The sequence below is a fragment of the Canis aureus genome, chromosome 11 (assembly GCF_053574225.1).
Source record: "Canis aureus isolate CA01 chromosome 11, VMU_Caureus_v.1.0, whole genome shotgun sequence".
In the NCBI taxonomy this organism is placed as follows: Eukaryota; Metazoa; Chordata; class Mammalia; order Carnivora; family Canidae; genus Canis; species Canis aureus.
In genome coordinates this window covers 3,938,836-4,215,179 of record NC_135621.1, presented here as the reverse complement: position 1 = coordinate 4,215,179, position 276,344 = coordinate 3,938,836, and the positions used below count along the sequence as shown (strand labels likewise).

The 276,344-nt window shown below is 49.2% G+C and overlaps 13 protein-coding genes and 8 long non-coding RNA genes across 61 annotated transcripts; 9 read left to right on the top strand and 12 right to left on the bottom strand.

The window, feature by feature from the left end:
- Positions 1-32,583: 32,583 nt before the first annotated feature.
- On the bottom strand, positions 32,584-45,786 carry ATP23 (ATP23 metallopeptidase and ATP synthase assembly factor homolog). 5 transcript variants are annotated; one of them, XM_077913605.1, is made up of 6 exons: positions 45,583-45,786; positions 43,344-43,389; positions 42,572-42,653; positions 38,619-38,756; positions 36,133-36,216; positions 32,584-33,031 (listed from the first exon to the last, which is right to left on the bottom strand). In XM_077913605.1, exons 1-6 carry the CDS (start codon positions 45,761-45,763, stop codon positions 32,828-32,830), a joined length of 735 nt encoding a protein of 244 aa, XP_077769731.1. In that variant the 5' UTR covers positions 45,764-45,786; the 3' UTR covers positions 32,584-32,827. The 5 variants fall into 5 exon arrangements, with proteins under 5 accessions (XP_077769731.1, XP_077769733.1, XP_077769732.1 ...); XM_077913607.1 differs by having other exon boundaries at positions 45,692-45,710; XM_077913606.1 differs by lacking the exon at positions 45,583-45,786 and adding an exon at positions 43,693-45,177.
- Positions 45,787-48,736: 2,950 nt separating this feature from the next.
- LOC144323295 (uncharacterized) lies at positions 48,737-56,356 on the top strand. Of its 12 annotated transcripts, XR_013388703.1 has the most exons (5): positions 49,270-49,540; positions 50,668-50,779; positions 51,969-52,064; positions 55,016-55,102; positions 56,144-56,356. XR_013388703.1 is itself a non-coding variant. In XM_077913603.1 (2 exons), exons 1-2 carry the CDS (start codon positions 49,069-49,071, stop codon positions 56,159-56,161), a joined length of 366 nt encoding a protein of 121 aa, XP_077769729.1. In that variant the 5' UTR covers positions 49,054-49,068; the 3' UTR covers positions 56,162-56,356. The 12 variants fall into 12 exon arrangements, 1 of the variants encoding a protein (XP_077769729.1); XR_013388710.1 differs by lacking the exon at positions 51,969-52,064 and having other exon boundaries at positions 49,247-49,416; XR_013388709.1 differs by lacking the exon at positions 55,016-55,102 and having other exon boundaries at positions 49,253-49,416.
- Positions 56,357-84,152: 27,796 nt separating this feature from the next.
- On the bottom strand, positions 84,153-86,480 carry LOC144323294 (uncharacterized). Of its 2 annotated transcripts, none has more exons than XR_013388699.1 (2): positions 86,137-86,480; positions 84,153-84,639 (listed from the first exon to the last, which is right to left on the bottom strand). It is a non-coding gene; the product is annotated as an uncharacterized LOC144323294 (long non-coding RNA). The 2 variants fall into 2 exon arrangements; XR_013388698.1 differs by lacking the exon at positions 86,137-86,480 and adding an exon at positions 85,001-85,367.
- An 894-nt stretch (positions 86,481-87,374) lies between these two features.
- On the bottom strand, positions 87,375-88,446 carry LOC144323292 (uncharacterized). 2 transcript variants are annotated; one of them, XR_013388696.1, is made up of 3 exons: positions 88,104-88,446; positions 87,908-87,995; positions 87,375-87,661 (listed from the first exon to the last, which is right to left on the bottom strand). It is a non-coding gene; the product is annotated as an uncharacterized LOC144323292 (long non-coding RNA). The 2 variants fall into 2 exon arrangements; XR_013388695.1 differs by lacking the exon at positions 88,104-88,446 and having other exon boundaries at positions 87,908-88,092.
- A 6,630-nt stretch (positions 88,447-95,076) lies between these two features.
- LOC144323293 (uncharacterized) lies at positions 95,077-109,749 on the top strand. Its single transcript, XR_013388697.1, has 3 exons — positions 95,077-95,794; positions 106,659-107,667; positions 108,824-109,749. It is a non-coding gene; the product is annotated as an uncharacterized LOC144323293 (long non-coding RNA).
- Positions 109,750-113,951: 4,202 nt separating this feature from the next.
- On the bottom strand, positions 113,952-115,494 carry LOC144322930 (uncharacterized). Its single transcript, XR_013388511.1, has 3 exons — positions 115,427-115,494; positions 114,441-114,598; positions 113,952-114,326 (listed from the first exon to the last, which is right to left on the bottom strand). It is a non-coding gene; the product is annotated as an uncharacterized LOC144322930 (long non-coding RNA).
- An 11,139-nt stretch (positions 115,495-126,633) lies between these two features.
- LOC144323291 (uncharacterized) lies at positions 126,634-131,884 on the bottom strand. The gene is made up of 2 exons (XR_013388694.1): positions 131,708-131,884; positions 126,634-126,954 (listed from the first exon to the last, which is right to left on the bottom strand). It is a non-coding gene; the product is annotated as an uncharacterized LOC144323291 (long non-coding RNA).
- A 684-nt stretch (positions 131,885-132,568) lies between these two features.
- On the top strand, positions 132,569-156,214 carry CTDSP2 (CTD small phosphatase 2). Of its 2 annotated transcripts, none has more exons than XM_077913600.1 (8): positions 132,569-132,728; positions 145,566-145,714; positions 147,409-147,447; positions 147,862-147,963; positions 148,455-148,511; positions 150,739-150,831; positions 150,977-151,162; positions 152,498-156,214. In XM_077913600.1, the coding sequence occupies exons 1-8, from the start codon at positions 132,665-132,667 to the stop codon at positions 152,621-152,623; spliced, it is 816 nt and encodes a 271-aa protein (XP_077769726.1). In that variant the 5' UTR covers positions 132,569-132,664; the 3' UTR covers positions 152,624-156,214. The 2 variants fall into 2 exon arrangements, with proteins under 2 accessions (XP_077769726.1, XP_077769727.1); XM_077913601.1 differs by lacking the exon at positions 132,569-132,728 and adding an exon at positions 136,217-136,292.
- A 59-nt stretch (positions 156,215-156,273) lies between these two features.
- AVIL (advillin) lies at positions 156,274-175,947 on the top strand. 6 transcript variants are annotated; one of them, XM_077913584.1, is made up of 22 exons: positions 156,274-156,445; positions 156,969-158,393; positions 159,220-159,304; positions 160,432-160,506; positions 161,252-161,448; positions 162,813-162,921; positions 163,012-163,122; positions 163,603-163,805; positions 164,280-164,358; positions 164,465-164,563; positions 164,877-164,939; positions 165,257-165,410; positions 165,519-165,619; positions 166,083-166,220; positions 166,325-166,483; positions 167,686-167,865; positions 169,212-169,357; positions 169,700-169,856; positions 171,436-171,624; positions 172,271-172,339; positions 173,574-173,690; positions 175,170-175,947. In XM_077913584.1, the coding sequence occupies exons 3-22, from the start codon at positions 159,239-159,241 to the stop codon at positions 175,281-175,283; spliced, it is 2,526 nt and encodes an 841-aa protein (XP_077769710.1). In that variant the 5' UTR covers positions 156,274-156,445; positions 156,969-158,393; positions 159,220-159,238; the 3' UTR covers positions 175,284-175,947. The 6 variants fall into 6 exon arrangements, with proteins under 6 accessions (XP_077769710.1, XP_077769707.1, XP_077769708.1 ...); XM_077913581.1 differs by having other exon boundaries at positions 156,359-157,200; positions 158,306-158,393; XM_077913582.1 differs by having other exon boundaries at positions 156,359-157,200.
- Positions 175,948-176,601: 654 nt separating this feature from the next.
- TSFM (Ts translation elongation factor, mitochondrial) lies at positions 176,602-188,250 on the bottom strand. Of its 2 annotated transcripts, none has more exons than XM_077913595.1 (6): positions 188,101-188,250; positions 187,680-187,847; positions 186,675-186,803; positions 185,378-185,500; positions 178,915-179,002; positions 176,602-177,174 (listed from the first exon to the last, which is right to left on the bottom strand). In XM_077913595.1, the coding sequence occupies exons 1-6, from the start codon at positions 188,197-188,199 to the stop codon at positions 176,768-176,770; spliced, it is 1,014 nt and encodes a 337-aa protein (XP_077769721.1). In that variant the 5' UTR covers positions 188,200-188,250; the 3' UTR covers positions 176,602-176,767. The 2 variants fall into 2 exon arrangements, with proteins under 2 accessions (XP_077769721.1, XP_077769722.1); XM_077913596.1 differs by having other exon boundaries at positions 188,149-188,214.
- A 237-nt stretch (positions 188,251-188,487) lies between these two features.
- On the bottom strand, positions 188,488-197,182 carry EEF1AKMT3 (EEF1A lysine methyltransferase 3). Of its 3 annotated transcripts, XM_077913597.1 has the most exons (4): positions 196,782-197,177; positions 196,394-196,516; positions 196,119-196,230; positions 188,489-190,568 (listed from the first exon to the last, which is right to left on the bottom strand). In XM_077913597.1, exons 1-4 carry the CDS (start codon positions 197,070-197,072, stop codon positions 190,177-190,179), a joined length of 918 nt encoding a protein of 305 aa, XP_077769723.1. In that variant the 5' UTR covers positions 197,073-197,177; the 3' UTR covers positions 188,489-190,176. The 3 variants fall into 3 exon arrangements, with proteins under 3 accessions (XP_077769724.1, XP_077769723.1, XP_077769725.1); XM_077913598.1 differs by lacking the exon at positions 196,394-196,516 and having other exon boundaries at positions 188,488-190,568; positions 196,782-197,182; XM_077913599.1 differs by lacking the exon at positions 196,782-197,177 and having other exon boundaries at positions 188,493-190,568; positions 196,394-196,640.
- Positions 197,024-200,373, top strand: METTL1 (methyltransferase 1, tRNA methylguanosine). 5 transcript variants are annotated; one of them, XM_077913590.1, is made up of 7 exons: positions 197,024-197,195; positions 197,830-197,993; positions 199,112-199,296; positions 199,399-199,512; positions 199,631-199,732; positions 199,880-199,949; positions 200,197-200,373. In XM_077913590.1, exons 1-7 carry the CDS (start codon positions 197,071-197,073, stop codon positions 200,280-200,282), a joined length of 846 nt encoding a protein of 281 aa, XP_077769716.1. In that variant the 5' UTR covers positions 197,024-197,070; the 3' UTR covers positions 200,283-200,373. The 5 variants fall into 5 exon arrangements, with proteins under 5 accessions (XP_077769716.1, XP_077769718.1, XP_077769717.1 ...); XM_077913592.1 differs by having other exon boundaries at positions 197,025-197,195; positions 199,880-199,993; positions 200,191-200,373; XM_077913591.1 differs by having other exon boundaries at positions 197,025-197,195; positions 199,136-199,296; positions 199,880-200,373.
- A 137-nt stretch (positions 200,374-200,510) lies between these two features.
- CYP27B1 (cytochrome P450 family 27 subfamily B member 1) lies at positions 200,511-206,259 on the top strand. The gene is made up of 9 exons (XM_077913588.1): positions 200,511-201,748; positions 202,343-202,533; positions 202,924-203,126; positions 203,204-203,404; positions 203,487-203,659; positions 203,863-204,035; positions 204,232-204,310; positions 204,803-205,000; positions 205,317-206,259. The coding sequence occupies exons 1-9, from the start codon at positions 201,554-201,556 to the stop codon at positions 205,428-205,430; spliced, it is 1,527 nt and encodes a 508-aa protein (XP_077769714.1). The 5' UTR covers positions 200,511-201,553; the 3' UTR covers positions 205,431-206,259.
- A 1,898-nt stretch (positions 206,260-208,157) lies between these two features.
- On the bottom strand, positions 208,158-212,712 carry MARCHF9 (membrane associated ring-CH-type finger 9). Its single transcript, XM_077913580.1, has 4 exons — positions 212,341-212,712; positions 211,173-211,328; positions 210,263-210,455; positions 208,158-210,003 (listed from the first exon to the last, which is right to left on the bottom strand). The coding sequence occupies exons 1-4, from the start codon at positions 212,695-212,697 to the stop codon at positions 209,669-209,671; spliced, it is 1,041 nt and encodes a 346-aa protein (XP_077769706.1). The 5' UTR covers positions 212,698-212,712; the 3' UTR covers positions 208,158-209,668.
- A 2,933-nt stretch (positions 212,713-215,645) lies between these two features.
- On the top strand, positions 215,646-218,582 carry CDK4 (cyclin dependent kinase 4). 2 transcript variants are annotated; one of them, XM_077913575.1, is made up of 8 exons: positions 215,647-215,851; positions 216,293-216,529; positions 216,663-216,798; positions 216,916-217,083; positions 217,218-217,327; positions 217,588-217,638; positions 217,784-217,919; positions 218,163-218,582. In XM_077913575.1, exons 2-8 carry the CDS (start codon positions 216,312-216,314, stop codon positions 218,253-218,255), a joined length of 912 nt encoding a protein of 303 aa, XP_077769701.1. In that variant the 5' UTR covers positions 215,647-215,851; positions 216,293-216,311; the 3' UTR covers positions 218,256-218,582. The 2 variants fall into 2 exon arrangements, with proteins under 2 accessions (XP_077769703.1, XP_077769701.1); XM_077913577.1 differs by lacking the exon at positions 217,784-217,919 and having other exon boundaries at positions 215,646-215,851.
- A 155-nt stretch (positions 218,583-218,737) lies between these two features.
- Positions 218,738-221,626, bottom strand: TSPAN31 (tetraspanin 31). 2 transcript variants are annotated; one of them, XM_077913578.1, is made up of 6 exons: positions 221,179-221,414; positions 220,530-220,697; positions 220,181-220,261; positions 219,794-219,925; positions 219,372-219,485; positions 218,738-219,271 (listed from the first exon to the last, which is right to left on the bottom strand). In XM_077913578.1, exons 1-6 carry the CDS (start codon positions 221,239-221,241, stop codon positions 219,197-219,199), a joined length of 633 nt encoding a protein of 210 aa, XP_077769704.1. In that variant the 5' UTR covers positions 221,242-221,414; the 3' UTR covers positions 218,738-219,196. The 2 variants fall into 2 exon arrangements, with proteins under 2 accessions (XP_077769704.1, XP_077769705.1); XM_077913579.1 differs by lacking the exon at positions 219,794-219,925 and having other exon boundaries at positions 221,179-221,626.
- A 2,075-nt stretch (positions 221,627-223,701) lies between these two features.
- On the top strand, positions 223,702-240,395 carry AGAP2 (ArfGAP with GTPase domain, ankyrin repeat and PH domain 2). 4 transcript variants are annotated; one of them, XM_077913562.1, is made up of 19 exons: positions 223,702-223,987; positions 230,495-230,553; positions 231,154-231,241; positions 231,420-231,505; positions 231,653-231,800; positions 232,831-232,965; positions 233,290-233,399; positions 233,941-234,099; positions 234,260-234,346; positions 234,430-234,534; positions 235,191-235,353; positions 235,525-235,644; positions 236,330-236,458; positions 237,377-237,436; positions 237,670-237,818; positions 237,924-238,014; positions 238,132-238,354; positions 238,453-238,708; positions 238,917-240,395. In XM_077913562.1, exons 1-19 carry the CDS (start codon positions 223,828-223,830, stop codon positions 239,166-239,168), a joined length of 2,580 nt encoding a protein of 859 aa, XP_077769688.1. In that variant the 5' UTR covers positions 223,702-223,827; the 3' UTR covers positions 239,169-240,395. The 4 variants fall into 4 exon arrangements, with proteins under 4 accessions (XP_077769688.1, XP_077769689.1, XP_077769686.1 ...); XM_077913560.1 differs by lacking the exon at positions 223,702-223,987 and adding an exon at positions 227,519-228,819; XM_077913563.1 differs by lacking the exon at positions 237,377-237,436.
- On the bottom strand, positions 223,970-225,483 carry LOC144323281 (uncharacterized). The gene is made up of 3 exons (XR_013388692.1): positions 224,614-225,483; positions 224,305-224,431; positions 223,970-223,980 (listed from the first exon to the last, which is right to left on the bottom strand). It is a non-coding gene; the product is annotated as an uncharacterized LOC144323281 (long non-coding RNA).
- On the bottom strand, positions 239,957-241,800 carry LOC144323280 (uncharacterized). The gene is made up of 2 exons (XR_013388691.1): positions 241,667-241,800; positions 239,957-240,542 (listed from the first exon to the last, which is right to left on the bottom strand). It is a non-coding gene; the product is annotated as an uncharacterized LOC144323280 (long non-coding RNA).
- A 44-nt stretch (positions 241,801-241,844) lies between these two features.
- Positions 241,845-250,221, top strand: LOC144323283 (uncharacterized). The gene is made up of 2 exons (XR_013388693.1): positions 241,845-245,711; positions 247,141-250,221. It is a non-coding gene; the product is annotated as an uncharacterized LOC144323283 (long non-coding RNA).
- On the bottom strand, positions 243,555-274,148 carry OS9 (OS9 endoplasmic reticulum lectin). Of its 6 annotated transcripts, none has more exons than XM_077913568.1 (15): positions 273,950-274,148; positions 273,396-273,572; positions 272,500-272,563; positions 272,293-272,369; positions 272,007-272,105; positions 248,719-248,929; positions 248,313-248,417; positions 248,007-248,107; positions 247,780-247,831; positions 246,992-247,080; positions 246,497-246,775; positions 246,027-246,216; positions 244,943-245,107; positions 244,657-244,769; positions 243,555-244,371 (listed from the first exon to the last, which is right to left on the bottom strand). In XM_077913568.1, the coding sequence occupies exons 1-15, from the start codon at positions 274,109-274,111 to the stop codon at positions 244,246-244,248; spliced, it is 2,010 nt and encodes a 669-aa protein (XP_077769694.1). In that variant the 5' UTR covers positions 274,112-274,148; the 3' UTR covers positions 243,555-244,245. The 6 variants fall into 6 exon arrangements, with proteins under 6 accessions (XP_077769694.1, XP_077769696.1, XP_077769697.1 ...); XM_077913570.1 differs by having other exon boundaries at positions 248,352-248,417; XM_077913571.1 differs by having other exon boundaries at positions 248,352-248,414.
- Positions 274,149-276,344: the final 2,196 nt, after the last annotated feature.

The following is a 276,344-nucleotide window of genomic DNA, read 5'->3' as shown; positions in this document are numbered from 1 at the left end:
AAGCTGCCTAAGGGGCTACCAGAGGAAAGCTGCTAGGTGCAGGATGCTGCTGGTCGCAAGTGGTAAAGAAAGTCATGCCTTCCGCTGCCAGCCTATGAGGGAGAAGTCACAGAGCAGGAGTTTGCCAAGAGAACACACTTGAACCAGGACCAAAACAAAACTAGACAAAACTCTCTGCACCGGTATCCCTCTAGCACCCTCTACCGACAAAGCTAACATCATGCCAGCTGGCAATGGAGAAATATTTCAAGAGCCCAACTCTATTTTCATAGAGCAGGCTGTAATGGATAGACTTGAAGCTAAGAGGCAATGAATTGATAACCGGCACGCCAGCTTTTTTTATTTGGATGCAATCTTCACAGCATAAACTGCTGATGAACTGCAATATTACACTTTTGGAATTGTTGCTACTTTCTAATGCAAGATATACTCCTACCCAAAAAAAATACAAAGACATACCCAAGGGTGAAGCTCCAGGTTCTGAAAAACAAAATGTAGTCTATTTATTCTTAAAATTCTACACTTAGAAAATGCCTGAATATCTATTTAGGGCATTGGAAAGTCCCTTTGTTAAATAATACCTAGTGTAGGCCTGGGTGCATGTGGTTCTATATAATCAAAAAAGTAATTGATTTTATTCCACTTTAAATACTTGCCTCTTAGTATTTGCCTTTGTTTTTTCTTCCTGAATAAGCACACAATCGTTGTCGTCTTCTTCTACTTGGATGCATTATGAAATAAATGGCCCAGTAGACCATGATGGAGAGAGCACGGGCTCTTTATCGGGCAGGACCTGGTCTTAAATTCTGAATCCACCATTTTCTGGTTATGTGGCTTTCAGCAGATCCCTTAATCTCTATGAGCTTTAGTTTCCTCATCTCTAACTGTGACAATAGTACCCACTTGGCCTTGGCAAGGTTTGAAAAGACTATTTGGAGCAACTGGTAGACTACTTGCCCCAGAGAAGTACCCTTTTTTTTTTAGAAGTATCTATTTTTTTTTAATTTTTATTTATTTATAATAGTCACACACAGAGAGAGAGAGAGAGAGAGAGGCAGAGACACAGGCAGAGGGAGAAGCAGGCTCCATGCACCGGGAGCCCGATGTGGGATTCGATCCCAGGTCTCCAGGATCGTGCCCTGGGCCAAAGGCAGGCGCCAAACCGCTGTGCCACCCAGGGATCCCTAGAAGTATCTATTTTAAAACATAGCCAGGATCTGTGAATTTCACTGCTCTTTTATCTGTTCGGAATTTTATTCAACTGCCCATGGTGAAAATTGTAAGCATGCCAAGTTAATTTAAACTTTCATTCCAAAGACAGCCACAAAAGCACAAAATAAAATTTTGCAAAATGTTCCACTAATTACCATAGAACTTCTAAACAATATCCAGTGTTGTTGGGGGAAAAAACATTAATTGGCACAGACATCAAAGGTTAATAGAGATTCTCAGAAACATTAGCTCCCCCCTTTGCTGCCTTTCCTGACTTTTGTCATTCTTTATGAGGAGAGACCATTTTTTTAAAAGTATAATTTTCTGGGCAGCCCAGGTGGCTCAGCAGTTTAGCCCTGTCTTCAGCCCAGGGTGTGATCCTGGAGACCCAGGATCGAGTCCCACAATGGGCTCCCTGCATGGAGCCTGCTTCTCCCTCCGCCTGTGTCTCTGCCTCTCTCTCTCTCTCTCTCTCTCTCTCTGTGTCTCACATGAATAAATAAATTAAAAATCTTAACAAAAAAAATCTAAAAAAAAAGTATAATTTAAGTATAATTTTCTTTCCTCTTAAAAGTGTCTTGCTATAATAATTCTATTCTCAAAGTTCAAATAACTACTTATAGGAATATGAGGCATAAGCTTAGATAGAATGCAGCTGTTGATGACAGTTCACCAAACAGAATGAGAAAGGATCATTAAAATAAAGGTCCAACATGAGATCCTTACACTTCGGTTAGAAACACCAGAATGATCTCAGACTCAAGGTTCCCATCACAATAAACTAATTTCTAGAACTTTCATGTAGTTTAATCTCAATTTCCAAAAATCACTGTGCACTTTCTAGACCATATGTTCCCTTGGTTCATTGCGTATCACCAATGTTTTTCATATTCAAATTATACCTGTTGCCAATTTTTTTTTCTACTTTTTGAAAGCAGATGTAGCCAGAGAGGAAAGTAGCTCTTCCTTGGCAAGAGGGTTCTGAAGTTTCCTGTAAGCCTACTGAATTCTCAACACAAGACCAGACAAATAAGAATATAATGAACCCAGGTGTTAGACTAATTACTAATTTAACCATAAATGAAGAAAAGGGAAATATTAATCCTTGATGCAAGTTGTTGTGTTAATACAGAATCCATCATAATGAAGTAATGACCTCACTGGGCTCAGAGGTTAACTGTATGAATGGTGCTGTATTGACCAAATGTTAATAAGTTGTATGTGTGGCAGCAGGTAAGCAGGATATAGCAGAAGGAAGCTATTGTGGGAGCTACGTAATTACCATGGAAGTCGTGTCTTGGGTAACAGAACACAATTCACATCACATCTTCTCGGTCACAGCACAATTCTCCAGCCCTGTTTATAGTAATCTGTGGGATTATTTGACAGCAGGATGACATTTTGACTTTGCAACAAATTTTTCTCATAGGAAGCACAATTACCCACTGATATTGTGATATGCAATTAGACACAGCCATGCCGGGCAACTTAGATTTTTTAAACATACAAGTAAGTAGTGGATATGTTGTTCATTAGCACACAAGATTCTTCAGTCCTTGTACATAGCCTTCTTGGCTAAATGTCTCAGTCATATACAATGGATGCATTCTGGAATTTTTTAATTGCCTATTATTTAAATTAGAAGTTTCAAAATTTTAAATATAGAAGAGCCCTGGCAGCTAAAACTAATATCTGTGATGGATCAGAGCTTTATTGTATTGCAGAGACTGTGTTTCAAGGAACATTATTTGGCTCATATTCTATCTAAACCCATTTAACCAAAAAATCCATATTGTAAAGGAATTTTATTATAGTGTAAAATGCAATACACTGGAAATATGTATGAATTCTTATGAGTCCAGTTGTTTTATTTAAACTCACTGAGGCATCAGTAATGCACCACACTGAGTATGTGAAAGAGAGAAAACCTCTTTTTGTAACCTTTCCAGATTTTTGCCAAATTCAGAAAGGGAATTCTTTCTCTAGAGGGTACGTGTGTGTGTTTGTGTTTGTGTGTGTGTGTGTGTGTGCATGCGCGAGTACAAATACATTCATATTTGTCTACATGTAGCCATCTCTCAATTAACTGCATGCAAAATGACCAAGTTTTTATCTTTCACTGATTTCCCCTGCCATTATTTAGAGCCACCTTCCTCTTTCCTCCAATTATATTCAGGAGAAATCAGTATTTTTAACATTAGCCCAAACAAAACATAATTGAGTGGAAGAGTAGTTTAAAGTAATTATTTGTTATATAGCACAATCAAATAAATTAAGCCTCCATAATGTGCTTAAAATCACAAAAAAATAAGATAAATATCATATATACCTTCTGTGGTATATACGATATTTAAAATATACTCAGGAAACATTGGAAACTCTATAATTCTGTTACAGATTATGAACTGTCATTAGTCAAGCAAAATAAAAGAATCACACTAACCTCTTAAGGTGATATTATCTGAAAAAAAAAAAAGGTGATATTATCTGATTGCCAGAGATTAGCAGAAATCCAGTAGTCCCCCACTTAACGGTGGGAGATGTTTCAAGACCCCCAGTGGATGCCTAAAAGCACAGATAGCACTGAACTCTCTGTGTACTGTGTTTTTTCCTCTACATACTTACCTATGGTAAAGTTTAATTTGTAAATTAAGCACAGAGATTACCAATAGCTAATAATAAAATACAACAATAATAGCAATATGCTGTATTAATTTGTGTTTCTCCCTCTGTCAAATATCTTCTCGTACTATACTAACACTTCTTGTGATGCTGTGAGATGGCCAAATGCCTACGTGATGGGTTGCAGTGAGGCGGATGATGTAGGCATGCAGCACAGCGCCAGGCTACTATTCACCTCTGACAATACGTCAGAAGGAGGTTCATCTCCTGTGGTTGACCGCAGGTAACTAAAGGCAAAACCACAGACTAGGGGGGACCACTGTACTAAGCTTCTACAGTATTATTCACCTATATCAGGGGATCATGTAACCACTTCACGAGGTTTATTGTGAAGATATAATGAGATAAATCAGGGATCAGCAAACTACGAAGCATGAGCCAAATCCGGTCAACCACCTGCTTTTTTACATCCCACCACATAAGAAGAGTTTTTACATTTTTAAGTCGTTTTTAGAAAGCAAGAGAATAAAGATACTTCACGACATGTGATAATTATGTAAAATTCAAATTTCGGGGTCCATATATACAGTGATATTGGAACATAGCTACTACTCACTCATTTTTGTTTTGTCGGCTTTTGGACCCGCGTGGCTGCTTTCACACTGCCACGGTCGGGTTGAGTAACTCAAGCAGAGCCTGCGTGTGACCCTCAACGCCTAAACTGTTTATCCTTTGACCCTTAGTAGAAGAAATCTGCTGATCTCTGAAATAAGCATGAAAATCATTTAGCACAATGCCAAGCATGTTGCAGGGGCTCAATAAGTGATATTTCTATATGTAAGCGCAGCCTTAGTATATTCATATATAGGGACTAACAATTTTTGGTCCCCCGAGTGCTGCTCATGGCTACAGTGTTGTAGTATGGAGAGACACACTGAGCCACACTGGGCCACTAAAAAGCTTTCTACATCCCGCCCCACCTCCCCAGGACTTGCTTCCAAACATCTTCTGCTCTGCAGAGAGGTTAGAGGGGCATCTTCTGTGTGTCTCATCTGTGGCTTTCAATGCTGTTTAGAATATTGCTCAGAAACGTTCCCTCCCTCCTCCACCATCTCCACAGATGGAGTATACTTTAGGAATGACCAAAGGACTTGCTTTGGAATAGAATATGAGCAGCCATATCATGATCTACTGGAGTCCTCATTTTCAGAATATTCATTCTAAACCTCAGTTACCAGAGAAGCAAAAACCATTAGAATTAGAAGCAACCCACTAACAAACTGGCCACCTAAAAAATTAGTTTGAAATTTCAAATTTTCATAGCCACCAGGGTGACTCCTGCCCATCAGATCAGAACCTTCCAATGAAACAGTGTTTCTGCCTGTTTGGACCCAAGATCTACCCAGCCAGCCCATATATCCACAGCCCAAACAGTTGTTGAAGTTCCATTTTTGGTCTACATAATACTGAAATGGATGATTCACAAATATTAAGCCTCAGTAAAATTTATTCTTTCTGCCAGCCACATGGAAAAGAAAAGTTCTGGTGCAAACATAAAATGCAGTCAGCTGGGGTTACAGCTCATTTGTGCATGGGATCAGCTTCAGATTTTCATCTAGACTAGATTGTTTTCAAATTCATATGTTTAAAAGTGAGGAAAGAGAGAAGTTGGATTTATAGTCATTTCAGCAGTAAAAGGTCTATGAGCTACATTGATACCCTGTCTGGAGACCCCTAATCTCTCTGCTACTAAGTAATTTGGAAGGAAAAAAATGGATGAATGTGTTATTGTTTATTGGCCCACTGAGGATTTGGGCTGGGTAAAATATCTTCCAGGAAGAGGCCCCAAACATTACTCCATGGGTTTCCTATGGGGCAGGGCATATGCTTCTCACCATCATTCTCTAACAGCATAAAGAAAGGATTTGTGTCATCAAAAAAGAACAGGGAATCATATTTAGAAAGGACCTTGCCTCTGAAGATTCCACACCAGTAGAATTCTTGGCTCAATTATGTAATGAAATTATCCAAATGCTTTTCTACTAACACAATCCACTCTGCCCAGACTTTCTTCATTCCTGGTTCATTACTTTAATAATGTTTTTAACTTTCAAAAAAATTTCTTGGTTTTGAAAAGCTTCTTATGTAAATATTCAAAGCCAATTCAAGTCCTATTTTAAAGTTATCTCTTGGGGAGAGGAGGACCTGCTTCTTTGCCAAGGGCACTTTGATTGCTATTTTCTATTTACAAGAAAGGGTGTATTTCCATGTCTTAGCACTTAGACAGGCATAAATGAATAAATTAGCATTTCCCTACATTTAAATCTTATAATCTAAACTATTGGACAGCTGACTCCAATTGATTTATTATTGTGCAGAGTTCTGTCTGCCAAATGAAGCCAAATGTTAAGGTGAAGGACAAGTTACTAACCAAAAAATGGTATGTCGGCACCCTGGTTTGTTTGTTTTTTGTTTATTTTTGTTTTTGTTTTTGTATGTTTTTTGTATGTTTGTTTGTTTGTTTGTTTGCCAGGTATCTTTTTATTTATTTTTTTTAATAAATCTATTTTTATTATTGGTGTTCAATTTGCCAACATATAGAATAACACTCAGTGCTCATCCCATCAAGTGCCTACCTCAGTGCCCGTCACCCCAGTCACCCCCACCCCCCGCCCACCTCCCCACGAGAGACTCCTAACTCTGGGAAACGAACTAGGGGTGGTGGAAGGGGAGGTCGCCGCCCTAGTTTTTGAGTTCAGAACACTTCCTGTGGCCCATGATTGAGTACTGGGTGATCCTGATTTTCTCCTTTTTTTTTTTCTTCTTTAAAAAAAAAAAAAAAAGATTTATTTATTTATTCATGAGAGACACAGACTTAGAGAGAGAGGCAGAGGGAAAAGCAGACTTCTCACAGGGAGCCCAGTGAAGGACTTGATCCGGGATCCCAGGATCACAACCTGAGCCGAAGGCAGCACCCAACTGCTGAGCCACCCAGGCGTCCCGATCCTAATTTTCTTCTGCTGCATGCTTTAACATGTTTATTTGGTGTGCACAGTCCATTCTTGGCCATCTATTTGAGGTCTTGGGCTTCCATAGATTGTGAAGTTGGTTTTGGCTCTAGTTTATCTCATTATCCAAAAGCCAGCTATACCTAGGTACATTAGGCAGTACCCAGAAGTCTCAGTGATGTTTCTGTGGTTTCTGAGAGTAAAACCCATCATCCCTCACATCACACCCTTCACCTATAAGCACAACCTCTGCAGCCTAAATATTTATGTGCTTTGATAGACATCATCCAACCTCATCCATATATAGACTTATTTTTCTTACTAAACACTCAAAAAATTAGACTTCCCAGCACTCTTGCAGTTAGAAGGGGCCATACAACTGGTTCCGGCCAATAAAATGTGAGAAGTGATTTGTGTCACTTGCAGGCTGAGGAGGTGGCAAGACACTATGCAATTTTTCAGCCTCTCTCCAGTCTGTCTCTTGCCCAGCTGGGGCAGAGACATTCCAGACAGTGGAGCTGCTATCAGGCTGGTCCTTGAGTGATTATATGGGCAGAGCTCTGCTACTACCCTACTCCACACTCTGTACCCTACTCAAATTAGATGTGTAGCTTAAGCAAGAAAAGAAGCTTTATGGTGTAGGCTCCTGAGATTCTGGACCAATATGTTCCTGTAGCAGAGGAGAGCCTAGCCTGACTAACAAGGTAGCAGTTGTCTCAATTAAGTGATGTACATCTCGGAGGAATTCCTTCTTCATGACTTCTATGCTATTGTTGCTTGATTCTCATGGAAAAAGTCATCTTCACTTACTCCCTCCCACTCGAGACCAGAGATTGACTCCAAAGGATAAATAAGACTTGGAAAGATGAAGAAAGGGAAGAGAGCACTCCACACCACAGAAACTGGTTGAGTTATTCTGACCACTGCAGGAAATAGTATGACTTAGTAAACACATTTCTTTGCTGAAAATTGCCGATGAAAATGAAAGATGCCCAGTTCCAACTCAGTCCTCCAAGTGACAGGACCTGGATGAACAATCACAAACCACAGGCCGATCTTCTCCATGGATTTGTTCATTAGAAAGAGTTTCTCCCAAGGCATCTGGGTGGCTCAGTTTGTTAAGTGTCCAACTCTTGATTTCAGCTCATGTCTCAATCTCAGGGTCATGAGTTCAAGCCCCATGTTGGGCCCCACACTGGGTGTAGAATCTACTTAAAATATATATATTTAAAAAAAAAGAATGAGTTCCTCCCTTCCTACACATGACTATGTCAAGACATATGATTATGTCAAACCAGCTTCTTGAGTATTTGTGTGAATGCATAGCACCCAAAGGGAGTTGGGCTAGACCAAGATCAGTTTTCCACCTGAAAAGACCTGTCCCTGTGCCCTCACCACAAAAATTTCTGACAGTTTTGAAAGTGGAACTAGCTTCAATAGTGGTTGTTGGAGAGGGAGGGAGTCTTAAGGGAGGAGTTAGTGTGTCTTCGCAATTTGTCTGTTTATGTATCTGTACATGGTGGGTGGGTGTGAGCATATGTATCATGAAAACATCACTTACACTTGCCATTGTCCCAAGGAGGATGATAGCATGAAAGATAACATAACTTCTGAATTCCCTTAAGGAAAAAAAAAGTATTCAATATAAGATTTTTTTAAGTAGAAAAGTGTTATATTGGATAGAAATATAGAATTATGAATAGAAAAAATACATTTTTTAGTATTCTAGTACAATGCCAACACTACTGAAAGCACCTTATATGAATTCCTTATAACAACCATGTGAGATGTAGGAAGAATTATCTTTATTTTATAAATTTGTAAAACTGAGACACAGAGTGATTAAATAAGATCTCACAGCAAGTGGTGGAGCCAGGATTTCAATACAGCAGTCTGACTCCAACGCTCATGCTGGTGTGGAGATTGATACACACATACTCTGAGTTTGATTAATACATATGAACAATTGAGTTTCCTTTTAGTAACATCAAAACTCTGGAAATCATCTTCCTTGGGCTATGGCCAGCTTCTCTCCATCAGGCAAAGTCCTGAGTCTTCCAACTTACTAAGGGCTTCTGCTATTTCTATCAAGTGCTGAATATTTTGGAGGAACATTAAATGGTTTTTACAATTAATGATCTTTAAGTCTTCTTGAAAAAAATTTTATTATGAAATTTTCAAACATCCTGAAAAGAGAGGAATAGTACAGTGAACTCCCATATCCCCATCACCATCTATCTATTCACAATCCATTTACGACCTTAGGGTAAATTCTGGCTTCTGCCTCCACCATGCCTTTGAAGCTCATCAAGTTTCCAATGACCTCCTTTGAATCACAATCCAAGGGATGTTTTCCAACTTGTTTTCATTCTTTGAGAACTTTCTCTACTCCTGGTACAATCCTGAGCACTTTTTATACATTATTTCATTTAATCTTCAAAACACTATTGAAATAAGTACTATTAGGATCCCCATTTTCAAAATGAGGAAACAGGCTGGCAAACATTCTTCATTTTGAGGAATGAAAATGAGGCATAGAGGGAATAAGTAAATTTAACTTGGATCACACAATTGGTAAAGGGTAGAACCTACACTGGAAAGAGGTCTGTCTGACTCTGAAGCTCATGTTATTTACTACTACCACCATACACTGGATCTCTCTCCTCCCTGGCTTTCACTATATCATTCTCCTGGAGTTACTCAACTCCTTACCCTCCTCTGTGTCCTTTATGGGCTTCTCTTCTTCTGTCTATCTTGTAGTGTCAGTGTGCCCTTTGGTGTTGCCCTCAATGTTCTTCTCTCTTATACTCACTCCATTTGAAGGAACTCACTCGTGCCTGAGTTTCAATCATCACCTATATGCCAGTGACCTCTGATCTGTAATTCCAGCTTGGATCTCTTGCGTGGTTTTCAGTCCCAACATTCTCACCACCTACTGGATATCACCTCTTGACTGTCTCATAGGAATCCCCACATCACCATGTGCACTCATCCTACTACCCTCAAAATCTACTTCTCTTGCTGTTGTTACTGTCACACAGCTGTCCTCCAAATCCTATATATCATGTCTCTAAAATCTTTCATGAATCTGTCCGCTTCTCTCTGCCCTGCAGGTTCAAGTCCACACCATTTTTCCTTTGGAGTATGGCAAATAATTACACATCTTGTGTCCTCCAATTCATTCTCCAAAAATTTTTCAGATTTTTTTAATATAAATTTTATCACATTACCTTCTTGCTTAAAATGCTTCAACTATTTCCCAAAACCTTCCAGATAAAATTCAAATTCCTTATTATGGACTACAAGACTGTTCCTAGTCTAGTCTGGTCCTAGAGCACCTGGATCAGAATTATACCTCACCACTACTCATTTGCACTCAATTCTTTAGCTATGTTGTATTTCCCAGATATTATTCTTTTAATTTTTTTTTTGAGAGAGAGACAGAAAGCACAAGCAGCGGGGAGGGGCAGAGGGAGAAGCATTGTCCTGGCTCCATCCCAGGACCCTGGAATCATGACCTCAGCAGAAGGCAGATGTTTAACCAACTGAGCCACCCAGGCACTTCCCCTAAAATTACTCTTAAGTGCCTATGGTCTACTGTGTTTCCACTTCATCTACATAATATCTAAAAAGTCCTTCTGTTCATCCCCTCTCCTGCCCCCTGCCACCATACACCAACACAAGCATACATATTGTCTACTTAGCTATTCTAAGTCATTTTTCAAGACCTAGCTCAAGAGTCATTTTCGAGGACCTTCTCTGACCACCCTCTCTCCACCCTAGTCCAGGTTTGGGGTCCATCCTTCATGCTCCCGTGGCACTCTGGACTTCAGAGGCAGAAACTGTAAGTTTACTCAATATCGTTTCCTCCCTTCTTTCTAACAGAACTCCAATTCTCTTCAGTGTACAATGTGTCCAGTTAAAAATACTCATTGCCTCAGACTACTTTGAGCCAGAAGAGATCACATGACCTACGTTGGTCAATGATATGTCAGTAGCATTCTGTTGGGTGGGGCTCCTGGAAAGCAATGATTTTCCTAATAAAAATAGACAGACTTAGCTGGCCCTGCCCTTGTCATTTACCCTTTCCCTGTCTTCCTGCCCAGAACATGGTCAGAGCACCCAGAAATAGAACAATCATCTTGTATACATGAAGATGAAAGTTAGACACAGAGGATGGAAGAGCAGGAGTTAGATAGAGCCTGGTGTTGCATGGCTGCCTTGAGCATTTGGACCAGTCCCAGACTGCCTTCCCCTGGACTTCTTGTTACAAGAGAAAAATACACGTCCGTTGGGTTAAGCTACCATTGTTGGGTTTCTGTTATATGTATTCAAACACAGTTCTGGCTAATAAACTCTCCCTTTCTCTTATCACTTATCACATTTAATAGTTTGCAATTACCTATAGTCTGAGTCCACCAGCAACTAAGATTCACAAACACATGGCTCTTTTTATCAGACTCCTCTTTTGACTTATCTCTCATCCTCTTGGCCCAATTTTTAGTCCAGCTTTGGCCATGGCAACTAGCAGATGAAAACTGACAGCACATTCTCTTCACTTTCTATTGGTGGAAGGGGATTTCTTAGCCTCTGCTAGACGACTCCAAGAGTCACTCAACCATTCTTATTCTTACATAAACTTAGAAGTGGAGGGAGTTAACACCCTCAGAGATGATCCTTATTCAAGGGATTGAATATTGCCCACTTCCATAATTCAAAGGGGCAATGTTGAGGGGCCTCCTTATGGTTCTTGGGAGGCCCTAGAGGGACTGGACCCTAATTGTCCATGGTAATAAGCCAGCTTGGGAACACTGAATTTCTTTATTTTATTATTTCCAGTTTCCATTCTCATTTATTTCCCAAACTAAAGCTTCCTACCAAGCCTTTGTCAGTCTCTGCTCTTAGAGGGAACACGAGCTAAGACAGCTGTGACTTTGTATCTTATCAACACTTAGTGTGGTGCCCAGCTCTATTTTTCAGTGAAATATTTGTTCATTGATGCATAACTGAATGGACTTCTTTTGCAATTATACCTCTTTGTGAAAATTGCTTTTGATTTCATTAAAACACTATAATCATTTGAAATGTTAGGGGTAGAGTTTAATGGCTGCTAACTTCTACATAAAATACGAGCCACAGGGGCACCTGGGTGTCTCAGTGGTTGTGTGTCTGCCTTAGGCTCAGGTCATGATCCCGCGGCCCTGGGATCTACTCCTGCATCGGGCTCCCTCGGGGAGCCTTCTTCTCCCCCTGCCTCTCTCTGTGTGTCTCTCAGGAGTAAATAAAATCTTCAAAAAATAAAATAAAACAAAACAAAACAAAATACTAGCCACAGAGGAGAGAGAGAAACATAACAGCAAAATCTACCCAGATTTCAACCAGTGAGGTTTCACAACTTATTATGATCAACCAGGTGGGAATCCCTGAATTACTGATATTATTGTCCTAAACACAATGACTCTTACGCTCTAAGCCTTGGCCTATTGATAATTTGAACATTTAAGCAGATAAAAATCTTAAAATATCACCCAAATAAAGAGATTTATTTAGGAAATCAGCAATAGCCATGACTATACAATCATGTTTTCCCAAACAATGTGACCCCAGTCCCAAAATAAATCTTCAAATCTGAAACAGCTATAATATATGCCAACCAGTCGTTTTACATTATCATACAATCAAAAGAAAAGTAACTAGTTTTTAGGATAATAAAAAATGTTAGGAATAGAGCATTATTAGAAAATACTGAGCAGCATTCTGTTACCATGGGCTTTGTTTTTAGATCAATGATTTAATAAAAATTCATGTGTCCCCTTCTATTTATTTTTTAAAAGAGATAAAAACCTACCACAGTAAAATGCTCCTGGGTCTATGCACAGTCCCTTAGAATAAAAAAAATGTATATATTATCAAAGGATGGCTATAGCCTCAGCTCATCCAAAGAGCTCCTCCTACTGTTTTTTCAGAATATAAAAGGAGTCCGAAGAGAAGAGCTTTCACTGAAGAACCAGAGCATGACCAGGAGTAGGAAGCAAGAGAGTTAACACTTCCAAGTCAGAGCTGAGTCTCCAATGCCCTGAGCGAGATGAGCCAAAGGCCACACTCTGACACCAAAGGGCTCCCCGAGATTCTCAGGGCTCTCCTTCCCCATAAACTGCCTTGGCCAGGAACTGTGCTTACTTGCAACTTTGCAGGGGCTTTCTGGCAATAATAGCTTAAGTCACAAACTTCAACTCTATTCAGATAGTAGCTTGGAATATAGTGGGAGAGAATTTTTGAGTAAGGAATTGCTTCTCCTTGTCTTTAAACACTCCTTCAAGGGCAATCTCTTTACACACAAACCATCTTGAAGAGGAAACCAAATGTTCACCTAGGGCATAAAGAAATTTTTTTTCAATGGGTGGTTAGTAATAGTTTCTAACTTAAATTAGAATTATTTTTTAATTAATTTTTAACTAATTTTTAATTAGTTAAGTAATCTCAGATACTTTTGGTGAATGGGCAATAGATTTTGTTTTTCAATCCATAGACATGAGGTCACACACCTGAGCCATGAAGAGTAAACTATAAATGTGGCAAATAATAACAGCTGGAAGGCTACACACCAAACTTAATATTGCTATATGTGAGGAAGTGATGAACTGGGGAAAGAGTGGGGAATTTTTTTCTTCTTACTTGATATAATTCTTCACTGTTTGGATTTTTTTTTCTTTTTAAGATTTTATTTTTAAATAGTTTCTATACTGCATGGGGCTCAAACTTACAACCCCAAGATCAAGAGTTGCACGCTCTACCAACTGAGCCAGACAGGCATCCCTGTTGTTTGGACCTTTTACAAGAAGAATGCTTTTATGTGTAACTTCTGAATTTTTGTTTTGGTTTGGTTTTTTGTTTGTTTGTTTGTTTGTTTACTTCTGAATTTTTTAAAGGATTTGTTTGTTTTTTTGTTTGTTTGTTTGTTTGAGAGAGAATGAAAGCATGGGGAGCGGGAGTCAGTGGGGCAGAGGGAGAAGCAGACTATGCGGGGCTCAATCCCAGGACTCACCCAGGCTCCCCAGAAGTTTTATTTTTTTTTAAGATCATCTGCAATAATATTATTATCTGTGGTCTACTTAGCCATCTAGGCAATAACCCATGTTCTCTGTTTGGTCACTTTGTTCAGTCATTCCGCACTAGTTCCCTTAGGGCACCAACCCCCAAGTCAGACACTACAGGAGCTTCAAAGACCATTCTTGCAATTACAGATGTGGAGTCCTGGTTACATGCCAGGAACTGTTCCAGAATTTTATCAGAACTATTTAATCTTCACCCAAATTTGTCAGTACTAGGATTACACCCATTCTTCAATGAGGAAACAAGGCACAGAGAGATTAAGATGGGATGAGCACTGGGTGTTATGCTATATGTTGGCAAATTGAACTCCAATAAAAAATAAATTTAAAAATATGTATATAAGAGCTCCCTCCAGTGCCTTGAACATGTCAAGTTTGCTATTGCCTCAGGGCCTTTGCACTTGCTGTTTCCAGTGCTAAGGATGCTCTTCTCCCTTATTTCTTATAACGGACTCCATCTTGTTAAATAACACCCCCTCAGAGAGGCCTTTTCTTTCTTACCCACACCCCTCATTCTCAACCACATTACCTAGTTTATCTTCTTCATAGACTTTATGTAAACTTTGTTGTCTTTATTCCCACTGGATAATAAGCTCTAAAAGAGCTAGGACTTCATCCATCATATTCACCATATCCTAGTGCCCAAAATGATCCCTAGCACAAAATAGGTGCTCAAGAAGTATTTGTCAAAGAAACAAATACAGGTATAGGAAAAAGATTTTTGGTTAACTGAATCTAGTGATGATATTATCCCACCACTAGAGTTACAGGTGTTAAAAACTTCTCTTAGACAAGTGATTACAGAGTCCTGAATCACTCAAGTTGCCCTTAACAAGTTTACATCAGATTTGTGACTTACTAGTGGTGCTGGAAGAGATTGCAGTCATTAACCCTCAGGTTCAATTTTTTTTGTTTTGCATCCTCAATTTCTTAATGTAGGGAATTTTAATGTTTATAGATGAACTGATCTGTATCTTCCTGGCACCGTGTACTTATATGAAACAAAGAGATATCAAGGCAGAAAGCCTGAAAATGGTGCCAATTTGGATCAAGACACAAATTATTCTATTTATATTGTCAGATATGTGCCTCGTTCCCCTAGGAAACTATCCAGAGTAGTAATGTCATGAGCCACTTTTATATAAAAAACACCCATGTGGACATTCTCTGCAATTCCTAGTGAGTTCATAGTTCCATTGCAAGCACGTTTCCAGAAATGTCCACTATTTTTCAATATTAAAGTAAATCTCATAAGGAGAATAAGGATTAGGTGTTGTCAGTATAAAGAGAAAATAATCATTCTTAATCATGACTGCATTATGTGAAAAAATGACTTCCTTTCATTGGATTTTGGTTTAAACTGTTGTACTGAAATTGGCTTCTGAAAAGTTGTCTCAGGTAACTTATTTACAGTCATGATGTGGAAAAACACAATTTGCCACCAGTATCCTATTATTTCTACATTGCTCGGTTATTTGAGACCTGAATAAATAAGGTCTGCTGGTTTAATAGGATGAGAAGGCTGCAAAGATATGTAGAAGCAAAGATAAAACCTCTTGTCTATTCTCTCCAAGTAGATGAATTTGGTTAGAGGGAGGTCATGACAGTCAGAGGTCATAGGTCATGATAGTTCCCAAAGCAGGGCTGTGTGCCCAGAGCCCTGCTTCAAAGGGATACAGAGGGTGAAGTCAGGGGACTGGCTTACATAAGGTGACTCGGGAGGAAAAATCTATTTTTTAGTCTAGGCATCTGAATGCCTCAGAAAAATATATTTCAAGATAGAATTATCTGGATTATATTTCATCATTTTTACATTTCCTTTTGCATATCTAATCACAACTGAATATTTCATTTCCAACTCCTCTATTAGTGGTACAACTCTGAATTAATTTCATTTTCCCTGTTGGTAACCTGCTCCTTTGCTTGATAAGGCTTTAACAGATTCTTAGAAAAGGGTGCCAGACTCAGGTGAAATACCACATCTCTAGAGAAGAAACACTATGGATTACTCTGGCTTAGTTAGAGCTTCCCAGCCACCGAAATTACTGAAAAGCACCTGCAGTTCTTCATTCTTCAAACTCCAAATCCTTTGACGGATCCCCTGATACAGATATCCACATCCTTCATTTGCTTTCGTTCGTCTAACAAATGACATGAAGATATGATTCACTGATTGAGGTGAAATTGAGTGTGTGTGTGTGTGTGCACTTGTGTGTGAAAAGGAAAACATCTGTTTTCCCAGGGTGTGTCAAAGATGTATGACTCTTAATGACTTCTATCTAGGATTTACTTATAATCAAATGTTGAAATTTCTCATCTTCCGAGCATCTGAGCCATACTAAATTAATGGAAGAAAAAGGTAATTGTTCACTAGGGGAACAAAACAGAATGCCACATTAAGAAATCCTTGGGAACTCTGTTATCCGCTAACACCACCCTACCCTAAAAATTGGAAGAATGAGATCACAGGAATTAAAGTTACCTCCCCATCCAAACTAACAGCATTTTTACTCCCTAACTGAATTGTAGAGTCTTCTATGATAAGGTCTGTGGCATACCTCTGGATCCTAACTCAATGCCCTACAGACAGGAGCTGAATACATTTGGAGAAGATGATGAGAATAATGAACCAATTTCCTTAATTCCTACTATGAAATATATTCCTTATATGTAGTCATCAGACCCATGTTTCTCAAAACATGTTCCACAAAAGGTACAGCATATCTTGCAATATTAAGGGTGTTCTATTAAAGATAGAGGGAGAAAAGGCTCATTAGCCAATCAAGATTAAGAAACCTGAGTTGTACAAAGCTAAATGCTTCACTGCCACAGAATTTCTTAAGAAGCATAAGAACATCTTCGTGTATTGTGAAACTCTAAGAGACAATTAAGGTTTGCAACATTTCCAAAAATTATTTCATAAGGAAAACTGAAGAAACTTTGAAAGGCACCAGTGTCTTTCAGAACCAAGTTTGGGAAACGCTGCATTAGACGAATGTTAAATGAATACACTGTTTGCAAGAATAGTGTCCATAGACATGTGTCCTTTCCCACAGCTTCAGTGTTTTTGTTTTGTTTTGTTTTTATCTGTAAACAGATGAAAATAACACCTACCTCACAGAGTTGTCATGAAATCAAACATGTGAGCTGCCAAAAATCACAACGCAGACCCACAATGAATGCTCCTTCTCTGTTTGTATAGCAGTTTTGTGGCGAAAATAAAATTATCCCAAATTTAACTAACCTAACACACTTTTGAAGACAGAACTATGGCACGTGACACTCCATTCTCTGGTTTAGGAGTCAAGGCAGTCCTGCCATGGCCATCTCCCACCCAAATGGGATCTTTGCTTCCTTCACCTGGTAAAGCTCCACCAGCCAGCACCTTGGCTAATTAGACCTCTGATCATTCCCACAGTCACACATACTAGCATACGAAGCATTCAAGCTTAACCCAGAAGCACAATGCTTCCAATTCCCAAAATAGCTAAAAAATACATTTCTTAGCCAAGGATCTTGGACAAAAGAAATAGATCATTTATGGCAATGCAAGTGCGCAACAGCACACTGGCACTCTGTTTAGTTTCTGATCTGCTTTTGCAACACTGCATGGTGAGGTCGACTATAATAAATATTTCAATAAAATCTAAGTTGCACAAAGCATTGCAAAAAGGAGTCTTTTGTGACTCAAAATTTATCAGTGATACATTGGCACCCTCTGCTGGCGAGATTTTCCAACAGCTCAGATTGTTCAATACCATCTTTTCCTTTCCCTTTTTTTTGTTGTTTGTTTTCTGTCTTCTTTTAAGAACATGCAGCACTTTGCTTTGGTTCCAATTTTTTACACATAAATTAGTAAAAATCAACAGTAGAATGGTAATCAGAATGCACAGAATTGTGCTTCAATCATCACCTCAAAGAGGTATTCTAGTCAAAAAAAAATTTCCTATTGAGCTATATCATCAGGGCATATATTACTGCTGTGTAAATTGTAAAATATTTCATAAAAGGCATTTTGCATAGGCATTCTGCTAGCATAGATATAGGTTCCAATTTTTACTAATTATAGATATGATTTACTCCACATTTTACAAGGCCTATTTCTGACAGTTGTCAGATTTAACAAATAAAAGTATGTCCCATGCACTTGCATAGGATATACTCATACTAAATACTCAATACAAAAAAAATTACTAAATTCTTGAGCAAAAAAGCATCCACTGTTAATCTGAAATTCAAATGTAACTGGGTTTTCTATATTTTATCTGGCAAACTTAACCTATTTTTACATGCACTCTGAATTTTATAATTGAAATTCTTTTCTCTTGTAATAATCAGAGTTTGCCCTACCAAAATAATGAATAAAAGCAAGACATCTCTTTCTCTGTTTTCTTTTTTTTTTTAATTTTTTATTTATTTATGATAGTCACACAGAGAGAGAGAGAGGCAGAGACACAGGCAGAGGGAGAAGCAGGCTCCAGGCACCGGGAGCCCGACGTGGGATTCGATCCCGGGTCTCCAGGATCGCGCCCTGGGCCAAAGGCAGGCGCCAAACCACTGCGCCACCCAGGGATCCCTCTTTCTCTGTTTTCTATTTCTTCCCTCACATTTTGTGAGACACCAGATAGGTTTTAATATATCAAAGCTTAAAGTAAGACTGAATTAGCTGGGTGAGCTAGGCATGAGATTAAAAAACTTTTTTTTTCTTTAAAAAAAACGTTATTTAGGGATGCCTGGGTGGCTCAGCAGTTGAGCATCTGCTTTCAGCTCAGAACATGATCCTGGAGTTCTGGGATCAAGTCCCACATCAGTCTCCCTGCATGGAGCCTGTCTCTGCCTCTCTCTCTGTGTCTCTCATAAATAAGTAAATAAAATCTTAAAAATCATTAAAAAGAAGTTATTTAATTAATGAATGGATTGAATGAGAGAAATCCTGAGTTCCCAGGCTTCCTTTCAGCAGCAACAGAGATACTACATAAAATATATTTTAAGGGTTTTTTTTGTTTGTTTCATTCTTAGAATGGTAAATTTGAAAATAAGGGCACCTAGATGCATCATGCTTTTAAGACGGTGAATCTCAATCAAGCCGGCAGAGTGGAGTAGAGTCTCCTGCGGAAGTTTTAAAACTCAAGGATCCCCAGGCTCCACCTGCAGGCCAATTAAATCGGAACCCCTGAGGTTGGAATTCCAAGGAACCTGATGACTTAAAAGCAGCCCAGAAAAAAAAAAAAAAAAAAGCAGCCCAGGCAATTTTAATATGCAGCCAGGGTGGCCAACCACTGTCCTGAGGCCATCAAGTCCCTTTGGGGAATGCTTCTTGCTTTTGATGGGCCTGTGAATCAATACAGGTTGACTCAGTAGAATGTGGGATTTCTAACTAGCTCTCAGTTGACCTGCCAGGCAAGGGACCACACTTTGAGGAGCAAGATTTTGTGAGAGGCCAGAAAAGGAAAGGCAATTTGTTTCGATATGGAGTCATGACGTCTGTTTGAATTGAAAATGCGGATTACTAACAACCAGATTACTATAATGCTAACTGCCACAGAAATGAAGGAGGGGTGGGACAGTGAAAGAAAACTTCTCTTAACAGCTCTGCAGTGGGTGACTGTCGTCTCCTGTTATGTTACAGTTTAATGTCACAGCATCCTTCACAGGCCAAAAGGAGTTAACATTTGCTCCCTGGCCACTTTTTCAGAAACCATATGAGATTTGCATTAGATCATTTTATATGCATCATCTCAAACATGCAGTAATGCAAAGCATACACACTTAGAAAGTCTTGGAATTTAGTTCATAGTTCATTTCCATTGGACCTTTTTTAACCATTTTAGTCTGTCGGAGCTTAAAGCAGCAAGATGCAGATTGTGCAACCATGTGAAGCTGATCAAATCAACCCTTGAAAGTGTAATTGGTAAATCTCCTCATGTGCTTTTGAAAAATTAATCAAGACAGGTTTGGTGAACCTTCGCTGAGAGAGTCTCTTTAGGACAAATGACTTGGCTCTCAATGTATTGTCATAAAGGAAGACTCCAGCTGCGAATCCCAAGGTGACCCATTTATCTCGCTTGGATGGAGCATAATGACTTCTTAAGCACTGCAAATAATTCTGCTGGTTTAAAATCAATTTGGTTAATACAATTAAATGAAACTATTTGATCCTTCAGGTTCAAAAACCATCTATTTGACTCAGACCTTAATATTTTAATATGGAAACAGCCACCATAATCTTTCAATGCCTTCTAATAATGTTCTATAGGGATATGTTGTAGAAAGCAGCGCACAGAGTGTTGTCTTTAAAATCTCTCCCAAATTAGTCATGAGAATCGAATAGGTATTAAAATATTTATTCCTCAAGCACTCTAAAGCAATCAAAGCTAATGCCTATCTAAGGCCTTTTGCATGTGTTCACCAGAGAAAGCAGAGGAGCTACAAATGGTGCCCCAGGTTCCACTAGATGGTCAAGCTCCCCATCCCACCACTGTCAAAGCTACGGAGGCCTACTTGGAGCACACAGGGATGGTCAATGAGATTTTCAGTTCTCATTTTAACGACTCGGTTGATGGTATGTAACACAGGTGACCACTCCGCCTCTTGGAACTCTCTTCTGTTTTTCTTATAGGACACCCTTCCTTCTCGTCTCTCTGACCACAGTTGTTCCATCTCCTTTCTCTGACAAAACCTTAAATGCTGGTATTCCTCAGTTTCTTATCCTCTGCCCTTTCCCTTTCCATTTACTTATCCTCCCCTCTCTTTATGGCTTCAACTATCACTCATAAGTCCATCTGTAACTCCAGACCTCCAAGGCTGAGACCCATCCATGCTGTTCAATAGGGGAGCTACTAGTTACAAGTGGCTAATAAACATAATTAAAATTAAATAAAATTTCAACTTCCATTCCTCAGTCATACTAGCCACATTTCAATACTCAACCACGTATGTCTAGTGTACACCATATCAGGTGGTTCAGATAAAGAACATATCCATCTTCACAGAGAGTTCTACTGGACAGTGATACCTAGATGACAACAGCCAGTAATACAAGTGCCAGGCTCTCTGCAGGTCTGTCATAGGTAAAATAATTTAATCCTCACAGTGAACTTCTGAGGTACATACATTAGTCAACATTACAGAGACAGGAAGTAGAATGTTGGTTGCAGGGGGTGGTCAGGGAGTGGAGATTGAGGAGTTATTGTGAGTTATAATGAGTCTAGTGTTTCAGTTCTGCAGGATGAAAATAGTTCTGGAGATGGAGGGTGGTAGTGTTGGCACAACAGTACAAATGTACTGAATGCCACTGAACCGTATGCTTAAAATGGTTAAGATGGGGAATTTTATGTGTATGGTGGCACAATAAGAACAAACAGTACAGATATAGTATGCACTGCAGGAAACGGGTATTGAGGTTCCTCACTATCACAGATAACTTGCGCCAGCACTAAGACTACTCAAAGAGAATCCAATTAAAATGGGAACTTTTAGGACATAGTTAAAAGCAGGTACACCTGGGTGGCTCAGTCCATTAAGCATCTGCCTTCTCATGTCAGGTCATGATCCCAGGGTCCTGGTATCATGCCAGGGCACCCTGCTGGGTGGGGAGTCTGCTTCTCCCTCTCTCTCTGACCCTCCCACCAGTTGTGCGCTCGCTCTCTCTCGTTCTCACTCTCTCTCGCTCTTGCTCTCATTCTCACTTTCAAGTAAATAAAGAAAATCTTAAAAAAAAAAAAAAAAGATGTGCCTGGAACTACAGCTTGAAAAGTGAAACTAATTTGATGGAAATAAATTTATCATATATTTAGCAAAATCCAGGTTAACACTGCCAACTATTTGTTCAAACTCAGAACAAACACTCTTTGGTTATTTGATATAACAATTTTGAAAAAATTATGAAGAATAACAGTAAGTGAATGGGGTTTTTGGTTCTTAGAGTCCACACATATGTGAGATCATACAGTATTTGTCTTTCTTGGTCTGATTTATTTCACTTAGTGTAATGCCCTCTGGGTGCATATGTGTTGTCACAAATGGCAAGATTTCACTCTTTTTTATGGCTGAGTAATATTCATATATGTATGTATATATATGTATATATACATTCAGTACACACACGCACACACACGCACACACAGACATTTTCCCGATATATACGGATTTACATTCCCACCAACAGTGCCTAATGTTTCCCTACTCTCCACATCCTAACACTTGTTATTTCTGACCTCTTTGATAATAGCCATTCTCCCCGGTAGGAAGTGGACATCTCATTGTAGTTTTGATTTGCTTTGCCCTGATGATGAGCGATATCAAGCATCTTTTCAAGTACCTATTTGCCATGTGTATAGCTTCTTTGGAAAAATATCTACTCAGATCTTCTGCCTATTTTAAAATTTTTAATCTGATTGTGGGGTTTTTTTGCTGTTGAGTTATAGGAGTTCTTTATATATTTTGAATGTTAACCTTATATTTTGTTTTCTCTCAGGTTGCTTTTTTACATTGTTGATGGTTTCTTTTTTTTTTTTTTTTTTTTTAATTTTTATTTATTTATGATAGTCACAGAGAGAGAAAGAGAGAGAGGCAGAGACATAGGCAGAGGGAGAAGCAGGCTCCATGCACTGGAAGCCCGACGTGGGATTCGATCCCGGGTCTCCAGGATCGCGCCCTGGGCCAAAGGCAGGCGCCAAACCGCTGCGCCACCCAGGGATCCCTTGATGGTTTCTTTTTACTTTGATGTGCATCGTATTTTTGAGCCCTTTTTTTTAAGATTTTATTTATTTATTCATGAGAGACACACACAGAGAGAGAGAGAGAGAGAGAGAGAGGAAGAAGCAGGCTCCATGCAGGGACCCCGATGCAGGACTCGATCCCCAGACCCTGGGATGACGCCCTGAGCCAAAGGCAGACCCTCAGCCGCTGAGCCACCCAGGCGTCCCTTTTTGAACCTTATAAATCTCATACGTGAAAATATAGTTTCATAGTTTACACATGTCTTATTATGAACAAGGTCATGTAAGGCTTATGTTTTAAGAGGCACTCATTTGTATTTTCTATTCATGTCATTTGCTCACTTTCCTCTTGAGTTGGTTTTTTATATAAATGTAAAAAATTTATAGACATCATTTTATTGTGACTGATATCAAATCTTTGTGATATATTGTTGAAAATATGATCTTTTATTTAACTTTATTTTTTGAAGATTTTTTAAATGCCATTAAGGATATCAATATTATTTTTTATGGTTTCATGATTTTTGTGTTGCCTTCGGCTCTCCCATGCTAAGATAATAAAAAAATGTTCCCATGTCCTGGTATTTTTATGGCTTTCTTTTCTATTAACATCTTCAATATCTCGAGATTTATTTTGGTATAGGAATGATATAGGGATTTAACTCAATTTTTTTCAGATATCTCCAGTTTTCCCCAGACCATTTACAGAATATTTCATTCTTTCCCGCTGTTTACCTTTTTGATGTGGTACTCAGGTCACATAGCTTCTCCTCTCCCTGGGAACTGGGTGCAAGTTTCCTTGGTGACCAGGCACATTGTTCAACATTATCCCTTTCTGTAGACCTTCTCCCATCACCCCTGCTCTATATTCTAAGGCCTTCACACAAAAGATCTCCTCTTGTCTGGAAGTCTCCTTCCTCAACCCTTGCTACCCCTCCTCACCCTCAGGCCTCAGTTATATGTCACTTTCTCTGAGCTGGGTGCCATCTTACATATTCCCAAATCACCCCATATTTTTTCCTTTTGGATCGCCCCCAGTGATAAGAGTCCAATCCATGTTGGTCACTTCAGCGCTCCTACTACCTGCATCAGTACATAATAAACAGTGAATACTTGATAAATATTTACTGAATGAGTGCAATGTTTATTTTTCCCCAGATTGACTCTCTTCCTCATGCAGTGGTTACAGAATGAGGGGCAGCTGTGGTTCCCTCAGTGAGCCCTGAGTCCAGCACTGTGACTCTTCTGAGGCTTCTCAAGGCCTGGTGCTGGTAAGTGGCCACTCCAGCAGCCTGCCTGGCCCCTCCGGGCATGTCTGGCTTTGACCCTACAGATCAGATAGGAAGGGTGCGTATAGCTTTGGCCTTTGCACTAGGGCTCTGTGACTCACTAATTCTCAGAAAAAGAAGCATATAGCAGGGGACAAGGCTCAGTTTGAACTTTTTCCCTTTTATTTTACTACCTTGGATGTGAAGCAATATGAATGCAGTTAGACTCAGAGAAGCTGCCACTGACCACTTAGAAGGTTGCATGATTTTTTTTTTCCTTTTAACTTAGCGTTAGTACCTGTTGAATGAACACTATTGTCCTTATAAAATCCCAGATATTCTACTGGGTGATTTCTGTAGAACCAAATCCTGCTGTTTGAGATTCTAACACTCACGTTGTAAAAGTTAGAAGTAGAAATTCACAGGGAAGAAAAAGAAGAGAAAAGTACAGGTTATTAGCAGAATGCTTGCCTTTTGCTTCTCAAATATTTTAAATTCAGAAAAAAAGTTTAAAAATTCAAGTGCAACATTATCATCAACATAAATTAACATTTAATTAATTATGCACTCAGGGTATTGCTCTGAAGTAGGTTTAATTAGCAAATAACTAGGATTTGGTAATATGTTGGCTGGATATCTCTATCCCCTTGAGAAGGGGAGGTTGATTCGTTGAAATAGCGTGGTCTGACTGCTGCAGACTAAGATTATCCTGTTCCATTCTTGTCTGCCCTTCCTTCTCTCTCCCAAGGGCAGAAAGGAACAAAACAATGGTTTCCTAATTGTTTAGGATTCAATTTTCTGCTCAGCAAAGTCTGTGTGGTTACACCAGTTCTCATATAATTTCTTTTAAAAGAAAGATTATTGCCTTTAGAATTCAGTGCATACTAATCTTTAACTCATTTCTCCCTTAAAAAAAAAAAAAGACGTTATTGTGGAAAATTTTCAACAATTACTAAGTACACAGAATAGTATAATGAATATCCTTGGACCCATCACTCTGTTTTAATGATTATCAACACTCTGCCATTTTCTTTCATCTATACCTCCGCTGACTCTCCACCTGCCCAAATATTAACTGTACAGCTTTGGCAATGGGTGAATCTATGTAGCCCACATCAAAATGAAAATATAGGACGTTTCCACCACCCCAGAAAATTACTTCCACTTCCCCATTAACTCTTTGTCCTCTCCCCAAACCTCCAGGCAACCACAGTTCCGAGGTTTTTTTTCAAAAACATATTTGGCCATTCTATAATTTCATATGCACAAAACCATCAAATATGTACTGTTTTGTATCTTATGCTTCTTTTAATTAGCAAAATGTCTGTGAGCTCCATTCATCTTACTACATGTATCAGTAATACATTCCTTTCTATCGCTGAGAAGTGCAATGATGTGAATATATCACAATTTTCTTACTCATTCTCTTACTGAGAGACAGTTGTTTCCTTTTTTTAGGTATTATAAATAAGGCTGCTAACATTCTTGTGCAAATCTATTTGTGGATTTGTTTGCATTTCTCTTAAGTAAAATATTTAGCATGAAATAGGAGAGTCAAAGGATAGGTATATATTTAACTTTATTCAAAACTGCTAAGCCTTTTTCCAAAGTGATTGTACTATTTTCCATTCCTACCAGTAGTATATGAAAGTTCCATTTGCTTTGTATCCTAACAAATATTGTTCAATTTTTGCTTCTCTAGAGGGTGTGTAGTGGTTTCTCTCTGTGGTTTTAATTTCCATTTATTTTTTGATGACTAATGATATTAGACATTTTTCACATATTTTTTGGCCAATTATGTATCTTCCTTTGTAAAGTGTCTGTTCAAATTTTTTGTCTTCTTTTTTATTTGGTTATCTTTTTATCATTGAATTATAGAAAGGCTTTATATTTTCATGTGAGAGTCCTTGTCAGACAAATGAATATTTTCTTCCAGTATGATGTCTGCCTATTTATTTTCTTAATATTTTCAGTGGGCAAAAGTCTTTAATGAAGTCTAATTTAGCACGTAGAAACACTTTATGGGGGATCCCTGGGTGGCGCAGCAGTTTGGTGCCTGCCTTTGGCCCAGGGCGCGATCCTGGAGACCCGGGATCGAATCCCACATCGGGCTCTCGGTGCATGGAGCCTGCTTCTCCCTCTGCCTGTGTCTCTGCCTCTCTCTCTCTGTGACTATCATAAATAAATAAAAATTTTAAAATAAAAAAGAAACACTTTATGGTTTTTAGTTCCTGTATCTTTAACCCAGTTTGATTCAATTTGAGTTAATTTTTGCTTATAGTGTTAGATAAAGGTCCAATCATTAGTTTGCATGTGGATATCTAGTTTTCCCAAAAGCACCTACAGGTCATCTTTGCCCCCATTATATGGTCTTGGCACCCTTGTCAAAAATCATTTGAGCATAAACCTAAGAGTTTATTTCTGGGGTCCTTATTCTATCCCATTAGTCTATAAGACCTCAGTTTGGTTTGTTTTTTCCGATATTGTTTTGGCTATTCAGATTCCCTTGAAATTCTATATGCATTTTAAGATAGGGTTTTCTACATCTTGAAAAAAGAATCTTTTTAGACATTGCACTAAAGCTGTATATTGCTTTGGTTAGCATTGACATCTCAACAATATTAAGTTCTTCCAATCCGTGAATCTGGGATGTGCTTCCATTTTTTTTTTTTTACATTTTTTTTTACATTTTTTTTATTTCAATCCAATTTGCCAACATACAGTGTAACACTCAGTGCTCATCCCATCAGGTGCCCTCCTCAGTGCCTGTCACCCAGTTACCCCAACCCACCACCCACCTCCCCATGCTTTCATTTAGTTAGGTCCTCTTTAGTATCTTTCAGCAAAGATTTGTTGTTTTCATTACACAAGTCTTACCTGCTCAGGTAAATCAATTCCTGACTATTTTATTCTTTTTGATACTATTGTAAATGGAATTATTTCTTTAAATTTCCTTTTCAGATTGCTCACTCTTAGTGTATTGAAATGCATCTGAATTTTTTAGAAGGTCTTATTTACTCACAAGAGACACAGAGAGAGAAGCAGAGACACAGGCAGAGGGAGAAGCAGGCCTCATGCAGGGAGCCCAATGTGGGACTCGATCCCAGGACCCCAGGATCACGACCTAAGCCAAAGGCAGATGCTCAACTGCTGAGCCACCCAGATGACCCGAAAAGCACCTGATTTTTGTGTGCCGACCTGATAGCCTACTACTTCAATGAATTTTCATATTACTTCTAATAGTATGTGTGCGTGCATGTGTGTATGTGTAATCTTGAGGGTTTTTATATTCAAAATCATACCATCTGCAAAGATAATTTTATTTCTTCTTTCCAGTTTGGATGTCTTTCCTTTCTTTTTCTTGCCTATTGCTCTGGTGAGGACTGCCAGTAATATGTTAAATAGAAGTGGGAAAAACAAGCAAGCATCCTGCCTTCCTTGTTCCCGACTGTAAGAGAAGAGTGTTCAGTCTTTCACTATTGAGTATGATGGTCACTGTGGGCTTCCCATATATGGCTTTTATAATGATGAGGTAGTTTTGTTCTATTCCTAGTTTGTTGAATGTTTTTATCCTGAAAGGGTGGTGAATTTTGTCAAATGCTCTCTCTGCATCAATTGAGATGACCATGTGGGCTTTTTCCCTTTATTTTGTTGATTTGGTGTATTACATTGATCAATTTTCACCTGTTGGACTATCCTGGCATTCCAGGACCAAATCCCATCTGGTCATGGTATGTGTTCCTTTTAATATGCTGCTGAATTCAGTTTGCTAGTATTTTTCTGAAGATCTTTTCATCGATGCTCATAAGGGATTTTGGTCTATATTTTTCTTTTATTATAATGTCTTTGTCTGGCTTTGGTATCAGGATAATTCTGCCTCAGAATAAGTTGGGGAGTATACTCTCCTCTTAAATTTTTTTGGAAAAGTTTGAGAAGTATTGGTATTAGCTCTTCTTTAGATGTTTAATGGAATTCACTAGTGAAGTCAACAGGTCCAGGGTTTTACTTTGAAGATTTTTTTTAAAGATTGTATTTATTTATTTATTTATTTATTTATTTATTTATTTATTTGAGAGAGAAAGCATACAGGAGAGAAAGCATGAGTGGGGGGTGGGATTCAGGGAGCAGGGGTGGGGGCGGAGGAGAGAAGCAGGCTCCCCGCTGAGCAGGGAGCCCCAGGCAGGGCTCCATCCCAGGATCCCAGGATCATGACCTGAGCCAAAGGCAGACCCTTAACTGACTGAGCCACCCAGGGACCCCTGTCTGAAGATTTTTTGTTACAGATTCAATCTCCCTACTAGTTTAGGTCTAATCAGATGTTTCTATTATTTATGGTTTGGTGTTGCATTTCTAGGAATTTGTTCATTTCACCTAAGTGATCCAATATGTGTGTGTACATTTGTCCACAGTCCTCTCATAATCTTTTTTTATTCCTGTAGTTTGGTAGTAATATTCTCACTTTCTGATTTTAGTAATTTGAAGTCTCTCTTATTTTCTCAGTCCATCTAGCTGAAGGTTTGTCAATCTTGTTGATCTTTTGGTTTTATTAATTTTTTCTATTATTTTTCTATTCTCTATTTCACTGGTCTCTTATCTAATTTTACTATTTCCTTCCTTCTGCTAACTTTGGGTCTAGTTTCTTTATCTAGTTCCTTATGTTGTAAAGCTAGGTTGCCGATTTGAGATTTTGCTTGTTTTTTAACATAAATATTTATAGCTGTAAACATAAGCACTGCTTATTCTGTGCCCTATAATTTTTGTTATTTTGGGATCCCTGGGTGGCGCAGCGGTTTGGCGCCTGCCTTTGGCCCGGGGCGTGATCCTGGAGACCCGGGATCGAATCCCACATCAGGCTCCCGGTGCATGGAGCCTGCTTCTCCCTCTGCCTGTGTCTCTGCCTCTCTGTCTCTCTCTGTGTGACTATCATGAATAAATAAATAAAATAAAATAAAAATAATTTTTGTTATTTTGTGGTTTTGTTTTCATTTGCCTTAAGTATTTTCTAATTTCCCTGCGACTTCTTCTTTGATCCATTGGTTGTGTGCGTGTTCTTTAATTTTCACAAATTTGTAAATTTTCAATTGTCCTTCTGCTATAGATTTCTACTTTCATCCCTTTCATTCTACTTTATATCTTTTAAAATATATTGATATACTAGTCTGTGGCCTAACATAGAGTCTACCTTGGAAAATACCTCACGTCGCTTGAGAAGAAGGTGCGTGCTGTTGGTTAGTGTTCTGTGTATGTCTGTTAGATCCAGTTGGTTTATTTTGTGGTTCAAGTCCTCTGTTTACTTGATGATCTTCTATCTGGCTGTTCTATCCATTATTGAGAGTGTGGCAGTGAAGTTTCCAGCTATTATTGTAGAACTATCTATTTCTCCCCTTAACTATGTCTCTTTTGCTTCACCTATTTTGGTGGTCTGTTATTAGACATGTAAATGTTATATCTTCCTGCTCTACTGAAGCTTTTATTAATATACAATATCCTTCTTTGTCTCTTGTAAACTTTTTTTTAATGATTTTTTATTTATTCATGAGAGACACAAGGAGAGGCAGGGACACAGGCAGAGGGAGAGGCAGGCTAGAGGGAGCCTGATATAGGACTCGATCCCAGGACTACAGAATCATGACCTGAACCAAAGGCAGATGCTTAACCACTGAGCCACCCGAGTGTCTCTCTTGTAAACTTTTTTGATTTACAGTCTATTTTGTCTGTTAGTATATCCAACCCTGCTCTCTTTTGGTTACTATTTGCATAGAATTCCTTTTCCACCATTTCACTTTTAATCTATTTGTGTTTGCATCCTAGCTGAGGCTTTTGTAAACATCTTATAGTTGGGCTATTTTTTTTTAAATCCATTTTGCCAGTATCTTGCCAATCTTTTGATTGGAGAGTTTAATCCACTTACATTTAAAATAATAACTGAGGGGCGCCTGGGTGACTCAGACTATACAACTCTTGATTTCGGTTCAGGTCATAATCTCAGGGTCATGGGATTGGGCCCCGCCTGGAGGTCCATGCTCAGCATGGAGTCTGCTTGCCATTCTCTCTCTGCCCCTCCCCCACTCATGCTATTTCTAAAATAAATAAATACAATCTGCTAAAATAATTACTGATAAGAGGAAATTTACCTGAGGTGTCTTGCTACATATTTTTCTAATTAAAATATGCTTTTTTTCATGTCCTTTTGTGTATATCATATAGCTATTTTGCTGTAGTTACCATGGGGATTATATTTAGCATCATAAAGGTTTAACACTATTTTGAATTTATACCGGTTTAACTTCAACAACATACAAAAGTTCTACTCCTTTAAAACTGTCTTTATCTTTTTCAGTTGTTGGTGCCACAGAATTACACATTTATTCATTGTGTGACCCAAACACAAACTAATAACTTTTTTAATGTATTAGTATCTAATATTATATAGAAAAGAAAATGTGGAGTTACAAACCATTATTTCTTCAAATATTCTCTCTGCCTCTCTCTCTTCTCTTTCTGGGACTTCCACCATGCATATGTTGGCCAACTTGATTGTATCTGTCAGAATGTATCTTATGCTCTGTTCCATTTTCTTCAATCTTTTTTCTTTCGGTTCCTTAGACTCAATAATTTTCCTTTTCTTCAAGTTTACGGATTCTTTCTTCTGCCTGCCCAAATCTGCCTTTGAATCCCTCAAGTGGATTTTTGTCATTTGTTATTGTACTTTCTAGGTCTTTTTGGTTTTTTCTCTTTATTGATATTTCCATTTTGTTTGTACATCATTTCTTGACTTTCTCCACATTTGCCTTTAGTTCTTTGAGCATCTTTAAGACAGTTGTTTTAAACTCTTTGTCTGCTAAATCCACCATCAGGTTTTTCCAGGGCAAGTTTCTGTTAGTTTATTTTCTCCTTGGAATGGGCCATACTTTCTTGTGTATATCTTGTGTATCCTTTGTATGCCTTGTGATTTGGGGGGTTGAAAACTAGACATTCGAATCTAATAATGTGGTAACTCTGGAAATCAGATTCTTCTGCTTCCCCAGAGCTAGCTGTTGTTTTGGGTTTTAGTTTTTGGTTTTGCTTTCAATTGGTACAGGCTGTCTCTGTGTCAAGGGATCAGCCTGAGGTGTAAACTCGGGTCTTGTATTTTTCTGAGCCTGTGCCTTTCCCCAGACATGCCTGATGACTTCCTAACTCCCCCTGTTTTCCTTTTGGGCGGGGTTTGTTTTTGTTTTTAAGATTTTATTTATTTATTTATTTGAGAGAGCGAGCACAACAAGGCTCAAGCAGGGGGAGTGGCAGAGGGACAGAGAAAAGCAGGCTCCCTGCTCAGGGCTCTATCCCAGTTCCCTGGGATCATGACCTGAGCTGAAGGCAGGTGCTTAACTGACTGAGCCCCCCAGGCGCTCCTGCCATTGTTTTTCAATGGTCTAATTTTCAATGTCTGATACCAAAGAGGAAAATGAAGGACCAAAAAACAAAAACAAAAACAAAAAAAGGCACCAGCCCTTTAAAGACCCTGAAAGTCACTTCAGCCGGATGGAAAGTAGTTTACAAAAATGGAAGGGGGGTACAACAATGTCACCACCTCTCTTTGAACCTCTCTGTTTAGAAGCAGTAATCAGAGCAAGTCCCAAAAACATGGAAGACAGGGTGCTTTTTGCCCATGCTGGCTCCAGTCTGTGCACAACCTACTCCAGGAACACACATACAGCCGTCTGCCACAGGGCAGAGTGCTCCGAGATGGGGCTACTGTGCTAGGCTAAGAGCTGCAACTGACCAAAATTGACAATTTCCCACCTAAGCCTTTCCCTCCAAGTTAGGAGCCTTCAGGCTCAAGTTTCAGAATATTTATATAAGACTCTGCCAGTGTAATTTTGTCTAGGTGGGGAGACAGATTTCTGTTGTTTCCTACTCTGCTGTCTTCCCAGAATCCTCAAACTTTGTTTTTAATGTTTAGTAAGTTATCAAGCTTGGGTATCACTTTACAATTTAATCAAATTTTAACTCCCAAGAAATAATCCTGCCAACTTCCTTGTCTTTAAACCCTTAATAAGCCACATGTATACACAGGCATCACTGTCTTTCAGTCTGGACATAGGCCAGGAGACATTTGCCAGGGACAGGTGGAAGATGCAGCTCTCAGTTAAGGGGAATAGATAAGATGACGTGTTTTCTGAATCTAAAACTCAGACACAGGGCCTGACAAAAGATTTGAGAATGATTATACGAAAAATCTTATACATACATAAAAATTAACCTCAATTACATTATAAATCTAATGCACTGCCTTTACAAAAGAAAAATCTAATCAGGACTGTCCTCAGAAAATTAAGTCATGTATATAGTCCCCACATATATGTTGAAAGAAGAGGGAGAAGGGAGGCATTGATCATAGAATGAATCATTCCCAATTTTCATTCTTTGCATTTTTTACCATAACATCTCGATAAACATCCTATAATAAAATCAGTACATTTTTCTTTACGTTTAATGTAAATACCAACAGTAGTCACCTTCATATATCAACAGTAGTCAACTTCATATAAGGACACATTTCACAGTTTTCATAACCAAATTTTAATATGTAACAAAAACAACTCACAATCTTAAAAAAACACACAAATAATAAAAAACACAAGTATAACACAGAAAATACAAAAATGTAATTTATTTGCCTTATTTATCAAATGGTTTACTATAAAGTTACAATTTTTGCCTTGGAGTTTAAGGCAGTTTCCCTTTTACCACAGTTACTTTTTCTGATCGTATGCTAGAATCAGTATCTTCTGTGTTTTACCTCTATTTAATTGATCATTTATATTTTATATGTTTGTCCACTTAAGAACCATATTTTCTTCATGATCACAGAAGCTCCGTAATATAAAATGTCATTGTCTTCATATATTTGAGTAATACCGATCACGATTTTGAAAGTCTCTATGTGCATATCTTGCATAAGTCTTGTTATGTGGGATCCTTCCAAAAGGTTCCTGGTCATTGAAACAAGATTCAAAAACTTCATCAACAGCCTTTTGGGCTACTTCTTTGCTGATATTCCTAACAGCCAGGATAGAAAGAATGGCTCTGTCTCGCACACAAGTCTAAGGAAAAAGAAAAGTATGTGGCTTTAATTTTATGTGGCAATTTCATCACGAAATAATGACATTTTATATAATGTCTGACCATAATCATAATTTTTTTAAAGATTTTATTTATTCATGAGAGAGACAGAGAGAGCGAGAGCGAGAGAGAGAGAGGGAGAGGCAGAGGGAGAAGCAGGCTCGGCTCCATGCAGGGAACCCAACATGGGACTCGATCCTGGGTCCCCAGAATCAGGCCCTGGGCTGAAGGCAGGCGCTAAACCACTGAGCCACCCGGGCCGCCCCATAATCAGAATTAAATCCCTTTCGAACCCCCTTCCACTGTTGGTGGGAATGCAAGCTGGTACAGCCAATCTGGAAAACAGTATGGAGGTTCCTCAAAAAGCTGAAAATAGAGCTACCCTACAACCCAGCAATTGCACTATTAGGTATTTACCCCCAAACATTTGTATTTTGCACCCTGTCTTCAGATCACTGAAGGGGCACCTGCACCCCAATGTTTATAGCAGCAATGTCCACAATAGCTAAACTATGGAAAGTACCCAGATGTCCACAGACAGGTGAATGCATAAAGATGTAGGATTTATATACAATGGAATATGACTCAGCCATCAAAAAAATATATATAATCTTGCCATTTTGCAATGACATGGATGGAACTAGAGGGTGTTATGCTAAGCAAAATAAGTCAATCAGAGAAAGACAGTTACCATATGATCTCATTCATCTGTGGAATTTAAGAGATCACAGGGAAAGAGAAGGAAAAATAAAATAAGATGAAATCAGAGAGGGAGACAAACCACAAGAGACTCTTAATCATAGGAAATAAACTGAGGGTCGCTGGAGGGGAGGGGGTAGGGGGATAGGGTAACTGGGTGATGGGCATGTGATGTGATGAGCACTGGGTATTATATAAGACTGATGAATCACTGAGCTCTACCTGTGAAACTAGTAATACACTATATGTTAATTAATATGTAAATTTAAATTTTAAAAAATAAATGGAAAAAAAGAATTAATTCCCTTCCATATTATTTTATTAATTTCTGTCATTCTAAGTAGAAGTAGAAACATAACTCTTAAATTATAGAATATTTTTAGCTCAATCTAAAATTATTTAGGTATAAGTAAGACCTCCATTTTTTCATCTTCTCCAGATGTCATTCTCTGAAGTTGTAGGCAGTCCAACAAACAGTAACCCCCAATTTGCAAAAATCAAACAAACACACAAAACTCTACAAATAAGGTTCTGGTTGGATTTTTAATAAAATTTAAATAGATTTATTTTTTTTTTCTTAATTTTTTTTTTATTTATTTACTTATGATAGTCACAGAGAGAGAGAGAGGCAGAGACACAGGCAGAGGGAGAAGCAGGCTCCATGCACCGGGAGCCTGATATGGGATTCGATCCCGGGTCTCCAGGATCGCGCCCTGGGCCAAAGGCAGGCGCCAAACCGCTGCGCCACCCAGGGATCCCTTTAAATAGATTTAAAATATACTTTACTTCTATGCCTTTTTCTTCCTTTACTTCCCAGCTGACTAATACTAGATAACCTATCCTGCATGTCCCATGGAGGCATTAGGAAGCTACACATACATATACACAAAATCTGAGGGTGTTTTGATTTTTCAGGAGAAAAAAAATCAAACAACTTTTTTTTTCCTGAGTGTTCTTTGCATAGGTATTAAATTGTCTACCTAAGAAAATAAATTATCTAGTTACATAGTAATTGGTTAGAATCTCTCAGTATTCTAAATATGTTAAGAAACAGAAGGTCTTATCATTTCAATTCTTAGAGAGCTTTAAATCCATTTATTTCTTCACAACCCCAAACTAAAGTTAAAAAGAAGGACTTCTAACCTTTTCATGACAAATAATCGTCATTCATTCATTTTCTACATGTGTTCCCTGCTTCACTTCACCCTGGGCAGCACGCCTGAGCTGGAGATGCTCACTACTATTAGAATATAAATCAGTGCTTCTCGACCTAAATTACACTAAACATTGATTTTAAAAATAAACCCCAGGCATAAAAGAGTAAGAAAGAGAGGATGAGCCATAAGGAATTATGACAGCAATTGCCACTAAGAGGAAGTTTCTCCCTTCCAGGGGGAAAAAAAAAAGATGGTAAAAAGTTGTCTCCTGGAGCTACAAGTTTGGGAGGCACCACAGTTCAGGCTTACTTCTTTCCAAATGTAATATAAGTTTCTGCTAAAACTATGTGAGTCTACCATATTTTACCATCAGTTATGGTAACTGATGTTTGTATCCTTGGGGTACATGCTGTCCAAAGGAGGGACTCCATTCTCTCAGACTGTTCTCCCTCAACTGAGCCCCTACTACCTCCACATAGTTTCCAACCTGTTGCTAGTTCTATTCATTTTCCTTTTTTTAAGATTTTATATATTTATTTGACAGAGACAGAGAGGGAGAGAAAGCACAGCAAGGGGAGCAGCGGCAGAGGCAGAAGTAGGCTCCTCACTGAGCAGGAAGCCTGACACGGGGCTTGATCCCAGGGCCCTGGGACCATGACCTGAACCAAAGGCAGACACTTAACCAACTGAGCCACCCAGGCACCCCTGTTCTATTCACTTTCTGCTGCTGCTACCCAAGGGAAAAAGAGGAGAGACTTATCATAGTCAAGTCTGTGCTAATTCAAAGCTTTGCTATTATGTCGTACAGCCTTTAAAGGCACATTAGTATGCAGCCATAAACTGTGCTGCAGGGTAGTCTCTGTTCTGAAAAGTACTACTTTTTTGTCTCGGGAATACTGTGGGAGTCGCAGAATAGAAGTCCAGGACTGCGGGGATCAAAGTTAGGCTGTGATTTTGTGTCCATTCTTCATCCACCTGCTTCCAAAAGGATCCCAAGAACAAGATCATATAGTTCTTTTCACTATTAAAGTCTCTCACTGAGTCACACAGCTTGCCTGTAATTAAAAAGTAGAACTAAATTCCACCTGTTTGGCATAAACAGTATATATTCTGAATTGTTTCCACAGTAGTTCTTTCACATTTCAAATACCAAATGTACTTCTCTTTATGCATTATTTCCACTCACAGCACTCTGGAGGGTAAGTGATTTCATATGTTAGTTTTACCTGATGATGTCGTTTCAATCCAAAATGCAACCTGAAAATTTCATTTACAAGTGAGCAGTCTCCACTAAGGTTAGCAGCTCGAACCTATCACAAAGACAGAGAGGCAAACAGAAAGAAAGTAAGTGCTTGTGCTCTAAAAACTCTGTAAAAGAATTTAAAATTAACATGCCTTTCTGAGAATAGAGTATCCACAGGACTTTTTTTTTTTTTTAAGATTTATTTATTTATTTATCATAGACAGAGAGAGAGAGAGGCAGAGACACAGGAGGAGGGAGAAGCAGGCTCCATGCCAGGAGCCTGATGTGGGACTCGATCCCGGGACTCCAGGATCACGCCCTGGGCCAAAGGCAGGCGCTAAACCGCTGAGCCACCCAGGGATCCCCTCCACAGGACTTTTTTTTTTTTTTTTTTTTTAATTTTTATTTATTTATGATAGTCACACAGAGAGAGAGAGAGAGGCAGAGACACAGGCAGAGGGAGAAGCAGGCTCCATGCACTGGGAGCCCGACGTGGGATTCGATCCTGGGTCTCCAGGATCACGCCCTAGGCCAAAGGCAGGCGCTAAACCACTGCGCCACCCAGGGATCCCCACAGGACTTTTTTTAAAGGATGTTTTAAACTCTGACATAAGACTACATTAAGAAAAAGAGCTGATATCCATGGGCTAGACAATGCAAAATAAACTGTGGGTCGGGAGAGGGTCAACCATTTATCAAAGGGAATCTTCAAAACTTTACACTGTAACCTTATTGAAAGAACTAATTTCTTTTGAAACCAAAAATCAGAAAGTTGGACCTCAGAGTGGAAAAGTCCATGTTCTCTATGAGATACAAACATTTCTAGAAATTACCAAAAGGACTGCAAGAAAGCATTCTTCCAAAGATCTACAAACTGAATTTCAACGTAAGCTTAAAATTAAACACATTAGTATCCAAGACACTTTAAGAATAGGAACCTCCTGCCCTTAGCCCAAAATACTGAAACTCTCCTGGAACCTTCTTAAACCTCTGTAAATTCATGCTTTCCTCCAGGGCCTCAATTGTCCTATGAAAAATTAAGTTCTTGAAACTTAACCAAGAACATTCCAAGAACAAGAACATTCCAAACTGGTCAGGCAGGACAGCCTGAAGTTAGGATATATTTTCTAATTCACTATATTTTTAAGGTAAATTTTAGCTTCGATAGATGAAAAAAAAGTCTTAGAACTACCTACATAGATGCTACTGCCAAACTGGCCACATTTTTGCTGACATACTGCAAACAGAATGGCCCACTTCCTGTTACTTCTACAATAACATGGTCTCATTCCTCTGAGGAGTGGAAGGCACTTAACACACTGTAACTAGCTAACAGGCATTAATTCTCATAACACCCGAGAGAGATCTATTTAAAAACTCAGGTTTCAGTCTACTCTCCAAATAATATGAGTTATAATTAAATGCAGTGGGGCTGCTTATTAGTTTCAAGGGAAAGAGAAAATAACCCAAGTTATAAAGTATAAGCTTAAATTTATATTAGTTTTTTTTTTTTTACTTCTCAGCACACTGCACTCTTCAACTAATGAAATGCAAGTATTAAATACATATGTCTCTCTAAGAGCATAAATATACTGCACTTCTGAGAGCAATCCAAAGTGCTTAACAATAAAAAACTTTTTATATGTTTTTGAGACTAAATGTTTTACTCTAGAGCAAGCAAGGAGCTTTGCCTACAGAAGGCAGACAGCAGGCTGGTTAAGAACCCTGGTTGTGGGACACCTGGGTGGCTCAGTCAGTTAAATGTCTGCCTTTGACTGAGGTCATGATCCCGGGGTCCTGGGATTGAGTCCCTCATTGGGCTCCCCACTCAATAGGGATCCTGCTTCTTCCTCTCCTCCTCACTTGTGCTTTCTGTCACTATCTGTCTCTCTCTCTCTCTCTCCCTCAAATAAATAAAATCTTAAAAAAAAAAAAAAAAAAAAAAAAGAACCCTGGTTGTAATCCTGCCTCTGCCACTTATTAACCATGGACCTCAATAAATGTCTCCCTTTCAACATGTAGAACATGAGATCATAGCATCTACCTGGATGGACTGTTGAGAAGACTCAGTAAGAATCCACAAAAGGAACAGTGTTTGGCATAACAGTCCCCAGCCAGTGTTAACCAGCATTAGTTTTTACATTTATAGTTTACTCCACAGGAAAATTGCTTATTTGGTTAAATGGTTAAAAATGGTTATCATAGGGACGCCTGCATGGCTCCGCGGTTGAGCATCTGCCTTTCGCTCAGGGCGTGATCTTGGAGTCCCAAGATCGAATCCCACATCGGGGTCCCTGCATGGAGGCTGCCTCTCCCTCTGCCTGTGTCTCTGCCTCTCTCTCTGTCTCTCATGAATATTTGAGGGGGGGATGAGGGGCAAAGGGAGAGTCTTAAGCATTATATTTCAATTAAATGTTCAAACTTAAGAGTGTTCCAGGAGAAAAAAGTATCCTTTACAATAAAACTCACCTCTGAGCAGGCCAAATGTCTGACATCAGTGAACCAGTTGACATGAGCACGACAGTGATCGAACGCATGAACGAGCTCGTGGGTGACCACTCTGTTCATATGGGCCTGATTACGGATGTTGTTCTGGCACAAAACAATCTAGGAGGCACCAAAATAAGAAAAGTTCCATTATTTCTAACATCTACTCTATTTTGTAAATCCCATCTTCTCTATCTCATCCACCCACCTTCTCCTCCAACCCCACACCTATCCATCCATCAAGGCCTGGTCCTAACATACATGCTCCAACAAACCTTCCCAATGACCAACTTCTCCCTCTTCTCTCTAAACTACAATAGCACTTAAATGCCATCCTCAGTGGGCTGCTGGACTCCACAGCATCATATTAGGAGTGGGCTTTGGAATGAAGCAGATGCAAACTCCAGCCCCACTCCTTACTAACTCAGTGACCTTGGGCAAGTTTCTTAACTTCTCTGTGCCTTGGTTTCCTCAACCATAAAAAGGAGATAATTAGAGTACCTACCTCATACAATTGTGAGAATTAAATGAGAATACATGTAAACTGCTTCTTATCAAGTTTCTGAATGAGCAATGAATCAACAATGAATGACCACCACTGTCTCATTCTACTAGAATTGCCAGGGAAAATCCTCAGAAAGACCTTCAGAAAGAAGTGCAAAAAGCCAACAGCACACTGAGCAGGACCCTATAAGAATAATAAAGACATGAGGGATCCTAATAACAATAGTCACCACTTGTGGTGTACTTACTATGTGCCAGACACCAGGGTATGTGCCAGATATTTTACATACATTCATCCAACATTCATCTTTCAACTAATATTTCTTACAACCTACTAGTAGATTCAGAGTCTATTTATAATTTATCATCTGTAATTATAATTTAATAATGTATAATCTTCTAATGGCACTAGAAATTAATCAAATATTTACCAAAATGTTTAAAGACATGCAATGACAGTTGTCACGAAGAAAAACCCAGGATGTCATCAGTGCATACAATGAGAATGCCTGATCTGGTCTAGAGGATTGGAAAAGGCATCTCTGCAGAAGGAATGTTTAAAATGGGATCTCATCGAAGAGAACGAGTTAAATTTGAGAGGTGGGGAAGGTAGCATTTCAGACCAAGCAACCTGTGCAAAGGCAAGGGGCATGAAGGAATAGAATGTCTGAGACGCTGAAAACAGGCCTGCACTGCTGTAGCACAGAACTGTAAGTGACAGGCATGAAATAAGGCTGGTGAGGTTGGCTAGAGCCCAATCACCTTATCCTGAGAATAGTGGGTAGTCACTGAAAGGGAAGAGTGGAACAGGGGAATCCTTTTGTTTGTTTTTACCCTTTTGACTATAGTTGGAAAAATAAGCAGAAGATGACCAAAACTGGATGTAGAGAGAGACTAGCTCAAGACTAAGGAGGTGTTCTAGGCAAGAGATAATGGTATCTGAGCAGGGATAGTAGGATACCTCAAAAAATATTTAGGTAGTAAGTTGGATAAAAGTTGGTGATGGATATGGAATATGGGAAGGGAATCAGAGGTGCAAGGATGATCTCTACATTTCTGCTTTGGGTAATAGGATAGATAGTGGTACCATTCACTGAGATATGCAAAACTACAACACCAGGTTGGGTGGGGACAAGGGATGATATAAACCATCAGTTTGAACTTGGACAAATTTGTGAGGCCTCAGGGGCCTCACAATTAGGTATTAGGTAGGTATTAAGTGAGCATTTGAATATACAGATGTGAAGCTAAAAAAGAGAGCTCCGACCTAGGAAAATAAATGAGATCCCCTTGGCAGAGAATAGAGGAAAAAAGGAAGGGGATTTAACACAAGGATTAAGAGATTTCAACATTTAACAGCTGACACAGGAAGGTGAGCTAGCACAGGAGTAACCAGCAGAGTGTCGTATACTGGAAACGAGAGGAAGAAAGTGTCTGGCATTATCACCACTGAAATCAAGTGTATGCAAACTATATGACCCAGCAATTCTGCTCCTAGACATATACTCAGGAGTAACTTTTGCACATGTGCACCAGGAGAAAAGGTGAAAAATACTCACAGCAGCATTGTTCATAATAACAGTCAGAAACAATATTAAATACAGTAAACTGCAGTACAGGCATACAGTGGAATAGTATACAGCAGTCCAACTACATAAAGGTGTTGTACAACAAAATAGAAGAATCTCACCACACTCAACAAAATAATTGTTACAGAAGACTATATACCATATGATTTCACAAAACCACAAAGTATCACATAGAGCTCAAAGTATTCCATGTATAAAACTTCAAAGCAAGGCAACTAAATAACATGTTGTTTGTATACAGAGATGTTAAACCATTCAGAAAAGCGGGAAATGATTATCACAAGAGTCAGACTAAGAAAGGGAGAGGAAATGTAGTCCAAGAGGGGCACACAATCTTCTGAAGTCCTGGCAGTGTTCTATTTCTCAAATCTGGGTGGCAGTTAGACAGGGATTTGTTTTATTACTATGACCAAAAGCATACATACAGGTTTCTTACTCTTCTGTATGAATGAGACACCTCATAATACAAATATAACTTAAGAAAATAAAAAGAGATGGGCAGCCCTGGGTGGCTCAGCGGTTTAGCACCTGCCTTCAGCCCAGGGCGGGATCCTGGAGACCCAGGATCAAGTCCCGCATCGGGCTCCCTGCGTGGAGCCTGCTTCTCCCTCTGCCTGTGTCTCTGCCTCCCTATCTGTGTGTGTGTGTGTGTGTGTGTGTGTGTGTGTGTCTCATGCATAAATAAATAAAAATCTTAAAAAAAAAAAAGAAAGAAAATAAAAGGAGAGAGTGCCCAACTATGCTCAACACTGCTGAGAAGATAAAAGTTCAAAATGTCCACTCTATTTAACCCCAAGGGGGAAATGAATTCACCTAGACCCATTTTGAAAGCTATACGTATTATTATTATCAGCTTCCAAATGAGAAAACTGAGAATAATGCAAATAACTTGCCCAAGCTCCACAGCTAATAAGCAGGGGAACTAGATTTGAACTCAACTCTACCAGACTCCAAAACCAAGCCCTTTCACTCTTATGCTCTTATGCCATGTTTCTTTTTCTCATGATTACTGTGAAGCAGCTATAAGTAACCAAAATACATGTACAATTCCCCAGGAAGAAACAACTAAGTATCATTAAACAGGGGTATATGTTCAAGATGGAAAGAGTTACTTATGAAAACTTCATCCACCCTCATCACAGGTCCTAATTCTTCTACCAACTCCAAGATGCTGTCAAAACCCTCCAATTACTTAAAACTAATATTTATTGAACATTTAACTAGGCTTACTATGATAACCACCTTACACAAAGTATCTCATTTAATTCTCATAACCATACTATAAGATAGATATAATCATTACCCATATTTTCCAGATGAGAAACTTATTCCCCTAATCAAAAATATGTAAACGTATATCCCTTCTCACCAGGTAAAGGTAAAACTCTTTAGTTCAGTATTCAAAGCCTCCCACCATATGGCTTACCTTTCTTTCCAATTCTATTTCCCCATATTCCCCACACATTCCTGCCCCCCAGCTACACTAAACAATGTGCCACTCCCCAAATACGCCTTGTCCTTTCCCAACACACCACCTTTGCTCATGCTACCCCTTCTTCGGGCAACAGTCTTCATCTTCTTTGCCCCTGAAGAAGCTTTACATGCACTTGCTGAATCTGTGGGTATTTTGCAATCACATCACTGTCCCATTATGGTAACCACATCCCCTACAATAGTTTAACCTGCCTCAAACTTTATGACTGTCTTATCTCCCCTGTGAGAACATAAGCTACTTAAGAGTGAGAACCGTAACTAATTCATTTTAGTGGCCGAAAAGAATGGCCAACATGCCAAGGTGTTAGCAATTATCGGGAAAGAGAACAACTTGGCAAAAATGCCTACCTGAGATGTCGAAGCATCAAAACCTCCACTGACATTGCCATTACAGTCTTCACAAGAAAAGTGTCTTTCTTTGTTAACAGCACTAAAAGGCAAGAATGGATTAAAGAAACAGCATCCAAATCAGTGTGCATGTGGTTCAGGGGGAAAAGCCCTGGGCGAGGAATCAGGAGCTCCACATAATCAACACCCCCTCCACCACTAACACATAAGAAACCTTGGGAAATCTTCACGACTAAGTTTTCTCATCTGTGAAATAAGGAAATCATCCCTGCAAAATCTGTCCTCGATCAACTTCCATGACATGATCCCATAATGCATTTGGTCCACTGATTAAGACCGCATTAGAAATACGCTAGAGTTGCTACCTTCAGGCCAGGAGGTTAAGAAGTGGACCTCAGACGTCACCTCCTCTAATCATCTCAAAGTTAAACAACACCTGGAAGGCTCCTACCTAACAAGCTGAGATTTCTTCTCCATGAAGGACAATGCTGAGGCTGGAAGAACGGGAAAGCCAGGTTCGGTAATTATTTATAAGACTTTACATGTGGTCTTTACTAAACACTGGAGGTAATGGTAGAGCCAGAGACTTAAGAGTTAGGGCAGAAGATGTAGGAAGAGAACACCACCTGCCTGGAAAGAATAGCCCATCACCACCTACCATATGGAAAAGGCTTTGTGGCCTAAAGTGAAAAACTGCAAGTAGCTCCAGTTTGGGGTTTTCATGTTTTTAGCAACCAGAACAGAGACGAGCAGTATAAAAATGATTACTTACCAACCTGAGTGCTTCATGGCATCAAGCAGAAGTTTGACATAAGGATCTAAAAAGATATTGATTCAATTAAATATGCTAGTTAGAAAAATAGCACCAATTAAATTACCCAAAAAGCAGTATATTATCAAAAAGTAACGCACAAATCTTAATGAAGTAATACTATCTTAAAATTGTTAAAAATGGATATGAAAAGACCAGCTTAAGTTAACATAAAAACAAGTCTTTAATGAAATAAAACACTGATACAAATATCAAGATGGGCACTATTAAACATCTTCAATAATATAAAAAATGATTTTAAAGCCCATTTTTAGCTACATGATCGAAAACACTGTATTAAAGCATATACCGAAATAATGCGGGAATTTGGGGTCACATCCGTAGAAACGAACTGCAGCACGGTACCCAGATTAGAAGAAGGTAGTTAAGTAGCCCCACTGGCATCTTTCCTGGTCAGACCACAAGCTAACAGTAGACCTTTCTAAGTACCACGCTCTAAACAGGAACTGCCAACTGAAGCTCTTCCATGGGGAGAAGGCAACTAGAACAGTACAGGCCTTCAATCAGTAAGAAGAAAGGAGCTGTGGATTTGGAAAGGAGAATAAAAAACTTAACTAGGACCACAATGGCTTCAAGTATTTGAAGGAGTGCCATGTGGGAATAAATCCCATCAATATTTTTTTAAAAGGCAGAACGAGGACCAAAGAATAGAAGTTACAGAACAAGAAAGGATTTTTCCAACAATTAAAAGGTGTTAATAAAATAGACAAATAGCCAGGGCACCTGGGCGACTCAGCGGTTGAGCATCTGCCTTCAGCTCAGGTCTCAATCCCAGGGTCCTGGGACTGAGTCCCGCATCGGGCTCCCCGCAGGAACCCTGCTTCTCCCTCTGCCTGTATCTCTGCCTCGCTCTGTGTCTCTCATGACTAAATAAGTAAAATTAAAAACAAACAACTACCTGGTGCACAACTTCTCTAGTCTCAGGGACATTGCACTAGAGTTTTGTTAACTCCTTAAGAGTCTTAAACCTACTTGTCCTAAAGCAAGGTTACTTCATAGCTGCCAATCACAGTTCAAAAGTTAAGCACCCAAAGATTTTCCAATCTTCTTGAGGTTACCTGCATACTGGGGAATCAAGGGAGTGGGGAGGAGGAGCGGGGTTATGGGAATGATGAGATTGTATCCCTGTGGAAATGTGTATGGAACGCCTCCTAGGTTCTGGTGTGGGGAAATTCAAAGATGAGTAAGGACCAGGACTGTGCCTTTTAGAGGTTTGAAGTGGAACTCAGTGGAAAGAGCATGGGCTGCAGTTAGACATGGGTTCAAATTCGTATCCCTTCCCTTATCGGGTGTGGAAGACTGGCTTAACTTCCTGATCCCCTCCATCCCTATCTGCACACACAAAGAGGGAAGGGTTGGGGGATAAAAATTTCTCTCTTAGGGTTGTGAGAAGTAGGTTTTATGAATGTAAAGTGTGAGCATATATCCTGACACCTGATATACATTAAAAAAATACTCAGTACTAATAATTATTTTACTGTTAACACTCTTAGGAGGGGGCAGGATAATAAAGCAGTAACCTATACCTATCCTTCTCATCTCCCACTACTTTTTTTTTTTTTACTCACCTGTTTTTTGCTTTCAACACTTAAAAAAAACACCCAACTTTGATTCCTTTTCTTTTTCTATGTTTTGGTTTATATCATATAGCCAAATGTATTATGGCCCAGGACTCCAAGGACTCGACCTGAAGGCTCAACCACTGAGCCCCCCAGGCGACCCGGGCAGCAGGGAGTCGAGCTCCTGTTTAACCCACAGCAGAGGTTCTGGACCCTTTGGAGACTATGGCGGAGTTAGGAACTTTCTCCCCAGAAAAAGGCATTCTGGTGCGCACACACGATTTTATAGTCCGTTTCCGAGGTTTCTACCCTCGGCAGCCCGGCAGGCGTAGGAAGGTTAAGAACGCCTCACAATCAATCAATCAATCAATCAATCAATAAAATAAAAATAAATTTAAAAAATTAAATAATTAAGTGAAATTTAAATAAAATAACGCCTCCCAGCCAAGAGCAGCTGGCAGAACGCGGCTGCTCGGAAGCCGCCCCCCGGACCCCGGCCGCCCCGACCGCCGCTGCCCCCTCGCTGCCCCCTCGCTGCCCGGGCTGCGCGAGCGCGGAGGCCTCCCGCCCGCCCGCCCTCCGGCCCGACCCGGGGCCCACCGCCGCCGCCCCGCTCCTACTTGTCTCCAGCGTCTTCAGGAGCAGCCGCTGGCACCCCTGGTCGTTGGAGAAGACGCTGGAGAGGAGCCCTTGCCCGGACCCCCCCTGGGCCCGCCGCTCGGGGAACACCTGGCACGCGACGCGCTGCTGCTGCTGCTGCTGCTGCTGCTGCTGCTGCGGGGCCCCCGCCGCGCCCGCCATGCCGCCCGGGCCTGGCCGCTCTGGCCCCGCCGCGGCGGCCCGCACCAGCCCTGGGACCGCCAAGCGCCCTCCCGCCCCAGCCGCTCAGGTCCTCCCCCGCCCGGCGGGCCCCGCCGCAGAGCGCCGCTGAGGACGTTGGGGCCGCGGGGCCTCGGAGCCCAGCAGCACGCGGGGAGGGGCGGGGCGGGGCGGGGCGGGGCGAGCGGCAGGGGGAAGGGGAGGGGCGGGGGGAGGGGCGGGGCGAGCGGCGGGGCGGGGCGAGCGGCGGGGGGAGGCGCCGGCCAGAACAGGGCGCGGGTCTGCGGATCTGCGGGCCGCCGCTGTTGCCGCCGCTGTTGCCGCCGCCCCTCAGCGTGGCGGTCCGGACCTCGCAAGGTGGCTCGGGCTCGTCACGGGCCCTCCGCCCTCAGTACTGTCCAGGAGCCCCTCGCGCCCTGACGATCTCGGGCGCCCCCACCCCTTTTCCACCTGCAGGCCGATGGCCATCTCCCCACCTATCTCCTGACGTCCCAAGCCGTGGAAACAGCAGTACTTTTCAGAAACGTTTGAAAGCTGCAATTATAATTACTGGGTATATCAAAACCCTCCAGGGATCCCTGGGTGGCGCAGCGGTTTGGCACCTGCCTTTGGCCCAGGCCGCGATCCTGGAGACCCGGGATCGAATCCCACGTCGGGCTCCCGGTGCATGGAGCCTGCTTCTCCCTCTGCCTATGTCTCTGCCTCTCTCTCTCTCTCTCTCTCTGTGACTATCATAAATAAATTAAAAAATTAAAAAAAAAAAAAAACTCCAAATGTGAGACCCAACTACTTTTTTCCTGCCTGCCCTGGGCCCGCTGGCCCATCCTACTCTCTTGCCACCCCAAGTAACTTTCTGCTAACAAAGTACAACCAGTTTACTTCTAACTCCAACCCTTAACTCGCTACCATCTTTAAGCCCCTTTCCTCAGTCCTTATGATCCAGGTCCTGATCAAGTCTACCTACCCCAAAGGGCATTGGCAGACACCTTAATCAAAATTATTCTCTCCTGGGACGCCTGGGTCAGCGGTCGACCGTCTGACGCCTTTGGCTCAGGGCATGATCCTGGGTCCCAGGATCGAGTCCCACATCCGGCTCCCTGCATGGAGCCTGCTTCTCCCTCTGCCTGTGTCCCTGCCTCCTCCTCTCTCTTGAATAAATAAATCTTTAAAAAAAATTATCCTCTCCTGATCTCCAAATGTACAAAGCATTTTACATCTGTTATCATTCTCATCACAGCCACCCAGGTTTTAACTAATTTGTGTTTCTCTTTTGCCACTAAAAATTTTTTTATGATTTATTTATTTGAGAGAGACAGCATAAGCAGGGGAAAGGGCAGGGGGAAAGGAGACCCAACATGGGGCTTGATCCCAGGAACCTAAGATCATGACCTGAGCCGAAAGCAGAGTCAACTGACTGAGCCACCCAGACCCTTTTTTCCCACTACTCAGTTTAGCTCACACGTTTATTCAGCACCTACTCTGAGGGACCAAGCATAATGGCAGAGACTGAGGAAGCAATAAGAGAACTGATGAGGTTAAGGAGTAACAAATGATTCATGTGAGAAACATATAAAAATAATATAGGCTCAAGAGACCTTGAAGATTATGAACAGTGCTTTATGTCATGGGTACTTAATAAATATCTAGATTGAATGGAAATCAAAACCACAATGAAATATGACCTCACACTTGTTAGAATGGCTATTATTATCAAAAAGATGAGAGCTAACAAGTGTTGGTGAATACATGGAGAACAGAAACCCCTTGTGCACTTTTGATGGGAAAGTAAATTGGTAAACCCACTATGAAAAACAGAATACAGATTACTCAAAAAATTAAAAATAGAACTACCATATGACCCAGTAATTCCACTTCTGGGAATTTATCCAAAGAAAACAAAAGCACTAACTTGAAATGTGCATCTCATATTCACTGCACTATTGTTTATAACAGCCAAGATATGGAAGCAATCTGGGTGTCCATCAATGAATGAATGAAGAAATTGTGGTATAAATAATCAATGGAGTATTTTTCAGTCATAAAAAAAGACTGAAATCTTGCCATTTGCAGCAACATGAACTTTGTATTGACTGGGAAGTGATAAAAGTACTAATTTGTAGCAGATTTATTTAGTCAAGGATACATGTTGTAATCACAAGGATAGCCGTTAAAAGAACAGCATAAAAGGGCAAAACTAATGCACTAAAAAAAGGGAGAAATGAAAAAAAGGGGAGAAATGAAAAATAAACAAATTGGATGACATGCTAAGATTATACGTCATTTGAAACCTAGACATACAAACACCTCCTATGTACAGATTGATAATGTTATAATAGTTTTAATAAGCCACTTTTTATTGAGCTCACCTTGGAAACATTATTTCTAATCTCCACTACGACCCTGCAAAATTATTATTATCACTATTTTGCTGATTTAAAAAAAAAAAAAGTGGGCTCAGCCAATATTGAATAATTTATCCAGGACCACACATCTAACTTTCAGTCTAGTTAGGGAACTAAAACATAAACAGAAAACGATACTATTACAAGTTACTGAAATGAGTCTGCAATACTCAGGAAAGGCTAGATAGAGAAGATGGGGCCTGTAAGCACATGAAATACTACTGAAATATTATTCAGCTACAGGAATAAGCAAAGAAGCGCAGGGCAGCCCGGGCGGCTCAGCGGCTTAGCGCCACCTTCAGCCCAGGGCGTGACCGCGTGACCCCGGGGTGCCAGGATCGAGCCCCACGTCGGGCTCCCAGCACGGAGCCTGCTTCCCCCTCTGCCTGTGTCTCTGCCTCTCTCTCTCTCTCTCTGGTCTCTCATGAATAAATAAATAAAATCTTAAAAATAAATAAACTAAGTATATTCATAAAAATTAAGCTCCAGAAGAACAGCATGACCAGTATTTCCACTGTGAAATTTCAGATCCACAAGCGCAGGAAGGGGCAGGAAGGGCCCGGAAGGCTACCCCGGCGATCACGCTGCGGACCAGATTTGGGTGTCCCGTTTTCTTTTGGCTTCTCTTCGTTTTCTTTTTTTTGTTTTTCTCTTCGTTTTCTAAAGCAAAACACAATCTATTTTTTATTGGAAGTTGTTTATCTCGCAACACACGAAGCTGCATATCCTCTCGAAGGTCTTTCCATCTTTCGGCTTCTGCTGCGGTGGGCGCTGGATCCGCCAACACGCCCCAGGGTCATCTCGCAGGCGCCCCCGCAGCGCCCGCCACCCCCTCACCGCGTGGCCCCGCCCACCTCCCCTTCCGCGCGTCTTTCCGCTTTAATAATGTCTAATCCATCCACCGAGGCCAACAAGAATTCGGTGAGTTTACAGCCTTTCCGCAGCTTTCCCGCCATTTTGAACGCGGGGAAAAACAAACCAGCCGCCGTCACCCTCCGCGCTCAGAGGCCCCTCCGGCCGCCGTCAGACAGGACTCTACTTCCGGAAGGAGCCTGCCCTCCCCACCGGAAGCGGAAGAGAGACGGCGCGCGGCATTCTGGGAAGACCTACGGAAGCCGGGCGGCTCGGGGCGGGGGTTGCTGGCTGTTACCGGGGCAACTAGAAGCGATTGGCGGTTTTCCGCAGTTTGAAGCGGTTAAGCGGCAGAGGCTGAGATGCTCGGAGGTTTTTGGGGTGAGCGAAAAGGGCCTGAGGGCCTAAGAGAAGACTGTCCTATCAGGAGGTTATCCGGTCGTGCCCGCGGCGGGAACACCTGTCCTGGGTCGCGCCCACCTGGCTCTTGCGCGTTGCCCTGGAAGTAAGTGAGGCCCAGGGGCTCCTGCCGCTTCTCTGATCTTCTTCCGCCTTTTAGAAAACCTAAGTTGGCAATTGCAATATTACATTGCAGTGTGTTCTGACAGCAAAGTACATTTTTTTACAGTTGAGGAAAATTACAAAAGAAAAAAGAAAACTCACCAGTCATCCCAACTACCTAGCAGGGACTTAAATTTTTCATGTATAATCTATCACTTTTTTCCCCAGCACAAATATATTTTTTTACACAGTTGAGTTTATTTGGGAACGATCATTTTATATCCTGCTTTGTATCATATATATCACATATGTGTATGTGTATGTATGTATGTATCATATATAGGATATAATTGCTGTTAAAATCTTAGCAACAAGGAAGGCCTGCAGGATCTTTTTTTTTATTATTATTGGAGTTCGATTTGCCAACATATAGCATAACACCCAGTGCTCACCCCGTCAGGTGCTCCCCTCAGTGCCCGTCACCCAGTCACCCCCACCCCCCGCCCTCCTCCCCTTCCACCACCCCTAGTTCGTTTCCCAGAGTTAGGAGCCTCTCCTGTTCTGTCTCCCTTTCTGATATTTCCCACACATTTCTTCTCCCTTCCCTTCTATTCCCATATTCCCCAAATGAATGAGAACATATAATGTTTGTCCTTCTCCGACTGACTTACTTCACTCAGCATAATACCCTCCAGTTCCATCCACGTCGAAGCAAATGGTGGGTATTTGTCGTTTCTAATGGCTGAGGAATAGACCACATCTTTATCCATTCATCTGTCGATGGACACCGAGGCTCCTTCCACAGTTTGGCTATTGTGGACATTGCTACTAGAAACATCAGGGAGCAGGTGCCCTGGCGTTTCATTGCATCTGTATCTTTGGGGTAAATCCGCAGCAGTGCAATTGCTGGGTCGTAGGGCAGGTCTATTTTTAACTCTTTGAGGAACCTCCATGCACTCCACTCCACGCAGAGTGGCCGCACCAGGTCACATTCCCACCAACAGTGCAGGAGGGTTCCCCTTTCTCCACATCCTCTCCAACATTTGTAGTTTCCTGCCTTGTTAATTTTCCCCATTCTCACTGGTGTGAGGTGGGATCTCATTGTGGTTTGGATTTGTATTTCCGGGATAGGCCTGGAGGATCTTAATGTAAGTCTGTAGTGAATTGAAGAGACAGAGATGAAATGGACGCAGCACATGAAGACAATTCTTTCAAGAAGTTTGACAGAAAGGAACAGAGAAAGGTCAGTAGCCAGAGAAGAATGGCAAGTTTAAAAAGTTGGAGTTTTTCTTGAAGAAGAGAACATTCGGTGACATTTATTAATACAAGCGTAAAGATTAGTAGTCAGAGCTGAAAAATACTGCCAAGAAAGAGAATAACTGATTGGATGATTCCCTGAAGAAATAGGATAGGATAAGATCCACACATCAAGAACATAAAATTAGCTTAGGAGGTGGAACTGGGTAGGAGGATGTCAAGATGGATTATGGGTGTTAGTAATTTTAAGACTATTACAAGTTGGCAAGAGTAATAAAGATGATAGATAGATAGATAGATAGATAGATAGATAGATAGAGCCAATAATAGGTATGCTTAGCCACATTAGTAGTAATATAAATGGAATATAAATGGAATAGTAATATAAATGGAATATAAATGGAATACCTATTAAATTGACCTAGATTAAAAAGCAAATAATATGTGTGTTGGGCAGGGCATCAGTTAAAGAGACACTGCAGGCGGGAATAGAAACTGGACTTCTCTCCCCTCCCCCAGGGATTTTAGAACCATATATATATCCTTAAAATGTGTGCATACTTTGACTAAGCAAGTATACTTCTAGGAAGTAATCAAAACTCACACATGTATTAAGCTGGGTGGAGTTCATTTCAGCTTGTCCACCAATGAAAGATGAGTGAAATATATTATACCCATACTTCTTAGAGACATGGATAACATGGATTCAGATAAGAGAAATTCACTTATATTAGTTTCAGTAAGAGGATCTTCAGATTTTATGGGAAGGGAATGTGGAGTTGCCACCTGATTGACTACCCTGATACACAATCAGGGGGATGCTTTAAACCATTAAAAATTATTTAAAAGACTATTTAATGATAAAGAAAGATATGTAAAATACATTGTTACGAGAGAAAAGTAGGGTATGAAATATGGATTATTACCACATGATGGGTTTTTTTTGCTTTTTAGATATTCTGCTTATCTCTATTATACATAATGTATATTTTATAAGGACATATAAAAGTCATTCTTTTAAAGATGTGAATAGCTTTATAAGAGGGAGGAAGTTGGGGAAGCACTCTCCTGATAATCTTGAAATGGATGATGGCTCTCTGTAAAGTAGGAAATCAAAAGAAATTAGATGCTTTAACAAGCTGTAAGAACTGTTTTTTTTTTAATGTATTTCATAGATGCATATTTATCAGTGTCCCACCAGTCTCACAAAGGATTGTGCTCAAAAAGAGATATACACCATAGTAGGAGAAAGTGATCAGAACAGGCAAAAGGTAACTGGAAAACAAAATAAAATCAAACAAAGGCAAGCGTTTGTTAATACCCCCAAAAATCATGCTGACAGATCCTTCATAATTGCAAGAAGAGTACACACAAATTAGTCTCTGATGTTCCTCACAACTAAAACAGAAGGAAAACATTGTTCAAAATTTCACATGATCTGTAAGAGATTTTTTTTTAGATTTATTTATTTATTTATGATAGAGAGAGGGAGAGGCAGAGACACAGGAGGAGGGAAAATCAGGCTCCATGCCGGGAGCCCAACGTGGGACTCGATCCCGGGACTCCAGGATCGTGCCCTGGGCCAGGCGCCAAACCGCCGAGCCACCAAGGGATACCCTGTAAGAGATTTTTTTAAGTTGCTTAAGAGAAATATAGTTTGATATAGAAACCTGAGAAAAATTGCTCCCAAGGTCTTTATAAGGGAATAATATGAGATTTGTCTATTACTATTGTGTTTATTCTATTTTGATAGAATTTAGAAATATTTGGGATCTCTGGGTGGCTCAGCGGTTTCGCGCCTGCCTTTGGCCCAGGGTGCGATCCTGGAGTCCCGGGATCGAGTCCCACGTCGGGCTCCCAGTGCATGGAGCCTGCTTCTCCCTCTGCCTGTGTCTCTGCCTCTCTGTGTGTGTGTGTCTATCACAAATAAATAAAAATAAATCTTTAAAAAAAAACATCTAAGAAAGGTTATTCTCCTATTTATTAACTACAAGCTCTCATTAAGTACTGTGAGAAATAGAAACACATGTCAGACAAAGTCTCTGCCCTCATCTTTTGTGAAAGAATAATATATAAGAGCATGTTTACAATATATAATGAAAACCTAGTAAGACAAATAATTAGCATGATGAGTACTAGAATAACTAATATGAATAACTATAAATCAAGGCAACGTGAAGTTTGGTACAGATTTTTTTAATTTTTAAGAGTTAGGGCATAGTTCACCCAATAAAAGACTCAGTTCTCAGGGCCAGATAAAGCAAGAAAAGATAAGCACAGAGACCTTGAACCTGAAAATTCTATGTGAGAGCCCTAGATGGAGAATTTGAGGGATACTAGGTCTAGATTAGGGGCTCACCTCAGCCAGGTGAGGAAGGGATCTAATGGCAAATAATAGAATCCTATTACATATTAACTATATAAAATTGGTCAGGTAATGTAAGTTCTTTGGACTTCAATTTTTTTTATCTCTTAGAGGAGGAGAAAGGAGACTGTCAGACAAGATGATCTCTTAATATCTCTTCTAATACTAACATCCTGTGATTACATAGGCCAGAGAATGCGAACTCATTTCCTTCATAATGTTTCATAAATGAGTAAATGAATTTGATGTAAGAAAAATGAGGAGTGGTAGAGATTAGAGTGGTAGCTTAGATGTCCCATCTAGGGGATCCCTGGGTGGCGCAGCGGTTTGGTGCCTGCCTTTGGCCCAGGGCACGATCCTGGAGACCCGGGATCAGTCCCACGTCGGGATCCCGGTGCATGGAGCCTGCTTCTCCCTCTGCCTGTGTCTCTGCCTCTCTCTCTCTCTGTGTGTGACTATCATAAATAAATAAAAATTAAAAAAAAAAGGGGGGGATCCCTGGGTGGCGCAGCGGTTTGGTGCCTGCCTTTGGCCCAGGGCACGATCCTGGAGACCCGGGATCGAGTCCCACGTCGGGCTCCCGGTGCATGGAGCCTGCTTCTCCCTCTGCCTGTGTCTCTGCCTCTCTCTCTCTCTCTGTGTGACTATAATAAATAAATAAAAATTAAAAAAAAAAGATGTCCTATCTAAAACTCCAGCCAATCCTTGCATGAGTGAGGACCCAATGTTGTCATGTTTTCTGAATTTTCATAAGAAACAAGAATACCATATTTTTAGGAATATTATATAAAAGAAACAAAACACCTCTGCTGGCTGGATACAGTTCATGGATCACTAATTTTCAACCTCTGCTATAGATAAAAGGGCCTAAACAAAAATAATAAGTGTTTAAATGAAAAGAACTAAATATTAGATTTCCCCTAGGTAATGAGGGGGAGGCAGTAACATTAAGATAAATACTAAAATCAGTAGAAGGTTTGGAGGGAAGGTACTTGGCTGTGAGTTTTTTGAATACAGGACAAACTTCTCAGTCATAGATGTCCACAGCACATGAATCAAATTAAGCTGTTGAGTTTGAGAAATCTATGAGATTTATCAGGGCAAAAAGGTGCAGGAAATAGAAGACAGGAGTTTGGGGAGAGAGGATAAAACAGGAGTTAAAGATGTAAGATTCATTCTCAGTTTCATTAAACATATATCACAATATGTATTTGTTATTTCTTAAGACTATAAATTCTATGAGGGCAGAAACCAGGTATGTGTTTTTCACCACTTAGCCAGCACCTAGCATAACGCATGGTAGGTGCTTAATGTATGTTGAATAAATACTAAATATACCATGTGCTTCACAGTATACAAGGTACAGGGTTGAATTAGAAAATGTTCTCAAAGAAGCTGATAGGCTAGAAAATGACTTATATATAATTAAGTTTGAGGGATCCCTGGGTGGCGCAGCGGTTTGGCGCCTGCCTTTGGCCCGGGGCACGATCCTGGAGACCCGGGATCGAATCCCACATCGGGCTCCCGGTGCATGGAGCCTGCTTCTCCCTCTGCCTGTGTCTCTGCCTCTCTCTCTCTCTCTGTGACTATCATAAATAAATAAAAATTAAAAAAAAAAGAAAAAAAATTTAGAAAATGTTCTCAAAGAAGCTGATAGGCTAGAAAATGACTTATATATAATTAAGTTTGAAAGTACTTCCATTTTTTTTAAAGGCACCATGCGATTCAGAAGAGAAAAAGTATTTTAAAAAGAAGTTACACTGGGGCTTTGATAATGGATAGTTAAGATGGATCATGCAGATGTTGGGAGGAACTGATCAGAAGCATGTACATTAAAGGTGCATACTTTTCTTCTAGAAGTAGAGAAGTGTTTGCGACTGCCAAATAGGGAATGGAGAAATAGTTTGAAGCCAGAACCTTGAGAATCACTCAAATGTAAAGAAGGTAAGGAAGGAGAACCAGCAAAGTAAACAGAAGAGGTTATCAGAAAGCCAAGCAAAACATCAGGAGAGTGAGTTACATAGAACTTAAAATCCCTGTTTCAAGAGAAAGCCGTCAATCGGTATTGTCAAATACTATAGAGACAGCAGGCCATCAAGAAAGAGCCGTTGGATTTAGTGACAACGAAATCATTGATGACTTTCAACTAAACAACTTCTTTATAGTTGACCAGTTACTAAAAGGAGAGGAGCGTAAAAGACTATTAGAATTAAGATACTTTTGATTTGCTGAGGGAGGAAGGGAATGGAGTTACTTAGGAGCAGGGGGAAAACCTAGAAGAGGAGAGGATTAGGTTGCAAAAAAAAAGGATAAATTCACAAAGCAAGATTTTAGAGGATCTAAACAGTAGTAAGTACAAGAAAAGAGAGAAGAGTCATGGCATTTTAATTCTAACAAAGATTACTCAGTAGGGGCACCTGGGTAACTCAGTGGTTGAGCGTCTGCCTTTGGCTCAGGGCATGACCCGGGGGTCCTGGGATCGTGTCCCACGTTGGGCTTCCTGCATGGAGCCTGCTTCTCCCTCTGCCTATGTCTCTGCCTCTCTCTCTGTGTGTGTTTCTCATGAATAAATAAATAAGATCTTTAAAAAAATAGCAAAGAATATATTAGTTAATCTCTCAAAATATTTTCCCTACTTACCTAGTTTCTTTTTATCTTTATGGCTCCAAAGTAACTTTTGATATACTGAAAAATAGTAATAGAACTTTAGCTTCATAATATTTCTTAATGCTTCCTAAAAATCCCCTTTTTGTAAGTAAATAGGTATTTTATAGTATGAAACTCCTTCATTTTTTTGTTACGCCACATCCATTCAAGAAACCACTCCTCCCCAACTATAACTTGTGTAGTTCGTGTGGGGTTGATTCCCAAATCCCCACCCAGCCCCCACTCCTATGCTTGATCCCAGATCTGGCCAATGACAATCATCACTGATACTTTCACGTGTACTATAAGAAAAAAGACCATCTTTCTCTGACATTGCAGGTGCTAAAGGCCAGGTGAACTTGGAGCTGATAGGCTACCTTTGCCACCACGTGGAGGCTTGTTTAAAATTAAAGCTAAAAAAGCCAACATGGAAGATAGAAACCAAATCCTGATGATATTGTTTGAGCCCAGCGATCCAGACATGCCTCGAGACTAGTTTTACCACTGGACTTTTCAGTTAAATGAGCCAATAAACTTTCTTTTGTGCTTAAACTTGGGTTTTATCTGGACTTTTTTCATTTACTACTGAAAACATCCTAATACAGGTATACTTCATTAAGTCAACATTATTTCTGTTTCTTCTATGCCTCATTTTTTAAAGATTTTATTTATTTGACAGAGAAAGAGCACAAGCAGGGAGAGCAGCAGGGAGAGGGAGAGGGAGAAGCTGGCTCCCCGCTGAGCAGGGAGCCCAAAGCAGGGCTGGATCTCCGCATGACCTGAGCCAAAAGCAGACGCTTAACCAACTGAGCACCCAGACGCCCCTGTATGCTTATTCTAAATTTGTTACTCTAGAATGTATGTGTAATATATTCCACAGTTCTCACTAAATTAATCCACAAATTTACTACAATCCCAATCTTAATCCCAGTGGTATTTTTTTTTTAATTTATTTATGATAGTCACACAGAGAGAGAGAGAGAGAGAGAGAGGCAGAGACACCGGCAGAGGGAGAAGCAGGCTCCATGCACCGGGAGCCCGACGTGGGATTCGATCCTGGGTCTCCAGGATCGTGCCCTGGGCCAAAGTCAGGCGCCAAACCGCTGCTCCACCCAGGGATTCCCCCAATGGTATTTTAATAGCTCTTCATTGTTGTTGTTGTTTGCCTATTCTGGAGCTAGGTAGAGTTACTCCAGAGTTCACTGAAAGAATAAAAACATTAAAATACCGAGAAAAATAGGAGGATATACTCAGATACTGAAACATACTATAAAACAAGAATAATAAATATAGGGTGGTAATAGAGTACACATCAATAGTTATGGAATAGAATCCAAAGCCTGAGTGTACATAGTTAATAAACATAAATATTTGCCATATTTAGTATATGATAAACCAAGAGATGCTTAGCTCAATAAAATATTTAATATTTTAAGGACAATGAGCCAGATTTGAGGGAGAAAAATAATCAGATCTTTACTTTATTCATCATTCCAGAATAAATTCCAAATGGATTCAGGACTTAAATATGAAAATTGAAGCCACATTGATTCTCAATTATATATTGGTTGGTTTATAATTGATACAATCTTTAGCAATATCTGCTAAATTTTTAAATAATAATACCTTTTGACACAGCTTTTCAATTCTAGGAATTTATCCTATAGAAACAAAATATGTGTATAAAGATAAGTATGATAATAGAGCAATGGAATATCAAAAATAGTATATACAATGGAATAGTTAAGTTTTGTAATACCTCTGCCATGCAACCTCAAAGGAACAATATCACAACCAAGGAAGTGAAAATCAGGTCTTGGGGCGGAAGGCAAAAAAACTCCTTATTTTTTATATATAAAACATAAAAATGCATAAAGAATGCATAAATACATAGTTTATATGTGGTATTGAAATTTCATGGAGAGGATGATTATGGAAAAAAAATGTCTAACCCGGCTTCTTGTGACAATGGGAAAAAAGACTGAGAAAATCTGATCTATTTAATTCATTACAATGCAACTGTTTTGTTTTTTGTTGTTGTTGTTTTTACAAGGCAACTGTTAAAAAGAATGAGGTAGATGTGTATTAACAAAAGAGGATACCCAAGATGCGTGATGTTTTAGAAAAACAAAGTGTGTACTTTTTAGTGGTGAAAAAGGAGCTTATTAAACAGGACTCCAAAGCCTAACATCATTAAAGCTTAGGTTAAACTACACAAAATTTAAAATTCCTGCATGAAAAAAAAAAAGCCTACCCACCACCCTCTCCACACAAACACACATGCACACATTGCAATTAAAGTTGAAACAATAACCCAAGAGAAAATATTTGCAAAATATTTTGCAATATTTTGCATGACAAAAGTATATGCCATTAATATATAAAGAGCTCTTACATGTCAATAAAAAAGTTTAACACCCTAACAAACACACCTGGTAAAGACCATGAACAAGCAAATCACACACACACACACACACAAACACAGATACACACAGCAAATAAGCATATGAATATTTTTTTCTTTATTTTTTTTTTATTCATGAGTGACACAGAGAAGCAGGCTCCTCATGGGGAGCCCGACACAGGACTCAATCCCAGGACCCCAGGCTCATGACCTGAGCCAAAGGCAGACGCTCAACCACTGAGCCACCCAGGAACCCAGAAATTATTTGTATTCTTAAGAAATAAAAATAATCCCAATGATGAGAACATGTTTTCATTGGATTGGCCAGGTTTAGAAAGGTTGGTGTTGGCAGAGATAGGAGATAGGGCTCTGTCAGAGTATAAATAGGTTCAGCCCTTCTGAGGTACAGTCTAGCAACATGTATCGAAATGTTAAATATGAATACCTTTGAATCAGCAGTGATACTTCTAGGAATATATCCAAAGTAATCATCAGATAAACCAGAAAAGATGCATGTGTAAGAATGTTCATTACAATATTGGTTAAAAATTGGAACCAACTTAAAGTTATATAAATAAAAGTCTAAATGTACTTTTTGAGTGAAAAGAGCTTTCATGTTCATTGTAATATATTTATATAAATTATGTATAAGTACACATAGAAACTATTTTTTAAATGTTAACGTAAATTTCTGTAGGATTTCAAATAAGTTTCAAGCTCATGCAAAAATCAGAGAATAGTATGAACTCCTATGTACCTCCCTATTCATCATCAACTCCTATTTCATCTATATTCCCACTCACTGCCTCACTCAACCCAATTTTTGAAGCAAATCCAAAACATTTTATCTACAGTTTAATATATATGTCTAACAGATAAAGGTGATTCTAAAACAATCTCAATGCCATTATCATACCTAAAAAACTCCTAACAATTCCTTTATGAAATCAGTTATATCCAATCAATATTCAATTTTTTATGCTTACACATTGTTTTACGGTTAGATTGAGGTCCATACATTATAATTCATTCATATATTTCCTAGTCTATAGATCTCCCTCCCTTTCTTTCTTTCCCTCTCTCTCCTTCCTCCCTCTCTCAATTTACTTGGGTAAGTAATTGGGTTGTTGGAGCTTAGGAGTTTTAAAAGTAGACCTGACCCTAACATTTACAGACCTGGGACAACAGTACAAATAGAGCCCCAAATACCTTGCATCTGAACACTTAAGTGCTATCATTCCAGCTAACAGTTTAATGTGCTCTATGTTCCTGCCTTGACAAATCCTCTTAATGACCTGTAAGGCCAAGTGAAGATTCAGAATCCTCAGATTGTTGTTCCTCACTGGATTGTGTTTGCACAGGAGAGCTGCTGCCACATGGCCCACAGGCTGGCCCATTCTCTTTCCACCCCTGCCTGGCTCCATCTCCTTCTCAAGGACACTCCTGCCCACATGTCCGAGCTCAATCCACATGGTCTGCAGACACCCACCACTGGCTGCACAGTTCAAACTTGGGAAGGTAAACCAAAGAACAGGCCCATGCAGGTCCTGAAATGAGGCATAGGTTGCATAAACTGGGAAGCTCTGAACCTGGTCTGGAAGGAAAGACACTAAGTGGGAAGTCCATGAACTTCTCACCCCATCTGGAACAGTATAGCTAGAGGAGGGTCAGAGCAGGGGCCCCTTGTCTGGGTCTAAGGACAATGCTGCAAGAAAGTTCCCCATAGTCTAGATTTTGCTGATCACATCCCCAAGATGTTAGTAAATATGTTTCTTTGTTCCCTCTATTTCCTGTAAATTGATAATTATATTGAGGAGCACAATCAGATTCAAGTTCAATGTTTTTGGCAAGAATATTTTTATATGTGAGTGTTAGGTTCATCCATCAGGAGACACATAAAATCTGCTCTTTCTTTTTAATTGGAGTATAATTAAGATAAAATATAATGCACAATCTTAACTGTTCAGTTCAATTAGTTTTAACAATTAGGTATACCCATGTTTAGCTTGATCCCAAAACAAGATTGAGAATATTTCCATCACCCCAGAAAGTTTTCTCATGAGTCTACATTTAGCTTCCCTCCACCTGCTGAGCCTGGGGCTACTGAGGAATAAGGCTGCTATGAACATTCCTGTACACTTTATCTTGTTGGCATTTTCATTCTTCTGGGTAAATTCTTAGGGGTGAAAATGATTGTTTAGCTTTAAAAGAAACTATCAAACCATTCTTCAAAGTGGCTAATTAGGGCAGCCCCGGTGGCGCAGCGGTTTAGCGCCGCCTGCCGCCCGGGGTGTGATCCTGGAGACCCGGGATCGAGTCCCACATCAGGCTACCTGCATGGTGCCTGCTTCTCCCTCTGCCTGTGTCTCTGCCTCTCTCTCTCTAGCTGTGTCTCTATGAATAAATAAATAAAATCTTTAAAAAAAAAAAAAAACCAAAGTGGCTTATTACCAGTTTACATGTCCAGCAACAATGTACGAAAGTTCCAGTTGCTTTTTGTGCATTAGCAACTGTTGACTATCATGACCTAGACATATTGATTAGGGTTTATGAAATGGTGTTATTCTAGTATTTATATATTTGCTGAAATGCTTCTATAAATAGAAAATGCCCTTCAAATACATTTGGTCTTCCTGAAATACAGTTCATATAGGAAAGTCAGGAGTAATGCTTAGTTCTTTATTTACCAATTTTCAAAATAATGTTCTCTCACATCCATCAAAGACTGACTGTGAGAAGGGGTTTTTGTCTCAGAACTATTGTAAACTCATGAATTTAAATATATTTGTTGTGCTGAATCTATTTCAGTTATCATTTTTGTTAGTGCTCAAATTGTCTTATCTTTAGCCAATGAAGAGCTCTTCAGATTAGCTTCTGAGTTCTTTGACACAAGGCTCTAAGTCTTTGATAACTTCCTTCCCTTCTAAATGACAAGTTGTTCCAGACTTGCCTTCAATATTTCCTGTAGGAGATATGGAACCAGCCATTTCTCCAAGGAATCCTGGTGCTCTTTAATGGGAAATGGTATTTTGGAGGCCACAATCTGGCAAGGGTGTTTATTGCTAGTGAGTGTTCATTATTTCTAGATCTTTACAGTGGGTGGAGCTAAGAAAAGTGTTGTTCAGGCTCCCCACGGGGAGCCTGCTTCTCCCTCTGCCCGTGTCTCTGCCTCCCTCTCTGTGTCTGTCATGAATAAATAAATAAAATCTTTTTAAAAAATAAAATAGCTATGTTAGTGGGAGTGAAATGATATCTCATTGGGCGTTTGATTTGCATTTCCCTAATACTAATGATGTAGAGCATCTTTTCATGTGGTTATTGGCCATTTGTATATGTTCTTTGGAGAAATGTCTATTCAAATCCTTCACCCATATATCAGTTGGGTTATTTGTCTTTAAGTTATTATATGAGGTTTTTTAAAATATGTTCTGGATACAAGTCCCTTATCAATATGGGATTTGTTTTTTGTTTTGTTTTGTTTTGTTTTTTCAATATGGGATTTGAACATGTTCTCTCCCATTCTGTTTTCATTTTCTTTATGATGTACTTTTTTGGTTGAAGTCTAAATTATCTTCTTATTCTTTTGTTGCTATGTTTTTGGCATCATGTCTGAGAAGGTTTTACCTAACCCAAGGCCACAAAGATTTATTCTGATATTTTATTCTAAAACTTTTACAATTTCAGTTCTTACAGTTAGGTTCATGATTCACGTTTATGAATTTTATGTATGGCAATCTAACTTCATTCTTCTGCACGTGAATATCCAGCTGCCCTAGAGCTATTTGTTGACAAAACTATTCTATTCTTCCCCTGATTTAATTGTGTTGGACCCCTTGTTGAAAGTCAGTTGACCATAAATATAATAGTTTATTTCTGGATTCTCAATTTTGTACCATCCATCTATATATCTCTTCTTAGGCCAGTACCATACTGTCTTGATTACTATAACTTTGCAGTAAGTATGAACTCAGGAAGTGTGAGTCCTTCAATTTTCTTCTTCCTTTTCAAGATAATTTAGTTATTCTTAATCCCTTGTGTTTCCATATGAATTATCAATTTCTGAGAGAAAACCAACAAGGATTTTGATAGGGATTGCATTGAATATGTAGGTCAGTTGGAGAATATTGTCATCCATCTTAACAATATTAAATCTTCAATGCATGAATTTTAGATGTCTTTCTATTTACTTATATCTTATTTAATTTAACGGTATTTTGTAGTTTTCAGAGTATAAGTTTTATACTTTTGTTAATTTTCTTTCCAAATATTATTTTTGGTGTTCTTGTAAAGGGAATTGTTTTTTAATTTTAAATTCCTCCTTGCTCTTTTTAACTTACCTACCACTAGACCTGAGGATCATTCCATTGTAGTAAATACACATATTCTTCATTTGTCCTTACAACTGCAATTATTTTCTTAGCTTATGGTTTAAATTTTTCACAAGTATTATATATTTGTATAATTGAACAAGTTATTATTTATTCTGAAATAAATAAAATATTATACCAATCACATAATTACCTTCATCACTGGCTAAGAGATATGGCAAAATAACATCTGAGAGATGCCAATAATAACCTGACAATTCACATCTTCTAAGGGAACTTGTTTTTTCTACAGATTTTCTTTCCTTAAAAGGCCATTTACTGGACCACAATACTACCTACTGTCACAATCATTGGGCCAGGGAATGTGGCAGTGTGTCAGTCCCCCTTTTCCCTTCTTCTATTCTAATGGAAAAATTTATGTGTTTAGATATCTGTGTCCAGATGCATCATGACACCTCCTCCTTAACCTTAAGGGGATCAGTCTTTATCAGTTTAAGTCAGTTGTGATGACTGCCATTTCCCTTGCCAACTCTGCCAATGAGATGCCAAGGGGAAGTCTGCTGAATGCCTTTTATGAAAGTTGTTCCTTGTTCTTAGAAAGTTAGGAAGAGTTGACTTTCTGTCTCCTAGTCCTGTCAACCCCTGAAGCTGTGACAGACAACTAACTTGGAATCATGAAAGAAGCCAACATGCTTCTTTCATGATTCCAGAGGAAAAGCCAACACACTGAGGATGACAGAACAAAAAGATAGAAGGAAACTGGGTCCTTGATGAGGTCACCGAGGACATGCCCTGTCTCCATTTTATTGTTACATAATTTAGCAAATGTTTAAAGGATTTTAAACTGGATTTTCTATTACTTTCAGCCAAGAGAATCACAACTGATAAAAGTACATTCCTGACTCAAGTGTAACCAAGCCCTAGGCTGACTAGTTGGACACAGAAAAATGTAAAGTATCACTCAATCAATTGATGCCAAGCATAGAGCTAAGGCCTACACATTTCTGCTTAAATCCAGAGGCACTGTTCAGCTCTGGTCTCTCTGAGGCCTAATCCCAGGATGTCTCCCATGTGTAGCATGCCAGGAAATTTTGTCCCCCTTGTTGCAAGCACTTTAGCTTGAGTGTCTATTTCTTGTAACCAAGTGAGTCTAATTAGAGCAATTTGGTGGAAAAGTTAGTACCTTGGAAAATATCCCACTTCCTCAAAAAAAAAGATATAGACTTTATTACCTCTAGCCTTAAAAGGATAATAGATGCATTATACTACATTTTACTTTTCTAGCTACCCCTATAACAAACTAAAGAAGAAGCCCCCAAAAAATCCATTTGACAGGAAAATGTGGGATCAGTCCTAAAACCTTCACAGAAATGTCTACAGTATCTTAAATTTTTCAGGAAGATATTATAGTCATTTGGAATTTTTCAAGTTTTTATTTTGTTTTTGCTGAACTATTTGAGACTTAGTTGCAGAAATTTATGACCCTCTCTCTAAGTACTTCAACATGTATCTCCTAAGAATGATGGCATTCTCAGAGTGCCTGGGTGGCTCAGTTGGTTCCGTGGTCTGACTCGAAGATCTCAGCTCAGGTTCTGATTTCAGGGTCAAGAGTTCAAGCGCCACATTGTACTCTGTTCTGGGTGTGGAGCCTACTTAAGAAAAAAAAAGGAAAAGAAAAGAAAAAAAATAGAACAATAGCATTCTCTTATCTAAACACAAAGCAATTGCAAAAATCAGAAAATTTCACATGTAGACACTGCTATTATCTAATATGCCATCCATACTCAAATCTTGCTAATTTTCACAGTAGTATCCTTTAGAGAAATATTTTTTCCCATTCCAGAACCACATATTTCATGTAGTTTTCATGTCTCTTTATCCTTTTTTTTTTTCTTTTTTTTAAAGATTTATTTATTTATTTATGATAGAGAGAGAAAGAGAGAGAGAGAGGCAGAGACACAGGAGGAGGGAGAAGCAGGCTCCATGCCGGGAGCCCGATGTGGGACTCGATCCCGGGACTCCAGGATCACGCCCTGGGCCAAAGGCAGGTGCTAAACCGCTGAGCCACCCAGGGATCCCTTTTTTTTTTTCATTTTATAATAACATCTTTATGTAGGTTTTTTTCCCCCTTTTTTTACTTTAAGTAGGCTCCATGCCTAGCATGGATCCCGATGCAGGGCTTGAACTCACAACCCTGAGAACTAGACCTAAGCTGAAATCAAGAGTTGGATGCATAACTGACTGAGCCACCCAGGCACCCCTGTTTGTTTTTTAATATATTAACATGTCTCTTTAGTCTCTTTTACTCTGAAACCATTCCTCAGCCTGTCTTTGTCTTTCACGACTGACATTTTTGAAGAATATAGGACCACTGTTTTGTTCCTATTGCTTCCTCATGAGTCCATTCAGATTTTACATTTGGGGCAGAAACAGTACACAAGCAATATATGGCCATCACTTCAAGAGACCTCAGCTTGTATCATTTATGATGATGTTTTTGATCTTGATCTCTCAGGGAAAGTGGTTTCGGTTAAATTTATCTTGTTTTTCTGTTTTTATTTAATAAATAACTATAAACATATACTTTGAGACTATATAAATATCCTGTTCCCCAATAAATTTTCTACAACAAACTTTAGCATCTACTGAAGATTCTTGCCTAAATAAATTATTACTATGCTAAATGCATAAATGGTGATTTTCTAACTCTTATCATTCCTCCTACATTTATTACTTGGCATTCTGCCATAAAGAACCTTCCTTCTCCCTCTGCCATTTGCTTGCTTGTTTTCAGTGTCAGTATAAACTCATGGATTCTTTTTTGTTCAGTGAGATATAATCCATTCACATCACTACTCATTTTGATACTGAAATCATCCCTGGTTTGGCCAGAGGAGACCCATCAACTGGCTTCTTCATTCTTTACTTCCTGGCATAGCAAATGCTCTAGACCTGTGTTGTATTTCCTTGCCCTAGCCATAGAACAGCCAACATTTCAAGAAGCCCTCTGTTTCTTTTAGAAGAGAATAATTCTTAGAAACCAAGATTTAGGGACACCTGGGTGGCTCAGTGGTTGAGTGTCTGCCTTTGGCTCAGGTCGTGATCCGGGGTCCTGGGATCAAGTCCCATATCAGGCTTCCCACAGGGAAACCAAGATTTGGGAACCAGGTCTCTTCGTTCCCTACACACTCTTTCAGCAAACATACCAGGAAGTAATTTTTGTTTTGTTTTGTTTTTTGTTTTGTGGGGGGGGGGGGGGAAGCCTGAATTTTTACCAGTCCAGCACCATAGGTTCTTCCTTTCCCTATTCCATATTTGTACATCCTCTCTCCAAAAGTGAGAACTCTGGCTCCCAGCAACATCAGTATGGTTTCTCATTTGCTCAGTACTATAATACACACAAAAGAATTCCAAAATTGCTACATCTGTACCACTAACAGCAATAAACCTGTTAAGTAGAGTTCTAGATTTCTTTGCAGGTTTTCTTTTTTTGTATTTACACTGAGGGTATACATGTGGTCAAGGTACTACATTCAAACATTACTTGAATAAGTTCTTTTTTATTCTATATGATTATCCATTTGTTATGCAGTTTAGTTTCCTTGTTTTTCCTTGTTTCTGTTTGTATTTGGTTTTAGGATTTCTCCCCCAAACTTGTTGATTTTAGTTTACTTTATAAATATGTAAAATATTAGCATGGTTCCAAAAGTCAAATCTATACACAAATGCTTATCCAGAGAAGTGTCATTCTCTACTGTATCCCTTCCATTATGTCCCCTCTCCCCTGTTGGCAAATTTTATTAGTTTCTGGTCTATTCTTCCAGTATATATTTTTGCAAAAAATGAACAGATACTTGTATATTATTTCCCGTATTTCTTACCCAAATAGTAGCATACTATATACTCTTCCGCTCTTTGCTTTTTCTACTGAGCAGTAAATCCTGAAAATTACTCCATAAAAGCTGCCTAGTATTTTATTATGTGTATATTACTCTATTTTATATATATATATATTCAGTCTCTCTCCTATGTGTACATATTTAGATTATCTCCAACATTTTGCAGTTACAAATCCACACGTGTAGTTTTGTATTCTTGAAGATGTTTCTTCAGGATAAATTCCTGCAGAATTTGGTCAAAGGGTAAATTCATAGGCAGCCTTCTTAGATATTGCCAAATTCCCTTCTACAGGGATATTATATCATTTTGCTTCATCCCAGCAATAGATGAGAATGCCTGGTTTTCCACAACCTAACCAACAGAATTCAGTGTTTTTTAAACCACTAGTGACACTCATTTAAAAAAAAATGCAATCATAACCACCATACGTATCCCAAAATTGGTGCTTTTCCCAAAAGAATTTTAGGTGGAAGTCCATATAACTATAAGCATCCCTTGCTTTTATTGTTTTTATCAAGTGGATTTTCTATTTGGACTTTGCTGCCCCTCTTTTTTTGCTTTTTGTTGTTGTTGAGACTGAGGGAGAAGCAGACTCCTCACAGGGAGCCTGATATAGGACATGAACCTGGATCCTGGGATCAGGCCCTGAGTCAAAGGCAGACGCTCAACCACTGAGCCACCCAGGCGTCCCAAGAACATAATTATCCACTTTGGGAAACTTTAGCACAAAGAAACAAGAGATGTATACGGGGAGGGACCAGCAGATACCAGACATTTCTTGGATCTGACCAAGTGCATGCTGCAAGTCGCAAGAGGCTCAGGGCCATTGCGGGAATACAGGGTGCATGCCTTTAGACTTCACTTTGTTCTTATCATCCTGAGAGTCCCAGGCAGGAAAAAGCACATCTGTCAGTGGGCAAAGATTGTGTAACTAGCCACAAAGTTCCTCTTTAAAGGAGTCAAGCAGCTCACCAAGTCTTCCTCTTCCACCTTCTAAAAGCCCACTTGCCTGGGTGGCTGGCTGTCAAGGTCCAAGCTATGGACCTATGGAGGGGGGGAAGAAACCACCCCACCAGCTCTAACACTTCATCTGACCACATTTCCCCACCTATGCCACACCTCTACTGTCTTTCCTTTGCTCTTTCTCTTACCCTTCACCCCTCCTTCCCTTGGCTGCTTCACTGATCGTCCACAAATACTTCATGGTCCTCTCCTTTCCCAGCCTGACAGAGGATGCATGGCATATTAGAAAGCGTGGGCTTTGGACTAAGAAAGGGTAGTTTTGCCCCTTGGCTCTGTACTAATGAGCTTTATGACCTTGGACACATTATGAGACTCCTAGGTCGCTTTTTCCTCATCTGTAAATGGAGAAAATAAGATCTACTTTGTAGAGTTGTTATAGGATTAATAACGATGGTTTTAGTGTCTGACACATTAGTAGCTTGATAAATAATAACTAGTACATAAAAAGCCCATGTAAGGAAGGCCAGAAAGGTACCTTTACTCCTTGTTTTCTTTCCATCTTCTAACCTGTGCTTCCTCACTTTAAGGAGTAAGTGATTTTAAAGTTTTCCAGGGGCACCTGGGTGGCTCAGTCAGTTAAGTGTCTGCCTTTGACTCAGGTCATGATCCCAGGGTCCTGAGATCCAGCCCCACATGGAGCTCCCTGCTCAGTGGGGAGTCTGCTTCTCCCTCTCCCTCTGCCCATCACCCCTGCTCATGCTCACTCTCAGATAAATAAATAAAATCTAAAAAAAAAAAAAAAAAAAGTCTTTTCCAATACTAAAATTCTATTTTTAATGGGAAAAAATAACCATGTATATTAAAGGCCTATTATGTACAGAGAAGATCATATACAACAAATTCTTTAGGTCAACCAGATAAATGAAAATCTGCTGAGAAAATTATCTTTAGATTTTCTTTTTCTTCCTTCATATATTATTGCCAGTGCTGTCACTACATGGTAAGAGCCTATATATGTGTCTGTATGTGTAATATTTATGCCTTAAAAACTCAGTTTCAATACTTTCTTATTCTCTAAACCTGTACCATCTAATATGGTCACCACTAGTCATGTATGGCCACTAAGAATTTGAAATGTGACTAGTCCCAGTTGAGGATGTGCTATAAGCATAATCTTCACACTAGATTCCTAACACTTAATTTGACCCAAAAAAGGAATGGAAAATATGTCATTGACATTATTATATTGATTACATATTGAAGTAATATTCTAGATAGATTATATAAAACATATTAAAATTAATTTCACCTTTTCTTTTTACCTTTTTGGATGTGGCTATTAGAATTTCCTACATGGCTCACATTATAGTTCCTTTGAACAGGACTGCTCTAAACAAATGAGAAGTCTATATAACATTAATAATTTCCAAAACAGGGATCCCTGGGTGGCGCAGCGGTTTGGCGCCTGCCTTTGGCCCAGGGCGCGATCCTGGAGACCCAGGATCGAGTCCCACGTCGGGCTCCCGGTGCATGGAGCCTGCTTCTCCCTCTGCTTCTGTCTCTGCCTCTCTCTCTCTCTCTCTGTGTGACCATCATAAATAAATAAAAAAATTTTTAAAAATTTTCCAAAACAGTATTGTCATTAATTTTTAGTAAATTTAATTTACTAAGGAACATGAAAGTTTTTTCCTGTGCATATCCTTTGGGGAGCAAAATCAATACCCATTCTTAGTGACTTTTACACTTTAATTTTTTGGAGTGATTCTCAAATCACTAGGTATCAGTAGCTATCTGGTGAAGACTGACTTGTCATACTCGCAGTGTGGCCTCATTTTAAGGAGCCCATCAGTAAAACATCAGGCTGAGGTGATTCATTCAGCTTCATTATCTAGGAAATTCATATCATTAAAACTGAATTAGCTCAGTGCAACCCAGCTAAGTGCTCTCCCAGGTTCTGTGACAGCCTTTGGTGGGAGATGACAAGGCTATCACTAGGAAGCCTCCTTTTACCCTGCTCATCTCCTCCGAACATTATCATCTGCAAAGAATTTTAACCTGGGTCCATAAGATGTGCTTTGGTGCATCCATGAACCACTTGAAATTGTATTCAGTTTTGTGTGTATATGAATTCTATATAGAAAATCTGTAGCTCACCTCAGTTTCTCAAAGGGAAAAAAGTAAAGGACCACGGACATAAGAAATTAAGTACTGCCCTACCTACTGTATTAGTTTCATAATGCTGCAGTAACAAATGACCATAAACTTAGTGAACTTAAGGGCAGCCCGGGTGGCTCAGCAGTTTAGCACCAACTTCGCCCCAGGGTGTGATCCTGGAGACCTGGGATCTAGTCCCATGTCCGGCTCCCTGAGTGGAGCCTGCTTCTCCCTCTGCCTGTCTCTCTCTCTCTCTCTCTCTCTGTGTCTCTCATGAATTAAAAAAAAAAAAAAAAAAAAACTGGGATCCCTGGGTGGCGCAGCGGTCCCTGGGTGGCGCAGCAGTTTAGCGCCTGCCTTTGGCCCAGGGTGTGATCCTGGAGACCCGGGATCGAATCCCACGTCGGGCTCCCGGTGCATGGAGCCTGCTTCTCCCTCTGCCTGTGTCTCTGCCTCTCTCTCATCTCTCTCTGTGTGACTATCATAAATAAATAAAATTAAAAAAAAAAACTTAGTGAACTTAAAATTAATTTATTATGTCACAGTTCTGTAGGTCAGAAGTCTGACATGGTCTCCCCAGGCTCAAGTCAGTGTATGGCAGGGCTGCATCCCTTTCTGGAAGCTCTAGGGGCAGCTTGTTTCCTTACTCATTCAGGCTGTTGGAAGAATTCTGTTTCTTGCAGTTGTACAGCTGAGGCCCCCATGTCCTTGCTGGTTGCCATTTGAGTGCTGTTCCCCATTTCTAGAGTCTGCCCACATCCCTTGGCTCATGATCGCCTTCCTCCATCTTCAAAGCCAAGGTTTCAGCCCTTCTCAAGCTTCAAGTCTCCTTCCTCTCCTTCAGTCACATCTCTCTAACTCCTTTTCCTCCCTTCCTCTCCACTTTTAAAGGCTCATGTGATTATGTTGTGATTACATTAAGCCCATCTGGATAATCCAGGATAATCTCCCTATTTTAAGGTTCATAACTTTAATTCCCTCTGCAAAGGATTTTTTCACTATATGATTTAACATCCTCACAGATGCCAGGGATTAGGGGGCCGCTGTTCTACCCATCACACCTTTCCACCCACATTTGTGCTACTTGCTCCATTCTGAGCATAGAGAATGTGAGGCTGGTTGACTAGCCCCTCTTGTTCCTCAGCAAAAAGTGTGTGAGGCCATATTTGTCCTCAACAGCTTCCTCAGTCTTCCTTCTGTTACTCATTAGTGAAGTGCCACCAGGCCCCCCACTTAAAAACTCAGTGTACTTGGGCCTCAACAGCATCCCCCATCTCCTCTTCCTCAGGCCAGATTGTGATCTCCATCTCTCTACATTTCCTGCTTTAAAATAATAATAATAAGTCCCACAGTACTGTCTGGAAAGGATCTGATAAAATAAGCCTCTCTAAATTGCTAAAGACTGATAGGTCATAACCCTTCTCTAATAATCTTAGATATATTAACAAAATTAAAACTTATAGAAAATATGTTACTACATTTCTATAAATTGCAAGTACACTGTGTCCAAGGCTTATTAAATATGTCCACTCACACATGTCTTCTGTTTTCTTATCATTATCAATCAACTCCACTCACTAGGTTTTATTGTGGGGACTATCATTCATCCCTCTCCTTTCTAAGAGATTCACCTTTTGTGCCAGACCTTCAGCACCAGCCAGCTCACAGGTCTCTAAGAGAATATCAGTCTGCCTATCAGTAAACGTACAGACACTACAGAGGAAAAGGTTAGGCTTTCTAGGCCTCGACCACCTTTAACTGTCCCCTTTGTAAAGGCAATCTGACCTAGATATTTTTTCATAGCATCCTTGTCTTTTAGAGAAATAATCAAATGTAAAAAGGTATTTAGAATTACTATCTTCATCGGTATAGATGATTTTTTTTAATTTATTTATTTTTATTTATTTATTTATTTATTTATTTATTTATTTATTTACGATAGTCACACAGAGATAGAGAGAGAGGCAGAGACACAGGCAGAGGGAGAAGCAGGCTCCATGCACCGGGAGCCCGACGTGGGACTTGATCCCGGGTCTCCAGGATCGCGCCCTGGGCCAAAGGCAGGCGCCAAACTGCTATGCCACCCAGGGATCCCTAGATGATTTTTTTTATATTTAGTTTAAGACAAGATGTAGCAGCCAATCTAAAAAGCCATGAAGAAAAACATTCAGATAGCAAACCGTGGCTTCCTTACAAGCTCCCTCTCTCTCCTCCTCTCTCCCTCTCCCCTTGTCTCTCTCTCTCTCACAGGCACACAAATGACTATTTCTTCTATGTGTGGTTGCAATGAAGAAAATTTAAAAAGTAAAACTGTTTCTGGAGACCCTGGCCCAGTCAGTGAAGTGTCTGCCTTCAGCTCAGGTCATGATCCCAGGGTCCTGGCATTGAGCCCTGCATCATGGGGTTCCCTGCTCAGCAGGGAGCTTACTTCTCCCTCTCCCCCTACTCATGATCTCTCTCTCTCTCTCTCTCTCTCTCTCAGATGGAATCTTTTTAAAATATTTTTTTTAAAAGAGTAAAACTGTTGTTTCTAGGTATCCCTTTCATTAAACCATTTCCGTGACTCTAGAGACAAGATGTCAAGGCCTCTTCAGCACAATACTTCCTCATCTACTAGAGTTCACTGTCGTAGAAGGAGGGACATCACACTTTAACACAGCAGTTTTTATGTGGGGCTTTTTCTTTATAAGATCTGAAAAATAAAACCCCATTTCTCCTTACACACTGCCCCCACTCCCTTCATTTTTTATCATCAGGTAATGTATAGAATCCTTCTTCCAATCCTTATATCTCAACCCTGATATGTACCCCATCCCTCACCCCACACCCTAGGTGTGATCCAAAGGTGATTCACAGGGAACCTAACAAAGCTGCAACCTCTGGACCCCTCACTTGCAGGCCTCTGGGAGTTGCTGGAGGTTGTAGAAGGATCTTGGTAGGGATGCAAAGCCAGGTTGCAATCAGAAAGGATTTCTATGTGAAATTCTGAAAAATTGCCTAAAAATACATCAAAAGAAAGTATTCTGAATCTCTAAAACATCAGGAGTTGGTTGTGATTTATTTTTTCATCCTAAATGGGTATCTAAATGGCAGTTAGATACAATTTTATACATAATTTTACATGCTTTTTTTCTTAAACAGCCCCTCAAATTGTAAATGCTTCAGCCCCACAAAACCTGGTTCTGCCTCTGATTACCTCATACAGTTCCTCATGGCATTCCCAGATCTCAACCCACTCTTCATTCCTAATCCCCACCCCATGATCAAATGGGATTTATTTCAGGGAGGCAAGAATGGTTCAACATCTGTTAATCAACGTGATATACCACATTAACAAAATAATGTGGATAAAGTATAAAAATCTTATGATTGTCTCACCAGAAAAAGCATTTGACAAAATTCAAATAACAGTTTTATTCATGATAAAAGTTCTTAACCAAATGGGTAGAGAGGTCATAAACTTCAACATAGTAAATGCTATCTATGACAAACCCACAGCTAACATTATACTTAGTGGTAAAAAGGTAAAACCTTTTCCCCAAGATCATGAACAAGTAAAGGTGCCCGTCTTAAAACTTTTATTCAACATAGTACTGGAATTCCTAGCTGAGCAATTAGGCAAGAAAAAGAAATAAAAGGCATCCAAATCAGAAAGGAAGAAGTAAAATTATCTCTATTTGAAAGTCACATGATATTCTATATAGAAAACCCTAACGACTCCATCAAAAAAACTTAGAATTAAGTCAGTAAAGTTGCAGAATACAAAATCAATATACAAAAATCAGTTGTGTTTCTATACACTAATAACAAACCATAAGAAAGAGAAATTAAGAAAATAATCCCATTTACAATTGCATCAAGAATACCTATACATAAATTTAACCAAAAAGATGAAAAATCTGAGTGCTAAAAACACCGATGAAAGAAATTGAAGAAGAAATAAATGGAAAGATATTCCATGCTTATGGATTAGAAGAATTAATATCGTTAAAATGTCTATACTACCCAAAGCAATCTACAGATTCAATGCAATGCCTATCAAAATTCCATTGGCCTTTTTCACAGAAATAGAAAAAAGAATACTAAAATCTGCATGAAACAGGGGAGCCCTAGTGGCTCAGCGGTTTAGCGCCGCCTTCAGCCCAGGGCCTGATCCTGGAGACCCAGGATCGAGTCCCATGTCAGGCTCCCTGCATGGAGCCTGCTTCTCCCTCTGCCTGTGTCTCTGCCTCTCTCTCTGTCTCTCTCATGAATAAATAAAATATTTTTTAAATAAATAAATAAATAAATAAACAAATAAATAAAATCTGCATGAAACACAAAAGACCTGAATAGCCAAAGCAATCTTGGAAAGGAAGAACAAAGGTGAAGGTACCATACTTCCTGGTTTCAAGCCATAGTACAAAGTACCTAGTAATCAAAATAGTATGGTATTGGCATAAAAGCAGACATACAGATCAATGCAATAGAATGGAGAATTCCAGAAAGAAACATGGTCAAGTAATTTATGACAAAAGAACCAGGAATAGGGGCACCTGGGTGGCTCAGATGAGCATCTGCCTTTGGCTCAGGTCATAAGATCAGGTCCTAAGATTGAGTCCCACATCAGGCTACCCTGCATGGGGCCTGCTTCTCCCTCTTCCTATGTCTCTGCTTCTCTCTCTCTGTCTGTCTCTCATTAATAAATAAATAAAATCTTAAAAAAAAAAAAAGAACCAAGAATACACAATGGGGAAAGGATAGTCTCTTTAATAAATGGTGTTGGGAAAACTGGACAGTCACATGCCAAAGAATGAAGCTGGACCACTTTCTTACACCATACACAGAAATCAAATCAAAATGGATTTCAAACTTGAGTGTAAAACCTGAAACTACAAAACTAAAAGAAAGCCTAGAGAATAAGCTCCTTGACATCAGTTTCGGCAATGATGTCTTTGGATTTGACAGCAAAAACAAGGACAACAGAAGTGAAAATAATCCAAGTGGGACCTCATCAAACGAAAAGCCTCCTGCAGGGACCCCTGGGTGGCGCAGCGGTTTGGTGCCTGCCTTTGGCCCAGGGCGCGATCCTGGAGACCCGGGATCGAATCCCACGTCGGGCTTCCGGTGCATGGAGCCTGCTTCTCCCTCTGCCTGTGTCTCTGCCTCTCTCTCTCTCTCTCTCTCTGTGACTATTATATATAAATAAAAAATTAAAAAAAAAAAAGAAAAGAGAAAAGCCTCCTGCAAAGGAAGCCATCAACAAAATAAAAAGGCATCCCATGGAATGAGAAAAAATATTTGCAAATCACTTGTCTAACAAGGGGTTGATATCCAAAATATATATTATAAATATATAATATATTATAAGGTAATATATGTTTTATATATTACATAATATATATAATATATCCAAAGTATATAAAGAATTCATACAACTGAGTAGCAAAAAAAAACAAAAACAAAAACATTTTTAATGGGTAGAGAGTGTGCCTGGGTGGCTCAGTCAGTTAAGTGTCTGCCTTCAGCTCAGGTCATGATCCCAGGGTCCTGGGATTGAGTCCTGCATCAGGCTCCCTGCTCAGCGAGGAGTCTGCTTCTCCCTCTGCCCCTCATCCCCACCTACATGTGATTTCTCAAGTAAATAAATCTATAGGAAAATTTTAAATGGGCAGGGAAACTGAATAGACATTTTCCAGGAAAGATATATGAATGGCCAAGAAAGATGCTCAGCATCACTAGTCATCAGAAAAATGCAAATCAAAACCACAATGAGAGTCACCTCACACTTGTTAGAATGGTATCATCAAAAAGACAAGAGCTAACAAGAAGGATGTTAACATGTTGATGAGGATGGAAACACTTGTGCACTGCTGATGAGAATGTAAGTGGTGCAGCCACTGTAAAAACAGTATGGAGGTTCCCCAAAAAATTAAAAATAGAACTATTGTGTGATCCAGCAAGTCCACTTTGGGTATATATCTGAGGGAAACAAAGTCACGATCTCAAAGAAATATCAGCACCCTCATGTTCATTGCAGCATTATTCACAATAGCCAAGACATAGAAACAACCTAAGTGTTGTGGATGGATGAATAAAGAAATTATGATACACACACACACACACACACACACACATAGTGGACTATTATGTAGTCATAGAAGGAAGAAAAATCTGTTATTTGCAACAACATGGGTGGACTCTGAGGGCATTATACTAAGTGAAATAAGTCAGAGAGAGAAAAACATACCATATAATCTCACTTATATTTGGAATCTTAAAAACAAACTTATAAAAAGAAAGATCAGACTGGTGGTTGCCAGAGGTGAGGGGATGGGATGAGAGGTGGGGAAATTAGGTGGTGATCAAAAGGTACAAATTTCCAGTAATAAATAAGTTCTGGGGATGTAATGTACAGCATGATTGTAGTTAACAATACCATAGTGTATATTTGAAAGTTGCTAAGAGAGTAGCTCTTAAAAATTCTTAACACGGGACAAAAAAATGTGTCACTGTGGGAGGTGATGGATTTTAACTAGACTTATGGTCATCATTTCATAGCATCTACATATATCAAATCATTATGTTCCAAACTTCAACATAAGGTGGGCCGCTGGGTGGCTCAGTCGGTTAAACATCTGCCTTGGACTCAGGTTATGATCCCCAGGTCCTGGGATCAAGTTCCACAGGAATCCACTTTTCCCACTACCACTCCCTCATCTGTGATCTCTCTATCTCGTGCTCTCTCAAATACATAAATAAAATTTTTTTAAAAAGTAACATAAGGTCATATGCCAATTATATTGCTATAAAACTGGAAAAATAAAAATATAAATAATAAATACTACTCAAACCCATTCCTTCCTCAGTATTCTCATTTCCACCATCTTAGGCATGCATCACTCTTCAGTGAATTATTATAGTAGCCTGCTAATTAGTTCTCTGCCTCCTTCTTACTGCTACCCAAATTATTTTAAAAATGTAAATCTGATCTTGTAACTCTGCTGCTTAAAACATTCAGTGGTTCTCCAGATCACTCTCCTTCACCTCCTAGAGCATAAAACTCACATTCCTTAGTGTTAGGATCCGCCCACCACACCATATAACCTCTTCACCCTCCTTTCTCGCTACTCCCACCACCACCATCCTAATTCATTCATTCATTCATTCATTCATTCATTCACTCGATTTATGAAGCAACTATTAGGCACCTTACACCATATGCCACAGCCATATTTGCAGTACTTGGACATCCAATGAAATGCCACCTTGGATGAAGCTTTCCAACTGCCTGGGCCTCCCCCTCCCAACTCTACCCTCACCCAATCTACCAATAAAACTCCCCTATTCTGCAAAACACTGACCAGGGGCTACCTCCTGTCTTTCAAGCCCTTACAGACTTCCAAGTAGAGGTGGCCATTCTACATCTCTGTCCTCACAGCATGCATGCTACGCCCTTCCACTGTGATCACACGCTACATTGCCATCTGTCTTTACCATTACACTTCTAACCCTTTAAGGACAAGGCTTATACATGTCCAATTCATCTTCGTACCTAACAGCACTATTATAGAGGCTAATAGTAAAAATTCAATACAATTTTGTTGGACAATTTCTAAAATATTTTCCAACTTTAAAATTCTGTGATTCAGGCACAGGCTAAGATCAAAAATTAATAATTGGGGGATCCCTGGGTGGCTCAGCGGTTTAGCGCCTGCCTTTGGCCCAGGGTGCCATCCTGGAGACCCGGGATCGAGTCCCACGTTGGGCTCCCGGCATGGAGCCTGCTTCTCCCTCCTTCTGTGTCTCTGCCTCTCTCTTTCTCTCTATCATAAAAAAATAAATAAATCTTTTTAAAAAATTAATAATTGAGAGTGTGTCATCTATTCACACCCCATTTCACATAAAATTGTAAATTTGGATTTTCTGAGGCAGCAGGCAGCAACCACAGATACCGTGCCAGTGCCAGGACTCTACTAGCTCACCTTTGAGCCCTATCTGCCTTATGCATGTTAAGTAAACCGGCCGTTAACTCCCTTCCTGATGTGATCTTTATTTCTGTAATCCTAAAGCAGGGCCAAGGATTCCTAGGGTGTCGTGCCACCCGTGGCCACAAGGGGGAAACAGGAAGACCCGATTCGTGTTCACACCCTCCGGCCACCAGATGGACCCCAAACACCAGTTTAATGGAAGCGAAGGCTTAATTTAGATCAGGTGCACTTGAATTTAGGTCCGTTTTCCTTTATTCCTTCTTCCTGAAAAGTAAAAACCTCACCCACACGTGACTAGCCATAAACCTGGAAATTGTCTAGAGATATTTTGCTTAGGAAGAGGAAATAAAGGGAAAAAAGAGAACCACTAAGATTTTTTTTTTAAATAGTTAGAATGAGAGGTCCTCTTCAAGCCCAAATAGAAGAACCAGCAATTTGTGGATTGAGGATTAGATGAGTCCAAAGAATTGTAATGAATTTTTTAGGTGTATTAACGATGTTTTGTTAAGAAAATAACATAATGAGGGCGCTTGGGTGTCTCAGTCGGTTAAGTGACTGCAATCGGCTGGGGTTGTGATCTTGGGGTCCTGGGATCAGGCCCCACATCGTCGGGCTCCCTGCTCAGCTTCTCCCTCTGCCTCTGCTGCTCCCCATGCTTGTACTCTCTCTGTCAAATAAATAAATCTTAAAAAAAAAAAGAAATTAAGAAAGAAAAGGAAAAAATATATAATTAAAAGCAAAGCTAACCAAAAGTCCCCCCCAAAATTCCTAGGAGATAGATGGGTAGTGAATCCTAACCATGATCATCAAATTATATTCTTGAGAGCATTGTGAAGGAAGACAGTCGCTGCAGGAGACAGTTTTGCTGGGCCAAGAAAACATCTAAGCCACGTCCTGCTCCCAGCCCTTGTGGACAGGCATGTGGGCAGGGGAGTGGCAGGTGGGATGCAGAAAGCAAATCCTCCAAATCTGCTTTATCTTGAAGGGCAGCAAACTCAGGAGAGGGATTTTACTTGCTGGTTCTAGACAGACCTCTGGAATTTATATTCTCCATGATTGCTTTCAAGTCCTCCCATTAAAAATGAGAGGTTATTTATTTGCTCCACATAAGACATTTCCATCAAAAATCATGATTCGGGCAGCCCAGGTGGCTCTGCGGTTTAGCGCCACCTTCAGCCCAGGGCCTGATCCTGGAGACCCCGGGATCGAGTCCCATGTCAGGCTCCCTGCATGGAGCCTGCAGATTCTCCCTCTGTCTCTGTCTCTGTCTCTGTCTCTCTCTCTCTCTCTCTCTCTGTGTGTGTGTGTGTGTGTCTAATGAATAAATTTTAAAAAATCTTAAAAAAAAATCATGATTCACACCCAGACAGTAGGAAAAGACTGCATTAGGGGTACATGGTACTTTCATTTAGAAGAACTAAGCAGGAGAAGTTGTCTTTAGGGAACTTCATCCTTATTTTCATTCTGTAGCACCAAGAAGAAATAATTCCATGCCTTGCTTTGCTTCAACTGGTGCTGTTTCTCCTGTGCTAAAAAAAACTGTTTGGGGGTACCTCACCTCCAAACCTCACCTCCTCACCCACCTCATTCTCTGGTCCGTTGAGAATCTGACTCTTGATTTTGGCTCAGATCATGATCTCAGGGTCCTGAAATTGAGCCCCACAAAGGACTCTGCTCAGCACAGAGTCTGCTTGAGATTCTTTTCCCTCTGTCCCTTCCCCCACTCAAAAAACACGCTCTTCCTCTCTCTCTTTCCCTCTCCAAAATAAATAAATAAATCTTTTTTAAGAGAGAGAGATGGGCAGCCCCGGTGGCTCAGCAGTTTATAGCCACCTTCAGCCTAGGGCGTGATCCTGGGGACCCAGGATCAGGTCTGCATCAGGCTCCCTGCATGGAGCCTGCCTCTCCCTCTGCCTGTGTCTCCGTCTGTGTGTGTGTGTGTGTCTCATGAATAAATAAAATCTTAAAAAAGAGAGAGAGAGAGAGAGAAGAGAGAACTGCTTGTAAGGAGTCTGATTATAGGAGGTATTTCCAACCAAAAAATAAGTGTTAGTGCCCAACCACCAACAAAATGTATATGACATCCCCTGACTCCCCTGCCTAAAGTCGTCCCCATATGTCCTCCCTAAGTTGGACAGTTGGTATTTCATTTGGTTTTGTTTGCTTGTTTGTTTTGCTTGTTTATTGATTATCCTCTCCATTAGACCTTAAACTCCATGAGGACAGGGCCTGGGTCTATTCTGTTCACCCCCTCGGCTCTTACCAAAATGGCACAAAGCAGGTGGTTAGCAAATAGTTATTGAATGAAGAAATGAGTGAAGAGAAAGTTAGTGTCATCCAAATTCTACAAACAGAATCCTGGCTGGTTTGTATGTTGAACATTCTTTTAGGAGTGAACAGGACTATTAATACTATTGCTCTTTTTCAATAGAGTCCAATTATAATTACTGTTCATTTACTGTGTTCTCCTGGAAGCACTACTTAAGCCAATTACTAGCATTAAAACACAGAAATGTGACATTTCACTGTTGAGATGGCAATCCATTTAAAATATGTCCTAATTTTACTCTCTTGTTAGAAGGTTCTGACAAATCTCTTTATAAAAACGAAGTCCAGGGATCCCTGGGTGGCGCAGCGGTTTGGCGCCTGCCTTTGGCCCAGGGCGCGATCCTGGAGACCCGGGATCGAATCCCACATCAGGCTCCCGGTGCATGGAGCCTGCTTCTCCCTCTGCCTGTGTCTCTGTGCCTCTCTCTCTCTCTGTGACTATCATAAATAAATAAAAATAAAAATAAAATAAAAAATAAAAAAAATAAAAACGAAGTCCTGGGTGGCCCGGGGGGCTCAGCGGTTTAGCGCCTTCTTCTGCCCAGGGTGTGATCCTGGGGTCCCGGGATCGAGTCCCACGTCGGGCTCCCTGCATGGAGCCTCCTTCTCCCTCTGCCTGTGTCTCTGCCTCTCTCTGTGTCTCTCTCTCTGTGTCTCCCATGAATAAGTAAATAAAATCTTAAAAAAAAAAAAAAGTTCTAATTGAGCCTAATCACAGTAGAGACATTCGTATACTGCCAAGCTGGACTGAGGAGTAAGCTGGTCCCGAGCTGAGTTCCAGCTTGCCCGCTTACAGCCATGTCTCCGGCCTGGGGTAGCTTTCTGGAGCTTGCTCTTCCCCACCTAGTAAGGCCTCCCTCAGGACTGTGCCTGGCTCATGCTGGGCCCTAGGAATTATTCAATTCCCCTACTTTCCCCACCAGCCCAGAGGGGCCGCGCTACTCAAGACACCTCAGACCTCCTCATCCAGGCCTTAGCAACTTCCAGCTTGAGAAGGGAGATTATAGGCCCCTCCCCAACCACCCCAACTCAAACTTCCTCTCCAGTCTCCATATTTATTATGCTTTAACTTCAGATGGACACCCACAGGCACACACACTCTCTCTACCTCCTCCCTACTTAACAGAGAACTGCACTGGCCCCCTGCCACCCCCACGAAGTCTCCAATAACAGCTTTTTACTTTGTTGTCAATATGGCCCAGTGTTCAAGGGTAAATGGGTTATACAGGCCAAGGTTTCCCCAATCCTGTCATCAAGGGGCTGCAGTTAGGAGCATACATACAGCATGCAGCCACACACTTGGCAGAACAGAGGCAAATTTTGACATTCAGAAACTCCTACAAATCAATTAGGAAAATCGATTAGGAAAAAGCAAACTACCCAATAGAATAGTGAAGAACAAAACCAGCAAAAGAAGGTCAGTACCTCTGTGAAAATATGCTCAGGCCTACTCACAACTAAAACTAATCAAAACAACCAGACACCATTTTCACCTATGAGATCAACAAAAATAAAAACCCATAATACCTGGTGTTGGCAGAAGTGGGGAGAAACAGGCAGTCATACACACTATTGACAGAAGTATAACTTGGACAGTTAACAATATTGAAAATTTAAATACAAAATTCAACTACATTAAATTAACTCCTGTGTATCAAAAGTTACCCATTTAAAAACTGAAAAGACAATCGGGGTGCCTCGCTGGCTCAGCCAGTAAAGTGCGGGACTCTTGATCTCAGGGTTGTGAATTCAATCCCCAGGTTGCATGTGGAGCTTACTTACAAATGGGGTCTTTGAAGGGTGCCTGGGTGGCTCAGTCAGTTAAGCATGTGACTCTTGATTTCAGCTCAGGTATCAATCTCACAGTTGTGGGTTCAGACCCCACGTTGGACTCCATGCTTATTAGTGGAGCCTACTAATAAAAGGGAGGAAGTCCTTGAAAAATAAAAGTAAAAGGATAATCAATATATTATTTGACTCATAACGGACCAGTAGAAGCACAATGAATAACGAAAACCTATAAGTCAACAAGGAGAGGACAAACACTCCCACAGGAAAAAAAAAAAAAAGGGACGCCTGGGTGGCTCAGTGGTTGAGCATCTGCCTTCAGCTCAGGTTGTGACCCTGGGGTCCAAGGACCAAGTCCTGCATCACACTCTCCACAGGAAGTCTGCTTCTCCCTCTGCCTGTGTCTCTGCCTCTCTCTGTGTGTATCTCATGAATAAATGAATAAAATCTTTAAAAAAAAAAATAGGCAAAAGCAATTTACATAAGAGAAAACATGCATAGCCACAAAATACACAAAAAGGTGCCCAATCTCACTAGTAACCAGCGAAATGTAAATGAAAACTACAGTTCACATCTATTAAATTCACAACAATTAAAAGGTTGGGCAATAGCAAATGTTGGTGAGCACGTGGGGTAACTAAAGGCAGAAAAGAATGTGAAAGCACCTTGAAGAACAACTTCTAAAATCATCGCAGATTCTCCAAGAATCAGCCATTCCCTCCGAGGCAAATAAATACCCTAGAGAAGTCCCCACATACTGACAACTGAGAGATAGTAGGGGCTCCCAGCTGGCTCAGTGGGTACAGCACAGGACTCTTGATCTTGGGTTGTAAGTTTGAGCCCCACGTTGGGAGTAGAGATTACTTAAAAATACAATCTTAAAAAAAAAAAAAAAGAATCGGGGCACCTGGGGGCTCTGTCGGTCAAGCCTTTGCCTTCAGCTCAGGTCATGATACCAGGGTCCTGGGATCAAGCCCCACATCAGGCTCCCTGCTCAGAAGGGAACCTGCTTCTCCCTCTCCTGCTGCTCCTCCTGCTTGTGCACACACTCTCTCTCTCTCTCTGTGAAATAAATCTTTTTAAAAAAATTCTAATGTTCATAGCAGCATTGTTTGTTAACAGAAAAAACTGATACAACTGTAATGTCCATTAACCATAAAATAGCTACAGAAGTTTTGGTATATTCATATAATTTGAAGCTATTTGGTACTGAAAAGAAATTAACTCAAAAATGGTTATCAACACGGAAGAATGTCACAAATATAATACTGAGAAAAAGATGCAAGTCTCGGAGAAATATGTACAGAAAAGTACCATTAATGCAAAATGTAAGAACATTCAAATCTTTGCATGAAAATGGTAAATACCAGTTCAGGATCCTGGCATTCTTTCAGTGAGATAGGAGGGATGACAGCCAGGGTTGGAGGAAGGAGCATTTACCTGTGTTGACAGTGCTGTTTTTGGGGGCTCTATTTATTCTTTTTTTTTTTTTTTAATTTTTTAATTATTTATTTATTTATTTATTTATTTATTTATTTATTTATGATAGTCACACAGAGAGAGAGAGAGGCAGAGACATAGGCAGAGGGAGAAGCAGGCTCCATGCACCGGGAGCCTGACGTGGGATTCGATCCCGGGTCTCCAGGATCGCGCCCTGGGCCAAAGGCAGGCGCCAAACCGCTGCGCCACCCAGGGATCCCAGGGCTCTATTTATTCTTTATGACTTTTTCTTTGTGTATGTTTTACATAGTACAGAATAAAAAAAAATTTTAAGTGTAATGTATACATACTTTCCCCTAATTCCACTGCTAGGAATTTATCTTACATGTGTATTAGCTTATGTCCAAGTGTGCAACAATATATACAAAGATGCTCTTTGTAGCAGCTTATAAGGGGGGAAATGGAAGCATACATAATGTGGGAATATTGTATACAATACCCAATGAAACACCACAGCTAGAGGCTCATTATAAAGAATGAGCTAGGTCTGTATGTCAAGGTACATATTTAAGGGGAAAAAATCATGAGACTAGACCATTTGTGGAAAAATATTAGATTAGCTGTATACACACATATATATGTATAACAAAACATTTCTGGGTCACAAGAAACCATTAACTTCAGTCATCTCAGGGGAATAAGAATGGAGAATGAGAGGGAACTTCTACATTTTATACCCTTCAGAATGATTTGCATCTCTATTTCTACCACTAGTGTGTATTACCTCTATAAATAGGTAAATTGGTGGAAAAAATTTAAAAAATAGAATTAGGATGCTGGTTTACCGAGATTTTCTTTTCTTTTTTTTTTTTTTTTTTTTTTTTAAGATTTTCTCTATTTATTCATGAGAGATACAGAAAGAGAGAGACAGAGAGAGAAGCAGGCTCCATGCAGGGAGCCCAACTCGGGACCGATCCCAGGACCACGCTGTGGGCCGAAGGCAGGCGCCAAACCGCTGAGCCACCCAGGGATCCCCCCCGAGATTTTATTTTCACAGCAAAAGTCATATGAAATTATTTTAATCCTTTTTAATGCTTATCTTTTGGGGAATTTGACAACACTCAAATGAATCCTAATGGTGGCTTCCTTGTACAGGACAATTAATGCTGCAGTTAGAGAAAATTATTTGTGGTTCTTTCACAGCTTTCTGTAACTATCTGCAGAGCATGTCACCTTCTTTGCTTTATCTCAAATCAACATTCTAAAAATCATAGTTTTTTTTTTTCAACATCAAAAAGCTTGTTTTTCAAGAAACACATTCAAAAAGGAAGCACATTGGCTGAGCAGGCCAGCACACCCCAGCCAAGGTAGTTCCTGAGCCTTGGAGACACTGTCCCGGCCTTGGAGTGGCGCTGGTCCCACTCAGCTGGTCCACAAGCACGGCCGCTGACGCCCGGGCACAGCCGCCCTGCTGGCATCACCACCAGAGATGAGCTCCGCCCGGGGTCCACAGAGCCTTCTTGGGCTCCAGCCTAGCCTCTGAAGTCAGGAAGTCTGTGGCTGAAAAGGAAGAGAAAAAAGCTGAGCGTAGAGAAAGAATTCTCTGAGTGCTTCTGGGTTGTCCCAGAAGCAAAGTGCCACTTCCCAAGCTGCCCTGGGGGCCAGGAGTGGGAGCCAAGCCAGGCAATGGAGCCTCAGAACCTCCCCAGTCCACTGAAACCAGGACTCTGTGTTTTGTGTCTATTTTATTTGACTGCCAGGTAAAATCTATTTCCAAAAATAAGAAGCTAAAAAGAAAAGTTTGGAAATATTTGACCTAGACGGTACTGGTGGCCAGGTGGTTCTCCCACATAACAAAACTTTTTACAACCATTCTTCTATTTTTATCAGCTATAGGGGTGGGGAAGGGCCTCATAAATACCTGCCCTCCGGAACCTTCCAGGCTGCTGGAAAGATCAAGTGAGGTAATAGCCATCTTCAGCTAAGAGGCCCTTAGAAAACAAATTTATTATTTCCTTCCTCTATTAATGGAGGGTATATCCGGTTCAAATAATTAGTCATGCAAGCAAGACCTGCAGGTTTCTTTTAGGAGGAAAAGGAGAAGCAGCAGCAGCGGCAGAACAAGGAGAAGAACGTGGTGGTGGTGGTGGGGGGGGGGCTGAAGGGGGGTAAGAAGAAGAAAAACAACAGCAACGACAGCCCAGTCGTCATTTTTGAAGAGCAAATGACTCTGCTCAGGTGCCTGCCACCTAAGGAAATGAGGGAGGCGGCGAGGAGGGAAGGAGGGGACGCACCTGCCGGGCCAAGCACCGCGGCCCCGCGCTCCCCGCGCTTCCCTCCGGGAGAACCCGGCGCAGGCGGCGGCGTCCGCGGTCACGGACCTGCCCGCAGGCCCACCTGCTCCCGAACCGGCCCCGAAGAGGGGCCTCGCCCACCCCCCCCCGGCACCCCGTCCCCCTCGCCCTGCCCCCGGCCCGAGGGCCAGCCCTTTTGGCCACTTCTCTCCCCCGAATACACAGCCACGGCTTTATCCGCCCCTTCTAAGGGCCTCCTCCCCTCACTTTCCGTTTCTACTTTTTCTCCGAGCCTCGGCCGCGGCCCGCGGAGGCCTCCCGCTGGCTCGGTGGGTGCTGCGGCTCCGCGGGGGCCGCCCCGTGCCCCCCCCCGGGCCCGGCCCAGCCCCGCCCCTCCCGCCCGCCCCCCGCGCGGTCCCCGCCCGCCCGCTCCCCACCCCCCGTGCCCGCGGCTGACCCCTCGGGCCGCTCCCCGCCCTGCCCCGGTGCCCAGGTCGTCGCTTGGCGGCACGACAGCCCGGCGCCCCCGTGCCCGCCGCCCGTCTGCTCCCCGCCGCCCTGTCCCACCCCCAGCCCGCAGGACTCGTCACCCGCGCCGGCCGCCGGGCAGTAAGGGGGTGCCGCCCGGAACCCGCCGGGAGACGGACCAGGCCCCTCGCCCTCCCCGGGTCCCCACCCGTCGCCCCGCCGTGTAAGCCCCTGAAGGCGAGGCCAGCAGGTCGCGGCGTCTCCCGCCGGGCGGGAGGCCGTGGGCGCTGCACACCTGTGCACACCTGCTGTCTCCCACACCTTGACCTCGAGCCGCCGGGCTGACCACGGGGAGGCAGGAGCCTCGGGGCCGCGAGGGGGCCGCTGCCCCGGGAGGAGCGGGGGGGGGGGGGTCGGCCCGCCGGCTCGGGGCTGATCGGACGGCCGGGCCCTTCCCGGTTTCCCGCCACCGCGACACATCCCGGGGTCGCTGCGGGGAGGGGCCCCTAAGCCGCGAGCCCGCCCCCTCGAGGGCGAAGCACCCCGGCGCAGCTCGGCCCGCCCCGGGACAGAGAGAAGACGCTGCACCTTTAAGTCTGCGGCCGGGAGAAAAACAAGCTGTGATTTATATAAGCGGGAAAATCATGTGATTTGCGGGAACGCCGCCTCCTCCCCGGCCCCCTCCCCGCGTCGCTCCAGCCCCTCCCCAGGGGCCCGGCCGCGGGGCTCCCGACCGCCTCGGTCCCGGCGCCCGCGGCCCCTCCCCCGCGCCCCCCTCCACCTCCCCCCCTCCAAAGTGTGCAGGGAGAACCTGAGGCCTCCCCCCAACCGGGAGCGGGAGCCCACGGCGGGCCTTGCGTCCCCGTCCCCGGAACACCCGAGCGGGAGCAGGGGGCCGGGGGCGGAGGGCGATTTGAGACATAATTTGTTGGGGAAGCAGGATGGGAATCAGCCGTGTCTGAGAGCCGCCAGGGTAGCCCCGGGGACCTAGCTTGGGGGACCCCACGTGGCCTCTTCAGGGCCAAGGAAAGGAACCACAAGACTCAGGCACAGATCCTTGAGATACAAGGGGCCCGGGCCCACGCCCACGCGGGGTAACCCCTACAGCTTCTGAAGGAGAGGAAACATCCAGGCCGCCTCGTGGGGGAGGGCACGGCAGCCATCCCGGCTCCCGAAGGCCACACAAGCCCCCAGGAGGTGCTTACGGTGGGCCGGGAGTAAGCTCACCTCCAAAACCAAGCCCGGGAGAAGGGGGGGCCTTCTGGGGGAAAGAGCCGAGGTCCCCCTCAGTGCAGCCCCCGTTTCCATAACCAGGAAGACGGCTCTGAAACCCTGTCCGAGATGTGGTTTAAATTCCATTTTAGGGATCCCTGGGTGGCGCAGAGGTTTGGCGCCTGCCTTTGGCCCGGGGGACCCGGGATGGAATCCCACGTCGGGCTCCCGGTGCATGGAGCCTGCTTCTCCCTCTGCTTATGTCTCTGCCTCTCTCTCTCTCCCTCTCTCTGTATGACTATCATAAATAAATAAAAAAAATAATAAATTCCATTTTATTTTCCTCGTCGGTCATCGGCTGAGCTGGGGCATGAGTGTCGTGGTCGTGCTGTCACGCGGAGGAAAACCACAGCGCAGCTGAGGCTGCCTCCTCTCGCTGCCACCCAGGCCACGGCCACCTGGGCTGGGCATCCCAGAGCCAGGCCCGAGAGAGCACCCTGGCCCTCCTCCCGTCTCCCTTCCTCCCCAGATGGAGGGTCTTTATGCCGAGGCAGCTTCCAGAACAGTGCCTCAGTGCCTCGGTCACAGCAGCAGCAAGAAGGTCCTTCCTGAAGGAGAAAGCACAAGGGAGGCAAACATCCTTGTTAGTCTTCCAATCCCGAAGAAGAAAAATATAAGGTAACTTGAGGATTCAAGAGAAGAGGCTGCAGGAGTTCAGTTATTCAGTGAGCGCCTTGGGCCTGGGGGGGTTGCTGGCCGAGGGAGACCCTGTGGGGACAGGACACACCCCAGCCCCCCCCCCAAGGCCTTCCTCTCCTCCCCCAGCATCAGTGTGGCCCTTCCCCTGCCCTCACCCAGCTCAGGGTGCCCCCACGTCCAGCTGCGTGTGCCTCCCGAGTCGCCAAGAGCCGCTGCTGTCAGGAGGCGCTGACTCTCTGGTGACTGGGTGGTGGGGATGAGAAGGAACCAAAGGCCCGTCCAAGAAAATGAGATCAAAGTTGGCAGCCCCCCGGGCCGCTCCCAAAATTTAGAATTTAGTTCAGGCCCCACCTCACTCAGTGCCACTTGCTTTCTCTGTCTCCCTTCGCCCTTTTTCTGCTCGGGGCCGGCTGCCGCCCTCTCGATAGGCCCTTCCCGAAGCTTCCAGAGCCCGGGGCCTGCGCATTCTCGGAGCCTCCCTGGCCAGCCCAGGTGGCTTCTTCCTGAGGCAGCCTCTCGGCTCCTGCAGGGGCCTGAGCCCTCCGCCCGTGCAGATGCCCACTGGGGACTCTGGGCCAGGAGGCTCCCGGTTCATCCCCAACCACAGGCCTGAGGACCTCGACCTCCCGACGCCCCCAGACCCCAGCAGCCCCTGCCCTAGTACGGTCCCTTCCTGAGTTGTGCTGTTCCTGGCTTCCCCTCGGCCACGCACAAGCACGGCCTGATAACGTGCGAGGGGAAACCTGGCAACAAGCCTGCAGTGCACGAACATGTCAGATGAACAAACAGAAATTATGGCTCCAAACCGAAAACCCCCTGGAAGCCACAAACCCTGTTACTTTCAGAGAAGCCAGATCAGACCTCTGGGTTTTCTTAAAAAGGCCCTGAGGAGTGCCACGGGGAAGGGGGGAATCAGCTCCTCTGGACACTCTTTCAGGAAACAGGGCCTCAGAAGAGAAAAGGCATCCCAGCCCCTGCCAAATTCCATTCTGTTTCAGATTAGCCTTCCAGTAAAATGGGGGGGCTTCTGGGGGGGGGCTATACTAGCTGATGTCTGAGATCCTCCAGCACCGAAGCTCTGGGGCTCTAGTTCCCCCAAACAACCTTTCCGAACACTCCCCGCTCTCCTGGGTAGAAAATGCATTTGTACTCCCAGGCCTCGGTCCGCAGCTGAAGCTCAGAATTAGGCTTTCACTGCAGCTTTTTCAGGCCCGTTTCCTCTTACTCCTTTCCCTGAAAGGGCCCCTAGTCTTTCCCAAGCTGCCAGAGAAGGGAACACACAGCTCCCCCAGAGCAGAGGGGCCCGCCAGAGGGAAAGCTGGCCAGGCCCCAGCACAGACCCGCCTGGGACTCTGTAGGGACATTCCTCCCTCCCAATGGGCAGGGAGCTTCTGGAACTTCTAAAGAGCGTATCCTCTGGCCAGCCCAGGCCCCGTGGCAGCCTGCACCCTAGTTTACAAGCTTTTAGTGGCTTGTAACACATTTGGCAAACGTTCCTCAAATGGGAGGCAAGCCAGGCCCGTTTCCCCGGGACCCACTGATGAAGGGTTACTGGGCAGGGACAGAAATGAGGTCCAGCCAGACCAGCCCTGAGCCTCAGCTCCCTGGGCCAAGACTGGAGAGGACCAGAGGGAAGTGTCCTCGGTCGGCCCCACCGCCACCGCGCGGGCTGGTCCCGGGCTCTCGGGGCGCATCACTAGTTCCAGGCAGGGCTCCACCCCAGCCCACACTCGGCCCAGGACCCAGCAGGCGAACTCCGGGCTTCCCGGCAGCATGAGGCTCCCTTTCCATGCCTGGCTTCTCTGGGGCCTGTGGGTGGGAGCAACCGGCCCTCCCGCTGGGCTTCTCTGGCTGGGAGGCCTGAGAAGCCTCCATCTCCATTGGAGCCGGAGCCGATGCTAGCCCCTGATCTCTGCTGTCAGACGGTTTTGAAAGAAAATGGTGTTTTGAAAGCTCAAGACGTGTTCTGGGCTTGGCTTCGGTTCTAGTTCCATCACCATCTCTCAAAAAGTGGTACCCTTCCCCATGAGTACAGAAACCCCGGAGGCAGTGAGTTGAGCTGAGGGGACCCCAGAGAATTACCTGGGGTAATTCCCAAATTACCCGGCTGGGCCCCGGCTAGATCTTGCCACCAGGTCCCCCAAGAAGATGAGATCCACAACCATGCCTTCCTTCGGGCTGTCTACCTGGACTGCCTGCCACCTAATATTCAAGAAAATGACTTGGGCCCCACCCCACTAATAGTAGGGACCCCATCATTGTGTCCCCTCAACCTCGCAGTCCTACTCCGGCCGCTACCACCGTCTCTGTGCCCGGGATTCACAGAGGGCTTGTGCTTCCTCTGGGGACCTCTGGCTCGGATTCCCTGCTTTCCTTCCTTCATCTGCATCTCACCTCCTGCAGCCACTGTCCCTCCCTCCCTCAGGCACCGCCCCCTTGCTCCCTTCCTGACTCCCCCAGCTGCCCCTGGACCCCCAGAAGGCTTATGGTCGCAGAAGCAGACACTCAAAGTTTGGGGTATTGGAGGGGGACCACAGTAAGCACATTGGAATCCACGAGGAGACCTTCCTGTTCTGCAACTTCATCAACCTTTCCCCTGCCCCGAAATATTCCTCACTCTGTCCTAAGTCCCAACTACGCCGTCTCCTCCAGCCTCTCTCTTCTCCTCCAGACCCTTCTATCCACCTCCAAGTCCCCGTGGGTGTCTCCTGCAGAACCATTTGTCTTGCCTTCAACCTGGCCAGAGGGCCACCCTCCTCTCACTGGAGTGGCTTCCCCATCAGGGCCCATCAGAGCGTCAGCCTCAAAAAAGAGGCAGGCACCTCCTCCAGAAGGGAGCTACCCCTCCCCTGGGACGGTAAAGCGCAGCACTCTGTTTTCCATGTGACACTTTCTTCCCATCCACCCGCCACCACCGCCCCCTTACATCTGGTACCCCTGACAGTCAAGAAATCCACCCCGAAGCACTCTGGTTCTGTCTCTCCCTGTGGTGTTCTCTGGTTTTTGTTCCCCTACTCTTCTGTGGGCATGGAGCGCTGCTAACCTGCACCTCTGTCGTAGCTGAAAGGGACCGTCCCTTGACCAATAAGACAGCGTAAGGTGGAGAGCAAAGGGCAAATACCGCATGATTCCCACTTACATGATGCACCTCGAGTGGTCAAGCTCCCAGAGATAGAAAGGAGAATAACGGTTGCCAGGGGTTGGGGGAGGAGGGTGGAGGATGGGAGTTATGGCTTTAGTGGGTGTGGAGTTGCAGTTTGGGAAGATGAAAAAGTCTTTGAAGACGGGGAGTGATGATGGCTGTGCAACAGTGTGCACGTCCTTTTTTCTTTTCTTTCTTTCTTTCTTTTTTTTTTTTTTTAATTCATGAGAGAAACAGAGAGAGAGAGGCAGAGACACAGGCAGAGGGAGAAGCAGGCTCCATGCAGGGATCCCGACGTGGGACTCGATCCTAGAACCCTGGGATCAGGTCCTGAGCCAAAGGCAGACGCTCAACCGCTCAGCCACCCAGGTGTCCCAAGTGTGCATGTCCTTAATGCCACACGCAGAGCTTACACACGGCGGGAAACTCTCGGTTATGTACATTTTACCACAATAAAGAAGTAGGGTCAGCAACATTCACTCTGACCCCATAAGAGATCTGCAGCTAAATGAACAACTGGGAGGCTTTTCCTCTGCTGCCTTGGGTCACAGCTGCTCTGGGGACACCTGTCGCAGAGCTCCAGAGCTAAGGGGGGGCGCTGACCCGCTCCCAGACTCGGCGCTCACCCCTGCTGCCGCTGCCTGTCTTGCTGTACGCATGCGCTCCCTCCTCAAATTGGGGAAAACAGAAGAACCACAAGGGGGTCACCATTGGAACCGGAGCCCTTGGTTCCAGACCCAGTTCGGTCGTTCACTAGCTGTGCCCTCTTGAGCGAGTTCTTGAATCTATCCCAGGATCTTTATAAAGAAAATGGAGAAGAGCATTGAGTGAGAGGCCTTGAGTGAGATAGGGGATGCGAGCACACTTCCAGAAGGGTGTGCAGGCTGGTCTCATCCTCTCTCATTTCACTTCGTCAGACTAAAAACATCTCCAACATAAGAAGGAAGTTGCTACCTAAAAGTTAGGAGGTACACAAATAAACCTAAAGTAATACTTCGAGCTCCAGTCAACGTCCCCAAATCATCGTCCTCATCCTACGTGCAGTGAAGCAAATCCCTCATAGGCCTCTCCACCACCAAACCCCCCCTTGGTTGAGAAATTTATTTGCTCCGTGATCAGCTTTAATTCAGAGCCAGCCTCCAGCGTTGCCCACGCCTGGGTAAAGCATGAAGGGGGTTCCAAGGAGGAGCCCAGCTGGGTGGGGAGCATGAGAGAAGCCGGGGGGAAAGGCGTGGCCCGTGAGCACCCCTTCAAAAACGGCACCGTCTAAGAATATTCAGAGCACCCTAATACCTTGGCGTGGCTGTCGGAAGACTAACGGAAGGGGGCCGGGCAAGGAGCCGGCTACAGACCACAGACCCCATAAGAGACCTTACTTTTTTGAGTAATCTCTACACCCCACATGGGGCTCGAACCCACGACCCCGAGATCAAGAGTCGCAAGCTCCACCGACTGAGCCCGCCGGGACCCCCCAGCGCTTCTTTCTAATGGAAGTGTCTCTCTCCCCCAGGTCTCCAGGTCCCCAGGCCCAGGCAAGTCCACCCCCGCCGCGCCCCCCTTGCTGCTCCTCTCGGCCTCCCCTTCCCTTTGCGGGGAGACTCAGCACCCTCCCCTCCTCCACAGAACGTTGCGCAGGGGGGCCCGGGACGCCGGCCCACGCCTGGCTGCCTCACCCCCTCTGCAGGGACCGGCTCAGCCCAGATGGAAGTCATCTGGTGACGGCCTCACACTGAGTTCACCAAGGATTACGTCATGCTCGTCCACACCCGCTCCCACGGGCCTCCCCGCGCCCCTCCCTCCCACCCACCGAGCATGGAAGCACGGGGGGGCGGGGGGGCGACCAGAGCCCAGGGCCCCGACCTCGGCCAGCGCAGGGGGTCAGGGGGCCGGGCCAGGGGCGCCCTCCAACGCCCGGTCCTTGCACCGCCCCGCAGAGGCACCTGGCCGTCGCGGCGCCACTAGGAGCTCCAGAAGGTTCTCTCCGGGCCTCCCCTTGTCTTAGCGCCCAGGCCGAGCAGCCAGGGGACGCCCACCCAGGGGCACCCAGCGGGTAAAGGAGGCTGCAGATAGGGCCTCGTCTCCACTGCCCTCCCCTCCCCCAGAGCCCGCTGCTCCCCTCTAAGGCACCTGACCACGCGCGCCCGCGCCCCGGGGCAGCAGGGGGGGCAGCTCTCTGGAAGCGGAGGGAACCCGGGAACCCTCCCCGCTCCTCAGGGGCCACAGACTGGCTCCTCGCAAGAAAGCCTGACACTAACACAACCCGGGGGGTCTGAGGGGCAGGTGGGGGGGCGGCCCGGCGCAGCCCGAGGTGTCTGAGGGGCAGGGGGGGGGGGGCGGGCCCGGCGCAGCCCGAGGTGTCTGAGGGGCAGGTGGGGGGGGGCGGCCCGGCGCAGCCCGAGGTGTCTGAGGGGCAGGTGGGGGGGGGCGGCCCGGCGCAGCCCGAGGTGTCTGAGGAGCAGGTGGGGGGGGGGGCGGCCCGGCGCAGCCCGAGGTGTCTGAGGGGCAGGTGGGGGGGGGCGGCCCGGCGCAGCCCGAGGTGTCTGAGGGGCAGGTGGGGGGGGGGGGGGCGGGCCCGGCGCAGCCCGAGGTGTCTGAGGGGCAGGTGGGGGGGGGGCGGGCCCGGCGCAGCCCGAGGTGTCTGAGGGGCAGGTGGGGGGGGGCGGCCCGGCGCAGCCCGAGGTGTCTGAGGGGCAGGTGGGGGGGGGGGGCGGGCCCGGCGCAGCCCGAGGTGTCTGAGGGGCAGGTGGGGGGGGGGCGGGCCCGGCGCAGCCCGAGGTGTCTGAGGGGCAGGTGGGGGGGGGGCGGCCCGGCGCAGCCCGAGGTGTCTGAGGGGCAGGTGGGGGGGGGGGCGGGCCCGGCGCAGCCCGAGGTGTCTGAGGGGCAGGTGGGGGGGGGGCGGCCCGGCGCAGCCCGAGGTGTCTGAGGGGCAGGTGGGGGGCGGCCCGGCGCAGCCGGAGGTGTCTGAGGGGCAGGGGGGGGGGGGCGGGCCCGGCGCAGCCCCGGGGTCTGAGGAGCAGGTGTGCGTGAGGGGAGCAGGCCCACGCCCCGGCCTCCCCCAGGGCCTCGGGGGCCCCGCCGCCGGGCCTCGCGCCTTTGCCCCCACAGGCTGCCCGCGACCCTGCCGGCCACCCTGGGCGCCCCACGCGCACGGGCGCCCCGCGGAGCCCAGGCCGCGCCAGCGCGGAGACGGCCCAGGACGTGCCGGAACAAAGGCCGCGGACGTGGGGCGCCGGCGGGGCTGAGGCCTAATTACGGCGGAGCCGCTCCCGCCGCACCTGGGGCGCAGTAAACAGCGCGGCCCCCGCGAGCCGGGGGGAGTCGAGAGACAGGGAGGCGACAAACCACAATTTGAATCATTTGGAGAGAAGCTATAAATATAATAATGAGTCATTTGTAAAATAGAACTTCATCCAAAAGCCTGGAAAAAAAAAAAAAAAGCCGGGAAAGAAGTTCTTTGCTATTTCAGGCTAAATTGTCGGGGGGCGCTGCCCTCGCCGCCCGCCCCCCGGGCCTCGGGGCTCCGCGGTAGGAGCGCGGCCGCCCCAGCCCCTCCCGCCCGGGGGGGGGGGGCGAGGGGCCGAGCACCTGTGGGCGCAGGGAGGCCTGGGCTTCCGGACGCTCCCCGCGGCCCGCGCTCCGAGCTCGGCCTGGGGGGGCGCTGTCCTGCTGGGCCGGGGTGGGGGAGCGGGGCGCGGGGCAGGCGTGCGGGGCAGGGGCCTCGGGGCCGGGAGCTAGCCGCTCGGTGCCCTCTCGGGCTGTCACCTGTCTCCTAGTTGGGTTTAACAAGCCTACCTTCCTCAAAGGGAGGCCGAGGAGCTGAAATGAATAGGTAAACCCTCAGTCATGGTAGCTCAGAAGGTTCTTGTTTCGGGGCGCCTGGGGGCCTCAGGCGTTGGGCATCTGCCTGCCCCTCAGGGCGTGACCCCGGGGTCCCGGGATCGAGTCCCGCGTCGGGCTCCCTGCAGGGAGCCTGCTTCTCCCTCCGCCTGTGTCTCTGCCTCTCTCTCTGTGTCTCTCATTCTCTCATGAATAAACAAAATCTTAAAAAAAAAAAAAAAAAAAAAAAAAAAAGGGCACCCGGGTGGCTCAGCGGTTTAGCGCGGCCTTTGGCCCAGGGCCTGGTCCTGGAGACCCGGGATCGAGTCCCACGGCCGGCTCCCTGCATGGAGCCTGCTTCTCCCTCTGCCTGGGTCTCTCTCTTTCTATGTCTCTCATGAAGAAATAAAATCTTAAAAAACAACAACAACAAAAAAAAGTTCTTGTTTCCCACTGAGCACTTGGTGCAACAGTGGAGCGAGCACAGGCCAGAGGCACCAAGACGTTCCTGGTCCAGCCCCGAGTGATGGTGGATAAGCCAAGGTCAGGTCCCCCCGCTTGTCCTGCAGTCGTTTCATCACGACAACTTGCTTGGTGACCTGAGCACTCCTTCATCTCTGCGGCCAGAGCATCCCCTTTATCCCTCCGTTCTCTCTGGAAGCTCTGGAAGCTCTGCCTCGGCCTCAACTGCAGATGGGGTGGAGGGAGGAGGGTAGCGCCCGGCCTGATCAGAGCCGGAAGCCCAGGGGCACTCAAGCCCTGGGCGCACACCAAGCTCTATGCCCACCTCCCCTGCTCTCTTCCCTCTTCTCGCTAGGTCTCCCCCTCTTGGTCTTCCACCCCCAGACACAGCTGGGAGGTGATGATGAGGTTAGGGTGGAGGCTCGAAGCCTCTGTCTCACCCACGCTGCTGGCTCCTGGTCCCTTGCTGGTGACAGTGGCCTTGACAACCCTGGGCTTCTTCCTCCCACGGCAGCCTGATACCCAGGGAGGCCAGAGAGGTCGACAGGAATAGTCTCCGTGTCATTATTCTGCCTTCTGCTGCCTCAGAAGCCAGAGCACCAGAGCCAGCCCTCGCCCGGAGGTAAGGGAGGACATTCCTGGTAGCAGGAAACTTCCAGACAACTCCTCTCTCACTAAGAGGGCATGCCTTTGCGCCTGCTGTCCCCACCCTCTGGAGTGAATTTCCTCCTCTCTTGGCCTGGGTAACTGTATTTTCTCTCCAATAATTGCTTCATATACCTGTCAGTGTTCATATTCTCCTGAATGCCTTGCCAAGTTTTCTGTTTTTAGTTAGAATTAGAGAATCTTAAAGAAGATTCTTCTTTCTCTCTTAACTCTCCTGAAGTCTGTGACTCCCCCTCCACAGAAATGTCAGTCTTTCTCATTCTTTCTCTCTCCTTACAAGTTTGCTTGTTTGTTTGCTTGTTCATTTGGGTTTTTTTTTTTTATTTCTTTTTCTTTTTTTAAAAGATTTTTAAAAAATAAAAAATAAAAGATTTTATTCCTTTATTCATTAGAGACACAGAGAGAGAGGTAGAGACACAGGCAGCAAGAGAATCAGGAAGCCTGATGTGGGACTTGATCCCAGGACTCCAGGATTATGCCCTGAACCAAAGGCAGAGGCTCAACCACTGAGCCACCCAGGCATCCACATTTGTTTGTTTTTAATGAAAAAAATCTGGTGGTTTATCCTACAGAATTTCCCAAATCTGGATTTTTTTTTTTTTTTTTTACTAAGACCAAGCAGTGTCACTTAAATGTTTTTCTGTCCCTTATCTATCCTGTAAATTGCTAGGTAGATCTAGAGGCCAGAATCAAGTTTGACTATTATGACCACTTTTTGTTTCTGCATTTTTGTCAAGGTTATTTCATACAGGTGTTGAAGTGTGTCTCTCTCGATGTGTGTGACATCTGGTTGTCTCCCTTTTTGCCATATTGTCAGCCGTTGTTCATGATTACCAAGATCCACTATACATTAGAGGTTTCAAAATTGTGATATTCTAGTTATCTTACTCCTCCTTCATTTATTATGGAGCACCTCATTTCTTAATTGCCTGGTTCAGACCCAGACTTCAATCTAGTATAATTTTCCTTCTACTTGCAGGATTTTGTCAACATTAAATGTAGTGCACGTCTGCTGGTTATGAATTCTTTCACATTTTGCTTGAAAATGTTTTCATTTCACTTTAATTTCTGAAAGATATTTTGGTTGGGTATAGAATTCTAGGGTGACATTTTTTTCTTTCAGTACTTTAAAGATGTTGCTCCATTGACTCCTGACTTTCATTATTTTTTTTAAATTTTTATTTATTTATTCATGAGAGACACAGAGAGAGAGAGGCAGAGGGAGAAGCAGGCTCCATGCAGGGAGCCCGATGTGGGACTCGATCCCAGGTCTCCAGGATCAGGCCCCGGGTGGAAGGCCACACTAAACCGCTGAGCCACCTGGGCTGCCCTGACTTTCATTATTTTTAAAAGAAGTCTGCTGTCATTTTTATCTTTGTTCCTTTATACATGGTGTCTTTTTCCCCCCCTCTGGCTGCTTGTAAGATATTCTATTCAGCACTGCTTTTAAGCCATCTGATTATGATGCACCTTTGTATAGTTTGGTTTCTTTTGCTAGGGGTTCATTGACTTTCTTGGATCCATGGGTTTACAGTTTTCATCAAATGTAGAATATATTTGGTCATTTAAAAATTTTATTTAAGTAATCTCTACACCCAATGTGGGGCTCAAACTCATGACCTTGAGATCAAGAGTCACACACTCTTCCAACTGAGCCAGCCAGGGTCCCTGGCCATTATTTTTTTAAATATATTTTTTTGCCCTCATTTTCCTGAGACTCCAATTACACATATGTTAGGCCCCACAAGTTTTCTCAGAGATCCCTGATATTCTATTTTTTTCTTTTTCCCCCTTTCTCCTTTATGGATAGTCTCTATAACTATGTCTTCACGTTTACTACTATTTTTTTCCTCAGTGTCTAATTCCATCCAAGGTATTTTTGCCCTTCATATTATATTTTTCATCTCTAAAAGTTTTGTTTTTTTTAATAAATTTATTTTTTCATCTCTAAAAGTTTGATTGGATCTTTTTTATACCTGCCATGCTTATACTTAACATAATTAATCTCTCATTCTTGAACATTATATGATTTTGTCTACTAATGTCCTTATTCTAACATCTATGTCATTTCTGCGTCTACTTCCATTGATTGATTTCTTTTCTTTGTTATAGGTCATGTTTTCCTGATTATTTGCATACCTGGTGATTTTAGACTGAATGGCAAACATTGCAAATTTTCCCTTGTTTGATGCTGGACATTTTTGTATTCCTATAAATACCCTTGAGCTTTGTTTTGGGGCACAGTTAAGTTACTTGAAAACAGTTTGATACTTTCAAGGCTTGCTTTTAAGTTTTGTTAGTTGTGACCAGCATATTCATTAGTCTAGAGCTAATTTTGCCCCACTATCAAGGTAATCCTCTTCTGAGTACTTTTTCTGATGTCTTGTGATGTATGAGGTTTGCCATTCTGATTAGTAGAAACACAAACTATTTTTTGCCTTGTGTGCATTCCAGAGATTATTTCCTCTGCTCCTTTTTCGTGGTTCCTTCCCCAGATTCAGGTGGTTTCCTCACTCACATGCTCTGACCAGTATTCAGCTAAGGACTCAAGGGAACCCTCTGCAGTTTTCTGAATATCTCTGTTTCTGTCTCTTCTTTTTTTTTTTTTTTTAAGATTTTATTTATTTATTCATGAGAGACACACAGAGAGAGGCAGAGACACAGGCAGAGGGAGAAGCAGGCTCCATGCAGGGAGCCCAATGCGAGACTCAATCCCAGGATCCCAGGACCACGCCTTGGGCCAAAGGCAGATGCTCAACCACTGAGCCACCCACGGATCCCTGTGTCTCTTTCTCTGTTTCTCTTTCTCTGTCCTCTCCTTCTTCCCCTTTTCATGTCTCACTCTTCTCTGGTATTCCACCCTGAAAATTCTAGTTGCTGCCTTGGCCTCCCTAGACTCCCTGGTCCATCTCCTCAACTCTGAGAGATTGCTGGGGTCTACCTGGCTTCCCCCTCTTTGTGTCACAGCCTGGGAACTCTCTCAAGAAAGAAGGTTGAAGCAATCATGGGGCTCACCCTGGTTGTTTTCCCTCTCTTGAGGATCATTGTCCTGTGCTGTCTGGCATGTCTGAAACAATTGTTTTACATATTTTGTACAACTTTTTCATTGCTTCAGGTGGTAGGGTAAATTCCATCCATTATTCCATCTTGGCAAGATACTGAAGATGGCCTGGTTAACTTCCACTTAAGTTTATATATTCAGGCCAGGATCCTACTCCCAGAAGATTTCCCTATACCCTACCATCATCTCCACCACTCTAACTTGTATGCCCTTCCTTAGTGAGCTTATAATACCCTACTTGTGGGTGTGATTATTGTCCATGAGTCTCTCTGCAGAACCACTATGTTCCTTTCTAGTCTGTGAGCTCATTTGGGGTAGGTTTGTGCCTACACATCTTTGTAGCCTCCCTGATGTTTGGCATACAGTAGGTGCTGAATTAACTATTTAGGAGACTGAATAAAGAGAAATCCGTGGTCACTTGGCAATCACCAGCCAGAACTAAACAACAATATGGCCATACCTATAACTGCTGTGTGTTGTTAGACTTGCTGTAAACAGTGGGCACTAACCCTGACAGCTGTCCTCCGGGCACTTCTCTTTTCCTGAGCTGAACTGGCAGTGTCCAGAACCCTCCCAAGAATGTGGTTTTAAATATCCTGACCTTGGCAATTCCAAGGCCTTTGATGATGTGTGGAGTTGAGACACATGAGTCACCCAATGTGCCAGAAAAGTATAATTGCTTCACCGAGGCTCTCAGAACACTCCCTGTCCTGAGGTGTGGTGGAAGGAAGAAAATAAACATGAGAAGCCCAGTAAACACTCTCTCCAACCTGTGACACATTCCTCACCCCTACGGATGTGTCCAGAACTCTCTGCTTCCTTAAGAGGCAGTGACAGAGGATCCCAGGCATATTCACTGCCAGCTCAGTGGGGCTATGGCTACCCCAGTAGGTGCAAAGCAGGATCAAGCAGAAACAAGGATCAGGAAGCAGGAATCCAGGCCAGATCCACAGTCTACACACTTCCCAAATCCATGCTGGCTCTGGAAACCCGTGCTTTTCAGATCTAGTAGACAAGGCTCTGTGACGCTCCCATGCTGTGCCTACATGGTGCTAGTGACCGTGAAGACAGAAGAAGTGCTGCTGTGAGTCCTTAAGGAATTTAATATTTCCCTAACTGCACTGTCTCCCAAAGTGGGATTCCCTCATCACCTGTCTGTGAATCATTGAGGACATTTGTTAAAAATGCTTATTCCTGAGCCCAATACCAGATAAAAGGAGTCATATTTGGGGGGGAATGAACCCCAAAATTGGATACTTCTGATAAAATGCTTATGTACATAAGAAGTGTCAGAATTGTGGCTTTCATGTTTTATGAATCACAGAACTATGTTTTATGAAACATAAAACTTCTATGGCCTTCATAGAAGAAGGTTGACTCCCTGTGTTTGGGGACCTGAGAGTCAGAAAGTCTCTAGACTTAAGAGTTTCTTATGGCACTATATGTCCCTTGGTAGGCTTCCAGTCTGTTTTGCCCGCGGTGTCTTCCATGAGCTAGTATATAAAACCAGAGATCTCGCCGAGACTAGTCTGGGTCTAGAGTCTGGTATGCAACAGGCCTTCCAGACGTTCAGCCTGACATTTAGTCTTAGACTATATCTTAGAACAACTGGGGAGAAACCTTAAATATGGTCCTTGCCTTTAGGCTATATCCCGCCTACATCTCTGGGGGGGGTGGCGGGGTTGATAGATCCCTGTGTCCTGGAGGTAGTAAAAAAACAGGAGGTCTTTAAGAAAGGGCTAGAGAGCAGAATTAATCCATATCCCAGTTTTATCTCATGCCATGTATTCCCCCCCTTTTCTGCTTATAGTAACATACCTCGGGGCAAAATTTTTGGGATTTTCCAGTCCTGCCAGTTTCCAGAATCTCAGCCACAGCCACAGTAGGTGTATGATCTGCATCCCAAGATATAATACGATACTGGATAACTAGCTGTAACAGATCACCAATGTCTCAGCCCAAGATACAGGGGTTCTTACTGCTTTTCATCTTGCCTCCTTGGTTAAATTAATTCCATTTTGGTGGGCGGGGGAGGAGGGAGTCCTGCCTCTTGAAATCCCTCCACACTCATGGTACTAATTTCTCTACTAGTTAGGTCTCTTAGGTCACAATAAACAAAAATCTAACTCAACTGGCTCAAGGAGTAAAGAGAATTTATTTGCTCACATTACTCTAAACTCCTGAGGAAGAGCTGCCCCTGAGCAAGGCTTGATCCAAGAGTTCACACAATGCCACCAAGGACTCGGTTCCCCCCTTTGCCACACAGCCTTTCATGATGGTTTTGTCACAGTGCGGTTTCATATAGTGGCCTTCCAGCAGCTCCAGGTTCTCCCACTGCAGTCGTAAAGTGGCGCCCACAATCCCAGACTCACATCTTCATACTAGTAACTGCTTTACAGGTTCTGAGACTCCTGTTCTCCCCTTCATTTGAAATGGGTCAAGTGCCCATCCCTGAGCCAGCCACTCTGACCAGTACACTGATTAGCTAGGGGGTGACTGGGGACAAGAGTCCATCCTCCCTGAATCCCTGGGCTGGGAATAAGTGAAATCCTCTAAGGGGAAGCCATGTACTGTGGCAGGCGTATGGAATGGCCACTGAGTAGACAACAAATAAATTTAGGAGCCACATGTAGAGGGAAACAGACACCTAAATGCTATTATCAAAATGAAGTTAGGACTATAACAGAAGTGAGGACAACATTAACCAGCGGAATAAAAGAAGGTGCACCGACGTCTGCCTGGAGAAATGTAGACAGGCTTTCTCAAAGGAGGAATAGCAGCTTTCCAGATACACAGGGAGGCAAAGGGTGAAAGAGGGCATCCCAGGCCAAGAAACAAAGCATAGATGAGGGTACGGAGGCTGAGAAAGTGAGGCACATTCAGGGCACTCCGAGTCCTGCTGGAGGGGTGGCTGGGATGGAGAGGAATGCCCGCCGATGGAGCCGGCCCGGTAGGCAAGTGCTAAGCCCCCGGCCACACCGTGGGTTCACAGAGTCACCAGGTAGGTGACAGGGAGCTTCTAAAGAGATTTGAACAGAGGAAGGACATGAGACTTTTGTTCTAGAACAAGGATCCTAGCCACAGAGTGCAGGACGTATTAGAGAGGTGCAAGGTCCCAGACCTGGTCCCACCCATCTCCCCCTCTCAGTGACTGGCATCGTCACTCTCCATCCGTGGGAGTCACTGGTGTTGTTCACCTAACAGGTGCAATTCCCCCACTGCCAGTCACACACCAGGACTGCATTCCCCTGCCCCCTTGAAATGAGGGGAGGCCATGGGACTTGTTTTGGCTAAAGAACACAGAGAGGGGACACCTGGGTGGCTCAGCGGTTTGGTGCCTGCCTTTGGCCTGGGCGTGATCCTGGAGACCCGGGATCGAGTCCCACATCGGAGCTTGCTTCTCTCTCTGCCTCTCTCTCTGCCTGTGTCTCTGCCTCTCTCTGTATCCCTCATTAATAAGTAAATAAAATCTTAAAAAACAAAAAGAAGAACACAGTTCATTGTAAGGGATTTGCCGCATCCCCTTTTGCTGCCTCAAGTGACCGTGGAAGCATGCACTGAGACACAGCCTCTGTCACACTCATTCTGGATGACTCATTCTCTCTTGCCAATCTGTGAGGGACACATGGCAAGAATGAGAAGTGAACCTTCGTCCTATTAAGCTACTGAGATTGGGGGCATGTTTGTTGCTTTGACATAACCTAACCCGTGCTAAGTGATGTGCCACCCATTTGCCGAGCCAGAAACCCGGCCACCATCACAGGCTCTTCCCGTGCTCTCACTTCCCACCTCCATGTCCTCTTGGATCTACCTCCGTGTATCTCTCCAACTCATCCAGTTCTCTCTATCTCCACTGCCACTGCCCTGGTCTCGTACATCATCCTCTTGCCTGGTCAACTGTCACTCTCCCCCAACTGCTCTCTTCCTCTAATCTTGTGCGATCCGTTTATTTTTTTTCCATATTTAAATCAAAGTGATTTTACTAAAATTCCAGTTCCGTCCCAACAGTCTCCTGCTTTAAGTCCTTCAGGTTTCCCATTTCCTTTAGGATAAAGTCAGTACTTGCTCAGAAGGCTTGCCAGATTCTGCATGATTTGGCCACTGTCTACCTCCAATCGCTCTCTCTTCTCTTGCTCCTTCACGCTTGAAATAAACCGACCTCCCTTCAGTGTCTTAAATTTGCTCTGATCTTCTTGAGCTTTCACACTGGCTTTTCCCTTGGTCTGAAACCTCTAGGTTTAGCCAATTCCTAGCCCGGCCTCAGGTTCCAGCTTAGTTGTCACTTGTTCCTGAAAGCTTTCCCTGAGCCTCTGGTTTTGAATTAGATCCTCTTCTGCAGACTCCTTTGTGCTTAGAGCGCCTTGAACTTTTCATAGGCCATCATTTGTCTGGTATCACTGATACCTACTAAGGGGTAAAGAGGTCATCATTCTGGTCCTCGAGCAATGACCATCTGTTCTAAGGGGGTGACAGCAGAGGCAAACCAGGAAGAGAGCAACTCGCTGGTTTCAGGACTGGGTGAGAAAGGGAGGCCAGTGTCACAGTGAGGAGTTCACATCATATCTAGGTGGCAGGAGCTGCAGCAGGTGTTAGGAGCTGCACACTACGTGTCCCGGGGCCCGCCTGTGGTTGGGCAGCAGACATGCACCCCCCCCCCCGCCCCCTCGGGCCCGCACATCTCTGCTCTCTGGCCTGCGAGCCAGCAGGGAGCCCACGTGAGGCCCGACCCCAGGACCCCTGGATCATGGCCTGAGCCACCCAGACGCCCTGGAGTTTGTCTTCAATGACAAGCCTCTTCTGCAACCCAGTTGCTCTCAAATGTGTGCAAAAGCCTAAGTCCGCATCACCTGCGGATTTGATTAAAGCATGCTCACCTTGCTGCACTGGCCCTGGCCGCTGCATTCTTCGGGCCTTATCTCATGCACACCCCGCCTTCGTTCTCATCCTCACACTAGTAAGTTGATGGCCCTTGCACTTGCATGGCCTAGGAGGACAGACGCGAGGCAGGCAGGCCTCATTTTCTAGCACTGCGCTTGACTGCACTTCACAGATACTGCTTTTTTTACACATTGAAGGTTTGTGGCAACCCCATATCGAGTGAGTCCGTTGGTGTCATTTTTCCACTTCATGTCTCTGGTCTCACATGTTGGTTTCTCATGCTAATCTGTGATCAGCGATCTTTGATGTCCTATTGTAATTGCTTGGGGGTGCCACAAGCTGCACCCATGTAAGATGGCAAGCTTAATGAATAAAAGGGGTGTGTGTTTTGACTGCTCCACTGATTGGCCCTTCCCCTGTCTCTCTCCCTCTCCCTCCAGCCTCCCCATTCCCTGAGACATAACAGTATTGAAATTAGACCAGTGAATAACCCTGCAATGGCCTCTAAAGTGTTCAAGTGAAAGGAAAAGCTGCACATCTCGCATTTTAAATAAAAAACTAGAAATGACTAAGCTTAGGGGCGCCTGGGTGGTTCAGTCAGTTAAGCAGTTGCCTTCAGCTCAGTCATGATCCCAGGGTCCTGGGATGGAGCGCCACACTGGGCTCCCTGCTCAGTGAGGATCTGCTCCTCCCTACCCCTCCTTCTCTTTCAAATAAATAAATAAATAAATAAATAAATAAATAAATAAATAAAAATAAAATCTTAAAAAAGAAAGGAAGAGGGGGAGAAATGACTAAGCTTAGTAAGGAAGTCATGCCAAAAGCTAAGACGGGCTGAAAGCTAGCCTCGTGCACCAAACATTTAGCTGAGTCGTGAACGCAAAGGAAAAGTCCCTGAAGGAAATTAAAAGCGATGCTCCAGTGAATATATGAATGGTAGGAAAATGAAACAGCCTCATCACTGATATGGAGAAAGTTTAGTGGTTCAGCTAGACGATCAAACCAGCCACAACATTCCCTTCATCCAAAGCATAATCTAGAGCAATTCTAGATTGTAAACCTCTTCAATTCCATGAAAGCTGAAGGAGGTGAGGGAGCTGCAGAAGAAAAGTTTGAAGCTAGCCGAGGTTGGTTCATGAGCTTTAAGGAAAGAGGCTGTCTCCGTAACATACAAGTACAAGGCAAAACAGCAAGTGATGACGTAGAAGCTGCAGCAAGTTTTCCAGAAGATCTGGCTAAGATCATGAAGGCAGCTACACTAAACAACAGATTTTCAATATACATCAAATAGCCTTTCTCAGATTATGCCATCTAGGACTTTCATAGCTAGTGAGAAGTCAGTGAGGAGCTTCAAAGCTTCAAAGGACAGACCGACCGTCCTGTCGGGGCTAATGCAGCTGGTGACTAAGTTGAAGCCAATGCTCACTGACCATTCTGAAAATCCTAGGGCCCTTATGAATTACGCCAACTCTACTCTGCCCATGCTCTGTAAAAGGAAAAACAAAGCCTGGATGACAGCACATCTGTTTACAACATGGTTTATTGACTATTTTAAGCCCACTGTTGAGACCTACTTCTCAGGAAAAAACAGATTCCTTTCAAAATATTACTGCTCATCGGCAGTGCACCTGGCCACCCAAGAGCTCTGATGGAGATGGCCAACAAGGCTGTTGGACAACATTGTTCCCATGCCTGCTAACACAAATCCATCCTGCAAATCAAGGAGTAATTACTTAAAGTCTTATTATTTAAAAAATACATTTTGAAAGGCTATCTAGCTCCCATAGATAGTGATTCCTCTGATGGACCTGGGCCAAGTAAATTGAAAACCTTCTGGGAGGATTAATCATTCTAGATTCCATTAAGAACATTCATGATTCATGAAAAGAGGTCAAAATATCAACACGAACAGGAGTTTGGAAGAAGTCGATTCAAACTCTCAAGGATGACTTCAAGGGTTAGGGTTCAAGACTTCGGTGGAGGAAGTCACTACAGATGTGGTGGAAATAGCAAGAGAACTAGAATAAGAAGAGGGACTGAATCATTGCAATCTCATGGCATAACTTCCCCGAATGAGTAGTTGCTTCTTATGGATGAGCAAAGAAAGTGGTTTCTTGAGATCAAATCAACTCCTGGTGAAGATGCTGTGAAGACTGTTGAATAACATAGCTGAAGAGACTTAGAATATCACGTAAGCTTAGTTGATCAAGCAGCAGCAGGGTTGAGAGGATTGACTCAGGTTTTGAAAGCAGTTCTACTGCGGGTAAAATGCTAGCGAGCAGCATCACATGCTACAGAGAAATCATTCATGAAAGGAAGAGTCAAATGACACAACAAACCTTATTACTGTCTCATTCTAAGAAATTACCATAGCCTGGGAAGGAAAGCAAAAAGACGTGGCCAGAGAGGCAGCTGCAGAGGTATCGGAGGGAGACCTGTCCTAGAAACCAGGACAGAAGAGGGCTCAGGAGCAGGAAGTAGGGGGGACACAGCAAAGAAGGAACTGGATGGAATGCACGCATTGGCTTCTGGTCACTGAGAAGTCACTGGTGACCCTCCAGTTTCAGTATAATTAGGGGTAACAGGCAACCAATGAAACTCATTAGATAAACGCCCTGCCACCCGCCATTTGGAGGGACAATCCTGACGTCCCTCACTGGGTCCTCAGCAGGATTGAGCCCCAGTAGAACAAGTTCAGAAGTAAACCCTTTACTGACTTGTCTTCCTCTCCTGTTTCATCCTCTCCACTCTGTCTCCCCTGCAACCCCGGGTCCGCTCCCACATAGACTATTAGCATTCGAGTCCTCTCTCAGGCTCTGATTTCAGGGAGATCCAAATTAGGACAGACTAGTTGCATTTCTCATCTCTTTCTGTTTTTCAGGGATGGAACGAGACTTCCCTGTACATCTCACCAGCTGGAGCCAGCCTGTGTGCCCGTGTGTAAACTAATCGTAACCACAAGGGAAGGGGATTATTATGACAGCCTTAGGCCAGTATTGATCCATTGCCTGGGGCTGGGCATACCATCCACTGAGAATGATTCCGGCTCCATCTCTAAACCATCACGGTTCTATGACTAATAAGTGTGGGGGCCCCGCACAAGAGTGGGGACATCTTAACCCCTGCACATAATCTGCCTAGACAAACCACAACTACGGACATTCAGTTCAGGCCTCCGCTCTGCAGGGCACCATGCTGAGTGCTGGGGACAAAAATGCAAAGACCATAAAACAGAATTCCTTACCCAAAGGGCTGTATCATCCCAACATGTTACCTACACGGGACGATAATGTAAAACTACAGAGAATTGCACAGTTGACTCCAAGTCAGAGAGGAAGCATTATTAGTCAGGATAGACCAGGTTATGCCAAAGAAACAAATAACCCCTCAGATTTATTTGCCCCACACTAGGTCGCCCTCACGGTGGACGGGAGGTTATATTCTGTGGCCTTGTGCTCAAGCCAGAACCCAGCTTGATGGAGCAGCTGATATCTGGATATTGCTGAGCCAGAGGGAAAGACAGATCCAAAGGGTTTTGAATTAGCAATTGAATTCTTGGCCCAGAAGTGAAATGTCTGACTTCCACTTCCACCTCATTGGCTAAAACTGGTCACATGGCCCCATCCAACCTCAGAAAGCCAGGAAGTGAGATCCTACCAGAAGATATGCCAGAAGGCAGGGAGGCAGAGATATCTGGTGAGCGGCGTAAAGACTTCCAGAAAGCATGAAGACGGATGACATTTGAACCGAGCTTTGAAAAACACTTTAGTCTTCAATAAACGAAGTTAGGGTCAAGGGAGAGGAGCTGCCGAATAGAGAGCCGCATCAAGGAAGTCAGGGAGGCCAGGGAGGGCCTGACCCGTGTGACCAGAGCCCGGCCTCATGCAGGGGTGAGCACGGGCCAGCACAGGAGCCGGGCAGGAGGGCTGAGTTTACGCCGTGAAGGGCTCTGAACAACAACAAGGATTTTAGACTCTGATAGATGATTGGCAATAGGGAGCTACCAGGAGGTTTTTAAGCAAGCAGATAACGCGATCTGATTTGTGTTTGAGGGCGATAACGTGGTGGCAGAGTGGCCAGGAGATTGGAAGGGAGAGACCGAAGTCTGGGAGGACAGGGAGGCCCTGGTAACAGGCGGTCCAGGTGGGGCTGGGGCCGAGGAAGAAACAGATGGGAAAAGCACTTTCCATCTACAAAGGATCATTGCCTTTTTTTTTTTTAATGAAAATATTCAAACATATACAAGAGGAGAGAAAACAGTTTAACAAACCCCCATGGACCACCACCCAGCTTTAATCGTTCTACCAAGGGACCAGTTTCGCTTCCTCGAGGCCCCCCTCCCACCGCTTGGTTCCCTGCGTTATTTTATTTTATTTTATTATATATATATGGAGAGAGAGAGAGAGAGAGAGAGAGAGACAGGCAGAGGGAGAAGCAGGCTCCAGACCGGGAGCCCGACACGGGACTCAATCCCGGGACTCCAGGATCAGGCTCTGGGCCAAAGGCAGGCGCCAAACCGCTGAGCCACCCAGGGATGCCTCCCCCCACCCCACCCCCGCATTATTTTAAAGCAAACCTCGATTGCCCTATCGCTTAATCTGTCATCTCTCCTGTATGGGTTCCAAGAGAGGAAGGCTTCTGAACCCCAACCACAATACCTATTGTCACACCTGAAAAATCAACAGCAATCACTTAAACGTGATCAAATATCCAGCCATTAGCACAATTTCCTTACTGGTCTCTTATTTTTCCCTCGGGTGGTTTGTGTGAATCTGGATCCCCATGGGGTCTACACAGCCCTTTCGGTCCTCTTTCTCCCTCCTGTCATTTACTCATGGAAGATTCTGGGTCATCTCTCCTCGGGAATTTCCCAAATTCTGGATTTTGCCAACGGTCTCCCCTGCTGCCACTTGACATGCTTGCCTTCCTCCTCCATTTCCGGCGAGCTGGTGGCTGGATCTGCAATGTCCCTCCTTTGAACAGAAGCAGAGGGAGGAGAAGAGGAGGGGCGGGGGGCCCATCACTGACCAACACTACCGTTTGCAGGGCCCCGTGCGGATTGTGCAGGAGCGTGATCTCCTTGAACCTTCACCACAGCTCTTTGAGGGGAGTGCTCATCGTCGCTGTTTGTCAGACGAGGAAACGGGGATGGAGGAGGTGAAGCAACCTGCTCAAGCTCACAAACCAGAAAAAGAAGGAGCTGGGTGGGAACCTAGCTCTCTCTGGCCCCAAAGCCCCTTCTCTTTCCACTGCTGTGGAGCTTCCAGAGAAGGGACTTGGCCTAGGAGCCGCAACGCCCGGAGGGAAGCCAAGCTATCCTGACTCCTGAGACTCCTTCGACGGTACCAACAGGCCTTGCCACTCCATGTGTGGGGGGCACCTCACGTCCAGCACAAGGACAGTAGATGATGCAGCATTGTCCCCATTTCACAGGCGGGGAAACAAAAGTCCAAAGAGAGTAGATGGCCCGCCCTGGGCGCTGCAGGTGGTGCACAGAGCCGAGATGCACCCCCGGTGCATGGGACAGCAGAGCCCAAGCCCTGCGGGCCCTCCTGGCTGAGGCCTGCAAGCCTCCTGGTGGCCCCGGTGGCATGGGGTTGGGGGCGAGATGGGAATGAGCCGGCTGGCCTTTCTGGCTGAGTCTAGAAAATGAGCTGTGGCTGCCGGGCCCGGGCGGATCTGCTTCTTCCTAGCACACCCCCCCCAAGCGAGAGGGGCACAGACGGGCCCCATCAATCTCGGCGGCAGGGACGCAGCGGGGCAGGAGCCCAGGAGGACGGCAAGCACGGGGGGACCCAGGGACGGCTCCCTGGGCCAGGCCGCCCTGCAGCAGCTCTTCCTCCCAGAGCCGCGTGGACAATCGCAGAGGAAAACCAGGACATTCCCCCCCACCAGGATATTTTGTATGCTTTGCACTTGCTGCTGTGTTTCCTTCATCTAAAAGCTCTAAAATTTCAAATAAAAAGGTACAATGAAAGCAGCAGCAGGATAAATAGCCCCAGTGATCTGAGCCGAAACCCTGGAAGCTTTATTCACATCTTTAGAAAAACTCTGAAGGCTCCTAGTAGCAGCTGCAGTACAAAGCCTCACACTTTAATTCTAAGGCTGCCAGAAATAGGTCTGTCAGGCCTGAAATATCACTGCATTTCATTACTCTTAACTGTGCATTACCATCTCTGCCTCATTACCAGTTGGGGGGACTCTCTGGGCCCGCTCCGGGGAGAGCTGGGCGCCTGGGAGCCCAGGGGAGGGGGAGAGGCCGGCCTGGGGCCGGACCGGGGCGCTGGCGGGGAGACCGTAAGGCCCACGAGCACCAGGCCTCGAGGGAGGCCCGCAGAAGCCAGGCTCCCGCCGCTGCCATGTCCCCAGCGGGCAGGCACTCGGGAGAGTGATGTCACCGGCCGGCGGAGAGGCCCGAAGAGACAGGGAGGAGGCCGGGCTGCTGGGGTGGCGGGGAGGACAGTCGCCGGGCAGAGACCGGGGCCTGCAGGGCGGCCTTGGTGCCCAGGGGCAGGTAGGAAGCAGGCCAAGGCAAATTAGGGCACCTGGGCCTGGGGGTCTGCAGCCTCAGGCCCAAAGCAGCCAGTGGAAAAGCCTGGAAGGACACGGGGCCGCAGGGCTGGAGGTCGGAAGGCTGGAGCGATCTGCACGTGTATAATAGAACCGACACCCGGGCAGCCCTGAATAATTCAGGAGGCGCTGTGATCTCCTTACGGTGCGTGTCCCGGGTACAAAGGCAAGGGCCGCCTGCGCCTGGCCGCTGAAAGGGCGTGACAGATGGGCCGCCGCTGGCCACCACCCCGTCACGCTTTGCACGGTGATTGGTTTTCAAAGGAGGACAGGGTTTGTGAATGGAGTCAGCTTGTTGCTTGCGGTCTTCAAGTGGGCGCTGCTGGGTCGCGTGGCCGCCCGGGCCCCCCTGTGAATGGGGCGACACCACTGGGTGGCGAACAAGCCAGAGGCGACTCCCCACCCCTCCCCCGTCACCGCCGAGGCTGAGTGAGGGGGCCGGAAGAGTGCCCCTCACCCTTCTCTCCGCTGACAGATTTAACCCCCATGCGTCCTCCTCCTGCAGCATCCAATTCGGCTGCATGAAGCAAACAACAACAACAACAGCAACACTTGACAGAGGATGGGGTTTATTTTCCCCTCACGTGAAGCAGCCTGAAGATCATCAGCACCGTAATCTGTAAGCTCCACCACCGTCAGAGACCCAGGCCTCTGCGTCCCGGGGCCCGGCCTCCCTGGCCCTCACCCGCCCCTCCTGGCCCCACATGGCGCTCCCGCCCCAACACCCTGTCCCCAAGACAGCCACCAGGACAGAAGAAGGTGGGAGGAGGGAACCCAGGGCCATGCCAGCCAGCTTTTGCAATTTCCCAGAAGAGGCCACGCAAAAGCGCACACTCAGGAGACCACGACTTAGTTCGACGGTTTCACGTAGCTGCAAGGGAGCCTGGAAGCATACTGCTGGTTGTCTAGGGCCATGCGTCTGGAGGCAGACAATTCCCCACGGTTCTAGTCCATTCCTTCATGTCTCACAAGTGAACCACTGACTGTCCTTTCTTCCAGATTTCATTTCCAGGATGGCGAACTTCCATGGAAGGTATTCCGTGCCGCCCTCCACAGCAAGGGGCAGGCATACCGCCCATTATAAAAGATTTGGTTTCCCCAAGTTTGAGTCCATCTCCTGAAACGCAACCCACATGCGTCCAGGCATCTGTGAAGCCCTGTGAGGACCGAGGCTGCCACGGTTCCACTGCCTTGCTGTGAACAACAAAATGTCCCTAGTCTCGGACTCAGGAGCCTCGGCTCCTGCCAGCAGCTACGACATGGGCTAACTCGTCAGCTTATGACTAGGATAATATCACAGACATTCATAATTCTTGACAGGGTCCAGCTAAGAATCGGGGTTTCTGTGGCGATAGTGACTAAAAATCTGCCATACATCCCTTCCTAACCACCTGAACTGTCCACATGAGTGTTTTCAGGTGCCCCTGCCCCTCCCACAACCGGAAGAAGCAGTCTCGGGGTGAACTTCAGCCCCTTCCAGAATTCCAGCAGGTCCTGAAATGCCCAAAGACAGGGGAGCTGCAGCACCTCCTCACCTCCTCAGCTCTGAGTGTTCACTCTGGGCCCCACAGACTGCCTGGCCCCCATCTAGTCTGTCCCCAGGTTAGAGGAGGGTGCTGAGACCTCCTCTGGCTTCCGCATCTGCAGTGACATGGTGACCTTCTCCTTAGTTCCCTGAACCAAACGGCACCCCTTCTCTTTCCCCACTCCATCTCCTCTCCTCCTCATCCTCCACTTTCCCACCAAGGTCTCCCGGGTCAGCTCCCCCTAGAGCTACAAGCCTCAGTTGGCCTGTTCCAGCAACTGTCCCCCTGCCCTGAGACAGTCCTCCTCCAGGCCAGGAGGTTGGGGCCCAGCCCTGTCACATGCACTATACCCATCCTCTCCTCTGCTAAGGGTGCTCACGTGTGGGGGGCAAAAACAACTCCAGCTCATTCCGCTCCCCTGCCCCAGTCCCTCTCGTCTGCAACCTGCAAACCAGAACTCCAAAGTCACCCTAACTCCCCTTCCCCTTACCCCACTCCACTATCCACTGAGCCCCGCCTCTGACTTTCTCTGGCGTCTGTCCCTCTGGCCAAACTCCACTACCCTGTTTCAGACCCCATTACTTCTCACCTGGAGTCCCGGCTCCAAAGAGCTGCCCAAGTGACCTAAGAACTAAATGGGCTCATAGCCCTCACCACCCGCTGAATGAAGTTTAAACTCCTAACTCTGGAACCTAAGACCTGATTGTTCTATTTATCCAGCCTGTCTCTCTCCTGTCATCTCCTTCACACCCCCATGTTCCAGCCACACTGGGTGACTCTGCAGATTCCCAAAAATGCTCTGCTCTCAAGGTACACCTGCTGGGAGCGTCTTCTCTTCTCCCCCTGCCCCTTTCCTGGGCACCTACCACTTCCTATCCATCTTTCAAGCCCCAACTCAAGCATGACCTCAGGAGCTGCCCCAGTGTTCCAGCACAATCCAAGGGCCCGGGCTCTACCCCTAAGTGCTGCCCCAAAGTGTGTACACATATTATCTCTATAAAGGCATGTCTCCCAATTATTCGTTCGCATTACCTGTCTCTTCCTCCAGACCGTAAGATCTTGGAGAGCAAGGATCAGAACTATTCATCTTTGTGAATCAGCCAGGCTCAATAATTCCTGCCAACTGAATAAATGGAGTGTCCCTCATTCCACTCATCTCCAATCCCAAGGCTAGCTCGATGGTGAGCTGTGAGCAAGTAACATAGTCCAAACCAGAAGTTGCTTCTCTGAGGACTTCAGGCTAGAAGATGATTCCAGGATGGAGGAAAAGGAGAGTGAGGCTGGGAGAAGTGAATGGGGTCTGTCCCTCATGAGACGGAGGAATGGATGCCAAGTAATGAGGGACACAGGGAAGGGTCAGGTCCTAAAGGAAATGGAGACCTGGGGCAGGTCACGGGGAGCAGCATGTACATCTTCTTTCTGGGATGTGCGTGGTGGGGGTGTGGGGGGAGGGAGGAAGACCCAGGGCAGCCCTCAGGGTCCAGATTTGTACCAGATGCTACCAGAGACGGCAAGCAGACCCAGGAGGAATCCCTTAATATCGCTCTCAGGAAATCCAGGGCTCAAGGTGTTTCCTAGGCCCCCAGGACAGGAAGCTCAGCCTAGTGCCAGGGACTCTGTCCCCTGGGTCAGTGCCAAGGAGAGAGACCCTACACGGTAAGATCTGGATTACATATTAAAAATCTTCCAAAAAAAAGTCTTCTAGTCTAAAATTCAAGGAGCTATTCCCGGATTGGATCTTGGAACAGAAAAAGGAGATGAGTGGAAAAACACGAAAATCCAAGTAAAGTACGTTGTCTGGTTAATGGTAATGTACCAATGCTAATTTCTTCATTGTGGCAAATGCACCATGGTGACCTCACGTATTAACTGTGGGGGAAGCTGCATGAAGAGTACATGAGAAGTCTTTATGCTATCTTTGCAACTTTGCTGCAAGTCTAAAATTATTCCAGATAAGCTAAAATAAAACACAACACACAAGGTCTTTAAAACCGAAGCTCGAGATTTAAGAGGCAGGAAGAGAAAAAAAAAGCATGAATTTATATGGAGGGTAAAGGAGCAAGAAGAGAGGATATGTGTTTAATTCTTAAGAATCTGAAGACTTTTATTATAGTCATTCAGCCGCTCAAATATTTACTGAGCAGCTACTATGCGCCAAGCATTGTTCTCAGGGCCAGGGATATGCCCGTAAACAAAACGGCCAAATCCCAGCTGGACCTTCTATTTCAGTGGGTTGGGAGCTTAATTTTATCTAATCCCACTCCACCCTCCAGGCTCCAGCACAGGAGCAGGGGAAGCCGGGCCTGTTCCTGGTCCGGTCAGGGTGCAGGAAGGGCTCTGCCTGACTTGTGAGGTCAGCAGCCCCAGGTGGCTCCGGGGAGGGTGCTCAGTTGGGCTAGCTCCGGAGGGACTTCTGACTCCTCGTGGCACTAGGTGCCTGGGCTCTCGAGTTCCTAAAATAGGGGAAATGGTGAGAAACCAGCTCTGCCCCAGAGATAGCCGCTGGTGCTCAATGGGCAGGAGCGGGTATTTAAAGCGCCAGTATTAATAGGATTGTAAATATTTACATTCAGGCCAAGAACTGGGTTAGATCTTTCTTCTGTCGTCCTGCACACCCTCCTCTCTCCGCGTCACAGAATCCTCAGAACTGGAGCAGCAACTCCAAGTTTGCACGCTCACCCCGCGCAGAGCGCCAGACGGGGTGGTGGCCGGCGGGGACCACCAGCTGCGGGACACGGCCAAGGTCAAGCCCACGCACCCACCGGGCACTCAGGAGTCTGGCCACAGCGGCGGGGAGGTCAGCGCTGCAATCCGCCAGGCCCCCCACCCCCCACCCCCCCGCGGCAGACTCCGCTGGGGGGGCAGGGACTGGTCCTCTCCCAGCGGGGGGGCGGGGGGGGGGTGGCGCACAGGGACGTGTCCTCTCCCGGTGGAAGGTGGGGGGGGCAGGGACTGGTCCTCTCCCGGTGGGGGGGGGTGGACAGGGGCTGGTGGCCAGGACTGGTCCTCTCCCGGTGGTTGTGGGGGGCGCGCAGGGACTGGTCCTCTCCCGGTGGGAGGTCGGGGGTGGGGGTGTAGGGACGATCCTCTCCCAGTGGGTGGGGGGCGCAGGGACCGGTCCTCTCCCGGTGGGGGCGGGCAGGGACCTCGCTGCGCTCTGCAGGCGGCCTCCGCGGGGCTGCGCGGGGGGGGGGGGGGGGGGGGGGGGGGGAGGAGGAGGAGAGCCGGCCGCGCCCACCTGGCCGGGGCCCAGCGCCCTCGGGGAGTGGTGGCTGCGGCGGAGGAACGCGGAGCGGGTGCTGTGGGGGCTCCCGGGCGCACTTCGCCCCAGCCCCCGCCGGGCCGCAGCCATGGGGGGACAGTTAGGGGTCTGCCGGGGACGCTCGGGCCCCCACGCTGCAGGGCGCAGCGTGAAGCCAGAGGCGCTCGAGGAACCTTTGGAAAGAGTGACCTTACCCCCACCCCCACCCCCACCCCCACCCCGCCCCGCCCCGCCCCGCCTCAGTTTCCTCCTCGGTCCAGCCAGACGGTTGCTCTCCCAGGCCCCCGGCACCTCGGAAATTCTGGGCAGCTGAGATTCCATCCCGCGTGTACTGCTGCGGTTTTGCTTTTAGTTTTTCAGGGACATTTTTAGTGCTACCCTTTATGATGTGCCAGGAGTGAATTTGACACCAGATGGCTTTTTTTTTTTTTTTTTTAAATAAGAAAGAAGACAAAGGGAGGGAGAAAAATATTTTCCAACTGGCAGTGCTGACAGCATTTTGGAAGAGAATCCAGGGAGGCAAAGAGGAGCTGTTTCAGCTTGATTTTTCCTCCTCCCGCACACTCCGCCACCCCGGCCTCCACCATAAATGGGGTAGATCATACCAGAGCTTTTTATAGATGAGGCAAAGGGATCATCACCACAGGAAACTCCACCCGAGTTGGTACTGCTTTGTCCTCTCTGGCTCTCCCAGAAGACTGGCCCCAGGAGCCACAGGGTCATGCATCCAGCTACAGGCAGGACCCTGGCGAGGGGCTGACTCTGGTGTTAATTAGAAGAACAGAGAGACACCTGGCAAATCAGAAGTAAGATCCCCTGCCTGGGGAGCATTATGGAAAAATGGCCAATATGGCAGTGTCTTTTCTGGAATTCCTCTTCTCTTGGATCCCAACTCCCTCCCTTCACACAGGGAGGAGGGGAACTGGTCCTTGCTCAGAATGGCCTCCAGCTCAGTTCTCAACAAGTTCTTCTTGTTGTGGCAAGAAGGGAAATTCCTAGAATGAGCCAATTTGGCAGCATGTACAATGGTGTCAACCCGAGATGCTGCAGTCAGGCTGCTTGGGTTCAAATCTTGGCTGCACCACTTACTGGTGATTTGACGAGGACACGTGACTTCACCTCCCCATGCCTTAGTGTCTTCAACTGTGAAGTAGAATAAAGTCCCCACCTTCTAGGATTGTTGTGCGAATTTAATGAGATAATACAAGAAAAATGCTGTAGCCTGCCTCTTCAACAGACTAACATGGTAAGCAATCAACATTTTTCTTATTTGTTCAGCTACAGGACCCCCAAACCTAGGACCTTGTGCCGGGTAGGCTCCTGAAGAGCAAACCGTGGCGATGTCACCTCTGGGCAAAGGACTCCGAATCCGGCTGACTGGTACCTCCGTCCTCCTCCTTCACATCCCCAGGAGACTAGAGGAAGGCAGCAGTGAATGAGCAGAAATCATGTGTCAGGCTCCAACTGGATGAATTACCCCTATAGGGGCCTGGAGCGGGGGGCTCAGTAAGAAATAGGCCACCCTTGGCCCTAGGAGAAGAAGGAGCAGTGGGCCAGAAGAGAGGGCTACTGGTGCTAGGTTGGCAGGTTGTGACCAATGCAGTAGGGGGCTTGGGATGGCCACCCATGGTCTAGAACCCTACGGGTGTTCTTGATTTTCTGCTGATAAAGTGTTTTCTAATTGTTTTGGATGCAATATTCTTGAATCCTTGACCAGGAAGCTCCTGGAGGCCAGGTCTTTCTGTTGGGGTATCCACCCCACACCACCAACCAGCAGAAGCCACACTTGGAGCAAACACTGGAGGTGCTTATTGACCCAGCAGAGCTGTGTTTTGTGCCCTGAATGTGTCTCCCCACGAGCTTCATATGTTGAGATCCTAAGACCCAGAGTGATGGTATTAGAGGCTGGGCCTTGGGGATGTGATTAGGTCAGGAGCCTCATGAATGGATTAGACACCCCCCCTGCCCCCCCAGAGCTCTCCTGCTCCTCCTGCCATGTGAGGACAGAAGCCAGCCATGTCTGAAGCAGGCCCGCACCAGACACTGCAGCTGCCAGCACCATGATCTTGGACTTCCCAGCCTGCAGAACTGGGAGACATACACGTCTCACCCAGTCTGTGGCATTCTGTGACAGCAGCCCAACGAAGACTTATTAAAACTGGGGAACAGGCTGGAACTCCGGACCGGATGGGCAAAAGGAAGTCGCTGAGCACTCAGAGACCAGGTCATCCGCTGGCCCCAAATGTCTTTCCTTCAACCCGCAGGCTCTCGCTCCAAATACTCCATTCAAACCATTCCAGCCTCTAGAAAGTCAGTGACACTGAAGTTCCCAGCCTGTCCTGCCACCAGGGAGGTCTCCAGCTACTCGGTCACTCCTGGCCCACACGAGCCTCCAAGGCCAGCTTTACTGCCGCCTTTTCCCTTTCTGGAACGGTCGCTCAACTCCTGACTGCTGGCCTGAAACATTTTCGGGAAATCTCTTTTTTTTTTTTTTTTAATTTTTATTTATTTATGATAGTCACACACACAGAGAGAGAGAGGCAGAGACACAGGCAGAGGGAGAAGCAGGCTCCATGCACCGGGAGCCCGATGTGGGATTCGATCCCGGGTCTCCAGGATCGCGCCCTGGGCCAAAGGCAGGCGCTAAACCGCTGCACCACCCAGGGATCCCCATTTTCGGGAAATCTCTATGTTGTTATTCACATGGCTGGCTCATTCTCCCTTCAGGTCTCGTCTTCAGAGGGGACATCCTTGACTACCATCTCTCAGAATTAACCACCACCACCCCTACAATTACCTTACATCATCTTATCCTGTTTGTTATTTGTGTGCTCATGGTCTGAAGGTTTGGCTACGGCAGGGGAGCTTGCCTTCTGCTCGTTACATCCTTGCCCCTTTCACGGTGCCCAGGATACAGCAATGTCTGCTTAATGAGTGGTGACCACTTCCCTGGGCTGTTCCCCTTCTCTCTAGCCCTTTCGGTCAATTCTCAGCTTTGTTTGAGAGAGGAAGAAAGCCCAAGCAGGGGAGCAGCAGGCAGAGGGAGAGGGAGAAGCAGACTCAGTCTCAGGATCCCGGGATCATGACCCGAGCAGAAGGCAGACGCTTAGCCGGCTGAGCCACCCAGCGCCCCCTCACATCAATCCTCATCTATTAGGTAATTCTTCTGTCTCCAAAAGATCCATCGGCCTCCTTTATTTTGAAATCCTATTAATGCTACCCTGTTAGCCATCAGCCTATTTCCCCCTTGATCACCTCCCTCAAATGCCCAGGAAGACGCTTGGTATTTATGTGAGAGTTAGGGCCCTTGGTTGAAAGCCACAGAAGACCAATGCAAAGTGACTTAGACCATGGGCAAGTGCCTCGTTTTCCAGAGGCAGAGAGAGTTAATCCCACCTTTTGTAAAGTCCAGACCCCACTCAAACTTGCAGCCTGTGGCCCTGTCAGGAGCCCCGGCCTAGTGGGGCTCCCAGGCCAGGCTGCACCCCACACCAGGGCCTGAACCACTTGCTGGGAGAGAGAGAAGCACCCCGACGGGCCGCTGCCACCCATTGGTGTTCCTCTCCTGGGGCAGAGGGGGGCTCCTTCCCCGGGAGGGCAGGGTAAGTCCAGGAGCAAAATCAGGGCTCACAGCAACAGAAAAAAAGGCGGCGGAAGGCCTGGAGATGCCAGCGGGTCTGGGAGGTGGGCCGTCGGAGCTCAGGCGGGTGGCCCACGAGTGCACCCCAGCTCCGCGGCCCTCGGCGGGCACCCGGGCACAGCGCGTACACACTGGACTGGACTCGAGGGACCACCGTCCTTCGTGAAACTCTCTCCCTCCAGGGCGCCGGGGGGCTCAGTGGTCCAGTCGGCCTGCAGCCCAGGGCATGACCCCGGGGTCCCGGGATCGAGTCCCGCTTCGGGCTCTCTACATGGAGCCTGCTTCTCCCTCTGCCAGGTCTCTGCCTCTCTCTCTGTGTCTCTCGTGAATACATAAATAAATACTTTAAAATAATAATAAAATAAAATAAAGTCCTCTCCTTCCTCTCCGGGGGCCGTGCATCTAGATGACGGGCCTCTCCCACCGGCTGCCTTCCCTTCAGGAGCCTTGAGCAGGTGCACAGATGTTTCGTCCCCCTCCCCTCTCACCCTTGGGGACACGCTGCTCTGTGGCTCTGTTCCTGAGCAGCTCCCCCTCCTCCATCATCACTCAGACCTGCCCCACCCCCCTAGTCCTGAGAGTCAGAACTTCCTGCGGGGACCTTAGACTCCTTTTCTTCCTCCTCTTGTTTCCCTGCTCCCACTGCCCCCACTGCTCCCACTGCCCCCACTGCTCCACCTGCACCTGAAGAACGTGATCCAGTCCCTGGCCCACAATCAACATCTCACTGGAGGTTCTCAATCTTGTCTTATCCTCTTCTGCCTCGTGGTGAATAGCCCGCCTCAAGGCCAGACACTCTGCTGCCTCTTTCTCTGGCTCTAGAATATTCCCCCATCCTCACCTCTTTCCCGCTCTTCCTGTGAGCTGGAGCTTACTTCCCACTGCTCACCACCTCCATCCTTGTCCCATGCTATACTCACCACTGATTCTCAGTGTCTCACCTCGACTAGACCTCCCTGGGGCCCAGGAATCCTTGTCACACCTGAGGGATCTCCAGTCAAGTTCCCAGAGCAGCTCTTCAAAGTTCTGGAAGCTCCTCTCTGCCCCCTGCTCACCTTTCTCCTACAGATAACCCACTCCCTCTTTGTCAGAGCAGCAAGAGTGTTGGGCACAGACATCACTATCACCTACCTCAAGAGACAGCTCTGACTTCTGGTCATAAGATGGTGGAGGAAAGCTCTTTCCATCTCCTTCTTTCCTCAAAAATCACCCCCCCCAAAAAAATGACATGGAGAATAAGGAATAGAAACCCAAACTCCATCTTTAGCTAAACTAGGAGACATTTAAAATCCCAAATCACATCATATGAAAACAGAAGGTGTATGCAAAAGTGGCAAATGACTAAGAAGGGCAGGCCCAAAATGTCCAGAGGCACATACCCATAAGAAGCAAGCTGATGAGGTGGGTGCCTGGGTGGCTTGGGTGGTGAAGTGTCTGCCTTCTGCTCAGGTCATGATCCCCGGGTCCTGGGATCAAGCCCTGCACTAGGCTCTCTGCTCAGCTTCTCCCTCTCCTGCTCTCCCTGCTTGTCTTCTTTCTTTCTGTCAAATAAATAAAGAAAATAAAAATAAAAAAAAAAAGGAGAAGCAGCAGCAGCAAGCTGACTCTTCTTTCAGAACCCCAGAGAAGCTTGGGAATTGGACGTTGCAAGTAAACTAGAAGATGGGGGTCTAAAAACTGGGGGCCTGTTCAAAGATCTATTTAAAGAGCAATTCGACAGTCAGGAAAGTCAGCTGTATCCAACATCATCAAATGATTTATTGTGTCCCCTTCCCCACTCATGCAGGAAACAGGAAGATGGATTCTGGAGATACTGAACCTTCCTGGAGGAGGCAGTGGAGAAGAAGGAAGGGCAGCAAAGACTCAGTGGAAGTCAGCGTTCTGAACTGTGTCACTCAGCACACTTGCCACACACTGCTCCCCCCTTCCCAGGCTCCACCGAGCTCTAGGACTCTGGGCAGGTGGGCTTATAACCTTCAAGCTGGAGACTAAAGGACTCTATTCTAGAAAAACCAAACTGTGCCACTGATACTGACAGGTGGGGCTCCTCAGTGAAAGAGACCAGCCAGCCACCTCCCTGGCCTCAGGGAGCCCACACTGAGAGTTTCTGACTGCGTCACTGCCTTCTTCTCAAATATGAATGGATGGCCAAGGAAGACCAGACCTTTGTGGAAAGTCTCCAATGTGATACATACCAAAACAGAAAATGTGAAATCCGGGAAACCTGGGTGGCTCAGTGGTTGAGCGTCTGCCTGCGATTTAGGGCCTAATCCCAGGGTCCTGGGATTGAATCCCTCATCAGGCTCCCCGCAGGGTTCCTGCTTCTCCTTCTGCCTATGTCTCTGCCTCTCTCTCTCTCTCTGTCTCACATGAATAAATAAATGAAAACCTTTTTTTAAAAAAGTGAAATCAGAGGAAACAAACAATATAGGAGGAAGACTATTTCAAATTCATATCCTCAGAGAGAAGATACTGCATGCATACAGAGAACCAAGAACATGAAACCATTCAAAAAGAAAAGAAAAGAAAAAACAGGGAACATGAAAGCACTCTTGAAAATTAATAAAAAAAAAGAAAAAAGAAAACTGTTGGTAACAACATACTTAGTAAATGGATTGGAATAGAACATTGACAAAATCTCCCAGAAAACAGAAAAAAGAGATGGCCAATAAAAGAGAAATCATAAGAAAATTAAAGGATCAAGGGAATTGGGTTGCTCAGTCAGTCAAGCATCTGCCTTCAGCTCAGGTCACGATCCCAGCGTCCTGGGATCGAGCCCCACATTGGGCTCCTTGTTTGGTAGAGAGCCTGTTTCTCCCTCACCCTCTGCTGCTCCCCCTGCTTGTGCTTTGTCTTCTGTATCAAATAAATAAATAAAATCATAAAAAAGAAAGAAGAAAGAAAGAAAGAAAAAGAAAGAAAGAAAAAGAAAGAAAGAAAGAAAGAAAGAAAGAAAGAAAGAAAGAAAGTAAGTTAAAGGATCAATCCAAGAGATCCAGTATCCAAATAATAGAAGTTGCAGACATTTCAAAGAAATAATAAAGAAATCAGTGGTTGAACATCTACCTTTGGCTCAAGTCATGATCCCAGGGTCCTGGGATTGAATCCCACATCAGGCTTCTCGAAGGGAGCCTGCTTCTCCCTCTGCCTTTGTCTCTGCCTCTCTCTCAGTGTCTCTCATGAATAAATAAATCTTTAAAAAATCAAGAAATTCCCAGAAGTAAAGACATAAATTGCTAAAACAGAGGTTCTTTTTTTTTTTTTTTTTTAAATTTTTATTATTATTATTTTATTTATGATAGTCACACAGAGAGAGAGAGAGAGAGGCAGATACACAGGCAGAGGGAGAAGCAGGCTCCATGCACCGGGAGCCCGACGTGGGATTCGATCCCGGGTCTCCAGGATCGTGCCCTGGGCCAAAGGCAGGCGCCAAACCGCTGCGCCACCCAGGGATCCCTAAAACAGAGGTTCTTAAACTTTAGCATGCACAAAAATACCTGGGGGGGATTGTTAAAACATAGATTTTATATGTAAATATATATTAATATAGAATATTATTCAGCCATAAAAAAGAAGGAAATCTTGCCATCTGTGACATGGATGCACCTTGACGGCATTACACTAAATGAAAGAAGTCAGAGAAAGACAAATGCTGTATGATCTTTATACATGGAATCTAAAAAAACAAGCAAACAAAAAAACCAAGCTCACAGACACAGAAAACAGGCTGCTGTTTGCCAAAGGCTGGGAGTGGGGCAGCCCCGGTGGCTCAGCGGTTTAACACGGCCTTCAGCCCAGGGCATGATCCTGGAGTCCCAGGATCGAGTCCCACATAGGGCTCCCTGCATGGGGCCTGCTTCTCCCTCTGCCTGTCTCTCTTGCTCTCTCTCTCATGAATAAATAAAGTCTTTAAAAAATAAAAATAATTTAAAAAAAGACAAAGGCTGGGGGTGGAAGTAAGCCAAGTGGGTAAAGGGAGTCAAGAGGTACAAACTTCCAGTTATAAGTAAGTCACAGGGACACGTTGTACAGCGTGGTGACTACAGCTAATAGTACTGTATCACATATTTGCAAGTTGCTAAGAGAGTAGATCTTAAAGGTTCTCATCATCAGAAATAAATGTGTAACTCTGTATGGCAGCAAATGTTAACTCGACTTCATGTGGTGATCATTTCAGAGTGTATACAAATATAAAATCATTATCTTGTACACCTGAAACTAACATAATGTAATATGTCAAATATCTCTCAATAAAATAGCAACAATAACAAAACACAGTTTGCTGGGACCTAACCAGAGCTTCTATCCATTAGATGTGAGGTGGGGCTCACAATCCGCATAGACGGCTAACATGTTCCCACTGATGCTACCAATCTGGGGACCACACTTTGAAAACCACTGTTAGATTAAAGAGTCCCATAGAGTGCCATAAAAAATGACCCACACTGTGATGTTTTAATATATCAGGGATAAAAGAGAAAATCTTAAAAGTGGGGGCGGGGTGGGGGAGGGAGGTGAATTCAAAGTCCATGAGATGTCTCAGCTGCAAAATTGTAGAAACTGTACGGCAAAGGAGCAACATCCTCAAAATTCTGCAGGAAAATTATTTTCAACCTAAAATTCTATACCCAGCCAAAACTATGAATCAAAAGCGAGGGTGGGACAAAACCACTTCAGGTATGCAAAAGTCTCTGAAATGTTATACCTCCCAGGCACTCTCAGAAGAAGCTACTGGAGCATGTGTTTCATCCAAACAAGGAAGTTAACAGAGAAAGACACAGAGTCCTTGAAAGAGGAAAAGGGCAAAGGGAATTCTTAACTATTGGCAACGGAAAGGGAAAGTCCGAGGGTAACAGATGTGCTACAGACCTCGAGAGCAATGCATCCAGAGAAAAGTGGAAGGATGCGGCACCCCGAGACACAAGTCTCCAAGGAAAAACAAAACAGAACCGGTAAGATTATGTGACAGGTTTGGCCATATGCAAAATTGTACTGAGAAGGCGTTTTACAGAACTGTTGAAGGGTGTGGGAAGACAGAACCAGAGATTCAAAGAAAACCAAGCACAGAAAAAAATGAGGCAATTAACTCCAGGAAAAACAAGAAAGTTGTACAAGAAAGGAAATGTAAACAGAGCATGCAACAAAAAGTTATATTAGAAGAGGAAATATAACCAGAATACTTGTCTCAAAAGTAAACAACATTTTCAAAGTCAATAATGCAATCACTGAACATGGATTGAACCATAAATTATGATATAGACATAAAGGGGGTGGGGTAGGGAAGCGGAGAGCAGGAATCAAAATCCGCATCTACCGAAACAAGAAGTCAACCAATTAGCTCGATGAATCCAGAATGGCAGTGCATATATTATTTAGAAATAAGGAAGGAAATACCAGTAGAAACAGCTGAAACAGTTGAAAGTGGTTGCCCCAAGGGAGAAGGATAAAGATTGGGAAAAAGGCCAGGGGACTTCTGTTTTTGTTACAGCCCTTCAGAACTATTTGATTTTCTAAGCTGTGTGTATGTAGGATCTTGATAAAAATAAATATTGATTTTATAAAGCAACCATAAAAGGAGGTGTCACATCCTCCACTACGGCACTCCTGCAGGACTCTGTGTGGACTCCAAGGGGCACCTTCCCAGGTGGCATTATTTATCAGCTCAGCCCTCTTCCTCTCCCAAATGCAATCTCCCCATCTCCTGTTTTGTCAGCCAGCAAACTGAGGGGCCGTATGCCGACCCTACTTCACTGGCAGCTTCCAGGATGTGCCCCTGGGACTTTGCATGCACTGTGCCCTCTACCTGGAAGGCTATTCATTCTTCCTTCTCCACTCTCAGCGCAACAGATTAAGGATGGTTTATACTTTGGGCCTCAGCTTACATAACACTTTTTTAGCTAGCCTCCTCCTCCCCCTAATCTGGTCTAAGCCCTCCTCCTCTCCACAGCCTCTCTTCCCTACTGATGCCCTCGGCACTGCGAATGTCCCCCCTGTGCTTGGCTTTCCCGCTAGACTGTAAACTCTAGGAGGGCGGGAATCCTGTCTTACTTACTGAAGCCCGGAGACAGGCTGATGATTATGCAAGTCAATGAGTATGCAAGTGGTTAAGGACCACATTCAGGAAGGGCTCAATAAATATTTGAACGAGTGAATTAATGATTCACAAAAAAATGCAGGCCTCTCCCTGCATTCAACACGAGGCTCCCTTCTGCCAATGCCCTTCTCCCACTGTGCTCCTTCCTCCAAGGTCCCATCTCCCAAGCCCAGTGGCTGTGGCCCATACCTCTCCTTCCAAGCCATTCGCTCCCCACCTCAACCCCAAAAAGAAGCCAAAGCCTCTTGGTGTGACCAGGGTCAGCTCCAGTACGGGGCTTTCTAACTAGGAGTTGCCACTAGGATGGAGTGAGCAGTCTAGGGACCGCCCGCCCAGCCCAGGAGCAAGCTATTCCCTCTTGGTCTCCCTGTCCCCCCCACCCAAAGTACAGCTCTCCGAGGCCTGGAACCCAGGCTAACCAGAGGGAACACGCTTAGTCCTGGGCTTGGCCTAACAGGATATCTACGCCGGCCCGGAGCTAAGAGATCGGCCCTACCGGGTCTTCGGAGCGGAGATCCCAGGCCTCAGGGCTGCCTCGGACACTCCCTGTTAGTGCCTCTCAGAAGGAAGGATATGCACCAGGCCTGGGGACGCCAAGCAGGAGCTAGACACATAGTAGGTGCTGGAAGGTAAACCCCCGCCGGGCGGCACTCCCTGGGCTCCAGAAGCCAAAGCCAACCTGGCCCACGCTAGGTCTGGGGAGAAAGGCCCAGAATCGGCAGCACTGATTCTGAAAACCTCGAGGCTGCCAGACTGGGTCAGGGGCGTCCTGCCCCCCCCACCCCCATGCCATGCCACGTGACCTCAAAGGGCCACGGGAGGGTGTGTGGGACCCAAGCTGTGCTCCTGGGGTGGGGGATGTGGGACCCAAGCTGTGCCCCTGGCGGGGAGGGCCGGTGAGGGGCTGTGGAGGGAGGGGCCACACCTGTGCCCCAATGACTGGATGGCTGGGGCTGGGGCGCAGGAGCGGCCCCCTCTTTCCTTTCCCACCGGCCCTACTGGCTGTTGGGGGCCTGCCGCGAGCAGGGAGGGTGGGAAGTGAGGGAGGCAGGACGCTGGGCTTCGCCTAAGGAACCTGTACATGCGGCCCAGAAGCTCGATCTGCTCCAGTGGCTTCCCCATTCGGGAGAAGGGTGGAGCTGGTGATTAGTGGCTGCAGGGGGGCGCAGGCCCCAGGGCCACCTAGGACTGAGTGATAAGAAAGGGGGGGGCTGTGCCCCAGAGGACCCTGGATTGAGGGAGGCGGGAGGCTAGGGCAGGCCTGCCAGCACCGCCCCAAATAGTCCCATTTGTTTTCATCTCACACTCTCTTGCTCACTGACCAAGGGACAAAGAGGTCTAGGGGCTGCCCTGGCGCAGGCCCGTCCCCCTAACAAGCCCTCTGGGGCCCTTTCCGAATGCCTGGGCCAGGTGTGTCTGTTGGTGTCACCAAGCCCCTGTTGGCTTCCATCTAGCTGCCGAAGCTCCGGGTAGTCCTAGGCTCCTCAGGGCTAGATCCACTCTAGGTCCCAGAGTGCCACTTCCTGGGTGGTAGAGAAAGTGCCAGGAGGCTGGCATCCTGCCTCCCAGCCTTCGCGGCTCAGTGCCCAAGGAGGAAGATGCCTACTGGGACTGGCTTCCCACAGAGCCTACTGCGTGCACTCGGCTTGCAGAAAGGCAGTGCCTGCCTTCAAGGAACTTATGCTGGGGGGGGGGGCGGGTAGGCAGTCCAGAAAACCAGAATGAAAATAGCACAAAGCAGCATCTAACACAGACATGAGAGGATTTGAGGAAGAAGGGGCAACTGAAACGTATTTGAAAGGGTGAGTCGTCATCCACAGAGAAGCAAGGCATCCAGGCAGAAAGAACCATGTGTGCAAAGGTATGGAGGCAAAAGGTGTCAAAGAATCACAGGTGCTTGGTTCCTCTGGACGGAAGCATGGGTGGGTGTGTGGAAGGTGTGGTAGAGGGGGCAGGTAAGCCAACAGGAGCCAGATCTTCGGGACCATCTGTGCCCAGCTAGGCACCTGAACTTCATCCCGAAAGTTCCACATAGACACGATGAGATCTGCATCTTCTAGGAGAGCCAGGATTGGAATTTGGGACCTAGAGAAGGAAAGAGGTTGGTTAGGAGCCTGCCGCCAGCCTCTACCTCAGGGAAGGGAAAGAAGGCAAGGCCTCAGTAACAGAACTTGGGAGGGGAAGAGTCCTTGGTCCTCAGGACTGGTTGGGGGTAGACATGAGTGGGGAGGAAGAGTCTTGGGTGACCTCAGGTTTCTGGCTCAGGGAACTGAGCAGATGCAGAAGGAACAGGCCTGGAGGAGAGGGGGTGACGGTAAGAGTAATATTTACTCATCACTTCCACCATTTCAGGCACTAACTCTTCACATCCCGTCTCCTTTAAGTCCCGCAGTAACCTATGAGGTCGGTACTAGTGTTATCCCCTTTGATATGAGGAAGGCCGTCAAGAGGCTAAGTGCATGGCAGGGTCGGGAAGATGCGCACGCCTGCACCTTGCAGAACACATCTTCCCCAGTGAGGTGTTCTAGGAGCTCCACAGAGAAGCGATACCCACTGCCATTAGCTCCTCCCCAGTGCCCCCCCCCCCCAGGGTCTGACATCCCCACCAACTGGTAACTGGTTCTCCCTCCCTCCACCCAACCCACCCCACCCCACGCCGCCACCCCCTCAGAACCTTGCCCTGAGCAGCGGGACAGGACCAAACAAGCCTCATGGCAGGAGGGCGCGGGGCTCTGGACCCCTGGCACTGAGACCCCACCTTCCTAGTTACAATACAAAACGGAACCGAGACTCTGCAGGAACAATTAGAGAAACCAAGAAAATGGATGTGTTCCGTTTGTCATAAAAATAAACCTTTTTTTAAATGGAACATTTCAGTGACATCAGAAGGTCATGAAAGGTCTCCCTGGGCCCAACCCTGTGTTTATTTTCTGCAGTGGAAGGGGCAGGGCTCTGGAGAGCATGATCTCCCCGAGAGGAAGGGCCTCCAGCTCCGTTTCCCTTTCCCAAAGCCTGGCGTCAGGATTACTGGGTCCAGTTCACAGTGGCCACAACAGACAGACAGGGACAGCTGCTCCTTCGAGCCCCACCCTCGCCACCCCAGTGTTCTGGCACTTGGTGGGAGTGGGGAAGGGGGGTGCTTCTGTCTTCATATGCCTCTCACCAACCCTCCAGGTGAGGTAAAGGGGTGAAACAGATAGGTGAGCTCTCTTGGGGGAGCTGTCAGGCCCAGAGAGCCCTGGCTGCAACTGTCACCCTTAAACTCCCCCTAAGCCTACCCAAAGTCACACAGCCAGCAACTGGCCTGGGGCCTAGAGGCAGGAGGTTAATGAAGAGGCTGTTTTAGGCCGAGGTGGGAATGGCCACTTGCCTCCCACGCTCCCCACCCCCTTAACAGAGAGCTTTCTCCGGTGGAAACCTATCATCTGGGGGCAGAGCAGTAAGAGGCCAACGGCCTACCGGTGTTTGGGGGTTCCAGGCTCTAGTAAAGCTGGCACTACCTTTTAATTTCTGGAGGCAGAAAGGTTCCCACCAGGCCTCTCAGGGACCTTCCCTCATCTATTGGCCCCACCCTAGATTCTATTTGCACCCTTGTGCCTCTCTCTAATCTTGGAAAGGTTTCTATTTTCATTCTTTCTTTTCTTTTCTTTTTTTCTTTTCTTTTCTTTTTTTTTTTTTTTTAAGATTTTATTTATTTACTTGAGAGAGCGAGAGCACAAAGGGAGAAAGAAAAGCAGATTCCCTGCTGAGCAGGGAGCTTAACACAGGGGCTGCATGACTTGAGCTGCAGGCAGACGCTTAACCCACCGAGCCACCCAGGCGCCCCTATCTATTTTCTTATATATAAGACCCTCCTTGACCTCAGAAAAATGGGTACTTGAATGCCATCTCCTCCGCATCTTTTAGGGACAAGTAGACCCTACACAAAGAATGCTTCTAGGACAGGAGATGAAAGCAGTATTATTCCAACTCTAAGTCACTACCTGGTAGTGGGTCATGAAATCAACTTAGGGGATCATGGCCAGCATCTTGAAAACATGAAGTACAGTAGAAATTATCAAGGGGCGCCCGGGTGGCTCAGTCAGTTAAGTCCACCTCTTGATTTCGGCTCAGGTCATGATCCCGTGGGCTGTGAGGTCGAGGCCACTGAGCGAGGAGTCTGCTTGAAGAGTCTCTCCCGCTCCACCTCCCTCGACACACACGCACTCACACATGTTCACCCTCCCTCCCTCTCTCTTTCTCTCCCTCGAATAAATGAATAAATCTTTTTTCAAAAAGAAAAGAAAATATCAGAGTGCATGTACACAGCAGGGGAAGTGCTGTTCCATGAAACTTGTTTCAGTTCTCTTACAATATTAAATGTGTTTTTTGCTGTGGTTCTCTGAACTCCTGTGCAAAAGAGCACTGGTTAAGACACAGAATCAAGACTTATATAGCAGGCGTGTAAGGCTACCTGCCCTGTGGCAAGTACCATGCTAGATACAAGAGACACACTAATAAATAATACATAATTCATTAGTCTCAATAATCTCAACCCATCTTCTGGCTTGGAAGCTGATAAGCAAACTGCCAGTGGCAAGGCAAAATGTTAAGTGCTCTAAGAGAGTGTGTAGGAGGCTATAAAGGGCTAATGCGAGAGTGGGTATCTGGGAGGGCTTCCCAAGGAGGTGATGCAATTAGAGTTCTTAGCAAGAAAAGACAGTGACTAGGTTCTAATATTTCCTCCTATTTCCTGTACATAGGAAAAGAACTCTGGAAAAGGTTCAAGAGTTCTAGTCTTAAAAGTCTAAAGACAAATTCTCGTCCTGCCTCCTCCTCTTAATAAGTTTGTAAGACAAATAAAAAAAAAAATTAAAAAAAAAAAAAAAGGGATCCCTGGGTGGCGCAGCGGTTTAGCGCCTGCCTTTGGCCCAGGGCGCGATCCTGGAGACCCGGGATCGAATCCCACATCGGGCTCCCGGTGCATGGAGCCTGCTTCTCCCTCTGCCTGTGTCTCTGCCTCTCCCTCTCTCTCTCTCTCTGTGACTATCATAAAAAAAATAAATAAATAAGTTTGTAAGAAACCTTAGGGTAAGTCAATTAACCTTTCCAGACCCTGTCTCCTCATGGACAAAATGGGCATAAAACTGCTCTGTCAGCCTCAAAGAAATGAGAGATTAAATGAGACAGAAGAGTGTAGGTGAAAGTACTTTGTAAACTATGAAGGGGGGAGGGATGGTCTCTATGGATGAGAAACAGAAGCCCAGAGAGATGGAGTGTCCTACCCACCAGTACACAGCTGGAGGTAGCAGGTCTCTCTCAACCCTCTATTCTCAGCTCCTGCCTGCACCCTTCCTCCTCCCATCCCAACCGAACTACCTTGCTGAAGGGGGGCGGGGTGGCCTCAAAAGTGGCCCCCCACCATAACCTGACTATTCAAGCTTTATCTTTAAGAACCCTACTGATTTAGTGATCTTTTAATAATGATGGGAGATAAATATGTAAGAATGCATCCCTGGGGCACCTGGGTGGCTCAGTGGGTTAAGTGTCCCATTAAGTGTTTGACTCCTGATTTTGGCTCAGGTCATGATCTCAGGGAAGCCGCCCCCACTCCACCCCCCCACCCCCCCCAGTCAGGTTCTACACTGGGCATGGAGTCTGCTTGTCCTTCTCCCTCTGCTTCTCACCCTGCTTATGTGCTCACGCGTGCACTCTCTCCCCTTCCTTCTCAAATAAATAAAATCTTAAAAAAAAGAAAAAAAGAACTCCTCCCTTTCCTTTTCCGTTAATGAATTAAGATCTACCCAAACTCAGTTTTTAATGTTACATAAGCATCATTCAGATCTTCTGTAACAGCTTTCATTTTGGGAAAAAAAGCATTTCCATTAATATGGTGTTATATAAAAGGGTTTTGTGTATGTGTGTGTGTAGGAACAGAAGAATCAGGCACTGTTGAGCACTATTAAGGCACACAGGCTGCTACACATCACAACCTCACGTGTACTCCTGAAGGAGGGACCATGGCGGGGCAGCTATTTGATGGTACCTTGAGATTTAAGATGTGACCTACTTGTTCTCCCACCCCCCTCCCACCCCCACCCGCCATGAGGCCTGGTGCAGGCTGGGCAATAGGAAGTGCAGAGGGAAGGCCATCATCTGCTCCAACTTGCCAGAGACCAGAGAAGTCCAGACCCCTTCTGGAAGCCCCTTCCTTGGTATGTGAGTTCCATTAAATCATAGACTATTAGGGTTGGGAGTAGCTCAGACGTCACCTAGTGCAGTCTCACTCTACATCACTCTGGCCAGCCTAGTCCCCCTCCTCCGAAGGCAGCCTCTGTCACCTGTGGACAGATGTAGCTCGCTGGAAGGGGCCTGATATTGGGCTGAAACTTGCCTTTCTGGAGCTCTCACTTCTTGGGAGGGAAGGTGTGTGTGTATGCTCCTCACCTAAGGCCATGACGGTCCGGGGGCCTGAGGCCTAAGAGCAAAGAGGTGGGGCAGCATTGAGCCCCTGGAGCAAGAGCGTTTCCCTTAGAGACTTCTATCCATCTAACCTGAGGCTGGGACTACAGGAGAAGGGTGGGGGGACAGCATGTGAGCCCCGAATGGGAACGAGCGAGCGAGCGACTTTGGGCAAAGCCCTGCAACTCAAGCCTCATTTGAACTGTAGGGGTCAGACCGTCCAGAGGTCATCTCCAGTTCTGATGCTCCGGGGTCCCGAGTCCGGCGCCCCCGCTCCCTGCCCCAAATCCCTTTCGGGATTCAGTGGTTGTACTTTGATGTGAAACTGTGCGTCCACGATTCGAGGGCCAAGCAGGAGGTAGGAAAACTGCCCCGAGCCCTCCCATCCTGGCCGGACCTGGGTGAGGATCCGCGGCTTCCCTGGTCACCCGAAGGGCGGAGCCAGCGCACCTTACGCGAGGAGCGACGCCCAGACGCGCGCACACCCGCCCCGAGGAGGGAAGCCAGCGCGCCGAGGGTCCTTTTAAGTAGTTGGGGAGGGGGCGTGGCCGAGGGCCGGGGAGGCCGCGGCCGCGCGGGGGGCGGGGCGGGGGCGGGGCCGCAGCGCCTGGAATGTTGTTGGGTCCTCGCACCGCATAGTAAGGAGGGGCCACGCCCCTTTTCTCCGCGAGGGCCAATCGGAGCGCCGGAGCGGTTTCAAGTCTCCCCCGCCAGCCTGCCCGCCCGCCACCCCACCCCCCTCGGGGATTCGCTTTTTCCGTAACAAAATAGCAAAGCTCCGGATGTTCTGCGGCCCCGGCCGCTAGCAGGTGGAGGGGCCTGGGGCCTAGGACGGGGCCGCGGAGAGGGAGGCGCTGGCGGGCCGCGGAGACGCGGCGTCCCGAGCCGCGAGGCGCGCGGGGGTGGGCGCCGCGGCCGCGGGTTGTTTATCCGGAGTACGGAGGGGAGGGGGGGGCCTGGAAACCGCCCCGTGTCCCATTTCCTCCTCTTGTTTTCGCTCCGGATTCTCCATGTTGGACCCAAACTGAGGAGCCCGGAGCTGCTGCCGGGGGATCGGGGCCGGGGGCACCCGGGGGAGCCGCTGCCCGGGCCGCCCGCCCTCCGTACAGGCCGCCTCCCTTCCCGGCCCGGGGAGGACGCGAGGGCGGGGATGTGAGCAGCTGTGGGAGCGCGAGCGTCGGAGCCGGAGCCGCAGCCGCAGCCGGAGCCGCAGCCGGAGCCGCAGCCGCAGCCGCAGCCGCAGCCGGAGCCGGAGCCGGAGCCGGAGCGGGCCCCCGCCCAGGCCCCCAGCCCAGCCCCGCCTGCGCGCCCGCCGGCCCCCCGCGCAGCCAGCCCGGGCCCGCGGGGTTGTTAGATGGAACACGGCTCCATCATCACCCAGGCGCGGAGGGAAGACGCCCTGGTGCTCGCCAAGCAAGGTAGGGGCAGCAACTTCCCAAAACTTTGCGTCGCCCCCGGCCGGGTGGGGGGCTGGCCCCGCCCGGGAGCCGCGGCCGGTCCCCGACCTCGCACGACCCCGACCCGACCCCCCGCCCGCGCGCGCCCGCGGCCCGGTCCGCGCCCAGACCCCGCGGGGGCCGCGCGGGGCCCGGCTCCTGGCGGCCGGGGGGAGGGGCGCGCCCCGCGCAGCTGTCACCCCGGCCAGCGCCGCCGCCCCCGGCGGGCAGCCCCGCCGAGCGGCGCCCGTCCCCGCGCGAGGCGGGAGGCGCGAGGCGGGAGGCGGGAGGCGGGAGGTGGGCGGGCGGGAGGCGGCGCGGGGCCCTCCGGCTGCGGGCGGCGACCGCGTCCCGCGGGACTCGGGACCAAGTTCACCGCCCGGAGGCGGGGGCGGCCGCGGGGGAGGGGCCGGGCGGGGGCCGCGGGGCCCTGGGCCGCGTCCTGCCGGCGTGGCGGAGCCTGCGAGCCCGACCCCGAGGCCCGGCGGGCCCCTCCCCGCCCCGGCGCGCCTCCCCGGGGCCGCGGCTGCACACAGAGCCGCGTTTGTTTAGCCCGGGAGCCGTGTCCCTGGTTACATAATGCGCCGGATGGCATCGGCCCCGGCGTGGTTCGGAGCCGCGCAGCGCAAAAGTGCGAGTGCTCCGTGGGCAGCGGCGCGCGCCCCCGCCTTCCGAGGGCCGGAGCCGCGCGGGGGGGCGCGGACGGCAGCGGCCGGGCCGAGGCCCCGCGGGGGCGCGCGGAGTCCCGGAGTTGGGTCGCTGCAAGCCCCGAAACTCTTTTCCCCTCCCCCACGCTCCTCCTCGAGCCTTGAGGAATGTGTCCAAAATAGCGGACAGAATTTTCGTAGGGAGTAAGGACTAGTGTTGGGTGTTCTGTTGTTTTTGTTTGTTTGGGTTGCGGGAGGGCTGTTTCTGGAGAACTCACCCCCCTCCCCCCAGACAGGGGAGAGCAGGCTCCTCGTACCAAATCCGGAGCCTTCCTGCCCTTCGCTGGCCCACCCAGGATAGGATGCGCAGGGTCAGTACCGCAGTTGAACATACTGAGGCCTAGACCCTGGTGCGGGGGGCGGGTGTCAGCTGTGGCTCCTCACTGTGGCCCACATCCCCCTATTTGGAAACATTAGTCAGCAGGTCGCTTATTCCTGGGGTTCAGTTCCCAAGTAGCTCCCCCAACTTGCCTAGGGGCAAGGCAGCTGTGGTGTCAGCCTTTCCCATTCCTGGAGTGGAGTGGGTGGAGGGGCAGCGGATGCTTCCTGCGTTGCTGGCCCCTTCTTAAATAAGCTTGCCCTGAGGAGGGGGGAGCCTTGCCTAGTCAGATCCCAGCCTCCCAAAAAGCCCTTGCTCTCCTGGCTGCATCACTGACTAGGCCTTGTGACCCCAGGGGCAACCTCACCTCTGCTGGCTGCCCAGCTGTGCTGAGGCCTGAACGGGGAGGCTTCCTGTGTTGAGAACTTGACTCCTGCCTGTTCCCAATCTCAGCCCAAGAAAAGACTCCAGGAGGCAGCCAGAAGTGAGGAGATTGAGGTGTGGAAGATTCCAGAGGGGTCCCTGTTAGTGACGAGTGGAAAGAAGGGAAGAACGATCGCGTGCTTCCCTGCTCTGGTCCGCCTGTCGAAGCGGCTCTGGAGGGTGCCTCTGGAGGGTGCCGTCCTGGCGAGGGACTCACACCACCAGGAGTGAGAGCAGGATTGCTGAAGGGGCATCTCACACATCAGCTGGAAGTTTCAGCCAGCAGGGCTAGTGTGGGGGGGGGGGGAACAGAATAGATGACAGCAGGAAGCAGAGCAGCTGGCTTCTTGACAGTGCTCAGTCGCCGATGTTGGTTGGATTTTCTTGGAGTTCCGCTTTTTGTTTTCTTTTTTGTGTGTGGTTTGTCCTTCAGACTTATCCGTGGAGGAATCTGAATTCTCAAGCCAGCAGCCATGGGTCTCTCTCTCTCTCTCTCCCCCTCTCCCTCTCCCCCCCCTCCCCCTCTCCCCCCCCTCCCCCTCTCCCCCGTCTCCGCCTCCCTCCCTCCATGTAATTTGATTGCATTCCAGAGAAGACATACTATTTTCCCGGGCCGCTTGGGCACCCAGCAACCAGCAAGCCAACTTTCTGAGTCTCATTATTTACAAATCCTGCATCCCTTTTTTTTTTTTAAAGCAGGGGTGGGGAGTAGATGTTTTAATGATCTCCTTTAGGAGTTAGTTCCTTGCTGCTGTGCCACCCCCCCTACCTCCAGCATCCCATCTCTATGCCCTGCCTCCCTTTGGAAAAAGGGGAAGGGGTGTGAGGCAGTTATTAAGAAGTAAATTTCTAGAAAAAGCCAAATTTTTCCTAGTCTGGGTGACTTTTAGTGAAGTAGTTTGCCATTGCAGGGTTGTTTCTTTGTTTTTGTTTTGTTTTTTTCCTTTTTAGCATCCTGTTCTTGGAGCTTTAAGGCTGTCTGGGTGTGTTGATGATTCAAAAGTAATTACAGTAAGGGAAGTAAAACAAAGTTACTGAAAGCATTGATGATAAAAGGACCAAAATTGGATCATCTTCCCAGACAGATGGGTGAAATGGCTTCCTGGTACAGCAAGGACAGGCTTGTGTGTAACATCAAAAGTAGAAAAGAAAAGTTAATATCAGTTTGGCCAGAAAATGGCTATTTATTAGAGCCCCATACGAGGGTGTAACCCCATTGCTGGGAGGTGGTGCCGGAGCTTTGGAGTTGGATGGGGGGAGCTGAGAAAACAGGACCAACCCTGTAACCTCCCCGTGTGAGGTGAGAGGGTGGAGGCAGCCTCATCCAGAGCTCATTGTGACCCGCGGGTCCTGGGTGGGGCAGGGGGCAGAACCCTTTTTGTTTTCCGTGAGACCCAATGACCCTTCCTCTCAGGGAGAGAGGAATCCTGCTGCCCTGAGTTGGCTTCTTATATGTCAGACTGCACAGGTGCCAGTGGCTGACCATCCCTAAGAGGGTGAAGGTGAGTTTTTCTAGCTCTTGCTTTCTTTCCATCAGGGAGAAATTCTGCCTTATTTTCTCATGAAAAAGCTCAGACATCTTTCATTGTCGTTGTAGGTCAGCCCTTCACCTGAAAAGCTTAGAACAGGTGTTGTTGGGGCTCCCTTCCTTAGTTCACCCTTTGTGGGCGCGCAGGGGGCGGTCTTGGCCCCTGTGTGGCTCCTCTCAAGTCTCCTTTGGGGTTTTTCCTCCATCTTGGAAGGGGGTAGGGCCTGGGGGGTGACCCAGAGGCTGTGTTTGCTCCCTCGGGGAGAGCCCCAGAGAGAGCTGCTAACTCCGCCCCAAAGTTGGTAAATTCCTAACATCCCAAGCAGCTTGTGCTTCTGCTGCTGCCTCTGACTTGCAGAACTCTCAGGGGAGCAGGACTTTGCAAGCCCCTGAACCAGCCTTCGGAGCTGGCAGGGGGGGGGCGGGGGGAGTCCTGTCTCCTCCCTCCTCAGCTGTCGGGGTTTACAGCAAGGCGGGTTCATCCTCCGTGGGAACATCCACATCCGCTATGATAGTGGACTTTGCCAGAACGGTGACTGCCGGCGAGGGCCCATCAACCCAAAGCCAAGGTGAATGGTGCCTTTCTGTGGAGGACTGCAGGAAGGAAACGGGAAAGACAGACGATCTGTAAATGCACACGTACTTAGGGATAGATATATATCCCTTCCCCTTCTCCACCTTCTTCCTGCCAGCTTTTGGGTAATTTAGGCTCGTGTCTTTATCCCCATCTTGAGAGGTTTGCTGTTTGATTGGCTGAAATGGGAAGGGGTGGGGGCCCAGGCAAAGTGTTCATTGTTACTTCAGAGAATTGTTCCAGGAGCAGAGTTAGTTGCTTCAGGCCTGGTGCACATCCCTACTTTTCCTATTCATGGCGAGATTTAACAGATCATTTTAGTGTTTGGAGTGACTTATCTGTGAAATAGAAATGTTGATTTTTCCACTCCCTAATGCCTAGTACTTAGGAGGTGATTGAGAACTGTCCCTTCTTTTTTTTACGCAGCTAGACCACCACTCTGTTCCTCCTTCCCCCCAAGGACACAGTGCAAACAGCACAGGGTCATGTGGCTTTTATTGTTAAAGACAGGTGGCTGGGGGTCAGAGGGGACACTGATGTGTGGGGGCTTGGGCCTTCTGGAAGGATCAACCTCTGAGGCTTGCAAACAGCCTTGCTGCGCAGACCCTTTCTGTGTACCAGTGTGACTTGGGATGGGATTTTATCTGCACTAATGCGAGTAGCATGCGCCTTGGGGCATTTGCAGCCCTGCCTGGTGCCGGGGCATTTGGGTACCGGTGGGAGGAGGCCAGGGGGCCGCGCACCTCCTGTGAGAGTCTCTGAAGCCTAAACCTTCTAAAGCAGTTGCTCAGCCTTTCAGAAATGGATATAATGAACGCTTGAGCCAACTCTGTGCTGCACGCTCACCCTGGCTGTGTTTGCTTTGAGAGTTAATGGGCCCAAGGAGATTCACATTTCTTTTAGGGAATTCTAGTAACAAGGAGAGAGATTAAAAAACTGGGGTTTTGAAGAGAAATTGATGTTCTTAAGCTATGTCTTTGCTGCTTTGGTTTCGGGGTGCAACATTGAGAAAGCACAAAAGCGGCATTAAATTGCTTTTTATCCTGTCTCGGGCCAGCTTGCTTGCGAAGCACAGAATGAACTCACTTGTCTTGGGGTCATGGGGCTGGGTGTGGCCGACATGATACCCTCCCTCTTCTGAAATGGAGGCATAATTCCCAACTGGGATGTAGATGAGCTCATTAACGTGTAACTCTTATAAAGGAACTGGTAGAAATCAAAGTGGAGAAGTTGACTTAGAACTGGAAGCTTCTCCGGACCAGAGGCCAACTAGAACAGGGTTTCTTTGTCCAGCAAAATGCCCAGCCCTCTCATGTCTGTGTGCCTGCACCAGGTCTGTTACTACAGAATGGGTACTCCAGGGAGCACCCAGCCTCCCTCCAGGCAGGAGCTGCTGATGTCTTGTTTTATGGGTCAGCTATTCTAGGGGTTGGCCTTGAACTTGATCTTTGAATAGACCTCCTGACATTTCCTTTCCCTTTGCAGGTGCTCCTAGTCCTCCCCTCTGCCCCCTATAATCATACTCTGCCCTTATTCTCTTTTTATTCTATACTTTTCTCGATGTATGACTAGCTTTTGCATTCTGTAGAATTTGCTCTCCCCCACCCGCACTGTTCTCAGGGAACAAGTGTGGCCCCATTCCCAGTGAGAGCCAAGCAGATTCATGGGAAGGCTCAAATCGTAGAACACAGGCCTGTGGAAATGCCTTCCCAGTATGATGGATCCCAGCTCCTCTGTTCCTAAAGCAGAATGGGGCTGGGGCCCCTCCTCCACAGGAACAGGGCCCTGCAAGAGGGGACAGCAGCCTTGGGTCTTTTGACTCAGTGATAGAGCAAGTACTCCTAGAAAGGAGAACCAGACCCTGGGGTACAAGTCCTCTGGGACTGACAGAAACACAGCCAGTGAGATGTGGTGGGGAAAGGGACCAAGGGGACACTGGCTGAAGCACTCTTCAATCCCGGAAGGGTTAGTCAAGGATCACGGGCAACCTTTAGGCATTGGCCCGCAGCCAGGGACACACATCAGGATCTCCTGTGACGCTTACTAAAAATATAGGCCCTACCTGGGTGCTGCTGAATCAGAGCCGGAGCAGGTGGGCCAGGCATGTGTGTGTTCCAAACGCTCCCTATGATTCTGACAAGTGTCCCTGGAGAAGAGCCAGGTAAACACAGCAGTGGCCCCAACTGCCTGCTTAGCCCAGAGCAGAAAGCGTCCCCTGGAGGGATCCAGTTTAGCTGTTTGTTAAAGATCCTGTGGCTCCTAAAGGGGGCTCCTGAAGTTTTCTGAGTGTGAACAGAGTAACGATTCTCCCCCAGGAGAGATCACAGACTATTTCTAGAGCACTTACCATGGGCTGGATACTCTTCCTAGCTTTTTATATCTAGTATCTCACTTAATCCTTACAGTGACCTGTGAGATAGTAATTAATCCCTGCTTCCCAGATGAGGAAACCTCTGCTGAGAGCTGAAGCACCTTGTCCAAGGCTACACAGCTAGCTAGTGTCAGCCAGGACCCGGACTCCAGAGTCGAGCCTTAACCAGGACCTACACTGCCTCTCATTGGCATTGTGCATTCCACTTTTTAATAGTGCAAGCTCCAGGTAAGCTGAAACCACCTTGTAAGGGACCCTATAATGTAGACTTTCTTTTTTTTAAGATTTATTTATTTATTTATGATAGAAAGAGAGAGAGAGAAGCAGAGACACAGGAGGAGGTAGAAGCAGGCTCCATTCCGGGAGCTCAACATGGGACTTGATCCCAGGACTCCAGGATCGCGCCCTGGGCCAAAGGCAGGCGCTAAACCGCTGAGCCACCCAGGGATCCCCTAATATAGACCTTCTCCCACTGGCCTGTGAGGAAACTGAGCCACAGAGAGGTTGTGCCTTAGGCAAGACCACAGCGCTGTTTGAGAGGCTGAAGTGGGGCAACAGCTAGTTTCTTGACTTCTGGCTCACTGCTTTCTCAAGTGGACACACCTACACTGGTTGGCTGATCCAGGTGAAGCTGAGAGGTGTGGTAGGACAGACTCCCTGGCTGACTTCTTCCAGTCCTTCTGCAGAGACCAGCCACTGGAGGAAGAAGGAACTGGTTGGCCAACCTCAGTGAGAGAGAGAGAGTGTGCGTGTGTGATGGAGACAGACTGTGATTCATTTTTGTGGAGTCCCAGAAAAGGTCAGTTCCTAGGTTTGGCCCTGCTACCACCTCTGCACGTCCTCTGGAATGAGAAGAAATCTCTATGACCAGTGTGAACATTTGGAGATTGAGACTGAGGGTAGGCTATGAAAGTACCCTGTGCTTAATGACAGGCCAGGCCCTAAGGCTCCTATAATTCCCAAAGCTCTGTGGAGTAGGTATTTAGTCTTCCCATTTTACAGATGAAGAGCCTGAGGCCCAAGGCCACACACCTCTGTGGTAGAGTCAGGATTGAAACCCAAGTCCACAGCACTTTGTGTAAGCACTCTATTGTTCACTGGTTGGAGGAGAGGTGGTTGAGGGTCCCTTTGTCCTGTGCCTTCACCGCTCTCTTTCTGCATCTCACTCGTGCGGGAGTCACCAAAAGCGGGCCTACGTAACCGGAGGGGGAAGAGGTACTAGATTCTTCGTGGCTTTCTACCAAATCAGGCATTCCAGGAGTCAGCCAGAGCCAAAGCAAGGGCCTCAACAGCCACCAAGAAGGTGTCTGTGTCCTGCTTGACAGGTTTCTCTTAGCCTCCCAGCCTCCCGAGGGACCTGTTCGGCACCTCCTTCTGGGGAGAGGGAGGCTCGAGGGGTGGGATGGGGTGGTTTCCAACTGCCCGCCCGCCCGCCCCCCCCCCCCCCCCCCCCCCCGCAATGACGTCTCTGCCCTAGCTGGCATGCTGGGGCGAGGCCTCCGGCAGAGGCAGGAGCAGGATCCAGCCCTCTGGGCTCTCCTGGCTGGCATCTCTGGTCTGTCTCAGCTGTCACTCTGGGCCATTGATCGCTCCCTGACATCCACGGAGAGCCCACTGGGCCTGGGGGCCGAGCCTGCTGCTGCCACGTGTGAGGAAGCGGCCCCTCCATCCCTAGTCCAGGACCTGTTGTTGCTTCTGGGCACGCCAGCCCCACCCCAGCACGTTTTTAATTTTTTTTTTTTTTTGTTTATGATAGTCATACAGAGAGAGAGAGAGAGGCAGAGACATAGGCAGAGGGAGAAGCAGGCTCCATGCACCGGGAGCCTGACGTGGGATTCAATCCTGGGTCTCCAGGATCGCGCCCTGGGCCAAAGGCAGGCGCCAAACCGCTGCGCCACCCAGGGATCCCCCCAGCACATTTTTGAAGTAGGATTTTAAAGTCTATTAGAGCCGCCTAGGAGGGCGTTTGGGCAATAACTTGTATAAAGGCTGAGTGATAGGGTATCTTGATCATGTTTTAGAAGTTGCCCAGAATCCCCTGGTCCCAAAGCAAGTCCTTCTGAAGGGAATGTCCCTAAAATCAAAGCTCGGTGTTGAGATGAGGGGACCAGATTGCCAAAGGGGGCTGGGAAAAGGCAGGGGCGGGCAGCTTGTGACCCCAGCCGCACCCTGCAGGTGGCCTATAGGCCCCGGGACTGAAAAAAGCCCTTCTTTCTTAGAAGCAGGAGACGCAGGGAGCCCTCCTGCCCAGAGACGGGGCTAACGGAGACCCAGCCCCGGGAGAAGGGCCTGGATGCTGGCGGCGGGGAGCATGCACAGTGCGCTGTGGGAGCCAGACAGCCTGGCTGAACTGCCCTTCGGAGCCTCCGGAGTGGAGCGGGGCTGAGCTGAGCGGGACTGGCGGCCTGCCCCTCCCCCCCCCCCCCCCCCTGCTGCCCACCTGTGCCCGGGGTGCCCCTCCATCCACCTGGCGCGGGCGGCCTGTGCTCGCCGCGGGCCTGGGAGGCCGCCTCTGCGGGGAGCCCCCGTCAGACGTGTCTTGGCCGCTGGGCCCAGGCAGCTGGCCAGGAAGGGCCGGAAATGCTCCAAATACTCTCCTTCCTGCGCCGGCTGGGGGAGGGAGGCCCCTCGGAGAGGCCATTTTATAGTGATGGCCACGCCGGAGCCTCTGCTCGGGGGATGGGAAATGGAGGGAAGGCCGCCCCAGGAGGGAACCGAGGAGGCGGCCTCGCCTGAGCGGGCTGTTGCCCGGCCTGCGGGCCTGCCTGCCCCTCCCAGGCAGACCCGAGGACTTCCTTTGCTGGGACGCGAGGCTGTGGCGTTGGCAACAGTGGTGTCTGAACCTGACCTTCAGAACAAGGTTAAAAATAGTGTCGGCCCGGCAAAGGCAGCCCTCGGTCTGCGGGTGCCCGCGCCGCCCCTCCTCGCACGGGCTCCTACACTGGCAGGCGGCGGCGGTGGCTGGAGGGGAGGTGGCCCTGTGCCTGCAGAGGGTAGCCGGGGTGTTTGCCAGCCCGAGACCGCGGCTTCCTAGTGGATGCGAGAGGAGGGGCAATTCCCACCCGTGGAACTGCTCACGATCACGCTCCTCCGGCCCCCTGCGCTCATCCTCTCTCCTCCAGCTGCACATGCTGGGGGTGGGGGGGTCCCCTGCCGCTGGCCTCCTCCGGCCTCATCCGGCCAGGTCCCGTTGTTGCTAACTAGTGGTCCTCTCCCCTCAGATAGTTAAAACGAGCCCAGCACTTAGCTTTCGTCGCACAGCGCGTCACTGTTTGCCCCTCCACTGGGGAGTCAGGCTGGGGTGTCATCGCAAGTAGTGGAGGAGGACGGCAGGGCTCACAGAGGCTGCGGTCAGGTGAGCCCCAGCCCCGCCCGGCTCTGGGAAGCCTCCAGCAGGGACCTGGGGGAGCGGCCTGGCTTCCCGGTTCTCAGCTACCCCGACCTGACCCATAAGCCAGAGCTCCCCTCACGAGGTCTGGCTGGTCCTCGCCAGATGTTGGGAGCCGAGAGAGCAGGTGCGCGTCAGCAGCTGGCCAGGAGAGGAGGGGCGTCCACAAAGCGCGGTAGCAGGAGGGCTGAAGGAGGGGAGCAGCTGGTTCGGGGCTCCATGGCACCCAGTGGAACCCTGCCCTCCCTGGTTGGGAGACCATACGCAGCCTGTAAATCCTCTTGTGCCCGGTGCTCCTGTCCTGGGAGGGGGGCCGGTGCGCCTCTGCATCACACACGGAGCGGAGGGGTCGGGGGTGGCCTGCACCTGGCTGTCGGACACGACACTGGAGGAGCCCTCTGAAAGGCTCTCTGACACCAGTTTCAGATCCCACTCTGACGAATGTTCCCGCTCACCCTTAAAGCCACCGAACAAAGCAGGTCTTTGGCCAAAGCTCCTGTCTCCAGTCCCTACCCTTCTCCCTCCCCCATTGTCCTCTTGATTTCCCAGAGGTACCTGTCAGAGCAGGGGCAGGGTGGGATGGGGTGAAGCCAGCCCTGGAGTGGAATCCCAGAGCCTTGAATTGCTTTACCCCTTGCACCTTTCATGGCCCACCCAGGAGGACAGCTGGGAAGGGTGCTGGGCCCCAAACTCATCCTTTACTTTCCTAGCCTAGAGAGGAGCAAACATTCTGAGAGACTGAGCGTACCCCCACCGCTGCCCGAGTGTTGTAGGAATAAAGATACATGATCCCCCGGAGCCGTCAGGGCCGGCGGGCGGGGGTGGGGGCAGTGGGTCAGACTCCTGGCGGATCTGGGTTCAGATCCCGTGTGCTCTCTCTCTGCATTGGTTTCCCTTCTGTGAAATGGGGAGTCCGTGCCTACGGATGGGTCTGTAGTGAGGATTATGTGCGGCGACGATGCAAGTGTCCTCATACAGGGCTGGCGCATCCTCAGTTCACAGTAAACATGACCGAGGCCCAGAAGGACCGAGTGGCCCGTGCTCAGCACCTTCCTGCCGCAGAAAGGAGGCTTCCCTGTTTCCAACCCCCCGGGCCGTTGCCCCCTGGTGAAGGCTTCCACAGGTCCTGGCTCTGTAGAAACGACAGGCCCTGGGCCACTCAGCGGTCACAGCCACCGAGCAGCTGCTCTGCGCAGGCCCTGGCTGCTGAATGTGCCCGGCCGAGGCCGTTGCAGGCCCCGCGGGGAGGCAGCTGTGCTGGGGGGAGGCTAAAGAGGCCGTGATGGATGCTCAGAGGCAGCGTCCATAAAGGCAGGGGCACAGACAGCCCGGGAAGGACTGAGGACCTGTGGGGTGTTGACCTTGCTGCCATGGCCCGCGGTCCCTCCGCAGGCCCACACTCTGTGCTCCAGAGGGGTCAAGGCGTTTGTGGTCTCTGAGGCCCCGGGGGCTGCTGGTGACTTCGTGTTTTTGAGAAGACCTGCGTCACCTGCTGAGTCCAAACCGAGCTGTGAAGCCCCCCCGCCCCCCCCCAGCCCCGGGCCGGCTCCATCTCTGGCTGAACCGCCTCTGCCTGTTGGGCCTCCCGCAGTGGGCACCGCGAGGCCTCCCCGTGGCCCCGGCCAGCTGCCCCTGTCACACCCCTGCCTCTCGGGATTACTCAGCCTTCACAGCGCCTGTCACCGAGATGCCGAGAGCATTCTTGACGGCCTCTCTTCAGGAAAGGCTCGGGCTGTGTGGCCTTTTAAGAAAGACTCCGTGCCCGGGTTAAGCCTCTGATTGTGGTTCTGCGTGGAGAAACCATAAACCAAAGGAAAAGGGGTGGTTCAGCTTGGTCTCGGAGCTTTGTGTCAGCGTCTGCCTGAGTCCCCCGCCCGGGGTTGAACGTGGGCCCCACGGGCAGGACGGGGAGAGTCGGGGAGGTCTGGGGGAGGTCCAGGGGTGCCCCGTCCTGCTCTCGGGTGCTGGGCTCCGCTCTAAGGCTGGGCTCTTGGGCACAGGGGCCTTCGGGGGGCGGAGGGGGGGGGGGCCGGGGCAGCTCCTGCATGGAAGGCACCGGCCCCAGGCCCTGGCAACCTGGGCTCTTCCCTCTGGGCCAAGGGCTCAAGAGTGACACCGGGTCCGCGGGCTGAGGCTGGGACAGCCTGGTGCTCACTCGGGGTCCTGCCAGTGTTGGGGGGCTTGTCCCCCTGGGAGCGCGAGAGCTCTGAGGCGGGAAGGCGGCCTGCACCTGCAGGAAGCCTGGCTTCAGTGGAGTCAGAGCAAGCGGGCAGTCCTGGGCGGCGCTGAGCCCCCGCCGCCGCTCAGTGGCCAGTCGTCACCCTGGTCGTCACCCTGGTTGGGGGATGGGGCTTGGCTCTCCGCTCCCCAGGGTGCAGGCGGCTGCGCCTCTCCTCCCGGAGGCCACCACGTCGCCCCTGCCGCCTTTGTGGAGGGAGCGCTCAGGAAAGTCGCCCTTGCTGCCGGTTCTGTTTGCCTCCGCAACGCTCCCCAGGACAGGGGTTTCCAGATCCCCTCTGTTTCCCCGCACCGGGGTTAGCCCCGCGGGGGGTGAGCCGGCCGCACCATCCCCGAGGCCCCTCCCACCCCACAGCCCGGGGCTGGGCATTCCCGCAGCGGCCCCGCGGCGCCACCTCCCGGCCGCGGCGCCCTCACCACCTCCTGCGCTCGCCCGGGCAGCTCCTGTAAGCAAGAGGCACCAAAAAGTGCTCTGAAGCCCACTTCCCGGCGATCTGTGATGCCCGTGGCTCTGCGTGCCGGCCTGACCTTTCTGGGGCCGCCTTGCCAAGCCTCCCGTTCAGATGGCCTTGTGTTTCCAAAGCCTGGATTAGCAGGGCAGGAGCGCGCAGCTGCAGCCTAGAAGCAGGGCCCTCAGCCTAGGGTGCCTCCCAGGGGCTTGGCCTGCCCGCGGTTTATGGGTCAGGCCTCGTGCCCGTTCACTCGGGGTGCCCGTGCGGCCGGGGCGGTGAGGGAGAGTGTGGCCGCCTCCCTGCAGCTGCCGCTGTGTCAGTTCTCTCACCTGTTGCCCCGGCCTGGCCTCCGTTCTGCGGCCGCTGACTCGGCACCTGGGGAGCAGAACCGCAGCCCCACTAACGAAGGGGCCTTAGGTCTCTCCCTTGTCTAGAGCAGCTAGTTCTGCGAACTGGGGTCTGTCGGGGGGGGCATTTTCGCCTTGGTCAGCATCACTGTTGAGGGTACCTTCACTGTGCTGCTACAGGGGGCAGCGCGGCAGGACCCCCGGCTCCGGGACCTGGCCCCCTCATCAAGTGCCTCTCCCCTGCCATGGGATGAAGACCAACTTCTCTGCATCTTATTTCCCAAGCCAGCGAGCCTGCTGTTTCCTCTTTAGAGACATGTTGGAATGAGCCTGGGCACTTCAGTGTCTGTCATCTGCGGGACGAGCGGATGTGCTGTGTCGCGGCAGGGCTTACAGTTCGGAGGGGATGTGTGCACAGGGTCCCTTTGGACAGTCGCCCTGTAGCTAATGGCTCATCTTCCGTCTGCTCTAGGCCTGGTCTCCAAGTCCTCTCCTAAGAAACCTCGTGGACGGAACATCTTCAAGGCCTTTTTCTGCTGTTTTCGTGCCCAGCATGTTGGCCAGTCAAGCTCTTCCACTGAGCTCTCCGCATACAAGGAGGAAGCCAACACCATTGCTAAGGTAGCTAGATGAGGCTGGTGCGGTGCCAGCAAGGGCGCCCCGGCAGCCGCGGCGTAGTTTGCCCTGAAGTCTCAAAGTCTCTGGCTCAGAGGCCCCTCCTCTGTCTTTCCCAAAGCAGTCCATCTCCTCTCTCCTGGCTTCCCTTTGCCATGTGGGCCATTTGGCCCTCCCTGGAGTTTCTGAGAGCCCCTTCAGGCCAGAACCTTCCAGGTTCCAAGAACTTTGCAAGGCGCTTTGCATACATTATCTTAGGTTATCTGTAGGGCAGCCCTGCTGGGAGGTTCACGAGATATTCCCACTTACACACCTGGAAACTGAGCCAGAGGCTTTGTGTAGCCCCAAAGACTTACTGGCTCCTAAAGAGTCTAAGGTCTCTGGCTGCAGCTCTTATGTTTGTTGTCCGTACTATCCAAAGCTGTCTTCCAAGTTACCTGACTTCCCGGGAAGCAAGGAATTGAATTTCTGCCACACCCTGGACACCCTCTTCCAGCCCTCCCACCTGGGGGGGGGGGGGGGGGGTGTCATAGAATAATGCGGATAATGGATGTCTTTGAGCCTCAGGCTGAACAGAAGGTCTGTCTGCATCTCAAGGGTGGGGACAGCCCAGACCAAAACCCCACCTGCCCCTAAGGCCCTTGAGTACTTCTCTCAGAAAGATCAAGGCCTTGCTGTCCTTTTCCTCTCTCATAACCAGACTGAAGACGTGTATGTGTCAGTGTGTTATCCAGTAGGGGAAAATGGGTTAATAAAGTGTAGTCTGACAGTATTACTTAGCAATTGATTTTTACAGAGTTCACAATAACATGGAAAAGTATCGAGTTGCAACATTAAATCAAAAAGCAGAATATGAAATTACCTATCGCGGGTAGAAGCCGCTGAAGCAGACCTGAAAGAAATATGCTAAAATGCCAACATTAACTCTTCCTAAACGCTAGGATTTTCATTTTTTTTCAGGGCTTCCATTAAGGGCACGAATCAAAAAAAAAAAAAGACACGAATCACTTTGTATAGCCCTCACAACATTTTTATTACTAGCAAAATGCCAGGGAAGCCTTCTGACCTCTCTGTACTCCGCCTCTCCTCACGTTCCAGACCCCACAGTGTGGGTTCACACTGGCATACATGATGTTTTGTAGGGGCCCAGCACCCTCCCCGCACTGTGTATCTCCCCACCCCAAAAGAAGGTACAGAAAACATGTGTTCTCTAAGGGAAGCTTGGGCTCCAGGACTCAGCAAGAGGTTGAACCACCACGCTGAGGAGTTCCAGTTTTGCTTCTGCCTCTGATTCCGTGTCCCTGAGTCAGCCACTGGGGTGCCCTGTTGCTCAGTTTGTCCAACCTAGAGGGAGTGGCAACTGAGGATGGAGACACTGCCTTCATCTTCATCAAATCTAGTGATGAAAGGCAGCACTGCCCCCCCCCTTACCTGTCCAGCTCTTAGGAAAAGTCACTTACAGGGGACCTGGCTGGCTCCGTCAGTAGAGCGTGAGACTCTTGGCCTTAGGGTCATGAGTTCAAGACCCATGTTGGGCATAGAGCTTACTTTAATAAAAATGTCACTTTTTTATGTCAGGCCCTTCCACGGGGCTGGGGTCTTGGGGAAAAAATCATCCTCCAGGCCTGAGGTGGAAGCAGTGGGCTTTAGCTGGGATAGCATTGGCTGCCTGGCACTGACTGCCTCCTCTTCTCCCACAGTCGGATCTGCTCCACTGCCTCCAGTACCAGTTTTATCAGGTATGTAAATCGAACAAGGTACATTACTCAGAAGCCCCAGACCCCGTGATCACTTAGGGTGGTGCCCTCATTCCTTAGTGCCTAGCTGCCACCACCTTGGGGAGCCAATTGTCCCAGATACTTGCTGAGGGCCCATTCTGTGCAAGGCATTAGATTTCGGGGGACAGCTGACCTCTGTCCCATGCCAGCCCTGGCCTGCATCTCAACATGCAGGTCACTGCGTAGTCCAGTGGGAGGCTGGAGCCAAGCCATTTCTGTCTCTTCCTCTAGCTCTCGGCCTTCAGATGGCGCCTCATCTGGGTTGAAGTTGGGGGTTTTCTGTACCTTGCGATGAACCCAGTTCTTCCCAGAGTTCTGAGGAGAACACTTGGGCTTTCTTGGTGGCTGACCTCAGCAACCTGGCTCTGGTTTCAGATCCCGGGGACCTGCCTGCTCCCAGAGGTGACAGAGGAAGATCAAGGAAGGATCTGCGTGGTCATTGACTTGGATGAAACCCTTGTGCATAGCTCCTTTAAGGTAACTCCACATCTGGAGTTCTTCCTCCGTGCACCTGCAGCTGGGCGCCTCTGGCATTTTGGCCCTGCTGGCATGACAGGTACTCAGAGGCCGCACTAAAGAACGTGGATTAGGAATCCCCGCTCCCCTCGGCCGCTGCCGACAGTCTTGGGCTACCCCTGGTCATGCAGCCCAGAGAGCCACTGGGGCTCTGAACAGGGCAGCCCTGTCGGAGGGTCTGAACCAGCCCTGGACCTTGCCCCCCCCCACTTCGCGTATGGTCAGGGTGTTGGTTAACTCAGGAAGGCCCTAGGACTCTCAGGTAGAATCGGGGGTGGTGGTAAGCAGGGAAATCCAGGAGGGGATACTGTAATGGGGTGGTGGGAGGAGCTTCCTGGGGTCCCCGAGATCTGTTCCTGCTGGCTCCTCCCAGGGGACAGTGCAGTGGCTGTGGCAGGAGCTTCTTGTCTCCTTCCCACCATGCTGACCTCATTGACTTTTCTGCCTTCCAGCCAATCAACAATGCCGACTTCGTAGTGCCTGTAGAGATTGAGGGGACCACCCACCAGGTGAGCTGCCTGCCAGGCCTCAGCCAGCCCAGAGGCCTGCAGTCCTCTGCCCCCTCCAATCTGCTCCATCAGTTTGTCCCTTTCCTGCAATTTCAGCCTCTCCTTTATTGGTACCTCTCACAGGGCTTTATGATCTTAAAAAAAAAAAAAATCAGCCTCTCATCCCCTTCTAGCTGCTTTTTTTTTTTTTTTTTTTTTTTTTTTTTTTGCTTTACAGCCAAGCTGTGTTTAAAATCAAATGTCACTCAATAAGAGAAATAGCTGTCATTTACTGAATACCACCCCCTGGCCAGGGGGGCCAGTGCTAAGTGATGGCGTTCTCACTAATCTGGAGGAGTTGCTGTCTCTGCCTGTTCTGGCAAGGAAGCCAGGGCTAGCTGTCTTCTCTCCTCCTGGCCCACCCACTCGGTCTAGCTAGTGACTTTCTTCCTCACCAGCCCTGGCATCTCTTCCTCTGTGAAGCGTCTCCACTTCCCCTCCCCTTAGGTCCCTGCACTGGATTCTGCCCCAGGAAATGCTATCAATGAGCACTTCAATCCAAGTAAGCTCAGGCTCTGGCCCTGCATAACCGGCTCGGTCTGGGATCTTGTGGTGGTGACTGTGAGAAAACATTTACTCCAAAGGCTTGCCCAGAAGGCCTGCCAACTGGCCCGGGAGTTGAGGACATCAGGAACAATGCTCTGGTAGCGCTGATACCTATTGGCATGGCCTGGTCAAATAGAAAAGTTACTTATAGGGAGGGTGAGGATGGAGGTTCCCCTGAGGAGTCACCACGATCCTATGTCCCTTAGAACTTCATTTTTTTTTTTTTAAGATTTATTCATGAGAGACACAGAGGGAGAGAGAAAGAGACACAGGCAGAGGGAGAAGCAGGCTCCATGCAGGGAGGCTGATGTGGGACTCGATCCTGGGACTCCAGGATCACGCCCTGGGCGGAAGGCAGGCGCTAAACCACTGAGCCATCCGGGCGTCCCTCCCTTAGAAGTTTAGTTCCCAACACCACCGCCTCCCTACTGAGGCCCAGCACCTGCTCAGGACCAGGCTTGGCCCTTGGACTGCCCAGGTCTGCGCAGCTGCCCCTCACAGTCCAGTTGAGGGTATGGAGATGTACGAAGCCTGCAGAGAGAAGATGAAGGCATATTTTCAAACAGGCCAATATGCACTGTGAACTCCTGGCTTGACAGGGAGAAGCATGCATCTTGAAAAAGGGCTGAGATTAACATTGTGGGGTGGCTCCCTTCAAAAGGTGGGTTTTCAGCAAAGAGTGGGGAGGAGATGCCAAGCTTGATGAACAGCCGGGAAGAGGGGAAGGGACCTTTTAAAGGTTGAAGAAGTGGCAGATGCAAGGGAGCCAAGTTGTGGCTACTTGGAACAGAGGGTTTCTGCTGCAGAGCCACCAGGGGCCTGGGGACTTGGTGGCCAGTTAAGGCCACCTCCAAGGAGGGAGAGAGGCATGGCAGGTGTTCATTGAGCAGGGAGTCACATGGATGAGAAGCTTTGAAGGAATGCCTCTACTCCCATGGAGGCTGGTGCGCAGGAAAGATCCTGGAGACAGTAGCATGCGGAGTGAGGAGGGGCAGGCCCGTGAACCTTTTAGGCCAACGTGTACAAGATCCTGAAAGGTGGACGTGAGCGTTAGGGATGGCTGGCTGGGCAACACAGACCGGTGTGGGACACAAGAGCAAGACGTGCAAGGTGTACGACCTGCAGTCACTGAGGGAGTCATTTCTCCCTAGCACATTTCAGAGAAGCTGGGTGAGGACATGAGGTTTCACAAGTGCCAGTGACCTTGCCTGTTGGTGACCTGGACAGACTGCCCCTCCAGAGCCAAGGACAGGAAGCTCCCACAGAGGCTGTGGCTGGATTCAAGTAATCCAGGATAGGCTGTTTCCGTCTGTGAGGCCTATTCTTGATTACTTGTTTCTGGAGGCAGCTGATGGTCCGCCGCCTGAAACAGAGATGGCTTCTGGGACCCGGGCATGTGCGTTTCTTCCTTTGCGGGGTCAGGGTGGGGCGTCCAGCCCGCAGAAGCCTGGTGAGGTGACACCAGTGCCCCAGCCTGTGGGGAAGAAGGTGTCCAGCCAGACGGCCCCAGAGGTTGGGGTGTAGGGGCCACAGAGTGAGGTGCCCACCTGCCGGACGCCGTTGGTGGACGCGGTGATGGTGACCGTGTCCGGGGCTGCCCCCCCACCCCACGGCCCCAGCAAGCCTCTCTGCCCTCCCTCAGGTGTATGTGCTTAAGAGGCCTTATGTGGATGAGTTCCTGCGACGGATGGGGGAACTCTTTGAATGTGTGCTCTTCACTGCCAGCCTGGCCAAGGTACCTGCGGTGGGAGGGGAGGCGGTGCGGGTGCGGGTGCGGCAGCTCCGGGTGGTGGGGCCTCGGGCGGCACCTCTCCAGGGCAGGGGCGGGCGGGACGGCGTCAGCGCCCAGCACCCCCTCTCCTCCTCTCCTCTCCTCCCAGTACGCCGACCCGGTGACCGACCTGCTGGACAGGTGTGGGGTGTTCCGGGCCCGCCTGTTCCGGGAGTCCTGCGTGTTCCACCAGGGCTGCTACGTCAAGGACCTCAGCCGCCTGGGAAGGGACCTGAGGAAAACCCTCATTCTGGACAACTCGCCCGCCTCCTACATCTTCCACCCGGAGAATGCAGTGAGTGGTCGGACCCGCCCGCGGGCGGGGCTGGAGAGGAGGGCGGGGCCTGCGGGATGGTGGGGGCGGGGCTGGAGAGGAGGGCGGGGCCTGCGGGATGGTGGGGGCGGGGCTGGAGAGGAGGGCGGGGCCTGCGGGATGGTGGGGGCGGGGCTGGAGAGGAGGGCGGGGCCTGCGGGATGGTGGGGGCGGGGCTGGAGAGGAGGGCGGGGTCTGCGGGAAGGGGTGAGGCTGGAGGGGAGGGCAGGGTCTGTGGGAGGGGCGGGGCCTGCGGGGGTGGGGCGGGGCTGGAGAGGAGGGCGGGGGTCTGCAGGATGGGGGCGGGGCTGGAGAGGAGGGCGGGGCCTGCGGGATGGTGGGGGCGGGGCTGGAGAGGAGGGCGGGGCCTGCGGGATGGTGGGGGCGGGGCTGGAGAGGAGGGCGGGGTCTGCGGGAAGGGGTGAGGCTGGAGGGGAGGGCAGGGTCTGTGGGAGGGGCGGGGCCTGCGGGGGTGGGGCGGGGCTGGAGAGGAGGGCGGGGCCTGCGGGATGGTGGGGGCGGGGCTGGAGAGGAGGGCGGGGCCTGCGGGATGGTGGGGGCGGGGCTGGAGAGGAGGGCGGGGCCTGCGGGATGTGGGGGCGGGGCTGGAGAGGAGGGCGGGGTCTGCGGGAAGGGGTGAGGCTGGAGGGGAGGGCAGGGTCTGCGGGAGGGGCGGGGCCTGCGGGGGTGGGGCGGGGCTGGAGAGGGGGGCGGGGTCTGCGGGATGGTGGGGGCGGGGCTGGAGAGGAGGGCGGGGCCTGCGGGATGGTGGGGGCGGGGCTGGAGAGGAGGGCGGGGTCTGCGGGAAGGGGTGAGGCTGGAGGGGAGGGCAGGGTCTGTGGGAGGGGCGGGGCCTGCGGGGGTGGGGCGGGGCTGGAGAGGAGGGCGGGGGTCTGCAGGATGGGGGCGGGGCTGGAGAGGAGGGCGGGGCCTGCGGGATGGTGGGGGCGGGGCTGGAGAGGAGGGCGGGGTCTGCGGGAAGGGGTGAGGCTGGAGGGGAGGGCAGGGTCTGCGGGAGGGGCGGGGCCTGCGGGGGTGGGGCGGGGCTGGAGAGGGGGGCGGGGTCTGCAGGATGGGGGCGGGGCTGGAGAGGAGGGCGGGGTCTGTGGGAGGGACGGGGCCTGTAGGAGGGGAGCTGATGAGGGCGGGGCCTGCGGGAAGGGGGGGGAAGGCACCCCCAGGGGAAGGTGTGCCACACACACACACACACACACACACACACGCATGCACGTGCGCGCGCGCACACACACTCGCGGCACCCTGCCGGCCTCCTGGGGAAGAGGCAGTCAGATTGACACCACCCCTTTCCTGCCGCAGGTGCCCGTGCAGTCGTGGTTCGATGACATGGCAGACACGGAGCTGCTGAACCTGATCCCCATCTTTGAGGAGTTGAGCGGAGCAGAGGATGTCTACACCAGCCTGGGGCAGCTGCGGGCCCCTTAGCCTTCCCCGCTCCAAGCGATGGCCATCCCAGGAGGGGACCTTCCTACACTGTGCCTTTATGACCAGCCTGACGGAGCAGAAGCTGAGCCTCTCACCCAACGGGGCCTGGGGGTAGAAGTGGCCGCACAGGGCTTTAGGACGGGATAGATGCGAGGTGGGCACGTGTCAGACCCAGACCCACAGCTTGTCTGCTCCTGAGTTGGGTTCCCAAATGTGAGTGTGTGTGTGTCCGTGTGACTGTGTGTGTCTGTGTGTCTCACCCTGAGTGGTGGCCCCACGATAGAAGTGTCTCAGGTGGAGAGAGAAACTGAAAGATGGAGACTCCCCAAGTTAGCGTGTCTCCTCTCCAGTCACCCTGAGAGCCCCTGAGCTCGATCCAGAGAGGACTGTTGAAGGCTCTGTTGCCAAAGCCATGGCCTTTCCTCGGTGTCGGAAGGCTCATGCCAAGGAGAAAGGGTGAATCAGAGGCTGCCTTCCGGTGTCCCACGCACACGCCTTTCTGAAACCTTTCTCCAGCCAGCTACCGCAGACAGAAGACAACACGTCTGGAAAGATGAAAGCTTGTTTCCAGAACCAGTGGCGCCTGCAGCCATCAGGTCCACCTGCCTCCAGCCGAGTGCCTGGCATGGGCCCTCTCTGTCTCCCCGAGGTGTGGGCGCCGGGCCTGCCTTCCTCATCACCTAGCCATAGCCTCGAACCTGTGGGGAAGGAGGTCTTCTCCCCGCCCTGGAGGAGGACAAGTAACTTTTCCGTTCTTTAGACTCTTTTAAAATTCTCTTTCTAAACACAGAGCGTTGGGCCTGTTTTGTTTCTGACCAAGCTGCAGTCCAGGGCCTGAGATGAATGTGGGAAGCCTTGGGGGTACAGGGAGGAAGGAAACCCCCAAACCATGAATGTGTGTCCCCTTGGCTTATAGATCAGCTGAGCTCGGGACTGTGTTCCTCCGTCTGCTCTTCAGGGATTCTCTGCTGGTGCTGGTGTGAGGACTTCTGTTCCAAAGTCCGGGAAGGGCGCCCCAGCCCGGCCCCTCCTGTGTCCGGGGCAGGGCTCTTTCCTGTTGTGTCTTCCCCGGGGCCTGGCAGTGCCTCTCATTCTGCTCCTGGCTTGTCCCTCCTGGCTGTTGCTTTGTCGCTCCAGGGCCTCTGAGGCGTTCCTGCTCTTCCTGGGAACGGTGTTCTCATCTTCTGTTTGCCAGCGTAACGCATATGCTGCTGCCTCCTGTCGCAGGTGCGAGCGAGCCCGGCACACACCTGCGCTTCACGTGGCTCTCGCTTCCAGAGTTTCTTAGTAGCGAATTCTTTAAAACAGAGCCACGAAACAGAAGTTTTCTGAGGATGGAAAAGGAGAAGTGCTGCTGTAGTTGGGAGCACAAGGGCCCCCCACAAGGGAGCCCCACCTCAGCATCACTGCCTTAATTATGGCTCCCCTGGGGTTGGCTGAGGTCCTCGCTCCTCCCTCCCTACAACTCTCCCTCCCTCCGAAGCAGGAGGCACTTCCTTTCCCCATCTCTGCTTTCACTGAGGACAAGGGTCACAAAGCATTTGTGAGTTGCTTCAGGTGAGGACACCCCCATTCAGGACTCCCCCCCTGTTATCCTTTTCAGTGTCCACACACGGGGTCAGCCTGAGGAATTGACCTGTTCTGAGCAGACCAGGCGGTGGAGCAGCAGCTTGATGTTCTGAGTGGTAGTGGGCCGACTAGAATCTTCCTCTAGCGCTGTGGAACCACCTCCCCTACTTGTCCCAAGGTTGTGTGGTCTTGGTCAGTGGTGTCACAGTGGAAGAGAGTCCCTGAAGCATGTGTGGTCACTGGGGTCCAGCAGGCAGGGGAAGAGGACTCCGGAGCTAGCCAGGAACGATGCCACCTGCGGGAGAGTGACAGCTTCGGATCCTAGGGTCCTGGCTAGGCCTCTGTCCTCACACTGGAAGGGGCCTCTCTCCAACCCCCACCCTGAGGGTTAGCCCTGGGCCACATCCGCCCTCTGGGCCCAGCCAAGTTTTTCTGACCAAATAAGCAATAAGAGGCTCTAAGCTGATCCAGTTCCTAGGACCCTTTGTGCCCTCTTTGGGTCTCCGTGATTTTCCAGGTGAAGGGAGAGCCCGTGCCACCCCCTTTCCAATCAGGCTCGTCCGAAAGCCCTCGGTGGGCCTCGTGCCCGGAGCCCAGGATAGCTGGGCAGGCTTGCCCACTGCCCCCGCATGAAACCCCTGCCCTCTAGGCCTTGTTCCCGGCAGAACCGTGCCCTGCCCTGCCAGTCGGCAGGTCCTCAACAGGAATATCCTCTTCCCTTTTTCCCCCTTCTCCTGCCTTCTGCAGAGAAGGAGCTTGGCCAAATAAACCTAAACCGGGTCCGTCCGTGTGGACCGGAGCCAGCCTGAAGTCATTATATGCTGTCTGGTTTCCAGTTTCATAGTGTTAGGGGCAAGTGATGATTGCAGAACTTGCTCCTCGGAGGAACCTGGCCAGACTCCGTTTTGGAGGAGGGCACGATTGGGAGGGAAGCAGTTTAGCCCAGGATCTGTTCTGGGGCTCCCCACCGGCCCTCGCCGTTGAAGGCTGTCTTCAGCAGGTGGGGGGCCGCTGTGCCTGGTCAGCCCCGATTCACGCCATGCCCGCCACGTTCGGGTCTGTAAGGTGCCTCTTCGGGGACACAGTGTGTCTCTCTGATTGGGCTTCTAAATCCAAAGCCTGATGTTCGTGTCCCTCTCATAGGGGGAGCTTTGGACACAGGACCAGTCTGGAAACGGTCAAGGTGAGAGTTTCCACTCTGCACATTGTAGAGGGGACGCTCTGTAGGCCCGTGGGGCCTTTACCCTAAGAGAGGTTCAGCACATTTGCCTCCAGTTAACCCGGGACCTTCTGTTTCGTTCCCTCCCGCCTCCCAAAGATTTTGACCATTTTGTAAGTGTATAAACTCACCTCTGTTATTAACAGTGGCCCAGAAGCATCTTTGTGCTAAAAGCATGGGAAGTCTATCCAGGCAGCCCTTCCTTGGGAGATGGATCCCGTTCAGATCTGCCCCTGCCCCGTTCCCCAAGCCTCATTCAGGAGGGCAGCCCCCACCCACGGAAGGCTGTCCTGAACCCCATGTCCCAGCCAGGCCAAGTGTCTGTGGAAGGTAAGCCTGTTTGCCCCTTCAGCTCTTCAGTCTGTCACCACTGTTGTTCCTCAGTCACTTTTTGTAAAAATGGGGTTGGTTTTGTCTCTTTTTTTTTTTCTTTTCTTTTTAAACGCCAATAAATACTTTCATTCAAGCAGGGGAGAGAAGGCAAGGGTGTGACCCCCTGGGGCAGACCCTCCTCTCTGGGCCCCAAGAGCTTTGCTTATAGTCTCCCCACATTTGACACATTCCATGTCCTGCCGCTTTCCCCCTCAAGATGCCATTTGGAAGGCAGGGGGTCTGCTTCCCACTGTGACTGGGCTATGGGACACTGACTACCTTGCTTACGGATTCATGGTTTGATAAATTTGTTGTATTCAAAAACTTGAAATGTAGGACGCCATTAAGTGTCTGTTTATATTTTTGGAATATTTGTATTACTTACAATTAATTAATAAAAGCGGGTTTAAAAACCCCATCCAGGAATGGGAGCTGCTTCCTGACCCTGGTGTCGTTCATTCGGGAGTCACCGGCACACTCTTCTTCCCGTGCATCCAACCCCTTGTGTCACGGCAGAGCTGCGCACCCAGGCTGGGCAGGCCGTTGCTCCGGCCGGGAGGCCAGCTGCGGACTCGGCTCGGCTTCCGCTCAAGGTTACAGAAGTTGCACTACATGAGTTCTGTTCTGGCCCCCCGTGTGGAAGCAGCTCCGTTGCCGTCCAGGTGCTTGATAAGCATACGCTTGGTGTCCCATTGACTTCTGGGAATGAACCAGGAGCCCCGAGGGAGTAGGAGTCTTCTGTGCCCCTTACTGCTTCTCCCAGACTGGGATCCCCGGAACCTAGAATCCATGGTTCTTGGCACATAGTAGGCACTCAGATTCTGGTTGGACTGTTGTATGGACCCCAAGGGAAGCCCTAAAGAGCAAAACAGGATGACCTAATATAACACATCCTGGCCCCTCCCCTAGACCTCTCTGCCTCTGAGAAATACCCAGAAGCTTCTCAGGGAGGCACTTGCCAGCCCAGGCACTCAGGGGCAGCTCCGGCCCCTGCCTCCTGTCATCAGCATAATGCATCCATATCTACAATATGGCAAATTTCATATCCTCCCACCCTCTTTCCCTGCATTATTGATGGGCTATGCACTTTTAAAAAAATCAATTAGATCAGGGTGTGGAACTGGAATCAAAAGAAAAGGGAGGCCTTTAAAAGTCTGCTCTTCTTGTTTCTGCTGTTTTGAATAGGAACAGATAAAGCTTCCCCTCTGGTTTGAATAAGTCAAGCCCAGGGCTAGGTTGGCCGTGATTGGCCAGCACTGGGAAAATTAGGTTAAGATGCAAACACAAGCAAATATAACCCGGAGTCTGTGCAGCCATTGCTAAGCTAAGGCAGCAGGAGCTGGCGCCTCCCGCCCCGGAGTGGTTCTCTGGATACCGCCTGGAAACCCGGTGGGAGCCCGGCCGGAGAGCAGGCAAGGTAAGGTCGGCCTGGTGCGTGGGTGCACATCACTAGAGCAATCCTACTGAACTCGGAAGGAAGAGCAGATTGAAATTTCTGTGCCTTTGTCTTCTTGCATGAGGCTTTTAAAAGATTCAACCAGGAGTTTGTAACCAGTTGTGCAAACGTCCCGCTGAGCAGTGAAAGCCCTTTTTTAGAAACCACTGAACAGATAGGGCACCTTTTCAAAAGCTGGGAAATAAGGAGACTGCCTCATCCACCTACCTCAGAAAGATGGAGTTTGGGGCAAGGCACGGGTCAGAAGGGGCCTGGGCTTGGAGTCCACTCACGGGGCTCTCTGGAAGAGTGAAGGGCCACTGGCTGCTTGCCTGGGGTTTCAAACCCGCATCCCACCCTGCGGTGCGGTTTCTGCGGTGCCGGTGCCGAATTAACAGACTTGGGGAAGAGGGACAATGAAGCTGAGCTTTGGGGGACTTCAGTGTCACAAACGCAGTCATTTTCTGGGTGCTCCAGTGTGGCAGGAAGTCCCTGCTTTGAGCGTGTCCTCTCCTTGGTTGGTGGGCCCTGGCCCCGGAGCTCCTTCCCCATCGATCGCTAAGTCCCTGCTGGGAAATAGGACGGCTTTTGGCCTCTGAGAGTCATGGCCCGAGGTAATGCCAGTTGGTTTGCTTTTACCAGGTTGAAACTTTTCAGTTTTCAAGAAATGAATTCATTGGCCCTCATCCCCTTCCCCTCCTTGGGTCACGGCATTTGCCTTCAGTGAATGAAATCTAGGGTCTGAAAAAAAACCTGAACAAATATTTCCTGGCAGCACAGGGCAGGCGGGTGGGGCAGCAGGAGTCAGCAAATTAAATCCTCAAACACTGGCTGCTCCGAGTGGCCGCCCTGCTTTGGTCTTGCTACAGCAGTACACAAAGGGAGTCTGGGTTTTTGTTTTGCCAAAGCCCATGTTAGATAATGGCACAAACTCTCCAAACCTGGCTTCATCCACCGAGGGTGGAAGGGCCAGACACGCTCCTCAACGAGAGCGAGATGCCCCACACGGCCTTTCTGGGTGGGTTGTGCTTTTGGGTTTGTTTGTTTTTCTTTATGCAAATCCATCTTTTTTCCTTTGCCTCTTGAGAGCATTCATCAGTTATAGGTATTATCCGAATGCAAGCTCCTTGAGAGCAAGAACCAGGCGGGCATTTCACGTATATACGAGGCCCCAGGTGAGCTCGGGTGTGTGTAAACACCGATAATCCAAGAGGTGCCTTGAATCCAGACGGTACCCCCTTGGCCCTCACCTCACGGCTTCCTCCTCCTCCCACCCCGCCCTGTGGGTGGCCGTGGGAGGGGACAGGGAGGGCCTGGGTGGGGGGACACCCAGCCCTTCCCCTGGCACCCCCAACTCCGCAGTCGGGGGACAAACGCAAGATGGGCTGTTTGAGTATAGGATAGCTTACCTGAAAGGGAAAAGTCTGGAAAGGCAAAGCCCAGAGGAGAAGTCGACACGCTGACCGAGCAGAGGACCTGGCAAGTGAGGGCTCTGGGCAGAGCCGACGGATGACAGAGAAGGCCGCAGTCACACTTGTGTATGACACTTGGGGATGTGTCACACTTGGGAACGTTCGGGCCTCAGCTCAGCGTAGGAAGGGCGGCAGGACCTCAGCGAACCCAAAGCGCAGGGTGTAGGGCCAGACATGGATTTGGCTGCCGTGCGTGACGCCGGGCAGGTTACTGAACCTCTCAAGCCTCAACCCGCCTACGATGTGAGATGAAAATGTACTCAGTTCATAGAATCCGATGACAAAGTGATCCCGCCAGGGCCTGCCGCATTTACCAGCCCTTAGCAGGTGACCGGGCTGCCACCAGGGCTCCTGACCCTCGGGCGCACGTGGGAACCTGGGCAGGTCATTGCCCCGTCGCTGCGGAGCCGTGCAGGCGCCCCGAGGATGCTGCAGGGTGGCCCACAGGAGATAGGACAGGACTTAGGGGAAAGCCGCAGGGATGCCGGCCGCCACCGGCGTCACCTCCCTGGCTGTGTCGGTGTTGCAGGCCCAGGAACGCGAGCGCCATGTCTCTGAGCAGCGCCTTCAGGGCTGTGGGCAACGACCCTGGGCTCATCACCTGGAGGATAGAGGTGAGCTGGCTGGGGCGGCCCCCTCCGCACTCGGGCCGGCCGGCGCTGGTCACCCGGTCACCCCTGCACGCCTTCAGTCTCCTGCCTTTGGGAACCGCCAGGGGCGGCATCGGGGTCACCTTCTCCTACCCTTGACCCTGTCTGGGTACCCGAAGCAGGTGGTGGCAGGTGGAGGAAAGGCTTTCAGCCTGGAGAGCGGGGCTCCAAGCGAAAGTCAGCTTGCCCTTTAGCCTGCCATCTGCTCAGTGAGTCTGCACTTGCAGGGAATGCCCTGGAGAAATGGGTGGGCCCCCCCCCACCCCCCCACCCCCCCCACCCCCCCCAGACCGAGGACCCTGGCCGTTTCTGTCAGAAGAGGGAACCTTCTCCCGCAGGGCAGTTGGACCCCTGCAGTGGGAGGGGCAGGGTTACCGCGGAGATGGGGCACCGCGCCCCCCTCCCCTCCGGCCAGAGCCCCTGGGGCTCCCCCAGTCCCCTGCCAGCATCCGCTTCCCCTGGAAGGAGCCCCTGCCAGCATCCGCTTCTCCTGCTGAGGCCCAGGGAGAGTCGGCTTCAGGAAACCCTTAAGGCTCCCTGTTTATTTAGAAATAGGTACTAAGTCACATATACCAGCTACATGTGTGGTATATTTAACATTTTTACATGTAACACACACACTGTACGTAGAATATACACAGGTGTGACTGCAGGTTTAGGTCCCTTGGAGAGAGTGATGAAAATCCATATCAGGCCATGTGACTGGCTCTCCTGGGACAAGCCGCATGTGCAGGTGACACCTCAAGCTCCCCCCTGCACCCGAGTCCAGGCGCAGAGCCCCACACACTGCCCCCCCCACGTGTCGCAGCCCCCAGCGCCCCCAGGTCAGGGCGCAGCGCAGTGCTGGAGGCTCGGCTGCGGGAGGTGAGGCCAGCAGGTGGGGGGCCACCAGGGTGAGGACAGGGCACTGTGCGACAGAGCTCGGCGGAAGCCGGAGGGGTGGCCCCGCTAATCCTGTGGCCAGCCACCCTGTGGGTCCCTGGGGACCCCAGCCCACCTGTCCCCGCCCCCTGAGCCAGACGATGGAGACGACAGGGAGGCTGGCAGGTGGGGACTGGAATGCGGACGCTGCACCCCCCTTGTCCTTCCAGAAACTGGAGCTGGCGCTGGTACCCCTGAGCGCCCACGGGAACTTCTACGAGGGGGACTGCTACGTCATCCTCTCGGTGAGCACCAAGCCCCCGGGAGCACCAGCCCCTGCCCTGGGAGCCGCCGGCCCCTGGGTTCTTCCTCGGTGTGGAACAGAGCAGGCCTCGGTCTGACTCTCAGAGGCCACTCTTAGGGGATGGGCCTCAGCCTGAACCTCAGCGTAGCCTGCAAGCAGCATTTCCCCCTCCCGGGGCCCAGACCCCACATTAAAGTGCCATGGAGGGGGCCCCCCGGGTGGCCCCACTATTGAGTGTCTGCCTCCGGCCTGGGGTGTGATCCGAGGGTCCGGGGATCGAGGCCTGCATCAGGCTCCCCATGTGTAGCCTGCTTTTCCTCCCCCTGCCTGTGTCTCTGCCTCTGTGTGTGTTTCTCATGAATAAATAAATAAAATCTTTAAAAAAAAAAAAAAAAAAAAAGAAAGAAAGAAAGAACAGTAAAGTGCTGTGGAGGAAGGCCAGATAAATACCAGGCCGGCCTCCAGGGCTCGTCCTAGCTGAGGAGACACTGGCCACGGATCAGGGCGGCGGGAGCACGGTAAGGCCGCAGCCCAGCTTGGGAAAGGCCCTCCCCGGGCTCACGCAGCTGGATGGCTGCAAGCTGTCGGCGTCCCCGAACGTGGGAGGACCGTGAGGGCTGCCCAGGGGCGCTGCGCAGCGAGAGGCCCAGGCCGCCCACCCGGCCCGGCAGCCTGTGTTCTTCCCGCGGCGAGGGCCGGCGCCCGGGGCTGAGCCGGCCCCTGACCCCGTCTCCCTGGACGCCCAGACACGGAGAGCGGGCAGTCTCCTGTCCCAGGACATCCACTTCTGGATCGGCAAGGACTCCTCCCAGGATGAGCAGACGTGCGCGGCCATCTACAGCACGCAGCTCGATGACTACCTGGGGGGCAGCCCCGTGCAGCACCGCGAGGTCCAGTACCACGAGTCTGACACCTTCCACGGCTACTTCAAGCAGGGCATCATGTGAGTAGTGGCACCGGAGCCAGGGCCCGGATGGCAGGCTGCCAAACAGGAAAGCACGAGGGCCAAGTATAGGAAGAGCCAGGGAAATACAAACCCAAAAAAAAAAAACCACACAAAAAGGCTTTGGCACCTGCTATCAGAGTAGGGCGGATTAGAGAGCTGGGTGGAGGCGCCGTGGCAAGGCTTCGGGGAAACAGCCCGGTGCCCCACTGGGGGCAGCGAGGACAGTGCGCAGCCTGAGGAGCAGCCTGCTGCCACTGAGGCAGATCCCACCCCTGGGTGTGCAACTCAAGGGCTCCCCGTGCACCCAGGTCCGCGAGGGCGCATGAAGCAGAGTTCACAGCAGCGTCACGAGTGGTGGCGCGAAGCTGTAGGCAACGTGAGTGCCCATCGCCGGGACAGGGGACAGGAAAAAATACTGCCATGAGTATGGGCAGCAGCCGCACGCAGGGGACCAGACACGGGTGCCCTGTGGACAGGTCTTTAAAACATGGGTACTTGGCGAACAAAGTGAGGGACGGACTTGAAACACATGACAATGCCAGTTTCTGTCTTTGGGGGATTTTTTGTTTTGTTTTTAAATACATGCCCGCAAAACAACGGGACACATTTAGCAGAATGAAAATAAAAGACAGCTGTCCGGCTGCTGGCAGGGCTGCGTGCGGAGCGGAGGCCGAGGGCGGGCACGCACCCGCGAAGGTGCCCGCGAACCTGCGAACAGGACAGGGGGCCTGAAAGGCCGGGGTGGTGGCGTCCCGGGAACTGAGGAGTCTAATTGCCTCGAGGCTTTGCACTTGAGATCGGAAACCAAGAGAGAAGCCCAGTGAGCCCGGGACTCCCAGGCTGGTCCCAGGCTAGCGCCCTGCATGGTGGCACTGGCCCTGACCGAGGACCCGCCGGGCACAGAGCCCCACAGGCTTCGCATGTCCTTCAGTGCAGGACACCTGGGATGGAGGCGGGGTTGGGGTAAACTCCAGGGGCGCAGGGCCGATTCCCAGGGGGCTGCTCTCACGGCCACCATGTCACGAATGCTTCTGCTGCTGCCCCACTCATGCCCCTCTCCTTGTCACACGCTGATCTCCAGACAGTTGCTGGGACAAGACAAGCTTGTGCTATGGGGCCCTCCACGCTGCTGCACCCTCTGGAACCCCCGTCGTCTGTTTGTCGGTTCCTAGTCCTCTTCATATGTCAGCTTGACAGTCCCTCCTTCAGCGAGGACGGCCCTGACCACTCCGTCACCGCCACCTCCGTGGGCCTCCTTTCCCGCCGTCGCCCCTACGGGCAGGGGCTGCACCTGCCTAATTGCCAAGGGTCACCCGGGCCTAGCCCATCCGTAACTGGGTGCCCTTTGCATGTCCCCTCAGCTACAAGAAGGGGGGCGTGGCCTCTGGGATGAAGCACATGGAGACCAACACCTATAACGTGAGGCGGCTGTTACACGTCAAGGGGAAAAGCCACATCAGGGCCACCGAGGTAAGTCCCGCCCACTGTCTGCTGGGCCCGGGGCTCCGGCCCTGGCACCCGAGGAGTCCCCCCCAACCAACGCCTGCTTCTCCCCTGCAGGTGGAGGTGAGCTGGGACAGCTTTAACCGGGGTGACGTCTTCTTGCTGGACCTTGGGAAGGTCATCATCCAGTGGAATGGCCCAGAGAGCAACAGCAGAGAGCGCCTGAAGGTGTGGCTCTTCCCAGGCTCGTCACCTTCCCCTCCACCTCGGGCCTGGTCGCCTGGTTGCCTGGTGGCGGGGCTTGTGCTCTCTCAGTTGCCTGTTGTGTCTTCTTCCCTCCCCACGGGGTCTTCCGGGAGCTGCGGAGACAGACCCCTGCCTCTGAGTGGAATCTGTTTCGGGGACAGGCAAAGTGCATAAGTCTGTGGCTCACCCCGGGGGTTTTGTTTGTTTTTAAGATTTTATTTATTTATTCATGAGAGACACAGGGAGAGAGGCAGAGACGCAGGCAGAGGGAGAAGCAGGCTCTGTGCAGGAAGCCTTATGCGGGACTCGATCCCAGGACTCCAGGATCACGCCCTGAGCCAAAGGCAGATGCTCAACCGCTGAGCCACCCAGGCATCCCTCACCCTGGGGTCCTAAGCCCCAGAACAACTCCTGTGTCTGGGGCCCAGCAGGGACCGAGTGCCTCCTTGGGCTTCTTGACAGGCCATGCTTCTGGCAAAGGACATTCGGGACAGGGAGCGAGGAGGCCGTGCTGAAATCGGCGTGATCGAGGGGGACAAGGAGGCAGCAAGTCCGGAGCTGGTGAAGGTCCTGCAGGACACCCTCGGCCGGCGCTCCATCATCAAGCCAGCCGTGCCCGATGAGCTCATAGATCAGCAGCAGAATTCAAGCATCGTGCTGTATCAGTGAGTAACTAAACCTGGCTGCTGCTTGGAAGCTGGGGCAGGGGGATGCTGTCCCCTAGAAAACCAAGCACCTGTGCCTGCCTCCTGGTTTGGGTACAGACAGGCGTCTGGCTTTCTTTTAACCCTTTTCAAATGCGGCTTTTAGAAGGAGCTCGGTGTTCCCCGCTCAAGGGGGGCAGCTACAGTCCCTCCTTGTCAGCAGCCCTCCCCGGTCTCTTGAGGAGACCCTTCCTTTACCTGGGTCCATACCCACCTGGGGAAGTGGAGGAGATGGTGTTCGGGAGACAGGCGCATCGAAGTCCCCTCTCGAGAACACAGGCCACTGCATTCCTGTCTGCATTCAAGCTGCACCTGCCCGAGGAGGTCAAACGTTACCCAGAGGCGCCACCCGAAAACAAAGCAGGCAAAATAGCCAAAGGACTACAAGACGCTTTGTAGAAGACCAGGCCCAGGCTAATTCCTCCCCTTTTCCAGTGTCTCAGACGCTGCTGGGCAGCTGGCGGTCACCGAGGTAGCAGCAAGGCCACTGGTGCAGGACCTCCTGAACCATGACGTGAGTGGAGCTTGGCAGGGCGGGCCTTCCGGGGCCAGACCTGGCTTCTGGGACCTTCCTGAGGGTGCCAAGCGCCAGTAACCACTTCTGTCCCTGGCTGCTTCAGGACTGCTACATCTTAGACCAGAGCGGAACCAAGATCTATGTGTGGAAAGGAAGAGGAGCCACAAAGACCGAGAAGCAGATGGCCATGTCGAAAGCCCTGGTAGGAGCCCCAGGCCCGGCACCACCCTGTCCCAAACGGCCCATCCGCAGCGCTTCAGAGGTGTCCAGAGAGCCAGACGGGGTGCTCGAGCTCCTGGCATCACAGTTACACACTCGGCTTGAGTCAGACGACCTGGGAGTGAATCCGGGGTTAACATACATCTCCTGGGGTGGTTCTGAGGATTCGGGAACATTCGTAAGGTGCTTAGAACAACATCTGGCCCCTACACCTGCTCAGTAAACACGGCTGCTGCTATGGGAGGGGATAGCACGGTCCACGGCCCTGTCCTCCGGGATCTTACGATGTCTTCCAGACCCGTGTAGACGAACCCAGGGGGATGCGCTTACAAAGCAAAACGGGACACGAAATCAGTGGGGTACGTGCATGCTGCAGGAACACAGTAGAGAGGATCTTGCAAAAACACGAGAAAAGTAGTCAAAATCATGACAGGCCAACCAAGAGATGCGAAAATGGCCCCTCAGTCCTTAGCTTGAGGCAGGTAACTGGGTCCCTAGACGTCAGCGAGTTGGCATTTGACTCTGACTTCAGAAGGGAGCAACACCCCCCCCCACCCCCCCCACCCCCCCACCCCCCCCCCCCCCCCCCCCGGCTTCAAGGGGTGAGTCACCAGGTGGGCAGAGCACCCGGCGCCCGCCCCCACTGACCTGCCTTGGGGGGCGGGGGGGTCTGCAGAGCTTCATCCAGATGAAGGGCTACCCTGGCAGCACCAACGTGGAGACCATCAACGACGGTGCTGAGTCGGCCATGTTCAAGCAATTGTTCCAGAAGTGGTCCGTGAAGGACCAGGCCGTGGGCCTGGGGAAGACGTTTGGTGCTGGCAAGATCGGTGAGGCTGCTCCCCAGACCGCCTTCCGCCTTCCCGCTGCTGGGGCTCTAGAAGGGCAGCCACGGATGCTTTCCACTCACTTGGCTTCTCCCAACCCCTTCCCTGCAGCTAAAGTTTTCCAGGATAAATTTGACGTGACTGTGCTGCACAGCAAGCCAGAGGTAGCTGCCCAGGAAAGAATGGTGGATGATGGCAATGGAAAGGTTGAGGTAGGTCAGTGATTCACACCCCAGGCCCGCAGCCCCGGCTCTCCCAGCTGTTCCGCTGGAGAAGAGGGAGCCGGGGACTCTGGTCTGCTCGGCTTTCCGTCCCCCGCTGGCGACCTCAGCAGTAGTCCCTTAGAGGTGTCCGCAGTGTGCAAAGCGGTCCCACCTTCCCTCGGGGAAGTGGAAGGCTGCTACCCTCGTGTGCTATCAATAGCTCACCGGGCAGATATATTCAAATCAGCTCAGAGCCCTGATGGGGATGCACCTGAGCAGGAATGATCCAGTTCTTCTCAGGATTCAAATCATGCAAATAGGATAAGCCCCCACCCGCTGGGCGAGAGCCAGAGAAGGAGGGTGTACTTGGGGTGGCTGTTGGTGCCTTACCCACCTGGATTCTCTGCTAAGCGTGGCCCTTCAGGCAGCTGGAACCCCATCTCTGGGAAACTGTGTCTCCTTCTGTGTCTAGGTCTGGAGAATTGAGAACCTGGAGCTGGTCCCCGTGGAGCGTCAGTGGTACGGCTTCTTTTACGGGGGAGACTGCTACCTGGTTCTGTACACATATGAGATGAGCGGGAAGCCACATTACATCTTGTACATCTGGCAGGTAGGCCTGAAGCAGGCTCTTAGCTTTGGATCTTGACGCCTCCTCCGGCCACAGAGTGGGGGCAAGGGGTAGCAGGGACCATCCCTCCCCTGTAACCCCTGCAGGGCCGCCACGCCTCCAAGGATGAGCTAGCGGCCTCGGCCTACCAGGCGGTGGAGGTGGATCGGCAATTTGACGGGGCGCCCGTACAGGTCCGCGTTACCATGGGGAAGGAGCCACGCCACTTCATGGCCATCTTCAAAGGGAGGCTGGTGATCTTTGAGGTGAGAACCCTCACACAAAATGACACCATGAGTGGGATCACTCAGACGAATAAGGCAACAGGAGGCCCCCATCTAGTGGGGAGGGATGGAGACCAGGCCTTGGGGGAGACGCAGCTTAATCTAGACGTTCTAATGCACCCCAGCTGCCTCAGGGCAAGACCAAACCACTGCCCAATGAGCCTTCAAGGTCCTTTCCTAACCTGACCCATAGTACCTCTGCGGGTGTGTTACCCTCAGAGCCCTAACTTACCGCACTCTAGTGAGGTAGGTCTCCTCATTAGACCTCACGTGGGCCGCATCATGCCCCCCGACCCCCCGGACGTGCTGCTCCGAATCCAAGTCCCACTTCTCCTGTGATGCCCGGGCTGAAGCACTAGCAGGAATGTTTAATGTCGTATGCTTGACATCACACAAGCCTGCGGTCAAGTCCTAGCCTTGCCACCTGTTAACCGGGTTGCTTAGGCTCAGTTTTCCCATCTCTACTGCAGGATAATAAATACCTATTTCAGGAGCACCCGGGTGGCTCAGTTAAGTGTCCAGCTCCTGATTTCAGCCCAGGTCATGATCTCGGGGTTGTGAGATTGAGCGCCCCCCGCCCCCGCCCGCCCAATCAGGCTCCGCACTCAGCAGGGAGTCTGCTTGTGATTCCCTTTCTCTCTGCCCCCTCCTCCCGTTCATGTGCTCATGTGCACACATCACATACTGTCTCTCTCAAATAAATAACTCTTTAAAAATAAATAAATAGGGCAGCCCAGGTGGCTCAGCGGTTTAGCGCCGCCTTCAGCCCGGGGCGTGATCCTGGAGACCAGGGATCAAGTCCCACGTTGGCTCCCTGCATGGAGCCTGCTCCTCCCTCTGCCTCTGTGAGTGTGTGTGTGTGTGTGTGTGTGTCATGAATAAACAAATAAAATATTTTTTAAAAATAAAAATAAAAATAAATAAATACCTATTTCACAGTTATTCTGAGGCTCAATAGGCAAGGCACCCACCACAGAGTCTAGCATAAAATAAAAGTCTCAGAATGAGAGCTGATATTATTGGTGCCATACTTCCAGCTTACCTCACCTCTCCCGGTTGGCATGGAAGTTCCTCAAGGGCAGAAGCAGCGTTAAATTCCTCCATAATCTCTCCAGTGGCTTAGCCGGAGCTCTGTTCACCTGGTGCTCCTTAGAACCAGATTCAGCTTTTCTCCTTCTCGCTAGGGTGGGACTTCCAGAACGGGAAATGCTGAGCCCGATCCTCCAGTAAGACTCTTCCAGATTCAAGGAAACGACAAATCTAACACCAAAGCGGTGGAGGTTCCAGCCTATGCCTCCTCCCTAAACTCTAATGATGTCTTTCTGCTGCGGACCCAGGGAGAGCACTACCTGTGGTACGGCAAGGTAAGACAGCTGGGCCTGGCGGTCACACCAGCCCCTTGGAGCCCAGCCCTGTGCCCACCTGCCTGTCAGCAAGGGCAAAGCCACTAAAACGTAGGCTGGAGCAGTCCTCATAAAGATGAGCCTTTTCCTAAAGGATCTTCAAAGGAACTGCTGGTGTTCCCCACAATTAGAAACCCACTGACACCATTGCCCACACCCAAGAGACTCCATAAACCACACAGATGGAGGCCAGATAAGTCGATCTTTACAGCCTGGTGGATTGCATAGGACAGGCTTCAACCTCAAACACAAGCACTAAAAATATGATTTTGTCAATTCAGAGGCCTCTACGTTAAAAAGCCCTAAAACCGTTTTTACAAAGGAGAACTGAACAGGAAAAGTGCTCAGTACCACAGTCCTCAGGGCAATGCAGGTGAAAACCAGAAATGCCCCCACAAGCCTCGCAGAAGGGCTAAAAAAAATTGGCAGTATCAGTTGCATCCTACTGTATGCAGAACAACAGGAACTCGCGCTCATTGCTGGTGGGGACGCAAATACAGACTTTGGGAAACGATTGGACGGTTTCCTTATAGAGCACACACCTGTGAGGCAGCAATCCCACGCCATGTGAGATAAAAAACTACCTTGACACAAATACAGACAGCACCTTTTTTCATAATCACCAAAAATGGGAACCAATTCAACTGATGACTGAAAAGGCAGCGGTATATTCATACAGTAGGATGCTACTCAGTGCACAGAGAAGAAAAGCTGTTGATCCTCACAGCAAGGTTGAATCCCAGGGACTGTGCCAAGTGGAGGCAGTCAGTGGCAAAGGCTGTATGTACGTGACTCCATTTATAACATGCTGGAAAAGGCAAAGCTGTAGTGACAGAGAACACGGTGGCGGTTGCCAGAGGTGAAGGATTTGGGGAGGGTCTGGCCACAGCGGGGTAGCCCCAGGGAATGTTCTGCAGGGCCCAGGCAATGCTCTGTGTCTTCATTTTGATGATGGTAATGTGATTCTACGTGTTTGTCAAGACTCGTAGAACCCAAAAAGTGGATTTTCTCGAATGTAATTGAAAGAATACATTTACATTTTTTCTCTTAAAAAAAAAAAATCAGGGATCCCTGGGTGGCGCAGCGGTTTAGCGCCTGCCTTTGGCCCAGGGCGCGATCCTGGAGACCGGGGATCGAGTCCCACGTCGGGCTCCCGGTGCATGGAGCCTGCTTCTCCCTCCACCTATGTCTCTGCCTGTCTCGCTCTCTCTCTGTGACTATCATAAATAAATAAAAAATTAAAAAAAAATCAAAAGTAGGTGCTACAGTTCCAACTGACGCTTGTGCTCTCCTCACCCCGCTCTCAGGGGTCCAGTGGGGATGAGCGGGCAATGGCTAAGGAGCTGGCCAGCTTTCTCTGCGAGGGCACCGAGGACACGGTGGCCGAGGGCCAGGAGCCGGCTGAGTTCTGGGACCTGCTGGGAGGGAAGACTGCCTATGCCAACGACAAAAGGTATGGGACACGAAGGCCCCTCCGGGCTCCCCCTGCCGCCCAGTCTTGTGAACTGTGCAAGTCTGAGATGCCTTTCAGTTTTATTTTATTTTTATTTATTTATTTATTTTTTTGCCTTTCAGTTTTAAAAACGTGGTTTCTTTTTTTTAATAAAAAAATAAATAAAATAATAATAAATAATAAAATAAATAAAATAAAATAATAAAATAAAATAAAATCGTGGTTTCTTCATGAACCACTGAACTCTACTCCTGAAACCAATATCAAACTATATGTCAACTAACTAGAATTTAAACTTAACAAAAAAACATGATTTCTAAGTAGCTCAGTTCCTCTAAATAGACTGTATTGCAGACTACAGCAGGAAATCCTGGATGTGGAGCCTCGTCTCTTTGAATGTTCCAATAAGACTGGGCGCTTCCTCGTCACTGAGATCACAGACTTCACCCAGGATGACCTGAACCCAGGTGATGTGATGCTTCTGGATACCTGGGACCAGGTAAGACACAGCCAGAGAGCTTGAACAAGTGACAAAGAGACAAAGACACCCCCCGTCTGCCCCTGCCAAATGTAGCCCTGGCCCATCCCCAAGTCAACCAAACACCCGTCCGTGGTAACCCCACTTTTCACCAGGGATGGAGAGAACAGGTGTCGTTTAAAAGTGACCACCTTGGGAAGTTCCCCATCTTGCCTTGGGAAAAGCAGTCCATCGTATCATCCCACACGTTTTTTTCCTAGGATCGACAGCAGCAGGCTCCACACTCAGATGCAGGCCTCATAGGGAATACAGGGCTGTAAAGGGGATATCTTCAAGGCAGCCCCTCCCCAACAGCCTTTTTTCTTCAGCTTAGAAAACATACTCAGCACTTCCTCTGTGCCAGTCAGTGTGCTAGGTGCAGTGTCACCCAGGTGAGGGGCCCTTGATCGCAGAGTTTACAGGCTAAAGGTGGAGCTGGACATAGAAACACCATTTTACTATGATGGAGCTATGGGGCCATGGGGGCACAAATTAGGAGCACCCAACACCATCTGGGGGTTCAGAGAAGACTTCCTGGAGGAGATGGCTCCCAGGCTGAATCTCGGGATCAGTGGGCATTACTCAGGTAGGGAGAGCATCCTGGGCAAAGGAAACAGCACCAGTAAAATGCAAGGCATGGAATAGTAGTCTAGTATACAGGGAACTACCCGCAGCATCATGAGACCATGAGATAGTAAAGGAGTTAGAGACGAAGCTAAGAAGTAGGAATGGGCCTTACCTACCTTGCCAAGTTTGAATTTTATCCTGGAAAGCTACTGGAATTGAAGCAGATTAGTGACATGGTCACTGTGCTTTCAATGGATTACTTGGCAAAGTGTAAGACAGGAGGGATGGGGGGAAAGGACAGAGAATGTGTGCTGGGAGGCCAGTCAGGGGAGCATCGTAACCGTCCAGTAAGAGTCAGCAGGGGCTGCACAGGGGAGGGGGGCGGGGGGGTGCACAGGAGGCAGACGGCGGCCTTGCTCACTCGCTGGATACAGGTGCATATAGGGACTGCCAGGCACTGCCCTAGGTGACCAGGGGGATGCCATTCACCAAGAACGGAGACAGACATAGTCCAGAAAAGCAGAGCTACGCTGGGGAGATGTTCTATGTGAGGTTCCTAGAGGCAGCCGCGAGGGGACATCCTGCAAGAAGTTGGGTTCAGGAAGCTGAAGTTCAGCGAGCTCTCAGGACTAGAAATGTAGATTTAGGAGATACAGGTGTAATTAAAATCACAAATACCGGGACCCCTGGGTGGCTCAGCGGTTGAGCTTCTGCCTTCAGCCCAGGTGTGATCCTGGAGTCCAGGGATCGAGTCCCACGTCGGGCTCCCAGCAGGGAGCCTGCCTCTCCCTCTGCCTGTGTCTCTGCCTCTCTCTCTCATGAATAAATAAAATCTTTAAAAAAAAATCACAAATACCCAGCTCAGTCTGGGAAAGCTTTTCTGCTGAATGGATGAGGCTAGGTAAGTGCCATGAGGCTGTGATGCACTGAGGGCGAAAGAACAGGACTCGGTCCTAGATGCAAACCCATTCATCCTGCATCTCTCCCGCGACAGGTGTTCCTGTGGATTGGGGCTGAGGCAAACGCCACGGAGAAGGAGAGAGCCCTCTCTACGGCCCAGGAGTACCTGCACACTCACCCCAGTGGCCGGGACGCTGACACAGCCATCCTGATCATAAAACAGGGCTTTGAGCCTCCCATCTTCACGGGCTGGTTCTTGGCCTGGGACCCTCATATGTGGAGTGTAAGAACAAGTGCAGAGAACGGGGGAGACCTGCCTACGGCCCAGCGGCTCAGCACGAATAGCTCAGTGGGAAGGGGGTACTGACTCAGGGGCTGGGTGAATCCGGGACCACGTTTCCCTCGCCCCCTCTCCACTCCCGCTTTTGACTTTCCGTCTCTTTTCCACCCACCACGGCTCTAAGTCCGGTTAGAGAATTCACGGCTCAGGTCAGGCACAAGCAGCGTGGGGAAGTGATAAACGGTCTCCTTTTTGAGCTTTACAGCCACCCTGACGGCTGGGGCAAACGTCGTTTCCCGTGTTAAAAATGAGGAAGTTCAGAGGAGAGAGGATTGGTCTAAAGTCACATTTGACCCGTAGGAAGGAGCCAGGGTTTTCTGACTCCTAGTCAACTGCTGTGTCTCCTTCGGTCTCGCACCGATTGGGGAACACCAGCAAAGGGTTTTTACTAATCTGAGGGTGTTTCCTAATCCACACCGTGTGTCGGTCCCGTCCAGCCTGGCATGGGCCCAGAAGAAGGGACTTTCATTCCTGCTTATCCCTGTGTCTTCCGATTCTCTGGCTTCTTTGCTGTCCTCAAGGGTAGGTTAGCCCTGAGATGTCCCTCCCTGCCTATGCAGCACCTCGTCCTGTTTTCTCTTTGTTTCAGGCAGGGAAATCATACGAACAATTAAAAGAAGAGCTGGGAGATGCTGCTGCAATCACAAGAATCACGGCCGTGAGTTGGGTTTGCTTGTGGAGAAGCAAGCCAGAGGGGCAACCGTAAATGCTCCAGACACCAAATGGGCGAAACCCTATCATGCCCTTCTTAGCATCACTCTAGTGGTCTACTTTGATTTAAGATCGTTTTAATCAATAGAAAAGCAGGTCTGAAAGCCAAGTTCCTCATTTTACAGCCTTCTAGAACCTAGAATGACTTGCTGGTTAAAAAAAAAAAAAAAACAAACATTTTTAAATATAAATATTGGGAGTTTTGACCTATGAATCGCTTAGTAGTACAGACTGAGCCCCTAGCCCCTAATGTGATAGAATTAGGAGGCAAGTAGGTCATGAGTGTGGAACCCTCAGGAATGGGATTAGTGCCCTCAAAGGAAGAGCTACAAGGGTTTGCTCTCTCGCCCTCTGCCGTGTGAGGACACAATGGGAAAAAGCCATCCACAGGCCAGGAAGCGGGCTCTCACCAGACCCAGGATTTGCAGACACCTTGATCTTGAACTACGAGAAATAAATGTTTGTTGTTTAAGGTAAAAAACAAACAAAAACTACAAAACCAAAAACTAATTTTATTATTCTATCATTTAGGACAGATTAAGTTGACTGGCAGCATTTTTCATAAATAATAAGCTTCTAACCCAAATGACATGCTTACCAGTTTCTGACAGTGAAGTCCATAAAAACTCAGGCCATCACCCCTAGTTTAAGGGTGAAAAGAAGTGGAACCTCCAGCCAGGAATCCAACAGCTCTTTAACATCAGGATGAGTGCATGGTAGTGGGTGTCCAAACCATCTGCAGTCCTCCCCTCTGTGCTCTACATATTCAAAATTCCAGAGCTAATAGCGATGTCGTATCTTTAAAACGCATTTAAAAACAGTGTGACTTCAATCTGAAGTCATTTAAAGGCTGGAAATGTAGAGAATAAATACAAGTGCCAAAAGAAAGTATGTGATCACAGCATTTAAATGAGATTTCAGCACAGCGTGAAGCCAAACTGGCTACATAGGAATCTACCCTGGACTCATGAATCAGCTTTCCCAAGGAGGACCCCAAATCTGAATATTTTAGATTCCCAGATGATGCTGTCACGCAGCCAGCTTTAGGGACCACTGTTCTAAAAGATGACCACAAAGGGTGCCACGCTATAAGCCAAAATATTAAGTATTATACGCACGGAACTTCAACTGCATAGACCCCGAATGGTCTTTTATCCTGTCTACATTCTTATCTTACGTAGGACATGAGGAATGCAACCCTCTCCCTGAATTCTGAGCTGAAGTATTACCCTATAGAAGTTCTGCTGAAAAACCAGAATCAGGAGCTGCCTGAGGACGTGAACCCTGCCAAAAAGGAGGTGAGTGGCTAAAGGGACTGTCAGGAGAGTGACGCGCTCCATGAGCAAGGCACCTGTACGCGGCCTAGGACAGCGATGGGACACCGTAGGCCCCTCAGCGGACCTCTGAGCTTCCCAGTAGCTCCAGACAAAAGCCCAGGACTCCTCCTCCCACATCCGTCCCTCCGCTGCCCAGCAATCCTGGACTATTACAAGTATCCCCCACTGCCCCCTCGCCAGTAACCATCAATAGGCTTTTTTATAACAGACAACGCTGTTGTGTAGAACACCTCAGATGGCTTCCCAAGGCAACAGAAGAATCCAGAATCCTTTCTGTGGCCGCCGTGGCTCTTCACAACCTGGCCCACGCTCACCCGACTCCATCTCCTACCCCGCTGCCCTCTTCATTCTGCTGCCTCTAGCCAGGGGCTCCCTTTCGGTCTCAAAAGCGCTCTTTCCAGCCTTTGACCTTTCACACTTGCTACTTCCCCCCTGAGAAACCTTTCTTCTCTCAGGTCATCACAGGGCCAGCGCCCCCTCGCTGTTGGGTCTCCCTGAGAATAGCCACCTCCCCGGGAAGGCCCCGCCTGACCGCCCTCGAACACTGCTTAGGAGCAAGGACCTTCTCTGTCTTGCTCACCACCATTCTCTGCTTTCAGGACCTAAAATGAGTGCCTGGCAGATAGAGGCCCTCTTCACATTTTGGTTGAATGATTTAACACTTTGATGTTGAAGGAATTCACTTATTTTCCCCTTGAAGGAATTGATGTGGGAAGGGTCTCTGGGGTTTCCACCATGTCTTATCTAGCCAGCTCTTACGGATCTGGACTGCAACTTTCTTGACAACAGAGGCCATCTCTTAAGAATTTTACTCAGAATATTCAGTAAGCATCAATAAATAAATGTTAGGAGAATTTTATGCTCTGAACAAGATCCACTTGATTTTGCATTTGAAAATGTGTGGATTGAGACGCCTGGGTGGTTCAGTGGCTTAAGTGGCTCTTGGTTTCTGCTCAGGTCATGATCTCAGGTTCCTGGGATCGAGCCCCATGTTGGGCTCCCCATAAGGGAGCCTGCTTGTCTCCCTCTCTCTCTGCCCCTGCCATGCTCGCACACTCTCATAAATTAAAAAAAAAAAGTCTGGATAAAAATGGTTGGTAAGGTCATGAGGCAAGGAAAACCAGCACTCGATTTAGTTCTCCATTCAGCCAAAACCTAATGTCTAGAATTCATCACATATAACCCAGTTCTTGTTCTTCCGGCAAAAAAATTGGTGCTGGGTGGGACCCTGAGAACAGCAAACCCAGTTGGCTTCTGCTCAGGCCAAAATGGGAGTCCACAACCCAAGAACCCTCCAATGAATAATTTAAGTCCACTACAGACTCTGAAAAATTCATCCTTCTTCTCTCTTCACTCTCTTGGCTCTCCCCTCCCCACCTCTGTTGGCATTGGTGGGTGCCATGTTGTCCTCCTAACTAGAGACTTTGTCTTCTCTCTTAGAATTACCTCTCTGAACAGGATTTTATTTCTGTGTTTGGCATCACAAGAGGGCAATTTGCTGCTCTGCCTGGCTGGAAGCAGCTCCAAATGAAGAAAGAAAAGGGGCTTTTCTAAGGCAAGAAGCTCCATGCCTATCACGAGACCACAGAAGACAGCTGATCGTGCCAATAACAGGAAAAAATTTATCTACCAATTTTGCCTAATAATTGCTACTTAGATACAAGGAGGTCTGCAAATCACGGCATGTTCTCCATCCTCATCCCTGCATTCCTTAGTTGTTATATACCTAATATGTTAACTACCTACTTTTCAATTTTTGTGACCTTTGGGCTTAAAGTCTCAGCAGAAGCACTACAGTTGCGTGAATCCAGAGCAGTCAGAGGAAAAAGAAAATAACTAAGTTTAAAGTATTTAATAATGGGACAAGGATGTGAGTCTGTTTTAAATTGTAAGATCATGAGCAGCCCAGGTGGCTCAGTGGTTTAGCGCCACTTTCAGCCCAGGGCATGATCCTGGAGACCTGGGATGGAGTCCCACGTCCGGCTCCCTGCGTGGAGCCTGCTTCTCCCTCTGCCTGTGTCTCTGCCTCTCTCTCTCTCTGTATCTCTCATGAATAAATAAATAAATAAATAGTAAGATCACTATATCCAGAATCTATTTGACCCACCAATCACTGAAGCTATTTCCATATATACCCCAGGGGCAAAATCAAAATGCCGAGAGCTGTACTTGCCAGAGATTTTTTTACTTTTCAAATAAAGATATCTGTATGAGCAAACGGGAGTTCTCTTCAGTATCCGGGGTTTGCCTGTTAACGGTATTTTGTTACATTGGGAGAAACGTCTCTGTACTGGGGTAGTTAAGAGGCCCTGCTGAGTGAGTTCTCTGGATAACTGGGCCACCGGTGAGACCTGTTTCTGGCACAACAATGCCAAAATGTGCCTCACAGCTGTCCAGGAAACCTCAGGCCCCACCCACCTCCACCCCGTCATCCAAAAGAGAAACAGGGCCATGTGTTATTAATTTCAGTCATGAGGCCAGAACCAGCGTGTACACTGCAGAGAGCATCAAAGCACGCTACAGACATCAACAAATGAACCACATTTTCCAGACGACTCGAAGTTTGAGTCAACAATTCCCAAGGAATCCGTGTGGCCCAAGTAATGTAACTGGGGAAGTTCCAGGAGAGCAGCACAGCCCGAAGCACCCCAAAGTGAAAGCAGAATAGGAGTGCTGGGTCACAGAGAAACTGAGGTAGAAATTTTAGGGGTACCATGATAAATCGGTAAGCAACAGCACAACTGCTCATGCCTGCTCTCTCAGACCCCGTCGGCCACCTCCATACGGCCTGCCTGCTGTTTCCTACAGCTGGTCACAAGGCGCAAAAGAGCTAAACCCAGCATTACACAAGCAAGGAAGAGATTCTACACTCTTTATTATATAGCAATTTTATTTAATGACTCTTCCCACTGAGGATATCATTGCATTATAAACTCCAATGAAAAACAAATTCTGGGTTTGTAGAGGCTGAGGAAATAACTTCTCGGAATGATGTCCAGAGCAAAGAATAAACATCTCCTGGGCCAAGTCTCCGGAACCTATTCGGTTTCTGCTGCCTCTTCACCTTCTCCACATTCAAACCGCACAAAGTCTACTACGGACACCCCTTGAGGCTGCACATACTGTCCCAATGTGATGGAGGGATCCAGCAAGTATGGCTGGGACAGCATCTTGGTTTCCGCCTCTCCCCCAGGCTCATCATCCAAAGAGCCAACAGAGAGAGGGGCCATGCCCACCACATGCTGCCCAAGGCGGCGGCCAAGGTCTTCCAGGCTTGCTTTGCGCTCAGATGTCTCGCAGACCACCAGGGCCCCATACTTCCCGAGCTCCAGGTTGTGGAGGGAGGGGCTGTGCATTGCTCCATGGACATAGGAGCCAACATAGAACCCAGCTGGCACCTTCACCCATGCAGCTCGTTTAAGAGTCATGTTTTCTCCCAGTTTCCCTATAAAAAAGCAAAAACAAGTAACACACTTCCAGAATATGACGCATGTCATAGTACCAAAATATGCATAGAGGTGCTCTGCATTTACACTGTGGATACGCTGTAAGATGGAGAGATACCGTTTGCAGTTTAAAGAAGAAAAAGGTATGTGGGAGGAGAGGGTATGGGTAGGAGAAATAATGAATATCTTTATGGAACACCAACAACGTGCCACACTAGTATTTAAAAACACAGGCTGTGATGTCACACAGAGCCTGGACTCACGTGTCCGTTCTGCACCTTACTGGCAGTAAGTGACTTCATGACATAACCCCACTTATGAATTTATCAAGCTTTCTTTCCTCCTCCATAACATGGAGATGGTATCACTTAAAATAACCTGAAAGCAGGGTTTTTAGGAGACAAAGTAACATATGTAAGAGGACTCATTACATTATCTAGCACATGGTGGCACTCAAATGCTGGCAATTGTTACTATGTTAATCTTAGGCTTAGAGGGCAGCCCGGGTGGCTCAGCGGTTCAGCGCTGCCTTTGGCCCAGGGCGTGATCCTAGAGACCCGGGATCGAGTCCCACATCGGGCTCCCTACACCGAGCCTGCTTCTCCCTCTGCCTGTGTCTCTGCCTCTGTCTCTCAAAGCTAAATTCTTCTCACGAATACTTTAAAAAACAAAACAAAACAAATTCCAGTTTTCCCGATCTCAGGATGCCATCCTCTCTAACATAGGTCCAAATAAGCCAAAAGGTAGGAAAGGGGTTAGGGGACCCCAAAAGGGATCTGGGTAAATATCCCTGCATTAACCATAGTTATATCTAGAAAATCCAGATATCCAGAAATCAAAAGAAATCTTAAAACAACTCAAAGCATCTAAACAATTGTTAATTCTCAGAAAATGACAAGGCTGCAATACCCAGCTCTTCCAGAATTTCTTAATAAGTCTCATTCACAGCTGTCTGCCTGGTTTCTCAGCTATGACTCACTCAAACATCATACATACTTCACGATAATCTGATAAAAACAGAATTGATGTCTTGACTGGAAACATCAGATGAGCAATAAATTCCCAGCAAGCTCCCACCCAGTCCTACTTCCCTCCTTCCATCAAGGACACGTAGGAAGAGAGCAAAATCCCCAGTAGTTGTGGCACAATGATCCGGAATGTGGTTCCTGTAGCCAGGGGTTCTTAATGAATAAACCTTCACAAATTCAGGATGAGATTTTTCTAAAAAGAGATCAAATCCTACACATGAAGCTCCAAATATTCCTGGGTCCCTTTATAAAGAAGGTGGGATGACTTGTGCTGTACTATGTCTCCCACAGCGTACAGGGTGGTGTCAACTGGAAGGTCAAAGGCAATCCCTGCCTAAAGACATGTTTTGCTTGGTCAGCCTGCAGAGTGCTGAAATGATTTTAATTAGCTACAAACATCTAAAAACTGAAGTTTTTACACATAAAGCTAAATTCTTTTAAAGGAATTTAAAAATCTGACAATGCTGGGACCCCAAAGTAACAACTGGCTAGAGCTTGGTAACCATTTCTTTCAGCAGAGGGTGAGCTTTTCAGGGTACCCACTGCTCACTTGTGTCTAACGCACCACAGAGCCCACTCCTCACGTTCATACTGTCCGATCCTTGCAGGTACATGAGCCTGCAATTCTTGACCTAGGTGCGGAGGATTATCAAAGATCCCAGGAGGGCCAGTTCCTAACTCCCAGTTCCCCCCATCCTTACAAATACTCACCTATTGCTAAGGCTAGCTGATCCTTGAGGCAGCCTTCTTTCTCAGGCCCAGCCGGAAGTTCAGAGAGCTCAGAGGAATTCAAGAAGCCCTAAGTGCACAAAGGAACCGAACAAATCAGTTCTGTCCTACTTGAATTACCAAGAGACTAGGCAAAAAGTATATTTCTCAAAAAACGATTTAAGACCATCAAGTATACATTTTTTGGGTTTAAGATTTTTCTTTCTTTCAGGATCCCTGGGTGGCGCAGCGGTTTGGCGCCTGCCTTTGGCCCAGGGCGCGATCCTGGAGACCCGGGATCGAATCCCACGTCAGGCTCCCGGTGCATGGAGCCTGCTTCTCCCTCGGCCTATGTCTCTGCCTCTCTCTCTCTCTCTCTCTCTGTGACTATCATAAATAAATAAAAATTGAAAAAAAATATTAAAAAAAAAAAGATTTTTCTTTCTTTCTTTTCTTTTTTCCTTTCTTTCTTTCTCGTTCTCTCTTCCTTATTTGAGGGAGTGAGTGAGCAAGCACACGCATGTGCATGCCTGCAGAGGGCGGGGGCAAAGGGAGAGGAAGAGAATCTCAAGCAGGCTCTCCGCTGAGGTGCCCCTAAATGACTGTTTTCATTAAGACAAAGATGTTACATATTGATAACAGCTGCATTTTATTTTATGAGTATTTTATCCTACCACTACACCACCCACAATTCCATCTCAATCCCATCATCCCGCCTAACTTCTTGAACTGTAGTTTCCTAGAAATCAGGAACAGTATTTTCAAACAATCATAAAATGTTAGAACTGAAAGACTGGCTGAATAAACAGACCATGGCACAGCCATATAATGGAAAACTACACTGTTGGGAAAAGGAAAACAAAGAAAGATGTGCTTGAGCTGCTACAGAGTATTGCCAGGTTACATTAAGTGAAAAAAGCAAATTAAAAGAGTACATCTATAGGGGCGCCTGCATCAGGCTGTGTACTCAGCGGGGAGTCTGCTGGAGATTCTCTCTCTCCTTCTGCCTTTGTACCTTCCCCCTGTGCACACACATACTCTCTCTCTAATAAATCTTAAAAAAAAAAAAAAAAAAAAAGGCCTGAGTGGCTCAGTCAGTTGAGTGTCTGACTTCAGCTCAAGCCATGATCTTGGGGTCCTGGGATCTGGTCCCACATCAGGCTCCCTACTCAGGGAGTCTGCTTCTCTCTCCCTCTGGCCCTCTCTGCCACTTTTGTTCTCTCATGTGTGCTCAATCTATCAAATAAAATCTTTACAAAGAATTTTTTAATTAAAAAAAAAAGAAGTAAAAAAAAAGTATTTATATAAATATGCTATTTTTGCAAAACGACTTAAAAGATACCCAAAACCAATGAAACTGGTTATCTACAGGAGTGGACAAGAATAAGGTAGAAAGGAGAAGGAGTGAGACATCTGTGTATGCATGTTACAGCTTTAATTTTCAGAATTTTAATGTTTTACATATTCAAAATTAGATTATCGAGAATTTGGAGGTAAAACCAAAATTAACTACACAGAAACATAAGACTCTAACTGTATTTCATATGAATAATGCAACTTCACGGAAGGGGGGAAAAACTAATCCAAGTAACTTTCAATATAGTCCTTTGACCATATAACTACAATGTAAAGACAAAAAGGACACCAAAGAAATCTTGAACTCCTTTATAGGTTTGTTATTTGCAGTGGTCAAGTATAGTCACTAAAACAATTCAGTGTTGTATTAGAACAGTGAGAAAATACGTAATCACTAAAATTGCTAAGAGCCAGCATACTAGTGAGTAAAGAAGACATAAATATAGAATTGGGGAAGGAAAAGAAGAACCCTGTGTGCAGGATTAGAAATGAAACACACACACACACACACACACACACACACACACACTTCCTGCATCTGTCTGCTGAAAGAGCAAGCAGCAATGACGTCTCAGTAGAAATAAGCATATTTAATGCAAGGATCTAGGTTTCTAAAAACTATTCCCCCGTTAAAAAGGATCAGGACTCCTTGGAAAAGTGGCTAATTCCACAGGTAGGGCAAGGAAAGTATGACATAGGCCCAGAGTATCTCGTTATGCCAAAAAGTAAGAAAATACTTGAAAATAATAAATACATTCCAAAAAGTCAACAGAGCCAGCTTACACTGGCCAAATCCAGGTATAATTTGAGCATCAAATTGAATAATGGATTATAGGGGCGCCTGGGTGGCCTCTGCCTTTGGCTTCTCTGCCTTTTGGCTCAGGTCGTGGTCCGGGGGTGCTGGGATCGGGCCCCATGTCAGGCTCCTTGCTCAGTGGGGAGCTTGCTTCTCCCCACCCTCTACCACTCCCCTGCTTGTGCACTCTCTCTCTCTTTCTGTCAAATAAATCAATAAAATCTTTTAAAAAATAGATTATATAATTATAACACACTGTATAAAATATCCATGAGTTAATGCGTACTAAGTAAAGTACTAACATAGGGAGTAGAGAAGTCTTTCTTACAGTAGAATGTCAACTAATAAAACTAATACATGTAAAAGAAATTATAAGACTGAGAAAGATAACCATCATGCAACTCTCAAAGTAATAGCAGATCCTGACAAGAGTCATGGATGGATGCTAATACCTTCAGGTAAAAGTCTTTTGGGGAACTGGACATTACACAGTCTCAATCTCCCATATAGATTACTTGTTAGTTACAAAGAGGAACAGAATAACTTTACAGTGGAGAAACCTGGAAGATTCTGCCCTAACCAAGAAGAGATCAAAATTAACATTATCAGGTGCGTGGGGGTGACTCAGTCAGTTGAGGATCCAACTCTTGATTTCCACTCAGGTCATGATCTTGGGGTTGGGGGAATCGAGGCCCAGGTCGGGCTCCACGCTAAGTGCAGAGTCTGCTTGAGATTCCTCCTCCCTCTGTCCCTCTCCCACTCACTCGGGGACATGCTCAATCTCACTCTCCCGCTCTCTAAAATAAATAAAATTTTGGGGATACCTGGGTGGCTCACTGATTGGGCATCTGCCTTTGGCTCCAGGCATGATAGCAGTGTCCCAGGATAGAGTCTGGCATCGGGCTCCCAAGAGGGAGCCTGCTTCTCCCTCTGCCTATGTCTCTGCCTCTCTCTCTGTGTCTCTCATTAATAAATAAAATCTTTAAAAATAAATAAATAAATAAAATCTTTAAAAATTAACATCACCGATAATGGGACCAACAGTCATTACATGCCTCCTGATGTGATATTCTGAAAAAAATACAGGATAATTTATTTAATATCCATGCTAAAAAACCCACACTCTGAGTCTAACTATGAAGGAGCATCAGAGGGATCCCTGGGTGGCGCAGCGGTTTGGCGCCTGCCTTTGGCCCAGGGCGCGATCCTGGAGACCCGGGATCGAATCCCACGTCGGGCTCCCGGTGCATGGAGCCTGCTTCTCCCTCTGCCTATGTCTCTGCCTCTCTCTCTCTCTCTGTGTGACTATCATAAATAAATAAAAATTAAAAAAAAAAAAAATTTAAAAGGAGCATCAGACAAACCCAAGTTAAAAGACCTTCTACAATACTGTCCTATACTCTTCAAAAAAATGTCAATGCCAGGTGCTTGGTTGGCTCAGTCAAGGAGAGCATGCAACTCTTGATCTCAGGACTGTAAATTCAAGCCCCACCGTGGGTGTGGAGATTATTTAAAAATAGAAGAATCTTTTTTTTTTTTTTTTTTTTAAGGTGGGGATCCCTGGGTGGCTCAGCAGTTTAGCGCTTGCCTTCAGCCCGGGGCGTGATCCTGGAGACCCAGGATCGAGTCCCACATTGGGCTCCCTGCATGGAGCCTGCTTCTCCCTCTGCCTGTGTCTCTGCCTCTCTCTCTCTCTCTCTGTGTCTCTCATGAATAAATAAATAAAATCTTTAAAAAAAAAAAGGTCAGGGATCCCTGGGTGGCGCAGCGGTTTGGCGCCTGCCTTTGGCCCAGGGCGCGATCCTGGAGATCCGGGATCGAATCCCACGTCGGGCTCCCGGTGCATGGAGCCTGCTTCTCCCTCTGCCTGTGTCTCTGCCTCTCTCTCTCTCTCTTTGTGTGACTATCATAAATAAATAAAAATTTAAAAAAAAAAAAAAAAAAAAAAAAAAAAAAAGGTCAATGTAATGAAAGACAAATAAAGGTTGAGGAATACAGAAAAGAGACTAAAGAGACATGGTAAGTAGTTTCAACACACAATACTGGACTGGATTCTGGATCAGAAGTGCTAGCTGACAAAATATGGCATATATACTATATAAAATATTTTATCAGTGTCAAAATTCTTAAATGTGATTACTGTACTGTAGTTACACAAGAGAATGTTGTTTTTAGGAGATAAACATTCAAGGGAAAAAGGGTCCTGATGTCTGCAACACACTTACAGAATTTTTTTTTTTTTTTTTTTTTTTTTAAGATTTTATTTATTTATTCATGATAGTCACAGAGAGAGAGAGAGAGAGAGGCAGCGACACAGGCAGAGGGAGAAGCAGGCTCCATGCACCGGGAGCCCGATGTGGGATTCGATCCCGGGTCTCCAGGATCGCGCCCTGGGCCAAAGGCAGGCGCTAAACCGCTGCGCCACCCAGGGATCCCTAGAATTTTTTTTTTAAATAGTGATAAGACGCCTGGCTGACTTAGTTGGTTGAGCATGCAACTCTTGATCCTGGAGTTGAGTTCTAGCCCCACACTGGATGTAAAGATTACTTAAGAATAAAGTAAAATAAAATAAAACAGTAATGATAATATAGGTATGTAAAAAAGTGATAAAGCAAATGAGTCAAAATGCTAACAAACTATGAATCTAAAAAAAAAAAAAAACTATGAATCTAAATAAAAGTACAATGTAACTTATCGCCGAACAATGGGAACCTTTTCTGTAAGTTCGAATTTTTTTCAAAATAAAAGTTAAAAAAAATTAAAGATCAAAAGGGAAAAAAATAAATAAAGCTAAAGAAAACCAAAATTTCTTGTACTGATAATGAAACACAGAGTAAAGTAAGTGAATGGCTCTGGGTGACAAATAGAGTTCCTCGCAAAGTCAGGATCAGAACCTCGCGGTGTGCCTGGCAGGCTCAGTCGCAGAGCATGTGACTCTTGTTCTTGGGGTCGTGAGTTTGAGCCCCACTTTGAGGGTAGAGTTTACCAAAGAAGGAAGGAAGGAAGGAAGGAAGGAAGGAAGGAAGGAAGGAAGGAAGGAAGGAAGGAAGGAAAATAGAACTTCTAGTTCAAGTGGCTCATCTGTTCAACACAATTCTAAAAAACATTCTTCACATGGTTTTCCATATAATGACTATTTAATGCCAGTAATAATTTTTTTAAGATTCTTTTATTTTTTTATTCATGAGAGACACACAGAGAGAGGCAGAGACACAGGCAGAGGGAGAAGCAGCCTCCCTGCAGGAAGCCAAAGTGGGACTCGATCCCAGGACCCAGGCTCACAACCTGAGCCAACTCAACCACTGAGTTACCCAGGCATCCCTAATGTCAGTAATAATTAACATTTTCCACAAACTCTCAAGAGAAGGATAAACTGGAGGAAAGAGGTGGTACTAAACACAAAATAACTGTTGACAGTAAGGGTGAATCAAAGGTACACTGATATAATTCCATCCTGGTCCTCCTATGGACAAAAACACGCTTATTCTCCTAAATTCTACCTTCTCCAATAGATGTATTTAGAATTTCTTTCCTTAAAAAAAAAAAAGAAAGAAAAAGAAAAAGAAAAAAGAAAGAACTCCTTCCCTCAGGCCATACTAGATTTCTGAATACAAAGCTTCACCTGATTGGGTGCCTGGGTGGCTCAGTTGGTTAAGTTTCTGACACTTATTTCAGCTCAGGTCATGTTGTGGGATCAAGCCCCACACTGAGCCCCCTATGTGCAGTCCAGCATAGGGCTCTGCATTCAGTGGGGAGTCGGCTTGGGAGTCTTCCTCCCCTCCCTTCGAGGAGCCTGATGTGGGATTCAATCCCAGGACCCCGGGATCACATCCTAAGCCAAAGGCAGATGTTCAACCACTGGAGCCGCCGAGGTGCCCCACGAGTTAAGTCTTTAGAAAAGAATAAAGCTTCATCTTATTTGACAGGCTCTACCGCACTGTCCTTCATTCTTTCATTCATCAGATTTAATGACCCCCAACCAAATGCTAGGCCCACTCCTCTTTCACCAGAGACACAGTAGTGAAAAGACAAAATCTCTGCCTCATGAAGCTCACATTCTTTGGGGAGATTAAACAACATACGAATAAGTAAAAACATAAAATATAGAATTATAACAAAAATCTTTAAATGAAACAAAATAAGGGGATAGTGCAACAGGAAGGCTACCCGTCTCCAAAGAGATAATATTTATGCAGGAACATGAAGTAAGGGAGTGAGATATGAGAATGTGTGGAAAAAAAGTAAATAGCAAAGACCCTGTGAAAGGAGTGTGTGTGTAAATCCAGCACGTTGAGAGACAATCCCAAAACTCACTTTACTGTATGTGGAGAGTTGATCCTTTAGGTTCTGACAATGCAACAAGGTTCCCAGGGCGACTTGCTGGACCAACTGTTGAAATTTTAAATTTCTGGAAACAAAATCTGTCTCACAGTTTACCTGGCGGGAACAAATTGATGTTGCTGTATAAGCTGCTTCTGGACAGTTTGCAAAAGTGCCTTAAAATCAGAGTAAACCGAGGTATTACAGAAGAAGCTTCAGACTCAACAAAACAGACATAAATGACCCTCGAATTTTAAGGCTGCAGTTCCTCTCCTAGCTTGAGGCCAGAAACTCAATGAGGTGATTCCTGCTGTGCCAATGAGTTAGCAACTGACCCCCATATTCAAAAGATGGTTCCCTAATGTCCCATGGAGCCATTACACCTTTACCACTTGCCCGTAGCTGTGGGCCATCACTACCTCGTTCTCCAGACTCCTCCAACACCAAACCACTTTTGCAGTCAGCCTGCTTATCTCCCTTTCTCACTCTATACTAACCCACATCTGATTCTTCAGCAATTGAGGCCCCTACACCTCCTCTAAAACAGCTACACACTATCCATCGACTAATTAATAGAATTCCTACCTTTAAAATCTAACTGTTCCAGGAAACAATCAGTGACGAGGTATAAGGCTGCAGGAGACTCCCACTGAGAAGTATAGGTTTGCCCCACTATCTGAACGTACGGTGTTCCTATGAAACCTTTTGTAAGCCAAAATGGCATAAAGTGAAAAATCAATTACCATTAATTTATATGGAAATGGATGTACAAAACAAATTGATGTACTAAATAAATCAACGGAAAGCACAGATGCTCACAAAGTTCAAAGCTATGGCGGCTTGATGCTGAGATGCGGAGAGTAGTTGGGGGGGGGGCAACTCCTGCTGCGAGGGTGCCCCCTGCCTCTACAATGAATCAGTGCAAAACCAACACTAACTGCTATTTTCACTTTTTGCCTTTTTTTTTCATAAAAGTGAAAAATACTCTTTGGATTTAACAAAAAACAAAAACAGGCGTATGATTGTAGGTCTTTTGTAAAAGCAAAGTGCGTAACATGAACTTTTGAAACGTGGGGGTATCTGTAACATTTCTGACTTTCTAGGCCTTTAACAGCCAACACACCCAGCCACTCCTATACTTAAGTGAGCTCACAATAACCGTGGTCTCACCAGTTTTCTCCCAACAACCGTGTGCACTTCGCAAACACCTCTTCTTTAAGGCTACGAAGGGTCTAGCACACAGCTCTCCACCCAAAGGGCAGCTGATTTATCTGGAATCCTGACAGCTCACCTCTACCAACACGGTTGCGTTTCCATCCTGAAGCAGCCCAATCAGGCCTTCTTTAGTCTTCCTGCCGTGGAGTTTGGCAGCTCTGCTCCAGCCTTCCTTCTGGGCCTGCTTGTGCAGCCAGCTCTCTGCCTATAAATTGAAAACAGGGCAGATGACAAACTCACAGAATTTAGAACTGAATGGGGTTCTAAAATATGTTCAGGTTCCCTAATTCTGTTTCTCGTCAATCCTATAACGGAAACTAAAGCAGTCTATCGTTTACTGGCAGCCTACCACTGAACGCCAAATACCAGGCATTGTGCCTGATGCTTCGGATAAATTTAATCTTCACAACAACCCTATGGAGCAGACAGCAGTATTTTTTTTTTTTATTATGTACAGACAAGAACAACGTGACTCTGAAAGATCAGTGTCCAAGATCACAGGGTTAGTGTGAGAGCACCATAGTGTGAGTCCTGGTGCGTGCGGCTCCCAAGGTTCACACAAGGCCTTGGGCTCCAAGCAGCAGCAAACAGCAGAGCAGTGGTTTTTGGAAGAGTGTTACCCACGGGATCCTGGTCAACTGCTTCGGAGTCAAAGGGTGAGGTCGGCACTTACGTGTGCATCCTACCCCGAGGGGCGCCTGGGTGGCCGAGCCTTGGGCTCAGGCCTTGGGCTCAGGCCGGGATCCTGGGGTCTGTCAGCCATTGGGGCCAGCGGGGAGCCTGCCTCTCTCTCTGGGTCTCTCATGAATGAATAAATAAAAATCTTTAAAAATAGGGGCAGCCCAGGTGGCTCAGCAGTTTAGCGCCGGCTTCGGCCCAGGGCGCGACCCTGGAGACCCGGGACCGAGTCCCACGTCGGGCTCCCTGCGTGGAGCCTGCTTCTCCCTCTGCGTCTCTCCTGAATAGATAAAATCTTAAAAAAAAAAAAAAAAAAAAAAAAGGATGCTGCCCAGGGTTCTGGGTTAGGGTCCCTGGGCAGCACGTCCCCGCCCCTGAGGTCGCCCCGGCCCCCGCCCCCCACCTGCTTGAGATCCCCGCCGCAGGCCTCCAGAGCCTTCTTGCAGTTTACAAAGGAGTAGCCTGTTCTTCGCCGCAGCTTCACGAGGGCGTCCTTGCTCGGGGCCGACGACCACAGCCATGGACCCGCGTGGAAGGGGCGCGGCCGAGGCGGCGGCGGGGGGGGCCCGGCCTGCGGGGGAGGAGGAAACGCCTGAGCCGCCGGCGCCGCGGGGAGCGGGATGGGGGGAGCCCCGGGGGGGGGACGGAGAGGGGGGACGGAGGGGATGGGGCGGGAACGGGGGAGGGGGGGATGGGGGGAAGGCCGGCGCCGCGGGAAGCCCGGGCGGGGCAGCGCGCAGGGAGGCCGCCCTAGGAGACCCGGGGCTCCCGGGGCGGGGGGGATGGGGAGGGAGGAGGGGACGGGGGCTGCGTCCCGAGCGCACCGGGAAGTCCCAGGACGAAGGCGCGGGGCCGGGGCCCAGGCCCCTCACCGAGCAGCCCCGCGCGGCCGCGAAGAGGCGCCAGGGCCGCAGGAGCGACATGTCCGCGGCCCGCGCGCGAGGACACCGGCTACGGCGCGGCGGCGGGGCCAGAGCTCGGGCGCCAGCGCCAGCGCCAGGCGCGGACGGCGCCACCTGCCGGCCGGGCGGGCACACGCGCTGCCCCGCCGCCCGCCCCGCCCCGCCGCGCCGCCCCACCCCGCCCCCCGCGCCGCCCCGCCCCGCCCCCCGCGCCGCCCCGCCCGCAGGTGAATAACGGAGGCCACGGGGCACGGGGGTCGCGAAATAACGCTCCGAGGCACGCGGACACACTTCACGTTCCTTTATTTCCAGTCCTGTTTCACAGTCGTCATCCATTTGGGACTCTCGGCGGCCCCGGCGGGTGGGTTCAGGAATGTGGCCAAAGGCCGCGGGGCAGGCGGGGGGGGGGGGGGGGGGGGGGGGGGCCTTTCACCAGACCCCGGGGCTAGTCGCTGACCAAGCAAAGTATGGGTGGCACGTCGACCCGCTGTAGGCCTCAGAGCACTAGGAAGGCGTGAGCCACACCCCTGCCCTTCCCGGTAGTCTAGGGGTGAGAAGTAGGGTACAGACCGGTACCATGCAAGCCGAGTAAGGCCCTAAGATGACCAGTGAAAGGGTCTCCAGGGAGAGAGAAATCACATCCAAACAGGAGGCTCAGGGATCCCTGGGTGGCGCAGCGGTTTGGCGCCTGCCTCTGGCCCAGGGCGCGATCCTGGAGACCCGGGATCGAATCCCACGTCGGGCTCCCGGTGCATGGAGCCTGCTTCTCCCTCTGCCTGTGTCTCTGCCTCTCTCTCTCTCTCTCTGTGACTATCATGAATAAATAAATAAAATCTTTAAAAAAAAACAAAACAAAACAGGAGGCTCCGTAAAAGCTTTCTTCAGGAAAGCGGCTAAGAGTAATAAAGATTTTGAGAGGTAGAAAGAGCTCTTCCAGGCAGGGAATCATCAAAAAGAATGAAGAAAACAGGGCAATTTGGGTGTGGAAATAGGGAACAAAGAGTAGACATTTGGAATTTGTCCAGAGGTTGCAATACATGTAGGAAACCAGTTGAAAATGAAATAGAAGGGTCATTTGGGATCACATGGGATAGACTGAGTACCAAGCCAAGGAGCTTTACTCTTGCAGTAGGCAGCAGAAGCTGGTCAGAGCTGATTTTGGAAGATCAAAAGAGTTTGATAAATGGCTTAAAGGAGAGAGAATGGAGGCCAGGAGTCCAGAGGAAGAGATATGTGGCCCAAGGAGTAAAGAGAGCCCCAAGCCCCACAGTGGGAAGAGAAAAGAGGTGAAAGACAAAACACTAGTAAGGAAGGACCAACAGGGCCTGGAAACCTAAAGAAAACTCAAAGATGAGAAGAACCTAGTACTTGGTGATCATGGCTCCAGCTCCAAAAAAGGATAAAGAAGCTGTAGCCCAAAGGACAGCTCTGCTGCCTGTCCCAGCTTCCGGGCAGGGAGGACTTGCCCCAGTTAGAGCCATGGTCACACCAGATTCTGCCTCCAGAAGCAAGAAGTGGGTGGCCTGAGGTTTCTTCCTCTCTAACCCCCCAGCAAAAGCCTGAGTTCTTTGGATGCAGAGATGACCTTCCTTCCCTTTAAAAAAAACTCCATGAGAATCTAGCAGGGAAAAAAAGAGTCCATTCTATATAGAAAAACAACAGCAGGACTGGAAGGGTTCAGGGCCAGTCTCTCTGCAGCCACTGTTCTTACCTCCCATTTGCCACCCCTACCCCTAAAAATCCTGGACACCTTTCCTATCTTCCTCCTCTGAGAACAGGAATTGGGAACTTCCTTTGTGCTCTATCCTAGTGCTCTAAGATTCCCAACAAGCAGGCACTTTCCTGCACCCGCCCAAGAGTATCTGGGGGAACAGAGAGGGAAGGAGGAAAGGGAAAGGCAAGGGAAACCCATACTCTTCTTCCTCGTGTTTGTGGCTTTGGAGATACAGAGCAGTTCCTTTCCTAGGACAAGGAGTTCAGAGGAGCAGAAAGGTGATGTCAAGCAGGTCTTGGTTCCCTGTGCCTGGCCCTATAGATGTTGACATTCTCATCCTCATCCCGCTGGGCCAGCTCCAGTTGGAAATGTTGGGGCAGGAGGTGCTGAAAGAAGCTCTCTGTCCCGTGCTCCTCTCTCATCTTGGAGGCCAGATAGATGGTGCCATGGGGCCCGCATAGATGTTGGAGGGTGCCCAGCAGCAGTGGGAAGGTGGGCTCCAGGTACACGATATCAGCCCCCAGCACCAGGTCATAGTCTCCAGGGAAGACATGCTGGTCAATCCCCCAGGACAAGGCGCGGACCTGGGCCCGGCCTCCAGCCGGCACATTGGCCTGGACGTTGCCCTGGATCTGCTCTAGGGCCAGGGGCAGGTCAGTGATGGTAACATCCCCCCCTGAGAGAGAGGAAGGAGGAGAAATGCAAGTCAGAGGGACCAACCAAGGGGTCTCGGCTCCTACCCAGAAGGTCCAGAGACCGCAGGGCCTAGAGAACAGTGTTTTTACAGCCCAAAGTGCGCACCGTGGCTTTTAGTTACCCTAACCACCATCTCACCCACTGTTGTTTTCATTATTCTAAGTTCAACAGCATCAACATTCTCTCTGGGCTAATCTGCAACCTCTCTGCCCAACACACAACCATCAGGTATCAGCAGAAGCCTGGGGCAGGACCAAGCTGGAGATGAGCTGTGCACCCAGCCCCTACCGACCCAAACCAAACTTTGTGGGTCTGGAAAGCTTCCCAGAAGACATGGCCTCAGCAAGCCTTAAAGGACAAGTAGGAGTTAGTTAGGTGGAGCTTTCCAAGCAGAGAACAGAAAGTACAAAGGCCCGGGGGCGAGAGCATGGCATATTCGAGGAAGACTGACTCTTAGAGGATGTGGAAAGGAGGAGAAAAATGTCAAGACCCGAGAATAATAATGACATGCTGAAGAGACTCAGGCTTGATCCTGAGGGTGGTAGGTTTTAATAGATGGAAGCAGATAATCAGATTAGCACCTCGGAATGCTTCATTCATGCAAGAAATATATGTACTGAGCACCTACTAAGTTCTGGCAGTACAGTAGTGAGCAAGACAAAACCTCAGCCTTCCATGAGTTTTATCAGAGAAGTAGAGGCACACTAGGCACTGCAAAACTCATCGTAATCAGGACGACTACTACAGAAACAGGAGGTAAAAAAAAAAAAAGAAAAAAGAAAAAGAAACAAAAGGTACCAAGAATTCATTCATATTTATTATCTGCCTATATGCCAGGTGCTGAGAATATAGCAGTGAACCAATCAGACAATCCCTCCACTCACAAGGATTATGGTCTAGTGATAAAAAAAAAAAAGGGGGGATCCCTGGGTGGCGCAGCGGTTTGGCGCCTGCCTTCGGCCCAGGGCGCGATCCTGGAGACCCGGGATCGAGTCCCACGTCGGGCCCCCGGTGCATGGAGCCTGCTTCTCCCTCTGCCTGTGTCTCTGCCCCTCTCTCTCTCTCTGTGGCTATCATAAATAAATAAAAAAAAAAAATTAAAAAAAAAGGGGGGGGGCAACAAATAAAAGGAAATACACTGTACATCCAATGCTATGGTGAAGCATTAAGCAGAGAAGGGGGATAAGAATTGCTTCAGGGACGGGGCAGGGAATGTAATTTTACATTGAGTGGTTAGGAAGAGCCTCACTAAACAGATTATGTTTGGGCAAAGACCTGAAGGAAATGATGCAGCAAACCATGTGGACCACTCAGGCTAAATGTACCAACGAGGTACAGGCTAAGAGACCAACGAGTGCAAAGACCTTGAGGCAGGAGTGTGTCAGGAGGTCTGAAAAAGGTTAGGAAGACCAGTGGCTGGAGCAGTCTGCTTGAGATGCTCTCTCCCTCCCCCTCCTCTCTAAATAAGTAAAAATCTTTAAAATAAACAAAGGAGAGGCACCTGGGTGGCTCAGTGGTTGTGTGTTTGCCTTTGGCTCAGGTCGTGATCCCGAGTCCTGGGATCAAGTCCCACATCAGGCTCCCTGCAGGGAGCCTGCTTCTCTCTCTGCCTATGTCTCTGCCTTTCTCTCTGTGTCTCTCATGAATAACTAGAATCTTAAAATAAACAAATCAGTAAAAGGATCATTCTGGCTGCTGTGACGAGAAAGGACTGCATGGTGGCGAGGTCAGATGCAAAGAGCCCAGTTAGGAGGCAGCTACAGTGACCCAGGGGAGAGGTGATGCTCAATTGAACCAGGGCAGTAGCCACATCTAAGAAATGCCAAAATCCAAAATGATTTTGAAGGTACAGTTAACAGGATTTGCTGACAGACGGGACATGAAGTACTAGAGAGGGAGATGTTGAGAATGTCTCCCAAGAGGTTTGGCCCAACTAGAAGACCGAATTGTTATTTACTCCGGAGGAGGAAGGCTGTAGGAGGTACAGGACTGGACAAGAAGATCATGAGTTCCTTTCTAAGTGTGACATGCCCATCAGACAACCACATGAAGGTATCGGGTAGGTAGGTGGTTCCACCAACAAATCTGGAGATGGAAATGGGAGAGTTATGGGGTCATGAGCATAGAAAGGGGATTTAAAGCCATAAGGTGATGGGATTGCTTGGGAGTGAGGGTAGACAGAAAAGGGAAGGGGTCTAAGGACCACTCTGGGGCCCTGGGGCACTCAAACTTCCAGTTGTCAAAATGAAACAAAACGAACCAAGAGAGGAGATTGGAAAGAATGCCAGTGAGGTAGGCAGAAAGCAAAAGTGTGGTATCCTGGAAATGAAGCATTTCAAGGAGGAGGGAGAGTCAAATGCTGCAAAGTCAAGTCGAGTGGGCTCATAACTGACTCCTGTACTTACCAAGATGGAGCTGGAAATGCAGCTCACCACTTTGACTGCTGCAACTGAGGATGGAAATGGGGAAAAGATTGAGGGAAGAAGAGTAAGGCAGGTACTACCAGACGATGAGGATTACTCTTTTGAGTTTTGTTGTAAAGCAGAACAGAGAAATCAGTGGTAACTAAAAGAATATGTAGGACCAGGACACCTGGGTGGCTCAGTGGTTGAGCATCTACCTTCAGTTCAAGTCATGATCCCGGGGTCTGGGATCGAGTTCCACATTGGGCTCCCTTCCTGGGAACTTGCTTCTCCTTCTGCCTATGTCTCTGCCTCTCTGTGTCTCTCATAAATAAATAAATAAAGATCCTTAAAAAAAAAAATGTAGGGCCAAGAGTTTTTTCTAAGAGAAAATATAGTGTATTTATAGATGTATATAGATGTGTGTGTGCCTATATAGAATGTTCCAGAGAAAAGGAAAAGGTGATAATGCAGGGGGGAGTGGGGATGGGGAGGGGGTCTGCTGGAACAATGTCTTTAAGTAGATGAGAAGGTTTGGGGTCTTGTAACAAGTGGAGGGCTTGACCTTAGGTGGGATCATGGTGTTTATCCATGGTAGCAGAAGAGAAAGCCCTTGAAACAGACAGTGAGGTGAGTAAACATTCCAATAGGAATGTGTGAGCATTTTCTATAAGAAAATAGAAGCAATCAGAAGAGATGGGGAACAAAGTCATCAGCTGAGGGTGAAGACAGGAGAGGAGGTGTTTAGAGGTTTGAAGGGCAAGAAGGTAAGAAACATGTTTAGGAGAGTGGAGGAATATGTGGACAAGGAAGGTGTAACAGACTAGCTGGGCAGCACTTAAGGACCCACCTAAGGTTCGTCACATTCAAAATGAAACCAGTCAGCACGGTGGTTTATATACTAGGAGGGCCTAAGCTAGCCTGGAGGTGGCCTTCCCCTGGAAGTGATGTTTGAGCTGAGCGCTGAAGGATGCGTATGAATTAACAAGGTGGCCCAAGGATTCCAGACATACAGTCTGTGGGGAGACTCCATGGATGGAAACATCCAGACTTGAAGCACTGACAGAGAGCATGAAGAGTACAGGAAGGGAGGCAGAGGCACAGAAAGAGGCCAGAGAGGGAGGCAGGACCTTGGAGGCCACGCTAAAGGTATTGGCTTGATCTGGAAAGCACAAGTGGATGATGGGAGGGAGAGGTGATTACAATTGCACTTTGAAAAGATCACTCTGCTGCACAGGAGTGGGTAGAGGTCAATGTGGGGGCAAGAAGTCAAAGCAAGAAGACAACTTTGCCTGGATGTAGTCGGCGGAGAGTGACAGCGGTGGTATGGACTGGGGAGCCATCGGTGTCAATGGGAAAAAAAAAAAGTGAGATTTAAGAGGTTTTTAGGAGAAAACATCATCAGTAGGACTTGACTAATGGATATGGGAGTGAGAAAAAGGGACACGTCAAAGGTGATATCTAGGTTTCCCACTGCATAGACAGTGGTGTGATTAACTGAGATGGGAAAGCCTGAAGGAGAAACAGCCCAGGCGCAGGAAGATCACAAGATCTAGATTCCACATGCTAACCTTCCTATGGGAAAGCTAGAAGACACTTATGAAAACTCAGGGAAGAAAGAGCAGTGAGGGGATTCCTGGGTGGCTCAGCGGTTTGGCGCCTGCCTTTGGCCCAGGGCATGATCCTGGAGTCCCAGGATGGAGTCCCGCGTCGGGCTCCCGACATGGAGCCTGCTTCTCCCTCTGCCTGTATCTCTGCCTCTCTCTCTCTATGTCTAACAGGAATGAATAAATAAATCGTTAAAAAAAAAAGAAAGAAAAAAAGAAAGAAAGAAAAGAGCGAGCAGTGGCCTGAACCAGAGATGGTAGGAAGAGGAGCAGACAAGTGGGGAAATGTTAAAGACATATGACCCACAAGTCTGACTGCCAGGATGTGACCGGGAGAGGGCAAGGGGCAAGATGACACCCAGATTTCTTACTTGGCATCTGAATAGGGAGGCAAAGGAGGTCTTTGAGCAAATGCAGGTAGGTGTTCCCAACCACATTACACGCTTTTCTCCCGTTTTAGCATAACTGCACACCTCTCCTCCACTCATCCTTTGTGGAAAATTGCTTTTTAACACTTCCTTCGTTCTTTATGAGCCTGCTGTGTTTGTTCACCTTCTCATCTGACAGAGCTGCTTCTTGAATTCCCAGGGAGTCAGGGGAGACACAGCCAGAGGACGTCCACTGGCTCTGTGTATACAACACCATAATTCCAGTACTGTAACATCTTCCCCCACCTTCCCCCGCTAGACCATAAGCTCCTTAGGAACAGGAAATGTGTCTTAGTCACTGTTGTATCCCAATACCCGGCATGATAGAAGACGCCAAATAGATATTGATTGAATGAATAGAAAAATGAATGCCTGCCTCTGGGAAGACTTCCCTGAATGTGACCTAGCTGTGTTCTCAGGAACAAAGACATTTGCATTACTAAGGAGATGACATCATAAGGGTTTCAAATGAATGTTTTGGGTGTGAGGTTTTGCCTGCCCATTAGATTATAAATTGAGAAAGAGTTTCCTTTGTAATTCTGGATCCTCCACCAAAGAAGCAAAATTGTCCTTACTTTTTCCTTTCCCAAGTATTCGGTGCTTAATTTCTAGCCCCATTAGCCCGACAAAGCACACCCCAGACCTCAAGAACTCCAGCTTATTTCTCCCAAGCATTCAAAAGCATTCGATAAAAATCGAAAATTTTTTTCATAATACAGTTATAAAGCGCTCCTCAGATTTCGTACATGCAGATTGCTCCCCCTACAGAACGCCCCCAAAGATGCGTTTTTACAAAGTACCATGCTGAAAGCAAAGGCGGTTTTAAGGGACAGCATTGTCCATGAAACCACAAAGAGCAAAAAGGCAGGAAAAAAAAAAAAAGCGCGAAAAGATAGAAAAAGCTCCTTTTACTAAGGCCTGCCCCCAAATCGGACCCCCCGGGTGTTTTCTAGGGCACGGAGGAAGCGCTCGCGCACGCGCACGCACTCGCAGGCACACGGTTCGTTCAAGCCACTGGTCTGGTCCCGAACCACTCCCCGCTCCCAAGAAGCGCGGGAGCGACACGTGGCCACCGCCCGGGCTGCCCACGCACCCTGCAGCGCCGCCAGGATCCCCACGATGCCCGTCCCTGCTCCCAGCTCGATCACTTTCTTGCCTCGGAAGTCCACATTTTGACTTTCAAAATAGTTGCAGAGGCTCAGAGCCTACGGGGGGTCAAAAGGGAGAGAGAGACACCGTGGCGGGGCCGGCTCCCTACGGCGCAGCGAGGGCCCGGGGCCGCTCCGCCCGCCCGGCCCCCGCCTCGCCCCGCCCGGCCCCCGCCCCCGCCCCGCCCGGGACCCCCCACCAGCTCCGCCCGCGCCTCACCGCGTCCCACACGCGCGCCGCCACCCCCAGGCGGGCCCCGAAGTTCTGTGTGATGCTCAGCACGTGCCCACAGAAACAGAACCGGCTCTTTTCCGAGTAAGAGTCCGCGAAGAGCCCGACTTCCTGCGGGAACACGGCCTCGGGCTCGGACTCCCGCTCCGGACCAGGGGCCGCCATCCGGCCGAGCGCGCCCCGGCCCCGCCGCCAGCGCCCGCACCCCCGGCCCGCGGCTCCGGGCCCCGCCTCCCCGAGTCCGGCTTCCTGGAGGTGGGATGAGGAGCCGCCCCTCCCGCTCCCGGCCCCCCTCGGACCGCGCGGGGCGGGCCCGGGGGACGGGGGAGACGAGTGAGGGGCTGGCTATAGGAAGCGGGCCCCGGGGGCCCCTCACCTGCGGGGTGCACAGGTGCCTGCGACTAGGACAGCAGCGCAGACCACGCGGAAGCGCGCCGACGGAAGCGGCACGGTGCCCGGTCGGGCCTTGGCAGCCCACTGGGGACCCGCGCCGCGGAGGCGCCCTCCCGCCCCGGCCCCGCCCCCGCCCCCGCCCCGCAGGCCGAACGCACTCCTGGGTCTTTAAGAGGCGGGGTCCGCCCCCAACGTGCCGGGGTGCGTCATCATCGTGCGCCTCGGGCCTCGGCCTCCACGTGGGTTCGGAGGAGAACCCGGGGCTGGGGATCATGGCGGGAGCGGAGACGGGGGGCGCGGCGGGGGACGGGGCAGGAGCCGAGGCCCCGCAGCCCCAGAAGCGCTACTATCGGCAACGTGCGCACTCCAACCCCATGGCTGACCACACGCTGCGCTAGTGAGTGAGCCGGGCGGGGAGGGGCGGGGCGGGGCGGGGCCTGGGAGGGCGGTTGTGCCGGGCCGGCGGGCAGGGTGTCGGTCGGACCGGGGCGGGCCGGCTGGGTGACGTCAGCCTTGGTGGAGGGCGCAGTTGGAGGGGAGGGAGGGGGCGTGGCGTTCCGCCCCGGGTCGGGAAGAGCCGGGAACCGAGACTGGAGCGACGCCGGCGGGACGTCGTGGCCGCCTTTCAGCCTCGGCGATCGGATTTACTAAAGAGACAAACATACACAAATCCTGCCCGCGCCTCAGTCCGTCGTCTCCCCACAGAGCAAGCACATAAGCAGGGCGAGGCCCCCGCCTGTGGGGGAGGGGAGCTCGTTACCCCAGAAGGAGGGCTGCCCCATCCGCTCCTAGGCATGGAGATGGGCAGGCCAGCGTCATGAGCCGCATGATGGCCTGTGATTCACACGGGCGTTAAGGGTGCTTTCCACTGTGTGTCCTGGAGACCACAGGACCCACTGTTACAGGATTTTTGAGAAACATTCTTCCCATTTATACCTCCCACCCTTAAACATCCGCCCCCACACATGTAGAACAGCTTCTGCAATGTCCTGACCAACCTTCTCGTGTCTCTCGTGTCTTCTCTCCAATAGCCCCGTGAAGCCTGAGGAGATGGACTGGTCTGAGCTATACCCAGAGTTCTTCGCTCCACTGACTCAAAACAAGACCCACGATGACCCAAAGGATAAGAAAGAAAAGCGAGCCCAGGCTCAAGTGGAGTTTGCAGACATAGGCTGTGGCTATGGTGGCCTGTTAGGTAACACTCTGGCCTTTTCTCAGGGGCAGGGACAGGCAGTGTCTAGGTCCTGCTACCTCAGCAGGTTTGGTGCGGGCCGGAGTTGGCCTTTCCCCTTCGGACCAGACACCAGCGCTGTGACATCAGTGCGGAGAGCCTCTGCCTTCCCTGTACTCTGGGTCTGTGGCCTTTGTCCTGAAGAAGGGAGGGTGTTGTCTCAAATGCCTCTTAGAACGTGGGTTGTCCTGTCTGGTCCCACCCCTGGCCTCAGCCCCTACTTGAGCCATTTCACCTGCGAGGTCCCGGGTCAGTGAGCTGGTCAGCACTAGCGTCAGAGATTAGTCACTGTAGCCAGTGATCCTGAACTGTCCTTCTGAGGGATTCCACCACCTTCCTTCCCCTCCCCCCTTCTTCACCAGAACCCATTGTTTCTGCGGTCTACTCTCGTGTTTTCAAGTTCCTCTTGTATTGTCTGTGTGGTCCCAGCATGTGTCAGGCCATGTCTCTATTTTAAATTTTTTTATTATTTATTTATTTATGATAGTCACAGAGAGAGAGAGAGGCAGAGACATAGGCAGAAGGAGAAGCAGGCTCCATGCACCGGGAGCCAACGTGGGATTCGATGCCGGGTCTCCAGGATCGCGCCCTGGGCCAAAGGCAGGCGCACCCAGGGATCCGCATGTCTCTATTTTTAGATCTTCCCATAGAGGTAACAGCATGACAGAGAGAGGAAAAGCATGGTACCCCGGGGACAGAAAACCTTGGTTCAAGTTCCAGTTCTACCTCTCAGCCCTGTGACCTTGGGCATTTCCGACCTCGTATCCTCATTTTATCAACTTAGCGCAGAGCATTAGGAGGACTGAGGCAATGTGTGGAAACACTGAAAACGTCAAAGCACTTGCCACGTACATGTGTTCCCAGGCCCTCCCACTTCCAGTCCAGGTGACAGTCTTGGGATCTCAGCCGGACCCTAACCTTAACCCTCTCCTCCAGCAGAGGACCACCGTAGAGGGATCTCTGTCCACACTTGCCCTTCCTGATTTTGGTCGTTGCCAAAGGATGCTTCCTTTCCTCTGTCAACGCCTTTCCACTTACTGCAAATGTGAGGTTGACGATTCCATTCCCATTTCTGTGTCCAGTGGAACTGTCACCGTTGTTCCCAGATACACTGATTCTGGGCCTGGAGATCCGGGTGAAGGTCTCAGACTACGTACAAGACCGGATTCGGGCCCTTCGAGCCGCTCCTGGAGGTGGCTTCCAGAACATTGCTTGTCTCCGTAGCAATGCCATGAAACACCTTCCCAACTTCTTCCGCAAGGGCCAGGTGGGGAGGGGCCCTGGGGCGGGCTGGAGGGCAGGTGGGGCGTTGAAGCCGGGCTCTCAGCCCCATCGATGCCTCGATGCACGTCTGTGTATCTGTCTACAGCTGACGAAGATGTTCTTCCTCTTCCCTGACCCACATTTCAAGCGGACGAAGCACAAGTGGCGAATCATCAGTCCCACGCTGCTGGCAGAGTATGCCTACGTGCTTGGAGTCGGGGTGAGCCGGGGCGGGAGGGAGGGCAGGGTGAGCGTGTGCGCAGAGGCTTCAGGGGTGCCTTGGGGACCCCTGCTCCACTGCGTGCAGCGCACTGTCTAGGGTGCGTTTGCCTACGCAGGGGCTGGTGTATACCATAACTGACGTGCTGGAGCTGCATGACTGGATGTGCACCCATTTCGAAAGGCACCCCCTGTTTGAGCGTGTGCCCTTGGAGGAGCTGGTAAGTAGGGGGCCTGAGGGAAGTGGCGAGGACGCAGGCCTTTCCCAGTGCGGTTCTGTATTCTTTGAACCCAGCTCAGTGCCAGCAGGATCGGATGGGGGTCTCAGGGCCAAGGGCAAGGACTTATTGGACTCTTCCTTTCCTCAGAGTGAAGACCCCATTGTGGAACATCTGGGCACCTCAACTGAGGAAGGAAAGAAAGTCTTACGCAACGGAGGCAAGAATTTCCCAGCCATCTTTCGAAGAATACAGGATCCCACCCTCCAGGCAATGACCCCCAGTCCCACCCCTCTTGGCCACTGCCGGCCTGCCTTGCCTTAGCGTGACCCCTGGACCTTCCCAGCTGAGCTGCCAGGGCCAAGAGGCGACAGTCTTTCAAAGAAGTTGGGGAACTGCCCAGGGCAGAAGCCTGGGATTCACAACTACCCCGACCTCTCACCTTCTTGCTCCTCTACCACCAACAGAAAGCAGAAGAAGCTACGTAGGAGGGTCAGCAGACCTTGGACCAAAAGGGATGTTTGGAAGGATGTGGGGTCTTGCTCTCCCTTAGCACCCCCTTCTCCTTCTGGGATCTCTCCTCCTCAGCTGGAATGAGGAACGCAGGTCTCCACTGTCCATCTAAACTGCTTGCTAGACTCAAACCGCCTGTCCATTGTGTTTACTTTGCAGTCCTGGGGATAACATGTATACGTGTGCACATGCTCGTGCTGCTGTTTCTCAGGAAAGGCTAGAGCATGTATCACGTGCCTTCTCCCATCCCCCGCACCCTCTCCCTGCCTGAGACTTGACTTGGGGAATCTGCTGTCTTTATGGTCGCTGTCTCTGGAGAACCTTGGGTCGGGGTGGTGGAGACCCTCTCATTTTTCGTGTTGACCTTCGATTCCAGAACTTCAGAGCTAACTGACTGGCACAGAGTCCAGTGGGGGCAGGGTGGGAGAGTGAGGAGCAGAGAACTAACATGTGCAGGATTTGGAGGCTAGAAGCGAAAATGGGCTACTGACTAGAAATACCACCCCCCCCCCCCAAAGAAGACAGAGTCAGCTGGAGATTCAGAGCACTCACCTAGCCTGTGCTCCACCCAGGAGCCCAGAGAAATCTCTAAACTTTTCTAATTTGCATAAGGGTCCTTTGTTTCTGTTCCTCTAGCTCTAAGCCCTAAGTTCCCTGTGGCTGGAAGGACAGAGCTTGTTGACCTAAAAGACCACCCCCTCCTCCCAAGGAACAAAGATGAAGGCTTCTGGAGCCATTTTGGCCCATTAACACCCACCATCTGCTCAGTGTTAGGTATAGGAGGGGATGGGGGGGAGATGGGGTAGTGCCAGGAAGTTCTTGCCTACAAAGAAGGTGCAGCCCCATAAGCCAAAAATATGGAGATGCTACAGCTGTGGCTCTTCCCTGCCCTGCTGAAGGATGGGGAATTCCTGAGGATGGTCCCAAGAGGGCCTGGCTCCCTAGGGAAGTGGGAATATCAGGGACTGACTGTACCTTAGTAATCCTGAACTTCACCAAAGAGCCTTTACCAGGAAGAGATCTTTAGGCTGCTGGATGAGGGCACCAGTGCAGAAGGGGAAACTAAGGCAGACCTTCCTTTACAAGAGGGTCATTGCAACATGAGACCCAGGAGAGCTGCCAGGCAACCCAGCCCCGCCTACTGTGCCTGGGTGCTGATCCCCAGCTCGACCACTCGGGAGAGGGGATTGGCTGAGGAACATAAAGAGGGGGCGTCATCAGTACCTCGCCCAAAGGTTAAATAGGGGTTCAGGCAAGCAAGCAAGATGCTCTGGAGAAGTGCTCTCCTCTGTGGCTTCCCCAAACCAAGCCATGACCCAGGCCCTCAAGCTCGCCTCCAGAGTGTTCCATCGCATCCACTGGGCTCCCAAGCTGGGCTCCTCACTGGGCTCCAGAGGCTCCGACTCAGCACCCCGCAGCTTGGCGGACATCCCAGGCCCCTCCACACCCGTCTTCCTTGCTGAACTTTTCTGCAAGGGCGGTCTGTCGCGGCTACACGAGCTGCAGGTAGTGGGGGAATGTTTCTGGGAATGAATGCTGGGGAAACTGGCTTTGACAACACCAGAAAGCACAGGCTAGTGCAGAGTGGAGGAGGAGGGCCAGCGAGAACAGATGCCCAGGTATTAGGGAAGTCGGGGCTGCGGGCGGCAGTTCCAGCCGCGGGGAGTCCACCCCCCACACCCAGCAGAAGAGTGGGCTCAAAAGGGCCGAAGTCGGGGCCGGTGGGTCCAGAACAAGTGCACGGGAGGCAGGACGCAGGGTGCCTTCCCCGCGGGCCGCCTTAAAGCCACAGGCTCTCCTCTTCGATCCCTGGGGGGTGGTTCTGAGCTACTCCATGCCAGGAGCCTTCAGGGATTTCTTGCCTCGGCTCAGCCCAGGTGACCTAGGAGAGGTCCTGAGTGTCTGCCTTGTACCAAGTTCCTCCGTTTTGCCCGTCACTGTCGAGCTTCTGGGGACAGGAAGCGGGGGAAAGAAGAGGAGGAGAGGGTTGCAGGTTAGGGGCACGTACTAGCTGGGAGCCCAGCCGGCTCGGTTGGCGCTGGCCGCCCAGGCTGGAAGTCCCCGCTCGGTCTCCAGCGCCTGCTGTGCCCGCTCTCCTAGGTGCAGGGCGTTGCGCGCTTCGGGCCTGTGTGGTTGGCCAGCTTCGGGAAGGTGCGCACCGTGTACGTGGCGGCCCCTGCCCTCGTCGAACAGCTCTTGCGACAGGAGGGGCCCCGGCCGGAGCGCTGCAGCTTCTCGCCCTGGGCAGAGCACCGACGCCACCGCCAGCGGGCTTGCGGGCTGCTCACCGCGTGAGTCCTCGCTGGCCCCGCAGCCCAACCGCCCCGCGCGCTCGCCTGGGGCTGGTCTGGAGACGTCGGGCATGGGTGCGGAGGGAGGTCGGCCTTCCCCGCCCGTCCGGCGAACTGGGCTTCCCGCCCGCCTGGGACGAGCCCCGCCTTTGTCCCAGGCCCATCTCCTCCTCGCGGGGGTCCAGAATCCTGGAGGTCCGCCGAGGGGAAGGCACCAGGACCTAGATGGGATGTGAGTCCGTGACAGCGGTTACCCAGGAACCAGCCCCCGGGCCAGGAGAGGAGCAACGAGGAAGGGGGATGGGAGCAGGCACAGGCGGGAGCGGGGTTCGGTGCCGCAGGGGGCCGCCCCAGCCTCCCCGCGCCCACACACCGCGTCCGCACCCGCAGGGAAGGCGAGGAATGGCAGAGGCTCCGCAGCCTCCTGGCCCCGCTGCTCCTCCGGCCTCGAGCCGCCGCCCGCTACGCCGCGCCCCTGGCCGACGTGGTCCGCGACCTTGTGCGGCGCCTGCGGCAGCAGCGGGGCCGCGGCGCCGGGCCGCCCGCCCTGGTTCGGGACGTGGCCGCAGAGTTCTACAAGTTTGGACTAGAAGGTGGGTCCCGGGACCGGGCCGGCGTCGGAGGCGCCCGCGGGGTCTCCCGCGCCCTGACAGCGCCCCCTCCCGCCCAGGCACAGCCGCCGTGCTCCTGGGTTCCCGCCTGGGCTGCCTGGAGGCCCAAGTGCCCCCCGACACCGACGCCTTCATCCGCGCCGTGGGGTCCGTGTTTGTGTCCACGCTGCTGACCATGGCGATGCCCGGCTGGCTTCACCGCCTGGTGCCCGGGCCCTGGGGCCGCCTCTGCCGAGACTGGGACCAGATGTTTGCATTTGGTAAGGCACGGAGTAGAAGCGGGACGGGGGGACTGAAGCGGCTCGGGACGCCAGGCACCCCTGTCCCCTCTCCCCCCGCCAGCCCAGCAGCACGTGGAGAGGCGGGAGGCCGAGGTAGCCTTGAGGAGCGAGGGGAAGGCCGCGGAGGATGTGGGATCTGGGGCACACCTGACCTACTTCCTGCTCCGGGAAGAGCTGCCTGCCCCGTCCATCCTGGGCAACGTGACGGAGCTGCTACTGGCTGGCGTGGACACGGTGAGGTTCCTCTCCACGGTGGGAGCCCCACTTCCAGGGCGTAGCCTCCCCGGCCCCAGAGGCCCCCTAGCTGCCGCGGGGGGTGCGCCGTGGCCCTCCGGCCGGCTTGCTTAACACTCCTGGGCTCCGGGCTACCTCCCATCCTGCTCCTTGCACTAGGTCTGCACCCTCAGCACCCCTGAGGCTCTCAACTGTCCTCGCAGGTATCCAACACGCTCTCCTGGGCGCTGTATGAACTCGCTCGGCACCCGGACGTGCAGACTGCGCTCCACTCTGAGATCACAGCTGCCCTGGGCCCTGGCTCCAGTGCCCACCCCTCAGCTGCGGCTCTATCCCAGCTGCCTCTGCTGAAGGCAGTGGTCAAGGAGGTGCTGAGGTGAGGGGACAGGAGAGGGGGAGCTAAAGAGAATGTTGGGAAGGGCTGGGGAAGCAGCGAGTGAATGGGAGCTAGGAGAGAGAGCACAGGAAAATGATGATCTGCTCCTGGCCAAGAATGGCTTTGGACATAGGGGGCTTGGGGACAAGACAGAGGCTATAGCCCCCAGCCTCACCTTGCTGTTTCTGCAATCCAGACTGTACCCTGTGGTACCTGGAAATTCCCGTGTCCCAGACAAAGACATTCGTGTGGGTGACTATATTATCCCCAAAAATGTGAGTAGAGCGAATGGGCCCTTTGGTTAAGCCATCCCTCACTATCTTGGGCCCCATCCTCTCCTACGCTCCATATAAGCCCTTCCCCCTCCCTCTGGCCTGAATGCCTCTCTCTCGGAGGTAATGGGGCAGTGGAGAAATCATTCCAAAAATAGCCCCAGAGGGCAGCCCCGGTGGCTCAGCAGTTTAGTGCCACCTTCAGCCCAGGGTGTGATCCTGGAGACCCGGGATCGAGTCCCACATTGGGGTCCCAACATGGAGCCTGCTTCTCCCTCTGCCTGTGTCTCTGCTCCTCTCTCTCTCTCTCTCTCTCTATCTGTGCCTCTCATGAATAAATAAAGTCTTTAAAATAAAAAAAAAAAGTAGCCCCAGAAAACGTCCCCATCACCAGCCAGAGCCTGCCTTTGCTCCAATCCATATATCCTCTTTTCCGTGCCCCCCCCACCCCATCTGTGGGTCCAAACTGACATGTTTATGTTCCTTCCCTCCCAGACACTGGTCACACTGTGTCATTATGCCACTTCAAGGGATCCTGCCCAGTTCCCAGAGCCAAATTCTTTTCGTCCAGCTCGATGGCTGGGGGAAGGTCCAGCCCCCCACCCATTTGCCTCTCTTCCCTTTGGCTTTGGCAAGCGCAGCTGCATGGGGAGACGCCTGGCAGAGCTTGAGCTGCAAATGGCTTTGGCTCAGGTGAGTGATCTAGACATACCTTCCACAGACATGAGAGATCCTAACCCTCTAACAAGTGAGTTCTTCTGACAAGTATAGCAAAATTTATGACTTGATAAACCTAATCCTCTGAAATATAGCAATCCAGTTTTAAGTCTTGAGGGTGAGCAAGGGTATTTGGACTTTCTTCCCCCTGCCATGATCCCTTAAGAAATTCTCTAGTGACCACAGGTACCATTTCAATATCAACCAACCTAAAGCTAATTATACCCTTTACCAATCAAACCTACCATCCCAGACCCCTCCTATAGTGATAGCCTTCTTCCTCCCTTTCCAGATCCTGACCCACTTTGAGGTGCAGCCTGAGCCAGGTGCTGCCCCGATCAGGCCGATGACCCGGACTGTCTTGGTACCCGAGAGGAGCATCAACCTACAGTTTGTGGACAGATAGTCCCATAGGAAGAAGCTACCGTAGTCACCCTTCCCCTCATTGGAGGGATTTATTAGACACAAGACCAAGAGATATGTATTCCCCCAAAACCTGTCTATTTGACCAGACTGCTTAGAAGGACCATAGCAAACTGGTCGAGGCAGCCCTGACCAACGTGTGAAGTATGCATTGGCCTGACCCATCAAGCCCTGGGAAAACCATGGTCCCTCGGCCTGCTCAGCCTTTCTCCTGGCCATATCACATGCATCCGGCAAGGGCCAACTCAGATTTTAACTAATAATATTGGGTGGCCTGAGAAAGAATTCAACCACTGCCCTTTTGGGGCTTCCCTTTTGGGGTTGTTGGGTAAGCACTTATCACCACCTGAGCTAAGTAAATGTACGTCTGGTCTGCACCAGGTTGATTTCTCTCCTTGCATGTGAGCTCTTTGAGTGGAAGAAGGAGACCTTATTCAGTCTTTATAACCCCTGCCAAGGCCTACCCCCGACTGGGTGATGCCATACAGGTTCTCCTATTGAATCTGGACCATGTGGCAGAAGGAATACGCGGCTTGCCAGGCCCTATCTACTCTCCTCCTTCATCATCTTGCCCCTAGCAAAGTGAGTCTGCCCTCACCTGGTTTATGATGTTATGAACATCATGTTCATGATGTTATGATGTTTTGAAACTCCTTGACTCTTTGGTCACTATTCGAGGTTGGCTTGTCCCACCACTTAGTGCCCAGGCAGAGACATCTTTGGGCTTATGTGTACTTATGCCTTCCTTTTATATATGGAATTTTTTAATATTCATAGTTTTGAAATAAAAGAATCAAATGTTCCATCCTTGACTTTTGACTGACTTCTCTTCCACTTCTACTTCCTACAAATTCTGGAGGAATCCTCACCCCAACCCCCTACTTTGAGTGATGTCTGTAACAATGGGAGGTCTAGACACCTGGGAGAGTGGTTTGCATCACAAACCCAACACGTTTCTATCTGTACTGGGAACAGCCAGAGTCTGGCTCCCTGTAAGAGATTAAGGGGGTGGTGGTGAAAAGTAACTCCAAGGGCTAGGCTGTAAAAACAGGTTGGGGAGCTAGGGATTTGCAGAGATGGCCAGAGGCAACTGACTTTGGTGGAAGTGCTTTGGGAACCTGGATTGCCAGGACCAAAGGATATCTGCCCTCTCTGGAAAAGTTGCTCCAAGGTAATTTCCTTCCAAGAAAGACAGGGATACATGCACAGAAGTGAAGTCAGACAGACAGGATTAAAGTGGAGTGTGGGGGTGGCCAGAAGCCCTGGGGCACTGAGGCAGGAGAAGGGAGGGCAGAGGGAGCCTCTGTTTTCCTTGAGTCAGCATTCTCTGGCCCCCCAAGGGGCTGGCCACAGTTCTCCCCTTGTGATGTATATAGATTAACTCATCTTCCATACAAATAAATCTCTCGACACACTCCCTGCAACCCCTCTCCAGCCCAGATTACCCTCCCCATGTCAGGACTTGCCCCCCTGCCTCCTGCTCCTCTCCATGCCAATTAGCTGGATGAAGATGGAGACTTCACACTGCCTCCTCCTCCCCCACCATCCTGGCCCCCTGCCCTAGACGTGGCTCCCTGACCACAGACACTGTTTGCCACCAGGCCTTCTGAGGGTATCTATTTTTGTAAGAGCTACAGAGGGGCACAGTATACCCAGGGCTTTGTGCAGACACGAAGGTCTGTGTGCCTTTACTGCTCCACCCCTCCACTCCTCTACTGGATTCTGGGTCCACCCCCACTGCCCTATCACTAAGCTTAACTTGAACCTAAGTGACCTGATTTTTGACAGATCTGAGCTTTGAGGGAGAATAAAGCCCAGCTTCCTCTCACACCCTTTCCACTGGAATCAGTGATGAGAATTCTGTACACCCACATTCCTCACTGAGCAAGTAGGACTGCTCACTTGAGGAGGGCAGCAGTTCCGTGACCTCTTTCCCAAACAAGAATCTTTTGGAAAAAGGGGATGAGAGGGGACCATACTGATTGCTGGTCCCAACCCCCATACGAAGCGAGACCTCCAGTGGTACTGAAAGGGAGGGAAACATTACCGTCTCGCTTGGCTCTCGCTTGGCCTAGTTTTAGGACCCAAAGTGGAACTGGAGAGGGTGTATTTGTGTATGTATGTTCTTCGGTATGTCTAAGCTTCCATGGAGGGCCTCATGAGGGACAGTCCAGGGTTGGCACAAGAAACCCCAACCATGTCAGACCTACCTGTCCTATTTGCCAGGACAGATACTGGTGGTCACTATGATTTGCTGTCTCCCTTCTAGCCCCTACCCGCTATTTTGTGAATAGCGAAACAGGAAAGTCTAGCCCTTCAGTCTTCCCAAGTGGAGAATGTGGAGGGTTGTCTCTCTGGGGAAACAATCTCTCACTGGAAAAAAAAAATGGGGCGCTTGGCCTCTACCCCCTCTCTTTGATCTCCTCAGAGGTTAGAGGGGATACACTTCAATACTTCCAGGTGATTCAAACCCGAGTCTTGCTTCAATGCGAACATTTCCAGGCGAGTCTGGGTGCCAGCACCATGGACAGCAGCCAAGACCCCCCCCACCCCCCCACCCTTTTAGAGAAGGAGGGGGAGGACCACTTCTAGGACAAGGATGTGTGACCTTTAGCAGAGAAGCATTTCCCCCAAAACGTCCCCAGAGAGGAGGCAGAGCAGAACCTTCCTGAGAAAATGACCGATAATAGGAAAGGCATCTGGATCTGACTTAACAATGTATGAAGTAATTATTTTAATTGCTGATGAATAGTTCACTTAAAAGACACCATCATTCATATAATACACAGCCCCGAGGCCTCAGGAGAAAGGGAGCAGGCCTCAGGCTGACCCACGTTTTAACCAGTCCTTCCCAAACCCTTGCTCTATGAACAGCCCTCTACACTGCTGCCTCCAAGCACGATACCTTCCAGTTAATACCACTAAGCTGGGGCACAGGATCAGACCTGTGGCCCTCAACTGCCATAGGAGCAGCTTAAGCTGGGGTTGGAGATTCATAACATTGGGACATTCTGTCTGTCTCACTCCAAATGAGTCCAAATTCATTTCACACCACTTCCCTGGGGGAGCACATTACCTGGGAAGGACGACTAGAACCCACAAGAACCCCAGAGCACGAAGGATTGTTCCATCCTCCCCCCCAACCCCCAGTGTTGGGGGTGGGGGTTGGAGGAGCTCTCATTTTTGCCAATAACCACCATCCTTCACATTTGCAATATCCATTTCCCCTCATATTTCCATATCTATAATGATACTCAACACAAATTTTCCAAGGCTCTGTGCAACTCCAGATGAAAAAACACATTCTGGAATTTGTTAACCAGCTACTATTTGAAATAAATGGACCATCAACTAGTCTAGAAATCTTTTTACGCTCTCACTAATTTTCTTTGCAATGGCATTCAACCTGTCCCTCATTTATCCTCATTCCAACCCTATGAGGTAGACAGGAAAACCACTGGCGGCGGAGAGATCTTTTTCTTTCTAAATCACACAACTTGCAGGTGGCAGGTCCACCCCTTAGATACCTCTGAGCACTGCCACCTAGCAGCCAATGTGAATTATTCGCCAGCAAGTGGGAGTTACACCTCCAACTCAGAACCACTGCTGCATTTGGGATTTGAAACCTCTGCAGAGAAACCTCCCCACACCTCCCAACCCTCCAGAAAAACCCCAGATGAGAAAGGAGTCTCCACGTGCATATAAATGATTCTTTATGCCCTCCCCCCATGCAATGGGGGGTGGAGCAGGGGGAGGTGCCCCCCCCGCCCTCATGCAGGGAACGGGAGGTCAATGTATACTAGTCTTATTGCCAGCTGCCCTGTGGCCATGGGGTGGGGAATGGAGGGTCTACAATCCCTTTCTTCTGGCATTGGTCCCCCTTCACCAAGTCACCATGGTGGAGCTGGGGGGCTGGAGGCCCTAGGAGCTGAGGTAAGGACGGTTCTCTAGGGAAGAAAAGATGTTCTCCCCACCTGCCCACTGACTGCCCCAGGATGAGTGTGAGGAGCTATCGGCGGGGGCTGGAATGTCATCCAGGTGTCTCTACCCAATGGGTAGTAGAGGCCAGACAATGTCTCCAGCTTGAGGCTGCCCACAGAGATCCTCAGTGGCAGGGGCAGGGTGCCCCAAACACCTTTTCCTGGTGGTACCTCCAGCAGCCATGACAGCATATTTCTGGCCAATGCATCGACTCAAGATCCCTGCTCCTGGAATTCAGTTTCACACCGTGGTGACCCTCATGACAACCTCTCGGCCAGAATGGGAACTGGAACGGGCATCTGGTGGCCGCAGCTGTCCAAGGAGGTGCAGGATTGTGTAACCACAGCGCTGAGGCAAGAGCGTCCGCATGCGCCGGGCAGCTGGGGGGCGGCTGGTGGCCCCAGAGGGGGGGCCCGTCCGTGAGGTCCTGGGGCCCGGCTTCCCCGCCGTCCCTCCCCCTGCATCTCCTCCTATGTCCTTGGTCTTGTCATAATTCAGGACCTTCCATTGCTGGTTCACTGCCTGCCAGCGCTTGAAGATGCGGTAGACAGAGGAGCCTTCGTGGACGATGAGGCCTGAGCAAAAGGGATAAGAAATCCAGAGTCACCTGCTGCCCAGACCTAGGCTGAAGGTACTTAAGTGAGTATTTCTCCAGAGTGAGGAGCTAGGGTATGCAAAGGGCCCGAAAAAGCAGGGAAGGGAGGGGCACCAAGATAGCCCTAAAGGCTCCCAATGGTAGAAAATGTGGCTATGGAGCTGAGGGAATGGGCAGGGAAGGTTTGTGTGAGTTGGAGGAAAATGCTTAGCAAGTAAGGGGGAGAGAGGTGCCCTTACCTATGCAGACGACATCCATGAAGCCATACATGCCGTAGCAGATCTGAAAGAGCAGATCCTGCCGTTGCCACTTGGCTGAAGGGCTGAGTGAGGACCAGATGAGCCAGGAGATGCTGGCAACGAGGAAGAGAGAGCCCAGAACTATGGCTGCAATCTGGACCTTCTCAATGACCGTCAGGGAGATGGCCTGCCACTGTGTGGGAGAAAGAGCTCCAAAAGGTCATAGAAAGAGAAGAAGGGCCAGCTGATGAGTGGCCCTCAAGAGGAAGATGCTCCAGAGCCTTCCTGAAACCCTTCAGGCAAGATTAGCAATCTGTCTCCTCTATGTCCTGATCAAACCTAGTAGAGAGCCCCCCCCCTTTTTTTAATAGAGCACTTTCACATTGTTTGAGACCGTTTGTCTGTCCTGTTTTAGAAAGGCAGGATCAGGCAAGTGCTCTGAACCCAGACCATCTAGGTTTGAATTCCAAATCCAAACTCCATCACTTATGGGCTGAGTAACTTTGGGCAAGTTTTTACGCTTCTTTGTGCATCAGTGTCCTCATCTTTAAGATGGAGATAATAATGGCACATAGCTAATAGGATTATTACAAAAATTAAATCAGTTATTATACACCAAGAGTGTAACACATAGAAAATACTACGTTTGCTACCATCATCATCATCACCATCATATTATCATCTTCTGCTTTTTTACTGTCTCAGTGCCTAGAACAGTGCCTGAAATACAGGTGGCATCCAATAAATGTGAATACATGAAGGAAGGGAGGATTTACAGGCAGACAGGCTGTGGTAATGGTGGGGAGGGTAACTTTGAGAAAAGATTAACTGGATGATGGGCTCCCTGGAGAGTCCCTGAATCTGACTGCTGCCTTTGCCCAGGTCTGGAAGTTCTCTCCCTGTACCTCACCTGCAGCGGGTTCTTGGTGCTGATCGCCAGGACCTGGTACTTGAAGTAGCAGAGCTCACAGCTCCAGGAGCCCCTCTCGCTGATCCAGCGGATGAGGCAGGGCTGGTGTGTGCAGCGCACTGAGCCGTCGCAGCGGCAGGGGCTCAGGAGCTCCCCCTGGAGGAAGAGTGAGGAGGGTCCCTGTCAGCTGTCACCGCCCGGCTCCAAGAGAGGGAAACCTCTCCAGGTCATTCTCCAACATTAAAAAAAAAAAACAAAAAACAAAAAAAAAAACTCAGGACTTTCACCCAAAATAGGGCAAGAGGCTAAAGCCGCAGCAAAAAAGAAAAAAGAGCTCAAGGTAAACTTCCCTGACCAAATAGACGAAGGATAAAAAGAAATGAGGTGGGGTGGGGGGAGGACTGGGTCTCCTCCTTTCCTAAAATTTGGGGAGGATGCTCTCTAAGCTTCCCAAATGGAAGGCCACCCCTTGGCATCTGGAGGGGCAGGAGGGTCAGAGCTTCTGAGCCATGCCTTCCTCCTCCCTCCCATCGCTACCAACTATTTCACAGATGTGGTGCAGACCGGGATGGGTTATTGTCCTCAGTCTCCAAGTAGCAAAAAGGGGGAGAGATCCTGGGCGTGGGGACGGAGGGTGTTCCCCTTTAATCGAGGAATGATTTCGCACGATACTGGTACACCCCCGCCCCCCCCCCCCAGCACTATGGCGGGACAACTTTGTCCATAACATTTAAACAAAGAGTACTCTCTGGAATGAGATGGAAAGTTACGGAATGGGAAGTGAGGAAAAGTGCCCCACGGAGAGAAACACTGAGCGAGGCAAGGGCGCCAGCACGGCCCTGCCTTCCGGGGGGGCAGAGGCACCCCGGCCACCCGAGTGGGGGCCCCTCGGCCCGCCGAGGCCCCGCGCGGGGGAAGCGCGGCAGAAGGCGGGCGGTCTCCGTCCGTGGGCGGCGGGATCCGAAGCCCCCGCGGGAGGAAGCCCCGCCCCCCGCGACCCGCGACCCGCCGCCACCCCCGCCCAGCGTGCGCTCCCGGGAGCCCCGGCCGGTCCCCCACCGCGCCAGGTGCCGGGGCCGGGCGGGCCCGCCCCGCCCCCCCGGCCCCGCCCCCCGCCCCAGGTGCGCCCAGGTGCGCCCCCCCCCGCGGCCCCGCGCCCGGGCCTGACCTGCTCGGGGCCCTGGAAGCAGATTCGGCACTGGGGGGTCCGCAGCCCGCTGTCCAGGCTGCTGCTGAGCGACAGGGCGTCCAGCGCGCCCGGGGGCGGCGGCGGCGGCGCGGGCGGCGGCGGGGGTCCGGCCCGCGGCTCCTTGTCGCCGGCCAGGCCCCGGGCCCGCGGCTCCGACCCGTAGTACTCCTCTTCGTCGCCGTCGCCGTCCCGGGCCGAGCAGCCGGCGAAGGGCGCCCAGCCGCAGCCGCCCCCCCCGCCCCCCCGGGGCTGCGGCTCGGCCCGGGGCCGCCCCCCGCCCGTCAGCACCAGCAGCTTCAGCTCGTTCAGGAACATGCGGAGCCGGGACTTGAGCATCGTCCGGGCGCCGGGGGCGGGGGCGGGGGGCGGCGGGGGGAAGGGAGGCGCCGGGCCGGGAAGGGGCGCGCGCCGGAGGGCCGAGCGCCGCCGGGGTCTCGGTTCACTGCGGCCGCGGCCGGGGCTCGGCGGCTGGCGGCCCGGGGGCGGCGGGGCGGGCAGCCATGGCCCGGGCAGGGGGCGGGGGGCTCACGGGGCCGCGCCCCACGGGTCCGGGTCCGGCGCGGGCCGGGCCCCCGGGGTGACGCGCCCCGGGCCTCCTGCGGCGGGGCCGCCCCCCATCGCCGTGCTGCTGGGCGCAGGCCCGCGCGGCTTCCCGGCTCCGGCTCGGCTCGGCCCGTGCGCTCGGCGGTGGCAAATGGCGGCTCCTTCCGGCGGCGGCGGCGGCGGAGACCCCCCCGGAGCGGCGGGCGGGCGGGGCGGGCGCCGGGGAGCCGGTGAGGGATGGAGGGAGGGGCGGGGCGGGGAGCGGGCGAGGAGCAGGGGCCGCGGCTGCGCATCCCCGCCCTGCCCCGCACGAGCAGGTGTCCCCGGGGGCGGGGGCGAGTGTGCGAGCCGGGGAGGGCGGGGGGAGGGGAGTGGCCAAGGAAGGGGGGTGTGCACCCGGGTGGGAGAATAGGTGTGGGGCGGGGGTGGGGAGCCGGTGAGGACGGAAGGTGAGCGGTCAAAGACACAGGTGCACGGGGGGGGGGGGGGGGGGGGGGGACAAGCTTGTGCAACATGGGAGTGTGCAAAAGAGCTATGCAGGGGTCTGAGGTGTGAGGAAGATAAGAGATGGACTCAAGCAATAAACACTTTATACAAAAGACCGACAAGTGTGCACGGCGTGGGACACTGGAAAACAGATGTGTGTAAGGCATGTAATCAGATTGTGTGAAAAACAGAAATGTGTAATTGTAACGTGTGAGGGAGGTGAGAGAGCAAGGGAGACAAGACTGCTACGGGGATGAGAGTGTCTTGCCTGGTACTCTCCTGCCCCACCACACTGCATTGAAGTGACTAACACACACACACACACACACACACACAGCTCTCTGGTTTTGCTTTTATGGAGGCCTTGACCCTGAGAACCAGTTCTAGCCCCTCATCACATTATTTCTGCCTTACAGTTATATCCTCCCCTTCCAACGCTGAGGGAAAAGGGATTCCAGAGGAGCCCTTTGGGTCAAACACACTGGAAAAAAATTAATTAGTGAAAAAGTAATTAACAGGAGAGGGAGGGTATGGAACCAGGGATAGACTGCCAAACTAAGTCTCCTCAATAAAAGTGATTAAGGAGAGTAATGCTTTTATGAGTATTCAAATGTTTTGGGTGGATGGATGAATGAATCAGAAAGGGGGCTGGAACCCAAGGAAACAACACAGAGGAGGACTTCTATTCCAAAGACAGTCGGCTGCGGAAAGTGGAGCTGACGGGGACCCTGCTTGACAGACTCAGACACTTTGCCTGCCAGAAGGCTTATAAACCAACCAGTCCCCGCAAGAGAGCCAATAAAACAGCGACCTCAGAAGCCCCTTTGCCAGTTTAGACCTTGAGGTTTTTCTTTCTAGTGTTCCAGCTGCCCTTGCCAGCAGGGCCCAGAGCTACAACTATCAGAATGCAAAGAGGGCGAATCTGTACTGACTTGTATTCCATTTTGTCCTAGAACGTGGTTTATAGTCATCTCGAGCCTGAGCTCTTACATCCTCCACTAGATGGTTAAGGAGAATAGAAGTTAAGGTGGAAGGAGTGGCAAATAGAGTCATGAAATGATTTTAGACAGGTTGTCCCGAACGAGATACTGATCTCTTCCCTCCTTACTCTCATTCCCCTAAAGGGCTAGGAAATAAGGAAAGTCAGAGGAACCTGTCTATTGTCGACCTAAGTGTCTGTGAGCAGAAGCAATTTGGGAAAGTCCAAGTTCTGGGCGGGAGCAAGGACTAAGAAAGCTCGCACCGGGGGAAAGAGGGAAGCAGAACGACCCCAAACAAGGAGTCACAGGGTTTGTGGAAGAGCACAAATCATTCTCACGCAGTGCTGAGGTCCAAGGTGGTGGTGGAGGTAACCTCCCTGCACACGCTCACTCCTGTATCTGTCCATCTGTACACAATGTGTAAAATACCCACACATACACAAACGCGCATATCATTGCCTCTCCCTGTTGCAAAGAACCTTGCAGGTTAAGTGTTTCTGTCTCTTGCTCATTGGTAATTTCTCCGCCAGAAAGCACCGTCTTATTTTAACGCTCCCTGGAAGAGGTGGAAGTTGGAAAGATGGGAGGGCATCACCTTGACACTCCTCCGGTTGGGTCACTGCATTAGTGTGCCTTCCGTCAGTCCGTTAGTGCTGGCTGTGCCCTGAGATGGGTATTGTCCCCACCGGGGGCTACGTCTTTCCAGACAGCCCCATCACTCCTTTAAAGGGCCAGCGACTGAGACACCGGAAAAAAAAAACCCGCATGCACACAGGAAGCGAGCACTCGGTAAAAACTTGTTGAATGAGCCAGTGAATGAAACAAAGACACAAACGAGACCAGGTCTCCCCGCGGCAGTGAGGCCGAAAGGCTCCAGCGCCCGTCCCGCCCCCGCCTCGTCTCCAGCTCCCTGACCGCCGCGCACAGAGGGAGGCGCGGAGCGAGGAGCGAGCGCCAGAAGCGCTCAGGCGCGGCCTGCAGCTCGGCCCTAGAGCCGGGTGGCCCGGGTTGCCATGGCACCGCCCTGGACTCCACCCTCCCCCGTCTCCCCGCACCCCCGCCGGGTCTGGCAGTCGGTCACGTGCCCCGCCGCGTAGCCACACCTCTGCTCCTCCGAGCGGAGTCGGGCGGTCACGTGTGATAGCAACAGATCACGTGGCCGCCGTCGCCCCGCCTCCCCTCTCCCCTCCCCGCCCCCTTCCCGGCCGAGGCCGCTCTGGCCGCCCCTCTGCGCACGCGCGGCTCGTCACGTGGCCCGAACGTCCGGCTTTCGCCCCGCCCCGCCAGTTTCCGCGCGCCTCTTTGGCAGCTGGTCACATGGTGAGGGTGGGGGTGCGGGGGCCGCTCTAGCTTGCGGCCTGTCTATGGTCGGGCCCGGAGCGTCCAGCTGGCCCGGACAGAGCTCCTGTGTATGGCGCCGCAGGCTCTGGCTCCGGGGCCCCGATAACGGGCCGCCCCCGCAGCACCCGGCGCCGAGTGAGGTGAGCGTGGCGCCTTCCCGGGGACGGGACCGCTGTCGCCCTCGCGTCTGCCTACGCGGGCAGGTTACGGGAGGGTCGCTCGAGGGCGGGAAGTGCGGCCCGCGCAAAGTTCCTTTGTGGTCAGCTGGGATGTAATGGTAGGGACGGATGTCGAGTCTTCGATGCAGGGGGTGTGTCGTGTGCGGTCGGCCCCGTGCGGGGCGCGACGGCCCGTCCCCGAGGAAGAGGAATTCTTTCTTTGAGGGATTCACGTGGCTGGCGGGGTTGGGGTTAGAGCCATTGTGTCAGCTGAGGAGCCAGCCTCACGGAACTGGGGAGAGGGACGGGGTGGTGGAGGGGGGTCTTTGTGATGCCTTGTGGGGGAGTCACCTCGTTGCGGCAGGCTCATACCACCTGAACTCTTGAGGGATTTTCGGTGGCAGGAGGCTTTTGTGATTGTAGGGTCTTCTCTGATCCGAGAATGGCTACTCCTCGGTACGAGCCAGTGGCTGAGATTGGGGTTGGTGCCTATGGAACGGTGTACAAGGCCCGTGATCCGCACAGCGGCCACTTCGTGGCCCTCAAGAGCGTTAGAGTCCCTAATGGAGGAGGTGCCGGAGGGGGCCTTCCCATCAGCACAGTTCGTGAAGTGGCATTGCTGAGGCGGCTGGAGGCTTTTGAGCATCCCAACGTTGTCCGGTGAGAAGGTGGGGGGTGGGGAGTGGGTAGTAAAGGGGAAAAGACAACTTGTAGGTGGGGATTCTGGGGAAATGGGGAAGGCCGCATCGGGTCCAGAGGGATTGATCAGTAAGTGACCACTTGTTCTGGCCAGGCTAATGGACGTCTGCGCCACTGCCCGAACCGACCGGGAGACCAAAGTGACCCTGGTGTTTGAGCACGTGGACCAAGACCTGAGAACGTACCTGGACAAGGCACCCCCACCGGGCTTGCCAGTGGAGACCATCAAGGTGAGTAGGGTGGGTGGACACTGAGGAGTAGATTGAGACCTTTGTGGCAGAACCTGCTGTGATTTCAGGTATGGTGCCTAGTTTCCAGGTCCTCTGTTCTTCCCCTTTCTAAACCAGGATCTGATGCGCCAGTTTCTAAGAGGCCTAGATTTCCTTCATGCCAACTGCATCGTTCACCGAGACCTGAAGCCCGAGAACATTCTGGTGACCAGTGGTGGGACAGTCAAGCTGGCTGACTTTGGCCTGGCCAGAATCTACAGCTACCAGATGGCACTTACGCCTGTGGTCAGTAGCAAGAGGGGAGTAGGAGAGGGGTTGACCGTAGCAGTTGAGAAGTCAGGCACTTTGTGACTTTAGTCAACCAGTTATGGTTCATGGTAACCCATGGGGTCTTCATCCACTTTTCTTGTTCCTATTAGGTTGTTACACTCTGGTATCGTGCTCCAGAAGTTCTTCTGCAGTCTACGTATGCAACACCCGTGGACATGTGGAGTGTCGGCTGTATCTTCGCAGAGATGTTTCGTCGCAAGTATGGGACCCAAGCATCCTGAACTATTTTGAGTTTCCCAAACCAAATCTCTTAGTCATAGATCACATCCATTTCCTGCCCAATCTTTCACTTAAGTATTGTTGACTGTTCTGTCCCTAACCAGAAACTCTGAAATGTCCCAAAGTTAGGAACTTCACATCCCTGTATTCCCCCACACTCTCTGTTTTGAGCCATTACCTACCAGTAATTATTCCACTACTGTATCTTTGGACATGACTTCTGTGTTTTTTCCACCTTAGGCCTCTCTTCTGTGGAAACTCTGAAGCTGACCAGTTAGGCAAAATCTTTGAGTAAGTGACCAGCATGAGGGGAGAAAAAAAAAACTTTCCATTCCAAATCTTTTTTCTGCTGAGCCCCACATGGCAGTTGGCTCTGCCCCTGGAGATGTGGGCTAGAGAAAGACCCTCTTGACCAGAGCTCTCCTGTTCCCCATAGTCTGATCGGGCTGCCCCCAGAGGATGACTGGCCCCGAGATGTGTCTCTGCCCCGAGGAGCCTTTTCCCCTAGAGGGCCCCGTCCAGTACAGACAGTGGTACCTGAGATGGAGGAGTCTGGAGCACAGCTGCTGCTGGTACTGGGCGTGGGCACGGGCATAGGCTGAGGATGGGGTGGAAGACCGAGCACTAGCATTGTGGTTACTAAGACTTGGTTGGTGGATGGGCTAGTTTTTACTGGCGCCAGTGAATAGGCCATCCATAAAGAGGGATGTAGAAAATAGCCCATCCTAGGTATTGTTGGGGGTGAGCGGAAGTCTTTTTCTTTTTTTTTTTTGTTTTGTCTTCATGACCTTTTGATCTTTGCCTCCCCTTCTCAGGAGATGCTGACTTTTAACCCACACAAGCGAATCTCTGCCTTCCGAGCCCTGCAGCACTCTTATCTACAAAAGGCAGAAGGTAACCCAGAGTGAGCAGTGGAATGGCTGCAACGGTAGCAAGAGGAGAGAAGCTGTCTTTTCTCTTCCTTTGAACACTTGAGTGGAGAGCTCCCCAAACTAAGAAGGCAGTCTTGACCTTCATCTCTGAGGCTGTGGAAACAACTCCCACTTTTTACAGAGAATATTTTGCTGCCTTAATGACATTCCCTTTCCACCTCTCCTTTTGAGGCTTATCCTTCTCCTGCCCCCTCCTCCCCATTTTCATACACCAAGGGGGTATGTCCCTTGTTCTCCCCTTTCTATCTTGATATTGGGATCTTTTTTATACAGGAAAAACAAAACAAAGAAATATGGTCTTTTTTTTTTTTGTTTGTTTCTTCCTCTGATGGGTATTGCCATTTAGGGACTTGGAAAAATCATTCGTAGAATCTGAAAACATTCTCCCTAGGTCCTAGGGCCTATGTAGGCAATTGGAGCCCCTCAACTGGCAAGAGAAGAAAAGGCACTTAAGTTGCTTCTTTGAATACGGAGCTTAAGTGGCTTTTATTTTTATATTCACTGAACTTCCCCAAACTGGGTCTTGCTTATTGTAAGAAAGTGGTTTTTTTTTTCCCTGATTCCGTCCCTGATTTACCCTTGGAGCCAGGCCACAATGTATCGAGTTGGTCTAGCATGTGGAAGGGAAAAGGGAAACAGAGCCAGGAAGGACTCCAACCCCATATCCCACTTCATGCGCTCCCAGGAGCTTCTCATATCCACTTAGGGAGAGAGGGAGGAAGTTCTTTATTCCTTACGATCTTGTCCCCACTAAACATGTCAAGGCACACAGCCTGGCTGTTCAGTCCTTTTGGGATGTGTGGCAAAGGGCCTTTCCTTTTTCTCAAACAAAAAGGGCTACAGACCCTACGTTTTCCCTAAGGGAGGAAGAAAAGCTTAGGGAGAACAGAGAGCAAAAGTCAGAAGGGTCCAGAGTCTCATAGAAAGGCACTGGGGTTAGCTCGAGGATCCTTCTGATTCCGAAATCTCATTGCTAGCCAAACACCAAGAATCTGTAAAAAAAAAAAAAAAGGGAAAGGGATTATCAGCGATTCCGAATCTCTGGAGCTAAGACAGAGAAAGGGTATGTATGAGAGAACTGAAGAACATTACCTCTGTAAAGCTAAAGAAGAGTCCAACACCCCCCAGGATTTTCAGTGCTTCATCTGAATGCTTGAGGAACTTTTCTCCACACATCTGGCATGTGGAGCTCCGGCTCTTGCAGATCTAAGGGGAAAAAAAGTGTGTGTTTGGAGGATGCAAAGTTTTCAGGCTGCCCTATCCCAACACCTATGGTGAAGGGCCCCGGAAATTCTTTTCTCATTTCTTATCAGCATCCTACAGACTGAAATCTCAACTTCACTAATTCTTTAACCTTTGTATCCCCCCCCCTTCCCCTACCAACACACAGCTCCAATGCAAGAGAGCTGCTAGAGAAGTCAAGCACATTCAGACTCTTAAATCTGCCAATTTGGCACTGTCCTTAATTAGCTTTCCTGCCCTCCTGCCCCTGCCCCGCCTCTGCACCAACTCACTGCAGTGCAGAAAGCATAATCCTGTTGATACAGGGTTGTAAGGTTGAACAAGCCACAACAATCAAAACTTCTTTCCAGTTCATCCCTGGTGTTGTTGCTCATGACCCACCAAGAAGCATTGATGACATCTGTCTGGAAAATAGGCAGAGGGAAATTACTGGATGCTGCTAACCTTAAGAATGCCCCTACATCCTGACCTCAGTTAAAGTGCCTCATTTCCCTATCCCAGCAAAGGCAGTCTACATCCCTCGGAAACAAAGTAGTATCATGCAGAAAATGATACAAACCCACCTTGGGTTCTGGAAGTAGTAGGCCCACTAAAAGGTACAGACTGAAAGGAGGGAGTTGGGAGGATAGAGAAAAGTACTTGAGAGGGCATACACTTACCTGTTTGCTTCGGTTAATAGCCAGACATGAACAAGAGATTCCAAACTGGAAGATGAAGACCAAACCAAGGATGATCATGTACTGAGAGGAAGAGTTACGGGAAAAAAGGATCCTAGATTCCTTTATGTTGCACCCATAATAACCACCTGATCTCACCCGTTCATAGCACTTACATAGCCATGCTAGTTGAAAACGAAATCCTCAGCTCTTGTTTCATGAAGTGTGGTAAAGGGCAGGGCAGGGAGACCTGTTCCCCCCAAGTCCCTCAAGTCTACACTTCCTAGAACATTTCTAGCCAATTCGGCCCCCCCTGGAGGCCCAGGTCCCCCATCACTTAAGGTCAGGATACAAAGAAGAGCAGAACTTGGTGGTGGTTGACAGCACCCACCAGTCCAGCCACGGCGATGAGAAGAAGGAAGACCCCCACGGCAATGACTCCTCCGATGATGTGGATGCTGGACACCAGGCCCAGGCCCTTCCCCCAAGCAGCCACTCCAATGAGCAACAAGCCCACCAGCTGCAGGAAGCAGAGCGGGTTACATCTCCAGAGAACCCCAGCGCGCAGCGCGGCCGAAAGTCACACGGGGGTTCTTGAGATCGGGGTGTGTGTGAACTACGGGGAGGAGGTGTATGCGCCCACCGTTGGCGTGGCTGCGATGGGGGGCAGCAGGGATAGTAGAGCCTAAGAATATAAACACGGGGCCTTTGGCTTCCCCCATCGCTACTATTGTGGGAGAAACCCTCACGGGAGGGAGGGACTGATGGGCCCTCAGGCCCACCGTCTTCAGCTCACCCCCCACCCACACACCCCCTCGGGTCACCGGAAGTCTCCCCTCTTCCCACGGAAGTCCCCCGGAATCCCCTCTTCGCCGGAAGTCCTCGGGAATCTTCCCGGAACCCCGGCGCACCCCTCTTCCCGCCGGAAGTCCCCCGGAGGTCCTCCGCGCCCGTCTCCGCCCTGCGGCGCCCCCGCCCCGCCCCCGCCCCCGCCGCCTCACCATGTAGACCACGTTGAGAGCGCACAGCGCATTTTTGGAGCAGGCGAAGCCACCGCAAACCATCTCCCCGGCTCTGGGGACCCAGGCGGTCCCAAGGACTCGGGGGGAGGGTCCTGGGGACCGTCTTCTTGGGCCCCGGCAGCTTCTGTCTCTTTAAATCGAGTCCCGCCAAGCCCCGTCCTGTGCGCCTGCCCCGTCCCACCCCTGCGCCTGGATTGGCGGGGCTCGGGGCTAATCCGCGGCGCCGGCGCCTGGGTGCCCGCCGGCCGGCCCCGCCTCGCGGCTCTTTATTGGACGAAGCTTAAAGCCGGGGTTGGGCTCGCATCGGCTCTCCTGGCGGCTCTCCTGGGGACCGGAGCCTAAACTTCAAGACCCCGGATTGAAAGCGGAGCTTTGTGCGGCCGCCGGGGGAGGAGGCGCGGGAGAGAACCCGTGGAGGCGGGAGAAGGGGCGGCTGCGAGGGCCGCGGCAGGCTCCCCGCGCCCCGCCCCTGCCCCGCGGTGACCTCACGGTGACGCCATCGTTGGTCGTCATCGCATCACACTCGGGAGCACCCAGAGGAACAGACAGCGAGCTGTTTAGCCGGGCCACCGAGGCCCTGGGTTGGGCACAGCAACATCCAGCAAATCGCCACACATTGCAGGTGTGTTCCCTAGTGCACATGTTCTCTCCCGTATCCCCCCCCCCCCCACGCTGGGTGTGAGTGTGCTAGTGAAATTCGGTGTGAAAAACAGCTGCCTCGAGCCAGGGCTTTCCTGAATGTGACAAAGCCACAAGTGCAGGCAGGAGTGTGCTCCGTATCTTCAGAGCAGGCACCTGGTCCGGGGCTTGCAAAAAAAAAAAAAAAAAAAAAAAAGTCAAAGGAAGGGGTCTGGAATATGAATAAATACGAGGGGAAGGAGTCGTCTCTGCATTTTCACTCTGTGGAAGGGCACAAGGGCTGAGCAATATGCTTATTATTGGATAAATGCTTTCCATGGAGATGGGGAAAGGCCTAATTCCTCCTTCCCCCAAGAGAAACCGTTTCAGTGGGAACCTCCCTTCGACCCCAGAGGAGGACTTCAGCTTGTGTGTACTGCGATTCCATGACGGCAAAGCCCTGCAAGTCTTCGCCAGCCAGCCCGCCTGGGTTACAGCTTCGCCACTTTCTGGCCTTGTGACCCTTGGCCTGCTACCTAAGCTCCGGTGCCTGTTTCCTCATCTGTAAATAGAGCTAAAGAACAGTACAGCCGCCTCTCCGGCTCTTGTGAGAATTGAATGAGTTGATATATGCAGAGTGCTTAGGACCGTACCGGCACATAGTAAACGCTCAGTGTTCCCTATTTTAGTCAGGCTATTTTACAAGTTCCAACGGGTGATCCCAGCCCCCAATTCCCTTGGGGACCGGGAACTATACACATGAGAGAGTTATAATTCTCTTATCCTTCATAAAATAATATTCTTCGTAATTAATAACATATGCAGAAGGGACATTTGGCAGCGCCAGAAAGGTTTGAGTCCTGAAACAGAGTGATTAGGTCAGATCACCCACTCCGCAGCTATGTACCCCCTGCATCTTCATTCTGTTCGTCAATTCCTCATACACCCTCTTCTCTCCCGGGTCCTACATCAAGGGCAAGACAAGGGTATTAGGGATAAGGCGAACTGGCTGGCAGGCATCTCCACTGGGTGGTAGAGTGAAAAGGGTATCAGTTGGAATCAGAAGACCTAGACTCACAGGGGTGCGTGACTGGCTCAGTGGAGCATGCAATGCTTGATCTCGGGGTGGTGACTTAAGGCTCCACGCTGAATATAGAGATTACTTAAAAATAAAATCTAAAAAAAAAAAAAAAAGACCTAGACGCATAGATTTGTTTCACCTCTTCCTGGCCTCTGAGCTTTGGCTCCCTTTCCTGCACCCCTCGGGCCTGTCATAAAGACCGTGTATATTTGAAAGAGTGTCATAAACTATTAAGTGTTATAGACAATTATTATGAAAGTAATTGAGAAAGCCTGGTGGTGTTGTCTGGTTATAGTTACTGTCCTCCTCCATAACCTGTTCTCTGTATAACTACTTGGCCTTTTTAAGCAGGAGGTGGTTACAGGGGGCTGGCAGCCTGTGGGAGGGTTATGGAGCAAGATGTAGGTACGCGAACGAGCTCTTTCGATGTGTAGAGTGGGTGGTGAGAACACTTGCGAGCTGGAATGCGGGGCTAGAAGGGTGAGAGACCAAACGTGTATACATTCCTGTCAGAGTTTGACACTGAACATAAATCTGTAGGTCAGCAAGAGTTGGGGATTGCATCTGGGGCCTGGCATGACACATTTCCCCAGCACCAACACCCATCTTAATTAGCCACCTCCCACAGGAGGCCCTAGGATGCTTGTTAAGGCCTCTCCATGCACCTGGCTGAGGACTTCTAGCAGGGGCTGGCTGGCAGAGCTGATGGGCCAACGCTAGAGGGGGTGGGAGGTGCAGGAGGTAGTGCTGTCCCAGGCTGTGGGTTTGAAACTCACCAGTCAGGAAGTGAGGCCGACAGACGGAAGGGCGGGCAGGAGCGGGGAGTTCTGGGGCACAGAAGAAGGGGCCTTCTGGTGTTGAGGGACTACGGGGCCATGGGCTTCAGGGCCAGAGGTTGCTGTTAACCCGGCAAGACAGGTCGGGGCAACATGCATGCCCAGAGGCAGTTGGCTGGAGCTGCCGTGAGAGCAGAAGTCAGACGACACGAGGTGGCCAAGCAGTCTCTTTGCCGCCTCAGGAAGCTGGCAGAGAGGGTGGGTGACCCTGAACTTCGGAACAGCATCCAGGCCTCACTGGACAGACTGCACGGTAAGAGAAGGGTTAGCTCCCAACTTCGGTGTATCGGGGACCCCAGGGGCGAGGGGGGGCGGGGGATGGTGTGTAGCATAGAAGGGCTTGCTGTGTCATACATCACTTCCCAATCAGCCACTTCCTAGTTCTCTAGATGGAGCTGGGACTCGGGGGAAGAATACATTTGGACAGGATGGAAAAAATACAGGAGGTGGTGTTCTTCCCTTTTCCCCAACTCTGGTCCTGCTCCCAGGGGAGCAAAATACAATTCCCTGCTGAGCTGACCTTGGCAATGGAGAAGTGGGTGAGCATGGGGAAGAGAAGCCGTGACAGACCTATGGTAGACTCGGACCCTGCCTGGGGAGTCCAGGGCAGGAAGCAGTGTGGGGCAGGAGGTTCTGGGACTGGATAATGTCTTCATTCCCAGGACCCGCAAAGGATCAGTGACCTCTTGTTCTCCAGCTGTAGAGAGAAACACACATTGGAACACACCATGCAGAGAATCTCAGGCTCCCAGGCACACACCACTGCTCAGACTGCATGCTTTGCATAGCCAAAGTGTAAAGAAGTCCCCAGGACTCTTTTGGTCCCCTCTCTTCCCCACGCTCCCATTTCTGTCCTCCTGCCCCCCCCCCCCAACACACCTTCCGCTCTACCTCCTTAGTGCCATTAGAGCAAGTGATGACAACACAGGGAGGAAGTGCTGCCATGGCAACACCATCCGCCACATCCTCCTGCCCACCCAGCCTTCAGTCCTGTGGTGGGGCCCTGGCAGGAACAGCTTCTCTCTATCCACAGGGCCCCACCACTAAGGAGCTGGTGGAGCTGAAAGCCGTCTCCGGCCTACTGTCCTCTCATTGACCTCTGGGGTGGCAAAGAACTGACAAAAAGCCAGCTACGTGGTTCGTGAAAGGTGTCTGGGAGAAGTGCATCTTTCATCATATCCTGGTCTCCCAGCCGCTCCAGTCTTAGCTGTCTCCCTGGGGCCGGGTGGGGGTTCAAGAGACCATTCTTTCTATTGGGGGATACTCCTGCCGGACCTTGTTGATGGTGGAGGCCACCACACCATAACCGGGGAAGGAAAATTTGGCTCCGGTTCCTAAGGGGACAGTCTGATCCTCTTAGCATTGCCTTTCTGAGGCTAGTGGCCCTCTTGCCTCCGGTCTCCACCCTTTGCCAAGAACAATGGCTGACACCTTTCCTACAGCCTCGGTGGGTGGAAAAGCAGACCTAGGGGGAGTGGCCCATGGGGCCTCTTAGGGAGGAACTCCAAGCCCCACCCCTGTGGGAAAAAAAAGGAGGAGGAAGAAGGTTTAGTGCAGGTGGAATCGCTCTGCTTAGCTCTGGAGAAGGAGGGACTGAGGAGGGCTGGAGGCTGAAATCTCCGAAGACTCCACTGTTCATAAGTGATTTGTTGCACTCTTCTCTAAGAGTCAGGATTCCGTTCCCACTGAACATAAAGGAAAACTGAGGCCACCAAAGGAAGGAAGAAAAATTAAGGCAGAAGCAGCAAATCAACCTACACCCTCTGTTTTCCGAAAATTCAGAGAAGGCTCCTGAAGGGTCTCCTGTCCCTGGAAAGGTGTCGTCCTGGGGTGGGGTGGAGAGGGGAGTGCTGACCTCAGGACAGGACCCTAGAAGAGTTTCAGGGTATAGGGGTCTCAGGAAAACAAAGGGCATCCAGCATCCTGGCACCCCCCCCCCACCTCACCCCCTACCAGGCCAAGCATGCTCCCAGCTCCTGCCTCTGCCTCCGAGAGCCGCCCACGACAGCACTTATTATAGTCTCAGCTGCGTCAGGAGGGTGGGACGCCAAATTAGGGGAATGCTGAGACTCCCTGGGTCCGGGGAGGGGTCTCCAAGCCTGCATGAAGGCCTCCCACCACTCTGGCCCATCGCTGCTGGGTCTCAGCCTCTGTTCTCGATTGGCCCAACCCCTTCAAGCTTCTCCTCAGGGTAGAGGACAGTGAGTCTTGAACTCCAGGGTCCCTAGAAGGGTGGTGGACTGGGAGCAGACAGACGTTCTCCATTCTATCTCCTCTTTAACCTTCTAAAAAGGCTCCACCCTGAAAACCTCAGGAGACCGAATGGGAACCCGAAAGAGGCTGGCACCTGCCTCAACTGAAGGGCTCCTCATATTCAGGGGTACTAAATACCCCCCACGTGGGTCACCAGATTTGAGGATGTGTCTCCGTCCACCCTTAATCCCCCGGGAGGTTCCCCCCACCCACCCCACTCAGCGATTCTCCTCTCCGCTTATCCCCGCTGATTCTGAGGCACTCTTGGAGCTACGGTTGCTATGGAGACTGGATGCATTTTGGTATGGGGGGTGTCAGCCTGTAGACACACTCCTTCTCCTTCCACCTCAAGCTGGAGCCTTTCACTCACTTCTTGGCCTGGGCTGCAGGAGCCCTCTCCCCTCCTAAGGCACCCCCCTCGTTCCTACTCTGCTAAGTTCCGTGCTTGTCCCCATCCCCAGGGAACACTTTTGCAAGTTCACTTTGGGACAGTTGGGCTCAAGTCGTGGCCCCCGCAATATACTGCGTGTGGGCGTGGGCTGGGGTGGGGTGGGGTGGGGTGGGCAGGGCGGCCGGGTGATGGGAAAAAGAATGCGCCCAATTACCTGGGGAAGACAAGGGGTCCTGGGGAAGGGATTTCAGGACTCCCCGTTTCCCCATTTCAACTTCCCCAGAACCCGCAGTGACCCCCTGAATTCGCCCCGTTCCTCCTGCGAACTGCCCACCCGCCTACTGCTTTATACCCCGTCCCTACAGGCCACACCCGGCAGTCGCGCTCCCTAACCGCGGGGTGCTAGGGGAGGGGGCTGGACTGTCGGAGTAGGGGAGTCCGGGTTCTCGGAAATCCAGCCCGGGATTTGGGAGGGAAATCCAGTCCTGGATTTTGCACCGCCTTCTCCGACAGCCGAGCCGGTGGAGAGAAGGTGGGGGGGAGCCTGGGGGGGGCGGGGGGCCGCCTCCTCCTCAATGTGAGGGGAGCGCCCGGACACAGCGCGCATCCGGACCGAGCCGAGCCCCGGCGAGCCCCCCGGACCCGTCGCCCGGATCTCACGCCCCTTCCTTCCCAGACCCCAGACCCGCGGGTTCCCACCCCCGAGGCTTCCCTCCTTCCTCCCCCGCCGGCGCCCGCATCTCCATCCCCAGCATCCTCCCCGCGCCCCTGCGAATCCCCCGCACGAGCAGCCCAGGAGCTCCCCGCCTCCCGAGGACCCCCGGCCCGCGGCCCCCGAGCCCCTTCCCCGCCCCTGCCTCCCCCGCACCGGCTCGTCCTCTCCCCCAGCCTCCTCGGGTCCCTCTTCCCTGCCCGCTTCCCTCCCTCTCCCCCGTTTGCCCCCACGACCGTCCTCCCCGCCCTCCTCCGCCCAGCTCGGCGCCCCCACCCAGGCCGGGGCGCAGGGTCCGGCGCGCCTCCGGAGCAGCACCAAGGTCCCGGGGCTCCGCGGGGTGGGGGCGCAGGGCGGGGAGCATGGGGAGGGGGCGCCCCGTGTGATGGGAGGGGGGCGCAGGCGGAGGCGGCGGCGGCGGCGGCGACAGCGGAGCCGGGCCGGGGGCTCAGCGGGGGCCGGGGGCTGGGGGCAGCGGGCAGGGCGGCCCCATGGCCGGGCCCCCCTGAGGCAGTCCGGGGGAGTCCCCTCCCCTCCCCAGCTCGGGGGTCGCGGGGCCCCATGAGCCGGGGCGCGGGCGCGCTTCAGCGCCGGACAACGACCTACCTCATCTCGCTGACCCTGGTCAAGCTCGAGTCGGTGCCGCCGCCGCCGCCGTCTCCGTCCGCGGCCGCCGCCGGCGCCCCCGGGGCCCGAGGTGCCGACACCGGGGACCCGGGCAGCCCCCGGGGCGCGGAGGAGCCGGGCAAGAAGCGGCACGAGCGTCTCTTCCACCGGCAGGATGCGCTGTGGATCAGCACGAGCAGCGCGGGCGCCGGGGGCGCAGAGCCCCCCGCCCCGGCCCCGGCCCCGGCCCCGGCCAGCCCGGCCCGCCCCGTGTCCCCCGCCCCCGGCCGCCGCCTGTCCCTCTGGGCCGCCCCGCCGGGGCCCCCGCTGTCCGGGGCGCTGAGCCCGGAGCCCAAGCCCGGGGGCGCCCCCACGCCGCGGCGCCCCTTGCTCAGCAGCCCGAGCTGGGGGGGCCCGGAGCCCGAAGGCCGGGCGGGCGGCGGCGTCCCCGGCTCGTCCTCCCCGCACCCCGGCACCGGCAGTCGGAGGCTCAAGGTGGCGCCGCCCCCGCCGGCTCCCAAGCCTTGCAAGACCGTGACCACGAGTGGCGCCAAAGCCGGCGGGGCCAAGGGCGCGGGGAGCCGCCTGTCATGGCCCGAAAGCGAAGGCAAGCCCAGGGTCAAGGGGTCAAAGAGCAGCGCCGGGACTGCAGCTCCCGCCGCCGCCGCCGCCGCCGCCGCCGCCGCGGGAGGAGGAGTCGCAGCCACGACCTCTGGTGGGGTCGGCGCTGGGTCGGGAGCCCGAGGGAAGCTGTCCCCTCGGAAAGGCAAGAGTAAGACCTTGGACAACAGTGACTTGCACCCGGGACCGCCTGCTGGCTCTCCTCCTCCGCTAACCCTCCCGGCAACCCCGGCTCCAGCCGCCACTGCCACCGCCGCCTCCGCGCAGCCCACTGGGCCTGCACCTCCAATCACTCTGGAGCCTCCAGCTCCAGGGCTGAAACGGGGCCGGGAGGGGGGCCGAGCATCCACTCGAGATCGCAAGATGCTCAAGTTTATCAGCGGCATCTTCACCAAGAGCACAGGGGGGCCTCCTGGCTCGGGGCCCCCTCCCGGACCCCCGGGCCTGTCTTCTGGCAGCGGGTCCAGGGAGCTGCTGGGCGCAGAGCTCCGCGCCTCCCCTAGTGAGTAGGACCAGGGCCTGAGAACAGGGAGGGGAGGGCAGTGGAATGCTCAGCTTGGGGTGGAGGAGAGGTGTGCAGGACTGAACTAGGGAAGCCTCTCGCCGCCGGTGGGGGTGGATGAACCGAATTCACTCCTCCGCCAAGGCCTGGGCAAAGACTAAGAGGTCCCGAGCGGGGTGGGTAGCTACATTGGCGACAGGAGAGGTGACTCGATTTCAGAGGGACCCAGAAAGCCTCAGAGCTTTCTGGGAAGATAATGCCCTTGGTCAGAGTGACTGTAGGAAATGTCTCGTGGAGGAGCCCCAGACCCCACTCCCAGCCTCAGTTGGACTCCGGGGGCCTGGGAACAGAGCTTTGCCTTGCCTGAAGGAATACTGAAGGTGGAGGCGATGAGGGAGCCTCAGTTTCTCCTGAGCACTTGGGGCAGGTGGCGTGAGAGTGACCTTGCAGGCAGCTCCTCGCCAGGGATGGGTCTTCCCTGGGCCCAGGCGGGCTGGTGAGGCAGCAGGGAGGGACTCTCGTTTCTTTCCGTGCAGTGAAGGTGGCTTGGGCAGGCCGGGAGCGTGGGGGCTGGAACGTGATGAATACTTGGCTGTGAAGTGAGAGGGGGCGGCTGGGAGCCTCACCCCCCCTGCCCCCGGCCCCACGCGGCGCTGAAACCCCGGGGGGCGGCCCACGAGTGACTCAGGGGGACGAACTGCTGCAAAGGCAATTCTTACCCCCGGAGACTTGGGAGGGGGTACCAGAAGGTACTGGGTTTTTTCCCCGGGGCGGGGGGTGGGGGTGTCTTTTTTTTTTTTTTTTTTTCTTTCTGGCAGAAAGAGCCTGCAGGGACTCTTGGTGCGGCTCGCACTCCCGGGAGGGGAGGCGGTTCGGGAGCGGGGGCGGCCCCGGGGTTTGGCTCCGGAGCGGGTGGGAGCAGATGGCTCCGGATCCCAGAGTTCCCGCCGCAGCTGCGGCGCCCCGGGAACGTCCGGCCGGTGTCGGGCGCGGGGGCCGCCCGGCGGAAGGAGCATCCCGCCCCCGCCCAGGCCCGCGGCTTCGCGGCCAGCCGGGCCCTCGCCCGCGCTTGGGGTCTCGTGGGGGCAGTGGGGGAAGGGACGGGAGACGCGGCCGGGGCAAGTCCCAGCTCCCTTGCTGGGGCCGCGGGAGGCGGCAGGGCCACCGCTGGTGACCTTGAGGAGGGGAGGGGATAGCCCTCGCCTCAGTTTCTCCCTTGTGAAATGGAGACTGAGGAAGGCCCGCGCCCTCCCGTCCCAGCCCCTCCTCCCGGGGTCTGCCCTGGAATCCGAGTCTGGCGGGTGGGATCCTTCCCAGGAGACCCTCTCCGGTCCTCCCAGAGGGAGCGACCCGCCGCCGTCAGACCCCGGTCCCCGGTCCCCGGTCTGGGGCGCACTTACGTTTGGGGATGTGCTTTTAGGGAGATGCCAACCGAAGTATTTTTGTCTAGCTGGCTCCGTTGCTAAGCAACCACTGAGCGGCAGCAACAGCTGCGGGGAGAGCGGCTGGGATGGGAGGCCTGGGGACCACTCTGGAACCTGGCCTTTCCCCGCAGTCCTCCAGCCCAGGCGGAGTCCTGGGGGGAAAGAGGAGCCGCCAAAGGAGCAGGGTGGCTGAGGGGTGGGGTGCTCCCGGGCCTGGAGCGCTCTCTCTTATGGCTCCTTTCCTATTACAGAGGCGGTGGTCAATAGCCAGGAGTGGACTCTGAGCCGCTCCATTCCTGAACTGCGCCTGGTAGGTCACCCATCCGCTGGTGTGTGGGGACGCTCACCTCCCAGCCGCTCAGCTCTCCCCTCCCCCTCTTCCCTTCCCTCTCTCGCTGGGAGTGAGGGAGAGTTTTCCAGTACTCCTGAGATCCTACCTTCATAGCACCGTCCTGGGGCTCGGTATATCCTGCAACTTTTTCTTCTTTAGCCTCTTTTGTCCTGTTTGTCCGTGGGCCTGGTCCAGGCTTCTCCTCCTTCCTGGCATCTCCCTCTTAGCCCCTCATGTTCTATTGCTAACACTTTCTAACCAGTGCCTAGGGCTGTGGCATGACTTCCCCCTTCCCTCCACACGGTACTGGGCTGCTGGGAATCTTCAGCCTGTGGTCCACTTTGAGCTTGGGATCATTGCCACACTCCCCTGATCTTCCAGAATGCTCTCTTTTTTTTTTTTACATTTTTTTTTTTTTTTTGGAATGCTCTCTCCTGACCAACCATCATCCAGTCCCTGCAGGCCCCTGCTTGAATGATTAAGCACTGCCAGTCTCTCTGAGTTCTCTTGAGTGTTCAGACCCAAGTATTTGGCCTCCTCTTGAGTCTCACAATCTCTGCTCCACAACCTTGTTTTCAGGGTGTGCTGGGCGACGCCAGGAGTGGGAAGTCATCGCTCATCCACCGATTCTTGACCGGTTCCTACCAAGTGCTGGAGAAGACAGAAAGTGAGTCCTCAGGAGCCAGAGTTTAGGAAGCTGGGATCAATGAGTAGGCCGCTATGGAGACCAGAGGAAAGGATGAAGCCACAATCCATCGATCCGATCGCTGAAGTACAGGGAGCAGTGGGGAAACTTGGAGATCTGTGACCTCTGACCTACTACCACTTCCACCCCTTCCCAACAGGTGAGCAGCACAAGAAAGAGATGCTGGTGGATGGACAGACTCATCTAGTCTTGATCCGAGAAGAAGCTGGGGCACCTGATGCCAAGGTGAGGGGTGAGGTGTTGGGGTAGATGGGCTGGTTGGGGTCAGCACTAGCCATGGGAGGAAGCTCTAGTGTCCGACCTCAGTGGGCATAGTGTCCAGAGGAGTGGACTTGTCTGACCCTCCCTTTTGCTTCCCTCACCCCCCGCAAGTTCTCAGGCTGGGCAGATGCTGTCATCTTGGTCTTCAGCCTGGAGGATGAAAACAGTTTCCAGGCTGTGAGCCATCTCCATGGGCAGCTCACCTCCCTTCGGGGGGAAGGACGTGGAGGCCTGGCACTGGCATTGGTGGGGACACAAGGTAAGGTGGGCCTGGGAAAGCACTGCCTTCAGGGGAGTTCTTGACATGGCTGCTGAGACATTGGCCAACATAGGCGAGAACTTGGTAAATGTGGACACGGCCACTTGGATTGCAGTCACCCTCTGGAAGGAGCCTCGTCTCCAGATAAGGGAGTTATTAAGAAAAAAAAAAAAAACCACACACACACACACACACGCACACAAAACAAAAAACTTCCCAGGGTCTGAGCAGAGAAAAGAGAACCCTCTAGAAAGGAAGGGACATCTGTCATAGCAGTCTCCAATCCTCCGAGATGTCACCTACCTTGTGTTCTCACTGCCACTTCCTGTCACCACCATGGCAAACACAGAAAATCTCAGGCTCTAGTGTGGAGAGAAAGCCTTCCATCCTCCCTTGGCTACAGCTGGGTCAGGCTGACACCTTTCAAAGGAATGGATCTACAGAAGAGAAAACACAAATGAAGTGATAGAGAAAATACAGAGGGCAGAGACTTTTGAGTTCTCAAAGTGACTCAGAGGCTCTCAGATGCCACCAGGGCCAGGAAGAGCTTTGCCAGGACGCACCAGTACTGAGCTGGCACGACCTTCTGTCTGGATGCCTGTCCTGCAGGAGCCTCCCTCCAGCCGCCACTTGCCTCCTGGCTCCTTGCTGCAGAGTGAACGGTCCACCTGTTCCCCCTTCAGCCTTTTGCGAGGTGAACTCCCACTCAGTTCAGCGTTCAGTGTATTTGCAGGGCAGGGTGATTGTCTGCAGGGCAGGGTGATTGTCACTTGTGAGTCTCAGGCATTTCAGACCTCGTCAAGAAGTCCTCACCTCTCGAATATTCTTGGAGGCCTCACCCAGAGCTCACCCAACCTACGCATCCCGCTCCTGGGCTAGTGAGCTGGGCCCAGCATTCCGAGAAGGGCAGCTTCTCTCACGGCCTGTCGTTGGTGTGCCCAGCCTGGGACTGGAGCCGAAGGGAAAAGAAAGTAGCAAGAGTGGGGAAGGGGCGCCCTCATCCAATCCCGCTCCTCTCCTGTCCCCTCAGACAGGATTAGTGCTTCCTCCCCTCGAGTGGTGGGCGATGCTCGTGCCAGGGCTCTGTGTGCAGACATGAAGCGCTGCAGCTACTACGAGACATGTGCAACCTATGGGCTCAACGTGGACCGCGTCTTCCAGGAGGGTGAGTATGGGGCCCGGCACACGTGGGAAGCAGAGGAGCTAGGGGCCTGGGGTGCTCTTAGGGCATCCAGGCCTCTCTGAGTGACAGGAACTTAGCCTGCATGGGAGGGAGGAGGGGCCAGGGAGGTCAGAGAAGGTTTGCTTAATAACCACGTGGTGTTTCCGGGGCAGAAAGAGCTCCCAAGACTACAGGTGGCACGAAAGCCACAGTGACAGGGGAGTTGGGGCCCATGTTATCTCCTGGGGATTTCTCGAAGTTGGGCAACAAAGGGTGGTCTCGGGTATCTGCCCGGTTCATGTGTCCTTCCTCTCCCCCTTCCTTCAGTGGCCCAGAAGGTGGTGACCTTACGAAAACAGCAACAGCTTTTGGCTGCCTGTAAGTCCCTGCCCAGCTCCCCAAGCCACTCGGCTGCTTCCACTCCTGTAGCTGGGCAGGTGAGTTGGGGTTTCAGGGTCCACAGAGGGGCTGGTAAGATGCAGCAGAGGGGTTGGTGACCCAAGAACAGGTACAGGGTACCAAGGAGGTTGGGGGTAGGGGGCGAATGGAAATGGCAGTGACACCATTTTTAGAGGGTGCTCTGGACTAGAGATCAACCAGGTGCAAAATGCTGTTTGGAATGTCCTTGAGCAAGTCACTTAAACCTCCCAAGGTTTTAAGAAAACTGTATGGGATAATACTTGCGAAATATAAAGCACTATGGCAGTGAGGAGTCTTACTATTAATATTTTTAAAAGATTTTATTTATTCATGAGAGACACAGAGAGAGAGGCAGAGGGAGAAGCAGGCTCCATGCAGGGAGCCCAATGCGGGACTCGATCCCAGGACCCCGGGATCACGCCCTGAGCCGAAGGCAGATGCTCAACCGCTGAGCCACCCAGGCGCCCACAAGAGTTTTATTATTAATGACAATACAGACGATAGCTTGCTGGGTGGGGGTATCTCAACTGTCCTGCTGACTCCTTCATCCATCCCCAGGCTAGCAATGGGGGCCACACCAGCGATTACTCTTCTTCCCTCCCATCCTCACCCAACGTCGGTCACCGGGAGCTCCGAGCCGAGGCGGCTGCGGTGGCTGGATTGAGCACCCCAGGGTCCCTGCACCGGGCAGCCAAGCGTAGGACCAGCCTTTTCGCGGTACTGGACAGGATGGCTCCCCCATCCTCCGGTTCTCTGTTACCTGCCCATCTTCCCGGTCCCTCGAGCCCGCGGTGGGGCCCACTTTCGTTGCCCTCCCTGTCCTTCCATCAGCGTATCCCTCTGCTCATTCTCTGACTGGTGCCAATAACCATTCCAGAATCGTCGGGGCAGTGATTCGGAGAAGCGGAGTTTGGACAGTCGGGGAGAGACAACGGGGAGTGGGCGAGCCATCCCCATCAAACAGGTGGGTGGTCCAGGGGCTGGGGGCAGGGTGGGGGTAGCTGGTCCTTGACTGGCTTTTCTCCCGTGTCTCTTTCCACCCCCCAGAGCTTCCTCCTGAAGCGAAGTGGCAACTCCTTGAACAAAGAATGGAAGAAGAAGTATGTGACCCTGTCCAGTAACGGCTTCCTACTCTACCACCCGAGCATTAATGTGAGTGTCGGGTTGGCTGGGCCGCCCCGGCTGGCCCTGGACACCCTTCCACCTCTACCAGTCGGTGCCTCTGACGGATATTAATGTGGTTTCCGGGAAGCCCCAGACCCCCTCTTCTAAGTTCAGCAAACGTGTTAGGCACCCACTACACACCCATGCTGGAGAGGGGAGAGTAAAGATACGTCCCCAGGAACTTGCAGTCTCATGGGAGAGCATGGAGGAAGGACCTCCCCCTGGTCTGCCATTCAGGGAATCCTCCTGGAGGAGACAGTTTTGGGCCAAACCCTTCCCCTAGAAGTTCATTCTTTATTTTTTTTTTTAAGATTTTATTTATTTACTTATTTATTTATTTATTTACTTACTTACTTATTTATTTATTTATGAGAGAGAGAGAGGTGCAGAGACACAGGCAGAGGGAGAAGCAGGCTCCATCCAGGGAGCCCAACGTGGGACTTGATCCCGGGTCTCCAGCATCAGGCCCTGAGCTGAAGGCGGTGCTAAACTGCTAGCCACCCGAGCTGCCCTAGAAGCTCATTCCAACACAGTCAGCCCCTAGGATCCCCTCTCCAGGTCCTCTCTAGCCCATACTATTGGCTGCTTCCAGTACCACCAAGGACCTCAGCCTTCCCACGTTCTCAACCCCTGTACCCCTCCAGGATTACATCCACAGCACCCATGGCAAGGAGATGGACTTGCTACGAACAACAGTCAAAGTCCCTGGCAAGAGGCCCCCAAGAGCCATCTCTGCGTTTGGCCCCTCAGCCAGCATCAATGGGTTGGTCAAGGACATGAGCACCGTGCAGATGGGTGAAGGTCCTGGTGAGTGGGGCTCATGACTGAGGGGCCAGAACTGGGGATGAGGAGGGGTAGTAGGGCAGTGGGAGTGGGCTGGATAAGCAGGAAGGTGGGTGATAAAGATGGACTACGTAAGGAATGGGTCCCAAAGACAGAAGGGCTCACTGAAGCTTTATCTTGTTCCCCTCCCAACAGAAGCCACCACTCCCACCCCAAGCCCAAGCCCCAGCCCCAGTTCCCTGCAGCCACCACCAGACCAGACGTCCAAGCACCTGCTGAAACCAGACCGGAATTTGGCCCGAGCCCTCAGCACTGGTCAGTGAGGTCCCACCCTCCACCCCACTGTCTTCCAGATGTGAACAGGATGTGGGTGGGCAATGAACTTGGGGCGGGAGCTTGGAGACTGGAATCAGTGCACGAGTGGACACACTGAGCCTCTGCTGGGTGCCAGGCACCAAGCTCAGTCATGCTATGATTATCTAGTGGTTAACACGAGTGGGTTCTACAGCTAAATTGCCTGAACTTAAATCTTAGCTTGCCACCGGGCAAGGCACTTGACCTCTCTGTGCCTCAGTTTCTTCCTCTGTAAAATGGAGATAATAGGTTCTACCTCAGAGGTGGCTTTGAAGCTTAAACAGTCAGTATTAGTCAGCCGTCAGTATTTAGAGCGTTTGGAGGTATATATAGTAAATTGTAATGGCAGTCCTTACAGCAACCTTGTCAGGTCAAGATTATTATCCCCATTCTAGGGATGAAGAAACTGAGGCTCAGAAGATTAAGTGACTTGCTCAAGGTCTCAAGGCCAGTAAGTGGCAGAGCCAGGATGTGAGTGCAGGTCTGACTCTAGACCACTCATCTGCCTACCTCCCCAGGGATGATCAAGGGGGACCTCCTGGAGAGGACGGGGACCAAAGCTAGTTCAGGGGAGGAGACAGGGCTCTGGAGAAATCAGGAAATCTGTGGCAGGGGCAACTGAGGCAGCTGTGTCCCCCTCCCTAAGACTGTACCCCATCTGGAGACCTGAGCCCCCTGAGTCGGGAACCCCCTCCTTCTCCCATGGTGAAGAAGCAGAGGAGGAAAAAATTGACGACACCGTCCAAGACTGAAGGCTCGGCTGGGCAGGCTGAAGGTGAGGCCCCGGCGGGCAGTTCCACTCCCACCCTGGACCCTTACCCCCAACTCCAGATCCCTGGCCCAGCTCCTGCAGGAGGAGGCAAAGTGCCTGAGCTGAGTGCTTGACTATCATTTTCACTTTGCACATAACTTAGTGAGAAGTGGACGAAGACCCCGCAGCTCCCGTCCTTCCTCCCGTTCCCAGACAATGCCTTTCCCCCCAGTACTTCCCAGTCCTGCCACTCCCGTTCCCAAGGACTCCCAGCAGTCCTGCTTCCTCTCTTAGTGAGCCTCTAGTTTCTGTTCCTGCCCCCAGCCCCACTTGTCATCCAAGGCCTGCACCCAGCATCCCCCCACCGTGACCCCTGGTGACTCACACCTGACTTTAGTGTCCCCCATGGACTCCTCAGCTCCCAGACTCTGACCACCCAGCCCCTCTTCCCAAGAGCTTCTCATGATCACCAAGCTCTCCCAACCGCCCTTGACCACAGTGATCCCCAGTCCTGCCCCCAGTGACCTCCCCAGGCCCCCGAGACTCCTCTGGAACCCCATGACCCCCTTGTCCCAGGCCCGAGACCCAGCTTCTGTCCCCTTTCCCTGTGTTCACTAGGGTTCCTGACCGTCCCTTCCCTCCCCAGAGACCTGGCTCCTCACTGGTCATGATAGCTGGTCCCCACGCCCTGCTCTCTGCTGGGTGCTCAGACCCAGGTTCCAGATCTGCACTCTCATGGCTCTTGGCTTCCGCTCTACTCTGCTCCGGGGCCACTGACTTTAGTTCTGCTTTCTCTCCCCATCTGTCTGTCCTGCTTTGTCTCTGGCACTCTGTCACTACTTCTCTCCATCTCTCCATCTGCCTCTCTTTTTCTCCTTTCTTGGTCTCTTTCTCTGTTCTGCTCTCCATTCTATCTCTATCTCCTTCGCTTCGGGAAACCAGCCAAGCGCAAAATGTGGAAACTAAAATCCTTTGGTAGTTTAAGAAATATTTATAAAGCAGGTAACAAGCGGGGAGCTGGGAGGGGCGCTCAGCTGGGGTGCAGAGGGGTGGGGGTGCCCCTGCCTTCCCCTGCATGTGCTCGGGCTTCCTGCTCTCCCCCACCTTCTGCTTCCCCAACCCCTCTGCCCCACTCCCAGGGGCTTGGGATGGACATCAGGGGGGAAGGGTCTGGGGAAGGCCGCCACCGCTGTTTGAGCTCGTCCCTCATGACCCCATCCCATCCCCCCACCCAGAGGAAAACTTCGAATTCCTGATCGTGTCCAGCACTGGTCAGACGTGGCACTTCGAGGCAGCCAGTTTTGAGGAGCGGGATGCCTGGGTCCAGGCCATCGAAAGTCAGATCCTAGCCAGTCTGCAATGCTGTGAGAGCAGCAAAGTCAAGGTAATGGGGCGGAGGGGGGGTGGGGGCGGACGGGGGCGAGCAGAGGCGAGTGTCTGAAGCGCCTGCAGAAGCTCCGTGCGAGCCCCAACCCGACCCTCTCCGCAGCTGCGCACCGACAGCCAAAGCGAGGCGGTGGCCATCCAGGCGATCCGGAACGCCAAGGGGAACTCCATCTGCGTGGACTGCGGGGCCCCGAGTGAGCGCAGGCGGGCAGCGGAGGGGCAGGGCGTGGGGGACTCGGGGGCTGGCGGCTGCGGGTTGCGGGGGTGCGGGGTACCCCGCCCGGGGGCCGACCTCCGCGCTCCCTCCGCAGACCCCACGTGGGCCAGCCTGAACCTGGGCGCGCTCATCTGCATCGAGTGCTCGGGCATCCACCGGAACCTGGGCACGCACCTGTCCCGCGTCCGCTCGCTGGACCTGGACGACTGGCCCCGGGAGCTGACCCTGGTGCTGACGGCCATCGGCAACGACGTGGCCAACCGCGTGTGGGAGAGCGACACGCGGGGCCGCAGCAAACCCACGCGGGACTCTTCGCGGTACGTGGGAGGCAAGGGGCGCTGGGGGCCTCCCCGAGTGGGGGGCGGGGGTCCTGGGTGCGGGTCCCAGAGGCCTCGCTGCAGCCGCCGTGTCGCAGGGAGGAGCGGGAGTCGTGGATCCGCGCCAAGTACGAGCAGCTGCTGTTCCTGGCGCCGCTGGGCGCCCCCGAGGAGCCGCTGGGCCGCCGGCTGTGGGCCGCCGTGCAGGCCCAGGACGTGGCCGCCGTCCTCCTGCTCCTGGCCCACGCGCGGCACGGGCCGCTCGACTCCGGCGTGGAGGACCCGCAGCTTCGCTCCCCCCTGCACCTGGCGGCCGAGCTCGCCCACGTGGTCATCACGCAGCTGCTGCTGTGGGTACGTGGAGGGGGCGTGGCCGGGCGTGGCGTGGCCCGGGTCGGGGGCGTGGCCGGGTTGGGGGCGGGGCCGGCGGGAGCCCTCGCGTCCCCGGGGCCCCGGGCGGGGGTCGGCCCCGCGGGCCGCTCGGTGACGCGCCTCCCCGTCCCCGTCCCCGTCCCCGTCCCCGTCCCCGTCCCCGTCCCCGTCCCCGTCTCCGTCCCCGCAGTACGGCGCCGACGTGGCCGCCCGCGACGCGCAGGGCCGCACCGCGCTCTTCTACGCGCGCCAGGCCGGCAGCCAGCTGTGCGCCGACATCCTCCTGCAGCACGGCTGTCCCGGCGAGGGCGGCAGCGCGGCCACCACCCCCGGCGCGGCCCCCGCCCCCGCCCCCGCCGCCGCCGCCGCCACGCCCAGCCCCCGCCGCCGGAGCAGCGCCGCCAGCATGGGCCGCGCCGACGCCGCCGTGGCGCTGGTGTAGCCCCGGGCGGAGCGCCCCTCCCGCGGCCGGCACGAGCAGGCCGGGCGCACCGCCGGACACACGCGCCGCTCCCGTCCGCACCCGCCCCGGGCGCACCTGTCCCCCCAGGCGCGGCCCCCGCGCTCCCAGAGGACACGAGTCGCCCCCCGCCCAGCGAGGCTCGGCGACCCACAGCCCGGCCACCGGCCCCACCCGGACCGCTCTGGGCCCCCCGCGGGGTGCGCCCCCTGGGGTGGGCTGGGGGGACCGGCAGTCCCAGCGGGAGCGCACACCCAGGCTGGCTCCTGGGGCCGCCGAGGGGGGCTGGCGCGTGCGGGAGCCAGCCCTGGGACTCGGGGCCGAGACCGGGGCCCCCACCCCTTCCAAGCTGATCTCACTGCCCAGTGAAGGGGGAAGGGCAGCGAGGGGCAGGACCCCTGCTGCCCAAGGGGGTAGGGGGGTCCCCAACCCTTTCCGTGAAAGGGACCATGAGGAGTGGAAACCAGGACGTCCCCCCACACCCACCCATGGATGGAAGCTGAAGGGCCGGGGGAGCCAAGAGCCTGGGCCCCTCCTCACCACCAGCTCGGGAGGGAGGAGAGACGGAGCCGAGCGGGCTAAGGGGACTGGGGAGAGACCTTGTAATTTATTGCTTTGTTCCCCAACGAGGGGGCGGGGGCGGGCAGGGGCTGGGGAGGGCGTTTCAGGGTAGGGGAAGCCGGGGGTGGGCAGAGGGTGGGGTGGGGTGGGGGTGCTCTCGGGTTGTGAGTGTCTGTGACCGTGACTGCGTACCTGTGACTGTGCAGCGCCCGTGGTGATCTGGGGTAGGGGGCACCCCTACAGTGGGACCCCTCCCCCACTCTTCTTCCTGTCCAGCCCCACCCTCCCCCTGGAGCAGCTCCAGACCCGTCCCTCAACCCCGTGATCCCTCCCAGCCAGGGCTAAGAGGATGGGAGCTGGCTGGGAGGGTTTCCAGGCCTCCTTCCCCTTCCCCGGAAAAAGGGGGTGGTGGGGTGGATTTACCTGGCCCAGCCCTGCTTCCTTTAATCAATCCAGCCCTTGGACCGTCTGTGTCAGTGGTTTCCGGTCTTTTTTTTTTTTTTTTTTCTTCGACTAAAATATTTTGCAAAGGACCAGGTAATTAGGGAGGGGAGAAGGACCGGGGCAGAGGGAAATGCCCCCATCTCCTCTGAGGCAGATGGTGTGAATCTTCTTCAACAGCAATTAAAGAGGAAGTGATTTTGTCTAGGGGGTGAGCTGCTGGTTTGTTCTTGAAGAGGCGGGTCAGGGAATGGACTTGGTCGTGGTGGGGACGTGCGGCGGGAGAGGGCCAGCAGAGGGTGTCTCTGCTGGGCTGGTGCCAGGGCAACCAGGTGGTAGGTCAGATACTTCGTCCTGCAGTGAAAGGAAACAGGCAGGTCAGAGCAACAGGGGGTATCCAGGGAGCTGAAGTCAGGATCCCCAAGATGACCCCTTTTCTAGGAAGGAGCTGGGGTGTGGAACTCAGAGGAGAGGATGGGGTAGTGGGGAGCTGTTTAGAGAGGTGAGAAGCAGGGGCAGCTTTGGTTTAGAGCAGAACTTTGGAGTCAGATCTGATTTTGAAACTGGGCCCTCCACGTCATGGCTAGGTGGCCTTGGGCAGGTTACTCTGGTGGCATCTGTTTATTTGTAATCTGAACAACATCTGTTCAGGGGACCCGGTAAGGACTCCAGCCCTGGCCATGGAGGGACTGCCCTAGGAACCTGGTACCAGAAGTTAGAGCTCATTATAGTAGGGGGCTGGAGAGAAGAGGTGGGAAATCTCGCAGCCACGAAAGTCCTCAGTGTCCGCAAACTCCATGCCCAGCTGATGTAAACATCTGCCCACCTCCCTGTCACCTAGGCCACTGAGGCCAGTGCTGCCCCTGACAGCTGCAGTGCTTCCTGCTTCAGCACGAAGCCAATCCCGCTGTTTTTCATGTGCAGCAGCGGAAAGCATTTGCCCTGATAGAGGGGCTGGGTGGAGTGGTGTTGGCCAGCAGCCAATGCAGGCTGGGCACGGCCACCAACGTGTTGTCATTCAGTCAATAGCCTTGAGTCTTCTGGTAGAGCCTCTGGTAGAGGCTCGGAGCCTCTCAGCCCCACAACGACATAGAGCTGCAGGTGCACCATCAAGCTAACAAGGTGTGGTTGCAGCAGTGGGTCCAGGTTCCTTTCACATGGAGGCCTTCCAGGATCCTAGGCTGGTGACCACCCAGCACAGCAGCCTGACATTGGAAGAGGTGAACTCAGGGATACAAGGCAAATCAAAAGGAAGGGGGAGGGCACCTGGGTGGCTCAGCAGGTTGAGCATCTGACTTTTGATTTCAGCTCAGTTCCTGATCTCAGGGTTCTGAGATCAAGGCCCGAGTTGGGTTCTGCTGGGTGGAACCTACTTAAGATTCTCTCTCCCTCTTCCTCGTCTTTCCACCCCCCCAAAAAAGAAAGAAAGAAAGAAAGAAAAGAAATGGGAAATAGCAAAAAAGACTCAAGTGGAACACCTGGCCATTCCCGCTTTCAGCTCAGAGACCCTGGACCCGGCCATTCTCCACTTTACATCTTGGTGGTCACACTCTTCCTCAGAAGCTCGAGTGTGGGAGAGTCTGTGGAGGAAGCAGGGACCCTGGAGAGCACGAGATTACCACAGGGAACCACAGGCCGGTGGGAAGTTCCTTTCATTTCCAGCCAATGAAAGGTAGTCAAGGGGTCAGCAATCTCCGCAGCAAATCCCAACACTAAGTAATCCACTGGATGCTTTTTGTCATGGGCTGCCTCTCTGGCCTTGTGGGAAATGTGAAGGATGTAGTGGATGGGATGACAAAGTTTCAAGCCCTCCAGGTTGTGCAGAATAGGACTCTAGGAGACTCCCTGTGGGGCTGAGGGGAGCTGCTGCCATTTTACATCCAAGTTCATAGGTGTCCTCGCCTGGATTCCCCTCCACCCCCCCCAACCTTGCCACGTCCCACACCTCCTGCTCCCCTCCTTTTGTTTGACTTAGCACAGCTGGGGCAGACCGACTTCCTCCACGGGAGGTTCCACCAAACTCCCACCAAACGCCAAAGGAAAGCAAAAAGTAATTTACTATTGAAAGTACAGGATGATTAAATCTAGCAAGGTTTCCAGAACTCAGTTTTCTGATGATCTTAAGAGTCTATCCCCATCAAGGCAAACTTTCCCACCCCAGCCTCTCCCAGCTCTCCCATTCTGAAAGATTCCACTGTAGCTTCAGATCAGCTTTTGAGATTCCATCTAAGACTCTGGCCTCCAAGTACCATCTAGTCTCTTCAGAACTCAGGAGCTGGTTCATTAGAACGTCTCGAACGCTCTCCGAGGCCAGGTGCTGTGCCAAGAGCATGATACATACACACAGCAGGTTTTATTCCATACTCCCAACCACCGTGGGAGGCCAGTGTGATTATCCACAACTTACGGTGAGGAAACAGCACTTGAAGAGTTAACTGTTCACGGCCCCACTGAGTAAATAGAGGAGGGAGGATTTGAACCCAGCATTCCCCACTGCAGCTGGGCTCCAGGCGGTGCCACAGGTCTTGCACCGGTGAAGCATTCCTCCCCGCAAGACACTCAAATGGACCTGGGGAAGCAGGATTTCACAAGTCTACCCGTTTACATTTCTACATAAAACAATCTAAGCATAACATGAAAAATAAGCACCTGTCTACATTCAGAAAGAAGAGGGTCCGTCTCGGACGACTTCCTTCCAGAACACTTGAATCTCACTTGGCACTTTGGGAGACCCAGTTCAGTGGCCTCTAACCTACCTTGTGAGCAGTGGCTGCAGGAGAAGACTGTACAGCTCAGAGATGGGAAGCAAGAGGAGAAAGGGGGAGGTGAGGGGCCCCGTGTCTGCGCTCCACAAGGAGGAGGACACGGAGAGACCTACCCAGAGCCACCTACTACCCAGCACGGTGGGAGGCTGGCCTCCGAGGGCAGCAGCGCCCTCTCTGAGCGTGGCGAGGAGGAGAGTCTTTTCTGGCAGAAATGAAGCGGTGTGGCCAGGTGGGCACGGGGTGTGGGTGGCAAACCGCAGCTGCGGCACGCTGCAGGAGTTCAGCAGGAGGATCCCTGCGGTGGGGTAACTGCATGGGGTGCATTCGGCTTCCGGGATGTGAAGGGGGAGAAGGGAAGGAATGGAAATAGATGAGGAAAAGAGGGACGGCAGTACTACGAGTGTTTCCGCCCTTGGCAGGCCAGTGGGCTTTGTTTCTCTGTCCTGGTCTCTTCCCATGAGCCCTAGTACCACTGGTGGCACCTGGGTGGGGGTTTGTGGAGCACAGGATGGGATAGGAGAGTGTGCACTCCACCCTGAGAACACTAAGCCTCATGCCTGCTATAGCCCCCAGCCCACCTACCCCAAGAAGAAAACACAGATTGATGGATCGATAGTCCAGTTCTTTACTGAGAAACCTGATTGTTCAAGAACATGGTGGGTGGTTCCGTACCCCACCCTTTTCAGTGGGATCGTGTCAGAGGTGGTGGGCAACTTTCTCCCATTTCCTCAGAAACAGAGGCAAAGGCACCTCAACTTGGAAGCACGTATTGTAGGGAACAATGTGGGCATGGGAAGGAGCAGGGAATCCCCAGCTGATCCAAGGGAAGGGGGTGACCCCGAGGAGCAGCTCAGGCAGGGCGTGGGGGGCCTGCTGAGCCGCCCCACTCTTCTTGCTCCCCCTACCCTCCTTTGCTCAAAAGATCTCACCAACTCTCTAGGGAGGGAGGGGGGAGGAACCAACAAGTTAGGGGACTGGTATGGGGAGCCAGGGACAAAAGGAAGGGGTTGTGGGGAGAAGCCTGGGAGAGCAAATCCCACAGGCCTGCGAGGTCTTGGGTGGCTCTGGGCAGCAGGGGTGATGGCAGCAGCAGCACGCTCACCCCACGGGGCCCCTCTACTCCCCCCCCCCTTCCCAGAGAAGGAGGCGACAGGAGGCGGGAGGAAGCCAGGTCCACCGCTCAGCCCTACTCTGCTGTTTTGCCCTAGGGGCCCCGGGGTGCAGGGCGGGAGGAGGCAGGGCCAGGCTAGGCAGGCTCTGGACTCCTTGGCTGGCTAACAGCAGAAGTGGTCTCAGAAGTCAAACTCGTCCAGGTCCCCTGTGCCCTCTGCGCCCCGAGAGCCCCACACGCGGCGGTAATTGCTCTCCAGGTCCTTCTGGCGCTGCCGCTCCTTCTGCGCCTCCTCTGCTCCCTGCACCTGCGGGGAGGGCGGGCGGGGGTGCGGTGAGCGGGGTTGCTGGTGGAGAGCCAAGGGCAGCGCTGGGCCCTGGAGGATCCGGGGCCCGCACGTGTGGAGGGCAGGGACCCGGCCCAGCGCTTCTTCGCAGGGGAACACCCGCCCAGCCGCCAGAAATTCCAGCAGCCCAGGAGGTGGTGAGGCTGGGACTGGCCAGCAGGGCCTGAGCCATGCTCTCATCTCCATGGCGGGCTAAACCGGGGTCAAGGCTTGGAGATCCAGGGCTGGGCGTAGGCTGCCCCTCACCAAGATATTGAAGAAAATCTCCTTGAGGTTTCTCGTGTCCTCATCAGTCAGCCAGTGTGAGTCCTCCTCTGCCCCTTCAGCCCCTGGTCGCACGATTTTGATTTCAATTTTCCCTGGAAAGGAGCCACGTGGGCAGTGAGAGGAAGAGAAAAGGTGGGAGCGTCCGTGCAGGGCCCTCTGCCTCCCAGGTCCCCAGCGAGGTTTCCAGTCCACTTGGACCCAGCCCCTCCACCTTGGGCAGCAGGCCCTGCCAACAACTCTTAAGCCAGCCCGCCCCAGGGCCCACCTTCCGCCGTGAGCCCCTCCCTCTCCAGCAGCTCTTTCACCAGCCCCTCGATTTGTTTCAGCTGTGGGTTTTCCCGTTTCATCTCGAGGACAGTCAGATCCTGATTGGGGCCTCCGTGACGGAGCTTGGTGACCCGGACCCGGACTCTGTGTTCAGGATCCTCCTCTTAGAGGGGGAGACATACAGGGAGACACAAAGCAGAGCCGTGATTCCAGGTTAGGGGCTGCGGTGGTAACTTCTCCTTAAGCCATCAACTGGTCCTGGCAGTTTTCCATCACACGCATGGATGAACCGGGGCTCAGAGTAAGTGCCCCCTTCCTCCGTCCCCCTTCAGCCTATAAAGCTCCCTCCACTAACCGTAGCCTCCCTTTCCCCTCCTGGACCAATCATCCTGCCTGTCCCCTACAGGAAAAACCACTGTGTTTTCTGAAGCAAAAATCAGGTCACCTGGGCCAACGGAGGAGTTTTGTTTTAGGAAAGCAGGTTGGAAAACTGTGGTTTTGTTCCACATGCTGGTACTCGAAAGACATTCTAATGTTTATAGAGATGGTGGGATGGAAGATGTGAAAACAGAACATTCCATTTGGAATGTCTAATCTCATATGACCCCGTGGCATGGGGCTCAGGGGTGCAGGAGGAAGCAATAACTTCACGTCTGTCCTGCCAGGCAACTGGCTTCTGACCAGCCAGGCTTGCCCGTTCACACCCTACCAGTGGGGGCCTTTCCCAGCGCACGGGGCTCACTGTTGATACGCTGCGTCCTTCACAGGTGTGTGGTCTTCTGCACACAGGGCTGGCTCCCAGTCGTTCCATTAGTTTCTACCGACCACCCACCATGCGCCGTGGAAGTGCTAGGCGCTGGGTACACGGGAGCCAGCCAGAAAACCGGACAGACATGCTCTAAAAGCCGCTTCCTGAAGGGATGACTGAGTAGGAGGTAACCAGGCAAAGGGATGGAGGCAGTGGGAAGAAGGCAGGAGAGCTGCGTTCCAGGAGGATGGAGGGGAGTGAACACCCTCAGAAGAGCAAAACGGGATGCCCACCAGGGTACACCAGCTGAGGGACCCTGTCTAACAGCTCTTACCTGCTGGTGGGGGGCTGGGGGGAGGCTTTTTGGGGGCAACCCTCCTTTTCCTGTGCTTCTTCACCAGCTCTGGACTCTGTTTCTCCTCCAGCCTTTTGATGAGCTTGTTGAGAGTGGAGGTCAGGGCCAGCATTGCCCGATCACGCTCAGATTCCTTCTTCAACCCGTCTGGGTCCAGCTCCTTCTCTGTCTGGAATGCCCAAGGCAGGAGAGTGGAGTCAGGGGGCGGGGGAGTGCAGCTCAGTGGTCCGTGCTCTAACAGGAGAGCAACGGCTAAGTCTTGGCCCTCCCTCTGGTCTCCCCTTCCCTACCGTCCCCTCCTTCCATTAAGGAAACAAGTGGCAGCTGAGCACACTGTTCCCTGCCCTGTGCCAGCCGCAGGCCGCCCTTCATTCCTTTGCCCCCCCAGCCTGCCCTAGTCCATAGGAGCAGCCGGCTGCCAAAGCGAGCAGGGTAAGGGCTGTGCTCACTTCCTGGATGATGGTCTCCAGCTCCCGCTCCATGCCGGCCTTCACCTCCGAGCGGAGCCGGTCTCGGTCTGACGGAAGCAGTATCCCTTCCAGTTCCTTCTCAAACTCTCCCAGTAACTGCTGCTCATCCTCATCTTCATCTTCATCCTCCTCCTCCTCTTCCTCCTCTTCCACCTCGTTCTGATGATCCATGTCACTCTTGTCCTTTTCCTCTGCTTCCCTTTGAGGGACTTCTGCTGCCTCACCTACAGGCTGCTCTTGGCCTCCGTTGGGCTTGCCCTAGGTGGACGGGGATCGGGAGAAAGAGACGGACAGTTGGGGTTTCAGTAGAGACGTGTGGGCCACAGATAGACAGTGGCTGGAGTGTGGCAGTGGGGGGACTCTGGAGGAGGAAAGAAAGGGAGTCAGCTCTCCTGGGCTCACTCCAGGGGCCGTTCTCTAAGCGCTCCCAGGAGGGAGGCGGGTTCTCCCCCTCTGTTGAGCAGGGGCCTGTACCTTTTTGGTTCCACCTTTCAGCTCCTCTATCAATCGAATCAAGTCTGCAGGACTCCGGATGACTTTGACCTGTACGTTGTTCTGAAAATCTGAGATGAAAGAGCACGGATGAAGCAGTTGTGTCCTAAATTCTATTTTGATTTCCTAAGGAGAGGAGATGAGGAGACCAGGGAAGGACATGGTCCCTGCGTCCGGGAGCCACCTGTCTGGTCACTGAGATAGGGGCCGACGCAGGCCCCTGGAGGGTGCTGTCCTAAGGTGGACCCACAGATGAGACAGGGGATACTAACACGCTGCTCGCACCCGCGCTGCTGGGCCCTGCTGGCAATTACTCCAGTTCTGAGGACTACGGAAGAGATTCTGGGGCCACAGCCTTCTCTTCCCTGGATACTGTTCTCTCCTTTCTGCCAAATAGAAACCATTTCTTGTCTACTCTGGTCTACTCTGTTCGGGGCATTCTGCTGTGAACTACAGACTCGTTCTCACTGAACCTCACAACTACCCTGTAAGGTAGGGGGATTACCCACTGCTGGGGGTGAGGAAATTGAGGTTAAGTGCAATCACCCAGGATTACAAAGTCAGCAAGTAGCAGAACCACCGAGTTCCGTTATCTCCCTAGAATAGCATTGCTGTCTGTAAATAGTATTGCCTCCAATTCAATAAAGATGAATTCACTGCTGGCCTGGCCGCCCAACCTCCCCCACCAGTGTTTAGTTCCACCCCACCCCACCCCCACCAGCCCCAAAATACATTCAAGCGGTAAAGGAGAGGTGGAGGGTTCTGCTCACCATGGGGAGGGGCCGGAGCTGGATCTGCGGCCTCAAGGTTTGGTTCCTGCTCCTGATGAGAAAAGGGCGGAGTCAAGTCCACAGGCTCGTTCACACCTACCACATTCTTAAGGCAGTGGTTCTGGGTAGATCCTTGCCTCCCTAGATAGGTGTAGGTCAACTCATGATGACCTCAGCTCGCCCAGGGTCAGCCTCATCAGAGAAATAGCTGGGAAGCCAGCTCTCACCTCAGCCGGCATCTCCGTTGCCCCAGGGGTCTGCTCCTGTGGCTCAGGAAGCATCTTCCAGAAATCGGACTCCTTACTGTCATCCTTGGTTGGATGTGCACCTGGGATACAGAGAACAGGGAGGACTCTGAAAGGTGGGAGAAACAGAAGGGAGCAAGTAGAATGGGGTACATTCCCCTTCACTATTACTAAGGAATTAAGGCCCGTAGGACTTCCTCCCCACCCCCAACGGTCAGTGCAGGTCAGTAGGACTGGGGAAGGGAAGAAGTGGAGAAGTTTCACGGAACAGATGCAGGAAGATCCTACCTCCTCTCTTTGAGGGCACCGCTCTGGGTTGGGCCTCACCCCATGTTTGCGGCTCCAGGTCTTGCAGCTCCTCTAGGGCTTTATCTCCATACTGCTTTGAGTCTACTGAAAAACAGTGTGTGGGCAGGACAAGGCCACATGCCTACCTTATCTTCCGCTTGTCTCTCCTGGTGTCTTTTCTTCCTCTCCTTTCTCTTTTTTAAGATTTTATATCTTTATTCATGAGAAACAGAGAGAGAGAGAGAGAGAGGCAGAGACATAGGCAGAGGGAGAAGCAGCCTCCCTGCGGAGAGCCTGATGCAGGACTCAATCCCAGGACCCCAGGGATCATGACCCGAGCCAAAGGCAAACACTCAACCACTGAGCCACCCAGGGGCCCCCTCTCCTTGTTCTTCTAATTACTCACCAGCTTGCCTCTGAATGTAGGCCATGTACTCCTCAGGCTGCAGGGCAGGGTGACAGAGGATGGCCTGAGGAGCAGCGCTGGGTGGGGGCCTTAGGAGAGGGTGGGGGCAGAGCCGAGGAGTCCGGACGGTCAACACATAAGAGCAGGATAAAGGCTCATCCACACGATCAATGTAGTCCCCGGAAATACCAGCACCCTCGTCACAGAGGAACTGCCAGGACAGACGAGTGAACAAATTATTACCACTAGGGATTAGCTTTCGTTCTTCGAGCAGCTGCCTTTTGTTCAGCACTTACTGTGTATCTGGTTCTGTGCAGACACTGTGTATAGGACACTTTATGTACTTTAGCTCAGTTAATGATCACAAAAACCTAGTGAGGGAGGGATTAATATCTCAATTTTGTGGCTCAAAAAACTTAGGTTTGATGCAGATAAGGGACTTGGTCAGGTTGACCACTGGTAAGTGGTAAAAACAGGGAATTGAATTCAGGCAGCTTCCCTGTAGAGCCAATTTTTGTTTCACATTCTTGCTTTATATAAATACAGTGTATACATACTTGTATGTATTTGAGATACACACAGACACAGTTGACCCTTGAACATTGCAGGGGGTTAGGGACGCTGACCTCCCCCTCCTCCCCACCTGCCCAAGTCAAAAATCTGCACATAACTTCTGACTCCCCAACTTAACTACTAATAGCAAAAGCCACAAGAGATCACTTTTTACTGTGAAAAGCAATTTATGGAGACAAACTGCTCATGCAGAGATGATTGTCGTGGAGTTTTAAGCAGATCCCTGCAACACTTGAGCTCATCCCAATAGCAACAGGAGGTGGCTACAAAAGCACTACAGTAGTACAGTATGTTCTACAGTTTTATGCTGTTGTTATATAATTCTGCACCCTTTTGTTTACATTTCTCTCTACTGTGAATGGCACCATATATGGTCTATAAGTCTGTGCATACATTTTGATAAATTTTAACTTTTTATAATAGACTTGTGTATATTTATGGTAGCAAATGATAAAACAGCCTACTACCTACCTATATTTCATGCATTCATGATATATCTAACTTAATTTTCTCAGCATTTCTAGGCTATGTGGTTCATCTGTGAGTTTTTTTCAAACTATCATAAATCTCCTAAAAATTTTCCAATATATTTACTGAAAAAAATCAACTTATAAGTGGGCCCACACAGATCAAACCTGTTGATCAAGGGTCAATTGTACTTCTATGTATTTGAAACATATATTCTTTTTGTGTGTGTACACATGTATGTGTATGCATAGGATTAAAATTTTTCCCTGCAAAAAGACAATATTAAAAAAGAAAAAAAGACCTCAAACACTAGAAAAAGAAAAGCAAACTAAACCCAAAGCAAGCAGAGTGAAGGAAGTAACACAGATTAGAACAAAAATAAGTGAACTAGAGAACAAAAAAGCAATAGAGAAAAATCAATGAAACTAAAAGTTGTTTTGAAAAGATCAGTAAGTGACAAAACTTCAGCTAAACTTACCAAAAAAATAAAAAGAAAAGACTCAAATTAGTATCAGAAATGAAAGAGGGAACATTACTATCAACCTTACAGAAATAAAGGATTGTAAAGAAAGACTATCAATACCTACACGCCAACAAATCAGATTAACTTAGATGAAATGGACAAATTTCTAGAAAGACACAGCTACCAAAACTGACTCAAAAAGAAGTAAACAATATGAATAGACCCATAACCAGTATGGAGATTGAATTAGTAATCCAGAAACTAACCACATAGGAAAGCCTGGCCAGATGAGTCTACTGGTGAATTCTACCAAATATTTAAAAAACAATAAAGGGCAGCCCTGGTGGCTCAGAGGTTTAGCGCCACCTTTGGCCCAGGGTGTGATCCTGGAGACCAGGGATCAAGTCCCGCATCGGGCTCCCTGCATGGGGCCTGCTTCTCCCTTTGCCTGTGTCTCTGCCTCTCTCTCTCTCTGTGTCTCTCATGAATAAATAAATAAAATCTTAAAACAAACAAACAAACAAAAACAATAAAGATCAATCTCTCTCAAACTCTTCCAGAAAAAAAGAAGAGACAATATTCCCCAACTCATACTACAAAGCCAGTATTATCACCCTGATACCAAATCTAGACAAATATATAATAAGAAAAGGAAACTATAAGCCAGTATCTCTTATGAATAAAGACCCCAAATCCTCAACAAAATGCTAAACAAATTTAGCAACATATAAAAAGTATTACACACCAGACCAAGTGGATTTATCCCAGGAGTGCAAACTTGGGCTAACATAAAAAAATCAATTAATGTAAATGATTAATAGAATAAAGGACAAAAACCACATGATCATCTCAATGGATGCAGAAAAAGCATTTGACAAAATGTGACATATCTTCATGATGAAAGCATGCGACAAATTTGAATGAAAAGAGAATTTCATCAATATGATAAGAAGTGTTTATTAAAAATCCACAGCTAACATTATACTTAATGGTGGAAAAACTGAATAGTTTCCTCCTAAGATCTTGAATAAGACAAGGATGGGGCACCTGGGTGGCTCAGTTGAGTGTGATTTCAGTTTAGGGCATGATCTTGAAGTCATGAGATTAAGCCCCACATCAGCTCCACACTGGGCATGGAGCCTGCTTGAGATTCTTTCTCCCTCTCCCTCTGCCCCTTCCTCCCAGCCCCAACTCTAGTTCTTTCTCATGCTTGCACTCTTTCTCTTTCTCAAAAAAGAGAAAAAGGAATAAGAGAGGTATGTCTGCTTCTGCCACTTCCATTCAACATTGGGTTGGAGGTTTTGACCAGGACAAAAAGGGGGGGGGGGGGAAGAAAAAGCATCTATATTGGAAAGAAAAAAAGTAAAACTATTCCATTCACAGATGATTTTATATACAGAAAATCCTAGGGGCACCTGGGTGGCTCAATTGGTTAAATGTTTGACTTTTGGTCTTAGCTCAGGTCTTGGCCTTGGGGTTGGGAGTTGAAGCTGCTCATTGGGCTGCATGTTGGGTATAGCACCTACTAAAAAAAAGAAAGGGAAAGAAAGGAAGGAAGAAAGAAAGAAAGAAAATCCTAAAGAATCTATTAAGCTATAGAACTAATATCCAAGTTCAATAAGGCTGCAGGATATAGGCATCAATTGTATTTCTATACATTCAAAGAACAATTCAAAAATAAAATAATAAAATAGTAAAAAGAAAATAATTCCATTTATAATAGCATCAAAAAATAAAATAATTAGGAGTGCCTGCATGGCTCACTTGGTTGAGAGACTGCCTTCAGCTCAGGTTGTGGTCCTGGGATCCTGGGATAGAGCCCTCAGCAGGGAGCCTGCTTCTCCCTTTGCCTCTGCACCTCCCCCTTGCCCATGCTCTCTCTCTCTCAAATAAATAAATAAAATCTTAAAAAAAAGAGAAAATAATTAGGAATAAATGTAGCAAAATGCTTGAAAACTACAAAACATTTCTTAAAGAAGTCAAAGACTTAAATACATGTAAAGATATCCAACCTCAGAGATTAAAAGACTTAATATAGCAATCCTCACCAAATTCCAGCTGGCTTTGTTTTGGAAATTAACTGATCCTAAAATTCATGAAAATTCAAGGGACTCTAAATAGTCAAAATAATCTGGAAAAAAAAAAAGTTGGAAAACCCACACTGATTTTAAAACTTGCTACAAAAGTACAATAATCATGACAGTGTAGTACTGACTTAGAGACAGATACATAGACCAATGAGATAGAATTTACAGTCTAGAAATTAACCTTTACTTTTATTCTCATTTGATTTTTTGAAAGGTTATCAAGATAATTCAATGGGAATCATCTTTTCAACAAATAATGGTGAGTCAACTGGATATCTATGTGCAAAAAAATGAAATTGGACCCCTACCTCATACTATATACAAAAATTAACTCAAAATGGATCAAAGACCTAAATGTAAAACTATAATATTTTTAAGAGAAAATATAGGTATAAGTGTTCATGGATTTAGATGACCTAATGGTTTATTTGATATGACATAAAAGGCACAAGCAACAAAAAATAGGTAAATTGGAATTCATCAAAATTAAAAGTTTTTGTGCTGCAAAGGACACCATCAAGAATGTGAAATGACAATCCAAAGAACAGGAGAAAATATTTGCAAATCATGTATCTCATAAAACTTCTATCCAGAATATATAAAGAAATCTTACAACTCAATAATAAAAAGACAAATAATGCTGGGCAGCCCAGGTGTCTCAGCAGTTTAGCGCCGCCTTCAGCCCAGGGCCTGATCCTGGAGACCAGGATGGAGTCCCACGTCAGGCTCCCTGCATGGAGCCTGCTTCTCTCTCTGCCTGTGTCTCTGCCTCTCTCTGTGTGTCTCTCATGAATAAATAATAAATAAAATCTTAAAAAAAAAAAGACAGATAATGGAATTTTTTAAAAAGGCAAAAGATCTGAAGACACCTCTCCAAAGAAGATACACAAATTGCTAATAAAGCACATGAAAAGATGTGCCATTTCTTTAGCCATCAGGGAAATACAAATCAAAACCACAATGAAATGCCACTTCACACTCACTAAGACGGCTAAAGTTGAAAAGATAAAAGCAAATGTTGATGAGGATATGGAGAAACTCTCACACACTACTAGTTGGATTTTAAGATGGTGCTACTGCTTTGGGAAAAGTCTGGCAGTTTCTCCAAAAGTTTACCATATGGTTCCAGCAATTCTACTTCTTGTTATATACCAAGAGAAATGAAAACCTATGTTCACACAAAATCTTATTCATAAATGTTAAAAGCAGTATTGTTCATAAAACTAAAAAGGGCAAATAACCCAAATGTCCAAGTGATGAATGAATATGAACAGAATGGGGAATAGTACTCGGCAATAAAATATAAGAAATGTGCATACTACACATGGATGATCCTTTTTTAAAAAAAAAAATTATTTATTTATTCATGAGAAACAGAGAGAGAGAGAGAGAGAGAGAGAGAGAGAGAGGCAGAGACACAGGCCGAGGGAGAAGCAGGCTCCATGCAGGGAGCCCGACATGGGACTTGATCCCGGGTCCCCATGATCACACCCTGGGGCGAAGACAGCGCTAAACCGCTGAGTCACCCGGGATGCCCCCCACATGGATGATCCTTGAGAAAGTAAGTGAAAGAAGCCAGACACAAAGGTCACACACTGTAGGTTTCCAGTCACAGGAAATTTCTAGAAGAGGCAAATCTGTAGAGACAGAGATGAGCAGCTGTCTAGAGTGAAGGGTGGAGTCAAGGGGACAGTGTGATGGAGGGTAACTGCCAAAGAATAGGGACTTTCTTTTAGGCTGATGAAGATGTTCTAAAAATAACTGTGGTCCTGGGGGCACAACTCTGTGAATATACCACACCACTGAACTGTACACTGAATTGTATGGTATGTAAGTTAAATCTCTCTAAAACTGTTATTGAGGGACGCCTGGGTGGCTCAGCAGTTGAGCGTCTGCCTTCCGCCCAGGGTGAGCCCCTGGAGTCCCAGGATCGAGTCCCACACCGGGCTCCCTGCATGGAGCCTGCTTCTCCCTCTGCTTCTCTCCCTCTCTGTCTCTCATGAATAAATAAATAAAATCTTTTAAAAAATAAAAGAGATTAAAAAAAAAGAGATTTATTTATTTGAGAGAGAGAGAGAGAGAAGGAAAATGCACATGTGAGAGGGGGGAAGGGCAGGGGGAGAGAGAGAGAGAGAGAGAGAGAATCTCAAGCACACTCTGCAGTCAGTGGAGATCATGACCCAACCCCTGAAACTAAGAGTCAGACACTTAACCAACTGAGCCACCAGGGTCCCCTAGAAGAGCTTTCACCTTATATTTATAGGGATAAATACAGAAATATTTACGGATGAAATGATGTCTGTAATTTATTTCCAAGTAGTCTGGGAGTGGAGGTAGTAGTAAGGGGAGGTGAGTAAGAAGATAGATAAAATGAGACCGGCTAACTGGAGGGTATTATGCTGAATGAAGTAAGTCAATTGGAGAAGGACAATCATTATATGGTCTCATTCACTTGGGGAAAATAAAAAATAGTGAAAGGGATTATAGGGGAAAGGAGAGAAAATGAGTGGGAAATATCAGACAGGGATACAGAACATGAGAGACTCCTAACTCTGGGAAACAAACAAAGGGTAGTGGAAGAGGAGGTGGGTGGGTGGGGGTGGGGTGGGGTGACTGGGTGATGGGCAGACGGGGGCACTTGACTGGGTGAGCACTGGGTGTTATACTATATGTTGGCAAATCGAACTCCAATAAAAAATATACATATAAATAAAAACATGATTTCAGTTAAAAAAAAAAAAGAGACTGGCCGTATTTGTTGAAACTAGACAATCACAGGGGGTCATTAACACAATCATCTCTGATTTTTTGTTTCTAACTTTCCATAATAAAGGTTTTACAACACAATCTTAAATATATATAATCTGTACCCAGCACTTTTTACTTTTACTTACTTAAAAGTAAGTAATTTAAACATGAATATAGGGTAGCCCCGGTGGCGCAGCAGTTTAGCGCCGCCTGCAGCCCAGGGCATGATCCTGGAGACCCTGGATGGAGTCCCACATCAGGCTCTCTGCATGGAGCCTGCTACTCCTTCTGCCTGTGTCTCTGCCTCTCTCTCTCTGTCTCTATGAGTAAATAAATAGTCTTTAAAAAAAAACATGAATATATGTATAATAATCTTTTGTAATAACAACAAAAAGGAGGGAAAACTATTTACTCAGTACAGCAATGATGACAAAATGATGGAAATGGAATAGTATGCAGACGTAAAAACAAAATATAAAGCTCTAGATATAAGGCCACTGAAAGAATGTCTAAGAATTATTGTCAAAAAAAAGGGGAGGTACGCCTGGGTGGCTCAGCAGTTGAGCGTTTGCCTTCCGCTCAGGGTGTGATTCTGGGATCCGGGATCAAGTCCCACATTGGGCTCCCTGTGAGGAGCCTGCTTCTCCCTCTGCCTATGTCTCTGCCTCTCTCTCTCTCCCTGTGTCTCTCACAGATAAATAAATAAATCTTAAAAAAAAAAGAAATTATTGCCAAGATATATAAAAACAAGGTGCAAAATATGTTTAATATACCATATGTTGTGTATAGAAAAAGAAAAATAAGATTCGCTAGTCATAACTGCATGTGAACCACCAAGAAAGGCTGGAAGTATCCATGAAATACCAAGAGCAAGGTCACCTGTGGGCGGTGGGAGGACACAATGGGCACAGGCACGATGGGAACGGAGCAGATGGGAGGTAAGTTCGGGAGGGGGAGTTCTCCTTGCACAAAAATTTTTGTATTTCCTAGGTTTGGAATCATGGGAAAGTATTATCTGCTCGAAATTTAGATAAAGACACTTAAAAAGCCATGAAAACTTGAGAAATACCTAAAGTAGTGCTTGGAGAGAAACGTTTATAAAAAAGGAAAAGCTGAAAATGAAGGAGTTAAACATTCATTTCAAGAAATGAAAAATAGGGGCAGCCCTGGTGGCCCAGTGGTTTGGGGCTACCTTCGGCCCAGGGCGTGATCCTGGAGACCTGGGATTGAGTCCCATGTCGAGCTCCCTGCATGGAGTCTGCTTCTCCCTCTGCCTATGTCTTTGTCTCTCTCTCTCTCTCTCTCTCTGTGCCTCTCATGAATAAATAAATAAAATCTTAAAAAAAAAGAAATGAAAAATAGAATGGTAAAATAAACTCAAGAAAGCAGAAGGAAGTTAAATAGTGGACATTAATAAAATAAAAACCAAATGCTATGCAGAAACTCAACAGAGCCAAAGTAGCTGGTTCTTTAAAAGGAGTAATGCACCTGACCAACCTCTGGTAAGACTGACCAATAACAAAGGAGGCAAACAAACTCTGAAGAATGAAAAGAGGAACCTAATCACAGATGCTAGAGGGATTAAAAAGATAACAGAAGGGAATCAAGAACAACTTTATGACAATAAATCTGAAAAATGAGATGAAATAGACAAATTCCTGAAAAATACACCTTACTATAACTGACACAAAGAAATAGAAAACTTTGAATATACCTAAAATTACTAAAGAAAATCAAATTGAAAATCTTCCTGCACTGAAAATGTAGACCAACATGATTTTCCAGGTGAATTCCAGCAAACACTCCAGGAATAAAAAATTGAAATATTAGGGCACCTAGGTGGCTCAGTTGGTTAAGTGTCTGACCCTTGATCTCAGCTCAGGTCTTGATCTCAAGCCTCATACTGGATACTTGAGTTCAAGCCTCATACTGGATATGGAGCCTACTTAACAACAACAATAACAACAAAAAAATTGCAATCTTAGACATTCTTCAGAGTATAGAAACAGAACATTTTTGAACTCATTTTTTTGAGAAGAGCATAACTTTCTTACCAAAACATGATAAGGACAGCACTAAAAGGAAAAACTACAAGTCAACCTCTCTCAAAAGATATATACAGAGTTCTTTAAAAAGTAGCAAACTGGGGGATCCCAGAGTGGCTCAGTGTTTTAGCGCCTGCCTTCAGCCTAGGGCGTGATCCTGGAGACCCAGGATGGAGTCCCACATTGGGCTCCCTGGCATGGAGCCTGCTTCTCCCTCTGCCTGTGTCTCTGCCTCTCTCTCTCTCTCTCTCTGTGTCTCTCATGAATACATAAATAAAATTTTAAAAAAGTAGCAAACTGGATCCAGCAAGATCAAAAAAGGATAATCAAAGATAATACATATGATCAAACTAGGTTCATCTCAGGAACGCAAAATTGATTTAACATTAGAGGATCAATAAATTGTTTAATTTCTAATGAAAGTTTGGCCTAAAATTAGGATATCAATTAAGTACATTAGTTTATTTATTTTTTTAAAGATTTTATTTATTTATTCATGATAGACACAGAGAGAGAGAGAGAGAGAGAGAAAGGCAGAGGGAGAAGCAGGCTCCATGCAGGGAGCCTGACGTGGGATTCAATCCCGGGACTCCAGGATCACGCCCTGGGCTGAAGGCAGGTGCTAAACCGCTGAGCCACCCAGGGATCCCCTAAGTATATTAGTTTAAATCAGTTTCATGTTAATAAATACTTGAAAAAACGATCAGTTTTTAGGAATCAGTGAAATGAGAAATTCATCATGAAATGCCATTATATACCCAACAAATTAATAAAAATTTCAAAATCCCGTAATATATATTAGTAATATATATATATGGAATGTTGGGAAGTGGTATTGCAATAAGGATACGAATGGGAACAAAACCTTAGGAAAATATCCTGCAATGCCAAATAAACTAGAACTGGGGCTTACCTTCACATCCTATGACCCAGCAATTGTATACCCGGGCAAAATTCTCCTTTAACATTCTTGCACATTATATTAGGAGATACTTAAAAGAATTTTGTACCTAGTAGCAGCAGAAAACTGGAACCAACCCAAATGTCTGTGAAAGGTAACTGATGAACAGAGGATGAACTATATACAAAAGACTATGCTACAGGCCTGTAGGCGAGTGCACTGCAGCTACCACCCCGCACGGGGCTGGATGTCAAACACAGTACTGAGCAAAAGAAAAAAAAAAAAATCCCAGACTTCCTTGTATGCACTCTGCAAGTTGTCACAAAATACATTTGTATAAAGTTCAGAAGAAGGATAAATTAAATGAGATGCATACACAGATGGCAAAACTCTATAGAGAAAAGCAAAGAAATTCTCATAAAGTTAGGATAGCTGTTACCTCTGTGATAAAGACAGAGAGAGGGATGTGGTGTGTGGGGGCACTGAGGAACTTTTACAGTACTGCCTGTATTCTTCCATAACCTAAGGCCATTAGATGGGTACTCCCTTTATGCATCCTTACACAATACATGCACGTTTTATGCCATCTTATGTATTGTGGTATATTCCACAATATTTTAAAAATGTAATTAGGAAAAAAATGACCACAATATTAAGGAACAAGAGAAATATAAGAGGAATAATTTACCATGAATATATTACAATTCTAAATTTAATATGTATCTAACAGCCTCAAAATATATGAAGGAAAAATTAACAAAATTGCCAAATCCACCATCATCAGTGAAAATTTTAATAAACTTCTTTCAATAATTGGCCACCTGAACAAAAAGTAGTAGAAAACTTGACCAATACAATTAGTCTTGAACTGAATAGAGAAAAACACATGCTTTCAGGCACACCCAGACCATTTTTTAAAGTTCACCAGACAAAGTCGATAATCACCAACAAAACACTGACACAATAGCATAAAATTAGAAATCAATAACAATTATATAAAAACCACAAAAATAAAACACATCTGTTTAGAAATATAATAAGCTTAAATCTAAAGTAAGTTCTCAAGTAAAGTACAAAAAACAATGAAAATGGAGAGATGCCTGGGTGGCTTTGAGTTTGCCTTCAGCTCAGGTCATGATCTCAGGGTCCTTGGATCCAGCTCTGAGCTCTGAGCCCTTCAGGCTTCCTGTTCAGCAGGCAGTCTGCTTCTTCTTCTGCCCCTCCCCCCCACTCGTGCTCTCTTTCAAATAAATAAATAATCTTATGAAAATGCAAACACTGCATATCAAAACTTGAGGGATGCAACCCACATGGAGTGAAATGGAGCTTTACATTTACAATGCATAATTAGGAAAGGAGAAAGTGAGTGAAACATCCCACAATTCCTATTATGGACAACGAACAATCTATTATTCAAAGTTTAAAAGAAAAAGAGCAACAATCCATTAGGAAAATGAGCAAAGAATTTGGATGGTTGAACGAAGAGTAAAGGCTGAAAAGAGAAATGGCTCTTAAACAGGCCTAAGATTATTTACCTTTACTTAATTACAACCACACTAAGAAATCATTGTTTACCTGATGCCTATCTGATGATTGGCCAAAATCCACAAGTTTAAAAATACACTAGGTGGCATAGCTGTAGGGGAACTGGCATTCTCATACATTGCTGGAGGGAGAGTAATTTACCTAAGCAGGGTAACTTGGCAGTATGTATAAAAATCACCCAAGTCTACTTCCAGGAATTTAACCTACATATACTTTATAGGTACAAGGTTATTCACTATAGCACTTCTGTGTTAATAAGAGTTAAATAACCTAAATGTCCATCCACAGGGAACTATTTAGCCAAATGATAGCAAACTGTATGAGAATAACAACAACTATTAAAAAGAATAAGAACGGGGCAGCTGGGTGGCTCAGTCGTTAAGCATCCAACTCTTGATTTCAGCTCAGGTCATGATCCGTGGGTCCTGGGATAGAGCTCTGTGTCTGGCTCCACACCCTGTGGGGAATCTACTTGAGGATTCTCTCTCTCCCTCTGCCCCTCCCTCTTCTTGTGCTTTCTCTTTCTCAAATAAATAAATACATACATCTTTAAATAATACAAATAAATAAAAAAAAAAAAACCAATGGTGCAATGGGCAAAATGAGTGAAGGAGGCCAAAAGGTACAAACATCTAGTTATAAATAAGTCAGGGGGATGTACAACATGGTGATTTTAGTTAATGATACCATATAGCCTATTTGGAAGTTGCCAAGAGAGTAGGTCCTACAGGTTCTCATGACAAGAAAAAAAACTGTAACTAGACTTATTGTGATCATTTTGCAATATATATATATAACACTGAAACATTGTGTATTGTATACCTGAAACTAATATAATGTTATATGTCAATTATACAATAGACAAAAAGAAAAAAAGGAAGGAAAATGAAGCTATTTATATATGTATTTGGAAAGAGCTCAAGGAGAAATGTTTTATGAACATTGAAAAAAAAATCTCTGAGTCAGGGCACCTGGCTGGCTCAGTCAGTAGAGCATGAGATCTTGATCCTGGGGTCATGAATTCAAACCCCATATTGGGGGGGTAGTTTTCTTAAGAAAAAAAAAAAAAAAAGACCCTTAGGGCACCTCAGCCCTGGGTGGCTCAGTTGGTTGAGCACCCAACTCCTGATTTTGGCTCAGGTCATGATCTCAGGTCAGGTCACGATCACAGGGTCAGGTCACGAGATCGAGCCTCATGTCAGCTCCGTGCTGGTCTTGGAGTTAAGATTATCCCTCTACCTCTCTCTGCTCCCCTCCACGCACATGCTCTCTCTCTATAAAACGAATATAAGCAAAAAAAAAAAAAAATATATATATATATATAGGCATTTCTATATTTGAGCTATGAGAATGTACTATCTAATCAAAAAAATTAAATATTGAATTTTTTAAGTGTGATAAAAATTCAAGGGTTTGAAAGAGAAGATAATAAACATAGAGGAGGAGAAGAAAGAAAATAATAAAGATAGCAGAGAATATAAGCAAAGTCAAAAAGCAGCTCATGGACTAACAGACAAATCTTCTACAAGATAGAACAACAAAAAGAAAAGGCAAAGTTTATGTTAGGAATTAAGAGACGCCTGGGTGGCTCAGCAGTTGAGCGTCTGCCTTCACACCCAGGTCGTGATCCTGGAGACCCAGGATCGAGTCCCACGTCGGGCTCCCTGCACGGAACCTGCTTCTTCCTCTGTCTGTGTCCCTGCCTCTCTCTCTCTGTGTCTCTCATGAATACATAAATAAAATTTCAAAAATAAAAAGGAATTAAAAAGGGCACAAATCTATAAAAGATGATTATTAAAAATTAACATAAAACAATTTTATACTAAAACACTTGAAAATTTAGACAACTAAATAATGGCCTATGAAACTGTAACTTGTTAATGCTTCATGCATTAATATGAAAGACTCTTATTATCATCTAATAAATTAAATCAGTAGTAAAAACCATCCCCACAATACACAATATATAGTATTGTGGTGTATTGGGATGAGGTGGTTTTACAGAGTTCTCCCAAACCTTTAATGAATAATCTCTATCTTAGCAAACTCTTCCAGAGAACAAGGAAAGAGAGAAACTTCTCAAGACATTTATGAAGCTAATACAATTTGATACCAAGACAAGACTAAACAATACAAGAAAATTGTTGACCAATTCACTTATGAAAACAGCTGTAGGGCAGCCCAGGTGGCTCAGCGGTTTAGCGCTGCCTTCAGCCCAGGGCGTGATCCTGGAGATCCCGGGATTGAATCCCATGTCAGGCTCCCTGCATGGAGCCTGCTTCTCCCTCTGCCTGTGTCTGTGCCTCTCTCTCTGTGTGTCTCTCATGAATAAATAAAAATCTTTAAAAAAAGAAAAGAGCTGTAAAAATCAATTAAAATATTAGGAAACAATATGTCAATGCATTTTTTTTTTTTAAGATTGTATTTATTCATTAGAGACACAGAGAGAGAGGCAGAGACACAGGCAGAGGGAGAAGCAGTTCATGCAGGGAGCCCGATGTGGGACTTGATCCCAGGGCCCCGGGGTCACGCCCTGAGCCAAAGGCAGATGCTCAACCACTGAGCCACCCAGGTGTTCCAAATATGTTAATGTATTAAGAATATTTCAAGAGGGGGATCCCTGGGTGGCGCAGCGGTTTGGCGCCTGCCTTTGGCCCAGGGTGTGATCCTGGGGACCCGGGATTGAATCCCACGTTGGGCTCCCGGTGCATGGAGCCTGCTTCTCCCTCTGCCTGTGTCTCTGCCTCTCTCTCTCTCTCTCTGTGACTATCATAAATAATAAATAAAATTAAAAAAAAAAAAAAGAATATTTCAAGAGGCACCTGGCTGGCCTAGTTGATAGAGCACATAACTCTTGATCTCAGAGTTGTCAGTTCAAGCCCCACGTTGGGTAGAGAGATTACATACTTAAAGAAAATAAAATCTTTAAAAAAATACCTTATGACCATGAATTATTCCAGAAATGCAAGGGTAAAAAAGACCTTAGACAATGAATTAGTTTGAATTCACCATATTAAAAAATAAAGATGAAAAGTTATATGATCATCTTGATAGATATAGACAAAACATGTGTTAAAATTCCACACCTACCCATGATGAAAGTATTCCACAAACTAGGAAACTAGGAATAAAATGGAACTTCACTCACATGATAAGGGGTGTCTACAAAAAGCCTATAGGAAAATATCATGTTAATAGTGTAACTTCAGGAGCACTTTTTTTTTTTCTTAAGATTTTTTTTTTTTAATTTATTCATAGAGACAGAGAGAGAGAGGGGCAGAGACACAGGCAGAGGGAGAAGCTCCATATAGGAAGCCTGACGTGGGACTCAATCCCGAGTCTCCAGGATCACACCCCAGGCTGCAGGTGGTGCTAAACCGCTGCACCACCGGGTCTACCCTTCAGGCGCATTTCCTTTAAAGTTAGAACAAGCCGGGATCCCTGGGTGGCTCAGCGGTTTAGCGCCTGCCTTTGACCCAGGGTGTGATCCTGGAGTCCCAGGATCAAGTCCTGCAGTGGGCTCCCTGCATGGAGCCTGCTTCTCCCTCTGCCTGTGTCTCTGCCTCTCTCTCTCTGTGTCTCTCATGAATAAATAAATAAAATCTTTAAAGAAAAATAAATAAAGTCAGAACTAGCCAGAGAGGCCCACCATAACCACTTCTACTGCACTACAGGTATAAGAAAAATAAAATATATAAAGGATTAGAAAGGAAGAAGCCAAAGTTTCCCTATTTGCAGACAACATAATTATCCACATAGAAAGTCTATGAGAACCTGCAAACTATTGCAAATGGAAGTTCAGTAAAGTTGTGAATATAAGATTAATATATAAAATTAATAATGTGACTATTACCCCAGCAACAATCAATCAGAAACTAATTTTTAAAAGATGCCATTTACGGGGCACCTGGGTAGCTTAGTCAGTTGAGCATCCAACTCTTGATTTCAGCTCAGGTCATGATCTCAGGGTCCTGGGATCAAGCCCTGCATCAGGCTTCACTCTCTCTCCTTCTCTCGCTTCCCCTGATCCCCTCAAATAAATAAATAAATCTTTAAAAAAATAAAAAAATGAAAGATGCTATTTACAATGGCATCGAAAACTATAAGGTACCTGTACGGTTGAAACATTTGCCTATACACATAAGACAAATAAAAGCTACAAGGTATCTAGAACTAACCTCACATGAGATATACAAAAGCTTTTGTAGAGAAAATTAAAATCTTTTTTTTTTTGAGAAAATTAAAATCTTACTAATATACAAGGCAATAAGTAAATAGAAGTATACATTATGTTCATTGTGAATGAAGAATCAGTATCATAAAATATCAATTCTCTCCAAATTAATATAAAATTCAATGTAATTGCTCAACATCACTCGGCATCAGGGAAATACAAATCAAAACCCCAATGAGATACCACCTCACACCAACTCAGAATGGCTAAAATTAACAAGTCAGGAAACAATGGATGTTGGCGAGTACGCAGAACCATCTTACAATGTTGGTGGGAATGCAAGCTGGTTCAGCTACTCTGGAAAACAGTATGGAGGTTCCTTGAAAAGTTGAAAATAGAGCTACACTATGACTCAGCAATTGCACTATCAGGTGTTTACCCCAATGAAACAAAATGTAGAGATCTGAAGGGGCACCTGCACCCCAATGTTTATAGCAGCAATATCCACAATAGGCAAACTATGGAAAGAGCCCAGATGTCCGTTGACAGATCATTCACCAATAAGATATGCCTCCCCTGACAGATGTGGTGTGTGTGTGTGTGTGTGTGTGTGTGTATAGAGAGAGAATAGAATATGACTCAAGCCATTACAAAAAAAAAAAAATGAAATCTTGCCATTTACAATGATGTGGATGGAACCAAAAGATATTATGCTAAGTGAAATAAATCAATAGGAGAAAGACAATTATCATATGATCTCATTCATATGGGAATTTAAGAAACAAAACAGAGGATCATAGAGAAAAGGAGGGAAAAATAAAAGAAGATGAAATCAGAAACGGAGACAAACTATGAGAGACTCTTAGTCATAGGAAACAAACTGAGGGTTGCTGGAGGAGAGGGGGGAGGGGGATGGGATAACAGGGTGATGGGCTTTAAGGATGGCAAGTGATGTGCTGAGTACTGGGCATTATATGAGACTGATGAATCACTGACCTCTCCCTGTGAAACCAATAATACATCATATGTTAACTAATTGAATTTAAATTAATTAATTTTTAAAAAAGAAAAGAGAGCTAGATAGTTGTCTGATTAAAAAAAAATTTCAAGCGGATTCAAAACAGATACTTGTACATCAATGTTCCGTGCAGCTTTATTCACAATAGCCAAAAGGTGGAAACACCAGAGTATTCATCCATCAACAGATGAATAAATAAGATATGGAATATACGTACAATGGAATATTACTAAGTGTTCCACAAGAGGAATATGCCATAAAAAGAAATAAAGTTCTGATACATACTACAACATGGATGGATCTTGAAAACATTATGCTAAGTGAAATAAGCCAGACACACACTAAAGGACAAATATTGTGTGATGTACTTATGTGCAGTACCCAGAACAAGCAAATTTATACAGATAGAAAGCAGGACAGAGCCTGGAGGAAGGGGGAGAAATGGGTAATTATTACCTCCTGGGTATAGAGTTTGTCTGGGATGATGAAATTGTTCTGGAAATAGATAGTGGTAATAGTTATACAACACTGTTAATGCAATTAATGCCACTGAATTGTACACTTAAAAATTGTTAAAATGGTAACTTTTTATTTTTTTAATTTTTTTGAAGATAGGTTTTTTTTTTTTTTTTTTAATTTTTATTTATTTATGATAGTTGCACAGAGAGAGAGAGAGAGAGAGGCAGAGACATAGGCAGAGGGAGAAGCAGGCTCCATGCACCGGGAGCCCGACGTGGGATTCGATCCCGGGTCTCCAGGATCGCGCCCTGGGCCAAAGGCAGGCGCCAAACAGCTGCGCCACCCAGGGATCCCTATTTTTTTTTAATTTTTATTTTATATTATTTATTTATCTATTCAGAAGAGACAGAGAAAGAGGCAGAGATACAGGAAGATGGAGAAGCAAGCTCTACGCAGCGAGGCCAATGTGGGACTCGATCCCTGGACTGGGGGATCATGCCCTGAGCCAAAGGCAGACGTTCAACCGCTGAGCCACCCAGGGTTCCCAAAATGGTAACTTCTTTTAAAAGATTTTTATTTATTTGAGAGAAAGAGTGCACGAAAGAGCACGAGCAGGGGGTAGAGGGAGAAGCAGGCTCCCCACTGAGCCAGGAGCGTGACATGGGGCTCCATCCAGGACCCTGGGATCATGACCTGGGCTGAAGGCAGATGCTTAACCAGCTGAGCCACCCAGGTGCCCCTAAAATAGTAATTTTTGTGTCTATTTTACCATAACCAAAAATTAATATATTAATAAAAATAAACAAAGAATACATACACATTAAAGACTGAAAAATGCATCACATTCACCAATAAGATATGCCTTCCCTGTAACTCTGTTGTTGTCCCTCTTGGCTTTTCCCTCAGGCAAACTCCTGCATACTCACAACAAGCCCTCCACTGCATCACTGTGCAGAGTTCAAACCCAACTGCTCCTCAGTAGAGGATAGTAAGTAAACAATGACACACAACGCAGCCATTAGAATCACTGAACTAGATCTCTGCTTTATGCTTCAGGATGGCAAACCCTGATTAGTGGAAAAGCAAGTTGATACTGTTAATGTATAATTTTAAAATACAAAACAATATATAGTGCCTATGATATGTGTACAACCGCTAAAAATACAAAGCAAGGGACGCCTGGGTGGCTCAGCGGTTGAGCATCTGCCTTCTGCTCCGGACGTGATCCCAGAGTTTCGGGATCGAGTCCCACATCAGGCTCCCTGCATGGAGCCTGCTTCTCCTCCCTCTGACTATGTCTCTGCCTCTCTCTGTGTCTCTCGTGAATAAATAAATAAAATCTTAAAAAAAAAAAAAAGTACAAAGCAAGGGCAGACATGGTTGTGGTTGTTTCTGGAGAGGAGGGGGAGGGAAGAAATGAGAGGGTGGGTTTTAACTCTATCATTAGCATCCTATTCCTTTCTGATGCAAATATTGCAAAATGTTAACATCCGTGTCCCCTGGCAGTAGATTTTCAGGCCATTATTTTCTGTAAGTTTGAAAAGTTTCATAATTAGAGATTAGAAAGGGGAAATCTTAGATCTCTGTGAAATCTTACTTAATCTAAGAATTGAGATTAGGGATCCAGATTCGTTCAATTCAAGAAGGCTAGTTTCCCAAACCCCACGGGAGCTGCACTTTTACCAAACACGACACACACCGCTCCCACCCAGGAGGCATTGAGAAGATGGAACTTCACTGTTTGCCCTGGAGGGGGAAGTTTGCTCAATCACGAAGGCAATGAACATGGGTGGTCTACCAGGATATGAGAACTGAAAAATGAAAAACAGCCTGACAGGAATGCCCTCAACTGTCTGCCACTGAAACCTCCAGACCCCCCAGCAAATACTACACCCTTTCACTCCCGTGACAACCCTAGATGCTCTCAGGGTAACGGCGCTCCTGCAATGCCCTACCCCGGCCTGCCCACGTTCCCTTCCCCTTCTTTCTCCTCTAATTCTCCTTCTCCTTTCTGCCAGGTCCACCCAGCAGCATTTACACATGTTCCCATCTTAAAACACTAAACAACAACAACGAAGCCCCAGTCTCCCCAACCTCATAACCCCTCTAGTGCTCGCCTTTTCCCTCCCCTTCATATCCAGACTTCTTCAAAGGCTTCCACTTCTTTACTACCCCTACTAACACCGCTGGAACAAAGATCGCCAGTGACCTCTGCTCACAGGTCTGAGTCCCAGAGACTGGGCGTAGAGGACTTAGAACTTTCCATCTGGTTCCCACGCCTACTGTGTGAATTCTTATTTCCTTGTGCATTTATTTGCTTTGCTTTTGCTTTTATTAAAATAATAATTCCTATGATCATCTACGAGCAGTTTTTAATTTTCCTCTTCCCGAAAGGTTCAGATCCACCTGTGGCCATGGACAGTCCCTCTTTGAGATATGTCACTGTCGTCTCCGTTCTGGCCCCTTCTTCTCGGCAAAGCCCTCTTCTGCCCATGCTTTTAATGATGGCTTCCTCAATGTTCTGTTCCACTTTTTTCACTAGGTACTGTTTCCTTGGGAGGATTTTATCCAGCCCATGATTCCAATTATAGCCAATATGCTGATGACTCCCAGCCCTCCAGGTTTAATTCCGATCCCTTTCCTGAGCTCCAAACCCACAGATCCAACAGCCTCCTCAGACATCTCTACGTGGATGCCTGCAGCCACCCAAATCATCATACTCAAAACCAGAATCATCATTTTCCTCCACCAGACATATTCCTCTCTCTACTCCATACCTTGGCCTACTCAAGCTACAGATACTATAGATGGAACCACCATCTATGCAGTTGCTCAAGCCAGAAACCCATGAATCTTATTCTATTGACTCTGGCCCCTAAAGTTCCCCCAAAATTCACATTTCTTCATCCCTAGGCCACATTCTTCTCTCACCTGGACTGTGCAAACATCTCCTAACTGGCCTCCCAATCATTTGCTACACTCCAGCCAGAGTGAGCCTTCAGAACCAAAATTGGATATGTCATCATTCCACTTAAAATATTTCATTTGGTTTCCTCCCTTATTTCTCAGATCATCCAAACTCCTCAACATGGCTCGAGAGTTTCATGACATGTAAACTATCCCCTAACATTTGCCCAGCCTCACGCCCCACACTCCCTTCCCACAATTCTCTCTAGTCACCGTGAAGAGCTATCAATTGCCCCTTGTCTCCAGGCCTTTGGCACTTACCATACCTTTCACCTGGTATGTCTCTTCCCTCTCTCACTCCTCTACACCTGCTGGACCAACTCCTCAGCCTTCAACTGTTAGTTCAAAGGTCACGTTCTCCAGGCAGCCCCCCCTTTACTTAGACTCGGCCGGTTCCTTTATTGTGTGGCCCCCTATGACACGTACTTCACAGGTTAGATTTTATCCCACTTGTTGTGGTTGTTTATTTAATATCCATCTCCTGAGAGCAGGACTAGGTGTTTCAGTCACCATTTTATCCCCAGTTTCTATACAGTCCTTGGCCTAGGACATATATTCAACAGATAGGAGGAAAATGCAGTCTTTGCCCTCAGTTCTGGCCTACTGAAGCTATGGATAGTAATCAAGAAATAGGGGTGCCTGGGTGGCTCAGCTGTTTAAGCATCTGACTCCTGACCTCAACTTAAGTCTTGATCTCAGGGCTCGAGTTCAAGCCCTGCACTGGGCTTCATGTTGGGTATGGAGTCCACTTTTAAAAAATAATAATTAGAATATAATAAAGACGGATGCCTGGGAGGCTCAGTGGTTGAGCGTCTGCCTTCGGCTCAGGTCATGATCCTGGGGTCCTGGGATCGAGTCCCACATCAGGCTCCCTGCAGGGAGCCTGCTTCTCCCTCTGCTTATGTCTCTGCCTCTCTCTGTGTGTCTCATGAATAAATAAATAAATCTCAAGAAAAAAAGAATATAATAAAGCAAGTGCTATAATAGATTATATATGTTAAAAGATAATAAATGCCTGTGGGTTGCTATGGTCTGAATGTTTGTGTCCCCCTAAACATCTATGCCCAATGTGATAGTATTAGGAAGTGGGGCCTTTGGGAGGTGCTGAGGTGATAAGGGTGGAACCTTCACGAATGGGATTAATGCTCTTATAAAAGAGGCTCCACAGGCTCCCTAGCCCCTTCTACCATGAGAGAATAAATAACAAGTCTATGACCTGGAAGAGGGCCCTCACCCGAACATGCTAGCACCCTGATCTCCGACTTACAGAGCTGGAAGGAAAAAAATTTCTGTTTATAGGATTCTCAGTCTGTGGTATTTTGTTCTAGCAGCCCAAACAGACTAGGCCATGGATATATGTGGACATGGATATGTGTATATGAAATGCTGAAGAAACCTAACTAACCTTCTGGGTAAGCCAAAAGTTCACATGAAATAAATAACATCTGAATTGGGGGATCCCTGGGTGGCTCAGTGGTTTAGCGCCTGCCTTCGGCTTAGGGCGTGACCCCTGAGTCCCGGGATCAAGACCTGCATCGGGCTCCCTGCATGGAGCCTGCTTCTCCCTCTGCCTGTGTCTCTGCCTCTCTCTGTATGTCTCTCATTAATAAATAAATAAAATCTTAAAAAAAAAAAGAAACAAAAACCCATCTGAATTGGTTTATCATTCATTCAACAAATAATTTCTGGGCACCTTCTTGGTGCCAGGCACTATTCCAAGCACCAAAGATACAGCACAAAGTAAGACAGACAAAAAATAAAAGGAAAAAAAAAAAAAGTCCCTGCCTTCCTGGAACTTATTTTAGTCGGGGTAGACCAAGAAAAATATTAAACTCAACAAATAAGATAATTTCAGGAAATGATACATGCTTTGAAGAATATAAAACACTGCAGGTGTTTACCAGGATGGGGGCAGAAGGGTGTGTGTGTTGTGTATGCCTGCATTAGGGCTCCCTGTGAAGATGTCACAGGGATATATAACTTGAATGAGGGGTTGGAGCCAAGCACTCAAAAACCTGGGGGAAGACAGCTTTACACAGAAGGAACAAGGAGACTCACTGATTCAAAGAGCAGAAAGAAGGCCAGTGGGGAAGAAACACAATGAGTATTTATATCTCCAGAATTACAGAGCCAACTACCAACTGGACATCACCACTGGGTGTCTATAGTCGTTCTGACCTTCCCATGTCTAACATCAACCTTGTTTCCCCCTATTCCTTTCCATTTTAGCAAATGGCAGTTGCTCAAGCTAAAAAACCCTGGAGTCATACCCGACTCCACTCCATATCCAATCCATCAACAAATCTCATTGGAACCACCTTCAAAATACATCCAGAATCTGAGGGCTTCCCACCACTCCCCTGCCACCCTCACCTTGCTGAAGTATTTGGATCTTAGCCTTTGTGCCAAAGCAGAATCACTGAAGGTTTTCCAGGAGTGGACAGAGAAGTAATACTTGCTATACTGATATGATGGGAGTCAGCTCACACTAGTTCACAACAGCCAACTGGTAAATTTTCAGGAATGTTGCAAGATGGTTGACAACACATTGATAGCATGAATCTGGCCATGGTAGGAATATTTATACCACAGATATCAACAAATGTTACAAATCAAGGCTCCCCCTCCACTGCTCTATACTGGTGATTAGTGTTCAACATCTACCAGCACACAATTGCATGTGCAAGTCTGTATTACAGAAAGAGAATTCTTGTGTGATCAGGTGTGTAATTCTGGTCTCTATAGGTGTTTATGTTTGTGAATACACATTAAAAGCACCTGAAGAACCTTTCCCACCATAAATCTGCCTGCCTGAATTCAGTTAAGGGCCACTAGATCAGGAACACCTGTTAAGAGGCAGATGGCTGGGATCCCTGGGTGGCGCAGCGGTTTGGCACCCGCCTTTGGCCCAGGGCGCGATTCTGGAGACTCGGGATCGAATCCCACGTCGGGTTCCCGGTGCATGGAGCCTGCTTCTCCCTCTGCCTATGTCTCTGCCTCTCTCTCTCTCTCTGTGTGACTATCATAATTAAATAAAAAATAAAAAAAAAAAGAGGCTGATGGCAGTAATGCAGGTGAGAGATGAAGGCACCAACCATAGGAAAGAAGAGAGTGGTCAGAGAAATCTAGAGGTAAAATGAATTGGCTTTGTCATTAACTGATTTACTAAATTCCTTTCTTTCACACCATTCCTCAGTTTGTAGTCACAGACTCATTTCTGATTTTTTTTAAATTTTTTTAAATTTTTATTTATTTATGATAGTCACACAGAGAGAGAGAGAGAGGCAGAGACACAGGCAGAGGGAGAAGCAGGCTCCATGCACTGGAAGCCCGACGTGGGATTTGATCCCAGGTCTCCAGGATCGTGCCCTGGGCCAAAGGCAGGCGCCAAACCACTGCACCACCCAGGGTTCCCTCATTTCTGATTTTTTTTGTTAACATGTCTTCCTATCTAGGGAAGGGTCTGCATGTTTGTCCATCACTGTATCCCCAGAGCAGAGGCCCATGCCGACACCAGTACAACCTCACTGACGTTAAACGAAGAAAGGAAGAATCAGGAATGATGCTCAGATTTCTAGCTTGGGTGATAAAGAGATGAAACATGGAAGAAAGAATAGGCATGGCTAGGAGTTCTGAGGAGAGGATTTGGGAAATGCAGATGTGAAGTGCCTCGGACTATCCGGGCAGTGGCGTCCAGCTACCAATTGGAAAAAGGAGTCTTAAAATTAGAGTTTGGAGTCTGCAAGAGACCTCCTAGAGTGTAACCTGCAACCCCGCCCTCTTCCCTTAGAATCTCAATTATCACTGAGGGAGTGTCCATTTCCCTCTCTTGAGACTCACCCGAACCTCGGCCTCCCGTGGCCTCCCATTGAGGTCGCACTTGGATCCATTGCCATAGGTCTGGCTGTGGTAGCGTTTCAGGCGATGTTGCTTGGAGGCCTGGGGAGGACATTAAGGAGGAGGGCAGGGGTGGAAGGAAAGAAAGCAAAGAGGAAGAATGGCACTTTGTCCTAATGGCCACCAAGCCCCAAGCAACATGTCAGCTAATTCTGACCCACCCCTTCTTGTCAGGGCACTTAGTCTACAGCCAGGACCCCGTTCTCTCCCAATCCCAAACTCTTGCCACCTTGGCTGTCTCATCGTCCCAGTCGAAGGCCGATTGGTAGTAGCCGAGATAGAGGACTTCACCTTTGATCTCTGAATCTGTAAGAGAAACCACAGTGAAGCACCGTTACTCCCTTCTAAGAGGACAAAGAGGGAAGGGGACTGGGGAGGCAGGTCACCTTCCATGACGTGTTGCTGAGGGCTTAGGGAAAATGTAGGCGTGAGTCACCTTCCATGTGGTACTGCTGGATGTGGCGTCCATAACAGAATTCATACGTCCACCAGTCCTTGGTCTGACAATAAAAAAAATGAACAATCAAGGGGATAGAGTGAAGGACATCTCTGCCTGGAACCTGAATCTCTCCTGGCTCCAAGACACATAGCCTCTCAACTACTTCTCATCCCCTCTGCCTCCACACTCAATTCTCCAGAATCTCAGTGAGGAGGAAGGGCTGCTTTCCTTCTGTGACTGGAAGAAATACCTCCAGGGTATGTTTTCTACCTGTGGTCTTTTCACTCCTTCCTTTGAAAAGACTTTTTAAAAATCCTTCTTTGCCTTCCACAAAGGTAAGACATCATGGCATCCGCGAAGCACTCGGACCAGGAAAATATAGAGTATTCAAACATTAATTGAACTTCTACAACATTCAGTGGGCTGTTCTAGCCAGTGGGGATACAGCTGTGAACAAGATAAATGCTCTGACCTCCTCATGTACCCACATTCCAGGCCAAAAATAAATAAGCTGGCGATTCAGTCGGTAAGATGACTTCGGATCATGAAAACTGCCATGATGAAAGTAAAATAGGACACTGGGCCGAGAGTGACAGAGGCAGGGGTGACTTTACGGGGAGGGCTTCTCTCCTGCCCACAGTGACCCCCTTCAGGCACCTCAATCTTGGCTTAGCCATGACTCGGAGCTCTTCTATCCTAGCCCTCCTCTTCATTCAGCAAAGTGTCATCAGTGGTTGCCGGTCCTTTGCTTCTTTCCTGCCTGTACAATGTCTACTCCTCCAATCGCCTTAACTCCCACAGGTCCTCTCGACCCTCTTCGCTCAGGGGCACTCTGGTTCCCACACGGATAGCTAGCTCCCGGGCCGCATTCCGTTCTCCCCAACCCCTCTCACCTTCAGCAGGCAAGGAGCATCCTTCATTGGGCTCAACAACTCGGGGATGCCAGGCCCTCGGTAGGCAGGTGCCTCCTCCTCCCTTTCGCGCTGGAAGTGAATAGCTCCGGCCTGCAGGCGACACTCGTAGCGCTGCTTGTACTTGGAGGAGACGATCACCACGTCGGAAGCCTGGCTCTGGGAAAGAAGGAGGTCGGGGGGCAGGGAGGCAGAGAGAGGCGGGGTCAGCGACAACCAGGGGACCCCCGTCCGGACCCGGGAAGAGCCCAGCCACGTCAGAACGCGCCCCAGGTCCTGCGGCGGTGCGGGGCCGAGCGCCGAGCGCTCCCGCTTCTCCGCGGCGCAGTCTGGGTGCAGATCAGGAGCCGAGGCGGACAGCGGGAGCCCCCACCGCTCCCAGGCCCGGCCCCGGGGCGAGCGGTCTCAGGCAACGACCCTCCGCCGTCATCGTGACCCCCACTACCCCGCCCGGCTGCTCTTGGCGCCCGCGGCGGACTGCACGGCGGCCCCTCTCGCTCTCCCTCTCCCCTTTCCCTTGCTCCACGCCTCCTCACCTGGCCTCCCATGACAGGCAGCGGCAGGATCTCGATCCCATAGCGCATCTCGCTCAGCTCCTCTAGGTTCAGGCTGCCGACGCCGCCCGTCAGACTTGCGGGTAACAGGAGCCCCAGAAGCAGCAGCCGCAACAGACCGGACAGCAGCGACTCCGCCGCCATCTTTCGTTCACCTTCCTACCCGGCGCCGCTCCTTCCGCCCTAAACCTGGCAGCGGCCTCACCCCGCCCATGGCCGCCGGGAGTTTTCATTGGCTGCGCGGCCTGTCCCTCCCGCCAGGCCCGTTCCCATTTGCTAGCGTGGCCTCGGAGCCCACGGGGAGGTGGACCCCGACGGTGAGCAAGGCCACTCGCTGCTCGTGATTGGCCAGGAGCCCAACCAATTATCGACGGCGGCAGACCGCCTCCCACCCTCCCCCGTTGCCAGGGAGGCGCGGTCTAACGCGCTGGCCCCCTGGAGTCCTCTTTCTGTTTTCGCCCAGCTGTCATGCGCAGGTCTTTATCTCTCCCGCTCCTCGATTTTTTTTTGGCGTTTCTTGCATGATAGCCTGCCCCCGCCAGGTGGAGGATTGAGGCCGATGGGTGAGTGCATGCAATTCCCATGAAAGTTACTGAATACTTGTTGCAAAAACAATTATTATGTAAAAGCATTCTCCTTTCATGAATACATACAACTTTAGGGCAATCTAGAAATCTGTGTCAAAACCTTTCTACACGATGATCCCATAGTTGTCCTCCAATGAAATGATCCTAAAGAAATAACGGAGGCTTCCAGCTAAAGCCTAGGGGTGGGGCTGGGGGGGCAAATGCCCGCACTATCCTCCAGGCCCCGAAAGGGAAAGGAGACAACAGCAGCAATATTTTAGAAGCTAGAAAACAAATGAAGGAATGGTAACTCCTAAACAAAGATCAACAAGAGCATGGTTATACTTTTGGAAAAACTCCTCTGGGGAATATGACCAGTCCAAAAGAGAAGTCCCAGAGATTCATTAGGGTTATGTTAATGAAAGAGTCGAAGGAATTCTACAATTAAGCTCCTGGCCTACATGTCCCAGCTCTCACATGGTTTTTCCAATCAGCTTTTTAATGTCCTCTAAAGTATAAGTAGGCAGCCAAGGATCAAAGACATTTAAGGAAATCCCTTAGTGTACAAGAAAGAAACCAAAACAGACAAGAAGGGGGCGGGGGGGAGAAGCAATTTGGAAGAAGCAGAAATTACAAGGGAGAATAAAATAAAAAACAAACCCCCAAAATCTATCATTACTATCCTCAGAGAGATAATATATTATCATAATACAACAACAGGAAGCTATTTAGAAAGTAACTACTATTTTTAAAAAGATTTATTTATTCATGAGAGAGAGAGGCAGAGACACAGGCAGAGGGAGAAGCAGGCTCCCTGTGGGGAGCCCAATGTGGACTCGATCCCAGAACCCCAGGATCACTCCCTGAGCCAAAGGGAGATGCTCAACCACTGAGCGACCCAGGCATCCCTAGAAAGGAAGTGCTATTGAGAAAACAACAACAACAACAACAAAAACTCTTGAAAATCAAAACCACGATTGCAGAAACAAAAATTCAACAGAAAGACTAGAACTTCCAGCCTCCTTCTAGCTGCCATCCTGCATCCCCGAGTGTGTGCACCTAATCTCATCTGGGCCCCCCGACACCACCTGAGCACCAACCCTGTTCCCTCTCACGGTCCCATTTCCCCTCCAGCAAGATGAAAGACACTATCATGAACCCGGAGAAACTCGCCAGACTGCAAGCACTCGTGCACGTTGGTGGCAAAGGAACTGCTCACAGGAAGAAGGTGGTTCAGGGCACCTGGGTGGCTCAATGGTTAAGTGTCTGCCTTCGGCCCAGGGCGTGATCCTGGAGACCCGGATCAAGTCCCATGTCGGGCTCCCTGCGTGGAGCCTGCTTCTCCCTCTGCCTGTGTCTCTGCCTCTCTCTGTGTCTCTCATGAATAAATAAATAAAATCTTTAAAAAATAATAAAAAAATTTAAAAACGAAAGAAGGTTCATAGAACAGCTATAGCAGATGATAAAAAACTTCAGTTCTCTTTAAAGAAGTTAGGAATAGGGATCCCTGGGTGGCGCAGCGGTTTAGCGCCTGCCTTTGGCCCAGGGCGCGATCCTGGAGACCCGGGATCGAATCCCACGTCGGGCTCCCAGTGCGTGGAGCCTGCTTCTCCCTCTGCCTGTGTCTCTGCCCCTCTCTCTCTGTGTGTGTGTGACTATCATAAATAAAAATTAAAAAAAAATAAAGAAGTTAGGAATAAACAGTATCTCTGGTATTGAAGAAGTGAATATGTTCACCAGCCAAGAAACAGTGATCCACTTTAACAACTCAGGCATCGCTGGCAGGGAACACGTTCACCACCCCAGGCCAT

What these genes read in the sequence shown, in the direction of transcription:
- ATP23 (XM_077913605.1), bottom strand. Translation starts at nt 45,763, where the DNA reads ATGGCGGGCGCGGCGGGGGCCCCGCAGCAGCAGCAGCAGCAGCAGCAG. An exon ending in TTGATGCTTCGACATCTCAG is followed by an intron (nt 38,757 to 42,571) that starts GTAGGCATTTTT and finishes GGTGCCTCCTAG; the next exon opens with ATTGTTTTGTGCCAGAACAA. An exon ending in GATTGAAACGACATCATCAG is followed by an intron (nt 33,032 to 36,132) that starts GTAAAACTAACA and finishes CTTTTTCCTTAG; the next exon opens with ACTTGTGTGCGAGACAGAGC.
- LOC144323295 (XM_077913603.1), top strand. Translation starts at nt 49,069, where the DNA reads ATGTCTAATCCATCCACCGAGGCCAACAAGAATTCGGTGAGTTTACAG.
- CTDSP2 (XM_077913600.1), top strand. Translation starts at nt 132,665, where the DNA reads ATGGAACACGGCTCCATCATCACCCAGGCGCGGAGGGAAGACGCCCTG. An exon ending in TCCAGTACCAGTTTTATCAG is followed by an intron (nt 147,448 to 147,861) that starts GTATGTAAATCG and finishes CTCTGGTTTCAG; the next exon opens with ATCCCGGGGACCTGCCTGCT. An exon ending in TTGAGGGGACCACCCACCAG is followed by an intron (nt 148,512 to 150,738) that starts GTGAGCTGCCTG and finishes GCCCTCCCTCAG; the next exon opens with GTGTATGTGCTTAAGAGGCC.
- AVIL (XM_077913584.1), top strand. Translation starts at nt 159,239, where the DNA reads ATGTCTCTGAGCAGCGCCTTCAGGGCTGTGGGCAACGACCCTGGGCTC. An exon ending in ACATCTTGTACATCTGGCAG is followed by an intron (nt 166,221 to 166,324) that starts GTAGGCCTGAAG and finishes TAACCCCTGCAG; the next exon opens with GGCCGCCACGCCTCCAAGGA. An exon ending in ACTACCTGTGGTACGGCAAG is followed by an intron (nt 167,866 to 169,211) that starts GTAAGACAGCTG and finishes CCCCGCTCTCAG; the next exon opens with GGGTCCAGTGGGGATGAGCG.
- TSFM (XM_077913595.1), bottom strand. Translation starts at nt 188,199, where the DNA reads ATGTCGCTCCTGCGGCCCTGGCGCCTCTTCGCGGCCGCGCGGGGCTGC. An exon ending in ACGCAACCGTGTTGGTAGAG is followed by an intron (nt 185,501 to 186,674) that starts GTGAGCTGTCAG and finishes TGTTCCCGCCAG; the next exon opens with GTAAACTGTGAGACAGATTT. An exon ending in TCAGCTAGCCTTAGCAATAG is followed by an intron (nt 177,175 to 178,914) that starts GTGAGTATTTGT and finishes GCTTTTTTATAG; the next exon opens with GGAAACTGGGAGAAAACATG.
- METTL1 (XM_077913589.1), top strand. Translation starts at nt 197,071, where the DNA reads ATGGCGGGAGCGGAGACGGGGGGCGCGGCGGGGGACGGGGCAGGAGCC. An exon ending in ACTTCTTCCGCAAGGGCCAG is followed by an intron (nt 199,297 to 199,398) that starts GTGGGGAGGGGC and finishes ATCTGTCTACAG; the next exon opens with CTGACGAAGATGTTCTTCCT. An exon ending in GTGTGCCCTTGGAGGAGCTG is followed by an intron (nt 199,733 to 199,879) that starts GTAAGTAGGGGG and finishes TCCTTTCCTCAG; the next exon opens with AGTGAAGACCCCATTGTGGA.
- EEF1AKMT3 (XM_077913597.1), bottom strand. Translation starts at nt 197,072, where the DNA reads ATGATCCCCAGCCCCGGGTTCTCCTCCGAACCCACGTGGAGGCCGAGG. An exon ending in GGCACCTGTGCACCCCGCAG is followed by an intron (nt 196,517 to 196,781) that starts GTGAGGGGCCCC and finishes GTGTTCCCGCAG; the next exon opens with GAAGTCGGGCTCTTCGCGGA. An exon ending in CGGCGCGCGTGTGGGACGCG is followed by an intron (nt 196,231 to 196,393) that starts GTGAGGCGCGGG and finishes GACCCCCCGTAG; the next exon opens with GCTCTGAGCCTCTGCAACTA.
- CYP27B1 (XM_077913588.1), top strand. Translation starts at nt 201,554, where the DNA reads ATGACCCAGGCCCTCAAGCTCGCCTCCAGAGTGTTCCATCGCATCCAC. An exon ending in CTACAAGTTTGGACTAGAAG is followed by an intron (nt 203,127 to 203,203) that starts GTGGGTCCCGGG and finishes CCTCCCGCCCAG; the next exon opens with GCACAGCCGCCGTGCTCCTG. An exon ending in TGCAAATGGCTTTGGCTCAG is followed by an intron (nt 205,001 to 205,316) that starts GTGAGTGATCTA and finishes CTCCCTTTCCAG; the next exon opens with ATCCTGACCCACTTTGAGGT.
- MARCHF9 (XM_077913580.1), bottom strand. Translation starts at nt 212,697, where the DNA reads ATGCTCAAGTCCCGGCTCCGCATGTTCCTGAACGAGCTGAAGCTGCTG. An exon ending in GCACCAAGAACCCGCTGCAG is followed by an intron (nt 210,456 to 211,172) that starts GTGAGGTACAGG and finishes TCTCCCACACAG; the next exon opens with TGGCAGGCCATCTCCCTGAC. An exon ending in CATGGATGTCGTCTGCATAG is followed by an intron (nt 210,004 to 210,262) that starts GTAAGGGCACCT and finishes CCTTTTGCTCAG; the next exon opens with GCCTCATCGTCCACGAAGGC.
- CDK4 (XM_077913575.1), top strand. Translation starts at nt 216,312, where the DNA reads ATGGCTACTCCTCGGTACGAGCCAGTGGCTGAGATTGGGGTTGGTGCC. An exon ending in TGCCAGTGGAGACCATCAAG is followed by an intron (nt 216,799 to 216,915) that starts GTGAGTAGGGTG and finishes TTTCTAAACCAG; the next exon opens with GATCTGATGCGCCAGTTTCT. An exon ending in CTGGAGCACAGCTGCTGCTG is followed by an intron (nt 217,920 to 218,162) that starts GTACTGGGCGTG and finishes TCCCCTTCTCAG; the next exon opens with GAGATGCTGACTTTTAACCC.
- TSPAN31 (XM_077913578.1), bottom strand. Translation starts at nt 221,241, where the DNA reads ATGGTTTGCGGTGGCTTCGCCTGCTCCAAAAATGCGCTGTGCGCTCTC. An exon ending in CTATTAACCGAAGCAAACAG is followed by an intron (nt 219,926 to 220,180) that starts GTAAGTGTATGC and finishes CCTATTTTCCAG; the next exon opens with ACAGATGTCATCAATGCTTC. An exon ending in TCTTCTTTAGCTTTACAGAG is followed by an intron (nt 219,272 to 219,371) that starts GTAATGTTCTTC and finishes TTTTTTTTACAG; the next exon opens with ATTCTTGGTGTTTGGCTAGC.
- AGAP2 (XM_077913560.1), top strand. Translation starts at nt 227,652, where the DNA reads ATGAGCCGGGGCGCGGGCGCGCTTCAGCGCCGGACAACGACCTACCTC. An exon ending in CGTGGACTGCGGGGCCCCGA is followed by an intron (nt 238,015 to 238,131) that starts GTGAGCGCAGGC and finishes CTCCCTCCGCAG; the next exon opens with ACCCCACGTGGGCCAGCCTG. An exon ending in TCACGCAGCTGCTGCTGTGG is followed by an intron (nt 238,709 to 238,916) that starts GTACGTGGAGGG and finishes CCGTCCCCGCAG; the next exon opens with TACGGCGCCGACGTGGCCGC.
- OS9 (XM_077913568.1), bottom strand. Translation starts at nt 274,111, where the DNA reads ATGGCGGCGGAGTCGCTGCTGTCCGGTCTGTTGCGGCTGCTGCTTCTG. An exon ending in TGCCTGTCATGGGAGGCCAG is followed by an intron (nt 273,573 to 273,949) that starts GTGAGGAGGCGT and finishes CTTCTTTCCCAG; the next exon opens with AGCCAGGCTTCCGACGTGGT. An exon ending in CAACGGAGATGCCGGCTGAG is followed by an intron (nt 247,832 to 248,006) that starts GTGAGAGCTGGC and finishes TTTTCTCATCAG; the next exon opens with GAGCAGGAACCAAACCTTGA.